The sequence below is a fragment of the Oncorhynchus clarkii genome, chromosome 25 (assembly GCF_045791955.1).
Source record: "Oncorhynchus clarkii lewisi isolate Uvic-CL-2024 chromosome 25, UVic_Ocla_1.0, whole genome shotgun sequence".
Lineage (NCBI taxonomy): Eukaryota > Metazoa > Chordata > Actinopteri > Salmoniformes > Salmonidae > Oncorhynchus > Oncorhynchus clarkii.
The window spans coordinates 21265868-21475810 of record NC_092171.1 but is presented as its reverse complement, the minus strand read 5'-3'; the positions used below and the strand labels follow the sequence as shown (position 1 = coordinate 21475810).

Genomic DNA, 209943 nt, shown 5'->3' with positions numbered 1-209943 from the left:
GGTGTGGGTGATCTTACAGGCTCTGATGTGTCTTTGGTTTCTGTAGCAACAGGCCCGATAGCTCTCATTCAGTATGCCATAATCTCGAGAGAGAGAGAGAGAGAGAGAGAGAGAGAGAGAGAGAGAGAGAGAGAGAGAGAGAGAGAGAGAGAGAGAGAGAGAGAGAGAGAGAGAGAGAGAGAGAGAGAGAGAGAGAGAGAGAGAGAGAGAGAGAGAGAAAATATGTCTTTGCAGGTCCAGGATTGGCCAAAAGGTGGCGTGATGGTGGTCACATAGAACAACCAAAATGAACATTAGACAGAGTACATTGGAATGGAGTGTGTGTAGAGGTTGTACAGAAGAGTCACACTGACAACTAGGAGAGCCAGTAGTGGCATCACGCTTGTGATGAATTCCGTTTGGTCACTTCAAAATGTGGATTATGGCTTCTAATTGTTAATTCCATTGAAAGAGCAAGGTGGTTTCAAGCATATTGGCCATACCATTCTATGGTCGGTCACTGGTTAATCATCTCAGAGCCTCATGTTGATATGTAAATACAGACCTGATTAAAGATGGATACTGAGTCTACAGTACTGATACTGTTTAAACAGTTGCCTGGGAGTACGAAACCACACACACGTTCTGCTGAATACAAACATCTCCTGACAAGCGCGTTCAATCACACACCACTGTACAACAGTTGCCATGGCACCCTTATCTTTCCCAGTGTACCTCAGTCATCAACCTATGCCCTCACCCTCCTGTCTCATTCTGAAAACCCTAGGCTCATGTTTTTGTGAGAATATAAAAGCCAGAGACTGTGCAGAAGCAGCACTGGTGAGTTCTGGACACAAACAATAACCCAGAAGACAACAGCGGTATCCAGAGAGAACAATGACAGCCTCCACAGACCTACTCCCCGTCTGATCCACTTCCTGCCTGATCCGAACCAGCCAGAGCCTAGTACTCATCACCAGGAAGGGGAAATCAAATGTAACTAATCAGGTGAGGTACGTACTGGAGGAATGCTACAGGAAGAGAGGAAATACAAATGAGAAGAGCAAGAAAATACAGACATGTTTTTACATAACTTTATCATGAAGATAACTCTGTTTGGAGCTACGTGCTGGTGTTCACTAGTTTATACTTTGATCCTATGTATATATCTCCCAGGTAAAGTATATGCTGATGACTACAGTCCTTATGTATATCACATGTCCTCAGCACATATTTCAGCTATATTACACAATTGTTATGATCATAACACATCGTTGTTATGATCGTAATGATATGATCTTTATTCCTGACTCCCACATCTAAGAGGTTACAACAAACCTCTGTGTGCAACAAGGCTCAAGGAAAATAGGCAAAACTCCTCCTAAAGAGTACTGCTGGAATGATATTGTAAAACTGCAGCACTGAGGTTGGCTTCGGCAAGCTTCAATTCAAAAGTCAGACTGAAACACTACAGTCACTGCTGTTTCTCTAACCTACAGACTAGATGCCGCTAGTCTGTAACAATCAGAGGAGACGTGAGGTGAAGACAGCACTATGTCATAACGGGAGGGCTGGAGGAGGTGGGATATTTACACACACAATCTATAAATAGAAATCATTAGCCAACCCTTCACACACTCATTAGTGCTCTGATGTCCATGACTGGAGGTCATTTTCCCCACCTTTCCCTTTAGACAACTCAACCCCCACTCCTCTCCAGGGGTTAAAGTGCTGACTTCTTGTAAGGGTAGTCAGGCTTGTTAGGCGACCTGCGGTCTCTGTTAGCCTCCTCGCTAACACTATTTCTATGAGGCTGCTGGGCCCCTGACCCTGTGGACTCGCCAGTAACCCCCATCTCCTCCTGGGGTTCACTGTGGGCCGACGGCCTCTCCTCATACCCTTCTAGGTTTCGACTAGCGGAGCCCCACAAGTGGCCAAGTCCGTGAGTGAGGTCAGTCTCATTGTTTGATTGTCCTCTGGGGACATGTCCTGCCTTGGCATGGGAACCAGAGGGATTAGCCAGAGCTCCATTCTGCCGTTGAGGGGGCAGGCCCAGCACGTCCAAGCGCAGGGGGTCAGAGCGTGTCTCAGCTGTCCATCCCTGGGTGTCAGACACGTAGGAGGGAGGGAGGCTGCTGGAGGGGCTGTGGCTGTAGAGGTCTGGCCCTGCGAAGGGAGGAGCCAGGGGGTGGCTGGAGGTCGGGGTGGCTGGTCGGCAGGAGAAGTCGTAGAGGTCAGGGAACTCTGCCTGGGCCTCCAGCTTTGGCTCTGGAGCGTGCCTCTTACAGGAGTGAGTGTGGCCATGGCTGAGGCGAGTTGAGGGACAGGGTCCGGGGGGGAGGTGTGGGGTCGGGGTGGGGCCATGAGGGGGAGGGTTGTGACCGTCCCTGTTCCCCATACGGTGCTCCCTCAGGGTCATGACAGAGACGCCCAGAGCGATGTCAGGCATGAACTCCCTCATCACAGGCTCCATGCTCAGCTGGAGAAACAAAAAGAAGCACACAAACACAGCTAGTTAGAGCTATACAAGACCACAGCACAATACACTTCTACAGCTACACTGACCAAATGCAATCCACACAGCATGACATGTGGACCTTCACCTGTGGTTCTGCGAGCAGGGCTCGACCCATGGCCTGGGGATTGGTGCAGTCTGGAGGTGGAGGCCTGGGGGCAGAGGGGTAGTCAGGGCTACCATGCTTGGCTGAGGCGTGGAGCTGGGTGCGGTTACAGGGGTAGGAGAAGGAGCGGGTGGGGGGTGGGATGGGCACACAGGGCCTCCATGCCCCCTTCAGCTGGGCATGGCTGGGGGTGGCAGGGGGGTGGTATGGGGGTGGAGGGGGAGGCAGCGGGGGGTGAAACCCAGCCAGGCCCTCCAGGTCTGAGAACATGCTGTCCATCGCTGGGCTGCTGTTGACTCGACAACGTCCTGCCTGGCGCAGGGCCAGAACCGGACTCTCGTCTCCAAAACGCTCCTCTGGGAAGAACTTGAAGGGGTTCTGAGAATAAACAAAAGATTTTGCATTGGTATCTAAATGGTCTACAACTACAATGCATACAAGTCATCAGCATAGTACACCAAGTCTATCAGTCTATAGCCTGGTTACTTTCTCAGACCTGGTCCTCCCTGTACCTTTCCCCTCACCTGCAGTAGCTCAGTAGCCCCGTCCGCCAGGCCAAACTCCCTCAGCACACGCAGCTGCAGCTCATAGCTGACAGTGGCCCCCTCGCCACAGTTGAGGGCGTAGGCCCTCTGGACCTGGTCTGTGTGCCTCAGCTCCTGTAGCCTCCGGATCATCTCCTTCACCACCGCCAGTCTGGGTACTGACAGGACACACACACACAGAGGATTAGTGGACCATGTCAATGTTACTAATATGTTATACAAAATGGCTTCCTTATTGGCACCAGTCTTCTCCTTTAACCTGGGATCTCATTGGCTACCACGGACGGGACGGTGGACTGGTTGTTGGCCATCTGCTGATGGTTGATCATGTGACAGCACTGTGGCACGGCGTTGTTGACCATGTAGAGGGTGTCAGGCACGTTGGACATGCGCACCAAACGCAGACGCACCAGATCTGTCTGTTCCACCATCATCTCATCCAGCACAGACTGAGGGGAGGAGGAGACGGGTTAGGAGTCTGTACGACCTTGGCCTGACCCAAACCCTCAGAGATGAGATCGAACAGAGAAAACCTGCACTGCTAATCGTCATTAACCCCTCGATGCTGAGTGTCTTACCTTGGCTTCCTCTACATAGGGAGAGAAGAGGCGGGGCCGCACGTAGATGCCAGCGTTCTTCTGTCGCAACCAAGAATTGGCCTTGCCCCCATCTGTCGTGGGCAGCATGTCCGAGGGAGGGGTGCTGATCAGACCCCTCTTCGTCTGTGGACGGGAAGAGGAGGGGGGTGATTTAAAGAGAACACAAAAGAACACACCTAGAGGGACAGGTCAGTCAACATGATAGATAGATTGATTGCACTTTATGTATTGACAGCAGAAACTGTATTGAAGCCAACATATGATGAATCATCCATGACTACTGACCGCGTCAGAGAGGATGTCGCTGTTGGCAGGGAGGATGTGCTCGGTGCGGATGAAGGGCAGCAGCGGGGACAGGATCTCCTTCAGTTCTTCCACATCCAGGTCCCTCCTCTTCACCCCCCGCTTGTTCACACTGTGGGCCGTCCCACTCAGCACGTTGGGCTCTGGGAAAAGAAACCAGACGCAAAAAACACACAGTTTGTAATTCATTCTATGGTTAGGACGGCCAACATACACACTACACTAATTATTGTTTTATGATACAGTATTTTCAGTCGGGTTCAGAGCTACACAAAAACAAAATACTGCAATCTACAACTGAGGTGCTTCAGAGTCTCCCATTTTAAGGATAAAACTTGGCTTCTTTTATAGCCTTTTAGAGTGTATTTTCCCAGAGCCATTAGGGGGCCTGCTCTGAGGGTAATTATGGAGTGTATTATCTTACCCCTGTCTGCCATCCTCTTAATAAGCTGCTGCTCGCCCCACTTAACAACGTACTTGAGAATGTCCTGCTCACTCGCCTGTGAAAGGGAGAGAGGAGGGCAGGGGTGCAAGAGAAGAAGATTGGGGGATGGTGATAGGTAAGGAAAAGAGTAAGAACAAGGTTAAACATTGTAGTGAGGATGCTTGCATATGTGGTTGATGGTGTAGTTGTGGCTGAGTGTTATATTTGTCTGGTTGGATTATAGCGTTTCACCTCAGCCGTCCTGTGTGATACCCAGGAAGTTTGGCACAGCAGAGCAGACCAGAGCTCAGCTTCATTTAGAGTCCATCCTTGAAGGCAATTGAAGGCTCCAGACTACACGTGTTTGGGTTTGTGTTTATGCATCTGCGTGCGTGTTACCACTTCACTAAATAATTATATCAAACCAATCATACCCTAGCTGCCTCGCAGATTTACGTGAAAATTGGATGGTTGAAAATACGTAAAAAAGTGTTCTTATTTTGTCAGCCATTATAATCAAAGCACTGACTACAAATGGGTAATTTAGACGGGATAACATAATTGGTAAATGCATTCAGTCCAATCACACAGACAGCGGTAGTCACCTGCAGGTAGTCTGACTGGATGGCAGTGAGCAGGTGCTCCTTGCTAAGCTCATAGAGAACGTCAGAGGTCACAACCTGGCTGAACTCCTCACACAAGAAGTGCAGGGCCTGGCGGTAGACCCACTTGGAGCCGTAAGGCTGAGAGCTCCACTTCAGGATGGGGACCAGAGAGTCCAGGGACAGGCTCTCCACCACAATGTCCTCACAGCCTGGGAGAGGAGACAGGAACACACACCACAGTGGTTAGATACCTCAGCCTCTTTAATAGCCTGGTTGTCCAGTCAGTTTGTGCTTCAACCAACTCCTCTGTGTGGCTACAGCACGTACAATATGGGCCCAGGCTACATTTTTTAAATCTATTGTATGGGAAGTCATACACTGTTAGAATGGTGGTAAGAGTTTTAATGGGTGATTTAATTGAACCATAAATATCCCGCAATACAGTCACACAGCGGTCACTTCTGGAGCCATTCAGATGGCTGCAGTAGTTCCCCTCCTATTTACCAACACAGGGAGCACTCCCCTTCCCCTAAGCCCCCTGCACCACAACCCCCTCCCTGCATTTTCTAAATCAGAGCACATACTAGAACAGCAGGCAGTGGTTTAACTCTGTTACACACAACCCCACAGAAATGCCTTTGATACCTTCATGTGCTTCAGTCACTCTACCTCCCATTCACCACACTAAGTAAACACAGCAGCCAGAGGGAAGTATGCTGCGCAGACACACACATCGTATAAGCACACATGCATGTGTGCACATCCGCACACACACAAAAAACATGGACAAACGCACACACACTCTCGTGCACATGCAAACACACACAAATGAATCAAAAACTAATTAAAAGTCGCAGAAGGTTTATGAATTAGGTACCTGATATACTGTAGCTATTTGAACAAATCTGGGGTGAAATAGAATTTAAGAAATGGCTATAGTGGTAGTCATAGTAGCAATTGTAATCGAGATACAAGCAGAATAAACATCAAACAATCAAATTATGTTAATGTAGATAGGAAACTAGTACATGTCCACAAGGGCACATCAATAATTTGGCTTTGTTTTTGACAGTCAACACAGTGGAAATGATACCAGGCAGTGTGATGTCAGTGATAGAGCCACACCGTGTGCCTCTGAGACAGACAAACAGAGATACTGGTCTGCTTTAATGTGGCCACTGCCCAGCCCTGACCCTGCTGCTGCTGGCTCTGTATGGGTCTAGTGGAGCCGAGCAGCCTGCCCTGCCCTGGGAATAGCTGGGTTATGAGCTCTAGTACCAGCGCTCCTATGGGACTCTTATCTGTGGGCTGTGTGAGATCTTGGTGTCCACATCACCAACAAACTATTATGGTCCAAACACACCAAGACAGTTGTGAAGAGGGAACAATGATGCCTTTTCACCCTCAGGAGACTGAAAATATTTGGCATGGGTCCTTAGATCCTCAAAAAGTTCTACAGCTGCACCATCGAGAGCATGGTTGCATCACTGCCTGGTATGGCAACTGCTCGACCGCAAGGCACTACAGAGGGTAGTGCGTACGGCCCAGTAAATCACTGGGGCCAAGCTTCCTGCCATCCAGGACCTCTAAACCAGGCGGCGTCAGAGGAAGGCCATAAAAATGGTCAAAGACTCCAGCCACCCTAGTCATAGACTGTTCTCTCCACTACCGCACAACCGCTTAACAGCTTCTACCTCTAAGCCATAAGACTCCTGAACAGCTAATCAAATGGCTACCTGGACTATTTGCATTGTCCCCACCCCACCCCCATTTTTACGCTGCTGCTACTCTGTTTATTATCCATGCAATCACATTACCTTTACGTACATGTACATATTACCTTAACTAACCGGTGCACCCACACATTGAGTCTGTACCGGTACCCCCTGTATATAGCCTCCATACTGTTATTTTGTTGTTGCGCCTGAATTATTTGTTATTTTTCTATTTTAGTTATTTTTTTACTATAGTTTATTTTAGTAAATACTTTAACACTTTTTTTTCAAAACGGCATTGTTGGTTAAGGGCTTGTATAAGTAAGCATTTCACTATAAGGTCTACTACACCTGTTGTATTTGGCGCATGTGACAAATACAATTTGATTTGATCTGCTGCACTACCATTCGCCTTTGAAACTGCTTTGAAAATGCACTCTGGGAAATTGACTCCTGCTCTCTTGCTTCGGCATTTAAAAGGCTTATTTCCCTCCAACTGTAACACTTAAACCTACATGTTCGGTCCCTTCCTTTACTTTTATTAGCTAGGCAGAGATTCTAGCAGACCCCCATAGAGTTTTAAATGCAGGATGGAAATCGTTAAGAGGACAGATTAAGTTGAAATGTGGACACGGGCATTTTTGCCTTTTTATCTCCCATAAACAGTCTAGAAGAGGGAATGGATTCCACACTTCTCCCTCCCTCCCACTCTGTATCCCTCAGTTGTCACTAGTTACCATTGCCACAAAGTAAAAATTGTCTATATTGTAAAAATGTATGATAACTAGAATTTGCTTTTGGTTTTAATTTAAGGTTAGAGTTAGGCATAAGGTTAGCAGTGCGGTTAAGGTCAAAATTAGGTTTAAAATCAGATTTTAAGAATAGAAATAGGTGGGGTTTAGACATAATTATGACTTTGTGGTTGTGGTAACTAGTAACGACGTATCCCTCTCATCTTGTCCTTATCTCTGCATATTTCTGCTCGCACTCTGAGCAGGGGTAGACACATAGACAGACACACACACGATCCCTTTGAAAGGTAAAGATTCCCAATTGGGGACCAGCAGCACATAAAAGCAGACGGCTCTGTTCTCTATTAGCCCATTAGAATTCACAGCACCATTCAGCCTTATAAAGAAAGCTTTGCACTGTTATTATGAGCCGGAGATTAGAATCAGCATTATATGTAATACTAAAGCCATTTCCCCCCCTTCTTCCTTCCCCTCCTCTCTCCCTCCACGGGTGGCACTATGCATTCACTGGAGCCTAGTAGACTGGCAAGAATATCAATACAATGAGTGTTATGGCAACCACATCTTTGACACTGCAATAAATGAGGCATTTTGTCTTGCTGTTTTTATTTGGAGCTCTGTGTTTATGGAACACAACATTTCCAGACCACTTAAACATCAGCTGCACTCAGGACCTGTAAACACCATGCTGGACTTGAATCATGTCTGATTACTCAAGGACCTAGTTCTTTGCTGTCTCAAACAAAACAAAAAGGAAGGAGGAGAGACTTAAACAGAATGATGGGCTCTGCTCTGACTACCTGAGGTTTAAGTCCAACTTCTAAGTTAACCGATAAGCTGAAGTTCTGCCCAGGAGCAACTGGAAATCCCTCTCTGCTTGGAACACAAGTAGGCCCAAGGCTAACAAAAACACTACTGGACTGATATCTGTGGAGATTCAGTCTCGCTTGGTCCAATTGCATTAGGGTTCACTCACGTCATAGGTCAAGCTCTGCCTGTTAACCAGAGAAATGACTTGATCAGACTGCAATATCACAGACCAAGACTTATCCTTAAAACATAACACAACAGCTGACTGATTCTCCTAATGGAAGGCTGTTAGTCACACACAGGGCCGAGCAACAGCCTCGTAGATGCAACGCCAAGTTTAGATTTAAATTCATATCCCATTCACTACCACTCTTAACACTTTCACATCGGCAAGCAGCTCTGAAGACTAACTGACTAACGTTATTTATTTCCTCCCAAGGTGTGCGGCAGTGTGGTCATTAATCGTATTAATCAATGACTAAAAAACTCACTGCACATGAATTATGATTGTAATGGGCCGTAGGTCTCCACAGATGAGTCATTACTCTTTCTCTCTCTCTCTCTCTCTCTCTCTCTCTCTCTCTCTCTCTCTCTCTCTCTCTCTCTCTCTCTCTCTCTCTCTCTCTCTCTCTCTCTCTCTCTCTCTCTCTCTCTGTGTTTGTGTGTGTGTGTGTGTAAAGAGAGAGAGGAAGTAGAGAGAAAATCTGCATTGTGTGCTGAGCCACTCATTATCATCACTCTCACTGTGCTTGAAAGGCTTTTAATGTCAGTTAAGTGAGAGTGAGTAAAAGAGTGAGTGATCTTCTCTGGCTAAGAGGCAGGTAGCCTAGTGGTTAGAGCATTGGGCCAGTAACTGAAAGGTTGATGGATCGAATCCCTGAGCTGACAAGGTAAAAATCTGCTGTTCTGCCCCTGAGCAAGGCAGTTAACCAACCCACTGTTCCCCGGGCGCCGACAATGTCGTTTAAGGCAGCCCCCCACACCTCTCTGATTCAGAGGGGTTGGGTTAAATGCAGAAGACACATTTCAGTTCAATGCATTCAGTTGTACAACTAACTAGGTATCCCCTTTTCCCTAATAAGGTTGATAATTGCTGATGGAGAAAGAGGCTGTCAGATTGACCCCTACCTCTAGTGAAAGTGTACCCTGGCCTCAACCAGACGGAGAGGAAGCAGTGAAGTCACATAGAAGAGGAGAAGGAAGAGACTGCCAGATGACAGAGCTCCACCACAGCCCTGGACATCAGCATACCAAGTGTCTCCTGAGATAGCTTGCAGCTACCCAGGTCTCTGACAGGCAGCTGAGGTCACTTAAGGTTGTCACATGGAAATGAAATCATGGGCCTTCCCAGCTCATTTGACACATGAGTGAGTGAGTGTGTGTGTGCAATCGTGTGTGTGTGTGTGTGTGTGTGTGTGTGTGTGTGTGTGTGTGTGTGTGTGTGTGTGTGTGTGTGTGTGTGTGTGTGCAATCATGTGTGTGTGCATGTTAAAAGGTTAGTGTGTCACTGAGAGGAGGATAACTAACACAGGAAAGAGAAAGAAAAAAAGGAATATGGAGAGATGAAAAGCAGGGAAGTAAATAGAGGGCTATAGCACAGACAAAATGAGAGGACCTTGATACTCAACATACACCACAGCCATTCCACACAACATGGGGTTTCATGGGAACTGATGTTGCTTCTCTGTGGGAGAGAGAGAGGCGATATAAATACCCTAGAGTAGGGGCTTGGAGTAGGGGGAGGGGAGGTTTGAAGGGATGACAGTTTGCCTGGTGCTAAAGCTGCTTTGGCGACCCTGAGAGTGACAACGCAGGGAGGGGGAAGGAGGATCTGGCCAGCTGTGTGTGTGATCCATCTCTTCCACTGTGCCTTCATAACCGGCAAACTGACTGCACTACTCCACTCCTCCAACCCCTTATCTATTCTCAAGTTTTCCACGTATTAGTGTTGTGTATTATGTGCAGTGACTTCATTTGTGTTCTTTGTGCTCTATGTTCTTTTAACAGTCACTTTGGGATTTACATGAAAAGCTTTATAAAAATGTTATTGTCATCAACATAATGTGTTTGTTGTCTGACAGATTGAGGTTTTAATCATCCCATTGTCTCTGCCTCTATGGCCCAGTAGTTTCCTGCGTGTGATGCTGCTGGTGACAGTAGCGTGACAGAGACCATTTCCACAATACACTAATCCCTAAATAAATGTAAGACAATCGTTATTGAAATAAAAAAACGACTCATATTACGGAGCGAGCGGTAAAGCGTCATATGACACCATTTTATGCTTTGTAGAACCTATAGATGAAACCTTATAGAGTCTTAAAGGAGATCTGGGTAAGGCCAAAATGTCACAAATGTTCCAACTTCAATTCATTATTTCTTAATTATGCTTTAAGATACAATGTTGTGAAAATCCCCAAAATCATGGTCTTTTTTTCTAGTTTCGTGAGGAAACCCTACACTTTGAGATTTACATGAAACGTTTTAGAAATAAACATGTTATTGTTATTAACATTTTGTGTTTGTTGTCTGACAGATTGAGGTTTTAATCCTCTCTACGGCCCAGTAGTACATTGTTTCCTGTCTGTGATGCTGCTAGTGACTGTAGTGTGACAGAGGCCACTTTCACAATACACTAATCCCTGTGCCTGTGTGATGGAGTGGATGGGCAATGGCCATAATCAGGGACTTTACTACTGAATCTGTAATACAGTCAAAACCACACCGATCTCCAAGAGAGATGGAATGTAGCTGTTGAAGACAGAAGGGCAAATGGAATCTTTTCACCCTCAGTTCTCTATATATCGATATTTCAAGGTGTATTTTGATGGAGGGGCAGGTTTTTCAAATAATTCAACCTGTCACTCAGCTGTCAGAGAAAGGTGTGAGGGGTCTCTCTTAGCAGCACACCACACATCATCATGACCGCTGCCTAGCGGAGGTGAGAAACAACATACCTCCCATGTGTGACTTAGTACATTTATATTCAACTGAACCTCACAGTCATGAAGAGAGCAACCCCCCCTCAGGTTTAAAACACCATCTCTCATTGCAATGGGAGGTGATGGTAATAAACTGACAACAGCTCCGCTTTCGTCTCCATCTGACATTCTAGGGAGCTCTGGGGGTCAACTCAGAGTGCTGAGAGTGACAGCAGCCAGAGAGAGGGAGAGCAAAGGAGAGAGGGCAGCTGTCTTGTGATAAATAAAGGAGTGATGGAGCCCTGACAGCAGCGCTGGCTGGCTCTCTGCTCAGCAGAGCTGTGTATCAATAAGACTGTCTGTCACTGGAGACCTCTACAACCCCCTGCCTGGAGCAATCTGTTACTGGGAGGGAGGGCAGAGAAACAGACCTGTTTTTTTCCATTTAAACTGGCCTAATGTCTGCAAATGACAAAAACTTTACCAAAACAAGCAGGGAATTTGAGATGAGGATATATGGAGAATACAGCCATAGGAATTATAGTAGGGGTGGGGAACATACGGCTCTGGATCTGGGCCACGAGCCCATTCAATCTGGCCCGGGGAGGTTTGAGTAAAAAAATAAGAACACTATATATACAAACGTATGTGGACTCCCCTTCAAACTAGTTGATTCGGCTATTTCAGCCACACCTGTACCTGACAGGTGTATAAAATTGAGCACACAGTCATGCAATCTCCATTGACAAACATTGGCAGTAGAATGGCCTTACTGAGGAGCTCAGTGACTTTCAACGTGGCACTGTCATAGGATGCCAACTTTCCAACAAGTCAGTTTGTCAAATATCTGACATGCTAGAGCTGCCCGGGTCAACTGTAAGGGCTGCTATTGTGAAGTAGAAACAACGGCTCAGCCAAAGTGGTAGGCCACACAAGCTCACAGAATGGGACTGCCATGTAAAACTTGTCTGTCCTCGATTGCAACACTCACTACCGAGTTCCAAACTGCCTCTGGAAGCAGCATCAGCACAATAACTGTTTGTCAGGAGCTTCATGAAATGGGTTTCCATGGCTGAGCAGCTGCACACAAGCCTAAGATTACCATGCGCAATGACAAGCGTCGGCTGGAGTGGTGTAAAGCTCGCTGCCATTGAACTCTGGAGCAGTAGGAACGCGTTCTCTGGAGTGATGAATCACACTTCAACATCTGGCAAAATCTGGGTTTGGCAGATGCCAGGAGAACGCTACCAGCCCAAATCCATAGTGGCAACTGTAAAGTTTGGTGGAGGAGAAATAATGGTCTGGGGCTGTTTTTCATGGTTTGGGCTAGGCCCCTCAGTTCCAGTGAAGGGAAATCTTAACGCTACAGCATACAATGACATTCTAGATGATTCTGTGTTTCCAACTTTGTGGCAACAGTTTGGGGAAGGCCCTTTTCTGTTTTAGCATAACAATGCCCCTGTGTACAAAGCAAGGTCCATATAGAAATAGTTTATCGAGATCGGTGGAAGAACTTGACTGGCCTGCACAGAGCGCTGACCACAACCCCATCGAACACCTTTGGTATGAATTGGAACGCTAACAGCGAGCCAGGTCTAATTGCCCAACCTCACTAATGCTCATGTGGCTGAACGGAAGCAAGTCCCCGCAGAAATGTTCCAACATCTAGTGGAAAGCCTTCCCAGAAGAGTGGAGGATGTTATCGCAGCAAAGGGGAACCAACTCCATATTTATGCCCTTGGTTTTGGAATGAGATGTTCGACGAGCAGGTGTCCACATGTAGTGTATATATATATATATATATATATATATATATATATATATATATATATACACAGCCCTGTACCGTAAAACTTAAATTAAACACTGAGTCTCAAATAGCTGCCTGTCCCTTTTAATAGCGGGTAATGGCACACATTTCATCAAATAAATGCCAGTTTCAAATAAACGGCATATCTAAATTAACTGTTTACGAGGCTACCATGAATTATCATTAATTATTTTATGAGGTTGAATGTTTTCGCCAGTAGGAAACTGTTATCCATTATCCACAGCTGAGAAAAACTAGCTAACTGGCAAGCATAAAAACAGTCAACATCTTCAGAGTACAGACCCTAGTTTGACTCGCAGTCCCCGTGGTTATATCCGCGGTGTGGATATTGTGTGGATGAAGGGCAGGTGGGTGGTGGGTGGGCGGGTTGAATAAAAGAAAACAATACCTTACAAAAATCCATAAATGTCTCATTCCTGTGCAATCTATAGGCTACATTCATGTTTTTATTTCATTATCTTTTATTAGTGCATAAGCCTAAGCTTTAAGACCTAGACCTAGCGTGCCAAATAGCCTACACGCCAATCGTCAAATGCTTTTGGGAACGGGCAGAAAAAGTCGATACACAGGGGCAATGTCGAAGTTCAATAAGAGAAAATATGCAAAATGGAGAGTTGAAAATAAAGAGAAGGGATGGCCAGGAAAGTAATGTTTGGGAAAGATTTGGTAAAAGAGGATGATAGTAGTGCCGGCTGTGTTATAAGTGATGATTATGAGGCGCTATGTTATGTGTGACGATTATGAGGCACTATACAAATTCCACAGTCACAAGACGAGACTTCAAATAAGCCTATGGCACGTCAAGGGAACTGTAGCCTACTGTTCAGATGGGTTAAATGGAAACTCTGGACACCGACTGTAGGTCTTTAACCTATCACATAGCAGTAATATTAACTCCTACACAATTAAGCATTTCTTGCAGTAAAATTAGAAACCAGATGTAGGTCAATTTTGACTTGGGAGCAGGAGTGGAGAAATATGATTTCTTTCTTTCAGCATCTTAAGAGAATGTGAATAGTGCAGTTAGATACCATCTGTGGGGGTGCTATCTTTATCAGAATCATACAAGCTGATTGTATTTCTACCACATAAAATAGGCATCCAAGCCAAACTGAAATCTGATCAGTTTTCACAGCTTTCTATTTCCTTACAATGGGTCAAACTGATGTCATTTGGACATTTTGCACAGAAAATCTTTCCAGTCTTTTTTTGTTATTGCATTTCTCCACGGTCCATAAACGTCTTTGCTCCGTGAAAGAAGCAGAGATGACAGAGACAACTTTACCGATGTCAACTGGATTAAAGCCTTCATTCTATCATTTATGGCATTATTCTGGTGAGTACGGGTTTATTTAGTCTTCTAGGGCAACAGATAAGGACAGGGGAGAAGCTGCATGTATCTAATTACAGACAATTACAGACTAACAAATAGCCTACCAAAATGTCAGGACTGATAGAACAGAAACCTATCTGAAGGACCGTCCACACCAAGGACCAGAACCATTTGTAATGCATCAGCGCAACAATGTTATGATCACTGGCCAAAGTGATCACACCAATGCACTCTCTCTCCATAACTTTCCCTGACAGTTCCTTTGGCCTAGGCCTATTTTACATTCAGCAATTAGCAAGAGCCTCTCCATGAAAAGGCTATTAAGCCTACTATATAAAAAAAAAGCTCAAAATAAATGTCCTATAGCTTTTCCTGAGATTTCACATGAGGAATAGCGGAGTGGCTTGCGTAGCCTATTATGCACAGGAACAGCTGGATATGTGTAGCTAAATGTTAGCTAGATAATTGTAATTATTTATTTTACTAGGCAAGTCAGTTAAGAACAAATTCAAATTTTCAATGACATTCGAGGAACAGGTTAACTGCCTTGTTCAGGGGCAGGACGACAGATGTTTACCTTGTCAGCTGGGGGATTCGATCTTGCAACCTTTTGGTCACCAGTCCGACGCTCTAATCACTAGGCTGCCTGCCGCCCCCCTATTATTAGGCTCCTCATTAGCTAAATAGTGTAGATATAAATAGTTGCCTGTCAAAGTGCAAGAAAAAAAGTTCAATTATGAAATGGTAGATGTGTACATTCTTCCAGGCAGCAGTCGGGCACGCAAAGCTCCACTATTGATTAGGCCTATGTTGAGACAATAACATTATTCTACCTAGGCTACAACAACACACTGCAATGAGGAAAGTATTATTGTTATCAAGGTAGTGCACAATTATTGTCTAGGGCTGTAAACTGCAATGATTTAGGCTAATTTGAATAACTGCTCAAACGTCCTGTTTTGAATGCTTCTTGACAAAAAAAAACTGCATACAGCCTAGGCCTGATTATGCAACCATATGGATCAGTTTAGTTCTATTCTCGACAGTTTACAAGTTCCAGAAAGGTACATTAGCAGGCCACTCATGTGGTGTACTTTGATCACACCATGGTGCGCTCTCTCTCCTTTAAAACTCTCCTATTTTACATTCAGCAAGCTGAAATCGCTCCTTGATAGGCTAGTAGTAAATAAACTGCTTGAATTAAATGTACAACAAGCTATTGTAGTCTAGCTTTTCCTGGGACTCCAAGTGTTAGGAGGAATAGCTGTAGCTGAGAAGCAGTGGAGAGGTCAGGTGCGTAATTGCGCAAAGAGAACTGTGAAGACAGACTACCCACTAGGCACAGACGTCAGTTCAACTAATGTGAATAAAAAAATGAAATAAAAAGTCACCATGTCATTGGATTTAGGTTAAAAGTTAGGTGTAAAAATGACAAAATGACCTTATGTTGTTAACTTTATGCAAATCCAAACAGTTTTCCACGTTGATTTAATGTTATCACACTGTTTTGGTTGAAATGACTTGGTAACGTCGATTCAACCAGTTTTGCCCAGTTTTTATTTTTTTCATTTGACCTTTATTTAACTAGGCAAGTCAGTTAAGAACAAATTCTTATTTACAATGACGGCCTTCCGGTTACTAGTCCAACGCTCTAACCACTAGGCTACCCTGCCGTTGGTAGAGATGTGCAGCATAAGTTAGAAGTGTATGCAACCCATCATTCATTAGCTAAATATTAGGCCTAATACTGCAGTGAATAGCCTATACCCAATGGATTTACACATTGAAATAGATATTTTTACATCAGATTATGAAATGACAAGTAGCCTAGGATAGTGTGCTCCCTAGACTGCACTTCCAGTCCCTGCAGGCACGCAGCTCGGAAGTCTCCCCAATTGATTCAACTTTTTAGGGACAAGAAAATGATCACACCTAGGCTATAACAACACAATGACAGGGGAGAAGCATTTTTATAAATAATTATATTCTAGGCTGTAAACTACAATGAATATGCAATTTCAATATCTGCTAAAAATCCCTGAGTTTTGAATGCATGTTTCATTCTGAATAATAATAATCTAGTTCTGGCCTGATTAGGCAACCACTTGGATCAGTAATGGGTATTTTCTCGACAGCTAAGGTACAGAAAGGCACATCTTTCACCCAAGTTGTACTATAATTAATGTGGCCCACCAATATGCTCACACATGCCCAGTTATTCAGGCAAGCTTAGCGTGCGCTCTGCCTTCTCTCCTCTCTGAGCAGCCTTACGCACCTAGACCGCTTCAATAGAACGCGTTTTTGATCAGTTGTCAATATTTTATAGTCAAAGGGACAGCGAAAAAATACAAATCACTTTGAAAGTGATCCAAACGATACTGTCGTTATCGTTTTCCACTCTTTTTGTAGTTATCGTTGTAGTCTGAACGCTCCTGTTCACTTGAATTTGAACACATATTATTTTCTTATTCGTTATAGTGACCGTTATAGTTATCGTCCTTGGTTTGGACGGTCCTTAAAATCAGGCATAAAAAAATTGCACCCCCGTCAAAAAATCTTTCACTTTCTATATTAGCGGGTTAGGGTCGGTTGCAGGCCTCAGATTTTCATTTTTTCACATATAGTGGGGCGGTTGCGGATTAGTTATTAGCAATTGCGGGCAGGTGTGGGTGAACAAACAGCTGTCTCAAGCACCACTAACAGACCCCCAGAAATCGTCTGATTACCCTCTAGTGGTGAAAATAAGAACTGCCAAACATGCACAGTCAAAGAGGAGAATAATCATTTTAATTTTTTTGTGACAGAATAATAATTATCTGGAAACAGAGGCATGCTGAGACAAAAATAAACAGGACAGTGTGTAAATGATAAATTAGTGCAGGAAATCAACACATTAATTAAAAGGCTGGAAGCAAATGCTGGAATTAAACAATTAACTATACAAATGAGCAAAAGCTGTGTGCATTAAGGAAGTAGGCACCTGGCTCAAATAGAAGCCTGCCTCTAATGTTGTGTTCAGTGTTTGAAGCAAATAAACACCTGGGCTATTGATTTAAGTTTTACGGTATATATTTTTGTAAATTATTATTTGGGGTTAAAAAACACTCCAGGCCACTCTTAAACATCTTAAACTAGATAGAAATACGTTGAAATTACAATGGCCTGCAAATTGTTTTTGATGAACAAATCAGTCCCGCAAAACAATCTGTGCAGCCCTCCACCAAAAGTATTTCCCAACCTTGGGGATGGAAGGGCATGGATGGATCAATTGAGATAGCTTTTTCAGTTGTGCCAATGCCCAGTCTACATTAAAGCCTTGATGTTGGCTCACACTCCTGTCCTGCTAACCTATGATAGATTTCAGCATTCAGAGATGCAGTTATATGAGGATATCCATCCCCAGTCAGACCCATACTGTCACAGAGCTACGGGCAATATCACATGGACACCCATGCCATTAAAATAACACTCCTAGCATGACAGATTGACATTCAAATTCATAACACAGCCCAGATTTAAAATGATATAAAGCATCAAAGTATATTCTCACTGGCTGTTACAGGCAGCCTCCCAGACTACCATTCATCATCATATACTGGACAGATTATAAGGGGATCTGGGATGACCTCAACATGTACCGCCAGGTTGAATGTAAACACCAGCACACTCTACTGAGAACCATTCATTCATGGTTGATACCGTAGCTTACCTTGTGCCAGCATGCTGAACTCAAGGAAGAGGGCGATGTGGTAGAGCTCCATGGCCTCCTCAGTGCAGGTGCTGGCTCCTCCCCTGCCCCCGGCAACTAGGACCTGCACCTCCCCCAGGCTCCCGGCCGAGGGGCTCCCCCTCATCACCAGCCCTAGCTCCACCAAGTCTGTATACATGCAGTGCAGGATTACCCGCACATACTTTCGCGGGATGATGGACTCATCCAGCACAATGCGCGTGGGTGTCTGGAGTGTGCGCTCAGTCATCTCCTCCCCCGTGCGGATGCGCCGCTGCAGAAGGTTCCGGAAAAAGGGCGAGCGGGCCGAGAGCACGGCCTTGTGGGCCCTCAGGTTCTCATCTGTGGAGCCCAGCCCCCCACCGCCCCCTGTGGCCACGCCCCCTCCAGCCCCCCCACTGCTGTAAGCCTCCACCAGCTCCGCGTCGGAGGAGAAGCTGAGCAGGGCGTCATAGTAACACATGTAGTCAAACAGACCTCTCATGTCTGCCTCCAAGGAGTTGGGCGTGCCAAACTCCTCGCTCAGCTGCACCAGCACGTCCACGTTCTGCAGCCTGGTGTCCTCCGCCCCGCCCACCCCAAACTCACCCGTGTACAGGTAGTGCAGCAGTGCAGAGAACATGGGCACGTCGATGCCTGCCGTCTCTATGTCCATGAGGACCTCGGCTCCGTACCCCGGGGAGGAGGACAGCAGGGTCTTGAAGAAGGGACAGCGGGCAGCCAGCACAGCGCGGTGGGCGGGGAAACAGGTGTCCTGGAAGATGAGGTCCAAGTCGGTGCAGTACTTGTGCTGGTAGAGGGCAGACAGGTCACGCTGCAGGCTGGGTGCCTCGGCCCGCGCCAGGCTGGCATGGAAGCTCAGCTCCTTGAGGGAGGATGTGCCCTCGTACTCCTCCACCAGGGCGTTGGCATCACGCACATCCCACCCCGACAGGAGCTCCCGCATCAAGCGGGCATGGTCGGCAGAGCGGCTGGACTTACGGCGCTTGATGAACCTCCTCTTGAGGGTGGCCAGGCCCAGGCTCTTCTTCTTCCTGTCATGGGGCTTGTCGTGACTCTGCTCCAGGCTGTACAGCTTGGACTCCCAGCCATAGCCCTGCTGGGAGTATGACGACGTCCCTGCAACACATAACATAACACAGAGGTCAGCTGGCTCAAATGTTGTGGTTGTTTTTTGAAATGGGAAAGAAGTCATGTCAGGATTTTATTAATATGATACACGTATCTTGTTTTCCCACAGCCGTTTTATAAATGCAGTCAATTCCTCGGGCTTGATATTATCCAGTTTGCCTGTTCAATTCTGAAATCATGACCATATGAAACCCAAGCGGTATTTCCTCCTAGGCTGGTCATTTGACCTGGCAGTCTAGACACTCTCCTCTAACTCCCCCATAGCGTGCTTGGCACTCCCTTGATCTAGTGCCCCAGTCTCATTTCACAGATAATTCAACTGTCTGTGTCAAGGAACAGGCCATCATTATCAAAATTCCATCAGATGTCATCACAAGCATCAATAAAGCTGACTTTGATTAAGGCATGGATGGAATTAGAGGACAACAGCAAGTAGAACATGGACTACAATGTTTTGGATTGTCAGTCTGGGGGTAGGAAAGTCCCCCCTCCTATGTAGTCTTATGCAATACACTTGTCCAGCCATACACAAATGAACTACCCCTAATAGCAGTGATGTTTGGCTGGAGACAGGGGACCCTTGCGTCAGAGGCAACACTGCCAAATAGAAAAGTCTCTCTATGGCCTTCCTTCCATGAACATCCATCACAGTGACCCACATAGTAGTCATTCTAATACTGTGAATCAACCTCCATCTACGCCTGCACAGCAGCGACTTCAGCTTACAACCAACAATCCTTAGAACTGGAAACAACATCAGTTTATTTCTGAAATCTACAGGGCTTTCAACTCAATCAAATCTCCATGAGCTTGGACCTACTGTATGTCTCTAGGACTACAGACAAGAAAGGCGCAACAGGAAAAGGAATATAAAAACCTGGGGTTTTCCTTACGCAGACATTGATTGAATCCAAAACTATCTCAAAAAGCCTATAAAATCTGAGTAAATTCATAAGCAGCCACTCATAAATGGCCATCAATAAGGCCTAGAAAATGAATGAGGGATTGATGCTTGGAGTCTGAAATGGAAATGAACATAGAGGCAGCGGTGGATGACTGAACAGTTCTCTGCGAGAGCCGCCAGAGAAAATAAAACTGATAGAATGCAGCGTGTACACTTCCAACAAACCAGACACAGATGACTTCAACTTCATAAGTCAAGAAAAAAAAGTTGACTGACAGAACTCAGTTTGTAAAAACTAGAGCCTAAATCAGTTGCTGGAACTGAAAAGATAAACTCCAACCAACCACCCTCCACAATGACTTGCTCATTCCTGTATCGCAGTGAAGGCTGCTGAGGGGAGAACAGCCCATAATAATGGCCGGAACGGCGCAAATGGAATGGCATCAAACACCTGGAAACCATGTGATTGATGTATCTGATACCATTCCACAGATTCCGATACAGTCATTGCCACGAGCCCGTTCTCCCCAATCAAGGTGACACCAACCTCGCTGTATCATGCATCATATTTGAAGCATATCATTTATCTATGTTCATATCCTTGCCATGAGGGTCTGTTGTGGACACTGATGATATGTCCCACTGAGGACTGAAGAAACAAAGTCGGGGCGGCAGGGTAGCCTAGTGGTTAAAGCGTTGGACTAGTAACTGAAAGGTTGCAAGTTCAAATCCTTGAACTAACAAGGTACAAATCTGTCGTTCTGCCCCTGAACAAGGCAGTTAACCTACTGTTCCTAGGCCATCATTGAAAATAAGAATTTGTTCTTAACTGACTTGCCTAGTTAAATAAAGGTAAATACATACACTATTACATTGAAACTTACCTATGAAGGTCTGTTGTGTCTGTGTGTTCCCCCCTGTACGAGGGGAGCATGAGTGCGGGTAGCTGGATGCATTAGCACCCATCGTCACTCTTCTTCACTTGTTGTTCGGGGATCTCGCCTCCTGCATCTTCATTCTGTCCAGGAGAAGTGCTTAGTTCCTCAGCCGTCGGCTCTCTCTCTCAGGTCCTGAGCCTCTTTAGACACCCAAGCCCAACCTGCCATGCCTGAGAGGGGGAAAGGAGAGGGAGCAGGGGAGCATTGTATTGTTTTGAGTAACTCTGTTACTGAGTAACGTGCCATGGGGATCAAGGCCTGATGAAATTGGTCTGTTTGAATTGTATTAGTCAATGCATAATCATACATCCTGTTACTTCGACTGATCTCAACCCCCCATTGTTAACTTCTTATGGCTTGGGGGCAGTATTGAGTAGCTTGGATGAATAAGGTACCCAGAGTAAACTGCCTGCTACTCAGGCCCAGAAGCTAAGATATGCATATTAGTAGTATATTTTGATAGAAAACATTCTGAAGTTTCTAAAACTGTTTGAATGATGTCTGTGAGTATAACATAACTCACATGGCAGGCAAAACCTGAGAAAAAAATCCAACCAGGAAGTGGGAAATCTGAGGTTTGTAGTTTTTCAACTCTTTGCCTACCCAAGATACAGTGTAAATTTGGTCCGATTGACCTTCCTAAGGCTTCCACTAGATGTCAACAGTCTTTAGAACTTTGTTTGAGGCTTCTACTGTGAAGGAGGAGAGAATGAGAGCTGATTGAGTAAGGTCTGCCAGAAGGCCATGAGCTCATTCAGGCGCGCTCCCGTGAGAGGTAGCTGCGTTCCATTGCATTTCTAAAGACAAAGGAATTTTCCGGTTTAAATATTATTGAAGATTTGTGTTAAAAACATCCTAAAGATTGATTCTATACATCGTTTGACATGTTTCTACGAACTGTAATGGATTTTTTAAACTTTTCGTCTGGCCTGCTCGTCGTGAATTTGGATTTGTGAACTACAGGCGCGAACAAAAAGGAGGTATTTGGACATAAATGATGGACTTTATCAAACAAAACAAACATTTATTGTGGAACTGGGATTCCTGGGAGTACATTCCTGATGAAGATCATTAAAGGTAAGTGAATATTTATAATGCTATTTCTGACTTCTGTTGACTCCACAACATGGCAGATATCTGTATGGCTTGTTTTTGTGTCTGAGTGCCGTACTCAGATTATTGCATGGTGTGCTTTTTCGGTAAAGCTTTTTTGAAATCTGACACAGCGTTTGCATTAAAGAGAAGTATATCTAAAGTTCCATGCATAACAATAGTTTTTTCATTAACATTTATGATGAGTATTTCTGTAAATTGCACAATTTTTGGAAGCAAAACATTACTGAACGTAACGTGCCAATGTGAACTGAGATTTTTGGATATAAATATGAACTTTATCGAACAAAACATACATGTATTGTGTAACATGAAGTCCTATGAGTGTCATCTGATGAAGATCATCAAAGGTTAGTGATTAATTTTATCTATATTTCTGCTTTTTGTGACTCCTCTCTTTGGCTGGAAAAATTGCTGTTTTTCTGTGACTAGGTACTGACCTAACATAATCAGATGGTGTGCTTTTGTCGTAAAGCCTTTTTGAAATCGGACACTGTGGTGGGATTAACAACAAGTTTATCTTTAAAATGGTGTAAAATACTTGTATGTTTGAGGAATTTTAATTATGAGATTTCTGTTGTTTGAATTTGGCGCCCTGCACTTTCACTGGCTGTTGTCATATCAATCCCGTTAACGGGATCTCAGCCGTAAGAAGTTAAAAAATAACAAATATATATTTTTCAGATAGAGGATGAAGATTCCTTTTGAAAATCAAATCATTAACTTCTTCTTGTATAACACTCCCTATATGTGCTATATATGTGCAAAGGCTAATATGAAGAATACAAATTATTATATGTTATATCTTCATCTCGGGCACTTTCTCTTCCTGCCCCTCACAAAATGTCAACTAGCGCAGGCAATAAATGCAATACAGATGTATGGCGATCTTTGTGGGGAACCAGCCCTGTCCAGCCCACCTCTTTTCAACCAAAAGCCCCATACAAACCCCAGCTCAACCCCTCTCTGCAGCCCCAGCCTCAGCATTAGCCCCAAGTTGTCCCTGCAACCAACCTCACTCGATCTGTTAGACATACAGTGCCCAATGAGTCTACAGACCCTTCGCACAGTTGTCACATTTCACTGCCTTAAAACAAAATCTAAAAAGGGATTCAATTAGATATTTTCCCTACAGAGCTATGATCTGCTCCACATTTTCAAAGTGAAAGAAAAAAATAGTTAAAAAAAAAAAAATGAATAAAAAACAAGGATTGCTTGATTGTGCATGTCTTCACACCCCCAAAGTTAATACTTTGTGGAAGCACATTTGTCAGCAATTAAAGCTGAAAATAAGCTTGAATAAGAGACTACCAACTCTGCACAACTCAAAATTGCTGAAGCTCAGTACATTTGGTTGGGAATCATTTATGGATAGCAATAGTTAAACCTTGTCATTGATTTTCAAGCAGCTGTAAGTCAGGACTGAGACTGGACCCCTCAGGAACGCTCAACAACTCTTGGCATTAAAATGTGTGTAATTGTCCCACTGAAAAATAAAAACTCTCATCCAGGGTTAGGTATTCAGAAGACTGAGGCAGGTTTTCAACTTTTTACCTGGGCTTTGCTCCTTTCATATTTATTTTAATAAATAAATAAATAACTGGCTAATGTGAGAGAACCGACATGTTAGCTAGCTAGGTAAACAATGAACCATGATCCCAACTCATGACGTTACTACCCTGCATGAATCTACAGGTAGCTAACCAACCAGGTTCAATGTTAGCTTGCTAACATTAGGCTATAACTAGCAAAGCAAATGGCTCTGAGATACGAATAATAAGACCATACACGTAACGTTAGCTAGTGAGCCAGCTAGCTAACGTTCGCAAGCTAGCTAACAGTACACTTTAACTTTAAATGACTTTGTCAAAATTAGAAATGTGTAATATCTGAAAATATAGCTAGCTAGACTATCTTACCCATATACATTATGAATGGACGCCTCTCCTGTCACGAATGCCATGGTTGCCCTTAGTTTGAAGATGTAATTTGGAGACCGGTGTTTTCTCCATGTCCTTAGCTATCATACTCTAATTCCGCTGATTTAAAAACTCGGTCTTCCAGAAAGTGGAGAGCAACACTAATGCAGTTCTACTACACAATACATTTTTTTTAAAGCCGCGTTAGACAGGATTACCTACACATACTGACCAGCTCAAATAGACAGAAGCGTGCTTCATGGCAGACCAATCCGAACTCATCTCTCGGCATGTCCAGCCCACTCATTATCTCAGCCAATCATGGCTAGCGGGAAGGTTGCTGTCGTTTTCTGTGGCTAAACCAACCAGTCTCGTAATTTAACAATTTGATTCGTATTTACAGATGGCATACAAGCCTGTTATTAAGGCACATGCAAGTAAATTCACATGTTCCAGAAGGCATTTCTGCCAAAAAACGCATTTTGATTTTAAAAGAAAGGTTACGTTCAAATGGCTCTCCTGTGAAGTAGTGACCTGCGACATATGCCTAGTTTCCGGAAACTAATCACACAATTCTAAAAAAATGTTTTTGCTTTCTCCTTATGGAGTATAATGTGTAGATTGATTAGGGAAAAAACAATTGAATCAATTTTTGAATAAGGCTGTAACGTAACAAAATATGGAAAAAGTTAAGGGGTCTGAATACTTTCTGACGACATTGTATATGTTGCTCTAAGAGTTGTGCAAAGTTGGTAGAATCTAATTCAAAATTATTTACAGCTGTAATTGCTGACAAAGGTGCTTCCACCAAGTATTAACTCTGGGGTGTGAAGACATTACTATTCATTTCAAGCATTTCTATACTTTTCTTTCACTTTGAACATGTGGAGCAGGTTGTGTAGATATGGAGGGAAAAAATCTCATTTAAACCCTTTTTAGATGTAATTTTAAGGCAGCAAAATGACAACTGTGCAAGAGGTGTGTAGACTTTCACTAGGCACTGTAGCTCCTCCATTGACCAAACCTGGACATAACACTACTTTGAACTGTGGTTGACAGCAGTTTGAGATCTGAAATATGAAGTAAACCATCTGCAAGTCTTTATGTCTGTTGGCAAGTACAAGTCACGGTGGTCTGCTACTGGTCTGCTGCTGTCAGTTTTCAAACGATAAATGGGAATTTCCATCGAAAAGGACCAATTAGCACCAATATGTGAAGCATGGCCGGTCCTTGCCGTTCTGCCACCCTAGGTGAGACCAAAAGATGCAGCCCCCTCACAAAACTACAATAGTCCCCCAGTAAGCAAAATGACATTGAAAAGATGTCTAAAATATGTATTTTCCAGACTTTGAGTTACGATTAAATTAAGGTTCTGAATGAAAGGTGAAAATATATTTTCCGTATGTTTAAAATACATATTTTCAAGGATGTTGAAGAGGCATCTTTTCCGGACATTGAAGAATACGTATTTTCCAGACGATGAAAATATGTATTTTCTGGATGTTGAAATCAAGCAAATTTTTGCTTCTGAATTAAAGTTCAAAAGTAATTTATGAATGTGTCAGGAGTTCACCTAGGGGTCATGATTGGGGATGTACCAAATCATGGATGCATTAGAATAATTGATTATGCTTATGTTGTATTAATAGAAGGGGAGGGGTTATAAGACCCCTCCTTCTTTACATTTATAGGGTCCTAGACTACAGGTTAACAATATATATATACACATTGAGGTTTTAATATTGTTCCACAGTTGTTTTCTATTTCTCTCTCTCTCTCTGCCTCTTATAAAAGAGACCCCTCTGAGAAATGTGTGACTGAGACAGAACTCTGCAGGGGAGTGTAGGAGATAAGACTTGTCAGACATTCCACTATAAATCAACTTGGACATTTACTGCTAAGCTTTTAGATAACACACTAAAAGCCTTGTTTATATAGCTGTGTAGGCATGGTTTTGGTCTCATGAATAAAATATAATGACGTAGGCAGTGACATCACTTCGGGGATGATAAAATAACATGGGACCTTAGCTTTGATTCAGAACTTACTCTGAAACATGCGTGCTATGTTCCTGATTGTCTGCAATTGCATTAATAAAGGTTTTGAATGATTTAAATAAAGATATTGTCATAATGCTAATTTCACCAATGAGCAAATTATTGACAAGGCACAAGGAGGAACGAACCCCAACAAATGCCCAACTATGTGGAAAGCCTGCTTTTTGTAAAACACCAAACAAAGATGTCAGATCCAGACAGGAACAAAAAAAAGACGTCAGCTCGTGCTTACTGGGGTATAGCCTACCATGTTGGCCCCAATGGAATTTCATGAATGCCCATCCATGTGGTAAGCCCACCGTTTGTAAAACAGGTCACTGCATTGGCTTTATCAACCCTGATTCCCATGACTAATCAATTTGGCCATTTAAGCTCTGAATATCAGCTATCCAACTTTATCAGGAGTTACCGTGAGCCTATTCACAATGTGTTTAAATATATATTTTTATTGAACCTTGATTTAACTATGCAGAAGTATTTTCTTTTTCGCTATGAACAGCTGATCATGACAATGGGGTGAAACTTCTGGACAAAAGTTGTGATTGTCCCTTCCATATTGTCCATTTTACTTGGACCTATCCTGTTTTTAGGATATACTGTTTGTTAACATGACAGCACATTTTTTATTTGATTAAGCACCATTTAGGTTAGGCTATTTGATCGGAGAAACATGCATGATGTAAAAAGCATCCATCTCACTACATTGTCAAACATTTTATCTACAGATTTTAGGCTACAGAAAAGGCCACATACTCTTTTTACCATATCCTATACCTGCTGCATGATTTATGTTAGATTCTTTTTTTGACGGATCGTTGGTGGAGCGCCACAGCGATGAATCTCTTCAACAACACCTGAAGAGGCGTGCTGGGAATGAACAAGCAAAATATTTTGCGCCCCTGCCTTCGATAAAGTGGGACTGATTATCACAGGGCGGCATCTGCGCTCACCTAAAAAACCATATGCCGCTGGTTGAGAGAAATTGTCATTGTTTTTGGGCAGAATTGTGAGGTTGTATGTGTTGTTGTTGGAGGTGTGTCTTGGACAGTTTAGCTCAGAAAATGTTGCCCTCGTCAAATGCATAGATACACTTTTCAACAATTTTCCATCTTAAAAATTAGACATAAATAAAAGCTTGGGTTTATATTGACGTGAACACCCCTGCCAACTAATATAAACACTTATATTTCATTTTGGGGAAGTTGTTAACCTTCTGCAAGAGAAGGGAGGATAATGAAAGTTTAACTTCTTATGGCTGGGGGCAGTATTGAGTAGCTTGGATGAATAAGGTGCCCAGAGTAAACTGCCTGCTCCTCAGTCCCAGAAGCTAAGAAAACACTCTGAAGTTTCTAAAACTGATTGAATGATGTCGTTGAGTATAACAGAAGTAATATGGCAGGCAAAAACCTGAGAAAAACCAGGAAGTGTGAAATCTGAGGTTTGTAGTTTTTCAACTCTTGGCCTATCGAATACACAGTGGGATATTGGTCATACTGCACTTCCTAAGGCTTCCACTAGATGTCAACAGTCTTTAGAACCTTGTTTGATGCTTATACTGTGAAGTGGGGGCGAATGAGAGGGGAATGAGTCAGGGCTCTGGCAGAGAGCCATGAGCTGACCACGCTCGTTCACGTGAGAGCGAGCTCTGTTCCATTGCATTTCTACAGACAGAGGAATTCTCCGGTTGGAACATTAATGAAGATTTATGTTAAAAACATCCTAAAGATTGATTCTATACTTCGTTTGACATGTTTCTACGGACTGTAACGGAACTTTTTGACTTTTCGTCTGCTCCTAGTGAGCGTGCGTCATGAATTTTGATTTGTGAACTGAACGCGCTAACAAAAGGAGGTATTTGGACATAAATTATGGACTTTATCGAACAAAACAAACATTTATTGTGGAACTGGGATTCCTGGGAGTGCATTCTGATGAAGATCATCAAAGGTAAGTGAATATTTATAATGCTATTTCTGACTTCTGTTGACTCCAACATGGCGGATATCTGTTTGGGTTGTTTTGGTCTCTGAGTGCTGTACTCAGATTATAGCATGGTGTGCTTTTTCCATAAAGTTTTTTTGAAATCTGACACAGCGGTTGCATTAAGGAGAAGTGGATCTAAAATTCCATGCATAACAATTGTATCTTTTAGCAATGTTTATTATGAGTATTTCTGTAAATTGATGTGGCTCTCTGCAAAATCACCGGATGTTTTGAAACTACTGAACATAATGTGCCAATGTAAACTGAGATTTTTGGATATAAATATGCACTTTATCCAACAAAACATACATGTATTGTGTAACATGATGTCCTATGAGTGTCATCTGATGAAGATGATCAAAGGTTAGTGATTCATTTTATCTATATTTCTGCTTTTTGTGACTCCTCTCTTTGGCTGGAAAAATGGCTGTGTTTTTCTGTGACATGGCTCTGACCTAATATAATCATTTGGTTTGCTTTTGCTGTAAAGCCTTTTTGAAATCAGACACTGTGGTGGGATTAACAAGAGGTGTATCTTTTTTAAATGGTATAAAATACTATGATCTATGTTTGAGGAATTTTAATTATGAGATTTCTGTTGTTTTGAATTTGGCGCCCTGCACTTTCACTGGCTGTTGTCATATCGATCCCGTTAGCGGGATCTCAGCCCAAAGAGGTTTTTAAGTAATGGTAAATGTACCAATTATTTATAGTGATTTTACTGATTTGAAATTCGTTTATCAAGTATTAGGTGGTTAAAACTCATGAACCAAAAAATCTGTAACAGAATTACTGCAACTGAAATAGCTACAATGGGAAATCATAATAGTGATAAACCACAGTTGGGTCACCTGCTACTGTCCTCCCTTCCACTTGCATACTGTTATTTTCAGCTCATAACGGTTTTATTTGTCTTTCTGTTGTCTGGTGGAAAAACCCTCCCTCTCCTTTTCCCCTTCTCTTCCCCCCTCCCTCTCTCTGCCTCTCGCTCTCACTCTTAAGTTAATGTCACCTCTCCCAGCTCTTACTGACACCTACCCAGGTGCCACCTTTCTTTCCATTTACTGTAACCAGCATCTACACTCACTGAGTACCGGCTGACACTGGGCGTCCATGGACATTGAAAAGTAGTTGAAATTTGGTCAGTCCACGTTGGCCATTATGTTAACGTCCACAAACGGACCGGGCCACATCCGAACCTAACATATATGTACATTATCGGTCAAAAGTTTTAGAACACCTACTCATTCAAGGGTTTTTCTTTATTTGTACTATTTTCTACAATGTAGAATAATAGTGAATACATCAAAACTATGAAATAACACATATGGAATCAGTAGTAACCAAAAACGTGTTAAACAAATTATTAAAAGTAGCCATCTGCTATTATTCTACAATGTAGAAAATAGTCAAAATAAAGAAAAACCCTTGAATGAGAACGGTGTTCTTAAACTTTTGACTGGTAGTGTATGATTCACAAGTTTGAATAGCACAGTACAGTACAGTACTGTACAGTGAGTAGAGCACAGTAGACTACAGTCCAATACAATACAGTGAAGAAAAGTAGAGTATAGTTCAGTAATCTATGCTGTACTGTACTCTACTGTACTGGGATGTCCAAACTTGTGAAACATCAGGGGAATAATTATGCAGCGAATGGGAGACCCATGAGGCAACGCACAATTGGCCCAGCGTTGTCCGGTTAGGGGAGGGTTTGGCCGGCCGGAATGTCCTTGTCCCATCGCGCTCTAGCGACTCCTGTGGCGGGCCGGGTCCATGCATGCTGACACAGTCGGCAGTTGTACGGTGTTTCCTCCGACACATTGGTGCATGCTGGCTTCCGGGTTAAGCAGGCACAAGGCTCTCGACCTTGGCCTCTACCGAGTCCGTACGGGAGTTGCAGCAATGGGACAAGACTGTAACTACCAATTGAATATCACGAAATTGGGGATAAAAAAGGGTAAAAAGCACAAAAAAATATATATAATAAGAAAAATAAGGTAAAAACACCCAGTTATTTCTGCAGACATCTTTGAATCTTAATTCGGAGCAGATATTTAACAGTTTTTGTAATTATGTTACCAAAGTTCCTTAATTACATTACCAAAGTTTGCATCTGCACAGTTCTTCTACTAAATTAGTTTTTGTACATGTTTCTGTGGAATTGGTTAATAGAGTTGTATGGTTTGTTAAACTTTGAAATCAAAATTTTTTTGGCATACATTTTAAAGTGAATAAACTGAGTCAAAGCGTAATTCCGTTACCATGAAATTGCCATAATACATCACGTAATTTACATTGCCTATAGCAAAACAATTTTTGATACAAAACTAAAGATTATGTAACCATCAACAACCCCATCTCCCCAAAACCAACAAAGACACACACACAGTCTAGCAGCTCCTGACCCTCTGGGAGGCTGGCGGGGAATTCCAATGTGATGGGAGATCTGCTTTATCTCAGAAGGCAGTTTTTCCTCCAGCACACTAATAAATCACTGTGTCTGCTCCCATTGAGCAGCTCTTTAACCAGCCTCCCAGGGGCTCCCAGGAAAACCACACACTCTTAATCAATACACACAATGGTAAACCAAATATCCACACTGCAATACACTAAAACCTAATAAAGCTGTGCCAGGCTTAAAGGGGATTTGTGTAGAGAATTTGAATATCCAGGATGAAGAGAGAACCCCTGAGATGTGCCGTCTTGTTTGCAGACAAGAGTCCTCTGAGGGGCAGGATAGATGTAGAGTAAACAATACATCCCTTAACGCCAGCTAAACAATACACCCCACCCCCCCCATACACAGCTAGAGCCCAAACAACAATCAACTGCAAGAACCATAATTACCACATATTCAACTAGGATCCTGGAAGCACATCCTAATGTTTGGAAAACAACTATTTTCTTGAGACCTGGACACTGTGTCTCCTCAGCTTCCTGAGTCTAACCCCACATGCTCTCTTTCTCGCTGATGTTGAACGGGAAGAGGAAGGATGTCTGGTGGTGTGGGGGAGGGAGACAGCTGGGCTGGAGCAGGGTGTTGGGACTGGGACTGGGATGGGCCTGTGGTGGGTTTGGGGAGGGGAGTGGCAAGGTTAGCTGGGCTATGTGTCGCTAATGAGAGGTGACAGGGGAAAGGCTAGCCTACACGCCACCGCACTCCCCATCCCCCATTTTTCATTCTGTAGCTCGCAAACACACACCACACACACACCTCACCAGAGTGGGTTGGGTCTCTGTATTTAAATCAGCCATTTACAGAGCAGACCGAGTACCTCAGCCTCCCACAGCACATTACCATACAAAACGCCAGGCAGAAATAGGATCAATGCATTATTCAAATTACAGTGAAGTCACTTTATCAATCATTTATATGGATTTCTTCCTCCGAAATTGCAGAAAGACAAAAGAGGAGACTCAAATCAAATATTTTTTTGGGGGTCACATACACATATTTAGCAGATGTTATTGCAGGTGTAGCGAAATGCTTGTGTTTCTAGCTCCAACAGTGCAGTAGTATCTAACAATTCACAACAATACACACAAATCTAAAAGTAAAAGAAGGGAATTAAGAAATATATAAATATTAGATTGAGCAATGTTGGAGAGGCATGGACTAAAATACAGTAGAATACAATACAGTATATACATTTGAGATGAGTAAAGTAGTATGTAAACATTATTTAAACATGATTAAAGTGACTAGTGTTCCATTATTAAAGTGGCCAGTGATTCCAAGTCTTTGTACATAGGGCAGCAGCCTCTAAGGTGCAGGGTTGCGTAACTGGGTGGAAGCCGGCTAATGATGGCTATTTAACAGTCTGATGGCCTTGAGATAAAAGCTGTGTTCCAGTCTCTTGTCCCATCGTTGATGCACCTGTTGATGCACCTGACCTAGCCTTCTGGATGATAGCGGGGTGAACAGGCTGTGGCTCGGGTGGTTGATGGCCTTCCTGTGGCATTGGGTGCTGTAGGTGTCCTGGAGGGCAGGTAGTTTGCCCCCAGTGATGCATTTGGCAGACCACACCACACTCTGGAGAGGCCTGCGGTTGCGGGCGGTGCAGTTGCCGTACCAGGTGGAGATACAGCCCGACAGGATGTTCTCAATTGTGCATCTGTAAAGGTTTGAGAGGGTTTTAGGGGCCAAGACAAATTTCTTCAGCCTCCTGAGGTTGAAGTGGTGCTATTGCACAGAGGTGCTTATTGCACCTTCTTCACCACACTGTCTGTGTGGGTGGACCATTTCAGACCGCCAGTTATGTGCAAACCGAGGAACTTTAAGGAACTGTGTTGAAAATCAGTGAAGTGGAGGTTTTGTTTCCTACCTTCACCACCTGGGGGCGGCCCGTCAGGAAGTCCAGGACCCAGTTGCACAGGGCGGTGTTCAGACCCAGGGCCTCAAGCTTAATGATGAGCTTGGAGGGTACGATGGTGTTGAATGCTGAGCTAAAGTCAATGAACAGCATTCTTACATAGGTATTCCTCTTGTCCAGATGGGATAGGTAGTTCAGTTACCTTTGCTTTCTTGGGTACAGGAACAATGGTGGACATATTGAAGCAAGTGGGGACAGCAGACTGGGATAGGGAGAGATTTAATATTTCCGTAAACACTCCAGCCAGCTGGTCTTTGCATGCTCTGAGGATGTGGCAAGGGATGCCGTCTGGGCCGGCAGCCTTGCGAGGGTTAACACGCTTTAATGTCTTACTCACATCGGCCACGGAGAAGAGCCCACAGTCCTTGGTAGCGGGCTGCGTCGGTGGCACTGTGTTATCCTCAAAACAGGCAAAGAAGGTGTTTAGCTTGTCAGGAAGCAAGATGTCGGTGTCCGAAGTGGCTGGTTTTCACTTTGTAGTCCCTGCCACATACATCTTGTGTCTGTGAGATCTCTGGGTCCAATTCATATCCTACTAAAATTTCAGCTCTCCCAAAACCCTCCTGTTCAACCTTTATCAGATCATTAACAGTGGCTGTCATCTCACGCCACAGTACAGCTCACACGTGTGCACAGCCATGAATTTGCATAAGGTAGACAGTAACAATTGGGATAACTTGATCTACTAAGTGTTCTATAGTTAAAGCAGAGGCCAAATGCCGATTTGACTACTGTTTATGCAATGCCCCAGATAGTCCAGAGTTGCAGATTGGTCTAGTTCTTCAATTGGTTACTGTGTCATTTAGTTCAACATTCCAAAAGGCACTGTGCATTGAGATTTTCTCATTGAATCAGTGTTCTTCACACACACATGCATAAACACTCCACACGCTTGGATGTGTCAAAGACATATGTGTGCTGGTGACCTCACCTGACCCATACCGAATTTGCACTGAATAAAATTTAGGATTAAATCACTTAAAATATTCCTCTTTTGAAAGAGCTTCAAAATCTCTTTAGGACCAATCAACATGTCATTGACACAAAGAAAGAAAGCAGATGACAAACACCAGCAGTAGAAAAATACATACATTCACTGCATTGTAAGGTAACAAGTAGCACATTTGATCCTCATTAAAAAGTGTCAAAGATAAGGTTCTCTTTCAGCACCTTATCAAATTTAAGCTATGTTATAATATTTTCCCTGTCATTAATACAACTATTTTAGAAGCCAGTCATCAGGCTGCTGATTATCCCGCACACCTTTCACCATCGTCTCGCACACCTTTCACCATCGTCTCACACACCTTTCACCATCGTCTCGCACACCTTTCACCATCGTCTCGCACACCTTTCACCATCGTCTCGCACACCTTTCACCATCGTCTCGCACACCTTTCACCATCGTCTCGCACACCTGTCACCATCGTCTCGCACACCTGTCCCCATCGTCTCACGCACCTGCGCCTCATAACACTCACCTGGACTCCATCTCCTCCTTGATCATCTTCCCTATACCTGTCACTCCCCTTGGTTCTTTCCTCAGGTGTTATTGACTCTGTTATCATGTCGGTGAGTTGTTTGTGTTTCGTGTTCATTGTTTATTGTTTATTTTATTTATTAAAACACTCACTCCTTGAACTTGTTTCCCGACTCTCAGCGCACTCGTTACAAAAACACCAAAGCCTTGAATTGATAGTACACTATAACAGTTCACTCATTCATATAGCCTTTAGCGCTCCATAACCCACAGGGATTTTCTCTTAATTTACTTACAATGAAGATCTAGAAGAAGGCTATTGATTTCTAAGGTCTTCTCTAATCATTTAAGGTGCCCTGACAGTTCATTGCTCGAACATCCAATTAGCATTGTCTTAGAGCAAAGCTGTCCCAAGTTATCGTCAAAAAAGTCTGGATGTGTGGCTCCCTGAGCTGGAAATTGAGGTTTGGGACACCAAACCTCAGAAGAGAAACTCTGTACTGGTCTTCTACCAACACATCTCAGCTGATTGTTGACTAGGAGAGTGCTGGGGGAATAACAAGTAGGCTCTCTCTGCGTCATTCTCGTTGAGAGCTTTGCTTTACTACTGTGCTAACTAATGAGCCGGACTCTAACTTCACAGCATCATCTCAGGCAGGATGGCAGACAGTCAAAATCCCCATTCCCCAGGCCAGCTGCTGAGCATGTACTAAAACAGCTGGTTCACAATCAGTAGATCAGCTGTCTGTTCCGGGAGAATGAGCAAGTGGTTTCACCATTGACACTTCTGTGAGTTCAGACTTGACACACACCTGTGGTGTGTTTACGGACATATTCAATCGCTCCCTATCCCAGTCTGTTGTCCTCACATGCTTCAAGACAGCTACCATTGTTCCTGTACCCAAGAAGGCAAAGATAACTGAACTAAATGACTACTGCCCCGTAGCACTCACTTCTGTCATCATGAAGTGCTTAGAGAGAATAGTCAAGGGTCATATCATCTCCACTTTACCGGCCACACTAGACTCACTTCAGTTTGCACACCGACCCAACAAGTCCACAGACAACGCAATCGCCATCACACTGCACTATCCCATCTGGACAAAAGGAATACCTATGTAAGAATGCTGTTCATTGACTATAGCTCAGCCTTTAACACCATAGTACCCTCCAATGTCATCATCAAGCTAGAGGCCCTGGATCTCAACCCCGCCCTGTGCAATTGGGTCCTGGACTTTCTGACGGTAGGAAACAGCATCACCACTTCGCTGACCTTTAACACTGGGGCCTCACAAGGGTGTGTGCTCAGCCCCTTCCTGTACTTGCTGTTCACCCACGACTGTGTGACCATGCACGCCTCCAACTCAATCATCAAGTTTGCAGACAACACAACAGTAGTGGGCTTGATTACCAACAACGACGAGGTGAGGGCCCTCGGAATGTGGTGTCAGGAAAACAACCTCTCACGCAACGTCAACAAAACAAAGATGATCGTGGACTTCAGGAAACAACGTCAACAAAACAAAGATGATCGTGGACTTCAGGAAACAGCAGAGGGAGCACCCCTCTATCCACATCGAAGGGACAGCAGTGGAGAGGGTGGAAAGTTTTAAGTTCCTCGGTGTACACATCACAGACAAACTGAAATGGTCCACCCACACAGACAGTGTGGTGAAGAAGGCGTAACAGCGCCACTTCAACCTCAGGAGGCTGAAGAAATTTGGCTTGTCACCCAAAACCCTGACAAACTTTTACAGATGCACAATAGAGAGCATCCTGTTGGGCTGCATCACAGCCTGGTATGGCAACTGCTCCGCACTCAACCGCAAGGCTCTCCAGAGGGTGGTGCGGTCTGCACAACGCATCACCAGTGACAAACTACCTGCCCTCCATGACACCTACAGCACCCGATGTCACAGGAAGGTCAAAAAGATCATCAAGGACTTCAACCACCCGAGCCACTGCCTGTTCACACTGCTACCATCCAGAAGGCGAGGTCAGTACAGGCGCATCAAAGCTGGGACCAAGAGACTGAAAAACAGCTTCTATCTCAAGGCCATCAGACTGCTAAACAGCAATCACAAACTCAGAGAGGCTGCTGCCTACATTGGGACCCAATCACTGGCCACTTTAATAAATGGATCACTAGTCACTTTATACAATTCACACTAAATAATGTCACTTAATAATGTTTACATATCTTGCATTACTCATATCACATATACTGTATACTGTATTTTATACCATCTATTGCACTTTGCCTATGCCGCTCGGCCATCGCTCATCCATATACTTACAATTGAAGTCAGAAGTTTACATACACCTTAGCCAAATACATTTCAACAGTTTTTCACAATTCCTGACATTTAATCTTAGTAAAAAGTCTATGGTCTTAGGTCAGTTAGGATCACACCTTTATATTAAGAATGTGAAATGTCAGTGGAGAGAATGATTTATTTCAGCTTTTATTTCTTTCATCACATTCCCAGTGGGTCAGAACTTTACATACACTCAATTAGTATTTGGAAACATTGCCTTTAAATTGTTTAACTCGGGTCAAATGTTTTGCGTAGCCTTCCACAAGCTTCCCACAATAAGTTGGGTGAATTTTGGCCCATTCCTCCTGACAGAGCTGGTGTAACTCAGTCAGGTTTGTAGGCCTCCTTGCTCGCACACGCTTTTCAGTTCTGCCCACAAATTTTCTATAGGATTGAGGTCAGGGCTTTGTGATGGACACTCCAATACCTTGACTTTGTTGTCCTTAAGCCATTTTGCCACAACTTTGGAAGTATGCTTGGGGTCATTGTCCATTTGGAAGACCCATTTGTTACCAAGCTTTAATGTCTTGAGATGATGCTTCAATATATCCACATAATTTCCATTCCTCATGAAGCCATCAATTTTGTGAAGTGCACCAGTCCCTCCTGCAGCAAATCACCCCAACAACATGATGCTGCCACCCCCGTGCTTCACGGTTGGGATGGTGTTCTTCGGCTTGCAAGCCTCCCCCTTTTTCCTTCAAACATAACCATGGTCATTAAGGCTAAACAGTTCTATTTTTGTTTCATCAGACCAGTGGACATTTCTCCAAAAGGTACTTTGTCCCCATGTGCAGTTAGTCTGGCTTTTTATGGAGGTTTTGGAGCAGTGGCTTCTTCCTTGCTGTGCGGCCTTTCAGGTTACGTCAATATAGGACTCGTTTTACTGTGGATATATATACTTTTGTACCTGTTTCCTCCAGCATTTTCACAACGACCTTCGCTGTTGTTCTGGGATTGATTTGCACTTTTTGCACCAAAGTACATTCAGCTCTAGGAGACCGAACGCGTCTTTTTCCTGAGCGGTATGACGGCTGCGTGGTCCCATGGTGTTTATACCTGTGTACTATTGATTGTACAGATGAACGTGGGACCTTCAGGCGTTTGGAAATTGCTCGTAAGGATGAGCCAGACTTGTGGAGGTCCACCATTTTTTTCTGAGGTCTTGGATGATTTCTTTTGATTTTCCCATGCTGTCAAGCAAAGAGGCACTGAGTTTGAAGGTAGGCCTTGAAATACATCCACAGGTACACCTCCAATTGACTCAAATTATGTAAATTAGCCTATCAGAAGCTTCTAAAGCCATGACATCATTTTAAACTTAGTGTATGTAAACTTCTGACCCACTGGAATTGTGATACAGTGAAATAATCTGTCTGTCAACAATAGTTGGAAAAATTACTTGTGTCATTCACAAAGTAGATGTCCTAACCGACTTGCCAAAACTATAGTTTGTTAACTTCTTACGGATCAGTGGGACGCTAGCATCTCACCTAGAAAACATCCGGTGAAATTGCAGAGCGCGAAATGCAAATTTCAGAAATCGTAATAAAAATTCATAAAAATACAAGTGTCATAATCATTTAAAAGCTCAACTTCTTGTTAATCGAGCCGCGTTGTCAGATTTCAAAAAGGCTTTACAGCGAAAGCACACCATGCAATTATCTGAGGACAGCGCCCCACACACAAAAGCATTACACACATTTTCCAACCAAGCAGAGATGTCACGAAAGTCAGAAATAGTGATAAAATAAATCACTTACCTTTGAAGATCTTCATCTGGTTGCAATCACAAGGGTCCCAGATACATAATAAATGGTCCTTTTGATTGATAAAGTCCTTCTTTATATCCCCAAAAAGTCTGTTTCATTGGCGCGTTAGACTCAGTAATCCACCTGTTTCCCTCGTTCAAAATGCATACAAATGAATCCCGTAAGTTACCAATAAACCTCTTCCAAACATATCAAACAACGTTCCTAATCAATCCTCAGGTACCCTAATATGTAAATAAATTATAAAATTTAAGACGGAGAATACAGAAGACCATTACCGGAGATAAATAACGAAGTACGCGACCTCACCGGAACGCAACAAACACTACAGCCAAAATGGGAACCACTTACTAAAACTACAAATTCTAGTTCAATTTTCCGAAAACAAGCCTGAAACTCTTTCTAAAGACTGTTGACATCTAGTGGAAGCCCTAGGAACTGCATTCTGGGAGGTCTTCCTTTTATATTCCAGTTGACAGCCATAGTAATCAAGGGTGCGCTGATTGTGTTTTTTTTCTGGATGGATTGTCCTCATGTTTTCACCTGCCATATCAGTTTTGTTATACTCACAGACATTATTGTAACAGCTTTGGAGTGTTTTCTATCCAATACTACCAACAGATGCATATCCTAGCTTCTGGGCCTAAGTAACAAGCTCTGGGCACCTCATTCATCCAAACTTTTGAATATTGCCCCCTAACCTGAAGAAGTTAACAAGAAATTTGTAGCACAAGCATATCGCTACACTCATGTAAACATCTGCTAACCATGTGTATGTGACAAATACAATTTGATTTGACCTAGCCACCTTTGCCCAAAATTACATAATGGATCAATCACCATTCAGTCAGAATCCACCCTACACATTTTACCCTAAAGGACAGAAGAAAAAAACATTGTGTCGTTGTGTCGTCTGTGAGTCACAGGGACAGACTCACGGAGGCATGCAACAAAGGGCTTAGCGCTGCAGTGCTCTGGTCCACCAGGCATATAAGTTGGGCAGTGAATCCACTCATTCTATTGATTACAGCCTTCGTTAGGACAGCTACCAGAAACAACTCGAACAGATGAAAAAAGAAAAGCACACTGACCAAACAAAACAACTGAGGACACAAAAGGTGGTCTGCATGTCAACACAACTCATGGAAGCTAGTGATCCTCTGTGTTATGCTGTGTGTGCAAATGAATGAGTGCATCATTCAACAGTCTGCCTTGACATTACAAACAATGAAGGAACTGGAAGTCTGTGGTAAACTGGCCTGAGCTTGAGAGTCTATAGCCAGTCTCTCATGGTGACATTCAACATCTTGGGAAACAAAGGCAGTGACCTGCTTTTTTAAAATTTGGGTCAGCAAGCATTCAACAGGAACTTTAAATGAGAAGCAGTGAGTGTATGCTTTTAATGATTATGTAAGCAAAGGCCTGAAGTGTCTGCCTCCAAAGAGGCATCTTAAGCAATAATTGATGTTCCCCGTAGCATTAGCATGAAAACAGTGGCTTCTTTGCCTCACAGATTGTTTAGTGAGCACTCACTTGTCCATTGTTAGTGAGTTCTATATTTTCCGGTCCCAGAGTCAACAGCATAGAAGGCCAAAGTCCAACTGATCATCCATGTGGTCATAGGCTCTCAAGTCACAACCTACACATGCCAACATAGGTATAAACTGTGTGCTGATGTTTGTGGAATTTGGAGGATGATGGAGGCAACAGGGGAAAGACTCTCAGAGCCACAAAGTCCCTTGCTCTTGTCAGCATACTTGGGGTCCAACATGTACACTGCGGCGTGTATGGGCTTCAGGCAGAAGTCTTCACGCTTTTTTATGTATTTCAGAACTGCAGTTTCCTCTGCTTGGAACAACAGTGAAGTGGGCAGGGGGGTACAGATTTCTTCTCTTACATCTGCAAGCAGAGTCTGAACATCAGACAGGATGGCATTGTCTCTCAATCCGTGCAATGGCTACTGCTATCGGTTTCAGGAGTTTCAGGCTGATGGGGCTGTCCATATCGGCAGATTGTGATATGGACATTTCTTGGAGACTCCTTCCCCTCCAGGAGACTGTCCAAAATGATGCCACCACCACCCCAAAGGGTGCTGCTGGGCAGCTTCATTGTAGTGATCTTATTATTCTCACTTTGCTTGGTTAGGTAGATGGCTGCTATAACTTGATGACCCTTCACATACCTAACCATTTCTTTGGCTCTCTTGTAGAATGTATCCATTGTTTTCAATGCCATGATGTCCTTGAGGAGCAGCACAGCCAATGGGTGTAATGTGAGGTAGAGCTCCTCCACTTTAGACCAAGCAGCCTTCATGTTCACAGCATTGTCTGTCACCAGTGCAAATGCCTTCTGTGGTCCAAGGTCATTGATTACTGCCTTCAGCTCACACAGAACCCATGGGCCATAGTGCATAAATGTATTTTGTCACCCCACACCAAACGCGATCATGACACGCAGGTTAAAATATCAAAACAATCTCTGAACCAATTACATTAATTTGGGGACAGGTCGAAAAGCATTAAACATTTATGGGAATTTAGCTAGCTAGCTTGCAAATGCTAGCTAATTTGTCATATTTAGCTAGTTTGCTGTTGCTAGCTAATTTGTCCTGAGTTATAAACATTTAGTTGTTATTTTACCTGAAATGCACAAGGTCCCCTACTCCGACAATTAATCCGCACATAAAACTATCAAGACCGAATCGTTTCTCGTCATCTCTCCTTCTTCTAGGCCTTTTCTTCTATTGACTTTATATTGCGATTTGGCAACTTTCATAAATTAGGTGCATTACCGCCACTGACCTTGTTTGTCTTTCAGTCACCCACGTGGGTATAACCAATGAGGAGATGGCACGTGGGTACCTGCTTTTATAAACCAATGAGGAGATGGGAGAGGCAGGACTTGCAGCGCGATCTGCGTCAGAAATAGAACTGACTTCTATTTTAGCCCTTGTCATCGCAGACGCTTGTTGGCGCGCGCGAGCAGTGTGGGTACAATAATTTAATAATATAGAGTTCTACATTTATTTTGCAACACTCGCGTACGCGTTTGCAAGTCTGTCATCTGCAATGTAGAGACCGGTGTGTCTGTTGTCCCTTGTGTCTGTGCTCTTGTAGAATACTGGTGCAGGGGTGGAGATGTAGTTAATTATTTCTTGCCCACGGACATTCGACCACCCATCAGAGATGATTGCAATACAGTCTGCTTTCTATGATTTGCTTGACCTTCATTTGAACTCTGTTGAACTCTGCATCCAGCAAATGAGTAGATAAAACATGTCTGGCTGGAGGGGTGCATGCTGGGCGAAGAACATTCAGAAATCTCTTCCAATACACATTGCCTGTGAGCATCAGAGGTGAACCAGTTGCATACACAGCTCGAGCAAGACATTCATCAGCATTTATCAGACTATGTTCCTCCATTGAGTCAAAAAATCTTCTGATTCCAGGAGGACCATGAGCTTTGGCTATCGATAAGGTGTCTGACTCATCATTTTCACCTCGAATAGAAGCAGAAGGACTTTTGTCAGAGGTTGCTTCTTGTGAGCGCTGAGGGAACTTCATGCACTTGGCCAGATGATTCTGCATCTTTGTTGCATTCTTCAAATATGGTTTGGCACAGTATTTTCAAATACACCCCGCTTTTTCCTTCTACATTAGCTGCAGTGAATTGTCTCCACACGTCAGATTGTGCCCGTGGCATTTTCCTGTAAAGATTAGAAAAAAATCTGTAAAAAAAGCCTAATACAATTCCATGTACAGATAAATAGTTTAGCAGTTAGGTTAAACAACTCCTTTGTTAGATAAATGTCTTATAATGAAACATGTATGGAAACATGTGAATTAACACTCCTCAGTTAGCAGGCTCAATCAAGCTAAAACCCACATGGTAGCAAAAACTAACTAGCAGAAATTGTTTAAAATGATTTAAACACACTTTGCTGATGGCTACTATTTACTAGGTAACAAAAAATAATGTATGTCATAAAATATATTCACCACCCAGTGTTGTAATCAAAACTTACCAGAAAGCATGTAGTCCTTGGGTCAGACAGTTTAGTAGGGTAGTCTCAATAGCATCTCATTAGTGTGCAAGATCTGGAGAATCAGCTGTACATGTGATGGAAGAGTGCACTGCACATGTGATGGATGAATGCACTGTGCATGCAGAGGGTTACAATTCCATTGAATTGGGGATACTTTAACCAAAACATGTCACAAGACCTAGAATTGCCTTATGTGTTTCCCACAAAAAAGGTTCAATGTTATAAGCTAACTTTTTTTGATGAATTTAAGCAAAATTCCCGGACTTAACTTCTCATGGAAAATATCAGGGAAAATTAGGGAAATTTACTGGAAAGTTTCCGACCTTTTGCAACCCTAGACCTGACATTCTACTAGCTTCTACTTTTAAAAATCCACCTTTCCAGAAATAAGTCTCTCACTGTTGCCGCTTGCTATAGACCACCCTCTGCCCCCAGCTGTGCCCTGGACACCATACACGGTATGTGAATTGATTGCCCCCCATCTATCTTCAGAGCTCGTGCTGCTAGGTGACCTAAACTGGGACAAGCTTAACACGCCGGCCATCCTACAATCTAAGCTTGATGCCCTCCATCTCATACAAATGATCAATGAACCCACCAGGTACAACCCCAAATCCGTATACACGGGCACCCTCATAGATATCATCCTAACCAACTTGCCCTACAAATACACCTCTGCTGTTTTCAACTAAGATCTCAGCAATCACTGCCTCATTGCCTGCGTCCGTAATGGGTCTGCGGTCAAACGACCACCCCTCATCACTGTCAAACGTTCCCTAAAACACTTCAGCGCTTCAACATTTTTCTAATCGACCTGGCCCGGTATCCTGGAAGGATATTGACCTCATCCCGTCAGTAGAGGATGCCTGGGTATTCTTTAAAAGTGCTTTCCTCACCATCTTAAATAAGCATGCCCTGTTCAAAAAATGTAGAACCAGGAACAGATATAGCCCTTGGTTCTCACCAGCCCTGACTGCCCTTGACCAGCACAATAACATCCTGTGGCGTTCTGCATTAGCATCGAATAGCCCCAGTCATATGCAACTTTTCAGGGAAGTTAGGAACCAATATACACAGGCAGTTAAGAAAGCTAAGGCAAGCTTTTTCAAGCAAAGGTTTGCATCCTGTAGCACGAACTAAACAAAGTTCTGAGACACTGCAAAGTCCATGGAGAATAAGAGCACCTCCTCCCAGCTGCCCACGGCACTGAGGCTAAGAAACAATGTCACCACCAATAAATCCACTATAATTGAGAATTTCAATAAGCATTTTTCTACGGCTGTCCATGCTTTCCACCTGGCTACCCCTATCCCGATCAACAGCCCTCCACTCCCCACAGCAACTTGCCCAAGCCTCCCCATGTCTCCTTCACCCAAATTCAGATAGTTGATGTTCTGAAAGAGCTGCAAAATCTGGACCCCTATAAATCAGCCGGGCTAGACAATCTGGACCCTCTCTTTCTAAAATGATCTGCCGAAATTGTTGCAACCCCTATCACTAGCCTGTTCAACCTCTCTTTCGTATCATCTGAGATTCCCAAAGATTGGAAAGCTGCCGCAGTCATTCCCCTCTTCAAAGGGGGAGACACTCTAAACCCAAACTGCTACAGACCTATATCTATCCTACCCTGCCTTTCTAAGGTCTTCGTAAGCCAAGTTAACAAACAGATTACAGACCATTTTGAATCCCACCGTACCTTCTACGCTTTGCAATCTGGTTTCAGAGCTGGTCATGGGTGCACCTCAGCCACGCTCAATGAACTAAACGATATCATAACCGCCATTGATAAGAAACATTACTGTGCAGCCGTATTCATTGACCTGGCCAAGGCTTTTGACTCTGTCAATCACCAAATTCTTATCGGCAGACTCAACAGCCTTGGTTTTTCAAATGATTGCCTCGCCTGGTTCACCAACTACTTCTCTGATAGAGTTCAGTGTGTCAAATTGGACGGTCTGTTGTCCGTACTAGAGGTTGACCGATTATGATTTTTCAACACCGATGCCGATTATTGGAGGACCAAAAAAATGCCGATACCGATTTTTTTACCTTTATTTTTTGTTTGTAATAATGACAATGACAATAATGAACACTTATTTTAACTTAATATAATACATCAATAAAAATCTATTTAGCCTCAAATAAATAATGAAACATGTTCAATTTGGTTTAAATAATGCAAAAACAAAGTGTTTGGAGAAGTAAAAGTGCAATATGTGCCATGTAAAAAAGTTAACGTTTGAGTTCCTTGCTCAGAACATGAGAACATATGAAAGTTGGTGGTTCCTTTTAACATGAGACTTCAATATTCCAAGGTAAGAGGTTTTAGGTTGTAGTTAATATTGTATTTATAGGACTATTTCTCTCTATACCATTTGTATTTCATATACCTTTGACTATTGGATGTTCTTATAGGCACTACAGTATTGCCAGTGTAACAGTATAGCTTCCGTCCCTCTCCTCGCCCCTACCTGGGCTCGAACCAGGAACACATCGACAACAGTCACACTCGAAGCAGCGTTACCCATCGCTCCACAAAAGCCGCGGCCCTTGCAGAGCAAGGGGAATAACTACTCCAAGTCTCAGAGCGAGCGACGTTTGAAACGCTATTAGCACACACCCAGCTAACTAGCTAGCCATTTCACATCGGTTACACCAGCCATTAGGCTGATAGGCTTGAAGTCATAAACAGCGCTGTGCTTGCGAAGAGCTGCTGGCAAAACGCACGAAAGTGCTGTTTGAATGAATGCTTACGAGCCTGCTGCTGCCTACCATCGCTCAATCTAATCATAGACTTAATTATAACATAATAACACGTTGGACTAGTTAACTGTAAGGTTGCAAGATTGGATCCCCCGAGCTAACAAGATGAAAATCTGTCATTCTGCCCCTGAACAAGACAGTTAACCCACCGTTCCTACGCCGTCATTGAAAATAAGAATGTGTACTTAACTGACTTGCCTAGTTAAATAAAGGTATAAAAAATATATATATATATATATATTTTTTATCGGGAAAATTGGCGCACAAAAAAAACGATTTCCGATTGTTATGAAAACTTGAAATCGGCCCTAATTAATCGGCCATTCCGATTAATTGGTCGACCTCCAGTCCGGAAGTCTGGCAGTCTCTATGGGGGTGCCACAGGGTTAAATTCTCGGGCTGACTCTCTTCTCTTCTCTTCTCTTCTTGCTGCTGGTGATTCTGATTCACCTCTACGCAGACGACACCATTCTGTATACCTCTGGCCCTTCTTTGGACACTGTGTTACTAACCTCCAGACGAGCTTCAATGCCATACAACTCTCCTTCCATGGTCTCCAACTGCTCTTAAATGCAAGTAAAACTAAATGCATGCTCTTCAACCGATCGCTGCCCGCACCTGCCCGCCCGTCCAGCATCACTACCCTGGACGGTTCTGACTCAAAATATGTGGACAACTACAAATACCTAGGTGTCTGGTTAGACTGTAAACTCTCCTTCCAGAATCACATTAAGCATCTCCAATCCAAAATTAAATCTAGAATTGGCTTCCTATATCGCAACAAAGTATCCTTCACTCATGCTGCAAAACATACCCTCGTAAAACTGACCATCCTACCAATCCTGGACTTCGGCGATGTCATTTACAAAATAGCCTCCCAACACTCTACTCAACAAATTGGATGCAGTCTATCACAGTGCCATCCGTTTTGTCATCAAGGCCCCATATACTACCCACCACTGCGACCTGTACACTCTCGTTGACTGGCCCTCACTTCATACTCGTCACCAAACCCACTGGTTCCAGGTCATCTACAAGTCTTTTCTTGGCAAAGCCCCGCCTTATCTCAGCTCACTGGTCACCATAGCAGCACCCACCCATAGCACGTGCTCCAGCAGGTATATCTCACTGGTCACCCCCAAAGCCAATTCTTCCTTTGGTTGCCTTTCCTTCTAGTTCTCTGCTGCCAATGACTGGAATGAACTGCAAAAATCACTGTAGCTGGAGACTCATATCTCCCTCACTAGCTTTAAGCACCAGCTGTCAGAGCAGCTCACAGATCACTGCACCTGTACATAGCCCATCTGTAAATAGCCCATCCAACTACCTCATCCCCATACTGTATTTATTTATCTTGCTCCTTTGCACCCCAGTATCTCTACTTGCACATTCACACACACACACATACATACACACACATATATATATATACACGTATATATACACGCACATCTATCATTCCAGTGTTTAATTGCTATATTGTAATTACTTTGCCACCATGGCCTATTTATTGCCTTACCTCCCTTATCCTACCTCATTTGCACATACTGTGTATAGAATGTTTTACTGTATTATTGACTGTATGTTTGTTTATTCCATGTGTAACTCTGTGTTGTTGTATGTGTCGAACTGCTTTGCTTAATCTTGGCAAGGTCGCAGTTGCAAATGAGAACTTGTTCTCAACTAGCCTACCTGATAAAATAAAGGCGTAATATATAAAAATATATATATATATTTTTAAATCTAATCAGATGACTGTGTGAGCCATTCTGACGCAACTCAATGACATACTGGTGGATTTCACACTCCATAGGGTCCACTAAACATACACTAAACATCCTAAAGCAGACAAGTAAACACACCTGAGATAAGCCCAAAAACTAAATTCAAGTTGCCATAAAAGGAAAGAGGTTATTCAAATGGCGTTACTGTTGGAGTCAAATGTAAGTTTAATACATTGATCTGCCAACGTGAAAAAAAAATACATTTGAATGTTTGACGTTGACAAAATTGGGACACTCATTGCAACGCCGCATCCGTCACTTCAACAGTAAAGAGGCGATGTATAGGCTAGCAATAAATAACAACAACGTTTCACTTTTTATTGAATAATAGTAGAGGCCTTTATTATTATTTTTTGTATGTACAATTTAACAAGAGGTGTTCTAGTTAGGGGAATAGCATACGGATCAGACCGTTCTGTGTCGCTGCAACTTTGCCTACAAAAAGGCTACATAACAAGCCAGAAGAATGCAGTGGAAAGGCTTTGTTAGTAAACTATCGTAATCCATTAGCCATACCACGGAGCTATTGTTGCCTTGCTGACAGCAGTTCGATTATTCCTGCTAAAACCTTCGCATGCCCATTCCTCGTGTGGAATAGGTTCGGCTGAATCGGAAATTAATCACAGTAAAAGTGGCCATTAAAGCAAAGAAGTCCAGTGCAAAAACGCAAAGAAACATTTCGGTAGCCTGTTAGCCACGTTCATAACCCTGTAATTACATGTCGGTTGCTACGTCCACTTTGACTAGTGCGCGGAGACTTGACAAGTTTTGTAAATGTTCATTAATAATATAGGTCGTTGACTGAATAGTTTGAGATGTCATACCTTGAGCCGACTTCAATATGCTCGAGCCTTCCTTTCCTTCTCTTCTTACAGAAATTATTCTTCCTTTCAAATTGATTCCCGACTCAAGTTATGATAATTCCTTTTAGATTTTTTTTTGTCAACGGCACAAATCCCCTTTGCAACACCGAGCATCACGCATAGATCGACGCCATATCCAACGAGAGAATGCCTTTAGATCCACTTTGCCTCGACTTTTCAACAAATTCCATGTTTTTTTAGCAAGAAAATAAACTCAAGACGTGACCCTTTGCTTGGATTTGTTTTCCTGAAAAAAAACATCCTTGCACGGTGCTTGGTTGGTTGGGTGGGTGGTGTGGCCTATCCGGAGGCTGTTTGCTGACTGGTTCAAATCTGTAATGAGTCGGGAATTGTCAGCTTGCGAGCGCCGTCTAGCTGTATGGGCGAGCAATATAGGTAGGTCATATAATAGGCCTCCTGTACTCATTAAATATTTAAAGTGTAGTTTATGAGTATTTAAAAGCCACAGTCTGGAAAATTGTAAACAATCAAAGAGTGGGTTACCAACATGTTAACAATGGAGCAAATGCATGCAATGACAGCTACACATGCACTTTCACTAGATGTCTCTGTTATACTTCTTATGGCTGGGGGCAGTATTGAGTAGCTTGGATGAATATGGTGCCCAGAGTAAACTACCTGCTACTCAGACCCAGTTGCTAATATATGCATATTATCAGTATATTTGGATAGACAACAATCCGAAGTTTCTAAAACTGTTTGAATTATGTATGTGAGTATAACAGCACTCATATGGCAGGCAAAAACCTGAGAAAAAAATCCAACCAGGAAGTGGGAAATCTGAGGTTTGTAGTTTTTCAAGTAATTCCCTATCGAATATACAGTGTCTATGGAGTCATATTGCACTTCCTAAGGCTTCCACTAGATGTCAACAGTCTTTAGAACCTTGTTTGAGGCTTCTACTGTGAAGGAGGGGGGAATGAGAGCTGATTGAGTCAGGGGTCTGGCAGAGTGCCATGAGCTGATCACGCTCGCTCAGGTGAGAGTTAGCTGCGTTCCATTGCATTTCTACAGACAAAGGAATTCTCCGGTTGAAACATTATTGAAGATTTATGATAAAAACATCCTAAAGATTGATTCTATACTTTGTTTGACATGTTTCTACGAACTGTAATATGACTTTTCGTCTGAACTTTCGCATGGACTTTCCCGCGCCTCGTGAGTTTGAAAGTGTGTACTAAACGCGCAAACAAAAAGGAGGTATTTGGACATAAATTATGGACTTTATCGAACAAATCAAAGATTTATTGTGGAACTGGGATTCCTGGGAGTGCATTCTGATGAAGATCATCAAAGGTAAGTGAATATTTATAATGCTATTTCTGACTTCTGTTGACTCCACAACATGGCGGATATCTGTATGGCTTGTTTTTGTCTCTGAGCGCTGTACTCAGATTATTGCATGGTGTGCTTTTTCGGTACGGCTTTTTTGAAATCTGACACAGCGGTTGCATTAAGGAGAAGTTTATCTAAAGTTCCATGCATAGCAATTGTATTTTCATAAACATTTATGAAAGAGTATTTCTGTAAATTACCGGATGTTTTGGAAGCAAAACATTACTGAACGTAACGCGCCAATGTAAACTGAGATTTTTGTATATAAATATAAACTTTATCGAACAAAACATACAGTATATCACAAAAGTGAGTACACCCCTCACATTTTTGTAAATATTAGAGTATATCTTTTCATGTGACAACACTGAAGAAATGACACTTTGCTACAATGTAAAGTAGTGAGTGTACAGCTTGTATAACAGTGTAAATTTCCCTTCGAAATTACTCAACACACAGCCATTAATGTCTAAACCGCTGGCAACAAAAGTGAGTACACCCCTAAGTGAAAATGTCCAAATTGGGCCCAAAGTGTCAATATTTTGTGTGGCCACCATAGTTTTCCAGCACTGCCTTGTAGGCCTATTTGTAGACAGGGAATTACATTCCATGAGAGCAACAATGAGCTACCATGAAGACCACACAGTGTGCATACATACACCTGCATCTTCTCTAGGGATTTCAGATTCTTTACCGACTGACACCTGTGCAGTTGCGGTGTGAAGATTGTAGATCCGAACCTTTTAAACAATCAAACAAGCCTAAATAATTCAATAATAAGCTATATACCTAATACATTATTTACTTGTGTGTTTTGTCTTATGTGTATTCTTACAAAATAAGTGGCTAGGCCACAATGATAGTTGATTGCACTTAATGGTCTTCCGTGTGGAATTTACAGTCATCACTGAAGTACCACTGTCCTCCAACTGAGGGCGACCGGTTACATAAAGTTGATCCTGACCATCGATTCTGACTTCTCCAGAGAAAGAGTATTCGGCTTCTGTAACTATTTTCAAAATTATACTTTTTTTATGAAAGAAAATGTGAATTCTTCCCGATTGCTTAAGTTAATTTCTTATCAAAAAAGCCAAGGTGATTATTCAAATATGACATTTTTACAATGATTATCTTGTGGTTGGCACAGGCCATCAGTTCCTAAATCCATTCTCTTCTGCACTCTTCTATTCAAGCTGACATCCTATAACATTTCCTGAATGACAATATGAATGTGCATTTACAGCAATACAATCTGGTCAAATGTGTTGTTATGGATGTCACATGTCTGAGTTTGTCTGCACAAACTGTATTGTAGCACATGCCCTGAGAATAGTGTTTTCTAACTTGAGTGCATCATATCTAGACCTTTAGATAAGTATGTTTACAGTAACCAGGCTGTATGTTTACTCTTTAAGAGTCTCATAATGACGAACATACGTTTCAGCAATACCCACAACCTCCTGGTTCCTAGCGACCTATGACACATGACACAGCTTGCTATTATTTTTGTTGTGTTGACCTTATGTCTTCCCATGTAATCTGATTATACATTACAAATGTGATATGGTCATTCTGCACTAGCTAAATATTCATGTAGAACTCATCAACTGTGAACCATTTCCATAGTGGGCTGCAGTCAGTGTTACTTTTCTCAAGGTGTCAAGCAAGCAGGCTTCATTTTAAGCTGAAACATTTCATCGGATTTTTTTCGATACCATTTGATTTCAATTAAACCAAATTATATAAAACCAGTCTTCAATATGATTGCATGTATAGTATGTTTTTTGGACTATGGTGTGTTTTTTAGTCTGGGCCCTGTTATAGTGACTCCTCACTTTGGATGATGATGATGGGAAGGCTTGATAAAGGCCCAGTGTCTATCTGATTCTATCATACAGGAAGTGCTGCTGGAAAGTGTTTGTGTTACTAAGAAAGGGTCTGTTGTCCAGAAGCTGAGAGAACCTGACGTTAAGTAGAGCAATGTTTGCTCTTTTTAGGGGACTCACTGGGTTCCTTGTTCGAACAAAGGCGGTTCTGCTGGACCACAGATCAAATATCTACAGCAAGCCACCAAAGGACAAGATTGGGCCTGGTGTAGGAACCAAAGCTTTCCATTTTTCTGTCTAACCTTTATATATATATATATATATATATAGATTAAGGCCTAATATAGAGTATATATATGTATATAAGGTAATCTTATTACCAAAAAAACTTTGTTTTGGAATTGTCTCTTTTGGCATTGATTTCATTATGTCAATGTTAAGAATTTATTTAGATCTTTTGCATTATTTTCTTGTTGTTGTCTGCAAATATTTTAAAGTGCATGGTACACTATATTATCATCCAATGTCAGAATTGTAGGGTCAGGCAGGTTTAGGCAAAGCTCATAGGAATTTAATTAAAAGAAAGCTAACTTTTACAAGTTGTTGCCCACTGAACTCCTAACATCACACAAGAAACTACAACATAACAACGAAGTTTCAGTATGAGGCAGCCATATCTGTAACATATCACTTTACATTCTCTAATGTGGTGAATTCAAGTGAGGTGGGTTTTCCAGCCGAGAGAGAAATATGTTTTATTTATTTGTTATTTATAAGTTAGTAGAGCCAAGCTTTCCCCTCGGAATGATGACTGAGATGTGAGACAGAGCCCAATGTTGGTCCAGCTGTCCGCTCTGCTCTCCTCAGGGACATCCACAGGGTTTTTAATGGAACATTTATGGGTGTTGCTATGAAGTCTACAGTGCCAGGGGAGGATGCTATGGAGGCAGGGGGATGGAGACTGTGCTAGGGAGACAACGATATATTATCATCAGAGCCAAGGTTCATGAATCTCTGGGGGGGAAGGTCAATTGGTCCGCCAAGCTGTAAACCTACAGCTTGAGGGGAAGTTGGTTTCTATGAGAGGAAGAGATAGAGAGTGAGAGAGAGGGAGCGAGGGAGAGAGGGAGAGAAAGAGAGCGAGAGATGGCTTTACACAAAGCATAAAAACCTGAACAAGGTTATTACAGTGTTATTACACTGTAACGTAGCCTAGCAGTTAGCGCATTGGGCCAGTAACCAAAAGGTTTCTAGTTCAAATCCCCAAGCTGACAAGGTGAAAAATCTGTAGATGTGCCCTTGAGGAAGGCACTTAACCCTAATTGCTTTAGGGCCACCAATGATAATGGCAGACCCTGGCCATGACCCCACTCGCAGAGGTGTCTCAGTGAGAATTGGGATATGCAAAAAACATATTTCCAATTTACACATATTATATTATTAATACACGCTTGTACATGTGTGAAATAGGACAAATATAAGCACCCATCAAATTACACTGAACAAAAATATAAACGCAACATGTAAAGTGTTGGTCCCATGTTTCATGAGCTGAAATAAAAGATCCCTGAAATGTTCCATATGCACAAAACATTTGTCTACATCCCTGTTCATGAGCATTTCTCCTTTGCCAAGATAATCCATCCACCTGACAGGTGTGGCATATCAAGAAGCTGATTAAACAGCATGATCATTACACAAATGTACCTTGTCCTGGGGACAATAAAAGGCCACTCTAAAATGTGCAGTTTTGTCTCACACCACAATGCCACAGATGTCTGAAGTTTTGAGGGAGCATGCAATTGGCATGATGACTGCAGGAATGTTCACCAGAGCTGTTGGAAGCGAATGTAATGTTAATTTCTCTAGCATAAGCTGCCTCCAACGTCGTTTTAGAGAATTTTGTAGTATGTCCAACCCGCCTCACAACCGCAGACCATGTGTATAGAGTCGTGTGGGCAAGCGGTTTGCTGATGTCAACATTGTGAGCAAAGTGCCCCATTGTGGCGGGAGGGGTTATGGTATGGGCAGGCATAAACTACGGACAATGAACACAATGACATTTTAACGATTGGCAATTTGAATACACAATAATACGCGACGAGATCATCATATTTCCGGTCATGTGAAATTCATAGATTAAGGCCTAATGAATTTATTTTAATTGACTAATTCACTCATATGAACTGTGAACTCATATGAACTCATATGAACTGTAAAGTCTTCGAAATTGTTACATGTTGCATTTATATTTTTGTTCAATATATTATTATTATTACAAGACTAAGGCGTTACATTCAGGTGGTGCCTGTTAACCGTTTGATTCAGTATTTGCACAGCAATGTTTTACATGCTAAATATGTATGTGGTCTCCTTGTTTCCCTCACAGCAATCTCTCTTCACAATGTCAGTGTTTGCGTTCACTCTCCTAGTCCCGGCTGGATGGATCATGCAGCGTATCCCAGTTTACCGCCAGAGACCCCTCCAGAACACTGACTCGGCTCCACCAAAATGTATAAAAGGACTTCACTGAAAAATCACTGAACCACCATCTTAATAATGTATAAGATGAATTAATGTATAAACACATAAACTAAACCGCAGTGGATGGTATAATGTTTAATATGTCATTTTGTAATTTATTTCGTTTCTAAAGAGATTGAATCATGAAATTTAGTATTTTTGTCTTGATGGCATTGCATTATTGCTTGTCTTTATTGCAGACACTTAACATTGTTTCAGCAGACTGACACCCGGCCCACTCCGTTTTCACCTCCAAAATTCCAATCTGCATGTGCCTTCAGTTGAATGAGTGATTTTTGAGATCTTCTAGTGGACATACAGAACCAGGAACCAGTGAGTCCACTCAGAACCAGGCTCCAGACACAGGATGTTGTTACTTTATCAGATGGAGATGGGAAGGGGAATAGTCTAGTCCTGGTTCTTGACAAACACTAAGATCTGTTGAGAAGTATAGTTAAGGTTGTAGTGTCTATTCTCTTGCCTCATAACTGAAGTTCTTGTTTATCTTTTAGCTGGGGTGAACTGGGAATAATTCTAATTGTTTCCTGTAAAGAAAAGAAAACCATTCCTGATATACTGTACCAGTCAAAAGTTTGGACACACATTCAAGGGTTTTTCTTTATTTTTACTATTTTCTACATCATAGAATAATACTGAAGACATCACATCTATGAAATTGTCACGTTCGTTATAAGGATCGGACCAAGGCGCAGCGTTGTATGTGTACATTATTTATTAAAAGAATGAAACACTTAACAAACTAACAAAACAAACCGCTATACAAACAAGTGCTGACAGGCAACTATACATAGACAAGATCCCACAAACACCAAAGGGAAATGGCTACCTAAATATGATCCCCAATCAGAGACAACGATAAACAGCTGTCTCTGATTGGGAACCATATCAGGCCAACATAGATATACAAAAACCCCTAGACCTACAAAACCCTAGACATACAAAAACCCTAGCCCTAGACAATACAAAAACCCTAGACAATACAAAAATGAACGTACCCACCTAGTCACACCCTGACCTAATCAAAATATAAATAAACAGATATCTCAGGTCAGGGCGTGACAGGAATAACACATATGGAATCATGTAGTAACCAAAAAATAAAGTGTTAATCAAATCAAAACACATGTTATATTTGAGATTCTTCAAAGTAGCCACCCTTTGCCTTGATGACAGCTTTGCACACTCTTGGTATTCTCTCAACTACCTTCATGAGGTGCTCACCTGGAATGCATTTAATTTGTGGAATTTCTTTCCTTCTTAATGAGTTTGAGCCAGTCAGTTGTGTTGTGACAAGGTAGGGGTGGTATACAGGAGCTAGCCCTATTTGGTAACATACCAAGTCCATGTTATGGCAAGAACAGCTCAAATAAGCAACGAGAAACAACAGTTCGTCATTACTTTAAGACATGAAGGTCAGTCAATGATTTCAGAACATTTCTAGAACTTTCAATGTATCTTCAAGTGCAGTTGCAAAAACCATCAAGCACTATGATGAAACTGGCTCTCATGAGGACCGCCACTGAAAGGAAGACCCAGAGTTACCTCTGCTGCAGAGGATAAGTTCATTACAGTTACCAGCGTCAGAAATTGCAGCCCGAATAAATGCTTCACAGAGTTCAAGTAAGACAACAACAGATCTCAACATCAACTGTTCAGAGGAGACTACGCGAATCAGGCCTTCATGGTCAAATTACTGCAAAGAAACCCCTACTAAAGGACAACAATAATAATAAGAGACTTGCTTGGACCAAGAAACACGAGCAATGGACATTAGACCGGTGGAAATCTGTCCTTTGGTCTGGAGTCCAAATTGGAGATTTTTGATTCCAACCGCAGTGTCTTTGTGAGACGCAGTGTGGGTGAATGGATGATCTCTCCATGTGTATTTGCCACTGTAAAGCATGGAGGAGGTGTTATGGTGTGGGGGTGTCAGTGTCAGTGATTTATTTAGAATTTAAGGTACTCTTGAACAGCATGTCTACCACAGCATTCTGCAGCGATACGCCATCCCATCTGGTTTGCACTTAGTGGGACTATCATTTGTTTTCAACAGGACAATGACCTCCAGGCTGTGTAAGGGCTATTTGACAAAGGAGAGTGCTGCATCAGATGACCTGGCCTCCACAATCACCTGACCTCAACCCAATTGAGGTGGTTTGGGATGAATTGGACCGCAGAGTGAAGGAAAAGCAGCCAACAAGTGCATTCCAGGTGACTACCTCATGAAGCTGGTTGAGAGAATGTCAAAGCTGTCATCAAGGCAAAGGGTGGCTACTTTGAAGAATATAAAATATATTTTGATTTGTTTAACACTTTTTTGGTTACTACATGATTCCATGTGTCATTTCATAGTTTGATCAAATCAAATAAAACTTGAATCTCTTCGCTATTATTCTACAATGTAGAAAATAGTAAAAATAAAGAAAACCCCTTGAATGAGTCAGTGTCCAAACGTTTGACTCATACTGTAAATAGTCAGTTGCCATAACTCCCCAGTGACAATGGAAAGACTGTTGGAAAAGCAAAAAACTACAGTGGGGCAAAAAAGTATTTAGTCAGCCACCAGTTGTGCAAGTTCTCCCTCTTAAAAAGATGAGAGAGGCCTGTAATTTTCATCATAGGTACACTTCAACTGACAGACAAAATGAAAAAAAAAATCCAGAAAATCACATTGTAGGATTATTAATAAATGTATTTGCAAATTATGGTGGAAAATAAGTATTTGGTCAATAACAAAAGTTTATCTCAATACTTTGTTATACACCCTTTGTTGGCAATGACAGAGGTCAAACGTTTTCTGTAAGTCTTCACAAGGTTTTCACACACTGTTGCTGGTATTTTGGCCCATTCCTCCATGCAGATCTCCTCTAGAGCAGTGATGTTTTGGGGCTGTTGCTGGGCAACACGGACTTTCAACTCCCTCCAAAGATTTTCTATGGGGTTGAGATCTGGAGACTGGCTAGGCAGCTCCAGGACCTGACCATATGACATTCTCCCAATCTTCTTCTGGATCATCCAAATGCTCTCTAGCGAACTTCAGACGGGCCTGGATATGTACTGGCTTAAAACCTGTTATGGCTGCGATCCCCGTACAGGGATCAACATCAGGGGAAATTTCAGAGTGACAACTAAAAATACAACTTCGTAACATTAAACATTCTTGAAAATGCAAGTGTCTTACACCCTTCAAAAGATTAGAATCTTGGTAATCAAACTACGTTTTCCAATTTAAAATAGCTATTACAGAGAACAAATCCCATGCTTTTGTTTGAGAAGAACAATCAACAACAGAAACATTTTCCGCCATGACAGTTTTTACACATTCACATCTGAAGGTAAAATTATGACTTACATTCTGATATCTTGCTCTTATTTCTCTTCCTGAGTGTCCCAGTGATCAAATGAAGTGCCGTTTTCTTTGATAAAATCAATTTTTATAGCCTAAATCTAAACATTTTGTAAACTGTTGGTGCCGTGAATTCCATCTCTATAATTTTTTTACGGAGCATTCGACGTGATTTCCCCCGTAAACAATCGTTTATCTAGTCATGGTTGGTTTCAGTGCATTCCTCTGGATGTTTACAACACAGCCAAACATCATTGTTTTTTTTGCGGGGAGTATTGACCGAAGTGAGCTGATTTGAAGACAAGGAGCAATGACAACCTTAAGCACCAATAATTTTATCGAAGCTTCATTGATTGACTATATTTCTGCCCAATGACCACTGATCTTCTTGAAATCTAGCTGGGTAGATAGCCAATGAGCTGAGGTAAACGCCAGTATGTAATGGTTTTGGGTTGGACCACAATTCCTTGTTTGTAATCGCACGCGCAGGGAACTCCATTCTCGCCTTGACGATCAGAGGAGTTGCTGTAAGGCTTTTTACTCGCAGCTGTATTTCGGAAAGTTGTAGTTTCAACGATTTCATTGAAGATATCATGGTGAATAAATCATGTAAAGCGAAGTCAAAGTCTAAAGTGAAAGTGAAAAAGTGAAAGTGAGTCAGATTTTTTGTTTGAGGATTCTTTGAGTGTTATGATTCAAACGAACTGAGGAGCTGTTTCTGCAAGGACAGGATGTACTTCTGGACGGGTAAGTGCTAATGCCATTTTATGAAATATAAAAATAAAAATATATATATAGATATATTTTGCAATGAAATGTGTGGTTTGTTTGTGTGTGTTGGTTTGTTTGGGTGTGTGTGTGTGTGTGTGTGTGTGTGTGTGTGTGTGTGTGTGTGTGTGTGTGTGTGTGTGTGTGTGTGTGTGTGTGTGTGTGTATATATATATATACAACAATGGCCGGAGTTGAATGGAACAGCACTTCACCTTAGTGACTGTCCCTCTGCTCTATACAATACATATCTGTTTATTTTATGTGATGATAAAAGGCTCATACAATACAAATATTTTTTTTATGTTTTCTTTCACAGTGATAGCGACTCCGACTGGGAGCCCCCGGTGCCAAGCTGCCCGCTCTACCTGTGCCCCCAGTGGTGTTCATATGCCACAGTTCATTACTGCAGGCATGGCTGCCTCAGGGCCAAAAGGGCACAGCATGGAGGCGTCGTTGTGTTCTGTGTCGCATGAAATGCACCACTTGTTCAGTTTGCCTCTGCTTTACATCAGAAAGAGACTGCTATGGGACATGGCGCAGGCAGCAAAATATTGTGACGAGGACGAGGACTGTTTTTTTTTTTTTTAAATTTAAACATTTTTTTGTGTGTGTGTGTGTTAGAATTGCTTTTTGATATGTTGTATATAGTTATTTGCACTGCTGTATATAGTTATAGGTCATTTCACCAATTCGGCCACTTGGGTACATTTGGGCAACTTGTGTGGGACACCTGGGTGACTTCATGCTAAATGTCATGTAGCTCACCCATTCCTGAAGTTATCAGTCTCTTTGCACACCTACAGCTGCCCTCTTGTGTTATCCATCAAAATGATCTCCAGCATCCTATCTGACTGTGTGGCTATTCTAGTACATGTGAAAGATGATACTACAACAATAAAAAACAGAAAACGAATGCTCTTTCTTTTTCTTTTCTTCCACCAGATCTACTGTGTTATATTCTCCTACATTCAATTAACATTTCCACAAACTTCAGAATGTTTCCATTCAAATGATACCAAGAATATGCATATCCTTGCCTCTGGGGCTGAGTTACAGGCAGTTAGATTTGGGTATGACTTCAGGTGGAAATTGAGAACAAAGGGATGCAGCCAGCAGGGGGACACTTCTGGAACTGCAGGATTTGAGTCCCTGGCGGTGTAGTGTGTTACTGATGGTAGGCTTTGTTACTTTGGTCCCAGCTCTCTGCAGGTCATTCACTAGTCCCCCCCCCCCCCCCCCCCCGTGTGTTTCTGGGATTTTTGCTCACCGTTCTTGTGATCATTTTGACCCCACGGGTGAGATCTTGCGTGGAGCCCCAGATCGAGGGAGATTATCAGTGGTCTTGTATGTCTTCCTTTTCCTAATAATTGCGCCCACTTTTGATTTCTTCAAACCAAGCTGCTTACCTGTTGCAGATTCAGTCTTCCCAGCCTGGTGCAGGTCTACAATTTTGTTTCTGGTGTCCTTTGACACTTCTTTGGTCTTGGCCATAGTGGAGTTTGGAGTGTGACTGTTTGAGGTTGTGGACAGGTGTCTTTTATACTGATAACAAGTTCAAACAGGTGCCATTAATACAGGTAACGAGTGGAGGACAGAGGAGCCTCTTAAAGAAGAAGTTACAAGTCTGTGAGATCCAGAAATCTTGCTTGTTTGGGGGTGACCAAATACTTATTTTCCACCATAATTTGCAAATAAATTCATTAAAAATCCTACAATGTGATTTTCTGGATTTTTTTTCTCATTTTGTCTCTCATAGTTGAAGTGTACCAATGATGAAAATTACAGGCCTCTCTCATCTTTTTAAGTGGGAGAACTTGCACAATTGGTGGCTGACTAAATACTTTTTTGCCCCACTGTATAGGAAGCAATTTCCCTTCACCACTACATACTGCGGTTCTCAAATTACCTATAGTAGTTTGATAGTATCCTCTCTAAACATGGTCTTTGTGCATACTGTCAAAATACATTGTTTAAAAATGCTACCCCTGATGCTCTTTATAAATTACAGTTACAAAATCTCTGAAAACCCTCTGGATTATAAATTATGTAAAATAGTGATATAGTTTAAGAGGAGCAAGTATACCACCACCTTTGAAACTCAATCTTTGAATCTCAGCTGATTCAAAAGAGCTTTGGCAGCTTCGTGTTGAGTCGGGTGTTAAATATCACTTTCTTGAATGACAATTTGTCAGAGTCGGACCAGTCCATTTTGAAAGGTATGTACTGATTTGGGTCTGGCTTTTCTATCAGCACAATGATATATATACATTCCCAAATTATAAAAATGTCCACCGCATGCATTTAAATGATTTACAAGGCCAATGCAATTGATTGCAATTTCTGTTAACATGCTTTTTATGGAAGCAGTGGTACAACCAGAGAGAGCCTGTGAGCGAGGGGGGATTATTCACTTTTCCAAGACTGAGGGGGAACAACACCGTAGGGGAAAACAAACATTTGACAGTGTTTGTTTTAGGATTCGTGAAGTGTTCCCACAATGTCTACGAAAGCAGAGCAATGTAAGTACCATTATTTAAAATCCACCCATTTTTAGGTGTCATTTTCTAGTAAGAAAGCGAAGGAGGGGAGCTGTCCTTGGTGATGAAACCGCGGTTGCTAAGGCAGGTTGCAACACGTACTCGCTCTGCAGATGATGGCTCTAGGTAGGGGCTAGTGTAGGGGATGCGCTATTTTCTGGCGGTGGTCAACACAACGATATGGGGAAAACATAATAATAGATATTAACCTTTCATTTTTGATTGACACGTTAAATGAAAGGTTGGTGCGGAGAAAGAGATGTAGGTTATTGGTTTCAAGGTCGATTTGACAAATGCTCCGCTAAACAATATGGTGGCATTGGCGATCAGTAATGTGGTTGCTTTGCTTGTTCTTTTACTTACTTGACATAATATGAGACGAGTTTTTTTTCTTCGTCATTTGCGTCTGAAACAGGTGGATAAGCATACTGCGGTTACACTGTATATGATCAACTGAATCAATGCACAGTGTAATAAACAATTGGTGGTTTGTTGTTGTTGTCAGTCAACACACCTTGGAGAACTCAACATTACTCAAGTAGGCATGTGTTACTTGGTTTCGAATAGGCCTATAGTAATAACTGGAAGAAACAAGTTCATATAGGCCCATCTACATTTATTTGGTATAAAGCCTGCTCAATATCGACTTGAAATGTACTTGGCCATGTTTGGGGCAAAATAGAATGTTCTATAGGCTAATATATGGTCCCATGTAGGCTATGTATTGTAAACATCGCAAGAAAGGGAAATAATCACCATTTGAACTCTAGTCTATAGACGATTTGTGTTGTTTCTCCTTTCTTCAGTACATAGACATTACTGAATTGGTCGGACATTAGTTTGCACAAGTCTCACAAATTTTAGCCCTTAAAACAACAGTTGAAATTTTTTTTTGTCAGGCAAAAACTAGAGACAGTAGATGTCCAGATTTTGCACCTTTGCTAATCTCGTCCACCCAGCAGGCTCTAGCAAGTGAGCCTGTGAATGAGGTTACACCTTTGCTCACATTTCTGGTTTTGCAAAGTGTGTCTGAAGGTAGCCTATTTTGGCAATGCAGTCATTCATTGCTATGAAATTTGCAAAAAATAACACACTCATACACCCACGTAGATAACCTAAACACACTAATTGACGTACACATCTACACACGCACGCGCACACACACACACACACACACACACACACACACACACACACACACACACACACACACACACACACACACACACACACACACACACACGCACACACACAAACAAAGCCTGTGGGTGTTGTTGTTATTTTTGGGACTTGTCATTTGCAGGTCAGCGAAAGCTAACCACTATTTCTCTGAGTCACAAAATGGCACCAAAACGACCCATTCCAGGGCTGGTTGTGACCTAACTGGCCAAACACAAATGCCACTTAAAGAGAGACAATGAAGGTTCACAGAGACCCTCGCCCTTTGCCATGCTTATGGGGCAGCATATCAATGACCAGGCTTATACTGTACCAACCATAACCCATTGCCCCCCCCCTGATGTGATAAGGCTTCATCAGATGTCATATGTTTGTCACTCTGCTCTTTATCTTGTTTAGTTGCCTCTAAGATAAGATACTTGCAAGAGTATCACAACCGCGTGCAACACAATATTTACCCCGTGCCCTCCGGAACAGACATTGCAAACACATTGAAATACTTTTCCCAAACCCTGCTCAGGTAAGTAGCCTGCGCTGGAACCACAGGTGAAGTAACGGACTGTAACAGTATTTGGTGTTTAGTTTCAGAGGAGAGGTGACTGGGGTTAAGCCTAATTCTAATACATGCACAGCAATAAGACAGGATTACTGCTGGTAGGAAGTCAGTTGGAATTAAAAGATAGAAGTGGAAATATGGGAAACGGTATTCTACAATGTAACTTTATAGTGTGCATCATCATTTAAGAATCCTAGTTGAAAACCCTCAGGTAATTTTCAGAGGGAATTGTCTTGCTCCATCCTCTGCCTTTGTGATACCATATGCTTCATGTTGCTGTATGCGGACCATGATCCTACAGTATCTCATCAGTGCACTGTAACATTCTGACCAAACTGGACGCCATCGCGCCATGTTGATTTTGTACCCCCACACCAGACATGATGATCAGGATCAGGACACGCAGGTTGAAATATCAAAACAAACTCTGAACCAATTATATTAATTTGGGGACAGGTCGAAAAGCATTAAACATTTATGGTAATTTCGCTAGCTAGCTTGCTGTTGCTAGCTAATATGTCCTGGGATGGAAACATTGGGTTGTTATTTTACCTGAAATACACAAAGTCCTCTACTCCGACAATTAATCCACAGATAAAACAGTATACACCAAATTCCTTTCACGTTATCTCTCCTCCTTCCTCAGGCTTCTTTTTGACTTCTTTGGACTTTATATAGCGGTTGGCAACCAACTTTATGGTGCATTACTACATCCGACTGGAGTGTGGACGTCAGTTCATCTTTCAATCACCCACGTGGATATATGCCCATAAACACCAATGAGGAGATGGGAGAGGCCGGACTTGCAGCGCATTTAGCATCACAAATAGAACCTATTTCTATTTTACCGCCTGGCCTGCCAGACACTTGCTGAGTGAGGCGCGCGAGCAGTGTGGGTGCAATGATTGAATAACATGTATGTGTACATTTATTTTTGCAAAGCTTGCGCACGAGATGCGAGTGGTGTGGTCAGCATGATAGAGTCAACAACATGTTCCCCCTCTTATCATGCCATGGCTGTTTGGAATAGTATGCTCAAATTGAGACAAGCCAATAATGGCAATTTTGGTAGATTTGAATTGTGTTGATGTTGTCTGCAAGTAGGAGGTTATAAATGTTAATAATGATGTTATCTTGCTGATTATACCGGGTATGGTTTGTTTTATATTTGAGAATAAAAAATATAAAAAATAGGCAATCTCAACCCCTCTGTAGGTTCAGTGTTAGCTTTCTAGATGTACATGTCCATGGGATGTCCTGGAGTCTCACTCCCAAAGGGGCTAGGGGAGGTCTGGTCCTCTGGCTCCTTGGGTCTGAGAAGTCCCCAATGTGCTGTGACAGAGGACGGGAAGGAACAACACGTCCCCTCAGAACAGGTCAAGAAGCCAGGGCAGCCATTATGGCCATAAGCAGTATGTGACATTTAAGGCTTTGAGTTTGAGCAGAGCTCTCTGTGAAAATGAGCTGTGCTTTGATCATTGGCTACAGAAATCATCATCATTAGGCACAGTAATCTAAAAGGATGTGCATGAGGGAGACAGAACTTTCATGTTCCACTTTCATGAAAATTATGGGATTATGACGATCCCTTTAATTCCATCACACAGTGGACATACAGTAATAGTGTACTGTGAAAACATTTTACTGTGGCCAAATTCGGATTATTTTCAAGTCAAACATTGGTAAAGTATCCTGGATCTTTCTGACTTTGCTGAGAGAGCTAGTAGCCCTTGTGAGTGTGTTGTTACAAGCCTGGCATCCTATTTGTCCTTGGCACAGATGGAGCGTGATGGGGGCTGTGATTGTACGAGCCTGTGTTGTGGCAGTTAACTCGAATGACAATTGTGTCTGTGAGGCGCGGTATCGTTGGGGTGTGAAGGGAATCCTGCTGGTATGATACTGTAACATTCGTCTCGTGTTTTCCTTGAGCTAAATCTCCTCCCTCCTAACTCACACATCAAGCCATGCCTCCCACATTGAAACCACTCTGCACTGCTCAGTAGACTCTCAGACATTCAGACAGACACCTGTGTTTCATTGGCCTGGGGTGCACTGAGGCTTGAAAACTGGAATGAGCATATGTCAGGTTCCTGAAAAGAAAGAACCCTGCACAGACAGAGGATGGAGCGGCCAAATTAATATTTCATGAATTCTGCAGCATAGAAAGAAATCAGTGTAAGACATTGACGGTATTGGTTTAAAGGGATGGGGCTACCCATGGGCTCAATTTAAGGAGGTTTACCCCAAGGGGGTGTTATGTAACATGTCATAAATTAGTCAAATATGATATAGTTGCCAGATTTTCCTCCCAGCCAGTCATCTAGAAAGTAACACATACCAGCCAAGCTCTCTAGCTCTCTGCATCAATGAGCCATGGATTCACAGTCGCCCTGAGCCCATGCCAAATTCCATCACTCATTAGAGTGACTGTGAGGAACCAACTGACACTGAAAACAGATAATGAATCTGGCATGAACAAGTCACACTCAAAGGAAATCAAAAATCTCACATCTAGCTATTTGAGACAAAAAACAGGGGCTATTACGGTATTGTATCCCCGAGCTAATGCTTCGTTACAGTAATGCTACTTATAATCAGTGGCTCACTCATGCTTGAGAGCAACTACACATTGCCACAGTTAGAGAAAACATTTGGAAAATAGCGTTGCTTTGATTGGAAGTGTAGGATGTTTTATCTGATCTGAGATGTGTCTAACTCTGTGCGCATAACCTGAGTCTGTGTACTGTATGTGGGTTTGTCTGTGTGCTTATCTGTCTGTGTGTTTGTGTGTGTGTGTGTGTGTGTGTGTGTGTGGGGGGGGGGGTTTGCTCAATTGAATTCTTCAGTTTGATATGTGCAAAGGGCTCAGTGATACAGTGCCTTGCGAAAGTATTCGGCCCCCTTGAACTTTGCAACCTTTTGCCACATTTCAGGCTTCAAACATAAAGATATAAAAATGTATTTTCTTGTGAAGAATCAACAACAAGTGGGACACAATCATGAAGTGGAACGACATTTATTGGATATTTCAAACTTTTTTAACAAATCAAAAACTGAAAAATTGGGCGTGCAAAATTATTCAGCCCCCTTAAGTTAATACTTTGTAGCGCCACCTAATGCTGCGATTACAGCTGTAAGTCGCTTGGGGTATGTCTCTATCAGTTTTGCACATCGAGAGACTGACATTTTTTCCCATTCCTCCTTGCAAAACAGCTCGAGCTCAGTGAGGTTGGATGGAGATCATTTGTGAACAGCAGTTTTCAGTTCTTTCCACAGATTCTCGATTGGATTCAGGTCTGGACTTTGACTTGGCCATTCTAACACCTGGATATGTTTATTTTTGAACCATTCCATTGTAGATTTTGCTTTATGTTTTGGATCATTGTCTTGTTGGAAGACAAATCTCCGTCCCAGTCTCAGGTCTTTTGCAGACTCCATCATGTTTTCTTCCAGAATGGTCCTGTATTTGGCTCCATCCATCTTCCCATCAATTTTAACCATCTTCCCTGTCCCTGCTGAAGAAAAGCAGGCCCAAACCATGATGCTGCCACCACCATGTTTGACAGTGGGGATGGTGTGTTCAGCTGTGTTGCTTTTACGCCAAACATAACGTTTTGCATTGTTGCCAAAAAGTTCAATTTTGGTTTCATCTGACCAGAGCACCTTCTTCCACATGTTTGGTGTGTCTCCCAGGTAGCTTGTGGCAAACTTTAAACAACACTTTTTATGGATATCTTTAAGAAATGGCTTTCTTCTTGCCATTCTTCCATAAAGGCCAGATTTGTGCAATATACGACTGATTGTTGTCCTATGGACAGAGTCTCCCACCTCAGCTGTAGATCTCTGCAGTTCATCCAGAGTGATCATGGGCCTCTTGGCTGCATCTCTGATCAGTCTTCTCCTTGTATGAGCTGAAAGTTTAGAGGGACGGCCAGGTCTTGGTAGATTTGCAGTGGTCTGATACTCCTTCCATTTCAATATTATCGCTTGCACAGTGCTCCTTGGGATGTTTAAAGCTTGGGAAATCTTTTTGTATCCAAATCCGGCTTTAAACTTCTTCACAACAGTATCTCGGACCTGCCTGGTGTGTTCCTTGTTCTTCATGATGCTCTCTGCGCTTTTGACGGACCTCTGAGACTATCACAGTGCAGGTGCATTTATACGGAGACTTGATTACACACAGGTGGATTGTATTTATCATCATTAGTCATTTAGGTCAACATTGGATCATTCAGAGATCCTCACTGAACTTCTGGAGAGAGTTTGCTGCACTGAAAGTAAAGGGGCTGAATAATTTTGCACGCCCAATTTTTCAGTTTTTGATTTGTTAAAAAAGTTTGAAATATCCAATAAATGTCGTTCCACTTCATGATTGTGTCCCACTTGTTGTTGATTCTTCACAAAAAAATACAGTTTTATATCTTTATGTTTGAAGCCTGAAATGTGGCAAAAGGTCGCAAAGTTCAAGGGGGCCGAATACTTTCGCAAGGCACTGTATTAAGTCATACTCCACAAGATGTAAAGCTGACCCCCCCCCCGATTGTTAAACTGACTATCCATTCCAACTCCCCGAGAAAAACGTCAACGTTTTTCACACTTTGGTTACTGGTATTTAAAACTGTCCAACATATCCAAATTCTTGCGGAGTGTAACTTTCAGGGGAATTGTCAGAGTAAAGAAAGTGCGTAATGATGTTGTTATTGTAAAATGTTATAATAGTAGGCTATTCTGTATTTCTGCACTATAATCTCCTTACTCACACCCCTCTAGAAATGCTATACCTCTATCTCTATAAAGGACCTTTCAAAAACACAATACATCAGCATTTGTAATCTGTGCTCTCATGCTAAGTACCTCCAAATCATTTTACTGATAGAAAAGCTTAGTTCCTTTACATAATGTTTAGTGAAAGAGAAGGGCTCTCCACCCCCCCTCCCCCCTCCCCAACGCTAGAATCCTCACACACTAACCAACCAACTCGTTCTCCGTCTCTGGTGAGATTTCCACCTTGCCAGGGGACAGAAAACACAAAAGTCCATTCCACATTAGCTCACAAACATAATGCTACCGGTCATCCCGTTTGAAACAACCTATTCCTTTGTCATTATAGTTTCTCCCCTACCGTAGATTAGTTCTTACAATTATTTAAGAGACTCGAATCCATATGCCTGTTGGATCTCATTATTAATCCTGATGATACTGATACAGTATCATAATGTATGCGTACAGACATTTCTCTGGTGCAATAAACATGTGTTGTGACCCAGGAATTCTTATCTAACCTCACACACATATTTATTACTAGCTGAAGCATGTTTCCAAAGTGCCACCTCTGTATTTTTCCTAAACGATGTGGTGTTGCTCCCATCCTTCACGACAGCCCCACAAAACAGGATATATTTCCCTGAGAAACATCATGGCCCATTGGCCTCACTGTATGGCTGTTGCTGAATCGATCTGATCGGAATATAGCAGCCATAGAGGGAAAACCATTTGCAGTTTCCCCTTTGGAGAAGTATGGGGTTGCCACTGAAAACATGCCATTTTTTACATTCTTGCTCCTTGTCACCAGATACGCATGAGATGCAGTGGTCATTGCAGTTTTTGCAAACATATTTTTTGTTTTTAGAAGACAAAGATGTACAAAAAGTGAAATAGAAAATGTAAGTAATTCTATATGACACTGAACAGATAAAGCAGGGAACAATTCCCCATGCCTTCAGTGAAATATTACAGACACTGCATCCTATGTGGAGTCTATCTGGGTTAGTTTTTTTCTATTTACCCTGTCTCTGTAGTGCCATTTCAATGTAATGTGCTGTTTCTTTGTTTCTTTGTTGTCTCTTTTTTCCCTTGTTCCCCCCTCCCCCCCTACCCCCTCACTCCCGGAGCAGCATTCTGTCCCGCACAGGCAGGAAGGAGAACCAGGAAGCATCCAATTTGGCCGTGCCCATGACCATGTGTCTTTTTCCTGTGCCATTCCCACTCACCCCATCTCTAAGACCACAAGTCAGTTCCATCAACCCTACAGTTACTCGCTCCCTCCTTTACAGCGTTCTGCGTGATGCCCCGTCAGACCGCGGGGGGCAGGGGCAGCAGAGTCGGGACGCTCAGCTCTCAGAGTACCCCTCTCTGGACTATCAGGGGCTCTATGCGACCCTCGTGACCCTGCTTGACCTGGTGCCCCTGCTGCAGCACGGTCAGCATGGTGAGTGAAGCCAGGGTGTCCTCTGTACATGTCCATCCCCCCCCCCCCGCCTCATTTCCACCAAGAGAGGAGTCCCACAAATGATCTGAAGGGATGCATGGGGTGATGGGGAACACGCTGGATCCTGACAGCTCACTTTGTTGATAACATAGAACATGGAATTTACAGACATACTGTAGTACTGTAAACATGTATTAACTGTTTGCTTTCTCTTTGTAAATGAGAATGTGAAATTGGAAAAATGCATTGAAAATGTATTTGCAGAAAAGCCATTTAAAGGTTAAATTGCTATGGCTAGCATATGTTGTGTATCTATTAACTGCACCAGGGAATAGTAATCTGTCAACAGCAAGTCTGTTAATACAGTTGAAGTCGGCAGTTTACATACACCTTAGCCAAGTACATTTCAACTCAGTTTTTCACAATTCCTGCCATTTAATCTTAGTAAAAATTCCCTGTCTTACGTCAGTTAGGATCACCACTTTATTTTAAGAATGTGAAATGTCAGAATAATTGTAGAGAGAATTATTTATTTCAGCTTTTATTGTTTCATCACATTCCCAGTGGGTCAGAAGTTTACATGCACTCAATATGTATTTGGTAGCATTGCCTTTAAATTGTTTAACTTAGGTCAAACGTTTCAGGTTGCCTTCCACAAGCTTCCCACAATAAGTTGGGTGAATTTTGGCCCATTCCTCCTGACAGAGCCGGTGTAGCTGAGTCAGGTTTGTAGGCTCGCACACGCTTTTTCAGTTCTGCCCACAAATTTTCTTTAGGTTTGAGGTCAGGGCTTTGTGATGGACACTCCAATACCTTGACTTTGTTGTCCTTAAGCCATTTTGCTACAACTTTGGAAGTATGTTTGGGGTCATTGTCCATTTGGAAGACACATTTGCGACCAAGCTTTATCTTCCTGACTGATGACTTGAGATGTTGCTTCAATATATCCACATAATTCTCCCCCCTCATGATGCCATCTATTTTGTGAAGTGCACCAGTCTCTCCTGCAGCAAAGCAGCCGCACAACATGATACTTTACGGTTGGGATGGTGTTCTTCGGCTTGCAAGCGTCCCCCTTTTTCCTCCAAACACAATGATGGTCATTATAGCCAAACAGTTCTATTTTTTTCATCAGACCAGAGGACATTTCTCCAAAAAGTACGATCTTTGTCCCCATGTGCAGTTGCAAACCGTAGTCTGGCTTTGTTATGGCGATTTTGGAGCAGTGGCTTCTTCCTTGCTGAGCGGCCTTTCAGGTTATGTCGATATAGGACTCGTTTTATTGTGCATATAGATACTTTTGTACCTGTTTCCTCCAGCATCTTCACAAGGTCCTTTGCTGTTGTTCTGGGATTTATTTGCACTTTTCGCACCAGAGTCAAATCAAATAAAAATGTTTTTGTCACATACACATGGTTAGCAGATGTTGATGCGAGTGTAGCGAAATGCTTGTGATTCCAGTTTCGACCATGCTGTAATATCTAACAAGTAATCTAACAATTTCACAACAAATACCTTATACACACAAGTGTAAAGGAATGAATAAGAATATGTATATAAAAATATATATGGATGAGCGATGGCCGAACGGTATAGGCAAGATGCAGTAGATGGTATAGAGTACAGTATATACATATAAGACGAGTAGTGTAGGGTATGTAAACATTATATAAAGTGGCATAGTTTAAAGTGACTAGTGATACATTTATAACATCCCATTTTCTATTATTAAAGTGGCTAGAGATTGAGTCAGTATGTTGACAGCAGCCACTCAATGTTAGTGATGGCTGTTTAACAGTCTGATGGCCTTGAGATAGAAGCTGTTTTTCAGTCTCTCGGTCCCAGCTTTGATGCACCTGTACTGACCTCGCCTTCTGGATGATAGCAGGGTGAACAGGCTGTGGCTCGGGTGGTTGTTGTCCTTGATGATCTTTTTTGGGATTCCTCTGACATCGGGTGGTGTAGGTGTCCTTGAGAGCAGGTAGTTTGCCCCCGGTGATGCGTTGTGCAGACCTCACTACCCTCTGGAGAGCCTTACGGTTGTGGGCGGAGCAATTGCCCTACCAGGCGGTGATACAGCCCGACAGGATGCTCTCGATTGTGCATCTGTAAAAGTTTGTTTTTTGAATGTTTTTGGTGACAAGCAGAATTTCTTCAGCATCCTGAGGTTGAAGAGGCACTGTTGCGCCTTCTTCACCACGCTGTCTGTGTGGGTGGACCAATTCAGTTTGTCCGTGATGTGTACGCCGAGGAACTTAACATTTTCCACCTTCTCCACTACTGTCCCGTCAATGTGGATAGGGGGTTGTTTCCTCTGCTGTTTCCTGAAGTCCACGATCATCTCCTTTGTTTTGTTGACATTGAGGGTGAGGTTATTTTCCTGACCCCACACTCCGAGGGCCCTTACCTCATCCCTGTAGGCCGTCTCGTCGTTGTTGGTAATCAAGCCTACCACTGTAGTGTCATCTGCAAACTTGATGATTGAGTTGGAGGCGTGCATGGCCACGCAGTCATGGGTGAACAGCGAGTACAGGAGAGGGCTGATAACGCATCCTTGTGGTGCCCCAGTGTTGAGGATCAGCAGGGTGGAGATGTTGTTTCCTACCCTCATCACCTGGGGGTGGCCCGTCAGGAAGTCCAGGACCCAGTTGCACAGGGCGGGGTCGAGACCCAGGGTCTCGAGCTTAATGACGAGTTTGGAGTGTACTATGGTGTTAAATGTTGAGCTGTAATCGATGAACAGCATTCTTACATCTTACACATTCCTCTTATCCAGATGGGTTAGGGCAGTGTGTAGTGTGATTGCGATTGTGTCGTCTGTGGACCTATTGGGGCGGTAAGCAAATTGGAATGGGTCTAGGGTGTCAGGTTGCGTGGAGGTGATATGATCCTTGACTAGTCTCTCAAAGCACTTCATGATGACGGAGGTGAGTCCTACGGGACGGTAGTCATTTAGCTCAGTTACCTTAGCTTTCTTGGGAACTGGAACAATGGTGGCCATCTTGAAGCATGTGGGAACAGCGAACTGGGATAAGGATTGATTGATATGTCCGTAAACACACCAGCCACCTGGTATGAGGACTCTGCCAGGGATGCTGTCTGGGCCAGCAGCCTTGCGAGGGTTAACACGTGTAAATGCTTTACTCACGTTGACTGCGGTGAAGGAGAGCTCGCAGATTTTGGTAGCAGACTGTGTCGTTGGCACTGTATTGTCCTCAAAGCAAGCGAAGAAGTTGTTTAGTTTGTCTGGGAGCAGGAGATCGTGGTCCGCGACGAGGCCGGTTTTCTTTTCATAGTCCATGACTGACTGTAGACCCTGCCACATACCTCTCGTGCCTGAGCCGTTGAATTACGACTCTACTTTGTCTCTATACTGACGCTTAGCTTGTTTGATTGCCTTGCGGAGGGAATAGCTACACTGTTTGTATTCGGTCATGTTTCCTGTCGCCTTGCCCTGATTGCCATGATATAATTTTCTGGAATTTTCCAAGCTGTTTAAAGGCACAGTTAACTTAGTGTATGTAAACTTCTGATCCACTGGAATTGTGATACAGTGAATTATAAGTGAAATCATCTGTCTGTCAACAATTGTTGGAAAACTTACTAGATGTAGATGTCCTAACCGACTTGCCAAAACTATAGTTTGTTAACAAGAAATTTGTGGAGTTGTTGAAAAACGAGTTTTAATGACTCCAACCTAAGTGTATGTAATCTTCAAAAGAAATCATCCAAGACCTCAGAAAAAAAATTGTAGACCTCCACAAGTCTAGTTCATCTTTGGGAGCAATTTCCAAATGCCTGAAGGTACCACGTTCATCTGTACAAACAATTGTACGCAAGTATAAACACCATGGGACCACGCAGCTGTCATACCGCTCAGGAAGGAGACGCGTTCTGTCTCCTAGAGATGAACCTACTTTGGTGCAAAAAGTGCAAATCAATCCCAGAACAACAGCAAAGGACCATGTGAAGATGCTGGAGGAAACCGGTACAAAAGTATCTATATCTACAGTAAAATGAGTCCTATATCGACATAACCTGAAATGCCGCTCAGCAAGGGAGATGCCACTGCTCCAAAACCGCCATAAAAAGGCTGGTTTGCAACTGCACATGGGGACAAAGATCGTACTTTTTGGAGAAATGTCCTCTGGTCTGATGAAACTGTTTGGCCATAATGACCATCGTTATGTTTGGGTGAAAAAGGGGGAGGCTTGCAAGCCGAAGATCCTCTTCCCAACCATGAAGCACGGGGGTGGCAGCATCATGTTGTGGGGGTGTTTGGCTGCAGGAGGGACTGGTGCACTTCACTAAATAGATGACATCATAAGGGAGGAAAACAATGTGGATATATTGAAGCAACATCTCAAGACATCAGCCAGGAAGTTAAAGCTTGGTCGCAAATGGGTCTTCCAAATGGACAATGACCCCAAGCATACTTCCAAATTTGTGGAAAAATGGCTTAAGGACAACAAAGTCAAGGTATTGGAGTGTCCATCACAAAGCCCCGACCTCAATACTATAGAAAATTTGTGGGCAGAACTGAAAAAGCGTGTGGGAGCAAGGAGGCCTACAATCCTGATTCAGTTACATCAGCTCTGTCAGGAGGAATGGGCCAAAATTCACCCAACTTATTGTGGGAAGCTTGTGGAAGGCAACCTGAAACGTTTGACCCAAGTTAAACAATTTAAAGGCAATGCTACCAAATACTAATTGAGTGTATGTAAACTTCTGACCCACTGGAAATGTGATGAAAGAAATTAAAGCTGAAATAAATCCTTCTCTCTACTATTATTCTGATATTTCACATTCTTAAAATAAAGTGGTGATCTTATCTGACCTAAGACAGGGAATTTTTTACGAGGATTAAATGTCAGGAATTGTGAAAAACTGAGTTGAAATGTAAACTTCCGACTTCAACTGTATATCTGAGTATATAGACTGTTAGCAACAGTAGTGTTTCATGACTAATTGATTAGTTTTAAAAAATGTAAAAGCATGAAAGCCTAACTTCTTGACTGGAAAGCCCTACCCTTTGCTGAGTGTAAGCATCAGTATCACAATGCTCTCTCAGGATGTTGTTGTTTTTATACCAAACCTGGGTTGAAATTCTTTTTCAGGTATTTTAATTACTTTTCAATATATTTCAAGACAAGTATTCAGATACCAATTTCTTTGAAGTATTTGAATATTGGAACATATTTGGAAAATACACTCAAATATACTCCCATGCATTTAACCCAGCAATTTGGAAAATAGTATTTGAAATAAAGTATAAAATACTTTCAAATACAAGTTTGTCGTCTATTTGATTTTTACAAATAACCATTCAAATACTCAAATAAAAGTACTTGTTCTGGGATGTGTATTTGAAAATACTCAAAAACACAGAATTAAAAAAAATAAGAAAATACTTGAATACACAAATATCTGAACAGATCTGATTTATACAAATTCTATATATTTATGCGTTTCCTTTAAGTTTTAATGCTATATTTTTAATTTACTTTGCAAAATATGTACATTTCATTGAATTTCTGTCTCTCTGTGTTTGTGCGTTTTGGCTCTCCCTTCTCCCATCAGATCTTGGACAGTCCATATTTTACACAACAACTTGCCTCCTGCCCTTTCTCAGTGACGATATTCTCAGCACTTTACCCTACACTATGATCTCCACTTTAGCTACATTCCCCCCATTCCTTCACAAAGACATCATTGAGTACCTGAGCACCTCTTTCCTCCCCATGGCTATATGTGAGTACAGCCACTCTGTATCAAACATCCATCTACATGCATGTGAAAAAAACCCACTGTTGAATTCAAGACAAGTCATTAAGTGGGATAAGTATAATTTAATATGAGTAGTCATATCTTTTTAGCAGAAATATCAATCGCATCACCATATCAAAGGAACTGTTTGGTTGGTGTCCTACTCCTACTGAGGCGTGGGTTGTTTCTTCTCTTTTCTGCCCTTTTTTAGTGGGTTCCACTAGAAGAGAAGGGGGCGTCCCAGCATATGTCAATCTCTCTGCCTCCTCCATGCTAATGATTGCTATGCAGTACACTTCCAACCCAGGTAAACGTGTAACTTAGGTTATTCCCAACCAGTACAGTACGTCACAGTTTTTCTGTCATGTTTTGATTTCATACTGTGTTGTACCTGACACCTATGTGACTTAAATCTTTGTCTATTTGTTTCCAGTATACCACTGTCAGTTGTTGGAGTGTCTTATGAAGCACAAGCAGGAAGTGTGGAAGGTATATGTTCACAAATGGAATGTGTCATAATTCACATAGATAAGATGCCCAAACAACTCTCTCATACAGATGTAGGATCTTCATTTGATCACCCTGTAGAAGGAGAACTGCAACAGGGTGATGTCCATGAATTATAATCCACACTATCATTTACATTTTCTGTTGCTGCAGGATTATTTACCTGCTGTAGCAAACTTGCTCAAATTAAGATCCTACATCTGTAGATATGGAAAGTGCTTTGTGACGGTCTTACACGTTAGCTCATCACTATGGCCTGTGTTGTGCTGTGGCAGGACCTGCTGTATGTCATTTCGTACGGACCATCCCAAGTCAAGCCTCCAGCCGTGCAGATGCTCTTTCATTACTGGCCAAACCTAAAGCCCCCAGGAGCCATCAGTGAATACAGTGGACTGCAATACACAGGTGAGGTTGCTTATGGTCTGCCTGTCAGGCTGTGCTTGTATGCAATACAGGTGTAGGATTTTTATTTGATCACCCTGTTGCAGGAGAACATTCCAGCAATACAGGACATACAGGACATTTAAAACGTATAGTGTATTTCAGGTTTGAAAATGCTTCTGAAGTTTGTAATTTCCACTTTGAAATTTCAGACTTGATTTTCCTTTTACGAAAAATGTACCAACCCCTACAAAAATGTCCATTAATTATAATCCACATAAATAATCCACATTTCCAGTTGCAGCAGAATTATTTTCCTGCTGTAGCAAACTGTCTCAAAATAAGATCCTACATCTGTAGATCTCAGGTTGCAGCAGTCTAACCTTCCTCCCACACTACCTTTTCCCCTTTCCTTCTCTCCCTCTATTCTATTTCCCCCTGCCACAGCCTGGAACCCCATCCATTGCCAACACATTGAGTGTCACAATGCCATCAATAAGCCTGCTGTCAAGGTAACGTCTGAGTAACTGCTGTGCACTGTAGCCAATATAAAACACATACGAGACCGATATATTCAATCCATTGTGTACACAAACATAAAGTGAATACACACAGTATGTGCCAGATTGCCATGGTATGTTAGCGTCTTGGTGTTTGCTGCTGTAAGTGCCACGTTAAATGAGCCAGGGATTGCTTGAGTCACTGTGGTAGTTCTGTGGGGTAATGATATCAGTGGCCACCCGACTCAAGGCCTGTTTGCTATGTGCTCAGCCTGTCTCTGCTCAACTGTGCTAAAAACAGACAAGTAGAGCAGAGACGGGAACAGGGGCAGGGACAGGGGCCGGATTTCAATTACCCAGGATTGCAGAGGGTGTGTTTGGGGGAGGGGGGGGGCTAATTGGAAGCGATGACCCCATGCCGCCCCTGAGGATAGGGTGCCTGTAAGCGAGAGCAGTAAATTACAGAACACCATCTGAGCATCTAGGCCATAAGCACTGTAGCTTAATACAGGGCCATGCACAGATCATAGAGAACTGAACAGAACCATATGCATGCAGCCAGCTGCAGAGACAGGTATAGAGGACATTACACACACACACACACACACACACACACACACACACACACACACACACACACACACACACACACACACACACACACACACACACACACACACACACACACACACGCACACACACACACACACACACACATACATTTATTTGAGTTTGAGGTGTTATCACGTGTCAGGGCAGAAGCAGTGGAGAAGTAAGGTGTGGTATACACTTCTTCTGACCCCTAAAGCTAGATATCACTGCTACTACTGTATATTCCATCTGGATTCAGTAACTGTCTGTTGTCGCCCTATAGATGTGCATCGACCCCACCCTCTCCGTTGCACTGGGAGACAAGCCCCCTCCTCTATACATCTGTGAGGAGTGCAGCCAAAGGATAGCAGGGTATGTGGTTGTAACCTCTTTCTCTCTCCATAGATGCCATTCCAAACATCACCTGCTGTCTGCTTCATTATTCTGGTCTTTATCCCAAGGGAGAAGCATCACCATGGTTGCATAATTCCTTTGCTGGAAGTGTATTTTCAACGGAGGTATTCTCATCTAACTATAATTTGATTTACATATTCCTGTGACCTTTACAGAGACCATTCAGAATGGCTTGTTGATGTGCTCTTGCCCCAAGGTGAGTGTTAGCAAACAAGTATTAGCGTTCAGGTTGCCATCTCTCTCTGTCTCCCTCTCTCACACACATATACAAGTACATACACGCACACATGTACGTACCTCAATACCCTCAAAATTGAGTCAATCAGAGGGGAGTTATTTAGGCTGAGTGAACCCATTGTCTGTGTGTATGTTATACTGAATACCTCTGTGGCCTCATTTTTACAGCTGAGATATCTGCTATTTGTCAAAAGAAGGTAAGACATGAACGTTGGTGCATTGATATGTGTTTGTGTTTGTGCTCTCATCAGCTCACGCAGTATTCATAGTGCTAAAACTCATGGCTAAACAAGAATACCCCGTTCTTCTTCATATTAGAGCAACAAGTGAAGTAGACTGGTGAATGGAATTGTTTGCTAGTATTTGTTACTTCTCTGTTGGATGGCTTTGCGTACATAATCATGGGCTGTGGCTGTGCCTCCCTTGCTATGTCATTGCTGGTTGTGTATAAATATCATGCCTTCATGCCAACATCCACCCAGTGTTCATTTAACCATGAGCAGTAAAACTGCTGTGTAATTGATTTGAGGACAGGAGAGAGATAACCACTTGTGTCATTTTAAGTGGTGGAAAAAGAAACACGATGCTAGCCTGCTACAGGCTAACGAGGCCCAAAGAAGCTACAACTTGCACTTCGACATTTCATATGGCAGACCATCACATTTATCTCTGAAGTGTTTAAGGATCGTGCACTTTCATTTGGAGAGTCCATTCACTCGAACACTCTGTTCATTACTTGTCTAATGGAAGGTCCAGTCTTAATGGAACTGGCAGGGCATGATGTTTGTTCCGGAACACAGTCCAAAGGCATAAAAGTTCCCCCTTGGTTCCCACGGAGACTGACACACAAATCTGTCAGGTAGTGTATCAAATCAAATCAAATGTTACGGGTGTAGACTTAACCGTGAAATGCTTGCTTATGAGCCCTTCACAACGATGCAGAGTTTAAAAAGTATAATCAAAAGAAGAGACTAAGCTGAGCAGCCCAGGGTTGTCATGGGAAACAGCTGTCCTATATCTAGTTCATCCAGCAGTAGTTTTAATCCTCACACAGCCTTTTCAATAGGCTTTGTCCCACTGCAGAAAGCTCTTACCTGGATCCACGCCAACTCTCTCATTATCAGAACACACATCATTGTTCTATCTGAGATGTGATTGCTTGTCAGAGTTACAGCTAGAATAGGGATTGCTTTCACAGTGCTCTGCAGTTACAGTATAAGATATACTGTAGTGCAGTGTCACCCAACCCGCAGGTGATTTTATTTGGCCCCCCAAGTTATCTGAGCAAAGTTGTTTTTTATTTGTTTTTGTTGGACATAGAAGACTGTAAAAACACCAGTAAATCAGCTCCAAGTGATTAGAATTTTCGAAATCTGTTCCAAAGGATTCCCATGCATAATAGCGAGATACAGTATATGTGATCGTGTACAAATGTAAGCTAGGTTTGAAATGATGATGTCTTAGTATCTGTTTGGGCTTCTTGCGGTCAATTTGCTGTACTGTATCCATTGACCAGGTTTTCACCATTGTCAGTTGTATGTTTTTGTAAAGATTACAGAGAGAGAGGGGAGAAGACAGGAAGAGAACAGAGAGAGAGGGAAGAAGACAGGAAGAGAACAGAGAGAGGGGAGAAGACAGGAAGAGAACAGAGAGAGAACGGGGAAGACAGGAAGATAACAGAGAGAGGGGATGGAAGACAGGAAGAGAACAGAGAGAGAGGGGAGAAGACAGGAAGAGAACAGAATGAGAGGATCTGTTCATTTGAAAGGCCAGTGGTTTCAGTGGCTGATCAGATGAAACCAATAAGACACCATATGTACAGTCTCTATCTAAGAATGATGCTATCTGTCCCATGGCAGCCTATTCATTAGCATACACACACAAAAAGAACACCACTCGTTCTTTTAATTTAGGACGTTTACACATCAATGAATTTATTGAGGCATAGGACCTTTTAAGGATAGCTTTTTTTCACAGTGAAAACAGTTTATTAGGATTCTTATATTTTCTCAGTTTATAAATTATACGAGGAGTTGTTATAACTCATTGTCCCCTCTGTCTTGTAGAACTGTAGCTCTCATGTCAGGAGGGCAGTTGTCACCTGCTTCTCAGCTGGTTGCTGCGGGCGCCATGGCAACCGACCCGTCCGCTACTGCAAGCGTTGCCATGTCAACCACCACAGCAGCGAGGTGGGGACTGCGGCGGAGACCCATCTGTACCAGACCTCCCCACCTCCCATCAACACCCGCGAGTGTGGGGCAGAGGAGCTGGTGTGTACTGTGGAGGCTGTTATCAGGTATTTTTATTTGTATTTGGTGCATTTAATTTTTTTATTTAACCTTTATTTAACTAGGCAAGTCAGTTAAGAACAAACTCTTATTTAAAATGACGGCCTACTCTAACCCAGACAACGCTGGGCCAGTTGTGCGCCGCCCTACGAGATTCCCAATCACGGCTGGTTGTGATACAGCCTGGAATCAAACCAGGGTCTGTAGTGACGCCTCTTGCACTGAGATGCAGTGCCTTAGACCGCTGCGTCACAGTATCACAGACAACACAGGCAACCAACCGCATGCTTCACAGTAGCACTGTATACAACCACAGTTATCTCTATCACTATATGTCTATCTCCCTCTGTCTTTCTGTCTGTCTCTCTCTTTATCCCCCCTCTCTCTCCATCCATCTATCAACATCAGTCTACTGAAGGAGGCAGAGATCCACGCGGAGCTGCGTGAGTTTGAGCTGAACAGGCGTCGTCAGATGGGCCTGTCTGCCTCCCACCACTCCCTGGACAACATCGACTTTGACAACAAGGAGGACGACCAGCACGACCAGAGGCTCCTCAGTCAGTTTGGCATCTGGTTCCTGGTGCGTGGCTCGCTGGTCTATTACTCACTATCACAGTTGAGAGATTAGGATGTTGACACACCTGTCTGGGCTCTTATTACCAGCCTGTGCTGTACTCTCTTCATAGTGCAACATTATAATGCTTTAACCGTATCGTCTCCGATCTTGGAGGCCCCTGCTGACCATGTTACACCCCATCCTTGCCCCCACCCCTGAAGGTGAGCCTGTGCACCCCCAGTGAGAACACGCCCATTGAGAGCCTGGCGCGGCTGGTGAGCATGGTGTTCCAGTGGTTCCACTCCACAGCCTACATGATGGACGACGAGGTGGGCTCCCTGGTGGAGAAGCTCAAGCCCCAGTTTGTCACCAAGTGGTTGAAGACCGTGTGTGACGTGCGCTTCGACGTCATGGTGATGTGCCTGCTGCCCAAGCCGGTGGAGTTTGCCAGGGTGAGGAGAAGCGGGGAAGGAAAGGGGTGTTGGAGGGTAAAGGCGGCTCAGTATGTGTTTGTGAGGGGTTGTAAGGTGTAATGTTGGGTGTAGGGTAGTATGAGGTTAGGAATGTTTCTCTGGGGACAATGCACACTGGAGGGACAGTGTGTGATGGTTGCGTTTCTTGGTGAATATCCCCCTTGGTTATACCTGACCTTGTGTTTGTGTCTATGTACCCATATCCCCAGGTGGGGGGTTACTGGGATAAGTCTTGCAGCACAGTGACCCAGCTGAAAGAGGGGCTGAACCGGATCCTGTGCCTGATCCCCTACAATGTGATCAGCCAGCCGCTATGGGAGTGCTTCATGCCAGAGTGGCTGGAGGCCATCCGCACTGAGGTGCCTGACCAGCAGCTCAAGGAGTTCAGAGAAGTGCTCAGGTACTGTATACTGGACCTCCTCCAAGTCACCCAGTTCACTGTACCACCTCCTCTAGTTCAATGGTGTCCTATGGTTACTGATCTTGCACAAATCATTTTCTGTCTTGTGCAAATAATATAATGTTATGTAAAATGACATGTGACTATGTGTAACACACAGTGAAAATGGTTTCCATAGTCTCACCTGCTAGTGATACACCTGAGAGGGGATATACCAAATGCTCAACTTTAAAAGCATGGCCCCTCACTCCTCACCCCTCTGCTCCCCCTGCAGCAAGATGTTTGACATTGAGCTGTGCCCTCTGCCCTTCTCCATGGAGGAGATGTTTGGGTTCATTAGCTGCAGGTTCTCAGGATACCCAGCCTCTGTGCAGGAGCAGGCTCTACTCTGGCTGCATGTGAGTATAAGGCCTGTGGCTTTTTATGAGGATCCATTTCATATTGTGTGGTTGAAATGAAATGAACAGGTTGTCATGATGTGTGAGTGCCTGGGCAGGGGCTGTACTGAATATGGAACTGGGTCACAAGGCTAGCATGAGACTGGAGTTCTGAGAGTGAGAGAGGAAGGATTTTGCTTTTGATTCCATATGCACTCTCAGCCTGCTGTCCTATATACATGGAAGGGTTTCTTTCACGACTGTGATAACAGACACCAAAGTAATTCAATCTGAATATATAGAGTTGAAGTCGGAAGTTTTCATACACTTAGGTTGGAGTCATTAAAACTTGTTTTTCAACCACTCCACAAATGTTTTGCTAAAACAAACTATAGTTTGGGCAAGTCGGTTAGGACATCTACTTTGTGCATGACACAAGACATTTTTTCAACAATTGTTTACAGGCGGATTGTTTCACAAATCCAGTGGGTCAGAAGTTTACATACACTAAATTGACTGTGCCTTTAAACAGCTTGGAAAATTCTAGAAAATGACGTCATGGCTTTAGAAGCTTCTGATAGGCAAATTGACATAATTTGAGTCAATTGGAGGTATACCTGTGGATGTATTTCAAGGCGTACCTTCAAACTCAGTGCCTCTTTGCTTGACATCCTTGGAAAATCAAAAGAAATCAGCCAAGACCTCAGAAATAAAATTGTAGACCTCCACAAGTCTGGTTCATCCTTGGGAGCAATTTCCAAACGCCTGAAGGTACCACGTTCATCTGTACAAACAATAGTACGCAAGTATAAACACCATGGAACCATGCAGCCATCATACCGCTCAGGAAGGAGACGCGTTCTGTCTCCTAGAGATGAACCTACTTTGGTGCGAAAAGTGCAAATCAATCGCAGAACAACAGCAAAGGACGTTGTGAAGATGCTGGAGGAAACAGGTACAAAAGTATCTATATCTACAGTAAAATGAGTCCGATATCGACATAACCTGAAAGGCCACTCAGCAGGGAAGAAGACACTGCTTCAAAACCGCCATAAAAAAGCCAGACTACATTTTGCAACTGTAGTCTGGCTTTTTTATGGCGGACTGCACATGGGAACAAAGATTGTACTTTTTGGAGAAATGTCCTCTGGTCTGATGAAACAAAAATAGAACTGTTTGGCCATAATGACCATCGTTATGTTTGGAGGACAACGAGGGAGGCCTGCAAGCCAAAGAACACCATCCCAACTGTGAAGCATTATGTTGTGGGGGTGCTTTGCTGCACGAGAGACTGGTGCACTTCACAAAATAGATTGCATCATGAGGGAGGAGAATTATGTGGATATATTGAGGCAACATCTCAACATTAGTCAGGAAGTTAAAGCTTGGTCGCAAATGGGTCTTCCAAATGGACAATGACCCTAAGCATACTTCCAAAGTTGTGGCAAAATGGCATAAGGACAACAAAGTCAAGGTATTGGAGTGTCCATCACAAAGCCCTGACCTCAATCCTATAGAACATTTGTGGGCAGAACTGAAAAAGCATGTGCGAGCAAGGAGGCCTACAAACCTGACTCAGTTACACCAGCTCTGTCAGGAGGAATGGGCCAAAATTCACCCAACTTATTGTGGGAAGCTTGTGGAAGGCTACCTGAAACGTTTGACCCAAGTTAAACAATTTAAAACAAATGCTAGCAAATACATATTGAGTGTATGTAAAGTTCTGACCCACTGGGAATGTGATGAAAGAAATAAAAGCAGAAATAAATAATTCTCTCTACTATTATTCTGACATTTCACATTCTCAAAATAAAGTGGTGATCCTAACTGACCTAAGACAGGGCATTTTTTTTACTAAGATTACATTTCAGGAATTGTGAAAAACTGAGTTTAAATGTATTTGGCTAAGGTGTATGTGAACTTCTGACTTCAACTGCATATAGGTCACACATACTACAGGAATATGTGTAGAGTACTACTTATACATTTCTATCTGCTTATTATACGTCTTCTCTTTTGCCTCTCTGAATGTCTCTGTTGTCTGTTTGTGTGTTTTATGTGTGTGTGTAAACCTGTTAACCTAAACCTGTTGTCATTAATGTGTCTTGTATGTGAGTTTGGTGTGCATCTTTGCATGATCTCTTGTGTGTTTGTGTACCTGTTGGTGTATGTGTGTGCGTGTCTGGTTGGACACAGGTGTTGTCAGAGCTGGACATTGTGGTGCCTCTGCAGCTGTTGATCGGGATGTTCTTTGACGGGGTGAACTCAGTGAAGGAACTGGCCAATCAGAGAAAGACTCGAGTCTCAGATCTAACTGGTGAAAATACTGAGGCTCGGAGGGTGAGATATCGTACTGGTCATCAACTCCCATGCAAAACTACCTAAATTACACAGAAATAAGCTATTATCACTCAAATGTCCTCTCTCTCTCACAATGAAACAGTAAGAGCAGAACAAATGAGCTGAGGAACTATACAGTTTACATCCACAATCTGAAAATGCTTGTTATCTATTTACCCAGCCAGCACATAATGTTCTGAGAACCATATGTTTCTTAGAGTTTGGTAAGAGTGTGGTTGGCCTATGGTTATTTTGCATACAACCTTCCCACAACTTTCTGGGAATGGTGCAGGATAGCTGCTTGGTTGCTTGGCAGCACATTTAAGGAACTTGACAAAAAAACATTATTTGCTTGATTTCATTACTTTAACAGAATGTTTCCTAAAAGTTCAAGCATATTTTGGTGATGTTCTAGGAACGTTCTCCAACTCGTTTGGCATTGGGAATGTTCTCAAATAGATCAGAGAACGTTAAGAAACAATGTTCTTTTGTGGGAATTTCAATACTTCAGCATAACATTTCCTACAGGTTTCCTCGTGGTTCTATTTAAAGTCATGTTCTCAGAACATCAACAAAAAAAAACACAAGAAAACCTTAGTCACGTTCAAAGAACATTTTAATAATGTTATTTAAAAACACACATTCCATTCTCAGCATCAACAAAACTCTATCTCTCTATCCTCTATCTTGTTAAGTGTGTTCAGGTGTGTAGGCCGCACCCAATAATTGGCCACACTTGATCTTAATGAGTGCTTGTTTCCTTTGACATGGGGTCTGTTTGAATAGACTGAAATGAACAGCTTTGTATGAGTAAAAAAAATAATGTCTACATTCCATGGATAGAGAACAGAAGATCATAGGTTTCAATCTCCCTGACGCCGTGCAACAATAAAAAATAAATGATTAATGATTAATGACTAAGCAAATCAATGTCCATGTGTCCTATTTGTGATTGGAGTTCAAAACAGTTAACCTAAGCAAGCAGTGTTATTAATAGTCATATTGAATTATGTTCTCAGAACGTTATTTAATTACCTTAAAATAACTTATCAAACCTCCCAGGAAAACTTTCAGGGAACCGCAGTTAAACATTCTCAGAACCTCTCTGCAATCTAAAAATGTACAGGGAACAGTCAGGGAACTTCCAGTCAGGGAACTTCCAGTCAGGGAACTTGCCTTCGTTCCCAGAACCATTGGGAAACCAAAAAAGTATGTTCCTACAACTTCCAAGGAACCAAATATGCTAGCTGGATACCCTCTACTGTCAACCATCCACAGGCATATGTGTTGCCCTGGTAACTGCTGAAGTCTAAATATAGTTCTATTTAAGGGGCTTAATTGAGCTCTGCCATCATTCAGATTTATTTGTGAAAGTTAAACCCTTTGGCTCATCTATCCACAGCATATTTCTACACCTGAATACACCTTGATAACTTGGAGGGTAGATCTCATGACAGTACAATTATGGAACACAATGATACCTGTGTGTGTGTGTGTGTGTGTGTGTGTGTGTGTGTGTGTGTGTGTGTGTGTGTGTGTGTGTGTGTGTGTGTGTGTGTGTGTGTGTGTGTGTGTGTGTGTGTGTGTGTGTGTGTGTGTTATGTCCCTAGGAAAGCGTGGTTTCAGATCCAGGCCATCTTGGGCCGCACAACACTGTGAGCCCGTTCCCCAGTCCGTTCCGGAGCCCATTCCGGAGCCCCCTGCACTGCAGTCCCTTTAAGAACCTGGGCCATGCTACGGGACACTGTGCCCTGGACCTGGACTGTGATGACGATGACATGAACCTGGGCTGTTTCATTCTCATGTTCGACCTCATCCTCAAACAGGTGGCAAGCCTATACACTGCAGACATGGGTTCAATTATAGAGTACTGTTACATTTTACAATACCTCATTGAATACCTCAGAGCCACCAAGCTGAGTTCTGTCCCACTTTCTATTTCTGTGGGTTCTCCTGTTCAACAATGTTGTAGTGGTTCCTTACTTCTAATAATAATTTAATCCATTTGTAAAGCGCTTTCCATTATACAGAATAATCTCAAAGTGCATAATCTAAAAAATAAAAAGCAAATAGAAGAAAAATGGACGCAACTAGACAGGGCAACTGACACAATAAACCCAGCTACAGTGTCCTTGTTCAGATGGAGCTCCAGGATGACGGCGTGATGCTCGGTCTGGAAAGCAGCCTGGGGAAGGACATTGTGGGCATCATCAACAACGTCTTCCAGGCCCCGTGGGGGGGCTCCCACACCTGTCAGAAGGATGAGAAGGCTCTGGAGTGCAGCCTGTGCCAGTCCAGCATTTTGTGCTACCAGCTAGGCTGTGAGCTCCTGGAGAGACTCACCCCCAGGGAGGAGATACGTCTAGTGGTAAGACACACAAGCAGACTACTGTAAAAACAGCATGTCCTGAATCGGTCCAATTGTTTTTCAATGGTTTGTAATTCTTACTGTATTTGGTTGTCAGTAGACATTATTGTGTCTTGACTATAGGAGTCAACAGACATCTTGGAGGACACATTGCTGTTGCCTCAAGTGTTTGGGCCTGAACAACGGACAAAGCAAGGGGCAGAGGAAGCGGACAACCCTGCCAGCACACACACTAACAACCCTACAATTCAAAGTTACTCTCCTGACAACCCACGTATGTATCCATGGCGAAATAAAGCTTGGGTTGGAAGGGTTTTGGATTGAGTACAGAATATCTCAGTGTACTGATACAGATCTGATGAAACACAAGCAGAACAATTCTCAGTTGTGTAGGTGTAAATACCTCAGCATTACCAAAATCGAATCCCAAATGTATTTTATGACATGAAGAAAAAAATATGAGATGAACACTTCTCTGTAACAGTTCAGAGGCTGCGTACAACATGAAAAGGAAACACTGCATAGTTTCTCCTCTGCTGGGGAATTCTCTCTTTTTACAGCAAAGATTTCTCTCTTACAGCAATGAAGAATAATGCTGATAAGAAGTTTTCCTACCAGCAGCTCCCTGTGTCTCTCAAGCTAATATACACTATTCTGCAGGTACCTGCCAGTCCACCCTTATCCAGTGTTAAGTCATCTTGTCAAGATATAACTTGTCTATAGAATATAATAGATGCCTAATCAAAGACAATAATCCTGTATCCTCATTAGAAAAGATTGAGTGAGCAAAGGAAATGTACCTTTTGTTCCCTTTGTAGGAAATGTCTAAGTTTGAGGAGCCTGATATCCTGTTCAACATGCTGAACTGTCTGAATATCCTGTGTCTCCACGGAGAGTGTCTGTACCTGGCCCGTAAGGACCACCCCCATTTCTTGGCCCACATCCAGGAGAAGATGCTCATTCCCAGGTCAGCAAAGTCACCATCACCGCATGGTGCCCCTCCTGCAATTTCACACGTAGCTTGTTTGTTTACAGAAATCTCTGCTAGTACTTTCTTTAAACATGCCTTGAGCCATGAGATGTAGCTACATGCAGAAACTGAAATCGTTGATCACGATCTTGATGTCAGTAGAACTTGATCATCAAATACGTGAAGAGCAGCCAGGTATGCGTGTGTGTGTAATGTGATAGTGTGTTCCAGCCTGTGGACCATGCTGAAGTCCGAGTTCTGCCAGCTGGCCTCCTTGGCCGTGCCCCAGCTCCTGCATGCCCTCTCCCTCTCCCACGGAGCAGACATCTTTTGGAACCTGGTGGACAGCAACTTTAACAGCAAGGACTGGAAGATACGCTTCGAAGCAGGTGAATTATATATGAGCCTTCACCTCACGTATATGTGTGTGTGTGTGTGGGTGGGGGGGGGGGGGGGGGGGTACTGTATGTGATGATATGAATAGATACAAATATCTATCTTTGATTTCATTTTTTGCTGTTTTATTGTTGACAATGTCACAGAGCACCAATCAAGGGAAAGGAAAGGGAAAGGGAAAGGGAAAGGGAAGGGAAAGGGAAAGGGAAAGGGAAAGGAAAGGGAAAGGGAAAGGGAAAGGAAAGGAAAGGGAAAGGGAAGGGAAAGGGAAAGTGAAAGGGAAAGGGAAAGGGAAAGGGAAAGGAAAGGGAAAGGGAAAGGAAAGGGAAAGGGAAAGGGAAAGGGAAAGGAAAGGAAAGGAAAGGGAAAGGGAAAGGGAAAGGAAAGGGAAAGGGAAAGGGAAAGGGAAAGGGAAAGGGAAAGGGAAAGGAAAGGGAAAGGAAAGGGAAAGGAAAGGGAAGGGAAAGGAAAGGGAAAGGAAGGGGAAAGGGAAAGGGAAAGGAAAGGAAAGGGAAAGGGAAAGGGAAAGGAAAGGGAAAGAAAAGGAAAGGGAAAGGAAAAGGAAAGGGAAAGGGAAAGGGGAAGGGAAAGGGAAGGGAAGGGAAAGGGAAGGGAAGGGAAAGGGAAGGGAAAGGGAAAGGGAAAGGGAAAGGGAAAGGAAAGGGAAAGGGAAAGGAAAGGGAAAGGGAAAGGGAAAGGGAAAGGAAAGGAAAGGAAAGGGAAAGGGAAAGGGAAAGGGAAAGGGAAAGGGAAAGGAAAGGAAAGGGAAAGGGAAAGGAAAGGGAAAGGGAAATGGAAAGGGAAAGGGAAAGGGAAAGGGAAAGGAAAGGGAAGGGAAAGGAAAGGGAAGGGAAAGGAAAGGAAAGGGAAAGGGAAAGGGAAAGGAAAGGGAAAGGAAAGGAAAGGGAAAGGAAAAGGAAAGGGAAAGGGAAAGGGAAAGGGAAAGGGAAAGGGAAAGGGAAGGGAAAGGGAAGGGAATGGAAGGGAAAGGAAAGGGAAAGGGAAGGGAAAGGGAAAGGGAAAGGGAAAGGGAAAGGGAAAGGAAAGGAAAGGAAAGGGAAAGGAAAGGAAAGGAAAGGAAAGGGAAAGGGAAAGGGAAAGGAAAGGGAAAGGGAAAGGAAAGGGAAAGGGAAAGGAAAGGGAAAGGGAAAGGAAAGGGAAAGGGAAAGGGAAGGGAAAGGGAAAGGGAAAGGGAAGGGAAAGGAAAGGGAAGGGAAAGGGAAAGGGAAAGGGAAAGGGAAAGGAAAGGAAAGGAAAGGGAAAGGAAAGGAAAGGAAAGGGAAAGGGGGATACCTAGTCAGTTGTACAACTGAATGCATTCAACTGAAATGTGTCTTCCGCATTTAACCAAACCCCACTAAATCAGATTAGAATATAATATAATAATATCAGTCTGTTCAATTCACATGAAGTCATTTAACAGACTCTGACTTCAAACAGCATAGAAAGCAGATGTTTATTGCATATTGCTTGCAAAGTAACATTGCAAAATAACATGAACAATTGCTAAGGGAAATGATGTGTCATGACTACAGGTTGTGTACACACGTGAACCGTAGGATGATGATCATGAATTTTAATGATCTAATTATGGCCTCATATTAGCTATTCTGAAACATGGTAATTTACCTGTTTGTGTGAATCAACCCAAAAAGATACCAGTTGGGTGCCAAAGCATCACTATGGCCCACAGGCAATCTGGCTACAATAATACTATATCCACTCCCTCTACTGCCACACTGCCATCTAGTGACACTGTACATTACCCATCAGTGTTAGAGTGATGCTGCTTTTAACATTATCCTTTGCAGTGTCCTATCAAACTAAATGTGACATGGCGCTGAGATGTTGTCTTGTGCCCTGTCTGTGTTGTCATGGGAACTCCCAGTGGAGAAGGTGGCGGTGCTCTGTCGGTTCCTAGACATTGGTTCTTTGACGAAGAACCACCTGCTGAAGTACTCCCTGGCCCACGCCTTCTGCAGCTTCCTGGCCTCTGTGGAGGATGTCAACCCGGCTGTGGCCACACGCGCCAGGCTGCTGCTGGACACCATCAAGAGCCCAGCACTACAGGTGATTAACAGATATCTATCTAGGCCAAGATAAATACTATTAAACTGCCATACAACCACTTTTCATGTGACAATTGATAACATGTATGGAGTCTTTCTTATCCTGGAGGACAAATTGCTTCGCAGCAAGTCAGCAAACAATTTTTTATTGATGAATAACACAAAAACATGTAAGTGCAGTGCTAACACTTGTGTATGTCTGTGTCTGTGTGTTTGTGTGTCTGTTTCTGTATATCTGTGTGTTTGTGTGTCTGTGTGTTTGTGTGTCTGTGTCTGTGTGTTTGTATGTCTGTGTCTGTGTGTTTGTGTGTCTGTGTCTGTGTGTTTGTATGTCTGTGTCTGTGTGTTTGTGTGTCTGTGTCTGTGTGTTTGTATGTCTGTGTCTGTGTGTTTGTGTGTCTGTGTCTGTGTGTTTGTATGTCTGTGTCTGTGTGTTTGTGTGTCTGCAGGGTTTGTGTCTGTGCCTGGACTTCCAGTTCGACACGGTGGTGAGGGACCGGCCCATCATCCTCAGCAAGCTGCTGATGCTGCACCACCTGAAGCAGGAAGTCCCTGCCCTCAGCTGGGAGTTCTTTGTCAACCGCTTCGAGACGCTCTCCCTGGAGGCCCAGCTCCACCTGGACTGCAACAAGGAGTTCCCTTTCCCCACTAGTATGCCCAGCTGGGGGATTTGATCAGTTACATAGTCTGCAGAATATAATTTTCACTATGACTTATGTTCAATACAACAAACCAAGCATGTAGGGAAACATAAACCTGTGAAATCAGAACATTACAGTTCATGTTCGTGTGGTGGAGGTGTGTTAAGTGTTATGAGACATCGGCACGTTGATGTATGTTATTTATCTTTCCTTCCTTGCCTCTCCTTGTCAGCCATCACAGCTGTGCGTACCAACGTGGCCAACCTTAGTGATGCAGCGATGTGGAAAATCAGACGGGCGCGCTTTGCCAGGAACCGCCAGAAGAGTGTGCGTTCCCTCCGTGACAGCATCAAGGGCCCGTCCACAACCAAGCGAGCCTTCTCCCTCCCAGAGACTCTGTGTAACCGACTACGTGAGTGTCCATCGGTTGGTTAGTCTACTAGTCCGTAGGTCTCAGCTTTTGTCTGTCCCATGCTTCTACTGTTCCTCTCGTCATCAATTCACCTCTCTGTTCTGTTAGTATACCTACAAAATCTTTATTCCTGTTTGTTTCACTCAATTGCATATTTTCTCAGTGATTTGTTATCTTGCTGGAGGTAAGAGGTTTGTCTTCTCTGTGATTTCCTCATTGACCCTGCACAGGATGCGGTCTGAGTTTCTGGGAGAGGGGGTTTACTGTTGGCTTTAGACTGTGTGGTTGTTGAGCTTGAGTAAGCAAGTGGAGGTGAAATTATTAATAGAATAACTCGGAAAAGTCTCAGCATCCAAATACATATTAGGATCACTTTATGTGAATGGTGTGAGACATTGGGATGTATAGGGTTATCTGGAAGCTCAGACTTGTGTCCTGTGCTACCTCCCAAGAACATTCTCCTAAATTGCATTCTTCATGTGTGGTTTTTAGCTTTAAGGCTTACGAGGCAAGAGCACTCTGCCCCGACTCTGGGAGATATGATAGAGAAAGTCCTGCCAGGTAAATAACAATCCAAATCTAAATATAGAAACAGATCAACATTCCCTTCAGCATAATCGCATCATATGACTAACTTATGGCTACTGATAAAGTTGATGGGCATCAGGAAACTTGATGAAAAAGCAATGTTTGCTCTTCACTGACATCCATTGCTTTTCATCCAAAATTCATAGATACCCACTGGGCATACACTGGTTGAATCAATGTTGTTCCCACGCCATTTCTATGAAATTAGGTTGAACCAATGTGGAGTAGACGTTGAACTGACATCTGTGCCCAGTGGGTTGTCCGTTACTCTTGCTATCTTGATAGCTTGTCACATTTTCTGTTTGCATTTGACATATTCCATGACAATGTTAAAGTGACGTCCATATAGGTAATCACCCGGCCAAATGTAGACCAAGTTAGATGACTGTCGTACCCTCCCCCGAGCTTTGTTCCCCTGCTTCACTGCCCCTCTCCTCTCCATCCGCTCCCATGTCGGCAGCACACTTCCTCCTGCCTTTTAACCCTGATGCTTTGGCCCCTCTCCAAGGCCACAGCCCCTCAATGGAGGATGACTCGGTCATCAGGGACCTGCTCCCAGAGGATGCTGGGATAGATCACCAGACGGTGCACCAGCTCATCATGGTACTCATGAAGTTCATGGCCAAAGACAAGAGCAGTGCTGAGGCAGACATCGGCAGTGCCAAGGCCTTCAACTCGGTGAAGCGCCATCTGTATCTACTGCTGGGCTATGACCAGCAGGAGAGTTGCTTCATGATCGCACCCCAGAAGATGAGGACCTCCACCTGCTTCAATGCTTTCATCGCTGGCATCGCACAGGTTAGAGGATATCATTAACCCTATAAATGACTCTGTGTTAATGCTGTACTAGTTCTAACATTTGTTTTAAAGACAATGCTTGAGTAAATCTAGAGTTTAATCCCGAGAGAAATCCTGCTTCAGTTGGGAGTACATGAAAGATGGGAGTTTTTCAGATTGTTTCCCATTGTAAAGTTTTAAGTATTGTGTTGCTGCCGCTGAATGATGTGAATTATGACAATCTGTCAAGCATCAAGAAGAACCTGGTGTGATGTGATATCTCCTCCAGGTGATGGACTACAACATTGGGCTGGGGAAGCAGCTGCTCCCCCTGGTGGTCCAGGTGTTGAAGTACTGCACCTGCCCCCAGCTCAGACACTACTTCCAGCAGCCGCCGCGTTGCTCTCTCTGGGCCCTGCAGCCACACATCAGACAGATGTGGCTCAAAGCCCTGCTGGTCATCCTCTACAAGGTACACACCACCCACAGTTGGAATATAATGAAATCTTATTCACTATGTGAATGTGTTTACATTGTAAACTTTATAGATGCAGTGTGTCTATAATTGATTACCTGTAATTGTGGAAATGTAATATTGAGGACAGCTAATCTATATCTATTAAGTTGCTTTGTACTCTCTTACCCTTCACTTCTATCAATCCTGTGTGTGGTCTCAGTACCCCTACAGGGATATGGATGTGAGTAAAGGGGTTCTGCACCTGATCCACATCACCATCAACACCCTGAATGCCCAGTACCACAGCTGTAGACCCCATGCCACTGCTGGACCCCTCTATAGTGACAACTCCAACATCAGCCGCTACAACGAGAAAGAGAAAGGTGGGGACAACAGTGATTATCACATGCCTGGATTGTAAATATAGGCTTTTATTTTAAATGATCAGGAATAAGAATGGAGAGTTTTGGACATACATTACATTTACATTACATTTGAGTAATTTAGCAGACGCTCTTATCCAGAGCTACTTGCAGTTACTGTATTTATCATAAGATAGCTCAGGGATACAACCACATATCACAGTCATAGTAAGTACATTTTCCTCAATAAAGTGAGGAGTGGATGCGAGGGTGGTGCTGTGGGATTATTTAAGATACTCTTTGAAGAGGTAGGGTTACAAATGTTTTCGGAAATATGGGCAAGGACTCTGCTATCCTAGCTTCAGGGGGAAAGCTGGTACCACCATTGGGGTGCCACGACAAAGAGCTTGGACTAGGCTGAGTGGAAGCTGCCCTCCTGTAGGGGTGGGAGGGCCAAGAGACCAGAGTTAGCAGAACGGAGTGCTCGGATTGGGGTGTAGGGTTTCAGCATTTAACCTTTATTTAACTAGGCAAGTCAGTTAAGAACAAATTCTTATTTACAATGACGGCCTACCCCAGCCAAACCCTAACCCGGACGATGCTGGGTCAATTGTGCGCTGCCCTATGGGACTCCCAATCATGGCCGGTTGTGATACAGCCTGGAATCAAACCAGGGTCTGTAGTGACACCTCTAACACTGAGATGCAGTGCCTGAGATGCAGTCCACTCGGGAGCTCTGAAGGTAGTGAGGGGCAGTTCCTCTTGTTGCATCGTAGGCAATACCAGGGTCTTGTAGTGGATGCGAGCTTTGACTGGAAGCCAGTGGAGTGTGCAGAGGAGCGGGGTGACATGGGAGAACTTGGGAAGGTTGAGAACCGCTGCTGCATTCTGCAAAAGTTGCAGGGGTTTGATGGCACAAACGGGGAGCCCAGCCAACAGCGAGTTGCAGTAGTCCAGACGGGAGATGACAAGTGCCTGGATTAGGACCTGCGCTTTTTCCTGTGTGAGGTAGGGTCGTATTCTTTGGACGTTGTAGAGCATGAAGGAGGACATGACAGCGCCGAGTAACTTGGTGTATAGAGAGTAGTGAGAGTATGTGGTGCATCAGTAGTGAGAATACATGGTGCAGACACAGATCCTCTCTATGTCACCTGGTAGGAGCGGCCTGCCAGGTAGGATGCAATCCAAGAGTGTGCAGCGCCTGAGACGCCCAGCCCTGAGAGGGTGGAGAGGAGGATCTAATGGTTCAGTGTCGAAGACAGCAGATAGATCTAGAAGGATGAGAACAGAGGAGAGAGAGTCAGATTTGGCAGTGTGGAGAAACTCCGTGACACAGAGAAAAGCAGTTTCGGTTGAGGGACCCGTCTTGAAACCTGACTAGTTAGGATCAAGAAGATCGCTCTGGGAGAGATAGCGAGAGAGATGGTCAGAGACGGAACGCTCAAGTGTTTTGGAAAGAAAAGAAAGAAGGGATACCGGTCTGTAGTTTTTGACGTCAGAGAAGTCGAGTGTAGGAGGAGGGGAGGGACTCGGGACGTTTTGAAGTCAGAGGGGATTCAGCCAGTGGTCAGGGATGAGTTGATGAGGGAAGTGAGGAATGGGAAAAGGTCTCCAGAGATGGTCTGGAGAAGGGAGGAGGGGAGGGAGTCGAGCGAGCAGGTTGTCGGAAGGCCGGACTTCATTAGTCGCAGGATTTCATCTGGAGAGAGATGGGAGAAAGAGATTAAGGCGTAGGGTACCTCACATGGGACATGGGACCAGAGGACTCAATAGGCTGAGTGTATGAGGAGTGGTTGACAAAGTGGTTGACAAAGTTGTCTGCAGAGAGGGAGGAGGAGGCGGTGGAGGATTAGGGAGGGAGGAGAAGGTGGAAAAGGGTTTCCAAGGTTAGAGGCAGAAGCTCAAAATTTAGAGTGATAGAAAGTGGCTTTAGCAGCGGATACAGAGGAAGAGAAGGTAGAGAGGAGGGAGTGAAAGGATGATAGATCCTCCGGAAGTTTAGTTTTCTAAAATTTTTGCTCAGCTGCACGCAGAGTAGGGTCCAAGAGGCAGAATCAGGAGACAGGAGTGAGAAGGAGCATATTGCCTGTCTTGTGAGTGGGAGGGCACTGGGAAAGATGAGGTCAAGCATATTGCCTGTCTTGTGAGTGGGAGGGGACTGGGAAAGATGAGGTCAAGCATATTGTCTGCTTTGTGAGTGGGAGGGCACTGGGAAAGATGAGGTCAAGCATATTGTCTGCCTTGTGAGTGGGAGGGCACTGGGAAAGATGAGGTCAAGCATATTGTCTGCCTTGTGAGTGGGAGGGCACTGGGAAAGACGAGGTCAAGCATATTGTCTGTCTTGTGAGTGGGAGGGCACTGGGAAAGATGAGGTCAAGCATATTGTCTGCCTTGTGAGTGGGAGGGGACTGGGAAAGATGAGGTCAAGCATATTGTTTGCCTTGTGAGTGGGAGGGGACTGGGAAAGATGAGGTCAAGCATATTGTCTGCCTTGTGAGTGGGAGGGGACTGGGAAAGATGAGGTCAAGCATATTGTTTGCCTTGTGAGTGGGAGGGCACTGGGAAAGGCTGAGGTCAAAAGAGGCAAGGAGGGGAAAGAGAGAGTTGGAAAGAAACGAATTGAAGGCAGATGTCAGGAGGTTGAAGTCGTCAAGTACGAAGAGCAGTGAGCCATCATCAGGAAATGAGCTTATCAAGGTTTCAAGCTCATTGAGGAACTCTCTAAGGACACCTGGTAGGCGGTAGATGACAACAATGTTAAGCTTGAGTGGACTTCAAATGAGGAGATGGACAGGTGAGGGAGGGAGAAAAAATCTAATCTCCACATAGGAGATTCCTACCACGATGACCAGATGCTCTTGGACTATGAGAGAAATTAAGAGAGAGCAGCTGGAGTAGCATTGTACTCTTGGGTGATCCAGGTCTCCGTCAAAGCCCAAAAATACAGGGATCTTAATTTGACTTATATTGTTGCAGCAAAATAATCCTTCAGCAACAGGATTTGAAAATTTAGTCCATAATGTTGCTTGATCGGTGGTTAGGTTATTAGCTGGCCAAAAAATAGTCTGCATGAAAAGGCAATACTGTTAATATAACTTGTGTGTTAATGTGGGTTTTCAGTGAATTTATGTAAATCACAAAGCTCATCCGCATTTCCTGCAGTGCAAGAAAATAGTTAGCAACAAAAGACTGATGAAATTAAGATCCTACATCTGTAATGTGTATGATGTTTTTTTCAGAGGAGGACAGTGTGTTTGATGAGTCTGACGTTCATGACACACCAACTGGAGCAGGCAACAAGGAGTCTCAGACCTTCTTTGCCCGTCTGAAAAGAATCGGTGGCAGCAAGTCTGTCAAGTACCAGCCGGTAGAGCTGAATGCCCAGAAAAGTATGAAAATCGTCTCAAAGGATGACCTATTTTATCCAGCAATTACATTAATTGAACTTAAATGCTTCGCTGACATGAATTGAGCATTCACAGATTTTCCCAATCAGATATGATCTATCTTTTGATCCTCTCTTTGTCTGCGTCAGGTGAAATTGAGCTGTCTGAGTACCGCGAGGCCAGTGCAGTGCAGGACAACATCTTGCACTGTGTGAGGGAGGAGAGCACCAGGAAGAAGCGTCTGCAGGCCATGCACAAGCAGAAGTCCCTGGACATTTCCAACACTGACTCCATCCTCTACAACCTGGACGAGCACCGACGCAAGTCCTGCATAGACCGCTGTGACCTGCAGCATGGTCTCCCCGGGCCCCCCTCCTCCACCACTTCCCACCCCAGGCGGACAGGGGGCCATGGGAAGGGCTCGTCAGACGGCTCCTCAGGCCGAGCAGAGGGCAGTGACCACCAGGACCGTTCAGGAACCCGGGGGGGCCACTCAGACTGCTCCAGGCCTGTCATCCCAGAGGTGCGCCTCAGCTGCATGGAGACGTTTGAGGACAAGGCCGACTTGGACTCCCCTCTTACAGGCGGCTCTTCTGCAGAGAAGGAGGACCAGGACCTCATTGACCTCTCCTCCGACTGCACTTCAATCCCAGAGAAGCACTCCATCCTCTCCATGTCCGACAGCGACTCCCTGGTGTTTGAGCCCCTACCACCACTGAGGATCGTGGAGAGTGACGAGGAGTTTGACCTGAACATGGTGATGGGCCCCAGGCTGAATGGGAGTGCCAGGCCCCCTGCTTCCCCTGCCAGGCCCCCTGCCTCCCCTGCCAGGTCTGCTGCCCCCCCCACCAAGCCCGTTGCCTCCCCTGCCAGGCCCCCTGCCTCCCCGGCCAGTTCTGCTGCCCCCCCTGCCAAGCCCGTTGCCTCCCCTGCCAGGCCCCCTGCCTCCCCGGCCAGGTCTGCTGCCCCCCCTGCCAAGCCCGTTGCCTCCCCTGCCAGGCCCACTGCCTCCCCTGCCAGCAGAAGCACCGTGTGCCTGTCCCCCATGGTGCAGGTGAGCGTGGAGGACTGTTCTAAGGAGAAGAGGACCACAGACTCCCCATCAAAAGAAAGCCCCCAACAGCCTCTACAGAGGAGGCCATGCTATGCAACCCCCACCACCTCCCTGGAGCTGCCTGACCGGTCAGAGCACCCTGGCCTGGAGAGCCCCATGACTCTCAGCTTACAACAGAAGAGGGACCTGCTGAGGAAGACCCCTGCTGTCCCTGACACCTCCCTGGATGACTTTGTGCATCCTGAGGACTTGAAGGCAGGGGTGGGTCTGGGGACCAGTCCCTCTGGCAGGATGATCTTCCTGGACATCCCTGAGGACACAGTTGAACCCCTCACCTCTCTGGAGGGGAACAACAATGACGAAGAGGAATATTATGAAGAAGATGATGAGGACCTTGATGACAGTGACTTTAAACCCGATGATGATGATGAGAACGGTGAGGCAGAGTTTAAGATCCAGATAGTTCCCCGGCAACGCAAGCAGAGGAAGATAGCTGTGAGCGCCATCCAGAGAGAGTACCTAGACATCTCCTTCAACACCCTGGACAAGCTGGGTGAGCAGCCCACTGACACAGGTAAGAGAGACCAGGGTCCGGGGAGACAGGAGCCTAAGTCCAGAGAGAGGGGTCCCTCTGCATGGACTTACAGCTGCTGTATCCTTTTTCTGTGCCCCTGAGATAAGTATGCTGACTTCATGCACAATGTGCCTTTGGATGTATGTGTGTTTCAGTGATGACATCTCTAAGGTTTGAGGGGGATTATGAGATATGATTGATAAAATAAGTGTTCTACTAAAGTGTCTGCTTAGAATTGCAGAACCACATGATCAAAATATAAATTGTCTAGTCGCATATCCATGCTACCTCAAATCTTTAGTCAACTGGTCACCATTGCTGTTTCCTGTCCTGTGGCTTTGTCTCTCCCTTTTCCCATTCCAACCCATGGTAAACTTCTGAAAAGCCTACTGTAAAAGAAAGTCTGAGAAACCGAGTAAATATCAGTACAGCCCCTTCAAATTACTGCAACACACTTTCCATAAATAGCTGTCCATATAAGAACTAGTAATAGCCTAAATGAGAAATATTTTTTTACTAAATAGTACATCAATAAACCACATCTTCATTTTCGATTGCTCTTTCACTAGGACTCAATGTATACTTGCAGTTAATTACTTGTAGCTCAACACTACATTTGTATTGGCGTTGGGTGTCTGCAGCATCCCATGCGCTAACCAGTTGTCTACATGTGAGGTAAGGAGGAGGCTGAGATGCTGAAGCAGCCACTATTCCGCACCATCACTCACCCACATTGCCTTGCAGATCACAAAGTTCTTTCTACCCTGGAAAAGCCACGGGAATCCGCCTCAGCCCCCACCCTTGAAGCTGCTATCCCAGAAACAAGCAACCGCTCTTCAGTATCAAGTAGGATCCAAATACTTCCACATTGTCATGTGTTTAAATCACCCCAAAAAACAGGTGTGGTCATTACACCAGGAACTTTACACTGTTCAGACATTTGGCCTTGACTTTTAAAGGTGTAAAATACTATTTTTTAGTAGTGTTTTTCTCTGCCTTTTGTTTATTAAGACACCAGTGCAGTTTTTTCATGGTTATTTTATTTTTCTGATCAATAGATCAGGATTCTACCAATCTGACTATATATAAATTAATGAATATACGCAACTAAGCCATTAAATCATTTCATTTTTATATTTACCTCTGTGAGTGTCTTCTACCCCCCCATTTTCCTGACAGTTGCTTTAAAGGGCAATTCCACCACTTTTCAACCGCATATTCATCATCTCCAGCACCAAACCAGTGTCTACATTATGTGACCGACCGGTTCGATTTGGTCTTATGTTGCAAAATTTGAAATTGTGTTTTTTTTTACATTAGATAAAATTAGAGACTCAGAGCTAGAAAATGGTATACCATCCACTGCAGTTGAGGAACAATGGGAAAGTAATTCTGCTTTGAAAGTTGATAAACTTGTTACCCCACTTTTGAGAAAATGTTCCTTGAATGTTTTGGTACCTTCTTTGTCTACACCCATTCAGCATCTCACAGCTTTAGCCCCACCCATCTCTTTAATGATTCACATGTGAGGCTATGTGTTAAACAGCCAAAGATTTCAAGACTAAAGGCTAGTTTATACTACGGGTGTGTTAAAAATTGGCAGTCCGTAAATTCAGAGTGTTCCGCTCTCGGAGCATTCAGATTGCAGACAGGACACTCTGGACAAAAAGTAGGGTTGATCCAAGCGTTCTGACCTAACAACAGCAGTCAAGCACCCAAGCTAACTGGCTGACTTTGACTAGCTACTTCCAGACACCAATGAGAGAACAGCTCACTCTGACCATTTTACTCGCCCTTGCAGAGCTAGTTAGGCTGTTTTTATGTTATCCAGAGCGTTGGTGACTGCAACTGTGCTGCTGGCTACAATTTAATTACATTTTTTGCCAACGTTTACTAACATCGGCCATATTCAATGGATGTTGAGCGTTCATAAATGTGTCAGTTATTCTGTGCTTTGGCACACTCAGACGAAAGTACTCTGAAATTGGAATAGGTTGCCAGAGCGAATTTATCAGCTGCCAGCGACAGATGTCGCAGTGACATCATAAACATTTTATTGAAATAGGTATTTGCATAGTGGAGTCTTTTGTTTAGACATGTAGCTAGCTAACTAAACAATGAACCATAATCCCAACTCATAACGTTACTACCCTACAGTACACTTTAACTTGAAATGAAAATGACTTTCTGACAAAATTAGAAACATGTAATATCTGAAACTGTAGCTAGCTGGACTCTCTTACCCGTATATATGGATGGAAGCTTCTCCCTCTCTGTCATGGATGCCATGGTTGCCCTTAGTTTGAAGATGTAATCTAGAGACAGGTGTTTTATACAACAGCCTGTGTGTTCTTTTTTCGACTCCTTCTGCATATTTACAATCAAACGCTCTAATTCCACTGATTTCAAAACTCGGTCCTCCAGAAATTGGAGAGCACTTATGCAGTTCTACTACGTGATATCTTTAAAAAAAAGCTGCGTTAGAAAGGATTACCTACACATACTGACCAGCTCATATTATAGACATGTAGTGTGCTACATGCAGACCAATCCAAACTCATCTCTCAGCATGTCCAGCCCTTCATTATCTCAGCCAATCAGTGTTGAGCTACAAAGTTGCTGACATGTTTTATTTACATTTTTTCACCCCAATTGGTAGTAGTTACAGTCTTGTCTCATCGCTGCAACTCCCGTACGGACTCAGGAGAGGCCAAGGTCGAGAGCCATGCATCCTCCGTAACACAAGTCAACCAAGCCACTCTGCCCATCCAACCCAGAAGCCAGCCGCACCAATGTGTCGGAGGAAACACCGTACACCTGGTGACCGTGTGAGCGCGCACTGCGCCCGGCCCGCGAGTCACTAGTGCGCGATGAGACAAGGATATCCCTGTCGGTCAAACCCTCCCCTAAACAATTGTGTGCCGCCCCATGGGACTCCCCGGTCGCGGCCGGCTGCGACAGAGCCTGGACTCGAACCCAGAATCTCTAGTGGCACAGCTTGCACTGCGATGCAATGCCTTAGACCACTGTGCCACTCGGGAGGCTGCTGACTTTTCCCATGGCTAAACCAACTAGGCTTGTAATTTAACAATTTTATTTGTATTTACAGATGGCATACACGTTTGTTATTAAGGCATATGACAGGTCACATGTTCCAGAAGGCATTTCTGTCCCAAAAAAGTTTATGTTCAAATGGTGCTCCAGTGATGTAGTAACATGCGACACACGCCTAGTTTCCTGAAAAGAGTCACATGTGAAACAGCATATTTCTATGATCAGTGGTTAAAAATATAAGAAGAAAGATCCTAAAAAAATGATTCTCTGTGACATCACAGGGTAGAATTAAAAGTAAAAAACAGGGACTTTCAAAACCTGCAATGAGTTTCTAGCACAAGGTAGAAATGCATCGTTGTCACATATGTTGGCACTGGCATTGTGCTGGAGATAATGAAAATGAGGTTGAAAAGTGATGGAGTTGCAATTTAAGTAAACCAGACATTGAAATTAAAATAGTGGCGATAGAGGGAAAGTACCAGGCAGCTCAGTCCTTTGGGTGTGTGTTTGTCGCACCCCCAGCTCAGTACCGTCAGGCAAAGCGAGGGTCGTTGGGAGCTCTAACCATGAGCCAGCTGATGAAGAGACAGCTGGAGCACCAGTCCAGTGCCCCTCACAACATCAGCACCTGGGAGACAGGTTAGTCACTGCTAACTATCTCTGGTCCACCTCTCCAGAGGGAAAAACATCTAAACCGATTTTCAATGATTGGGTTTGACTGTGCTGATTTTAGTGTTTCTCTCTACAGGCCCCACCAAGACCAGCCTCCTATCTGCCCCCAGTACAGTCAGCATGTTTGTGCCTGCCCCTGAGGAGTTCATTGATGACCAGCCCACCACCATGACTGACAGGTGAGAGAACCTACCGCCAACCACCAACACTGACTGGTGTGCCATTCAGGATCGCAGACACTGTGTACATGAATGGTTATTCAGTGTTATTAATGATAATACTGTGTGGTCACTCAGGTGTCGTGACTGTGGTGCGGTGCTAGAGGAGTATGATGAGGAGACCCTGGGCCTGGCAGTGGTGGTGCTCTCCATGTTCATCCACCTCAGCCCTGACCAGGCCGCTCCACTGCTGCTGGACATCATGCAGTCTGTGGGCAGGTCTGGCAACTACAGCAGCTCCTGTACCAACCCTATTATACTTCGACATACACAAACCTGATTGTTCAGTAACATTTTTGCACACTCTCTGTCATGTCTCCGATGTTAAATTCAGATTTGTGTCTTTCAGGCTGGCGTCTAGTGCTAATTTCTCTGGGCAAGCTGAGAGGTATGACACATCACAAATAGACATACCTAGTATATTATTATATTGTGTGTGCTAAACTCAGGTGTAATGTGGATGCTGATGATTTGTTGACGCTGGCTGTATTCTTGTACACAAATGAGAATATATGCCAACATGAGGTGCAGACGTTCTATGTGTGTTGATGTCTCTGTTGGTGTAGCATGCTGATCCCTGGCAATGCAGCAGGTGTGGCTAAGCAGTTCCTCCGCTGTGTGTTCCATCAGCTGGCCCCCAATGGCATCCTGCCCCAGCTCTTCCAGAGCAACATTAAAGGTCTACTCATACACACCACAACATGTCTGCTGTTAGGAGCAGCTCTCTGAGGGATATGGTTGGATCCTTACCATCATTCTTTTCTGTGCATTTTCAGATGGAGGTTTTCTGAGAACATTGGCCTTTTCCCTGATTGATTTTAATGAACTGAGTTCTGTGGCTGCACTGAACCAGCTACTGGAGGTGGGACGTTTTCCTGCTTAGTGTAATGCTTAAAGCTCAGCACTTGGCTGAAGGTTCTATGCGGTGTGTGTTTGTGTATGGGCTTTTTATTTTTTACTTTTATTTTATATAGTCAATATTTTCTTAACTCTATTTTCTTAAAACTGCATTGTTGGATACGGACTTGTAAGTAAGCATTTCAAGGTCTACACCTGTTGTTTTCGGCAAATGTGACAAATAAAATTTGATTTGATTCAATCGCTAACACAGAAGATCAGCGTTACAACGCGATTGACATTAAAATCATTTTTTTTCGCATTCATAGTAAATGCTGCATATGTCGGCTCTTTCGGAAATTACCTTTAAATTTCAATCGCGCAACAACGCACATCTTCCAGAGTTTGAATTGAATCGAGCCCTCTGTCTTGAGTCTCAAGAAAAATCTTCACTTTCATCATGTATCCAGCAGGAGGAGCTCTTGTATAAATTGACAAGACTAACACTGCTGTTTGGATAGCGTGATACTAAAGCAGATAATGAGTACTGCTGAAGAGCATGCTTCTGCATGGTTATTCCCAATATTTACTCTGCACTATTAACTTGGTTTGTTTTATTTAGCAATCTTACACTGTTAAAATGTTAAAGCAATAGCACTTATGATAGTCTATCTCAGTTCACTCCTTTGGCTCATAACAATCAATAGTCCAAACCACGTTTAGAATATATTTTTAAACAAAAGTGTTACAGCTGGTAAGGGCTCTATGGCAATAAATTGTAACCCTGTTATAATTTATGCCACTGTCCTCAGGGTCTGAACAACAAGAAGAGTCTACCAGCAGGGGGCACCATGCTGCACTGCCTGGAGAACATCGCCACCTTCATGGAGTCCCTGCCCATGGACTCCCCCAGCAATTTGTGGACCACCATCTGCAATCAGTTCCAGACCTTCCTCACTAAACTACCCTCTGTGCTGCCTCTGAAGGTACTGGACCTCGCTCTGCATATAGGCTGCATTGATTGTTTTTTTTAACTGTGATCAATATAGAGCTATAGCCTTATGAAGAATGTGATGACGTCTCTCTCAGTGTCCCCTGGACTCCAGTTTGAGGATCATCATTTGCCTGTTGAAGATCCCCACCACAAGTGCAACCCGGGTGAGTCTGTCTGTGTTTGCTTGATATACATTAGGACTACTAACCAAATGGTGAGGTCAGTCTTCATTTGAGTGTCATAAGTAACCCTATCCCAGGCCCTGAGCAGGTTATGATTGGTTACATTCTGACTCTTTAAATATAATGACTTAGACCTGATAACATTCAGTTATGTCAGATCAGAGGAAGGCACGGAAAATTGCCAAAAGACTCCAGGTGCTCAAGCCATAGACTGACTGTTCACTCTGCTACCGTCCGGCAAACGTTACCTGAGCATTAGCTCTCGGACCAACAGGCTCCGAAACACCTTCTACCACCAAACCATAAGAGTGCGAAATAGTTAACTAATGGCTACCCAGACTATCTTGAACTGACTCAATGAACACTCACAATACTATATATACACACCATACACACACACTAGACTGACACACTAAACCCACACACATTCACAACATTACGCACACACACACACACGCACACGCACACACACACTACCTCATATCCTTCCACATTGATCTGGTATTGGTACTGCCTGTATATACTGTAGCTCCATTCATGTACACATAGTATCTACCTCATATCCTTCCACATTGATCTGGTATTGGTACTGCCTGTATATACTGTAGCTCCATTCATGTACACATAGTATCTACCTCATATCCTTCCACATTGATCTGGTATTGGTACTGCCTGTATATACTGTAGCTCCATTCATGTACACATAGTATCTACCTCATATCCTTCCACATTGATCTGGTATTGGTACTGCCTGTATATACTGTAGCTCCATTCATGTACACATAGTATCTACCTCATATCCTTCCACATTGATCTGGTATTGGTACTGCCTGTATATACTGTAGCTCCATTCATGTACACATAGTATCTACCTCATATCCTTCCACATTGATCTGGTATTGGTACTGCCTGTATATACTGTAGCTCCATTCATGTACACATAGTATCTACCTCATATCCTTCCACATTGATCTGGTATTGGTACTGCCTGTATATACTGTAGCTCCATTCATGTACACATAGTATCTACCTCATATCCTTCCACATTGATCTGGTATTGGTACTGCCTGTATATACTGTAGCTCCATTCATGTACACATAGTATCTACCTCATATCCTTCCACATTGATCTGGTATTGGTACTGCCTGTATATACTGTAGCTCCATTCATGTACACATAGTATCTACCTCATATCCTTCCACATTGATCTGGTATTGGTACTGCCTGTATATACTGTAGCTCCATTCATGTACACATAGTATCTACCTCATATCCTTCCACATTGATCTGGTATTGGTACTGCCTGTATATACTGTAGCTCCATTCATGTACACATAGTATCTACCTCATATCCTTCCACATTGATCTGGTATTGGTACTGCCTGTATATACTGTAGCTCCATTCATGTACACATAGTATCTACCTCATATCCTTCCACATTGATCTGGTATTGGTACTGCCTGTATATACTGTAGCTCCATTCATGTACACATAGTATCTACCTCATATCCTTCCACATTGATCTGGTATTGGTACTGCCTGTATATACTGTAGCTCCATTCATGTACACATAGTATCTACCTCATATCCTTCCACATTGATCTGGTATTGGTACTGCCTGTATATACTGTAGCTCCATTCATGTACACATAGTATCTACCTCATATCCTTCCACATTGATCTGGTATTGGTACTGCCTGTATATACTGTAGCTCCATTCATGTACACATAGTATCTACCTCATATCCTTCCACATTGATCTGGTATTGGTACTGCCTGTATATACTGTAGCTCCATTCATGTACACATAGTATCTACCTCATATCCTTCCACATTGATCTGGTATTGGTACTGCCTGTATATACTGTAGCTCCATTCATGTACACATAGTATCTACCTCATATCCTTCCACATTGATCTGGTATTGGTACTGCCTGTATATACTGTAGCTCCATTCATGTACACATAGTATCTACCTCATATCCTTCCACATTGATCTGGTATTGGTACTGCCTGTATATACTGTAGCTCCATTCATGTACACATAGTATCTACCTCATATCCTTCCACATTGATCTGGTATTGGTACTGCCTGTATATACTGTAGCTCCATTCATGTACACATAGTATCTACCTCATATCCTTCCCCATTGATCTGGTATTGGTACTGCCTGTATATACTGTAGCTCCATTCATGTACACATAGTATCTACCTCATATCCTTCCACATTGATCTGGTATTGGTACTGCCTGTATATACTGTAGCTCCATTCATGTACACATAGTATCTACCTCATATCCTTCCACATTGATCTGGTATTGGTACTGCCTGTATATACTGTAGCTCCATTCATGTACACATAGTATCTACCTCATATCCTTCCACATTGATCTGGTATTGGTACTGCCTGTATATACTGTAGCTCCATTGAGCATTTTATTATTCGTGTTACTATTTTTCTTTTTATTATGATCATTTTTTAACTCTGTATCATTGGGAAGGGCTCGTCAGCAACAATCGCATGGTTAAGTCTACAACAAATAACCTTTTGATTTGATTTGAGGTCTTGTTCAGTGGTCAGTGAACAGCTCACTCACATTGACTGTCATTTGCATGACTGAACCCAGAAGTCTTAATCATTTAGAATAAGCAGAAAAAAGAACAAAACCACTGGTGTGGTAAGATCCCCTCACCCACCCACCAGGCATTGACCCTTAACTCCCTCTCTTCCTCTTCTTCCTCAGAGCTTACTGGAGCCCTTCTCTAAACTGCTGAGCTTTGTCATCCAGTATGGAGTGTTCAGCCTCTCTTACCTGGTGGAGCTGTGTGGCCTCTGCTACAAAGCCTTCAATAAGGTAAGATATGTACAGGTTGGCTTACATTTGATATTAGTATATTTGTTTATTATGTACAAATGTAGGATCTCAATTTGATCACATTTGTTGCTTTATTTTACCTTTTTCCATTTTAACTGAGAGCTGCACTATCTTCCTCTATGGGCCCCTCGACCTCTCCTTTGTCCTTGCTCTCTTACTTGGTCTATTTTTACAATAAGCAACTCAGAAGTGACCTCTTTTATGCATGAATAAGGACTGATTGCTGATTGAACAATTGTGTTTTGGACACGTGCAGAAGAGGTTCACATTCATGGGAGTAATTTGTATCAGCTCTGACCAAATGTTCAAATTTTGTCTGACATGATTTACTCAACTAACTTGCGCATTTTGTAGAAAGTTGTGTTTACTGTTTTGTAAAAATGTGCTTAGCATTTGCATTGTGTTTGAAAGCAATGAGAAATGACTGTTTTGCAAAAAATACAACTGTTGTGCTCATTAGGTTATTATGGAAAGCAAGTGGACCCCAGTTTCATTAAAAGTGTCTTAGCAATCCAGAAAAACTGTACAATTATTTGTCGCAGCGATTTTCCTTAATGAAAAATGTATAAATCCCTACAAAAAATGTACATTATAATCCACATAATAATTCACATTTCCTGTTGCTGCAGGATTATTTTCCTGCTGTAGCAAACTGGCTTAAATTAAGATCCTTCATCTGTAGCAATGCATTTATCTCACGTGAAAGGCCCAATTAGAAAAGCGATACAGAAATATAACTTTCCCACATTGTTAAATATAAAACCATGTCTGCAGACCTTTGTATACAGTAGTTCTTGGTTGTAATACTTATCCCCAGCCTCTCCCGCTAGACAGCAAGGTGGCTGTGTGTCACAGATGATTAAGTAGGCAATCAGCCAGTATTGATTTACATGATTAATTTGGGCTCTGGGCTGAGGATGTATGGTGTGTATCTGAGGGAAAGCCTCCCTCTGTTAGAGCTGGGGCATTGGCTGTCTCCTGCTGCAGGAATGATGGATCCTCCCCCTGCTACTGCTGTCACAGCGCCATGCTTTATGTCTCCAGCTCTATTGATTTCCTCTAGCCTTTTAAATCCCTGCTATATAACATCCGTTTCTCAATATGCAAGTCAACATGACTGATAATGTCTATTTAACTGTTTCCTGTGCAGTTAGTCTTATGAGGTGAGCTTTCTCAAATACAAGTTTAAGGAGGATTTTTCATTGGGTTATTGTAGACGTATGGGTGTTTGGGAAGTTATGTTTATCACTAACGCACTATACATTGAACATTTTAACAAATGTGACCCCAAATCAACTGCACTGTATGTATTGGGGGTTCATGCTAATGAGAAGGCAATAATTTATTTTGTAATATACAAAAGTATGTGGAAACCCCATGCAATCTCCATAGACAAACAATGGCAATAGAATGGCCTTACTGAAGAGCTCAGTGACTTTCAACATGGCACCATCACAGGATGCCACCTTTCCAGCAAGTCAGTTCATCAGTGCTGTTATTGTGAAGTGGAAACGTCTAGGTGCAAGCTCAAGCTCTCAGAACGGGACCGCCGAGTGCTGATGCGTATACCGTGTAAAGATCTTCTGTCCTAGGTTGCAACACTCACTACCGAGTTCCAAACTGTCTCTGGAAGCAACATCAACACAACAACTGTTCATCGGGAGCTTCATGAAATGGGTTTCTTGTTTCAGCATGACAATGTGCACAAAGCGAGGTCCATACAGAAATGGTTTGTCTAGATCAGTGTAGAATAACTTTACTGGCCTGTACAGAGCCCTGACCTTAACCCCATCTAACACCTTTGGGATTAATTGGAGAGCCAACTGCAAGCCAGATCTAATTGCCCAACATTTTTTTTTTTACCTTTATTTAACTAGGCAAGTCATTAAGAACAACTTCTTATTTTCAATGATGGTCTAGGAACAGTGGGTTTACTTTACTGCCTTGTTCAGGGGCAGAACAACAGATTTTTACCTTGTCAGCTCACGGATTCGATCTTGCAACCTTCCGGTTACTAGTCCATTGCTCTAACCACTAGGCTACCTGCCGTGCCTGACTTCCCTAATGCTCTTGTGGCTGAATGGAAGCAAGTCCCCGCAGCAATGTTCCAACATCTAGTGGAATGCCTTCCCAGAATGCCCATGATTTTGGAGTGAGATGTTCAACAAGCATTTGTCCACATACTTTTGTAGTGTAGTGTATGAACCAATATGTACCACTACCAACGTGTATAATAAGGTGATAATAAGGTAATTATTGTTTGCTATGCCATAAGTATACTAGAGAGAGAGAGAGAGGATGACAGTCTAGTTGGTAAACAGGCAGCAGGCAGAGCTTTGTATTGAGTGGATGATTTAACAGAGAGCAGTGGCTTATCAGGCTGACAGGCTCATCTGAACTGGATCTCTGGGAGAGAGGAGATCTAGACTGGGTGCCGTGCTAATCAGCTCCTCTGTCTCTCTGTCTTTATCCAGAACACATACAGCCTTTATACTCCAGTACACACAGGCAACACTGTATGAGCACTGGAGAGGCAGAGAGATATAGTGCACAACCCTGTAATATTAAATAAGACAACCACTCGGCAAACCTTCTTCCCCCAGTATGCCTAAGAGTTTATCTCACATGGTTCCCCTAAAATTAATTACAACATTTGTACACAGTGGTTTTCTATATTCTCTCTCCACTATCCTTATTTCCTCTATCCTGAGCTAGTTGGTGTGTTTTGTTTGCCCAGGAGAGAGATAAGTTCTATATGTCCCGTATTGTGGTGATGGAGCTTCTACAGGCTCTGAAGTTCAAGTCTCCTCTACCCGATACTAACCTGCTACTGCTGGTCCAGGTAAACAGTTGTACAATCAGAACTACTTGTGGAAAAGACTTTAACTCCAAAGTACCTAAGATGACTTTGCATATTTATTTATGTTAACTGCATCCGTGTATGTTGTCAGTTTGTTTGTTCAGATATTGGTACGAGGCTAGCAGAGTCTACTGTTCTCTCAAAGCACATGATCTCATCTCTTCCAGGGGTAAGACAGTACATTACATTGGTTCTATGGGTCCCTTTATGATGACCTAATGAAACCAAATGAGATACAGATATGGTCCTTTTGATTGTTGCGCTATTCTCTCTGTCTTTTTCAGTGCACGACAGCAGCAATGGAATGCATGAGGCAATACATCAGTGAACTTCTAGACTTCATAGCGGATATGCACACGCTGACCAAACTAAAAGTGAGTTTCCTCCTCATTCACCTGTCTTACATAAGTCTCACCTCTAGTCATCTCGTCATGTGGGTGGGTGCTTATATTTGTCCTATTTCATACATGTACAAGTGTGTATTATACGCAGGTGTGAATTGGAAAAATGTTTGCGTATCCCAACTCTCCCTGAGACACCACACCTTGAGAGTGGTGTCACTGCCAGGCCCTTGTCATGTGACCTATCCTGTGATCATGTGACACTCTCCAGAGCCATATGAAGGCGTGTTGTCAGCCACTGCACGAGGACACGTTCGGAGGGAACCTGAAAGTGGGCCTGGCACAGGTAGCTGCCATGGAGATCAGCAAAGGCAATCACCGTGACAACAAGGCAGTGATCCGTTATCTGCCCTGGCTCTACCATCCCCCGTCCGCCATGCAGCAGGGGTGAGAGGCACAGACAGTCACAGCACAGATGTCACTTTCAGTGATCTCACTATTAATAACCATGAAGATAGAACTATATGTCACAAATGGTATAGCAGACTTGACCAGTTAGATTTCTGTAGTTTTTAGTGGAATGCTGTCAGTAGAAGTGCTTCTATACGTCATTACAATACATTGGGAGACTAATAAGACTGTAATGTATACTCAAAAAGTGTTTAACCTCTGTCCTCTCCCTAGACCTAAGGAGTTCATTGAGTGTGTGTCCCACATCCGCCAGCTGTCCTGGCTGCTCCTGGGCTCCCTGACCCACTATGCCCTGCACCAGGGCTCCACCTCCTGTATGCCCATCCCCCTGGATGCCGGCTCACACATCGCTGACCACCTCATCGTCATCCTCATCGGCTTCCCTGAACAATCCAAGGTCTGGACAATGTCTAAATGTTCTATGCATAAATGTTGAAGTAAATGCTACGTAAACGTATGAAGATTTGTATTTGTCCTCCCTCAACTGAAGTCAACTGAAGTCTAGGTCTAGGAGACCAAAGTGTCACTGACCTCTCTCTTCTTTCCATCCTCTGTCTGCAGACGTCAGTGCTGCACATGTGCTCCCTGTTCCATGCCTTCATGTTTGCCCAGCTGTGGACCATTTACTGTGAGCAGTCGGCGGCCACTCCGGCCCTGCAGAACCAGAATCAGACAGAGTTCTCCTCCAACGCCATTCTGACCGGCCTGGAGTTCTGGAGCCGCGTCACACCCAGCATCTTGCAGCTCATGGCCCACAACAAAGTGGTGAGGAAGATCCACACGCTTATCTCTCTGTCAGCTGCAAGAGGGGGTGGGCTGGAAATAGGATGTGCATGGAGATATGTGCATTTGAATATGAAATGTAAAGCCAGGCTATTGTCACCTCGGCAAACTACTACCCAGATTTTGGTAGTTGTCAATGTGGCAGAGGAGTTGGCTAAAGCACAAACAGATCCTTGTTGTGTCTGACAGGACATTGCTGTTATGTAAGCCCAATCGGAAATAACCTTTAAAGCATTGTCCAAATACACAGTCAGATTGAATCCCGGCCTAAGAATCTGCTTTGCCATGATATATTTTGATTCATATTTGGAAGCGGGGTGATCATAAATCATGTTCTGATCCCTTGCAGTAAAACAAATGTGTTATTTCTAACTTTCCAAGATGGTGGAGATGGTGTGTCTACATGTCATTAGCCTGATGGAGGCTCTACAAGAATGCAACTCAACTATCTTTGTGAAGGTAAGAGGGGCATTTACCCATAATTTCCCCTAACATTTGATTTTACACTTTATTTTGCCTCTTCATGTTGCTTTCTATTTCAACTCAAAATTCCCCTCTTCTCTCCATCAGTTAATACCTATGTGGTTGCCCATGATTCAATCTAACCTAAAGGTAAGAGTTAAACTGCAATTCAAATAGGATTTGTATTGTGTTTATATATGGATATAGATGCTCACATTTTCTTCAGAACAAAAAACTCTCACCCTGTCCCATGCAGCACCTGTCTGCAGGTCTACAGCTGCGGCTGCAGGCCATCCAGAACAGAGTGAACCACCAGTGTGTGCAGGGCCAGGCGGCCGGGGCCCTGCCCTTCGCCCTGCGCAAGTGGCTGCAGTGCACACAGTTCAAGATGGCTCAGGTGGAAATCCAGTCATCCGAGGCTGCCTCACAGTTCTACCCCATGTGACCTGCCCACCTCTCACTATGGGAGATCCTCCAAGACCCAGTCCTCCTGAGGACCAGCATGCATCTGTCTGCTGCCTGCCTGACCATAAATATCAGGAAGTCGACTCCTGCATAAACTGACTCTCGCCGTCTTAAGACACTGCTTCTGATGTAATCATCTTCAGCACCTTCTAAACTTTGTATATCTATACTATTCTTTGGTGCAATGAAAGGATAGGTGAGTACAGGTTGGGCAGGTGTGCAGATGTAGGGGGATCACAGTTCTGTAGATAGGAGGTTAGATGTCCAACATGCTGTGTGCTGCATCAGAGGTCAGAACAGACGGAGAGAATATATAGCAGCAGATGATAGTCTGGATGAAGAATGCTGAAGCTCAGACTTGTTCACTTGGTGATGCTCATGGTCTATATCGATATGGTCAGTTGCTTGGTTGCAAGCCTGATAAAAATAATAAAATCAAGACACATTTTCTAAATACTGTTGTCACTGTCATTTCTACAGAGGACAGTTAAAGTGCACAAAGTGTGATATGATTGCACATCTGCACAGTAACTACTACAGTTTATCTTCCCTAAGGTTTATGGGAAAACTAAATGACTGCAAGAGGATCTGTTAAACCCAAAGACTGTATAGGAACCACCCATATCCTAGCTCAGAAGAAACCATTAGCAATCATACTATATATCTTATCAGTAAATCCAATTAGACTTTAGGGCTCCTGTCTCACCTCTTCCTCTGCTCAGTTCCAACAGGTTGCCTCTCGCCATCAGAGCCCAGATCGATCAGACACAATGTGGGTTGCAGTAGCAACAGAAGCAGCAGCGTTGTAACTCGATCAGGATGAAACCAAACAGGGGAGGTAAACAAGACAGGCTAGTCCATGTTGACCGCCCCCTGTAGAACCTAGCCATCATTTTCCACTGACATGGACCAAATACAGTTACCTCTGGTCTAATGTGGTTTGTCATGATAAAGCATTGTTGTGGAATCTAATGACATTATGGAAAGGGCACTTGTCAGGGAATGCCATGCCACCTGAGAGCTGGGCAATACCGTATGTTTAAATCAAAGCTTGATCTCACTCACTTTTTTTCTCTACATTGTTTCCCCTTTATTTTCAAGTTGAATTAAAAAGCTATTTAATGCCATGGTTGTCGGACACAAAATGAAAACAAGCAGGGCAGAATTAGATGAGTCCTGTAGAATGTATCATATTTCATAACTTCTCTACGCCTGCACTTTGTAAAGGGATCCTCTATGAGAGGCGTGTGTCAAATGAGTCACCAGCTTTGAGTGCTGTCTGATGATATCACACACACACACACACACACACACACACACACACACACACACACACACACACACACACACACACACACACACACACACACACACACACACACACACACACACACACACACACACACACACACAGGTGACTCCATCAATCTCTGTGCTTGGCTCATCAAATAGCCTCTCTGCAACAGTGTTCCTATGTGTGTGTGTGTGTGTGTGTGTGTGTGTGTGTGTGTGTGTGTGTGTGTGTTTAATCAAGTGAAATCACCTTGCACCGGGGCTGCATCTGCCAGCCGTTGCCACTGTCATGATCGTTTGAACTTGCAGCTCTTTTTTAAAGAATCTCTTATTAGCAGCTGCTTATCTAATCAATGTCCCAAAGGTACCCAGCACTCTCCCTGCCCCGGCCTGCCTGCTGGCCTCCCTCATCCTGGAGGACCATATGGGAGCACTGACCTGATGAGCAGGCAGTTGGAGATCTAGTGGGTAATTAATGCTGACCAAGGGCTCTCAGGCAGAGAGTGTCCCCAGAGCAAGCAGCCCTAGATTGCGAAGGTCAGCTTTGAGACACACACAGCAGCATGGACATGCATGGATTTTCTCTGATATAAAGGGTAGCCTGTACTGCTCAACAGCAAACAGTTCAGCCTTGAGCTAACAGCCACAAATAAGAGACACACAGAAACACTCATTGGATGTCTAATAACAATTAAAAATTGGGGGGTTTGAGTCCTGAATGCTGATTGGCTAACAGTCATATCAGACTGTATACCACTGGTATGACAAAACATTTATTTTTACTGCTCTAATTACGTTGGTAACCAGTTTATAATAGCAATAAGGCACCTTGGGGGTTTGTGGTATATGGCCAATAAACCACAGCTAAGGGCTGTATCCAGGTATCCAGGTGTTTCGTCGTACATAAGAACATCCCTTAGCCTTGGTATATTGGCCATATACAACACCCCCTCGTGCCTTATTGCTTAAGTATATACTCATATATAACCAATAGTGCAAGTGTCCTCTGATTGGTCATAATCAGTCAATAGCACATAAGAAGCCTAACTCATGTAATGATAGAAACGATCTAAGACCACAATCGCTATATTACTGTCAAGAATGGATCGAATTTGCTGCTAAACAAATAACAAGGTGATTATTTTCCCATTTACCCTGTTGGAATACATTGTCTTTTATCTAGGAAAGCCACACAGAGCTTGTTGAGATAGAGAGGATCCCTGGCCTTCCTCTTCAGGCCTGTCAGATCCTTTTTATTACAGAGCAACTCAGAGTGCCCTGGCTGGACAATGCATGAATGTTTAAATTGCCCAGAGTGTCCCATGGCATTATCATCAAGTGGCACATCTAAAGCAGGAGAAGGCAGACTAGTGTGTGGTCTCTCATTCCCATTCCTCTCTCCCTCTCTACATGGCTCAGCTTGGACCCTGCTGGATTTCTCCCCCTCTAAAGTGGCTGTGTTTCTAATGGTCTCCCCTTTTAAAGGAGGAACATTCTCAAGAATATGGACTTATTGATTCCTTGATGACCTACCAGAGCCCATAGCTTTTCCCAATTCTATTATCTATTGACAACATTCATGAGGAGAGTACATATTCCCAGATTGTATGATTTGGGTTTGTCAGTTGCTGTATTCACCCATGTGTCACAATGGCCAGAGTGGTAGCAGAGCAGAAGTGGCTGACCAGTCCTATGTACATAATGTGGTTTGTGTACAGGGATTGGGCCGTGCCAAGACCCTGACATCAAAAGAACCCCAGTGGCCCACAAGAAATCCTGTTTGCATGACCGAGCCCCAGGGAGATGGCCGTGTTTGATCGCTGTTCATTAAAAATGAACGGTGTGAGACAGACTGAGAACACGTCCTGCACCCAGGGGGAGCCCAGAAGAAGACCAGCACAGAGCTCTCTGAGACACGGAGAGGAGAGGCACCATGGGTACAGGCTAAAAAAAACCATTAACATACACTGGCTTTATCAATGTTGTACTGTACGCCATTCAATTAAACCATGTTCTAATTGTGTCTCTCCTTTTGATGCTTATGTGATAAGACTATAGGCCTGTCATTCTGTTCACCTTTATTTACAACTGAAAAAGTCAGCAATTAAATCAACTGAATGCACATTATCGATGTATACATAAGACTCTATGTATCCTTTTGGTATATAATGCATCAATTGTAAAATAACTTTCATTGCCAAATATACATGAATGGCTTGCTCCATAAACATGATAACATTGATTTAATTCTAATTGGTAGCACATTGTTTAATTTCTACTATGTATAAACATATTTTCTGTTACACTGTACATGTTATTAACAGTCCAGAAGGCAGATATTTTTAAATATCAATATTTACATTCATGCATCCAAGGTTATTTCCCTCAATGTACAGTATTAGTGACGTATCTTCAGTTTCTGGGTACATTACTGGTAAGATATGCTAATTCCTATGCATTTCACAATGCAAGGTCTGTGTTTACAAAATTCAACAGTAATGGAACATTTTCAGATACTGCCAGCCATACATGTATTGTGCTCTCTCTCACGCACACAACACGCACTAATATACAAATGAACTGCACCTATGCCAACACGCAGCGTAATAATTGAGTGATGCTTTAAATCAACTGTGGACTGTTTATTGCAGAAGGATGTTGGGGATGCCTGCGAGTGTGAGTGCACTGAGTCACATGTCCCTCTTTGAGGCCATCCTCTCTGCAACTTGATATCCAGATCAGCCTCTGTTTGGAATCCCGTCCTCCACCAATCAGCATGTCAGTCCTGGGATCATGTGCACTGTTTCTATAGTGATGGGTTCTCTCCTTGCTGGGAGGTGGAACAATTAAGACTGTAAAAATCACATCAGAACACGGCAAAGGGCTTCCCATTGTCCCCCACTACCTCCCCCTGACTGTCTAACCAGTGAGATGTGACAGCACAAAATGTAATACCATGTTAGTCTTGTGATAAAGAATTGAGGGGTAGAATAAGCTGCTAAAAGCACGGTCAGAAAACACACATTCACAAACTCGCATCACAGAAATCCCCATCATATTCGCTGAAGTCGCAGGGGAACACAGAAAGGCATATCAAACAGCAAGAGATGAACAATTGAGCGCCAAAACTCTTTGCAGATGTGTTTTCTGCATCAGTGTCTGTAGCAAATTAAAAGTGGGCTTGAAGCGTCAGACCATTAAAATGAATGATATGATTACTAAATAATTAATATAAAAAGAAAACATTTCAAATCATTAAACTGACTGAATTAAACAATAATAACATACATAAGCAGACAAATTAATGAATAAATACAGTAAATAAATAAATGAACAAATTAGATAAGTAGATAAAGTTTGTCCTCAGGCTGTTCTCAGTTGTGTTGTTGGTATGGAACATAGGAACTGACTTGATCTTGTTGTTTTACTTCCCACTTGGTATGACCTGTAAATGTATGTTTTAATTGCATAGTCAGATGAGCACTATACATCTCAAACCACAGCAAGAACCTGCAACTGTGCCAGTATAATACAAATTCTGCTTGAATAAGTGAAAAAGAAAAACGGTCAGATGAGAATAGATGAGACAGCCCGACCGTAGAAAAGAATGTTGCATTTCCCAATAAAAACTGCGTGCACATTTTGTTCTTGATCTGGTCCTCCGCAACCTCCTATCCCATCGCAGTGCTTCAGTGTCTGTTCCTACATCGAAGTTGTCTGTAAGAAGTGTGGAGCTGTGTAGATTGACAGATTAGCAGTCAACCATTCCCCTGTCAATGACACTTCTTGTCGACAATTTGGTGTAGAACTTCTCAATTCACTTTTTTTTGTCATTCTCTGAATCCACTTCCATGTTTAGTTTTTCTCTCTCTCTGGTTCTCGCTACTCTCCTTTATCTGGACGTTGTCTTTCATCCAGGCAACATGCTAGGAGAGAAGGAAAGTCGTTTATGCATTTTTAACAGGTCAACCCCCTGTTGCGTAATAGGAGTTTTGGGTAGGATAGGGTGGGTAGTGGGGATGATGGTGATGTGACTTCCTCTTTCTGTCAGTGGACAGTCTACACCACAGTGTTGTTGGGGCCCATGGCCTTCTTTTTGCGTACACTCATGGCATACTCCCCACGACTTGTCCCGTTCTCCTCTTTCCGTAGCGGTTTCCTGCAAACAGACACAATTTATGTCAGGACAGTGAAGGGGCTTTAGTCAATTTCAGGAAAAACATCAATCATTCTACTAAAGCCTGTGTCTGTTCACCTACGGAGAGATTGGATTCCATAAGCTAGTGTGTTTGGATGCACTGGTCAGCCATCTTCTCTAATAAGCTGAACATTAAAAGGCCACATTACTCTCAGAGCCATGAAAGGAAAGACAAGATACAAATCAAACAGAAGAGTTGGATGTGGCATTTAGACACACTCTCCATTGATGGTGGCGAGCCACATTCGGGATAAAAACAAGCCGAAGCACATGATCCTCCACTGTAATTGCTCTGTGAAAAGCAGTATCCTTCAATGCAAGACCTTCTCATGCATCCCTCAGTGCTTTTGTGGTTATTATATTTGTCCAGTGTACTGTGTCTTTTGTGCCGACCCCTTCAGCTGCTCTCCTCTGTCCAGGCTTATGTAACCCAGAGACAGATCTGAATACAGTCAGTATCCCACTCAATACTGTACATAGCCTTCAGTGGCACAGGGGACCCTTAAGCTACATCTCAGGTCAGTGTCTCCATCCCTCTCTTCTTAAAGCCACAGCTGGCTAGTCTTACCTGACAGACAGTCATTCTCAGTTTAATCCACAAATGTTATGTCCACAAAATGTGTATTTTATTTTTGCATTTATGCATTGTATATTGTTTTTTTGTGGTATGGTTTTTATATTTCAGCCCTTGGGCTTCCAACCGCACCTGCACACAGTATTAAATATATATATTTTTTAAATATGTATTGTTGTTTATCACTTGTTTCCATTGGTGCAAATAAACTAAACAAATCATCAACCACAAATGCTCTGTCTTCTTGTAAAAAGAGCATGTTTAATCTCCATGGTTAATGTCCTGTGTTAATGTCTCTGAACCCATTCCCTCTTTCCAGTCTTAACTTAGAAACACTTAACTTGGAGTCACTCATTAGTATAACTGAATAGTCACTAATGAGTACTCAGTAGCTTCCTTACTAGCTTCCTGTCTGGGGGTGACCGTTGGCTTCCTAAATTTCAGGCAAGGTTACCCATCACACGAGACAATGATAGTGACTCAGTGCACTTCCTGTGCTTTCTGTAAATGTGTCCTGTAGTGCCGGACGGTGGTGGTGATGGCTAGACAGACGCCAGCCCTGCTGATAAACAGATGCTGTGTTCTCCCTCTGGGACAACCTGCCTGGGAGAGGAAACTCCTGGGTCCAAGTGCATCCTGCTGGGACATGATGTGCTACTGCTGGGGTGTATGTGTGCGCGTGCATGTGTTCGTGATTGGAGGTAGCTAGGGGAGATGGGATACACCAGACTTCCCCACTGCAGTCTCCACAGACCACTAAAGAGGTGTTTTAACATTCTCAAAAGGCTCTGACCTAGTCTCTAGTTAATGATCAATGTTTTTCTAGGAAGGCCAGCATAGAGGGCAGGGTGTTTGGACCTCACAGCGACCTCTCCCCAGGCCTTCAATAATAGATGTCATGCTGTTGACACGTGGCAGGTGGCTACACAACACTTCACAGGTCAGATTCATATTTCATATCAAAGCTGTGCAATCGCAGCACACATCCGTTTGAAGTTTGGGGAAGGGATAATGTTGAGGTTGGGACATGTGTTGAGCTGTTTACAGTTATTCTCATCCCATCAGGATATTAGAGGAACATGCTACTGTTCATAGACCCCTCACATAGTGGTTTTCACTTTCACTGTTTTGAAAGTTGCTGTGGTAATTAAATATCAAAACACCATAATAGATAACCTACTATGTAATATATGTATTACCGATACAGTATATTTAGCTTCCTCATTAAATCTTTCCATAACTGAATGGTTATGATGGATTTACCCTGAAACACAAACTGTCCTAATTTGTCCTCCTTGTTGGACAGAAATCCCTGAGGAGCAAGTAGTTGAGAAAAACCGGAACAGATTCATTAGTATGTTATCTTGTTTTGTTGTGGTGCTTAGACTCCCTGCATTGCTGCCAGCATGGACTGCAGCATCATGTCTGCGGTTTGGATAGCACAGCACTGTCACACAGCATGGCTGAATCTTCCTCTCTATGCTCACTAACAGCAGCTCCCCTGACGCTACAAACCTAATTGAATTGAATGGAATGGGTTTCGTCCAACCTCATTCGCTCTGGCAGATGACTGGCGGAATAAGATTATGAGACAACAACAAAAAAGGCCAAATGTGTGCAGCCCGAGCTAAGGGACGGCCGGGGCTTCCAGAGATCGCTCCTCTAGTGTCTGTGCTGCTGGGGCCTTGGCCAAACTCCAGCTGATTTTCATTGGGAAAGCCCTGACCACTGAGGGGCCCGGAAGGGCTATATATAACAGGCTCTGCTTTTCTCACTGACAAACCCACTATCACATTGTTATTGACAAAGACATCCAATTACTGCGGTTTCCCAGCTTTGGTAGACAACATCCGTATCTGTTCCTGTATCTTTCATCTCTCTGGCTGTTTCTCTCTCACACTCAGTCAGAGAGGATGCATGATTATAGCGCCAATGACAATTTTCAATTTTCTAATTTCCTCAGTTTCCTCAGACTGATTTTTCATTGGCTCAGGACTAATGAGTGTTCAATGTGGGCAATCAGACTGGACCTTAGAGTGTTTCTCCCTCCTCACTCAGTCAGAGGGGATGGAGGCTTGGTGTTTCACAGATTCTGCAGTCACAGAGCCCACTTCCATCAGAGCTTCAGGACACGACCTGCTTGCATGTATAAAAGATGTGGCCTGCGACTGAATGACTGCGCAAATGAATTCATAAATAATGACTTGGGTTTGAGGCTACAGCGGCCCATATTGCAACAACACTTTCCTGCCATCGCTGCATTAAAAAAGGTGCCCCTTGGCGACAGAGGGGGCTGGAAAATTGCCATAATGAATTCCTGAGCCAACCGCCTATTAGTTCCACTGCCTGACCTTGCCTGTTTGTCGTTTGAGAAAAGTAGAAATATAATCCTGAGGAAAGACATATGTAGCATCCACTCTTTACAGCTTTATGATTAACAATTTGATGTATTCAAATAATGTGCAGAAACGTATCTACAGCTGTGTCTGTATGCATTTCTTCTCACACATTCATATTCTTTAGTAACACTGTGTCTGTTAGCATGTGTTTATGTGTGTTTATCATGTGTGACTGTGTCCAGAACCTTGCACAGTATATGTGTGTGTTTATGTGTCTGAACGAGTGTTTCTGGGTGCCTGTGTGACACACTGTGCTGCCTGAATATCAGACAGGGAATTGGGTCTTGGTTGTGCTGCAGGCTAAAACCCCACATGGCCTTTCCTTTGATGAACTAATCGAAACAGTGCATATCTTCTCTACGGCGAGAGGGACAGGGGTCATGGGCTTTCTCCGGTAAGCCATCTTGCCTTTACTTTCGCAAACATTCAGCTGGTAGTCTAAAAAGCTCTGTACAATTACACAATTGAGAAATCAGCCCACTCCGAGAAATAGAACCCGCCGGAACGGCTCATAGGCTCCTGCTCCTATCTCCTGTTTCTCTAGCGTGAGGCAACTTGATGTACAAGTACATCCCCTAGACAGGACGCTAGTCTATTGCAGGGCCTTACCCCCAATCTATCTCCTTAATGCTTAACTTCAAGTTAACAAACAGATCACTGACCATTTTGAATCCCACCGACCTTCTCCGCTATGCAATCTGGTTTCCGAGCTGGTCAAGGGTGCACCTCAGCCACAATCAAGGTCCTAAATGATATCATAACCGTCATCGATAAGAGACAATACTGTGCAGCTGTCTTCATCAACCTGGTCAAGGCTTTCGACTCTGTCAATCACCACATTCTTATCGGCAGACTCGACAGCCTTGGTTTCTCAAATGACTGCCTCGCCTGGTTCACCAACTACTTCTCAGTCAGAGTTCAGTGTGTCAAATCGGGGATTCTCTGATCCACCTCTACGCAGACGACACCATTCTGTATACTTCTGGCTCTTCTTTGGACACTGTGGTAACTAACCTCCAGAAGAGCTTCAATGCCATACAACTCTCCTTCCGTGGCCTCCAACTGCTCTTAAATGCAAGTAAAACTAAATGCATGCTCTTCAACCAATCACTGCCCACACCTGCCTGCCCGTCCAGCATCACTACTCTGGACGGTTCTGACTCAAAATATGTGGACAACTACAAATACCTTGTTGTCTGGTTAGATTGTAAACTCTCCTTCCAAACTCACATTAAGCATCTCCAATCCAAAATTAAATCTAGAATCGGCTTCCTATTTCGCATCAAAGCATCCTTCATTCATGCTGCCAAACATACCCTCGTAAAACTGACTATCCTACCGATCCTTGACTTCGGCGATGTCATTTACAAAATAGCCTCCAACACTCTACGCAGCAAATTGGATACAGTCTATCACAGTGCCATCCGTTTTGTCACCAAAGCCCCATATACTACCCACCACTGTGACCTGTATGCTCTCGTTGGCTGGCCCTCGCTTCATATTCGTTGCCAAACCCACTGGCTCCAGGTCATCGATAAGTCTTTGCTAGGTAAAGCCCCACCTTATCTCAGCTCACTGGTCACCATAGCATTACCCACCTGTAGCACGCGCTCCAGAAGGTATATTTCACTGGTCACCCCCAAAGCCAATTCCTTGGCCAATACTTTTTTGCGTATTCTGAATGGATGTAGGCTATAAGAATGTCACCACAGTCTCTTCCATGCCAATCACATTGCCAGCTAACCAACATACCTCTTTATGGCCTTGTAGCAGATGATCATGGCTGAAAGGAGGAAAACAGCTGAGGCACAGCCCCCTGTCCCAAGCACTAAGATCTCCATCCACCACGGTCTCAACAGGGGCAGAGGGGACTCAACCACTGGGAGGGAAGAGAAGTGGGGAGGACAGGGGGTAGAGAGAGAGGGGGATGGACAAAGGGAGAAAAAGACACAGTAGTTTCATTTTTCAAACATCATTAGCATTCTAACAGCATCAGCACTTGGCCACTTATCGAGATTAGGTTATCATGCAAACTGCTTTAGCCTAGATACTGTGTTTGTTCTATGTATTACATCATAACTGCTTCATAGACTGCCATTATAGCTGAAGATAGCATGATGAAAGCTCATCATTAATGCAGCCCAACCACTGTCCATGTTGTAAATCAACTTGCTGAATAAAAATGTATTGATTCTCAGAAACCTTGCATTACTATACCATTACGTGTGGAAGACACATTTCAGTTGAATGCATTCAGTTATTACACCATTATTACACCACACCATTACACCATAAAGCTCTGGATCTGATTTGCTTCCTAAATCTGGGTAGCAGGGTGGTGCTCACCTGTTCTAAGGTTCAATGCTCAGAGATATCTAACCCTGCTCCATGAATCATTTAAAATGCAGTCAGTCTTTATTACAAAAGCACTCCGTGTCCAAATGGATTTCACCTGCAGGAGCACCATGTTCTGGTCACATTATGTCTGACTGAGGGTAGAACCATGTACAAGAAGACATACCAGGGACATTGTATTACACTCAGTGCAGCTTAGCAACTTACAGTATCAAGAGTGTTCTCTCTCTCTCTCTCCATGGAGACCGATTTGAACTATGTGGCACTGACAATACTGCTCATTTTGACAGGAGGGAGGTTTCCAGCAATACGCATGTCTCATTCTGTCAGAGAGGGGATATATTTTATTATATCTAAGTATGAATGTGGCTGTATTCTGGATATAATAATCTAGATCAGGGATTGGCAACTTGATTTACATTTGTAGGAACTCAGTCAGTCTCAACTTACTGTTGAGAGTTAGAATACAAAAGGTGGAATTGTGATATTTGGTTGTGCATCAGCAGTTTCTCTCTTGTTATGTCAGTCACCGACAGTCACTCAATTAACCCATGTCAGCTAACATTTCTTATATTGGTAAGTTAGTTTAGCCAGCTATCTAAAATTGTAGTAATCATAGTCAAATTACTGACCGGGGGGCCCCCATTGATTTTCTTAGTCACTCTCACTCAGATATCATATTAAGAACTGCAAACATTTCTCCCCACTTTATGGCAAAATGTTTAGGATTGCAGGAAATTAACTCTAAAACATATATTTTCTCTCTCTGCTGTCAAGAGGGCGGCTACTAAAATGTTTTGTTCACACAATTTCACTTAGGGCCCCCAAAAGGTCAGGGCTGGCTTTGACTGCATGTGTGGGTATGGATGTGGGTACACAGACCCGCAAGACACTGTGGCCGCTCATGATGAGTTCAGATTTTTTGTGGCCCCCACCTCCATCAAAGTTGCCCATCCCTGATCTATGTTTACCATCCAGTAACAGAGAGAAATGCAATAATCACATACCCAGGTATTTGGAGTATAGTTATGTTGTGAACGAGAGGGAGGAATTGACTCCATGGTAACACATAACCCTTAGTAATGCTGTGGAATATTCCAACACTGCATATTTATCCAGAGCAAATGACAAGGCACGTTTCTCCCCAGTACACCACGTCATGAGTCACTATGAATGTAAAATCTCCTCTGAGCCCAACTTCGGTTTTAATCCTACATTTTGTCAACGGCTGTAAGATTTAATTCAGTCAAGGGTAAGGATCTACTTCCTTGTGATAAACCTCTCTCCTTTGAAAGGTCTTCTGATCCATTTTTAGAGCACAGACTCTTACTCAACACTGTCAATTTCCCTTATTTGAAACTTTTTGTAGATACAGTCTCTCTCATTGTCCCACTTTCATGCATACTTCATGCATATTCATGTATTATTTTGGAACCTCTGAAAACTCCAATCAGCTCCCTTATGCATCTGGCACATACCAAAACAAACAGATTTTATAGAAGCAATGATGACAGTTAAATCATTTACGCCTCTCATTTATTCAGAAAACTCTCACTAAGGCCAGATGATACATGTTTTGCCTCCCTCCCAATACATAAACAATATAAATAAGTGCCTCCCTCCCAATACATAAACAACATAAATAAGTGCCTCCCTCCCAATACATAAACAACATAAATAAGTGCCTCCCTCCCAATACATAAACAACATAAATAAGTGCCTCCCTCCCAATACATAAACAACATAAATAAGTGCCTCCTTCCTAACCACCATAGGCTATTATAAAAAGCTGATATTTTCAAAATGTACTCAAAAAATGAGTACTTCTTTTGCTGGGGCCAAGAGGTTTTTCTTCGCAGTTGTAATGGTTCTCTTCTTGTCAAACTGCATAACAAACACAGAACGACATGCTGCAATGTACAGTCAGAGAATCTCATAAAATGATTCTGAGAATCTTCCCATGCAGAGGCCTTGACAGCAGTCACACACAGAGGTCTATAACCAAAGAAATAGAACAACATACATACAAACCGTAGATAACTCTCTAGATTCAGAAAAAGGGAATTACAATATGGTGAGAAGATACACAACCAAAACTAGACTATAGACCAAGTTTGCAGAAAACACCCAGTGGAAGAGTCCTGCATTCATGGTGGACATTGTGGACTCATAAATCAACAGGTGGCAGATAGGTCAGGTAAGTTAGAGACACAGTGGTCAATGAAAGCCCTATGTATATATTCATAGATGCCTTACGTGGTGATGCAGGATGAAAAGAGGCTGAGTTGAGTTGACCAAATCTGAGTTGACCAAACAGAGGAAATAATTTAAGCTGATTGAACCCTTTCCACTGCTGTCTGTCGAGCATTTGTTGAAAGAGTGCTCCTCCTTACTCTCAGCATGAAGTCTTCTGGCTGACTGATTTTTAACAGTCTCAGTTTTGACCTGGGATGACTGCACCAGCAATGCCTGTCCCATATTTCATAGCTTCTCATTACAGTATTCATGACAACATACAAATCATATCAACTGTCATATTAACAAACTATGCTCCTTTCCACCATCGCAATGTCATACACTTATTCATATAGTTAATACAACTACTTTGTCAATGACAGGAATGTCACAGTTTCAGATTGGATACATATCTCATCATTAATTAAGCACTGAAGTATGTTGAAGGAGACATGGAGACTAGTAAGGAAAGAAAACTGCGTGACAACAGACACACACACACATGCAAGCACACCCAGTGCCCCCGGCTCGACGGGACTGCCGTGATAGTTCATTAGTCCCCTTCTCTGTATCAAACCCCTAATTGAATTTACTCATCTGCTTTTTAAATCAGGGGGTCCCTCCAAGGGAAAACCAACCACTGAGCCTTGCAGCCCAGCAGGCAGAGATTTCACATGAAACTAGGAACTCCCCAAGGTCAAGCTAAGCATAAATTAGCCCTTTGTTCAGCTGTCAACATTCTGCCGGCTCTATCACGCACTCGTAGTCTTCTCATAAAAGCCTTTCTACATCAACACACAACACACTCTTCCTCTACCTGGTTTTAAATTATTCTCCCCCTAAGCCCCTGGCTCTTTTCTGAGAGGAGATATACTTTATTCCACTATAGATGCTCTGGTATAAGGCCACTGTACTGCAAAGTGCTAGCAAGACATTTAAAGTGAAATGGTTTAGGTAGATACAGGCACTGGCAATGAGACAGTTGTGAGTGAAACAGGTGACAGTGAGACAGGAGAGTGAGACAGCAGAAGCTGGTTGATGTGGTGTGAGCAGGAGTGTTGAGCCTTACCTGTGGCCAACAGTAGCCGTGGGGGAGGTGGGGGAGGAGGCGGGGGAGGAAGGGGAGGGTAGCTTCTACACTGACATGCCAGCTGGCAGTGTTCGCTCACTTTCTCAGTTACAGTCTGCGAGCATGACCTCTGGAGTTCACCCTTATGGACAGAGACAGAGAGAGACAGACAGAGAGAGACAGACAGAGAGAGCGAGAGAGAGACAGAGAGAGCGAGACAGAAAAGAGAGAAATAGTTTGACTATTCATTATGCATTCAAAATTAACTTTCATTATCCACCCCCAAAAGGCATATTTCGGAATAAATCAGCTTTTTTATCAGTAAAAAAGGAGGGCAAGATGAGAGCTTAGAATGTTAATATACTGTAGCATAGCCTACCTGCTGCAATATTCCCTGAGTACTTGTATCAGTGTATATAATGACCTGGACCATTAGTGCTTGGGCATCAGCAAACTAGATCATCATGGTTTGTGGTTTGGAAACAATAGTGCCCAAGATCCTATCCCTCTACTATATTGCTTCCCCAGAAGCTGCATTCATAGACATAAAGGATGGTATCATGTCACGGCTGCAACCCTCTCCCTCAGAGAAACCACCCACCAACAGAGTGGGCAGCAGGCTGCCCCTGAGGAGTGTGTGTGGGTGGACTTGGAAACTCGAGCAAATCATATTACACATGAACCCTGGCAACATCCCGCGCCTGCATAGAGGCTCACTGCTCTCTGTAGGCAGTATCACGGGCCAGGGGTTAGAATACTCATCCTCAACATAATATTCCAGATGGGAATCTATAGCTCACTCTGTGCTACTTTCCAGGAGTCTGTCGTGTTCTGCCTGTGTGTGTGTGTGCGTTCCAATCACCAATAGCCTACTTCACATGAAAACATTGTAACAATTGACTGGGGATTACAGCTGCTTACCACTAAAAACGTATCATAGTGGATGCAATAGTGTGAGGGTGCAGAAATGAACCAGGCACCTCAATAAACATGGCATTGTGTGTTTAAAAATGTATATATTTGATATTACGTTAAAAAACTATTGTTTTAAAGGTGACAAGCAGTTCACTCAACCAGGATCAATAGCCAGTATTATCAAAAACACAGTACAGCTCCACTTAGTGTAATAACTCGCCATGTGTAAAATTACAAGAGCGTGTCGGCGCGCACGAACACCATACCTACCTGGCATGAGAGTAAAACCAACGAGAGAATGCAATGACCGAAGAGAAGAGGACAAAAACTTAAAGTAAATGGTATTAGATCTTGGACCAGCATTCCTCCTGCGCTCTTCTCGAAGACACTAGATAGTGTAGCGAGTAAACAAGCACGGTATGCATAGGATTTGACCGTTTGGGAAATTCTCATTCACCCTATCCAAGTCGGCGGCGATATCTGTGACTGGCGTCTCCAGAATTAGTTTATGCCATATTCATTTTGCTGTTGAATTTACGTTGTCGGTGGCATATGACTGACAAGGAACGCAGGTGACCAAGCAATCCCAATATATAAAGTTATTTCTCTGGGCACTCAAACGTACTCCGAATCACGGCGCTATAGTTCGATGTCCAGCGCTGCGAATCCAACCGATGCTCCCTTACTCCGTGTGATGTGAGAACGGTAGACCGGCCATAGGCTACCTTACATTCTTGCTTGTCAACATGCATGTGTGCAAATACTCAAGCCATCCGAAGTTGAAGCAAACGATGAAGAAATATCCTTACACTTATTGTCCAATACAACTCCCCAAAATAGCTGCAGCACCTTTACACATTTCCTCAACTTATTTACTAAATATTACTTAAAGGCTATTTACAAATATGTGCAACTCTGGAGAGCAGAGCAAAGGGTTAAAACGATGCATCCCTCTGCCTAAAGACTATAGATTAGGCGGGGAGCCTCACCGTACCATCGCGCATCCAGTGGAGTGCCCTTCCTTCCAGCGCAGTCATATTTGACTGCAAGTAGGCTGTTCTCGAATCGCACGAACGGTAGGAAAAGTTAAACAGACAAGAGACGTTTACCGAGACATGTAGGTCGAAATGTCCAGTATGCAAGACGAATTATATGTTACTAAAATCCGTGACACTCCATTTAGTATGTGACATTATGTTAGGTTACATTATTTGACCCGTTTAGTTACGTTCGATAAAAAGGTAGGTTATTTAAACTAATCTTTAGCCTAACTTTAAACCCTAACCCAGCTAGTGTTAGCGACCTAACTAATGTTAGCATTAGCAACCTAGCCACCTAGTGTTAGCCACAATTTTTTTAAATTCATAACACATCATATGTATTGCAAATTCGTAACATATTGTACGGATTCAATCAAAATCAAATTGTATTGGTAACATGCTTTGTAAAGAACAGGTGTAGACTAACAGTGAAATGCTTACGGTCATTCCTAATAATGCAGAGATAAAAAAATAGAAATAATAGATAAGTAATAACAGGAGGAATAAATACACATGGAGTAATGATATACACATGGAGTAATGATAACTAGGCTATATACGCAGGGTACCAGTACCAAGTCGATTTATAGGGATACGAGGTAATTGAGGTAGATATGTACATATGGTAGGGATAAAGTGATGAGGCAACAGGACAGATAATGTAATAACCAGTAGCAGCAGCATATGTGATGAGTCAAAAGAGTTAGTGCAAAAAGGGTCAATGTCTGGGCAGCTATTTGGGTGACTATTTAGCAGTCTTATGGCTTGGGGGTAGAAGCTGTTTGTTGTCCTGTAGGTGCACCGGTATCACTTTTTTTCACCTTTATTTAACCAGGTAGGCTAGTTGAGAACAAGTTCTCATTTACAACTGCGACCTGGCCAAGATAAAGCAAAGCAGTGCAACACAAACAATAACACAGACTTACACATGGAATAAACAAACATACAGTCAATGATACAATAGAATAAGTCTATATACAGTGTGTGCAAATTAGGTAGGATAAGAGAGGTAAGGCAATAAATAGGCCATAGTGGTGAAATAATTACAATTTAGCAATTAAACACTGGAGTGATACATGTGCAGAAGATGAGTGTGGAAGTAGAGATACTGGGGTGCAAAAGAGGAAAATAACAGTATGGGGATGAGGTAGTTGGATGGGCTATTTACAAATGGGCTATGTACAGGTGCAGTGATCTGTGAGCTGCTCTGACAGCTGGTGCTTAAAGTTAGTGAGGGAGACATGAGTCGCCAGCTTCAGTGATTTTTGCAGTTCGTTCCAGTCATTGGCAGCAGAGAACTGGAAGGAAAGGTGGCCAAAGTAGGAATTGGCTTTGGGGGAAATATACCTGCTGGAGCGCGTGCTATGGGTGGGTGCTGCTATGGTGACCAGTGAGCTGAGATTAGGCGGGGCTTTACCTAGCAAAGACTTATAGATGACCTGGAGCCAGTGGGTTTGGCGATGAATATGAAGCGAGGGCCAGCCAACGAGAGCATACAGGTCACAGTGGTGGGTAGTATATGGGGCTTTGGTGACAAAACGGATGGCACTGTGATAGACTGCATCCAATTTGCTGCGTAGAGTGTTGGAGGCTATTTTGTAAATGACATCGCCGAAGTCAAAGATCGGAAGGATAGTCAGTTTTACGAGGGTATGTTTGGCAGCATGAGTGAAGGGTGCTTTGTTGCGAAATAGGAAGCCAATTCTAGATTTAATTTTGGATTGGATATGCTTAAATGTGAGTTTGGAAGGAGAGTTTACAGTCTAACCAGACACCTAGGTATTTGTAGTTGTCCACATATTTTGAGTCAGAACCGTCCAGAGTAGTGATGCTGGACGGGCGGGCAGGTGCGGGCAGCGATCGGTTGAAGAACATGCATTTAGTTTTACTTGCATTTAAGAGCAGTTGGAGGCCACGGAAGGAGAGTTGTATGGCATTGAAGCTCATCTGGAGGTTAGTTAACACAGTGTCCAAAGAAGGACCAGAAGTATACAGAATGGTGTCGTCTGCGTAGAGGTGGATCAGAGAATCACCAGCAGCAAGAGAGACATCATTGATATATACAGAGAAAAGAGTCAGCCCGAGAATTGAACCCTGTGGCACCCCCATAGACACTGCCAGAGGTCCAGACAACAGGCCCTCCTATTTGACACACTGAACTCTATCTGGGAAGTAGTTGGTGAACCAGGCGAGGCAGTCATTTGAGAAACCAAGGCTGTTGAGTCTGCCGATAAGAATGTGGTGTTTGACAGAGTCAAAAGCCTTGACCAGGTCGATGAATACAGCTGCACAGTATCGTCTCTTATTGATGGTGGTTATTATATTGTTTATGACCTTGAGCGTGGCTGAGGTGCACCCAGGACCAGTTCGGAAATCAGGTTTGCGAAGCGGGGAAGGTCGATGGGATTCAAAATGGTCAGTGATCTGTTTGTTAACTTGGCTTTCGGAGACCTTAGAAAGGCAGGGTAGGATAGATATAGGTCTGTAGCAGTTTTAGTCTAGAGTGTCTCCCCCTTTGAAGAGGGGGATGACCGCAGCGGCTTTCCAATCTTTGGGGATCTCAGACGATACGAAAGAGAGGTTGAAAAGGCTAGTAATAGGGGTTGCAACAATATCGGCAGATAATTTTAGAAAGAAAGGGTCCAGATTGTCTAGCCCGGCTGATTTGTAGGGTCCAGATATTGCAGCTCTTTCAGAACATCAACTATCTGGATTTGGGTGAAGGAGAAATGGGGAGGCTTGGGCAAGTTGCTGTGGGGAGTGGAGTGCTGTTGATCGGGGTAGGGGTAGCAAGGTGGAAAGCATGGCCAGCCGTAGAAAAATGCTTATTGAAATTCTCAATTATCATGGATTTATCGTGGTGACAGTGTTTCCTAGCCTCAATGCAGTGGGCAGCTGGGAGGAGGTGCTCTTATTCTCCATGGACTTTACAGTGTCCCAGAACCTTTTGTAGTTTGTGTTACAGGATGTACATTTCTGTTTGAATAGCCTTTGCTTTCCTAACTGCCTGTGTATATTGGTTCCTAAATTCCCTGAAAAGTTGCATATCGCCGGGGCTATTTGATGCTAATGCTAATGCCACAAGATGTTGTTGTGCTGGTCAAGGGCAGTCAGGTCTGGAGTGAACCAAGGGCTATATTCATTCCTGGTTCTACATGTATTGAACGGGGCATGCTTATTTAAAATGGTGAGGAAAGCACATTTAAAGAATAACCAGGTACCCTCTACTGAAGGAATGAGGTCAATATCCTTCCAGGATACCCGGGCCAGGTCGATTAGAAAGGCCTGCTCGCTGAAGTGTTTTAGGGAGCGTTTGACAGTGATGAGGGGTGGTTGTTTTACCGCAGACCCATTACGAACGAAGAAAATGAGGCAGTGATCGCTGAGATCCTGGTTGAAGACAGCAGAGGTACATTTGGAGGGCATATTGGTTAGGATTATATCTATGAAGGTGGCCGTGTTTACGGATTTGGGGTTGTACCTGGTAGGTTCATTGATAATTTGTGTGAGATTGAGGGCATCAAGCTTAGATTGTAGGATGGCCGGGGTGTTAAGCATGTCCCAGTTTAGGTCACCTATCAGCACAAGCTCAGAAGATAGATGGGGGGCAATCAATTAATATATGGTGTCCAGGACACAGCTGGGGGCAGAAGGTGGTCTATAGCAAGCAGCAACGGTGAGAGACTTGTTTCTGGAAAGGTGGATTTTTAAAACTAGAAGCTCAAATTGTTTGGGCACAGACCTGGATAGTAAGACACAACTCTGCAGTCTATCTCTGCAGTAGATTGCAACTAGATTGTTATAGTTAGGGATGTAAATGTCAGGGTCTTCCTAAACCAGGATTCAGACATGGCTAGGACATCTGGGTTGGCAGAGTGCGCCAAAGCAGTGAATAAAACAAACTTAGGGAGGAGGCTTCTAATGTTAATTCAAAACAACAGAAATCTCATAATTAAAATTCCTCAAAGATACAAGTATTTTACAACATTTTAAAGATAAACTGGTTGTTAATCCCACCACAGTGTCTGACATCAAAAAGGCTTTACGATGAAAGCACACCAAACGATTATGTTAGGTCTGCACCTAGTCACAAAAAAACACAACTATTTTTCCAGCCAAAGAGAGGAGTCACAAAAAGCAGAAATATAAATAAAATTAATCACTAACTTTTGATGATCTTCATCAGATGACACTCATAGGACTTCATGTTACACAATACATGTATGTTTTGTTCGATAAAGTTCATATACAGAAATCTCTGTTTACATTGGCGCGTTGAGTAGTTACAAAACATCCGGTGATTTTGCAGAGAGCCACATCAATTTACAGAAATACTCATAATAAACATTGATAAAAGATATAACTATTATGCATGGAATTATAGAAGCTTTACCGAAAAAGCACACCATGCAATAATCTGAGTACAGCGCTCAGACAACAAATCAAGCCATACAGATATCCGTCACGTTGTGGAGTCAACAGAAGTCAGAAAAAACATTATAAATATTCACTTACCTTTCATGATCTTCATCAGAATGCACTCTCAGGAATCCCAGTTCCACAATAAATGTTTGATTTGTTTGATAAAGTCCATCATTTATGTCCAAATACCTCATTTATGTTCGCGCGTTTAGCCCAGTAATCCACATTTATGACGCGCAGGCCAGACAAAAAGTCAAAAAGTTCCGTTACAGTTCGTAGAAACATGTCAAACGAAGTATAGAATCAATCTTTAGGATGTTTTTAACATAAATCTTCAATAATTTTCCAACCGGAGAATTCCTTTGTCTTCAGAAATGCAATGGAACGCAAGCTAACTCTCACGTCAACGCGCGTGACCAGCTCATGCCACTCTGACAGACCACTGACTCATTCAGCTGCCATTCCCCCTTCCTTCACAGTAGAAGCATCAAACAAGGTTCTAAAGACTGTTGACATCTAGTGGAAGCCTTAGGAAGTGCAATTTGACCCCATAGACACTGTATATTCGATAGGCAAAGAGTTGAAAAACTACAAACCTCAGATTTCCCACTTCCTGGTTGGATTTTTTTCTCTGGTTTTTGCCTGCCATGAGTTATGTTATACTTGCAGACATCATTCAAACAGTTTTAGAAAGTTCAGAGTGTTTTCTATCCAAATCTACTAATAATATGCATATATTTGCAACTGTGCCTGAGTAGCAGGCAGTGCACTCTGGGGACCTTATTCATCCAAACTACTCAATACTACCACTAGCTTAACATGCATGAAACCAAGGCTTTTACGGTTACAGAAGTCAACAAATGAGAGTGCCTGGGGAATGGGAGTGGAGCTGGGCCCTGCAGGGTGCCTGAATGAACCTCTACATCACCAGAGAAACAGAGGAGGAGTAGGATAAGGGTACGGCTAAAGGCTATAAGAACTGGTCGTCTAGTACGTTCGGAACAGAGAGTAAAAGTATCAGGTTTTACCGTGCAGTAACAGAGAGAACAGTCTATAACTTTTCAGCTTCCTGAGGGGGAAGAGGTGTTGTCATGCCTTCTTCGTGACTGTGTTGGTGTGTGTGGACCATGATAATTCCTTAGTGATGTGGACACCGAGGAACTCGAAGCTCTCAACCCACTCCACTACAGCACCAATAAAATGTGGATATGGGTGTGCTCGGCCCTCCGTCTTCTGTAGTCCACGATCAGCTCCTTTGTCTTGCTGATGTTGAGGGATAGGTTGTTGTCACTGACCTCCTCCTTTATAAGTTGTCTCATCGTCGTCGATGATCAGGCCAACCACCGTCATGTCGTCATGCTTAGTCCCCTCACCATTGCTGCTTGCGGCAATGCAGTTGTGGTTGAACAGGGAGTACAGGAGGGGACTAAGCATGCATCCCTGAGGGGCCCCTGTGTTGAGGTTCAACATGGCAGATGTGTTATTGCCTGCCCTCACCACCTGGGGTAACCTGTACATGATATAAAGGAAACATAAACTAAAAAAACAAACGGTTTCAAGAATTTCTGGGTTTGCTCTTAAGTAATTATAACATGTTCAAAGTAACTCCAGTTGCAGAGGGAGGTGTTCAGTCCCAGGGTCCTGAGTTTAGTGATGAGCTTGGAGGGCACTATGGTGTTGAACGCTGAGCTATAGTCAATGAACAGCATTCTCACATAGGTATTCGTCTTGTCCAGGTGGGAGAGGACAGTGTGGATTACAAAAGAGATTGCATCATCTGTGGATCTGTTGGGGCAATATGCAAATTGGAGTGGGTCCAGGGTGTCTGGGATGATGGGTTTGATGTGAGCCTGAAGAAAGCACAGCGATGCCGAAACTTTGGTGATTTATCCAATAAATTACTGGGAGTTTATATATAGTACGTGACTCTATTTTTATAGTTGATGTGAGCCATGACCAACCTTTCAAAGCATTTCATGGCTACAGGTGCGAATGCTACAGGGCGAGTCATTAAGACAACATACAGTGCCTTGCGAAAGTATTCGGCCCCCTTGAACTTTGCGACCTTTTGCCACATTTCAGGCTTCAAACATAAAGATATAAAACTGTATTTTTTTGTGAAGAATCAACAACAAGTGGGACACAATCATGAAGTGGAACGACATTTATTGGATATTTCAAACTTTTTTAACAAATCAAAAACTGAAAAATTGGGCGTGCAAAATTATTCAGCCCCTTTACTTTCAGTGCAGCAAACTCTCTCCAGAAGTTCAGTGAGGATCTCTGAATGATCCAATGTTGACCTAAATGACTAATGATGATAAATACAATCCACCTGTGTGTAATCAAGTCTCCGTATAAATGCACCTGCACTGTGATAGTCTCAGAGGTCCGTCATCAAAAATAACTTGAATAATTGGATTTGGTGCTAACAGCGTTCTTAAATGCCAGGTCTTGTCCAACTTATCTCATGACAGAGGGGCTGCGAGCTCTGTAATTTATATTGCACTAGTCAGTAGAACCTTAAATGCCAACCCTCCCCTCTGGCCGCCACCTTATAATGAGCAGATTGCTTGTCATATAGGCATATAACAACGGTGCTTTGACTTGATTAAATGTGTATATATATATATATATATATATATATATATATACGAAGAAGGAAATATTGAGTCTGAAATTGGGTGTTAGAAATATTAATTAAATACCACATCAAAAATATATCCCCTTTGCCACTGCAATAGAAAAGTCAATAGAGTTCGATGTGCTGTGTAAATAGTCATACCTTCATTCATGGTCCATAAATTAAAGTCAACATTCATTTATTACCCTCCATACATAGTATTTTCCCCCATCATGTTTAGTTACCACAGGAATGGATAATGATGTGAGGAAAGTAGACTAGACATCACATTAAAGAGTTAATTGACATCAGGCTAGCCAGTGTTTTCCCCTCCAGAGTGTTTAGAGTAGATTTGTCTAATTAGAAGAAGTAATTGACCTTTAGTATGCATAAACCATTTCCACTCTGTGCTGATCATGGAGATATGCGAAGAGGAGGATAATTATATGGAGACAAGCAGGTAAGGAGAGTACAACATTGGCTTGTCCACTGAGGTCGTGAGAGAGACACTGTAAACATGGACTAGACTCAGTGGATAACGGTGTCCTGTTATTTACAGAAGACTGCATGCACATCCAAACTGTTACGCAACTTTCCTCTCTAAATGTTCCTTCAGAAGGGTCTGCAATTGGCCAACCTGGTCTCAGAACAAAACGTGTTATACAATGTATGTTACTAAAATCAGTGCAACTCCAGTTAATATATGTTACATTAGGTTACATTACATTGGTCTACCAATGCAATAGCAGTCGTACAATATGATAGGAATTGTAGGACGTATGGTATGTTACGAATTACAATTTGTATGATACAGTGCCTTGCGAAAGTATTCGGCCCCCTTGAACTTTGCGACCTTTTGCCACATTTCAGGCTTCAAACATAAAGATATAAAACTGTATTTTTTTGTGAAGAATCAACAACAAGTGGGACACAATCAATCATGAAGTGGAACTGCTGCTATCAAATGTGCACATCCAGAGAGGATTGCATTAAAGCTGATTACACATTGATGAGTACTGGCACGGCAGTAAAAATACCTTTTCAGATTCTGAAGTCTTAAGTGTTGGCATACATGTCTTCTCAAGATGGTTTGAGTTCTTCTGAGGGAGCTGTTTAGTGGTTTTGCTCCTCTATCCTCCACTCCAGTCTATCCCTGCATCGACATTGATTAACAGACAAGAAAGAAGCTCTACATCATCCACTTCCTGCCCTGCTTACTCAATTTGATTTCAGCAACCACAAAACACCTGCCAGTGCCACAACACCATCCTTCACATCCACACGCTCCATAGAGACAAACATCACACATAATTCAGGTTAAGACTCTCATGCTGTCTTTTGCTAATCAAGATAGATTGGTTGTTTACCTTATTACAGCATCATACAGTGTAGTCTATAGTGCAGACTATAGAATGAAGTACTCATACCCACTAAAGACCTGTCATCTTGTGACCAGTCCTTGTAAAATACATTTTTAATCCCAATGGGGTAACCTGTACATGATATAAAGGAAACAAACTAAAAAGACAAACGGTTTCAGGAGTTTCTGGGTTTGCTCTTAAGTAATTATAACAATTTCAAAGTAACTACTGATATTGTTCAATAACATCAAAAATATGGTCCCTCAGTGTTATTATTTTAAACAAAGCTTTATACAGCACTGACTTGCTTGTCCTCATTTACTGCATTCTAGACTGTAGAGGTGTATTGCCATCTAGTGGCAGAGTTGATAATGTAAGAATAATCTGATTTACCCAAATACTGTATATTTATTCTTGTGCATCATCACATGACAATTAGGGGGTAAGTGGTTAGAGAATAAAATACTAAAAACACTATAATATGATGCAATATGTGTCAGGATATGATATTAACATAAATAACAAATTAATATAATGTTGATACTAAAGTAATTACAGCATTACTACATGTACAAGTGTCATAATGTAAAGTGTTTATTAGTGATGCTGGAGTGTGGAAGTATGCAGGCTGGAGTGTGTTAAGTGGATGTGCCGTATGATAATGAGGGTGCTGGTGTAACACCCAGAGAGCAGGGCTGTCTGGGGGTCAGAGGGCAAGGGGGAGTCTTGTGCTGTCAACTCAGTGACCGATTGGCAACCAAGAACCAGGGAGGTTGTTGTGGTGTTTGTGTGATTACAATCTGATCTGTCTAATAACAGCAACACAAAGTTACAAGAGTACCGGAAATAAGTGTTATTACACAAGGATAAGAGCAACAGTGTTTTACAGTGATTGACTTTGAATTGATTAGTGCTTCCTTTCCGGTCATAATTCTGATGAGGTTCAGCACTTCATTATTCTATCATCTACCCTGGGTCCCATAACACATCACACCCAATCTGAAATGGCTTACAAACCTCTCTTCCATCCATCTTACTCAAACTGGCATGAGGACAGGGACACATAGTGGGATTTATTGTTTATTGGTGCCACTATACTTCCCCTTTCTCTCTCTCAGTCACTTCAAAAGCACAGGAGTAGGGCGACAGGGCAGGGGAGGGGTGCACAATTGTTAATTGGCCCTTTGAGAGGAACAGAGAGGTGAATGAAGAAGAGATGGGGACAGTAGGGTCCTGTTGCCTCTCCAAGGGCCAACAGCCTGAGCAGTAGATGAGAGATCACCCCATCATACCAGGCACTGGACTAGTCAAGATACATTATGGAGGTTATACATCCTGAGAGAAATAACAAGTTAGTATAGTTTTAGTTGTAACATATGATATGCCAATAGAGACATTGCAGGTGCAAACATTACAATATATTAACTTTTAATTTGACTCTGAGAAATCTGCAGTTCTGCAGTCAGGGCTGATGGCAGCAGAGCGGTATTGTGGTTATGGTCATGCTGAAACGGTTGCCTCAACGGTTGCCTCAACTCTCATGCCACACTGATGCAAGAGGTGGTTGTTCAATGGAACGATAGGTACTCTTTTTTTCTTCAATAAGGGGATGGACCTAAATTAGCATTTCACAGGTCCCCTTTTCCTCCTCTATTGCAACCTTCCCCGCAGAGCCCTTGCTTTCCCCGGGGATTGTCCTGTTTTTGGCACTTGTTGCCGTTGGCAGGGTGACAGTATTCGAGTGTGCAAACTTGTGCTATTGTCCACGGGCCAGAAGGAGCCATGGAGACCCACTAATATGACACAGGAAAATGTTTACTGATGGCAATTCTATGGGCTTTGTCTAACTCTTTCTCCTTCATGACGACTCGATTTAAGTCTCTAAATGTTTGACTACAAATGCAGGAGTGCTATCCAGCTCCTTTCCTTTTGTCCCGCGAGGTTTGAATGAGTAATTCAGCTTTTGTGTCGCTCGATTGAGGGGGCAAATAGAAAGACAAGATTCTTGAGCGATCAACCCCCCTTTCCATGGATATGTGCTCTTTAGATCCCCCTCCCCACTCCCACCAAATCCTACATCTGACAGCACTCTGGAGGGAGGGGGGGGGGGGGGGGGGGGGGGGGCTAGATCACAACAGTTGAAATTGTCTCGCAGGGATGAAGCATACCCATACCATTAACAGCCTATGTCAGACTAATCATGCACGGTAGTTCTTGGGGCATATTTAGAAGTTTGGATAAACTATTGTAAGGGTGTTCCATGAGCGCGCGGAAGACCGGGCAGAAATATTGCATCTATTAGCCGCTTTTCTTGGAGGATCTCCGTGACAACAATTTGCGATGGCAAAGAATTCAATACCGGGGGCTCGGAGGCTGATTGGGGTGCATTGTGAGGGGACTGAGGTCGCTGATTGGTTCAAGGAAAGCACCAACACTACACGCAGTTTATATTCATTCAACTTGTTGAAGCACTCAGACTACTTCTGGGAGAGAGACAGGAATGAGAATCCTCAACAGGGGACATGGTAAGTTTTATTTGTGGTTATGAATGGATAACTTGCAACCTACGTGTTGTTAGGCTATGCGTAATTCCTGTTTTATTAGGCCCTGTGCGTAATTGTGTGATTATTGTGGTATTCCTTATGAACTACAAATAATGTGAGTATAAAGTTCTAAATATTTTTCTTAAATATTTATATCTTATGATGCTATTCATTTTTTTTCAGATTTTAAAGATGAAGAAGAATATAATTTGCATGGACTTTTTTGGTGGTAGGCCTATGGATTAAAAATATTTACACTGTAAAATGGCAAGTGCAGACAGTGATGTGAAAACGTTACTGAACTTTGTAAACTTGGCATCCAGTGACATCAAGGCGGCTCTGGACAAATCAGCCCCTTGCAGGCGCTCTGTGGACCACAGGAAATACCTGCAGAAACAGCTCAAGCGTTTTTCTCAGAAATACGCTCGGATGCCCAGATGCCACACACACAGGTCCACGGAGTCTAGCATCGCCAAAGATGTGGTGAACAAGTCCAGCGAGTATTCATTGGAGACAATTCACCCGAGCACGACGCGCATCAATGAAAAAGGGGGTTCGGATGCGCGAGACGTAGAGAACGCAAGGATGGCTCAAACCCCAACTGTAGACAGTGATAACAGTAAGCAAGAACAGGTACCCATGAGGAAACGTCAACTCCCTGCATCGTTTTGGGAGGAACCCCGATTAGCCCAAACCAACACAGACTATTTGCAGTATGGATGGAAAAAGAGCCAATGTGTGATAGGAATCAACGATGTTGAAAAAATAAAAAAAGCTCACGAGGAACTAACACCGAGCTTGCTTCTCTCCAATAGACGTGGCTCTGTTGAGAAAGAACCGCTCAAACTGGACGTGGCCTCTCATAACGTCAATGTTTGCGGTTTCTGTCCGTTTCAGTACCACGGACACCACGTCTTTCAGAGTCACATAGTTGTTCCACAATCGGCTGTGGGACTCTGGGGGAAAGCCACAGTGGCTGAAACGGAAACACCCGACATAACACACCGACATAAGAACTACACGCATGTCGTGGTCAAACCCATACCGACTAAACCCACGGTCCCGCCATCCATTTTAAACGTGTTTGGGTTCATTTAAACACAATTACAGACGTATAATCATAGCTTAATAATTGCCTAAGCAATAATGAAGATGTAAATATTAATTTGTTTAGTTCGATATGCCATTTCTTTTTTATTTCAAACTTTGCATTTCTCTTTTTTTTAAAGAGTAGTCATAAGCACTTAAGTAGTCTTAAATTTCATACCAAACATTTCTGCTTGGAACACCTGCACCTTTACCACTTGGGTTCCATAACGTCTAAGGAATTTATTATAAAATCATAGCACCCTCTCAAACTGAAAAATGTAGACTACTTCATCTTTCTAATTTTTAAAATGGAAGGGAATTTATGTTGATATAGGAATGGAGTGACATTTGACGTTGTCCATTTTTTGATTCGTTGTGATAATCTATGCTAAAGGAGAGGTATACGGGTGTGTTGATTACCTCAGTGTATATATCTCTTAAATACACTGGTTTAAAAATGAATTGATCAAAATTACTTGTAGTTCACTTGTGTTTGTCAACAAAAAGTTAAACACAGACTGACAGATAGTTCCCCACATTATTTCTTGATATTTTTTGTTTGTAAATAATACTTGTGAAATGGAGAAATTACATTTATTTTTTAAATAAACAGTAGATCTTTAGATTTCTTTCTTTGGTTCGAACACCTTTTTCAATAGCCTTTTAGCACTGACATTTACAATATGTTACAACAACAACTCAACTATAATATACACTCATTACACTAGGTGTGTTGAAAACACACTTTCAAAACATATTACAAAATCAGTGCTGAATATCAACAAGTAAATTCCATCCAAGCAAGCACACTTCATAAAGCCTCATATTGATTGTCTCCCTTTGTTAAACTCGGCCTAAACATCTGAAAGACAGGTATTTTAAAAGCTTACCTTGAGTTAATTTTAGCTCAGTTATGCTGCACTTCTTCAGGAGACTATCAACTGCTGTGCCTTTATCTATCATCATTCGTCAGCCCATCCACACAGACCTGCAGCTCACATCCACTGTATGTGCACACGACACACACATTCCACGTGCACACGACACACATATTCTCCATTACACACATTTTGCACAATCACTACCCCGTAAATACAGTTTTAAAAATCCTGTAAACTGGTAACGTAATATACTATAAGGCACAACACACAGGAACATTGACAAGCCTTATTTGCCATCAGGGCAGAAGTCATCAAAGCTGTGTCTGGTCAGGCTGAGGTACTGCAGCAGTCTCTGGGAGGGGTAGGCTGTCCAGAGACCTGAGTCTGGACACAACCATCTGCTCATGGATCCTTAGCCTGCACAGGTGCATTAGTGGATGGGCTGACACTGAGGAAACACTGTATTAGATTGTCCCAGCTGTTTGAGTGTGTGTGTGTCTGTGTTCATTGATGTACTCACATGACTTGGTCTTGATGCTGGGCCATTCCTGCCATCCATCCAGGAGCTTGTTGAGTCTGGCACACAGTTGAACATCACCAACGTAGTCCAGCAGTAAGTCTACGATGGGCCCTGCCCAGTTACACACAGTTGATGAGATCAACTCACAAAACTAAGGGATATAAGAATGAACAGAAAAAAAAGATAATGAGCATCATGCCCCCCTCTCCCAAAAAGGCTATTTATCAAGTTCCCAGAATAATCATGATCACAATAGGAGCCTACTTTGCCTTACCTGTACTTTGCTGGCAACAAGTCATGTGCAGGTTAAAAGAGACATGTCATTGGTAGGCAGTACATTGTTGATGTCGATGACTATGCTGTCCTGGGCTGGGTGTGGGCTGCAACCATATGCACATCTTAAGTAGGCCCAGATACCACAGCCATTGACCAAAAGCCACTTGAGAAGAGGTAGGTTATTCATACAAAGTATGATAGCACTAGGGAAGGTGGTAGGACAGAATGGAATGCTGATGTTATCTCCAACTGGTGACTGGGACAAGCATGTACACAATACTGGAACAAGGGGACATTAGTACTGTACATAAGAGTAATACAAGAGACACGACAGGAGAAACACAGTGCACTCGTACATACTCATGGTGTCCATACGGAGCAGCAACATGTAGAGGTAGGATTCCTGTCTTGGTGGGTTTGTTGGCGTCTGTGATGGAAGAGAATTGCAGCTCCACTATCTCCCTGTGGCAATTTTTACTGGCCTCATACAGGGCTGTAGCACCGTCACGTCTGCATGTTGATGTCAGCACCTGAGGAAAAAGTGACTTTGGAGAAAACTGAATGAGTCTAATAAGAATGAATGTATCACCTGTCTGTGTGACTACAGTAAAAAGCCATATGTACTATAAGGCCAACCATGTCATCTGTTACAGCATTGCATACACTGTAACCTACCTTCCCTAATGAGGTATCGCATGGCCTCTACGCGTCCTTGCTGGGCTGCTACTATGAGTGCTGTAGGTATTGGGAGGATTAATGATGGCTCCTGCCCTAACCAGCTATTTTTTTGTGTGTCCATGTTTCAACCATATACAGTCCCTTGCAAAAGTATTCATCCCCTTTGGCGTTTTTCCTATTTTGTTGCATTACAACCTGTAATTTAAATTGATTTTTATTTGGATTTCATGTAAGGAACCTACTTAAAATAGTCAAGATTGGTGAACAAAAATTTCAAAAAATAAATGGAAGTGGTGCATGCATATGTATTCACCCCCTTTGCTATGAAGCCCCAAAATAAGATCTGGTGCAACCAATTACCTCCAGAAGTCACATAATTAGCTAAATAAAGTCCACCTGTGTGCAATCTAAGTGTCACATGATCTGTCACATGATCTGAGTATATATACACCTGTTCTGAAAGGCCTCAGAGTCTGTAACACCACCAAGCAAGCTGCACCATGAAGACCAATGAGCTCTCCAAACAGGTCAGGGACAAAGTTGTGGAGAAGTACAGATCAGGGTTGGGTTATAAATATTTTAAAAAACTTTGAACATACCATGGAGCACCATTAAACCCACCAAAACTCACGGACCAGGCAAGGAGGGCATTAATCAGAGAGGCAACAAAGAGACCAAAATAACCCTGAAGGAGCTGCAAAGCTCCACAGCAGAGATTGGAGTATCTGTCCATAGGACCACTTTAAGCCGTACACTCCACAGAGCTCGGCTTTACGGAAGAGTGGCCAGAAAAAGCCATTGCTTAATGAAAGAAAGAAGCAAACACGTTTGGTGTTCGCCAAACGGCGTGTGGGAAACTCCCCAAACATATGGAAGAGACTAAAATGGTCAGGTGAGACTAAAATTAATTTTTTGGGCCATCAAGGAAAATGCTATTCAAAATGCTGTTCACATTCCAGCAGGACAATGACCCTAAGCATACTGCTAAAGCAACACTCAAGTGGTTTAAGGGAAAACATTTAAATGTCTTGGAATGGCCTAGTCAAAGCCCAGACCTCAATCCAATTGAGGATCTGTGGTATGACTAAAAGATTGCTGTACACCAGCGGAACCCATCCGACTTGAAGGAGCTGGAGCAGTTTTGTCTTGATGAATGGGCAAAAATCTCAGTGTGTCACGTTCTGACCTTTATTTCCTTTGTTTTGTCGTTATTTAGTATGGTCAGGGCGTGAGTTGGGGTGGGCAGTCTGTTTGCTTTTCTATGATTTTGGGATTTCTATGTTTCGGCCTAGTATGGTTCTCAATCAGAGGCAGGTGTCATTAGTTGTCTCTGATTGAGAATCATACTTAGGTAGCCTGGGTTTCACTGTTTGTTTGTGGGTGATTGTCTATGTTAGTTGCTTGTGTCAGCACAGTTCTTATGATAGCTTCACGGTCGTTATTTGTTTATTGTTTTTGTACAGTTTACTTCGTGTTTTTCGTCATCTATTAAATGATGCATTCACACCACGCTGCGCTTTGGTCCGCTTCTTACGACGATCGTGACACAGTGGCTAGATGTGCCAAGCTTACAGAGACATACCCCAAGAGACTTGCAGCTGTAATTGCTGCAAAAGGTGGCTATACAAAGTATTGTCTTTGGGGAGGTGAACGCACGCTCAAGTTTTCCATTTCACAATAACAAATATTTTGCATCTTCAAAGTGGTAGGCATGTTGTGTAAATCAAATGATACAAACCCCTAAAAATATATTTAAATTCCAGGTTGTAAGAAAACAAAATAGGAAGGGGGTGAATACTTTCACAAGACACTGTACACATCAGCAACCACAGCTAATGAAGTAACTGAAACCCTTAAAGACTAGCAGTCTGTTTTGAAATGGGTTGACAGTAATATACTGATCCTGAACATCTCTAAAACTAAGAGCATTGTATTTGGTACAAATCATTCCTTAAGTTCTATGCCTCAGCTGAAACTGGTAATGAATGGTGTGGCTATTGAACAAGTTTAGAGATTCAATTACTTGGCATTATCTTAGATTGTAACCTGTCATGGTCAAAACATATAGATTAAATGGTTGTAAAGATGGGGAGATGTCTGTTCGTAATAAAGACTTGCTTTGCTTTTTTGACACCACACTCCAAACAGCAAGTTCTCCAGGCTCTAATCTTGATTATTGTCCAGTCATGGTCCAGTGCTGGCAAGGAAATACCTAGTTAGCTGCTGCTGGCCCAGAACAGAGCGTCACGTTTTGCTCTTCATTGTAATCAGAGGGCTGATATAAATACTATGCATGCCAGTCTCTCTTGGCTAAGAGTTGAGGAGAGAATGACTGCATCACTTCTTTTTATAAGAAACATTAATGTGTTGAAAATCCCAAATTGTTTGCAAAGTCAACTTACACACAGCTCTGACACACACACTTATCCCACCATACATGCCACCATGGGTATTTTCACAGTCCCCAAATCCAGAACAAATTCAAGAAAGCATACAGTATTATATAGAGCCCTTATTGCGTGGAACTTCCTTCCATCTCATATTGTTCAAATAAACAACAGACCTGGTTTAAAAAAAATAAGATAAAGCAACACCTCACGGCACAACGCCTCTCCCCTATCTGACCTAGATAGTTTGTGTGTATGCATTGATATGTAGGCCTCCATGTGCCTTTAAAAAAAATGTATGTAGTTCTGTCCTTGAGCTGTTCTTGTCTATTGATGTTCTGTATTATGTCATGTTTTCTGTGGACCCCAGGAAGAGTAGCTGCTGCTTTTGCAACAGCTAATGGGGATCCTAATAAAATACCTAAAATACCAAATCTCTATGTTGTCCCTGCACACTGCCTCGTGGAGCCCCGGTTACACCTCTGGTTCACTGTGGCACTGAATGACAGGATGAGGCTCACCATTTGGGGCTCCTGAGTGGCGCAGTGGTCTAAGGCACTACATCTCAGTGCAAGAGGCGACACTACAGTCCCTGGTTTGAATCCAGGCTGAATCACATCTGACCTACCCCGGGTTTTGCCGGGGTAGGCCCATGATTGTTAAGGTAAAATAAAAAATACATTAAAAAAATGTCCATGTTCTCCCACTCACACGCTAGAAGGCATCAGAGAACATTGGGTTAGACAGACTGGCAGAAGACACCATGCTTCAGTACTACATAATCCTCAAAGCCATTATCGTACCTGCTATAGCCACGTAGGGCGCTGTACCTTTGTATAGGGGAGTCTCTTTGTTCTTGCTGCTGATGTCAGGATCTGGCCCTGCCTGTAGGAGGCATTGCACACATGACAGTTGTTGCACGGAAAATGACAGGAGGAGAGCAGCCTGTTCTTAGAGGGTGTGCTTGTCAACTAATCCTGGTTGGGCTGGAGGGGAAATAATATACACATAAACAAAATGCTTTAACATGCTTTAACATCGAGTCTATAATTCAACCCAATTTAATTGAGCCCCATTAACAAAGGCAAGGATTTGCATTTAAAGACTATAAAAATTAAGCTTTCAATGTGTACCTTTCAGCAGTGCCTTTATATATTCAGCTTGGCCACAATATGCAGCCTCATGCAAAGGTATTCATCCTTCTTTGTTCTCTTTCCTCAGGCTGAGTGGTGCAGTCACTGACAGCTCTTTCACAGCTTGAGCATCTCCTCTCTGGATGGCAAACACTGTTGGATCTACATCTCTACAATGAAGAGGGAAGGCAAATGACTTGGAGACAATGCAGAATGTAATTGATGCAGGTTTGTGATACCGAGTTCTCTCATAAATCTAGTTGTTCATGTTTTTAAATAAAGAGTAAGCACGTCCGTGATTTTATTTTCTAGTGTTTAGATATAATGTAAATAATGTAGGGTCCTTGTAAATCAATAAATATTATAATTAATGACATAAAATATAAATGTTTAATAGACTGAAACAGACCCCACTAATTCAGTCCACGGGGATTGCCCTGGCTTCACAATTAACAAAATACTCACTCAGCTGACTCTGACATAAAGTATTTCTGCCGTTGCCGATCAACGCATTTCTATATTTATATTTAACCTTTATTTACCTAGGAAAGTCAGTTAACAACAAATTATTATTTACAATGACTGGCAACCGGCCAAACCCTAGCCCGGACGAAGTTGAGGCAATTGTGCGCAGCCCTTTGGGACTCCCAATTACGGCCGGTTGTGATAGAACCTGGAATCGAACCAGGGTCTAGTGACGAGATAGCACTGAGATGCATTGCCTTAAACCGCTGCGCCACTCGGGAACAACATTGTTGTATACTTTACCTAAAGACGGTTTGCTCTTGTTCCCATCATAAGAAATTGCGATAGATACTCAGAATAAAAAAATCTCATCATTATTTTAGCGCATCCACACGCGTTGTAGAGGACACGCGGCAGAGCAGCGGTCGAGCAATGACAGCAGCGGGGGGAGGATAGCCAGGGCTCAGCGGTGCATTCTGAGATTATTTTATGACCGTATTGACATGTGAAGGCACTCCAGCATCCTCCGCCCAAAGATAAAGGCAAATTGCATCAGGATACTTTGGGCATCTGTTCTCCATTACCCCGTTAGTTTTTATTATGACATTTGCAAACAAGCAGGTGTTTTTATATTTTGGTACATTAAAAATAGGTGTTATATTAATTTGACTGGAATTTTCTAATGTAAAAAATGGCCCTGGTTATTTGAACAAAATGATTAACCCAACTCCATTCGGAAAAAAAGTCAAATTATTGCTTCTTTACCATATAGCATCTGTGCAAAAATGCTGAACAGCATGGAAAGCATAACAATATGAGCATAAGTGCCTATTGCCTGTTACCACATGATGCTCTTCAGAGTTTGATGCCTATGGCTGCTGTATATCCCACCATATGAGTGATAGGGGTTCAGGTATTTATTTATATTATCTTGGCTGAAACTATATTAAATAAAATTAAGTTAAACTAACTTGATCCTGCAGAATGTTGGAGATAGTAGAATAGACTCAATTAGACAAGAGAGGGAATAAGAATACATACAGGACATACAGTGCCTTGCGAAAGTATTCGGCCCCCTTGAACTTTGCGACCTTTTGCCACATTTCAGGCTTCAAACATAAAGATATAAAACTGTATTTTTTTTGTGAAGAACCAACAACAAGTGGGACACAATCATGAAGTGGAATGACATTTATTGGATATTTCAAACTTTTTTAACAAATCAAAAACTGAAAAACTGGGCGTGCAAAATTATTATTATTATTAGGGAGCAAGTAGCCCCAGCAGTGGTGATGCATGTTTAGCTTTGTTTGGTTCCACTTGATTCCACTGCTCTTATTAAAGGCCTCTCTGGCTTGAGGGCTTACATGGCTATGGCAGAGGTTATGAAGGAGTATTACAATCACACACACAACAGCTTGAATTACAGTCCCTGGTGATATCTATACAACTTTATTGACACATACTCAGTGATAAGAAAATAAACAGTCAACATCCAGAAATAAGATTAGCTCTGCAAAAAGGCAATGTTAAAATGTATTGGGGAAGAAAAAAGCCTGCTCCAGTATATAAAACAATTTTTCAGACAAAGTCTAAAACATACTTATAGATAAACATACGTATTATGAAGTTAATGCTGCATTTCTCCATCTTTGAATTCCCAAAGCTCTCTCTGACAGTCTCAGAATAACATTCCTACTTCAGAGCACCCCAAAGCATATCTCCAATATCTGTTATTAGACAATAATACTGGTTAAGGCTGTAGGTAATTAGCAACTTTAACTACTTACTACTTTTTAGCTACTTTGCAACTACTTAGCATGTTAGCTAATCTAACCCTAACCCTTTTAGCTAACCCTTCCCCGAATCCTAACCTTAACCCCTAGCCTAGCTAACGTTAGCCAGCTAGCTAACATTAGCCACCTAGCTAGAACTCGTAACATATTATACTTTTATCAAATTCGTAACATATTGTACATAGAGTGTTGGACTAGAAACCAAAAGGTTGCTGTATCAAATCCCAGAGCTGACAAGGTAAAAATCTGTCATTCTGCCCCTGAACAAGGCAGTTAACCCACTATTCCTAGGCCATCATTGAAAATAAGAATTTGTTCTTAACTGATTTAAAGGTACACACACACATACATATATATACACTGCTCAAAAAAATAAAGGGAACACTTAAACAACACAATGTAACTCCAAGTCAATCACACTTCTGTGAAATCAAACTGTCCACTTAGGAAGCAACACTGATTGACAATAAATTTCACATGCTGTTGTGCAAATGGAATAGACAACAGGTGGAAATTATAGGCAATTAGCAAGACACCCCCAATAAAGGAGTGGCTCTGCAAGTGACCACAGACCACTTCTCAGTTCCTATGCTTCCTGGCTGATGTTTTGGTCACTTTTGAATGCTGGCGGTGCTTTTACTCTAGTGGTAGCATGAGACGGAGTCTACAACCCACACAAGTGGCTCAGGTAGTGCAGCTCATCCAGGATGGCACATCAATGCGAGATGTGGCAAGAAGGTTTGCTGTGTCTGTCAGCGTAGTGTCCAGAACATGGAGGCGCTACCAGGAGACAGGCCAGTACATCAGGAGACGTGGAGGAGGCCGTAGGAGGGCAACAACCCAGCAGCAGGACCACTACCTCCGCCTTTGTGCAAGGAGGAGCAGGAGGAGCACTGCCAGAGCCCTGCAAAATGACCTCCAGCAGGCCACAAATGTGCATGTGTCAGCTCAAACGGTCAGAAACAGACTCCATGAGGGTGGTATGAGGGCCCGACGTCCACAGGTGGGGGTTGTGCTTACAGCCCAACACCGTGCAGGACGTTTGGCATTTGCCAGAGAACATCAAGATTGGCAAATTCGCCACTGCTCTTCACAGATGAAAGCAGGTTCACACTGAGCACGTGACAGACGTGACAGTCTGGAGACGCCGTGGAGAACGTTCTGCTGCCTGCAACATCCTCCAGCATGACCGGTTTGGCGGTGGGTCAGTCATGGTGTGGTGTGGCATTTCTTTGGGGGGGTCGCACAGCCCTCCATGTGCTCGCCAGAGGTAGTCTGACTGCCATTAGGTACCGAGATGAGATCCTCAGACCCCTTGTGAGACCATATGCTGGTGCGGTTGGCCTTGGGTTCCTCCTAATGCAAGACAATGCTAGACCTCATGTGGCTGGAGTGTGTCAGCAGTTCCTGCAAGAGGAAGGCATTGATGCGCTGGACTGGCCCGCCCGTTCCCCAGACCTGAATCCAATTGAGCACATCTGGGACATCATGTCTCGCTCCATCCACCAACACCACGTTGCACCACAGACTGTCCAGGAGTTGGCGGATGCTTTAGTCCAGGTCTGGGAGGAGATCCCTCAGGAGACCATCCGCCACCTCATCAGGAGCATGCCCAGGCATTGTAGGGAGGTCATACAGGCACGTGGATGTCACACACACTACTGAGCCTCATTTTGACTTGTTTTAAGGACATTACATCAAAGTTGGATCAGCCTGTAGTGTGGTTTTCCACTTTAATTTTGAGTGTGACTCCAAATCCAGACCTCCATGGGTTGATAAATTTGATTTCCATTGATAATTTCTGTGTGATTTTGTTGTCAGCACATTCAACTATGTAAAGAAAAAAGTATTTAATAAGAATATTTTATTCATTCAGATCTATGATGTGTTATTTTAGTGTTCCCTTTATTTTTTTGAGCAGTGTATATATATATATATATATATATAGCCATCACTAGCACATTAGAGGCTGCTGCCCTATATACATGTACTTGAAATCACTGGCCACTTTAATAATGTTTACATATTTTGCATTACTCATCTCATATGTATATATGTATATACTATATTCTATACTATTCTACTGGATCTTAGTCTATGCCACTCTGACATTGCTCATCCAAAAATGTATATGTTCTTAATTCCATTCTTTTACCTTAGATTTCATTACACCCGCAATAACATCTGCTAAACATGTGTATGTGACAAATAACATTTGATTTGGCACATTTGTAACATATTGTACGTTTTGCAAATTCGTAACATATAATACAAAATGGGTAATGGACATCCACAAATTAATACATACCACACAAAATGTTACATATCATACTAAATGGAGTGTCTCGGATTTACATACAGAATAATATGAAATGCTCTGAGGCTAGGTTGATGAACTATATCCTGGTCTACTCATCTGGAAAACTATCTGAAGTCAATATAGAATCAAGAAAAATGCTGGCACCGATCAAGAGGCTGGGTACCTTACAGTTATTACCATGCATGCAGATATCTATATATAGTACCAGTCAAAAGTTTGGACACACCTACTAATTCCAGGGTTTTTCTTTATTTTTACTATTTTCTACACTGTAGAATAATAGTGAAGACATTAAAACGATGAAATAACACATATGGAATCATGTAGTAACCAGAAAGGTGTTACAAAAACCAAAATATATTTTATATTTGAGATTCTTTAAAGTAGCCATTTTATATTTGAGATTCTTTAAAGTAGCCACCTTGATGACAGCTAGCACACTCTTGGCATTATCTCAACCAGCTTCATGAGGTCACCTGGAATGCATTTCAATTAACAGGTGTGCCTTGTTAAAAGTTAATTTCTGGAATTTCTTTCCTTCTTAATGCATTTGAGCCAATCAGTTGTGTTGTGACAAGGTAGGGGTGGTATACGGAAGATAGCCCTATTTGGTAAAACACCAAGTTCATATTATGGCAAGAACAAGCAAAGAGAAAAGACAGCCCAAGACAGTTTAAGACATGAAGGTCAGTCAATGCGGAAATGTCAAGAACTTTGAACGTTTCTTCAAGTGCAGTGACAAAAACCATCAAGCCATATGATGAAATTGGATCTCATGAGGACCGCCACAGGAAAGGAAGACCCAGAATTACCTCTGCTGCAGAGGATAAGTTCATTAGAGTGAACTGCACCTCACAGCGTTCAAGTAACAGACACATCAACTGTTCAGAGGAGACTGTGTGAATCAGTCCTTCATGGTCAAATTGCTGCAAAGAAACCCCTTCTAAAGGCACCAATAAGAAGAAGAGACTTGCTTGGGCCATGAAACATGAGCAATGGACATTAGACCGTTGGAAATCTGTCCTTTGGTCTGATGAGTCCAACCGTCGTGTCTTTGTGAGACGCAGAGTAAGTAAACTAATTTCTGCATGTGTGGTTCCCACCATGAAGCATGGAGGAGATTTTCTGGTGACACTGTCTGTGATTTATTTAGAATTCAAGACACATTTAACCAGCATGGCTATCACAGCATACTGCAGTGATATGCCATCCCATCTGGTTTGCACTTTAGTGGGACTATAAATGTTTTTTCAACAGGACAATGACCCAAAACAAACCTCCAGGATGTGTAAGGGCTATTTGACCAAGAAGGAGAGTGATGGAGTGCTGCATCAGATGACCTGGCCTCCACAATCACCCGACCCCAACCCAATTGAGATGTTTTGGGATGAGTTGGACCGCAGAGTGAAGGAAAAGCAGCCAACAAGTGCTCAGCACATGTGGGAACTCCTTCAAGACCGCTTGAAAAGCATTCCAGGTGAAGCTGGTTGAGGGAATGCCAAGAGTGTGCAAAGCTGTCATCAAGGCAAAGGGTGGCTGCTTTGAAGAATCTAAAATATGTTTTGATTTGTTTAACACTTTGTGGGTTACTACATATGTGTTATTTCATAGTTTTGATGTCTTCACTATTATTCTACAATGTAGAAAATAGTAAGAATAAAGAAAAACCCTTTAATGAGAGTTAACTTTAATCACAGTTATTTAAAGCCCTTCTTACATCAGCTAATGTCACAAAGTGCTGTACAGAAACCCAGCCTAAAACCCCAAAACAGAAAGCAATGCAGGTGTAGAAACACGGTGGCTAGGAAAAACTCCATAGAAAGGCCTAGAGTAGGTGCATCCAAACTTTTGACAGGTACTGAATTTAAAATCTAATGTATACGAATTATTCTATTTAGATTGAGACAAAGTTTATGATGTGTTCGCAATGTCAGGCTTAACAATTTATAAAGGCGACTGTCTTTTGTGGAGTACCTTTCAGTTGCTTTCCATCCGTGAATTAGAACGCCTCCCGGGCAGTTGCTATGTCAACCGGGAAACGATCCTCTCGCATTCCCTCTCCCCTCCCCCTGGTTCCTCGGCAACATGTAACACAAATTCAGGAGGACACCCAATCCGGAAGACTTTTGTTGCTCTCTTGTTCGTGTGCACGGAACAATTCTTCCAGGAACACAACAAATGCTGCGTTTTATAATCTTATTGGAGTTCTGTTCACTCTCAAGGATCACTTATTTTCTAAAATAAAAGTTGCAACGCCTAAAAATATGGAGACTCTTCCTTGTATAAATAAAGGTGATCCTCGTCTAAAGCTGAAAGTGGAGAATAGAATGAAAAACATTTTTGTAACGCAATTTGAGGAAACTAGGTATGTTACAATCAACTTTTATAATCTTATGCATTATGCACGATAATTATAGCCCATCTGTTCACCTTCAGTTTTGCTAATCCTTCTGGCCACAATCATTATGTCTTGATAAACTTGAATTGAATAATCATATCTTAGGTCCATGACAATTGTATGCATCATGATTTGCATTTGAATTATATTGCACAATTATGCAGCTCAAGTTTAGTTGTAATGGACGACCAATTTCAGCACTACATTGCCATGAAACGTTTGGATTATATATTTCCCCTGACATAGACAAGAAGAGGAAAATGTCAATCACATACCTGTTATAACAGAGGTAAGTAGTCCTAATTGGATTTCATTTGAACACAAAACATTGGCCAGTGTCTTGGTGTAGATATATTTGATGTTAAGTATTCTTGTGACTAGTGATTTCCCATGTAGACCGCTAGCAGAGTCCTGGAGACAGGAGTGAATACATTACAGAGAACCCTCGTCCTGAAGAAGCAGGTGGAGGTGGATGAAGTGGATAGGCAGCTGGCACAGAAACGACAGGAATTCAAAGGCCGCATGCAGGCCCTTGCACAGAGGAAGGCAGAGCTAGAGCTGAAACAGCAGGCGGTGAGTTACATTTAAGCAATAAGGCCCAAGAGGGTGTGGTATATGGCCAATATACCACGGCTAAGGGCTGTTCTTCTGCACGACAACGCGGAGTGCTAGGACACAGCCCATAGCTGTGATATATTGGCCATATATTACACTTCCCAGACAAACCTTATTGCTATTATTAACTGGTTACCAATGTACCAACGTAAGAGCAGTAAAAATAAAATGTTGTCATACCTGTGGTATACCATGGCTTTCAGCCAATCAGCATTTAGGGCTCAAACCACCTAGTTTATAATACACAATTCACGATGAGCTAAGGCATTTCAAATCCATGGACAGGTGAAATTATACAGATACTGTATAGGCTTAACATAGAACCAAGATATACAGTATTGACCTGCTTATGTGTACGTCATCTCTTGACTCTTTCCTTTGGGTTTATGATCTCACCCAGACTAAAGACAGAGCTAAGAAATTTGAGAAGTTTGTTGAGGACAATGAGGTAAAGCGCCGTCGGGCCCTGAAGAAGTACCAGGCAGCAAGGAAGCAGAACGATCTGAAGCAGAACGAGAAAGAGGAGTTCACTGAACAGCTGGAAAAACTGCAGGCCAGGTGAATGGGAGCTGGTTTTTGGATTGGGAAATTTCTTGCACAAATACTTGTTGGACCCTCTTCATCTGATATATTTTTTCCCAATCCCTACAGGCAGCAGTATTTAAAGGACAGGGTGACCAATTATAAAATGTACGAAGACTACATGATGAAAATGTTAGATTTTCTCCCAGAGAGTAAGTTCATGTTTTTTGTAGTTGAATATACTGTATTTTCTTAGTTTATTATTTTAGTTGAATAAATACCTAGATCTAGAAAACTATTGGATTGGATTGTTGCCTCCAACAAATAAACATAAAATGACAGTGTTGGTTGTGAGGTACAATACAATAAGTATGTTTGTTTCTTAACCTGCCTGTGAATGCAGATTACCTGGAGTATGGGGCAGATTCCCTGGTGATGCCCATCATTCGGCGCCATGATACCCTGTCCCTCACTCATCAGGACCTGGTGGAGCGCCTGGGCCAGCTGGTGGAAGAGCTGGAGCAGGGCCAGCGCAGCCTGGACAGCCTGAAGCAGGAGCATAACACCAACAAGCTGGTCAGACATTCACGTACAGTACCAATCAAAAGTTTGGACACACCTTTTCATTCCAGGGTTTTTTTTGTGTTTTTTTTTTTAATATTTTATTTTTGCATTTTCCAATTAAGAACATTCAAAACAAAAGTGAAAAGATATTAGACAACGGTAGGACAAAGTGACAGTAACAGACGAGCATAACAAAAAAATAAAATATATATAATGATATATACAAACATACAATAAGAAAAAAATAATAACGAGACATTGGATCACCTGCCGTAGTCTACATATTATACATTACGTGTGAAACATTATGTGAGGATTATATATAGATTCAATCAATGAGATGTGGGGGGAGATTCTCCATATAGTCAATAAAAGGTTGCCAAATTCTGTAAAATGTCTTTAACTTATTCCTTAAGCAGTAAGTGACTTTCTCCAACGGGATACAACTATTAACTTCCGATAGCCACATTGCAACTGGCAGGGAGGAATCCAATTTCCATTTCAAGGCAATACATTTCTTGGCAATCGCTAGCAATATCTCTGTTAGCTTTATAGTATGGCTTAGCCTAAGATTGGTGTTAGTAAAGTTACCCAGTAGACAGACCTCCGGGTCTAAAGGAAATGCAACCCCGTGAATTGAGGATATGGTATCGCATACCCCCTGCCAGAAACCGTGTAGTTTTGAACACTACCAAGTGGAATGGAGGAATGTTCCTTCATCTGAGCCACATCTAAAACATAGGGAGGAGATATCTGGGTTGAACTTGTGCAGTCTAGATGGGGTGATATAGAGCTGATGGAGGAAATTAAACTGGATCAGTCTGTATCTGGAGTTCAATGTGGATGTAACACCATCCCTGCATAGGTCACTCCATAGATTCTCATCAAGATCAATACCCAGATCTTTTTCCCATCTAAGACGGGGTTTATCTAGCCCAGGCAGTGTTAGTCCTGACATAAGAGCATCGTATACACGGGAAATGGTCTTGAACAGTGGTTGGTCTGCGTGGCAGAGTTGTTCAATAGGTGACATCTTAGGTAGGTTCCATTGTCCCTTGAGAGTCACCCTAATAAAGTTTTGTAGTTGTAGGTAGCTAAAGAAGTCCCATGCCAAATCTTTTTAGTTTCCTGAGGGGGAATAGGCTTTGTCATGCCCTCTTCATGACTGTCTTGGTGTGTTTGGACCATTCTAGTTAGTTGTTGATGTGGACACCAAGGCACTTGAAGCTCTCAACCTGCTCCACTACAGCCCTGTCGGTGAGAATGGGGGCGTGCTCGGTCCTCCTTTTCCTGTACTGCACAATCATCTCCTTAGTGTTGGTTACTTTGAGGGATAGGTTGTTATTCTGGCACCACCCAGCCAGGTCTCTGATCTCCTCCCTATAGGCTGTCTCATCATTGTCGGTGATCAGGCCGGTTGTGTTGTATGCAAACTTAGTGATGGTGTTGGAGTCGTGCTCGGCCATGCAGTCGTGGGGGAACAGGGAGTACAGGAGGGGACTGAGCACGCACCCCAGTGTTGAGGATCAGTGTGGAAGATGTGTTGCTACCTACCCTCACCACCTGGGGGCGGCTCGTCAGGAAGTCCAGGATCCAGTTGCAGAGGGAGGTGTTTAGTCCCAGGATCCTTAGCTTAGTGATGAGCTTTGAGGGTACTATGGTGTTAAACACTGAGCTGTAGTCAATGAATAGAATTCTCACATAGGTGTTCCTTTTGTCCAGGTGGGAAAGGGCAGTTTGGAGTGCAATAGAGATTGCATCACCTGTGGATCTGTTTGGGCGGTATGCAAATTGGAGTGGGTCTAGGGTTTCTGGGATAATGGTGTTGATGTGAGCCATTACCATCCTTTCAAGCACTTCATAGCTATGGACATGAGTGGTATGGGTCTGTAGTCATTTTGGCAGGTTGCCTTTGTGTTCTTGGGCACAGGGACTATGGTGGTCTGCTTGAAACATGTTGGTATTACAGACTCAATCATGGACATGTTGAAAATGTCAGTGAAGACACCTGCCAGTTGGTCAGCACATGCCCGGAGCACACATCCTGGTAATCCGTCTGGCCCCGCTGCCTTGTGTATGTTGACCCGTTTAAAGGTTTTACTCACATCGGCTACAGAGAGTGTGATCACACAGTCACCGGAACAGCTGTTGCTCTCATGCATGCCTCAGTGTTGCATGCCTCGAAGCGAGCATAGAAGTGATTTAGCTTGTCTGGTAGGCTCTTGTCACTGGGCAGCTCGCAGCTGTGCTTCTCTTTGTAGTCTGTAATAGTTTGCAAGCCCTGCCACATAAGCCGAGCGTCGGAGCCGGTGTAGTATGATTCAATCTTAGCCCTGTATTGACGCTTTGCCTGTTTGATGGATCGTCACAGGGGATAGCAGGATTTATAGTAAGCTTCCGGGTTAGAGTCCCACACCTTGAAAGCGGCTGCTCTACCCTTTAGCTCACTGCGAATGTTGCCTGTAATCCATGGCTTCTGGTTGGGGTATGTACGTACAGTCAATGTGGGGACGACGTCCTCGATGCACTTATTGATAAAGCCAGTGACTAATGTGGTGTACTCCTCAATGCCATTGGAAGAATCTCGGAACATGTTCCAGTCTGTGATAGTAAAACAGTCCTGTAGTTTAGCATCTGCTTCATCTGACCACTTTTTTATAGACCGAGTCACTGGTGCTTCCTGCTTGAATTTTTGCTTGTAAGCAGGAATCAGGAGGATAGAGTTGTGGTCAGATTTACGAAATGGAGGGCGAGGGAGAGCTTTGTATGCGTCTCTGTGTGTGGAGTACAGTCGATCTAGAAGTTTTTTCACTCTGGTTGCACATTTAACATGTTGATAAAAATTTGTTAGAACAGATTTAAGTTTCCCTTCATTAAAGTATCCGGCCACTAGGAGCGCCACCTCTGGGTGAGTGGTTTCCTGTTTGCTTATTTCCTTATACAGCTGACTGAGTGCGGTCTTTGTGCCATCATCTGTCTGTGGTGGTAAATAAACAGCCACAAAAAGTATGGCTGAAAATTCTCTTGGCAAGTAGTGTGGCCTGCAATATATCACAATATACTCTACTTCAGGCGAGCAATATCTAGACTTCCTTAGATTTCGTGCACCAGCTGTTTACAAACATGCACAGACCACCCCCCTTCGTCTTACTGGTGTGTGCTGTTCTATCTTGCCGGTGCAGTGTATATCCCGATAGCTTGCGTGTGCCATTGCGCGCATGTTGATTCCCCCCCCCCCCCCCCCACACACCAGAAGTGATCGGGACATGCAGGTTGAAATATCAAAATGAACTATGAATCAACTATATTCATTTGATTACAGGTCGATAAGCAAACATTTATGGCAATTTAGTTAACTAGCTTGCTGTTGCTAGCTAATTTGTCCTGGGATATAAACATTGGGTTGTTATTTTACCTGAAATGCACAAGGTCCTCTACTCCAACAATTAATCCACAGATAAAAGGGTAAACAGAGTTTGTTTCTAGTAATCTCTCCTCCTTCAAGCTTCTTCTTCTTTGGACTTTATATGGCTATTGGCAACTAACTTTACGGTGCATTACTACAACCGACTGGAGTGTGGACCTCAGTTTATCTTTCAAATCACCCACGTGGGTATATGTTCCTAAAAACCAATGAGGAGATGGCACGTGGGTATATACTTATAAAAAAAACAATGAGGAGATGGGAGAGGTGGGACTTGCTGCGCATCAAGCGTCACAAATAGAACCAAGTTCTATTTTAGCGCCTGACTACACAGACGCTCTTTGACACACGCGAGCAGTGTGGGTGCAATGATTGAATAACATGTATGTGTACATTTATTTTGCAACTCTCGTGCACGCGATGCGAGTGGTGTGGTCAGCATGTTAGAAATACATGTACAGTGCCTTCAGAAAGTATTCATACCCCTTGACTATTTCCACATTTTGTTGTGCTACAAGCTCCCGAGTGGCGCAGCGGTCTAAGGCCCTGCATCTCAGTGCTAGAAGCGTCACTACAGACCCTGGTTCAATTTCATGCTGTATCACAACCGCCCGTGATTGGGAGTCTCATAGGGCAGCGCACAATTGGCCCAGCGTCATCTGGGTTAGGGTTTGGCCGGAGTAGGCCATCAATTTAAATAAGAGTTGGTTCTTAACTGACTTGCCTAGTAAATAAAGCTTAAATGAAATGGATTAAATTCAGATTGTGTCACACAATACCCCATAATGTCAAAGTTCAAATTAATTAGAAATGAAAAGCTGAAATGTCTTGAGTCAATAAGTACTCAACCTCTTTGTTATGGCAAGCGTAAATAAATTCAGGAGTAAAAATTTGCTTAACAAATCAAATATTAAGTTGCATGGACTATAATAGTGTTTTACTAGTTAAATAAAGGTTAAATACAGAATAAAAATATTCCTAAAAGTGTATCCTGTTTGCAATAAGGCACTAAGTAAAATTGCAAAAATAAATGCACTTTATGTCCTGCATACAAAGAGTTATGTTTGCATCAAATCACAGAGATTGAACAGTCGCTGAAATTATATACTGGAAATCAATGCAAAATAGGCTACTTTGATGAATAACCTACAGTGGGACAAAAAAGTATTTAGTCAGCCACCAATTGTGAAAGTTCTCCCACTTAAAAAGATGAGAGAGGCCTGTAATTTTCATCATAGGTACACTTCAACTATGACAGACAAAATGAGGAAAAAAATGATTTATGAATTTATTTCCAAATTATGGTGGAAAATAAATAAATTAAAAATCCTATAATGTGATTTTCTGGGTTTTTTTCCTCATTTTGTCTGTCATAGTTGAAGTGTACCTATGATGAAAATTACAGGCCTCTCTCATCTTTTTAAGTGGGAGAACTTGCACAATTGGTGGCTGACTAAATACTGTTTTGCCCCATTGTATATAGCCTATAGATCAGATCAAGGACCCAAGCGACCAAAAGTATGTGGACACTCGTTCGGCAAACATCTCATTACAAAATCATGGGAATTAATATGGAGTTGGTCCCCCCTTTGCTGCTATAACAGCCTCCACTCTTCTGGGAAGGCTTTCTAATAGATGTTGGAACATTGTTGCGGGGACGTGCTTCCATTCAGCCACAAGAGCTTTAGTGAAGTTGGGAACTGATGTTGGGCGATTAAGGCCTGGCTCGCAGGCAGTGTTCCAATTCATCCCAAAGGTGTTTGATGGGGTTGAGGTCATGGCTCTGTGCAGGCCTGTCAAGTTCTTCCACACCGATCTCGATAAACCGTGTCTGTATGGAACTCGCTTTGAGTGGGGCGTTGTCATGCTGAAACAGGAAAGGGCCTTCCCCAAACTGTTACCACAAAGTTGGAAGCACATAATCATCTGGAATGTCATTGTATGCTGTAGAATTAAGATTTCCCTTCACTGGAACTAAGGAGCCTAGCCCAAACCATGAAAAACAGCCCCAGACCATTATTCATCCCACACCAAACTTTACAGTTGTCAATATGCATTGGGGCAGGTAGCGATCTCCTGGCATCTGACAAACCCAGATTTGTCTGTTGGACTACCAGATGGTGATTCATCACTTCAGAGAAGGCATTTCCACTGCTCAAAAGTCCAATGGCGGCGAGCTTTACTCCAGTCCTGCCGATGCATGGTGATCTTAGGCTTGTGTGTGGCTGCTCGGCAATAGAAACACATTTCTTGAAGCTCCCGAGTAATTGTTTGTGCTGACGTTGCTTCGTGAGGAAGTTTGGAACTCGGTAGTGAGTGTTGCAAATGCGCTTCAGCACTTGGTGATTCCATTCTGTGAGCTTGTGTGGCCTACCACTTCGCGGCTGAGCCGTTGCTTCTCCTAGACGTTTCCACTTCACAATAACAGCACTTACTGGGGCAGCTCTAGCAGGGCATAAATTTGACGAACTGACTGGTGGCATCCTATGACAGTGCCACGTTGGAAGTCACTGAGCTCTTCAGTAAGGCCATTCTACTGCCAATGTTTGTCTATGGAGATTGCATGGCTGTGTGCTCGATTTTATACACCTGTCAGCAACGGGTGTGGCTGAAATAGCCGAATCCACTAATTTGAAGGGATGTCCTCAAACTTTTGTATATGTAGTGTATGTTGAAAACACAAATGCAGATTTTTGAAGACTACGCTCTTATTTATTTTTCAAAGAGAGCTTGCTTTTTTCTAAAATGAATAAATCACATTTTTTTCTCACCCATCGACACACAATACCCCATAATGACAAAGTAAAAACATGTTTTTTGAAATTTTAGCAAATTAATTGATGTCATTTATATAAGTATTCACACCCAAGTCAATACTTTTTAGAAGCACCTTTGGCAGCGATTACAGCGGTGCGACTTGTTACAGATTATGTGAGTAAAGCACATTTTTACTTCTGAATATATTTAGGCTTGCCATTACAAAGGGGTTGAATACTTGACTCAAGAAATTTCAGCTTTTCATTTTTTATTAATTTAAATTCAAAAGGCACTCGCACACCTGAGCAATCTAATTTGCAGGTGCATGGCAACAATTGAACAAGATGAAGGAAAAAAGGAAACCGCACACTGCTCTTGATAGTATCACTGATCTTTAATAAGCTTACGTATCGACCTCACGGCTCTGACGAAGCCCGTGAGGTCGATACATAAGCTTATTAAATATAATTAATTTAAATTCTAAAATGCGTCAAAAAAAAGTCTACATTGAATCCATTTTAAATTCAGCCTGTAACACACCAAAATGTAGAAAAAGTCAAGGGGTGTGAATACTTTTGGAAGGCACTAATTTACTATACACTGAGTATACCAGTGTATAGGAATGCCTTTCTAATTATGAGTTAGAACAGCCTCAATTCATCAGGGCATGGACTCTACAAGGTGTTGAAAGCGTTCTACAGGTATGCTGGCCCATGTTGACTCTAATGCTTCCCTACAGTTGTGTCAAGTTGACTGGATGTTCTTTGGGTGGTGGACCATTCTTGATACACATGGGAAACTGTTGAGCATGAAAAACCAAGCACTGTTGCAGTTCTTGACACAAACCGGTGCGCCTGGCGCCTACTACCATATCCGTTCAAAGGCACTTCAATCTTTTGTCTTGCTCATTCACCCTCTGAATGGCACACATACAGTACACAATCCATGTCTCAATTGTCTCAAGGCTTAAAATCCTTATTTAACCAGTCTCCTCTTCATATACACTGATTGAAGTGAATTTAACAAGTGGCATCAATAATGGATCATAGCTTTCACCTGGATTTACCTGGTCAGTCTGTCATGGAAAGAGCAGGTGTTCTGAATGTTTTGTATAAGGCCTCTGGCATTGTTTAATGTATGAATGTAATGTATAAAAAAACCTGTGTGCTTGGTTATTCACTTTTCTAAATACGCATTTCAAATGTATAATCCAACTTCCGTATATGTTTGTAAAATGTAAAAAATACAAAAAAATACAATAATATTGTGTCTGCGTAGAGCTTGTAGTAAGCTTTATACTGTGTGCTCTTCCCTCGTCGGAGGCAGATGATGAACAGGGAGCTGTCTGAACTGCAGACCCAATGGGACAGAGCCAAGGAGAATAACAACCAGACTGAGATAAAACTGATGATGCACCAAGGCCAGTCCAGAGACCAGGTCTGAGCACCACCACCATTTTACACTAATAACCAATAATAATATCATAATAAACTCCACTCCACCTCTCTTGTCAGGTTGAGGAAGTGGGTTGCCTGCTGATAGCTGTGAAGAACCTTGCAGAGCAGTGCTACTTACAGCACTATGGGCCTCTGGAAGAGATAGACATGCTGACGATGATGGATATGGTAAAGGTAATGTCTAATTGCATTGTTATTAGTATTTACCTTGAAATTAGTCCCCATTTGTTCTTACACTTAGTTTATATAGAATTTTTAATATTTTTTTTCTTCTGAATTCCAGATTTTGTATACTGTAATCATATCTTGTCTCCCCAATCAAGATTGCAACTACCAATTTATTATTTTACCTACCATATTTACAGGAATACATTCTGGAGAGGGCAGACATCGAGATGAGAGCAACACGACTGATAGACTCAGGCACCGTATTGACGAGTGCCACAGAGCACAGAAGATCACTGAAAAACATTAACAGTAAAACACAACTGAAGAGCACTAGCAAGACCAGTGGGAGGAGTGGACTGTCTAGTTGATCAATGCAGAATAGACCTTTTGCGAGTTTGTGGAGAAACACACAAATTCAATCATGTAAGTGCACGCACGCACATGCATACGGACACAGTAAAGGATGCGAGTGCAATAGAAGTTACTTTCAACTTGTTGTAGTAGTGTTATAATTGTATAGTTCTTTGTGGTGATATGTTAAAGTTGCTGATGAAGGAAATTGCTGTGGTTGTAGTTCCAAAGAAGTTGTACATGCATTTCTCATTTAGCCTAATATAAGATTGATGATTGAAATTTGTTAGGATGAATTCAAATATTAATTTGTTTGCTTGATTTATTTCAGAATATTACAAGTTCTCTTTGATATTATGAATATAAACAGTTGAAGATGGGTTGTGGCTGTTGTTTTTTTAAATAGGAAGATTGTGGAGTTAAATTGCAAAACATTTACCAAGTTGAGGGAAGTTCCTACGGTGGTTGTAATCCACCGAAGTTTGAAAATACTACAATAGTAGGCCTACACAGACAAATCTAGGCCCATTTATGGATATTTCGGGGAGGTTCCTCGAACAAAAAGAATCAATGTCCCAAAGATACTGGTAACTAAAGTTAGCCCTTTTGTCTGTCAATGTACTGTCCCTTTAAACACAAAGCACGTGGCAGTTCTAAATATCCGGTTGTTGTGGTTGGTACTGTTGCTCGAACATTTCATCTATTATGTCTTTCGATGTTACATTTCATTCCACTTATTATTGCGTACAACAGTTGTATTTTGCCACGCGCTTAGCCTTGTGAGACAGGATGGCAATTTGTGGAAATATGTGTTTCTACTTAGTTAGCCATGTTTATCTTAGTAGCATGCTAACCTAGTCTTTATGAAGGTGGACAGACAAAATTAAAAATCAAATCAAGTTTTATTGGTCACATACACATGGTTAGCAGATGTTAATGCGAGTGTAGCGAAATGCTTGTGCTTCTAGTTCCGACCATGCAGTAATAACTAACTAAGTAAATCTAACAATTACACAACAACTACCTTCTACACGCAAGTGTAAAGGAATGAATAAGAATATGTAGGTATGCAGCATACCACCCTGTATACCACTGCTGGCTTGCTTCTGAAGCTAAGCAGGGTTGGTCCTGGTCAGTCCCTGGATGGGAGACCAGATGCTGCTGGAAGTGGTGTTGGAAGGCCAGTAGGAAGCACTCTTTCCTCTGGTCAAAAAAAAATATCCCACTGCCCTGTGCAGGGTGCCGTCTTTCGGATGGGAAGTTAAAGGGTGTCCTGACTTTCTGCGGTCATTAAAGATCCCATGGCACTTATCGTAGGGGTGTTAACCCTGGTGTCCTGGCTAAATTACCAAGCTGGCCCTCAAACCATCACAGTCACCTAATAATCCCCAGTTTACAATTCATCCCCCCTCCTCTCCACTGTAACTATTCCCCAGGTCATTGCTGCAAATGAGAACGTGTTCTCAGTCAACTTACCTGGCAAAATAACAGATAAATTAACAAAAATATATACAGTGGGGAGAACAAGTATTTGATACACTGCCGATTTTGCAGGTTTTCCTACTTACAAAGCATGTAGAGGTCTGTAGTTGTTATCATAGGTACACTTCAAAAATCCAGAAAATCACATTGTATGATTTAAGTAATTAATTTGCATTTTATTGCATGACATAAGTATTTGATCACTGACCAACCAGTAAGAATTCCAGCTCTCACAGACCTGTTTGAACTTGTTACCTGTATAAAAGACACCTGCCCACACACTCAATCAAACAGACTCCAAACTCTCCACAATGGCCAAGACCAGAGAGCTGTGTAAGGACATCAGGGATAAAATTGTAGACCTGCACAAGGCTGGGATGGGCTACAGGACAATAGGCAAGCAGCTTGGTGAGAAGGCAACAACTGTTGGCGCAATTATTAGAAAATGGAAGAAGTTCAAGATGACGGTCAATCCATGCAATATCTCACCTCGTGGGGCATCAATGATCATGAGGAAGGTGAGGGAACAGCCCAGAACTACACGGCAGGACCAGGTCAATGACCTGAAGAGAGCTGGGACCACAGTCTCAAAGAAAACCATTAGTGACACACTACGCCGTCATGATTAAAATCCTGCAGCGCACGCAAGGGCCCGCTGCTCAAGCCAGCGCATGTCCAGGCCCGTCTGAAGTTTGCCAATGACAATCTGGATGATCCAGAGGAGGAAAAGGTCATGTGGTGTGATGAGACAAAAATAGAGCTTTTTGCTCTAAACTCCACTCGCCGTGTTTGGAGGAAGAAGAAGGATGAGTACAAACCCAAGAACACCATCCCAACCATGAAGCATGGAGGTGGAAACATCATTCTTTGGGGATGCTTTTCTGCAAAGGGGACAGGACGACTGCACCGTATTGAGGGGAGGATGGATGGGGCCATGTATCACGAGATCTTGGCCAACAACCTCCTTCCCTCAGTAAGAGCATTGAAGATGGGTCGTGGCTTGGTCTTCCAGCATGACAACGACCCAAAACACACAGCCAGGGCAACTAAGGAGTGGCTCCGTAAGAAGCATCTCAAGGTCCTGGAGTGGCCTAGCCAGTCTCCAGACCCGAACCCAATAGAACATCTTTGGCGGGAGCTGAAAGTCCGTATTGCCCAGCGACAGCCCCGAAAACCTCAAGGATCTGGAGAAGGTCTGTATGGAGGAGTGGGTCAAGAACTACAGGAAACGTATGATCTCTGTAATTGCAAACAAAGGTTTCTGTACCAAATATTAAGTTCTGCTTTTCTGATGTATCAAATACTTATGTCATGCAATAAAATGCAAATTAATTACTTAAAAATCATACAATGTGATTTTCTGGATTTTTGAAGTGTACCTATGATAACAATTACAGACCTCTACATGCTTTGTAAGTAGGAAAACGTGCAAAATCGGCAGTGTATCAAATACTTGTTCTCCCCACTGTATGTGGATGAGCGATGGCCGAATGGCAAGATGCAAGTAGATGGTATAGAGTACAGTATATACATAAGAGATGAGTAATACATAAGAGATGAGTAATGTAGGGTATGTAAACATCATACAAAGTGGCATTGTTTAAAGTGACTAGCGATACATTTTATAACATCCAATTTTTTATCATTAAAGTGGCTAGAGATTTGAGTCAGTAATGTTGGCAGCAGCCACTCACTGTTAGTGATGGCTGTTTAACAGTCTGATGGCCTTGAGATAGAAACTGTTTTTCAGTCTCTCGGTCCCAACTTTGATGCACCTGTACCGACCTCGCCTTCTGGATGATAGCGGTGTGAACAGGCAGTGGCTCAGGTGGTTGTTGTCATTCATCTTTTTGGCCTTCCTGTGACATCGGGTGGTGTAGGTGTCCTGGAGGGCAGGTAGTTTGCCTCCGGTGATGCGTTGTGCAGACCTCACTACCCTCTGGAGAGCCTTACGGTTGTGGGCTGAGCAGTTGCCGTACCAGGCGGTGATACAGCACGACAGGATGCTCTCAATTGTGCATCTGTAAAAGTTTGAGTGTTTTTGGTGACAAGCCAAATTTCTTCAGCCTCCTGAGGTTGAAGAGGCGCTTTTGCACCTTCTTTACCACGCTGTCTGTGTGGGTGGACCATTTCAGTTGGTCTGTGATGTGTACGCAGAGGAACCTAAAAATGTCCACCTTCTCCACTACTGTCCCGTCAATGTGGATAGAAGGGTGCTCCATCTGCTGTTTCCTGAAGTCCACGATCATCTCCTTTGTTTTGTTGACGTTGAGGGTGAGGTTATTTTCCTGACACTCCACTCCCAGGGCCCTCACCACCTCCCTGTAGGCCGTCTCGTGGTTGGTAATCAAGCCTACCACTGTAGTGTCATCTGCAAACTTGATGATTGAGTTGGAGGCGTGCATGGCCACGCAGTCATGGGTGAACAGGGAGTACAGGAGAGGGCTGAGAACGCTCCCTATGGGGCCCCAGTGTTGAGGTTCAGTGGGGTGGAGATGTTTCCTACCCTCACCACCTGGGGGGCGGCCTGTCAGAAAGTCCAGGAGCCAGTTGCACAGGGCGGGGTCAAGAACTTGGGTCTCAAGCTTAATGACGAGTTTGGAGGGTACTCTGGTGTTAAATGCTGAGCTGTAATCGATGAACAGCATTCTTACATGGGTATTCCTCTTGTCCAGATGGGTTAGGGCAGTGTGATTGCGTCATCTGTGGACCTATTGGGGCGGTAAGCAAATTGTAGTGGGTCTAGGGTGTCAGGTAGGATGGAGGTGATATGATCCTTGACTAGTCTCTCAAAGCTAGTCTGAGGACGCGGCTAGGGATGCCGTCTGGGCCAGCAGCCCTGCGAGGGTTAACACGTTTAAATGTTTTACTCACATTGTCTGCGGTGAAGGAGAGCCTGCAGGTTTTGGTAGTGGGCCGTGTCGGTGGCAATGTATTGTCTTCAAAGCGAGCAAAGAAGTTGTTTAGTTTGTCTTATGACTATTCTTTGAGACGCCTCAGGTATGGTAATGTTATCTTTTAGCAACAAAACATTTTGAACGTAGGAATTAACAAAGCATTACTTTTTACTATTGTCAGTACACCATTTACAGACTTCTATTAATTTGGCAAACGCCTGTTCTTCACAGATGGACGCACAACAGTTTGTTTCAAGTAGAGAAGAAATACCTACTGGAGGAGGAAGCTGCAAAGTATTGGGTAATGCCTATTCATATAGCTAGCTAGCCATTGCAAAAGGCTGACAAGAAAGATCATAACGTGAATGATGCTACCTACATACAAAGCTTTACTTGTCTGCTGTGAGATCCCCGACTTCATTGGATAGATATGCCTTGGCTATCTTGAAACAATTGTAATGAAATGACACTAATAAGGAAACTAAAAAAGTGTTACCAAAAATTATATGGACTAACTGTTAGTCAAATCAGGAGGTATTAAATAAAATATAAGACCGGCTAGTGAAATGAAATGACTTGTTTGAATTTGACGAATTCAAAAACAGTAACATCTCTTCTGTTTTGATGGACATTTTCAGCCAGTGTAAGTACATCCGGGAAATCAGGGGAGAAGGCAATTGCTTTTACAGAGTCCTATGCTTTGGACACCTGGAATCATTGTTGCAAAAGGACAGAGCTTTGCAAAGGTCAATTCCTTCCTACACATAGCCTTTGCCATGTGCATTTGTAGAATGTTTTGGATTCCAAGAATGTGCCTTTGCCTAAGTGTGGCTTTTCCACTTCAAAATAATGGAGGAATATGCATAATGTCTCTCAGATTCAAAGAAACAGTGATACAAAGAGGCAGAGTTATTGGCTGAAGGCATTGATGAGAACTCTTTCAAATACTTGCTTAACATGGTAAATGTATCTACCTTGGTACTATTTTCTAAAATCAAATATTGCATCTTCACAATAATAACCGCCAGACTCATGTAACTGAAGCCTGTTGATTAATGACAAGGGTTGATTATCGGACAGTTCAGCTTTTAGTTTGTAGGTGTTCTGGAACAATGTGAAGCTGATGAGCATGGTGACACATTGCTCCAGCTCTTTAATGAGCAAACTACCTTTGACAGTATGGTGCAATACCTAAGGCTGCTCACATTAGCCTATCTGCAAAACCATGCAGACTTCTTCAGCCACTTTGTGGAGGCACCCACTCTCAAGGTTTACTGCACTCAGGTAAGTATGAGTTGCGCTCAATACCATATTGCGATCGTCTCCTGTTTCGTTAATATGCTATGGAAGTGTGCCTGGTGCTGCTGATTTTCTCCGTAGACAACTCTACCTTGTCCCAAGGAGTTTCTCGCCACTCAAAACTAGTGTCTGAAAGTGTTTTGCTGCTCTCTAGTGTTGGTGCAATAAATTAAAGTAAATGGGGTATTTAAGTAGGCAAGTCAGTTAAGAACAAATGCTTATTTACAATGACGGCCTACCACAGCCAAACCCTAACGATGCTGGGCCAATTGTGCGCCGCCCTATGAGACTCCCAATCACGGTCGGTTGTGATACAGCCTGGAATCAAACCAGGGTCTGTAGTGACGCCTCTAGCACAGATGCAGTGCCTTAGACCGCTGTGCCACTCTGGAGCCAGGGACCACTCACTGACATTACTTTTTTGCTAACTGTAATTTGTGATCAAACCCATCAACATTTGTATTGACCACACATCATGATGTTTCTGCATGGGTAGATACTTACATAATGTCCATTCTTGACTTATCCAGGAAGTGGAAACCATGGTAATGGAGTGTGACCACATAGATATCCTGGCTCTGTCGGAGGCCTTAGGCGTTAGCATCCACATTTTTTCCATTGAGGTGGAGACGGACAGTGTCTGGCCCACCACACCATTCCAGAGGGAACCCAGCCCTCCCTACACCTCCTCTACAAAACAGCCCACTACGACATTCTCTACCCACATCATTGCCATTGAGGGGCCTGATAAAGGACTCCACATATCTTAGGTTTACAGGAAGTTTAGTGTTAATAATTTATTTTAAGAGTTAAAAAAAACATTTTTAAAAGTTTGTAGCATTGTTCTGTAATATCGTGCATTCGGAAAGTATTCAGACCCCTTGACATTTTCCACTTTGTTACATTGCTTATTCTAAAATTGATTCAATAATTTATCTACATACAATACCCCATAATGACACAGCGAAGAGGTTGACATTTTTGCAAATATATTACAAATCAATAAAAAAAAGTACCTTATGTAAATAAGTATTCAGACACTTTGCAATGAAACTGGAAATTAAACTCAGGTGCATCCTGTTTCAATTGATCATCCAAGAGATGTTTCTACAACTTGGAGTTCACCTGTCATAAATTCAATTGATTGGACATGATTTGGAAAGGCACACACCTGTCTATAGAAGGTCCCACATTTGACAGTGCATGGCAGAGAACAAAACCAAGCCACGAGGTCATAGAAATTGTCCGTAGAGCGTCGAAACAGGATTGTGTCGAGGCACAGATCTGGGGAAGGGTACCAAAAAAATGTCTGCAGCATTGAAGGTCCCCAAGAACACAGTGGGGACCTTTGGAACCACCAACACTTCCTAGAGCTGGCCGCCCGGCCAAACTGAGCAACTGGGGGAAAAGGGTCTTGGTCAGGGAGGTGACCAGGAACCCGATGGTCACTTTGACAGAGCTCCAGAGTTCCTCTGTGGATGGAGAGAATGGGAGAACCATCTCGGCAACCAAATCAAGCCTTTATGGTAGTGGCCAAACAGGTGCCACTGCTCAGTAAAAGGCACGACAGCCCGCTTGGAGTTTGCCGAAAGGCACCTAAAGGACTCTGACCATGAGAAACAAGATTCTCTGGTCTGATGAAACCAAGATTGAACTCTTTGGCCTGAAAGCCAAGCATCACGTCTGGAGGAAACCTGGCACCAACCGTTTTTCAGCGGCAGGGACTGGGAGACCAGCCAGGGTTGAGGGAAAGATTAACAGAGCAAAGTACAGAAATCTTTGATGAAAACCTGCTCCAGAGCACTCAGGACCTGACCTGGGAGAAGGACAACTACCCTCAGCACAAAGCCAAGACAATGCAGGAGTGGCTTCAGGACAAGTCTCTGAATGTACTTGAGTGGCCCAGCCAAAGACCAGACTTGAACACCATCAAATATCTCTGGAGATCTGAAAAAAGCTGTGCAGCAACGCTCCTTATCCAACCTGACAGAGCTTGAGGGGGATCTGCAGAGAAGAATGCAATAAACTCCTCAAATACAGGTGTGCCAAGCTTGTAGCATCATACCCCAAAAGACTAGATTCTGTAATCGGTGGCAAAGGTGCTTCAACAAAGTACTGGGTAAAGGGTCTGAATACTAATGTAAATGGTATACGTTTTTAATACATTTGCAAACATTTCTAAAAACCTGTTTCTGCTTTATCATTGAGGCATTGTCTATAGATTGACGGGAAGAAAACAATTAGATTCATTTTAGAATAAGGCTGTAATGTAACAAAATGTGGAGAAAGTCAGGGGGTCTGAATACTTTGAACGTACTGTACAGTAAACAAATGCTGATAACTCCTCTCCACTTTCTTGAATGTTGCAAAAAAATAAACACACGACTCTGATATCTCTTAAAATCATTTTATGTGAAAATGTTACAATAATTGCACTGCATTTCCATTTATGAAAATGAAATGACATTCTAATTGAGACTACACTCATCAACACTACTGCTGCTTTTTCTTTTGTTTCTGTCTTTTCTTCTGATTGGAGACACTGGTCAAGGCCGTTTCCAAACCATGTAGGGGCATGTTGGGCAGGGAGAGCTTACCCATCTGTGTGGGGTACTTGGTCTTCATCACATTCTTAAATACAGGCTGAGAAATCAGGTGTTTCAGGTGCTTCTTCATGCCCTTCACCATCTTCTGTTGCTGCCTGTCGTCCTCCTCGTCCTTCCTCCCCCCTGAAAAAATAAAATGTCACTTATCTATTGATGCAAGTCCCTTTAATGTCTGGATTTCTCATGAGCCAACCTCCCACTCCTAGATAACTCATTTAACTATGTAGTCTTACCAAGCAAAACATCATCATCAAGATCCACCTCCAGAGCTGCTGCTGCTTGCTTAAACCAAGAGTTGTGCTGCTTCTCTCTGCTGTTGTGGAACTCAATCTTCTCTATCTTCCTGGCCATGTTGACTCGCTCCTGTCAAGGCAGACAAAACATTGTACCATATGTCATATTATGAAAGAGAAGTAAATATGTGCAGCTCCTAGCTCAGATTGATCATGTGATATATAGGTGCCTGGTTAGGTGCCTACCTTGATGGCAGCCATGCACTTGCTCTGTATGGGAAACATGGGAACCTCCTCATCCTTTCCCAGAGCTCTGTAAATTTTCTTGAAGTTCATCATGTCATCTGGCCCAACCAGGAGCAAACTGAGCCCCTCTTTGGTGGCTCGTGCTGTCCTACCACTGCGGTGGACATAAGTCTCTGATGTCCTTGGAACCTGAGAGACACACAATAATGTTCTTAATTTAAGGAACAACTGTCAGAGACAAAGCATGACAGGAAGCCACCAAAGGTGTCAAAATGCATACCTGGTAATGAATGACATGTTGAACATTTGGAATGTCCAGCCCTCTTGCAGCCACATCAGTTGTCAGGAGCACACAGCTGTAAACATCAATGTGTACTATAGTCAAAATAGTTTTTGGTAGAGACAAATTTGCTGACCCACTCAAGGCTAATCCAACCCATAACTAAACCGATATGGATAATAACTAGCCTGCAGCATATACATGTCATTTTTCTATGCCTTACCTCTCCCTCTCAGCGAACCTCTCAAGGTTCTTTAGGCGCTGCTTCTGGTGCATGTTGGCATGCAGTGGCAGTGGAGTACGGTCCAGGATGACCAGCAGAGAGTTAAGCCGCTTGATGCAGTCAATACTGTTGGCAAACACCATAGTCCGGCCTGGATACTGGAGCAGGAAGTAGTACAGGAAGAAATCCTTCTCTTCCTTTTCACAGTGTATCCGTGTCTCAGTCAGGGTCTCGACTGTAGCCTCCTTCCGGGTCAGATCAATGACTTTAGGCTTGGACCTGATCCCAACTTTCTCCATAAGGACCTCCAGCTTGCTTCGCTGGTCCACCTTCTTGCCCTTCTTCTGCAGGACACGGGTGGGCAAGCTGTGGGCCATGGTCAGGGTGGCGGAGAACACAAATGTCTGCCTCTTTGGGTTGAACTGGACAGTGTTCAACATCTCCAGCAGACTTTCCAGCTCAGCAAAATGGCCTCTTTCCACCATGCGGTCTGCTTCGTCAATGACTAGACACCTATGAAAAAATAAATTAAAATCATGACTGGTATGAGGGAAAAAAATGTACTTTCCAGGCCAGATATGGACAAACATGTGCATTGAATATGCATTATACCAACTATTTAAACACACTAGTGATTACATTGACGCTACCAAAACAAACTGCTTCATCCTGACCTCTTACTGTTTACTTGTATGTGCTGTGTATGTAATTCACCTTTTAGTTGCCAAGTACGGACTACATGTAATGTCATAAAACTACACATTTTGTATTTTATATACCTTAGCTGCCTTAGGTTGACCAGATGTGGATGCCTCTCTTTGATCATCTCCCACAGGCGTCCTGGAGTAGCAATGATGATCTCAGGTCTCCGTTTCAGCATCCTGATCTGTTTCTGCTGAGCCATTCCACCGACCACAATCGCTGTTTTTATACCTGCACACAGGAACACATCAGTTGAATCTATTCATTTAAATAGCTTTGTGAAATCTCATTCAAATCAGATTCTTGAAAGCCCACACCTACTTCATGAATAGGGTTACCACATTTTTTATGAATCAGTGGTTTCTCACTGCCTTTCGCACTCACCAGTAAACTTGGCCACAGCATCAATGTGATGTTTCACCTGTACAGCCAGCTCCCTGGTAGGGCACAGAACCAACCCTAACAATGGCTGTTTCTCACTGACTTTCAGAGTATCATCTTCTTCTGCTGTGTTGTCAAAGTCAAACTCCATATTCTCAATGACTTTGACGCACCCCATCTTTTCAGAGTCACTCTCATCCTCGTCCTCCTGATATATTTCTTCATCATCCTCCTCAATTGTTTTTTCGTCACCCTCCTCAATGATTTCTTTGTCATCAGCAGCATCGTCTTCCTCTGCTACATCTTCACTCCCCTGCTCTTGTGGATCTTCCTGCTCTGTGGTTTCCTCAGTGCAGGCCTCTTTAGACTCAGCACTGGTCTTTGGAGCTGGCTCAGTGACCTCGTTGCTGGTGTCCATGGAAATACTTGTCTCTACAGATTCTTCCACAGTCGGCAGGTACAAGCTTTCCACCTGTGTTCCCGGCTCAGTCTGGCCATCCGTCACCCCCTCACTTTCATCTACTCCCTTCTTCCACTCCAGGATATGATGGATCATGGGGATGCCGAAAGACAGCGTCTTACCACTACCCGTCTCGGCGGCCCCAACAATGTCCATATGGTCTCTGATAGCAGGTGGCAATGCCAGAGCTTGAATGGCCGTGGGTGATCCGAACCCTAGACTGCTCAGTGCCTTCAACACTTGGTCAGGGACAAACAGATCCTTCCACGCTGTCACATCTGAGTTTTGGTCAGAACCAGAGCGCGCCGCATTGGTCCAATTCTTTGCTTTCTTTTTGGTGAGTTTAGACATTTTGCCTTGAGGGGGTAACTCTGTCTGTGACTCCTGCGCTAGCTGTGACTCTGGGACCATCTGCTTTTCTACCTTTCTTTTCTTTTTCCTCTTTTTCTTATTTTTGCCATCAGTCATTGTATTGTTTGATTGTGGCTGAGCATCCTCAGGACACGTAACAGCATCTTGTGAGACAGTTTCTTCAGGGGCATTTTCCATTTCCTCCTTGACCACAACGTTCTCTGAACCATTTTCAAGGTTTTGGACTTCGTCCCTCTCCTCCTCACTTTTCACTTTACTGTCCACAGAAACATCATTCTGTGTGGTTGGATCATTTTGTTGGGCTGTTTTCTTTTTATTCTTCTTCCTAGCTGGTTTTTCGGACGTTTCATTTTTGTCACTACCTCGCTCACATACCTCCTCCTGTTTCCCTCCATCCTTATCTCCCTCACTAGCCTTTCTTTTCTTAGCTTTTTTCTTTTCTTTTCTTTCTTCTCTCTTCTTTTTATATTTTTCTGCTTTCGCTTCTGCTTTAGCTTCTTCCTTGGCAGAGTCTATCAGGCGGTAGTCTGTCAGCTCCTCAAAACAGACCAGTCCCCCCATGCCCTCTTCTGAGAATAGACTGGGGTCCAGTTCTACTGCTTTCCAGCTGCCCTTCACATGGATCCCCCGTTTGGCTGACTTCGGCCGAGAGAAAGGGCGCACATTTTTCATCTGGCTCCTGTTGGGCTTCATTTTCTATGAATATATAAGTTAAACAGTTAATGATTAAGACTACATTCATGATCAACAGTAAAATGAACAATTCTGTGTATTCCAATTAGATATTTTGATCTTAGTACAGTACAAAGTGCCGGCTAGATTGTTACAAAAAGTGTCCTTATACCAAAGCGTGTAGCTGAAGCAGCTAGCCATTAGCAAACTAGCTAGCTATGATGACAACAAACGCATTAGTTGTAACTAGCAGCTACTGGTAGATAAAACCCCTTGAATTGCTGTATTCGAACTGGTACGTGCTATAGCTGGTGAAAACAAATATAATAAAAGGGAAGTATTCACTATCTAAGTAATTGAAAGGTGTAACCTAGCTAGCCAGTCTGACATATTAGATAGAACATCAGCATGGTAGCTAGCTATTTTATAGCTGTCCACATGAAACACTCTGCACCACAAATTAATTATATTCAATACAGTTTCACGAAATATCGCTACATAAACAGATTTAAAAAATAAATAAACAACCTTTGACTGTTCACAGGAATTTCCTCCGATAAGGATAAATCACACGACTTGATTGGACTCACATATGACACGAGGACGCAGCCATGGCATTTGTAATCACGTGGTTTGAAAAACTTTATTAGTAACCTTTCAGCTTGAGCAGAGAGCAGTGTTGCTCGAATGTGTGTCTGAAGTGATGGAGAAGACATCATTGACAACGCAGATCAGACATACTTCATATGAAAAGGTTTTCTATAATGTAACATTAATTGGACTCTAACATTGGTCATATTTGCTTAATTTTTTAGATAATATGTGATACATGCCTTTAATTTAAGGACTCAGGCAGGGTTGAAATGTTTAGGTTACAGTCTTTATATTAGCAAGATCACCAAACCAGTTGAATATCTGTTCACCTTTTAATACATACAAACTGAACATATTACATGTACAACACCTCTCCAGACACCAAATACATAGTACTCTTTACAATCAGTTTTTGGTGGGGTCAATCACTCGGCCCATGAACAACAAGCTGTTAGTGGCCTCATGGTAAATAAAAAAGAAGAATGGTCGGTTGACAATGAAGGAAGAGGGTAAGGCATATCCAGTGATGGTGCCTTCTGTGGCAGCGGCTGCAGTGGTGCCTTTCTCATCCACCTCAATCACTGCCTTGTGCAACACCTGCAACCAAATTATCATTGCAATAATATGTTATTTGTTATTTATCCACAGTGTGTAATTTAATTATAGATGGAAATTGGTTAAGGCCTGTTAATCCAACTGACCTCTGACACCTTCAGGCCTGGGTCTTTGCTCAACCTAGTGAGGTTAGCGGTGTCATGGAAGATACTGGATATGCCCAAATCTGGAAGGATGCTGTGCATAGCGTAAGATTGCTCCATCTTGAACTTGGGCAGTTGAACTTCCAGTTTCCTGTGAAATAACAGACAACTTTCATAAAGCACAAAACACCGCTTACAAAACCAATGGAATTTTGCAATGTTTCATCACAAAATACACTTGACTTTTCTATTTACATTTTTTTCAGGTTTTTGATCCAGCTGAGGAATCTCTTAGTTGTAATCTCGTCATCTATTGTGGTATAATCCAGGCCTTTGTTGGGTAGCAGAATAAGCATTGAAACGCCCTCCCGGTAAGGTAGCTTCAGCACCTTGGCTTTCAGGGGAATGTCATCCATTGTGTAGAACTTATCCTCCATTCTAAACATCATGGGCACCTGGACAATGTTGTAGTTGTCAATAAAGAAGCGTCCATTTTCTGTGTGATTGGGGTTGAAGGGCATTTGCCATTCACCTAAATTCCAAATATGACAAAGCATATTTATTGGGAAGAAAATGTGTTATTGTGGTATTTTAGGCAATGCAATTCAACTTTGAAAATTAAATGTATTAAAACATGGTTCTACCATAATTGTATCCCATCAGTATATCTTTAAATAAGATTTTATCAGTATATCTTTAAATAAGATATACTGATGGGATACAATTATGGTAGACCCAAGTCTAAACTAAACATACTAACCAGTAAAATGTTATGTTTTTTAAATGATATGGTGGAACTGCTTAAATCAGAGAATGCATGACATAGTTGCTCACCCTGAAAGAAAATGGTGTTGATGAGCATGAGTTGGGTGAGTGGATCCAAGTTAGAGACCACCTCCTTGACTTTGTTACCAGTCTTTCTCGTTATGTAGTCATTGATCAGGGCTACGCTAGCTTTTCTATCTGCAAAATCAACATTGTTGATGTCAGCGTTAAAGAATTTCTTGACCTGGTCACTGTAGTCTCTCTCTACCTCAAAAGTTAGGCGGACGAAGAGGGCGGTGCTCTGGTCAAATTTCAATGATCCATCTTGTGTGATGTTCCCTTGGAGGTGTTGGAAGAGTTCTGGAATTATGTCTGGCTGGTTCTCCCGATCTAGGTGGGCCAGGTTGAGCCCCTTCACTATCTGGTCTCGTGTGGGACCCTGCGCTGCCATGGAGAGGGTGGCAAAAGCTGTGGATATGCTCAGGGGTGAGAAAAATATATTTTTATCATGGTAACCTGCAATCTTTCTGTAGAGATTCATGGCAAAGTCCATGTTCTTGTAGGTCAGGTCTGTAATGTTGGGGCTCCGCTCTTGAGTTGGGTAGACAGGGGTGAAGGTGCAGACATAGGTCAGGAGGAAAAGGAGTCCCACCTTCATCATCATAGTTCTTTGGTGACTTATTTGATCCAACCTGCAATAGTACTATGGGCAAATTGCAAGAGATAGGTTTGGAATCAATAACTAATGCATTGTATCAGGACTCATACACAAAGAAAACTGAGGCAGAAAAAAGTTCAATGGAGTCATTTCAAAATAAATGTGTTTGCTAATTAGGGGTTTCAAAATCACAACTCCCAAATAAGTCACATTTCGACAATTAAAGCAACAATGTATATCTTATCTAATATACCTACATATACTATTACAAATAGTTATATACTGCTCAATAACAGACCTACCTTTCAGCTTGGGTATCAGCAAGATATGTCAAAACCCTCCATTTACTATTTGGGGAGACAAAGTGCAAGTGTGCCTTTAGGGTTATCTATTAACTATGGGCTAGGGCTACTCAAGTCTGTTATTTTGGTTTATTTAACAACTAAAGTATTCACTTTCAAAAGTGGAAATGATTAAACAATTCGCCATGGTTATAGATCAATGAAGCAAGATTCCATAGACTTCAGTAGGAGCAAATATAATTTTAGTTTTAGATAGAGCAAAGGAATGAGCATGATGTAATAACATGGTGTTGTGGAGTATAACAAACATTTGATTGTTTAGTGCCTATTGAAGAATGTCAAGAAGTGAAAATTATGCAATCATAAAAAACATCACAACTGTAGTAAAAATGTTGTTCTCTAATAAATACGAGAACAATTTCAAGAATAGATTGAAATCAAGGAATTAGCAGAGAAGTCTACTTTGAGCACATCTCAAACTTTACATGGGACATTACTGTACTGTAGTTCTATTTTAATGGGGGGGGGGGGGGTCATGTGTAATACATGCTTTGAACTGGCACATCCGAACTGGACAATTCCATGTAAACACCATAATTGTTAGCGACATTGATCATTTTACTAAACGTGTTTATCTACACTACTTCAAAAAAACAAATCAGTTTGTGAACCATGGTGGTGGCCTGGGTGCTTAATAAAATAGCTGTGGCAAATCAGGTCAGCCCTTTAAAATAACCCACACTACATAATGCTGTTTATATAACATGTTTCTTTTCATGATGCACTAATACAGCTAACAATGAATTCACCTCACTACTGGGTACCAATCATTTATTTGTTTTTTCTAGGGAAATGGTGACCTCTTACAAGACCCAAGTGAAAGAAGACAAGAGACTCTGATGGCCTTTATCAAACCAGTGGTCCCATGTTGCACTCCCATACTGAAGGCTAGAGGATTATCTTAGGTAATTCCTGGTTTCCTGTCTGTAACACACCTCACCATTGTGCCCATCTACCACACACACCTCGGCACAGTAGGCTCCATTAAGACCCCTCCCAGAGGAAGATAACATGTGTAGAAATAAACCCCCCTAACCTGCAATAGTTAGACAAAGAAGGCGCTGTGGTAGAAAGGCCATCACTGGTTTCAAATAACTGCATCGTCCCTCTTCCCGGCCTCAGCATCACTTGTGTTAGATGAGACTAGTGCTTTTTAAAATTGTTGTTATTTTCTTCTCTACAACCTGTCAGCAAACTAGCCAAGAGAGCCGTGTCAACCTTCTGGCCGGACATAATGTTCGCTCATGGGAAGAGTTCGAGGGGATGAGGTTTCCCCGTGATGAGGGTACCAGCCAAGGCAGGTAGTAGTCAACATAGGCTTCTGCTGGACCTCCCTCCACCTTACTGTCTGCGTTTGGCTTGTGCATCCTCCTCTGTGCCACTCTTCCCGGATTCTGGAAAAGATGAGGGAAGGTAGCATTTGTTCTTTGAGTCTCAACCTATTAGCGCAATTCATAAGGTAGTACTCCAAATATTACTGTATGTACTCATTTCCCCCTTACCTGTGCTTTCTGTAGATTGTTTCGGTGAAGTGGGCTGAGCCAGCTGTTGGGACTGTCTACATGGTAAACAGAGTGGATTTACAGGTTAGCGTTACCTAGTCTAGGTCTTTTTTATAACCACACACACACACACAGCCACAAACAGAATAATATTCCAAAGGTTACAGCACTCACCTGTCAAAGTAGGCTTGTCTCCTCCTTCACAGTTCCTCGGCTGAGAGTTTCTCACTCTGAGGTGCTCCCCCTGAAATACTCCCTGGTGCCTGGTCTGACGATGTTGTCTTGGCAACAAGCCCCCTTTTCGACATTGACTTATCGCTCATTACTGGCCCTAGACAGACAAAGACAAAATGACAGATATTAGTGTGGAGATATTTTTTTTAAATCACATTGTCATACATGATGCAAATTGGATAATGACTGTGTTAGCAGTCTGCTCATATATACAGGTCTAAATCAGGAAATGTATCATGAATCTATTTTGTGTGTGATATTCTGGGTGATTTTGTAACTGTTGCTTACCCAATATAGCCTTACCCTGCATGCTGAGCTGTATGGCCCTGCGAAGGTCAGCCTCTTCATCCTCCACCTCCATGTCCTGTGTACTCAGGGCCAGGGCCTTCCTCAGCTCCTCCTCATTCTCTTCCACCACCCCCTCTTCCACGCCAGGGCCTGTCTCCAGCACACTACCCTGCCCTGATGACCTGCTACTCAGAGTGAAAATAATTGTGGGGGTTAATTCTCTCCCCTTAGCAAATACAAATTACTTGAGATGTTTAAGTTTGAGATGTTACAAAATCTGACAGTATGGGGGAATGGTGGTCATTTTTGATCTGGAGCCTACTCTTTTTCTGTAGGCCTACTCTTTTTATCTTACCCCATGCCACTACTCGACTGAGCCTCATTCTCTCCAATCAGCTTTGGCCTCTCTTGCTGCTGCACCTTCATGATCCCCAGTATCTGCTCTGCGTCACACCCTGGGAGATTTCCACGGATCACAAATATGGAATACCCTACAAGAAGACAGGCTTTCTTTGACCAACTAGCAAATCTGAGAAATCAACAGCACAAGAATATAAACAAGGAAAATCACATGTCAGGTTGTTTTACCTTCTTGCTGTAACTGTGCAAGGAAGAGGGCTAGGTATGTGTCTGATATCAGCTCTGGTCCAGTCAATAACAAATTCAGATTAAACCACTGCAATGACAAATAGGGTTAAATCAGGAGGCTATATCATATGTCCCAGATGTCTGAAGTGAAATCAATTATAAATGATAAAAGTGTATTTATTTTCATTTTTATCACAACTTATACCTGTTGCCCAAGTTTTCGTATTGTAAACCAGTGCTGCTTGTAGTTGCATATAAATGCCTTTTCATTTCTGAAACATGAGGACATTAATTCAATTGATGTGCCAAGAGGATATAAACCAACCAATAAATTCATACAATTTCAAGGTAGGAATTTGAAGATTTGTATCACATCCAGTGTGTTTTTACATTGGGTTTATCATAAGCCTCTGGTACTCTCAACTGTTGAAGAGAGTCAGCTCCAAACCCCACACTGATAACGCATTGCTGATAACCTGATGGAGAAATCACAGAATAGTGTTATCATGAGATAATCTTGATATGCTGATTTTGAATAATTCCACTTTTTCATCCCTCAATCCCAAATATTATGATTATTATGTGTTCATTGGTTGCACTAATTCCACTGTTTGGGGTGCGTTTAGTTCGGCTCAGTGTTTTCTATGTTGAGTGACAGTTTCTACTGAACTACACGTTTCCCCAAAACGGTACACAGTTCTTCAAAATCCTTGTGGTACGTTTGCTCCCATTTGATGGGTGTGGCTTGATCAATATATAATATATATATATTTTTAAATTTGACCTTTATTTAACTAGGCAAGTCAGTTAAGAAACAAATTGTTATTTACAATGATGGCCAAACCCGAACGATTTTTGGGCCAATTGTGTGCTGCAATATGGGCCTCCCAATCACAGCCAGATCAGATGTAATTCAGACTGGATTTGAACCAGGGACTGTAGTGTCGCCTCTTGCACTGAGATGCAGTGCCTTAGACTGCTGCACCACTTGGGAGCCCAATATGGGTGTGAGATCATTTTAAATGACAAAACCTGTGCAGAACACCATGCACAATCTTTCTCTGAGCCACCATAATCACACCTTTCTTCAACTGGTCATTCAGTACAGTACCGTTTCCGTTGAATTAAACGTTGAACACCACACCCCTGGTTCAATCATTCATCATGTAACCCCGAAGGCACTGCATGCAGAATTTTAAAATTTAACTAGGCAAGTCAGTTAAGAACAAATTCTTATTTACAACGACGGCCTACCCCGGCCAAACCCGGACGACGCTGGGTCAATTGTGCGCTACCCTATGGGACTCCCAATCACGGCCGGATGTGATACAGCCTGGAAACGTTTGTGACTTTCTTTTTATATAATGTTACCATGAGGATCAGGATACATTCATTATCAGATAATTTGTTAATATATTTCAACTTATAATGCATGATAGTTGGCTTTGTTACTCACTTGTATAGAAAAGAAACCACTGTCATCCATGTTACCAGATGGTTGCTGCCAACACATACAAATAAAGAGCATTAGCTCACATTCTAAAAGCCACTAATAAACTGCTGTATGCATCATAAGTCCAAGAACCCTCCTTCACCTGTACTCCTCACTACCTATACCACCCTCGGCCATTCTCATCCTTTCCTCCTCATCCAGTTGATGGGCAATGGACGATAGGTCAACGGGGGTAAAATACTCGCCTTGCAGAAGGTTGTTAAGGCAATGCTGAGCACACAGGGAGCCCTCTTGCTGTAAATATGAATGAATGCATAAATCAAACCTGTACCAGGAACTGCAAGGAAATGAGTCAACAGCAGCTACTTAGCTGGCTAGTTAACGTACAAATAATTCGCACATTATTACCAGTTCAAAGTAGATAACGTTATATAGATATGTTACATGATCTTCACATTTGACGAAATATGTTAACTAGCTAGCCAGGTCTAGGAAAAGTTGAGACAAGTTGGAAACTGGGACAAAGATAACTTATCAGCTAGCTAGGTTAGCTATCAATAGCAAGCTGGGTAACGTTAGTAATATGGCAAATCCCTCCAGCTACTTCAGATGTACATTTGTGCAATTTAGCTAGCAAGCTACTTTAAAACGAGCGGAATGCACAGTGTGAACTTAATAATAGAAAGAAAACAAACAAGCTTACTTTTTCATGAAAGATGGACTCCATGTTTAAATTTACTTTTTTAAACATTTTTATTTTAAATTTACTGCGAAACACCATACCATCTGACCTTCGACCATGCTGGGTTCAGGACGGAACAGCCAATCAGCTCGCAGTATTCGTTTGTTATTGTTTACACACGCTAGATCGATTTTTGTGATAGACATAACACGAATATATAACTGGACACGTCTTAGTGTAAAATCAGATGAATTCATAACACCTGTGTATTATATATAGTTAGCATTTATTTTAATACAACAGTTTGAGGCGAGGTCAGAGATATTGGAGAAAGGCAATGACTGGTAAAACATAAGGCCCCATTCAGCAGACTGTCTTTCAATCGCGTTCACGTTGTCATGATGCGTCACGAAATCCCGTCTCAAAGTCAGGGTATTAGTCGATAAACCTGCCGATTTTCTTCGAATATTATGTAATGTCACGATTCTAAAGCTATACGATATTACAGCGAACACGTTAATTATCTCGGGAAATATTTGTAATGTTGTACTTCTTGTTCATGAAATGAATGTTAAGGTTCGGTTTTTGAGCTAGCACCCAATTGATTTCCATTTACTCCTTGAAGGAGAGCTCTCCTTGTCCCAGAATCGCCCAAAATGGACAACGCGACCCACTGACGGCGCATGGGCATTTCGTATCTCCTCAAAAGTATTTATGGCTAGGTCGAGAACCGTCGCAAAAAGAACGCCAGAACCAGGACGTCCCACTGGCAACAACAGTTTTACCAAATATGTCAGTAGGCGATAAAAATAAAAAAAACTCAGTAAGGTATGTGCTAAATGTAATTTGTATAGATTACACGCGTATTTAATTGACTCGTTCAATTTTATAATTTACGAAGATATGGTTTCACTTGATATTTGAAAGGTGTTTTACTTGGTGGACGCTACGCACCCCTCGCTAGCTAACTGCTGGCAACATTTGCTAGTTAATAACTAACGTAAACCCGTACATCGCCCTGGTCCGTACAATTGCCCTTATTTTAGTGCCCCAAAAACGTAATACTTCCAGATCAACTGTAATGTCAATACCATGGTAAAGCACAATTTCTCCCCTTTCCAACAGAATCAATTACATGACCTAAACGCTGCCCGTTTCTGCATAATTCATGCAGGCAATGAGCCCCTTTGGGCCTTTAAAAAAATGTCGGGTGGGGAAGCGAAACTAATGCGTGATAGTGAGAAGGAGAGATTTTGTTAGGGAAAATGTTTTTTTTCCACTCGATCTGTCCAACTTATCACCTTATCGCCTCTAAAATATAAATAAAACACTATAAATAGTTTACATAATGTGTCATTACATACCTATTTGAAGGTTTGTGTCGAATTTGAATCTGGTTTTTAGGGCGGTACTAAAGTGATCTTAGAAGTAAACGGCGGCTTTGAGAATGATGATCGCATGCAATGATGACAACAAAAAAAAAATGACTAGGCTTACCCCCGTCACTGTCCATTTCTTGTTAATAAAGGATGATAGAAGTGCTACACCTGGTGGAGAGAGATTGTAAGACAGAAATAGTTGCTTTATGTGTGCTGTATGTTACGACATTCAACTTTTCTCCAATACTATAGAGCCATTACCATGTGGATCAACTCTTGAATAGAAACCTAGTTCACACCCCTGATTTTGACGTCAACACAGTCGCTACAGTCCCATTAGTTTTCTTTGTAGCCTCGTTTGAATGTTGCGGTTGAGCACATTTGTAGGGAACGAGGTGAGTTTACGTTAACGTTAATTATTACAAGAAACCTATTTTGGTGGGCATCACATTAGCTAGGTAGTTAAGATACACTACATGACGAAAAGTATTTGGACACCGGCTTGTGGAACATCTCATTCCAAAATCATGGGCATTAATATGGATTTGGTCCCCCTTTTGCTGCTCTAACAGCCTCCACTCTTTTGGGAAGGCTTTTCACTAGATGTTGGAACATTGCTGCGGGGATGTGCTTCCATTCAGCCACAAGAGCTATAGTGAAGTTGGGCACTGCGTTCCAATTCATCCCAAAGGTGTTAGATTGAGGTCATGGTTCTGTGCATGACAGTCAAGTTCTTCCACACCAATCTCAACAAACCATTTCTGTATGGACCTTGCTTTGTGCATGGGGGCATTATCATGCTGAAACAGGAAAGACCTTTCCCAAACTGTTGTCAAAAAGTTGGAAGCACAGAATGATCTAGAATTTATTTGAATGCGGTAACATTAAGATTTCCCTTCACTGGAAGGGGCCTAACCCCAACCATGAAAAACAGCCCCAGACCATTATTCCTCCTCCATCAAACTTTACAGTTTACACTATGCATTCGAGCAGGTAGTGTTCTCCTGGCATCCTCCAAACCCAGATTCGTCCATCAGCCAGATGGTGAAGCGTGATTCGTCACTCCAGAGAATGCATTTCCACTGCTCCAGAGTCCAATGGCTGCGAGCTTTACACCAGTCCAGCCGACGCTTAGCATTGCTAATCTTAGGCTTGTGTGCGGTTGCTCGGCCATGGAAATCCATTTCAGGAAGCTCCTGACGAACAGTTCTTGTGCTGATATTGCTTCTAGAGAGGGTTTGGAACTCGGTAGTGAGTGTTGCAACCGAGGACAAATTATTTTTACATGCCTCAGCACTTGGCGGTCCCGTTCTGTGAGCTTGTGTGGCCTATCAGTTTGCGACTGAGCCGTTGTTGCTCCAAGATGTTCCCACTTCAAAAGAGCAGCACTTAGAGTTGACCAGGGCCACTCTAGCAAGGTCGAAACATGACGAACTGACTTGTTGGAAAGGTGGCTTCTTATGACGGTGCCATGTTGAAAGTAAGGCCATTCTACTGCCAATGTTTGTCTATGGAGATTGCATGGCCACGTGCTCGATTTTATACACCTGTCAGCAACTGGTTTGGCTGAAATAGCCGAATCCACAAATTTGAAGGGGTTTCCACATACTTTTGTATGTATAGTTGTATGTCTGGTAATTGAATTGTGTTCACACAGCTAGCTAGTGAAGATGTTCTTGTTGCTAGTTAGCTACGTTGTTACACAGCAATTGAGAATCTTGAGTGTTGTTTTGTGGGTGCATGTCGAGGTTTGCTTCTGCACCAATGTAACTTAGCTGGTGTGAGTCTCCCGGGGTGTGTTTGTGTGTGCCTGGTGAGCGTGAAATACACTGATCCCTTATTGATATGACTTGCTAAATCCACTTCAGTCAGTATAGATGAAGGGGAGGAGAGGGTTTAAATAAGGATTTTTAAGCCTTGAGACAATTGAGACACGGATTGTGTGTGTGTGTGCCATTCAGAGGGAGATTTTAAATACCTTTGAACAGGGTATGGAAATAGGTGCCAAGCGCACTGGTTTGTGTCAAGAACTGCAACGCTGCTGGGTTTTTCAAGATCAACAGTTTCCTGTGTGTATCAAGAATGGTCCACCACGCAAAGGACATCCAACCAACTTGACACGACTGTGGGAAGCATTTGGAGTCAACATGGGCCAGCGTCCCTTTGGAACGCTTTCGACACCTTGCCCCGATGAATTGAGGCACTTCAATATTAGGATGGTGTCCTTAATGTTTTGTACACTCACTGTGTAAAATATATATTTTATGCTGCCTTAGGTGAAAAGAGTTAGTATTGTGTGGTGTGTACCTACAGTTGAAGTCAGAAGTTTACATACACCTTAGCCAAATACATTTAAACTCAGTTTTTCACAATTCCTGACATTTAATCCTAGTAAAATTCCCTGTCTTAGGTCAGTTAGGATCACCACTTTATTTTAAGAATGTGAAATGTCAGAATAATAGGAGAGAATTATTTATTTCAGCTTATATTTATTTCATCACATTCCCAGTGGGTCAGAAGTTTACATACACTCAATAAGTATTTGGTAGCATTCCCTTTAAATTGTTTAACTTGGGTAAAATGTTTCGGGTAGCCTTCCACAAGATTCCCACAATAAGTTGGGTGAAGTTGGGTGAATTTTGGCCCATTCTTCCTGACAGAGCTGGTGTAACAGAGTCAGGTTTGTAGGCCTCCTTGCTCGCACATGCTATTTCAGTTCTGCCCACACATTTTCTATAGGGTTGTGGTCAGGGCTTTGTGATGGCCACAACAATAACTTGAATTTGTTGTCCTTAAGCCATTTTGCCACAACTTTGGAAGTATGCTTGGGGTCATTATCCATTTATGAAGAGCCATTTGCGACCAAGCTTTTAACTTCCTGACTGATGTCTTGAGATATTGCTGCAATATATTCACATAATTTCCCCTCATGATGCCATCTATTTTGTGAATTGCACCACCCCCACAACATAATGCTGCCACCCCTGTGCTTCACGGTTGGGATGTGGTTCTTCGGCTTGCAACCCTTTTTCCTCCAAACATAACGATGGTCATTATGGTCAAACAGTTCTATTTTTGTTTCATCAGACCAGAGGACATTTCTTTGTCCCCATGTGCAGTTGCAAACCGTAGCCTGTTTTTTTATGGCAGTTTTGGAGCAGTGGCTTCTTCCTTGCTGAGTGGCCTTTCAGGTTATGTCGATATAGGACTCGTTTTACTGTGGATATAGATACTTTTGTACCTGTTTCCTCCTGCATCTTCACAAGGTCCTTTTCTGTTCTGGGATTGATTTGCACTTTTTGCACCAAAGTAGGTTCATCTCTAGGAGACAGAACACGTCTCCTTCCTGAGCGGTATGACGGCTGCGTGGTCCCATGGTGTTTATACTGGCGTACTATTGTTTGTACTGATGAACGTGGTACCTTCAGGCGTTTGGAAATTGCTCCCAAGGATGAACCAGATTTGTGGAGGTCTACAATGGTTTTTTTTCTGAGGTCTTGGCTGATTTCTTTTGATTTTTCGCTGATGTCAAGCAAAGAGGCACTGAGTTTGAAGGTAGGCCTTGAAATACATCCACAGGTACACCCCCAATTGACTCAAATTATGTCAATTAGCCGTCAATCAGAAGCTTCTAAAGCCATGACATAATTTTCTGGAATTTTCCAAGCTGTTTGAAGGTAGTCAACTTAGTGTATGTAAACTTCTGACCCACTGGAATTGTGATACAGTGAATTATAAGTGAAATAATCTGTCTGTAAACAATTGTTGGAAAAATTACTTGTGTCATGCACAAAGTAGATGTCCTAACTGACTTGCCAAAACTATAGTTTGTTAACTAGAAAATTGTGGAGTGGTTGAAAAATGAGTTTTAATGACTCCAACCTAAGTGTATGTAAACTTCCAACTTCAACTGTATATGCTTAATTTAGAGGTATTAAGGTAACTTTAGTTCTACAAACGTTAGGCTATATGTTTAGATTTTAATGCATTGTAAGGCTGCATGATGAGACTCTAATGATTTGAAAAAGTTGCTTGAAAGGCATGAGCTCTGCTTTGTTTTTTCCACAGGGGTCAACCGATTAATCGGAATGGCCGATTAATTTGGGCCGATTTCAAGTTTTCATAAGAATCGGTAAGAATCGGTTACTAGTTTATCTAGCTTGTCCTGTGTTGCATATAATCAATGCGTGTCTGTTACCAAACGGGTGATGATTTAACAAGCGCATTTGCGAAAAAAGCACTGTCCTTGCACCAATGTGTACTTTAAACATCAATGCCTTTCTTAAAATCAATAATCAAGTATATATTTTTAAACCTGCATATTTAGTTAATATTGCCTGCTAACATGCATTTCTTTTAACTAGGGAAATTGACAACACCATTCTGTACACAGCTGGCCCTTCTTTGGACACTGTTAACAAACCACCAACACCAAACGAGCTTCAATGCCATACAACACTCCTTTCGTGGCCTCCAACTGATCTTAAACACTAGTAAAACTAAATGCATGATCTTCAACCGATCGCTGACCACACCCACCTGCCCGACAAGCATCACTACTCTGGACGGTTCTGACTTAGAATATGTGGACAACTAAAAATACCTCTGTGTCTGGCTAGACTGTAAACTCTCCTTCCAGACTCATATTATATTAAGCATCTCCAATCCAAAATTAAATCTAGAATCGCCTTCCTATTTCGCAACAAAGCCTCCTTCACTCACGCTGCCAAGTATACCCTCGTAAAACTGACCATCCTACTGATCCTCGACTTCGGCGGTGTCATTTACAAAATAGCCTTTTTGTTTGCTATCACAGTGCCATCCGCTTTGTCACCAAAACCCCATATATTACCCACCGCTGCGACCTGTATGCTCTTGTCGGTTAGCCCTCGCTACATATTCGTCGCCAGACCCACTGGCTCCAGGTCATCTATAAGTCTTTGCTAGGTAATGCTCCACCTTATCTCAGCTCACTGATCACTCTAAAACCCACCCGTAGCACGCGCTCCAGCAAATATATCTCACTGGTCATCCCCAAAGCGAACACCTTTTTTGGCCGCCTTTCCTTCCAGTTCTCTGCTGCCAATGACTGGAACAAATTGCAAAAATTGCTGAAGTTGGAGACCTATATCTCCCTCACTAACTTTAAGCATCAGCTGTCTGAGCAGCTCACTGATCGCTGCAGCTGTACACAGCCCATCTGTATATAGCCCTTCCAACTACCTGCCTCATCCCCATATTGTTTTTAATTACTTTTTTTGCTCTTTTGCACACCAGTATTTCTACTTGCACATCATCACCTTCATATCTATTACTCCAGTGTTAATTTGCTAAATTGTAATTGCTTCGCTATTATGGCCTATTTATTGCCTTACCTCCTTACTCCATTTGTACAAACTCTATGTAGATTTTTCTATTGTTATTGACTACTTTTGTTTATTCCATGTGTAACGCTGTTGTTTTTTTGTCGCACTGCTTTGCACTATCTTGGCCAGGTCGCAGTTGTAAATGAGAACTTGTTCTCAACTGGCCTACCTGATTAAATATAGGTGAAATTAAAAATAAATCATCGAACCCACAAATGCTGATGCTCCAGATACTAAACTAGTCTATAGAAGGCCAGTTTTATTGCTTCTTTAATCAGAAAAACAGTTTTCAGCTGTGCTAACATAATTGCAAAAGGGTTTTCTAATGATCAATTTGCCTTTTAAAATTATGAACTTGGATTAGCGAACACAACGTGCCATTGGAACACATGAGGGATGGTTGCTGATAATGGGCCTCTGTACACCTACGTAGATATTCCATTTAAAAAAATCTGCCGTTTCCAGCTACAATTGTTAATGTTGTAAATGACTATGTCTACACTGTATTTTTGATCAATTTGATGTTCTTTTAATGGACAAAAAATGTGCTTTCTTTCAAAAACAAGGACATTTCTAAGTGACCACAAACTTTTGAACAGAGTGTATGTATTAGCTGGTTGGTTTAAAGTGAATACGTTCTTCCCCCTGTCCTGTAGCTGTGCCATGGAGCTAGGAGAGTTGTGTGTGGTAGTGGGGCCTCCAACGGGGCTCCACCCCGGCTGAGAGGGAGGTGCTGTCCTCCATCCTATGTCAGGAGGAGCAGGAGGTCCAGACCTGCTCCCCAGCCATGGTGCAGACTGCCTGTGTTCAGAGGTCCACTGTGCTCACACATTCCCGGAGGAAGACTGGCCAACAAGGGTCAGTGTTCCTTTTCAGTCTCTATTTGAGTGACACACAGTACTCTCTGACAACACTACTATCATCTCTGTTTTCATTACTGTTGAACATAACACCCATAGTAACTTTGCAATATTATTTAAAGGCCCAGGGGCAGTCAAAAAATAGATTTTCCTTTGTTTATATGCATTTTCACTAAGGTTGGAATAATACTGTGAAGTTGTAATAATGCTAATGCCCTTTTAATATAAGAGTTGTTTGAAAATGCAGCAGTTTTGGTGGGATAGAGTTTTGGCCTGCCTGGTGACATCAACAGGTGGTATATTAGCTCATAGACCAATAAGAAAGAGAGTTCCAAAACACTGCCAATAACAGCTAGTTTTCAGTATTCCCCTCCCCACAGACTAATCCCAGACAGTCCTAATACAATTCTTGCTTGAGAAACTGCTCTTTGCAAAGAAGCTATTTTTGTTCCTTTTTGACCATTTCAATTGGAAACAATCACAGAAAGGTACTTCATTGTTACACAAAAATGATTCTATAATGAGAACGTCTGCATTGGACCTTGATAGGACCTGAGGTGTTAAAGGATGTCCAGTTCGTATTCTTGTGTGTGACAGAGGCCTCATACCCCCTCTTCATGTTAGTCGCCATCATCCTGGTTCAATTATATGAAAAGATAATGTATGTATATACAAGCAATGTCTATACTGGTCAAATGCAAAAGTATATCATGAGAAATGTCACTTTTTTACTGTGGTGCTTGTAATCTGAGTACTTTTGAACATTTGCCCTTGGTGTGTATAATACTTTTATTTTGGCTGTAATTCCCTATTTTGCCAACCTGATACAGTCATTAGATGCTTTCTGTACACAACTAATCTAACAAGTAAATAAGAGGACATCACTACTACTACATTAGTGTGTTTAAGACAAGGATGTACATTTTATGGGAGGGTACATGAAAAAGACTCATCGCTATAATAATTCAGTTGATATTTGTACATCAAACTTTTCAGGAAAATGACATTTTGTGCATATATTGTATGGTTTTATTTTTCCTAATTTGCGTTGCTTGACATTGTATGATAACAAGGCTGTCTGAATAAAGACGCTATTGTCTAGATGATGAGTTATTGTGCTCTCTGTGTCTGACTGGGAATATGACCAGAAATGCTGTGATTGTTCATCAGTTTCTGCTTACTCTTCAGTGTCTGAAAGGAGAGTCGATCACAAAAAATATATATGACTTGAAAGTACTTATCTCTTATCAACACCATCATGTCGTATGTCAGGTCATTGACTTGCACAATGACATCAACTCCCATTTTCCTATTATGCAGTGCCCTTAACTCATGTTTCCTGCAAGAATTACCTACATGTATAATACCCACTTTACTACTAAGCTCTAATAACTTCTCTTCCTGGCAGCACTTGACTGTTGTAAGTATTTATGCAGCAGCTATAATACTGTTGATTGTTGCTCAGCACCTGTGCTGTCTAATAAATCAGACTTGCTAATATTACTTTCCTCTCACTGTTTCATTCCACAGTGAGGGACCAGGCACAGAACTTATATAGTTTTGCTTAAAGACTGAAATAAGGTAGCCTCTTTCATATCTCCTCCAAGATCGCATATTGTGTTGATTGGTAGTGTCGTATCTGTCGTGCTCAGTAGTTGAAACTGAGCCTTAAGTAGTCTGGTGTGGCTCTGGCTCTGTGCCCGTAATAGACTGTGTGAGTCCGCTGATTGATTGGAGGTGAGAGGTAAATGTGAAATCCCATTCAGACACAGATTAGGGGAAATCAGAGGCAGTGGGGGTCCTTAGCTCAATTCTGCTATTGCTTAGAAATCTCAATCGTGGTTGTCACTACTATGCTTACAGACTTGCTGCACAGGAATACTTTATTGTACAAGTTCATCACATGTCATGGAAAGAAAATAAAGACATGGTGTTTTATTTTTTGAGTACAGTAGGAAAATGGCACCAGTGATATTTATTTTAAGTGCCAACACTTGTGTGCTTGGTCTTCACATTTCTCCTACAGAATGTGTCTTACCAGTCATTGTTTTTCTTGCACTGAACAAAACCAACTAGCAACTATCAGCAAAATCTTGATAACTGTATACGTTCCAAAATGATTTTGTATTTATAGGCTTATTTACTCTTTCCCTTTTAGGATTTCCATCTGTAGGCAATGTCTATCCCACAAACCCTTCTAGGAGCCAGCATCCTTCCCCTGTTGACATATTTGTAACATTTCTTGAAGGCTTGGTTATAATGAGTAAGACATGCTGAGTTGCATTGGTGTATAGCTGTAGAAAACTAGAGTGAATATTTGTAAAAGCCTAAATGGGTATTTTATCAAGACTCGGCACACATTTAATTGCCATGTTTTTCTACAAGCTTGTCCCAATACAGTGGGAAAAGGTCTGCATATTTTCATTTCGATCAATGTCCTTATCATTACATTCAGGCTGAGGCACATTTAAATGTAGGTAGGAACTTGAAGTGACTGACTGTTTGTTTTGTTTTATTTTATGTCTGTGCTATTTCAGTTAACAAGTCTCTGGCTCTCTGGAAATAATTAAATGTTTGACCTAAATGTATTTCTGTAGACGATTGTCAATGAAGGGTTCACAAGTTGAAGGCGGAATAACACAGTTTGGCTTTCACTCCTTTTTAAATGAATTTGATTATGGGTATATGAAAAGGTAACAAGGTGATGATGGCATAGAATCGAAGACGCATTGATTCTGTTTTATATGCTCTTGCTAAACAATCTCTGCTATCCATTTCCATGTTATCTATTATAATTGTGTTCTGTACCAATCTGCAATGGGTTGTCTCTTTTGCAAAAACATTTGCATACTGTCATATCACCTCACCCAATCCCCCTGTAATGGCAGTCCTCCCTTTTACGACCATTGCTCGGTTTGCCACATCGTCCTATTCTGCCTCAATTCCATGTTTCTTTCAGGCAAGCTTTTATTGCCCGAGGCAGTTCCTGTTCTTTAGACAAACTTTTGATGTGTATTGCCTGGTCCCTCACCTTTTGAGAGCTCTGTGGAGTGGGCTATATAAGGTGTCTGAGCAGGTGTCAACTGGCCACAGGAATCTGTTTTGGGGGCAGGTTGTCTGGTCCATAGTAGGCTGTGGAGGGGACATCGATGTTGGGGTCGCCGTTGTTGGCTGTGTCAATCTGGTTGCACTTCCCCAAGCTCTTTATGATATTAAAGTTGGATCTGGCTGTCTCCACAAAGCTGTTCTCCAGGAGCCAGCCGTCGGACTCTGAGTCTGGGTCCCCCTGTCTCAGCACGTTCTCCAGGGATGTCTGGAGGTAACGCACCCCCGTCAGCACCGACAGCTGCAACAACACACAAACATTACTGAGGAAATCCCTAGACCATGTAATATATCCTGATGACTGTAACTTTTGTTTATCATTTATAGTGGACCAGAGTAAAATATGTGGGTCCCAGAAGTAGCTGTAGGTTTGGGATGTGTATTTTGGGACAGCTCCATGTGACCCAGTAGAGGACAAAGGGTGAGTCCACACACAAAGCTGAGCATGGATAACCCAGAGCCAATGTCACAAAAGAGATTTGGTGTGGGATTAGGGAGCATGCAAAGTGAATGAACAATTTATCACTCTAAGGGAGGATAAAGTGCATGGGAGGTGGACCAGAAGCCCTGAACTGCAAGGACAAGGTGTCAGACAGAATACTGCAATATAGATTGAGTTCTTTCTAATTAGTGGTTTCCTGAGTCTAAATAATGGGTTTGGTGTATGTCAGGTAAGTCTCAGGCACCATGTTTTACTTCTATTCAAACCACATCAGTCTGTTTGTAAGAACACACCTATGCCTACCTCAAACAGCCAGATGATGAGGACGGTGAGGCCAATGGACTGCATGATGTGTGTGTAGTACTCCAGCAGGGCCTGGCGGCAGCCCTTCTTCCACAAGTTGAGCTCCTCTGTCTGGTATTCATAGTTGAAGTGGGCTGAGCTGTTGGTGATCTGGTGCTGGATGCAGGGCCGTGGTGAGTTAATGTTACAGCAGCTGAAGGGAACCCCGTCCATCAGGTATTTCCCTTCCACGTTACTCCTCAGCCGGCTAGAGATGGGGAGAGGGGAAAAGGGAGAGACCGAGACAGACGGCATCACTTGGGGCATCTAGAGCCTCAAATTCAAGAACCTTAAGGTCATAGTATACATGGGCACGGAGCTGAGCTCTGTGTCTGATCTGGCAGGTAGGATATCACTATTCTAGTCTGTACTTACGCCACAACCTCCCTGCAGGACATGTCCAGGTAGCGGTTGCTGATCCACTGGATCTGGAACCAGTCTCTGAAGCCGAAGTTGCCGCAGCACTGGAACTGAATCTGCAGCAGGTCCACAGTGCGCTTCAGGAAGCAGCGGCCTGGTGTGTCCGTGTCCTTATAATAGCGCATGGCGTCCCGCAGACCCAGGTCCAGAGCCTCCTCTAGCTCCCCGCGCATGCCGTAGCACATGAGTGCCCCCACCAGGATGCAGAAGGTGAAGAAGAAGGTGCAGATGACGTAGGGCAGCATCAGCAGCTTCCAGCGCAGGAACTTAGTGGTGTCCGCACAGTCGTAGCAGATCTTCCCGCCGAGGAAATTTATGCCACAAGCAATGAGGCCTGTGGCAATGAGCATGTTGGGGACGTAGTGGAGGTCCCTTTCTGCCATAAGCTCCCAGCGCTTGTTGATCTCCACCTTTAGGAAGAGCCCCAGGCTAAACAGAATCAACCCCGTCACCACGGAAACCCAGTTGAGGATCCACAGCACCTGGGCAAGCTTGTCCCTGTTGGTCTTGGTGAATTTCACTTTCAGCACGGCCATCTTAAATATGTTTGTTTAGTTTTATCCAATGTCCTGGTAGGATGCTGGATGGGGGAGAGGATAGGGGAAGGAGTAAGAGGCACAATGGGCTGTGGATGGATAAAGGGAGGGGCCAGGGTTGTAGATTGAAGGTTTCTGCACACCCTCACATAAGCAGCTTAGCTCAGTGATTTATATTACATTTCTTGACTAGGGGTCTCCTGTTTATAAGTGTTGGCAGCCCTGCACCACACGGTATGATCAAACATAGTCATGAATATCTGAATCACTGCAGGAACATTTTCTCATACAGTAGCTGTTACACAAATATTAAAAATGACCAAATTGGATAATGCACACCTCTGGACTGTCACCTCTGCTGAACCCACTATTAACACAATACTTTGCTAAGAAATGAATCTGAAGAAATAGAATAGAATAAATTAGAAATAGAATCAACTATAAAATTGAACAAAAAATCATTAAACAGCAGCATTCAGTGGGACCTACCTTATCTCAGCAGCATTCACAGTGTCCGTCTGATCTGGCTCCCATCTCTGTTTAAGGGTTTGTTTTGTTCTTCACTGACAGGCATCCTAAGACTTGGCCTGGAGAGAGGCGAGCCGTAGTGGCACAGAAGGAGTAGACAGACACCCGCCCGCAGCAGCATCAGAGTGAGTCCGCTGGCCAAGCCCCCTGACCCTCCTAATAATCCCCTCTAATCAGGCCTGTAGGATTTAGATGTACCTTCTGCCACCTGCACAAATCTGACTGCAGCACCACAAAGAGTTATTGGCCAAGGGTCGTGTGTATGTGTGTGTGTGTATGTGTGTGTGTGTGTATGTGTGTGTGTGTGTGTGTGTGTGTGTATGTGTGTATGTGTGCGTGCGTTTGACAGAGGGGCTGATATTGAATGAATGGACAAATACATTTCTTTTCTCAAAGACTAAATTACTAAAGTATGAATAGCCTATTCCATTTACACTAAACTGTGCTCTGCTATTCTTTCTTTTAAATGGAAGCTTCACTGAAGCAAAGGAAACAAGGTCACTTGTAAACTCATATAGTGACAGAGATGAAACAAAGGTAAGAAAAGTAGGGGTTTACAGGGGTGTGTATGTCTGTATGTATGTGTGTGCTTCTAGTATTGTGTCCAGTGAGCCCTCTTCTGGGTCTGTGAGTCTCCATCCCTGAAACAGGTTGAGGCCAAGTACGGCAACACATACGTTTGTGATGACAAGTGTTACTCCCACAATATCAAAGAGGACAATATTAAGCTCATAAGCAAACACTGAAAATGTGTCAGATTGTTTGATAATATGCTTAATGTGATCAGGTAACAACATTTCTGCTACCCACTAGTCAGTGCTTTGGTGACACTATGTATGCTTCAGAGGGGAAAGGAAATGGGCCAAGAATCGCTTAACACTGACAATCAAAAGCTCCAAATACCTTAATACAATCTCCTTTATCCTCATGGTGTAATTGCATTTGCAACAAAGCATTTTCACCTACTCCTCCCCTCACACACACGCTCTCCTATTCCTGTCACTCTCTCTGTCTCTCACGCACACGTCCATACACATCCACGCAGCCAATCAGCCAATGCGATCTCGAGTGAGATTGAGATTACTTGATTATCATGGCCCAAAGGAGCTTGTGTAAGAGGAGAGTTCTACTGTGGACACACATTAGTCAAGTCAGCACATCCACAGGGAGAGGGATGGTCTGATCCTTGAGTGGAAGGGGAGCATGGATACTGTGGCAGGTAAGTGCTAGAGACTACAGCTTCTGATCACATATTAGTTATGTGATAAAATGGGCTATTACTTCGCTGTGTCTGCTGTACTTAGATCTGATGGTGGATATCATAGGCATGAATAGTAGCCCTCTAGGCTTTACGGCACTGCAAGTTAACTACGTTCTTAAAGCCATATCCATAATGTTGGTCTTCCGTTCTGTAAAGTGATGTATAAATGTACAGTACCAGTCCAAAGTTTGGACACACCTACTCATTCAAGAGTTTTTCTTTATTTTGACTATGTTCTACATTGTAGAATAATAGTGAAGCCATCAAAACTATGAAATAACACACATGGAATCATGTAGTAACCAAAAAAGTGTGAAACAAATCAAAATATATTTTATATTGGAGATTCTTCAAAGTAGCTACCCTTTGCCTTGATGACAGCTTTGCAGACGGGTGTAACAATATGGGGACACTACAAAGAGAGCTGTTTTCTGATTAATTGGTGGCTGTCTCTCCTCCGTGTGTGTATAGGTTTGGTGATCCCATGTGTGGTCTGCAGGGTCGACTGTGGCTCCTCAGCAGTGAGGCAGGACTGCTGGAATCGGGAACGCAGAGCTCTGAAGCAACACATCTGGCTGGGTCGGCCGGTACAGTGGTGGGGCATCACCGGACTCCTGCCCAACTACCCTGGTAAGGATGCATACACTATTCTTACACACACAGTCAAACTTTACAAACCGGTCACACTTTACATCACAGAGTTGTTATTACAGTGTAACTATTCGTATAAGTACAGTGTAACATGAGTTGCATTGTTACGGTTAGGGTTATAGCTAGGGTTCGGATTATTGATACAGTTAGGGTTGGCATATCAGCTGTAAATACAATCAATGTATTCCCACTCAAGGGTTAGGGCTAGTCTATAGTATTTATACGTACACTGACTCTTCCTCTCAGATGCTCAAGAAATAATTCAGATCTCTCAGATATGGAGAGAGATGGATCAGAACCATCTGATGCAGGGCTTGTCTCCACACTCCCGGGTAATCCTTAAATCACTGATAGGCGGTCACTCTCACTCTCTTTCTGTCTTCCTCCTTTACGAGGAGGACTGCACCGACCAGGGGTACCCACCCCCTAACCTGCAGGCTTTGCTGAAGCTGGTGCTGGTGCCTCGCATTGACAACATATCTGTTCAGGCCATTGTATCCAACCATGGAGAATCCATAAAATGTCCTCAAAGGTATGACTGTGACTGTCATGTGAACTGAAGTGTATATACAGTATTCTTGATCATGTAAACTACACTTAAGACAGCCTGTGCACAGCTCATGTACTTTTTTCTACAGTGCGAAAATGACCTCCTGCAGTCCTTTTGCCATGCCTTCACCATCCCTCCCAGCTTTTCCCAGCAGATCTGGGCCTTCTGGCTGCTCGACCATGGACACTTACCAGTATGTTGACCTTTGACTGGTATCACAGCACCACTTAGTCCATTGGTGTACAGTGAGTGAACAAAACTAAAAGAACACGTTCCTAATATTGAGTTGAACCCCCCTTTTGCCCTCAGAACAGCCTCAATTTGTCGGGGCATGGAACATTGCAGTTCTTGACACAAACCAGTGCACCTCTGAATGGCACAATCCATGTCTCAGTTGTCTCAAAGTTTAAAAATCATTCTTTAATATGTCTTCTCCCCTTCATATACACTAATTGAAGTGGATTTAACAGATGACACAAATAAGGGATCATTGCTTTCACCTGGTCAGTCTGTCATGGAAAGAGCAGGTGTTCTTAATGCCTTCTAAGCGGGATGCAATAGAGCCAAATGGGGGTTAGAGTGCCCTATGGCTACACTCTTAGAAAAAAAGGGTTCCCAAAGGGTTCTTTGGCTTTCACCATTGAAGAAACCCATTTGGTTCCAGGTAGAACACTTGTTGTTGTTGTTACAGGTTCTATGTAGAAAGGGTTCTACCTGGAACCAAAAATGTTTCTTCAAAGGGTTCTTCTATGGGGACATAACCGAAGAACTCTTTAAGGTTCTAGATAGAAAAAAAGGTGCTAAGAGTGTATGTCATTACATCTGTATAGGACGCAATGGAGCTGCTGCTGAGCCCCAGGTCTGAACCACCCTGGTTCTCTTGGCAGCACCACTGCATCATCCACAGTCTGCTGAGGAGAAAGCAGTTCTGCTTGGCGCTGATGTATCTATACTGGATCAGACCAGCCACAGACAGCCCCTACAACCTCAAGCTCTCTGTCGATGTACTCCTACAGAACAGGTATGGATATACAAGGATATACTATACTGCATAGACTACTGTATGAAATACTGTCTCTCTGAATATGAAAACTGAAAGCCATACAATCTAGCCTTTTCTGCCCCTCAGCCATATCTCAGATGCCTGGTTCCTCCTAAAGAAAGGCCACACAGGAAGTGATGACATGTCAGGTACTTCCTCAATGGATGTGAGAGGCTTGGTCTATGTGTGGAGGCTTCAGACTGCATGGAAGCAGTATGGAAGGTGATCCCTTTTGTAACACATATCATAACAGATGTAAATACATATAGACATATACAGTACATGCAGTGTGTTTGTCAGTCATTTTCTATTGAAAAACTATCTTTATTAGGATGTAGGCCATTGTACTAATCAGTCGGAAAAGACTGAGAGTCAGTGTGGAATAGAGGGGCTTCCTCAGCGTTGGTGGACCACAGGGATCCCTATGGCAGTGAAAGAGCCAGGTACAGATCAGTGATTGTGACTGATACTGATTTCAGAAATATCATCATCACTATCAAGTATTCTGAAAGCCATTGAAAAGTTGGGAATTGCAGGGGTTCCTATTTGTCCGTTCTCTGCCCTGCAGTATCAGTCTCAGAACAGCAACACTCTCTCTCCAGAGGATTGGATCAGACTCCTCGGGGAATCTATGATTGAACTCAGACAACTCCAGCCAACAGTGAGGTACAGTCAATAACAGCGCCCTTAACCACTGCGCCACCCGGGAGGCAACTATACCATTTTCTGACAAGATAGAACTGCCAAAGGGGGCGGAGTGGCAATCTACTGCAGAGATGGTTTGCAGAGTTCTGTCATACTATCCAGGTCTGTGCCCAAACAATTCGAGCTTCTATTTCTAAAAATCCACCTTTCCAGAAACAAGTCTCTCACTGTTGCCGCTTGCTATAGACCACCCTCTGCCCCCAGCTGTGCCCTGGACACCATATGTGAATTGATTGCCCCCCATCTATCTAGCAGCTCATGCTGCTAGGTGACCTAACCTGGGACATGCTTAACACCCCGGCCATCCTACAATCTAAGCTTGATGCCCTCAATCTCACACAAATTATCAATGAATTTACCAGGTACAACCCCAAATCCGTAAACTTGGGCACCCTCATAGATATTATCCTAACCAACTTGCACTCTAAATACACCACTGGTGTCTTCAACCAGGATCTCAGCGATCACTGCCTCATTGCCTGCATCCGTAATGGGTCTGCGGTCAAACGACCACCCCTCAACACTGTCAAACGTTCCCTAAAACACTTCAGCGAGCAGGCCTTTCTAATTGACCTGGCCCGGTGTCCTGGAAGGATATTGACCTCATCCCGTCAGTAGAGGATGCCTGGGTATTCTTTAAAAGTGCTTTCCTCACCATCTTAAATAAGCATGCCCCGTTCAAAAAATGTAGAACCAGGAACAGATATTGCCCTTGGTTCAGTCCAGCACAAAAACAACTTGTGGTGTACTGTATTAGCATCAAATAGCCCCCGTGATATGCAACTTTTCAGGGAAGTTAGGAACCAATATACACAGGCAGTTAGGAAAGCAAATGCTAGCTTTTTCATATAAATTTGTATAAAAATATTTGTATCCTGTAGCACAAACTCAAAGAAGTCCTGGGACTCTGTAAAGTCCATGGAGAATAAGAGCACCTCCTCCCAGCTGTCCACTGCATTGAGGCTAGAAAACCCAGTCACCACCGATAAATCCACGTTAATTGAGAATTTCAATAAGCCTTTTTCTACGGCTGGCCATGCTTTCCACCTGGCTACTCCTACCCCGGTCACTGCCCTGCAACTCACCCAAGCTTCCCCCATTTCTCCTTCACCCAAATCCAGATAGCTGATGTTCTGAAAGAGCTGCAAAATCTGGACCCCTACAAATCAGCCGGGCTAGACAATCTGGACCGTCTCTTTCTAAAATGATCTGCCCAAATTGTTGCAACCCTTATTACTAGCCTGTTCAACCTCTCTTTCGTATTGTCTGAGATCCCCAAAGGATCAAAGGGGGAGACACTCTAGACCCAAACTGCTACAGACCTATATCTATCCTACCCTACCTTTCTAAGGTCTTCGAAAGCCAAGTTAACAAACAGATCACCGACCATATTTTATCCAACCGTACCTTCTCCGCTATGCAATCTGGCTTCCGAGCTGGTCATGCGTGCACCTCAGCCACGCTCAAGGTCCTAAACGATATCATAACTGCCATCGATAAGAGACGATACTGTGCAGCCATATTCATCGACCTGGCCAAGGCTTTTGACTCTGTCAATCACCACATTCTTGTCGGCAGACTCAATAGCCTTGGTTTCTCAAATGACGGCCTCGCCTGGTTCACCAACTACTTAGACAGAATTCAGCGTGTCAAATCGGAGGGCCTGTTGTCCTGGACCTCTGGCAGTCTCTATGGGGGTGCCACAGGGTTCAATTCTCGGGCCGACTCTCTTCTCTGTGTACATCAATGATGTCGCTCTTGCTGCTGGTGATTCTCTGATCCACCTCTACGCAGACGACACCCTTCTGTATACTTCTGGCCCTTCTTTGGAGCTGTGCTAACTAACCTACAGACGAGCTTCAATGCCATACAACTCTCCTTCTGTGGCCTTCAACTGCTCTTAAATGCAAGTAAAACTAAATGCATGCTCTTCAACCGATCGCTGCTCGGACCTGCCCGCCCGTCCAGCATCACTAACCTGAACGGTTCTGACTTAGAATATGTGGACAACTACAAAATACCTAGGTGTCTGGTTAGACTGTAAACTCTCCTTCCAGACTCACATCAAGCATCTCCAATCCAAAATTAAATCTAGAATCGGCTTCCTATTTCGCAACAAAGCATCCTTCACTCATGCTGCCAAACATACCCTCGTGAAACTGACCATCCTACCGATCCTCGACTTCGGCGATGTCATTTACAAAATAGCCTCCAACACTCTACTCAGCAAATTGGATGCAGTCTATCACAGTGCCTTCCATTTTGTCACCGAAGCCCCATATACTACCCACCACTGCGACCTGTACGCTCTCGTTGGCTGGCCCTCGCTTCATATTCGTTGCCAAACCCACTGGCTCCAGGTCATCTACAAGTTTTTGCTAGGTAAAGCCCCGCCTTATCTCAGTTCACTGGTCACCATAGCAGCACCCACTCGTAGCATGCGCTCCAGCAGGTATCACCCCCAAAGCCACTGGTCACCCCCAAAGCCAATTCCTCCTTTGGTCGTCTTTCCTTCCAGTTCTCTGCTGCCAATGACTGGAACGAACTGCAAAACTCTCTGAAGCTGGAGACTCATATCTCCCTCACTAGATTTAAGCACCAGCTGTCAGAGCAGCTCACAGATCACTGTACCTGTATATAGCCCATCTGTAAACAGCCCATCTATCTACCTACCTCTCCTTTGCAACTCAGTATCTCTACTTGCTCATTCATCTTCTGCACATCTACCATTCCAGTGTTTAATTTCTATATTGTAATTACTTCGCCACCATGGCCAATTTATTGCCTTAACTCCCTTATCTTACCTCATTTGCACTCACTGTACATAGACTTTTTGTTTTCTTTTGTTCTGCTGTATTATTGACTCTGTTTTGTTTATTCCATGTGTAACTCTGTGATGTTGTATGTGTTGAATTGCTATGCTTTATCTTGGCCAGGTCGCAGTTGCAAACGAGACCTTGTTCTCAACTAGCCTACCTGGTTAAATGCAGGTGAAAAAAATAAACATTCCTGGTGTCTTTACTCAGGCTGTTGAAGGAGACAGAGTCTGTGGAGCCCTCTGGTGTCAGAGGCAGGTCAGGGCAGCCTGGGTGGAGTATGTCTGCTGGGAGGGATGGGCTGTCATCCTGCCTGCTGTGACACCATCCTCCAGGGAGGAGATCTGCTGCAGCATCACTGTGCTTCCATACACATAAGGGATGCCCCATCTCAGCGGGAGCAGAGAGGAGGCAGCGCTGAAAGAGAACATAGATTCAGAGCTCTCCTTCGATGGGGATTGTGCCGGAGTCCAGTGTTTCTCCTGCATTGAGACAAAGAAATTCATTATTTTAATAACCATCATTGCCCAAGTATTATACCGCAGCACGCTCACTCTCAGACAGAGCCACAGTAGTAAAGTACCTCAGCTATAAGAGGCGGATCATCATTAGGTGGCTGTGTCTCCCTGCTCTCCCAGCCTGTCAGTCATCATATCCACTGGGGAGGGGCTAGGGAGGAGGTTCCGACAGCTCATTTTCCTCTCTTGTTGGTAGGCCATGCCGCCTCCTCACTGGGTCAGCGGATATACCAACCACACAGTGATATTGGGTATTGCTTTATTACATTTGCGGGGTCATGTTTTATTTTTATTAATTTTTTTAAATTCACCTTGATTTAACCAAGTAGGCTAGTTGAGAAAAACCACTATTTTATCTTACGTTTATCTTATGATTATATTATATTAAAATAGACAAGCTTGTTATTTATATCCATCTTACATGTAGAAAACCTATTTAGTGTCACAGTTACCAAAGGTCTAATAATTAATCGTTTGTAATTTTGCACAGATTTGCTGATTTTATACATTTTTTTATTATTTATTGATATACATGCAGGTGGTGTGTTTTTGTGTATGAGTTTGTATTGAAGAATAAATGCCTCTAGTAACATCTTCCTTTGTCATTGTGATGGGGAACATTAAGAGAGTTGCCCTTTGGAACATTAGATTGATGGAGCATTAGAAACAGGAGCAGCCCTGGAAGGAAACTAGTGTTGTTTCTCACGTCTGGCTGGAGACTGTACAGTGAATGCCTCTCTTCAGAGTAAATGTGTGTACATGCATGTGTGTGTGTGCACGTGAGTGCATGTATGCATGCTTGTTTGTGTGTGTGTGTGTGTAAGTGTGTGTGTGGCCATTGCTGGCCTGTTGCTGTCACTCAGTGGGGAGTCTGTGCCCGGAGTGGGACTCAAGTGCATGTACTGGTGGGCAGGGGGTCTCCACTGCTGGGAGAGGGGTGATGAAGGATGAAGTGCAGAGAAGAGGTGGTGTACTGTAATGTCAGACCAGGACTCTCTCAACCTTGTCATAGTTACTCATCCGTGACCCCCACCCCTTGCTCTCCCTGGTAGGGGCCACTGGTGTTACCCAGAGCAGATGGAGCTCTGCTGGGCCTTGCTGATCACCGCTGGGCCTGGGGCAGTGAAGGCTGCTGAGGGGAGGACAGCTCATAATAATGGCCGGAACAGAGCGAAGGGAATGGCATAAATGCATGGAAAACATGTGTTTGATGTATTTGATACCATTCCATTCCAGCCATTACCCATTAGGGCGGCAGGTAGCTTAGTGGTTAGCACGTTGGCCCAGTAATCGAAAGGTTGCTAGCTGACAAGATAAAAATCTGTCGTTCTGCCCCTGAACAAGGCAGCTAACCCACTGTTCCTAGGCCGTCATTGTAAATAAGAATTTGTTCTTAACTGACTTGCCTAGTTAAATAAAGGTTAAATAAAAAATAAATACAAATGAATGTGCCACCAACCTCCTGTGGTCTGGGGGAACCATGGCCCCACTCACCACACTGATATCCTGCCACATCCCTGGGGCCTGGGCTTAAGAGACCAACACACAGCAGGGGCCAAATGTGGCATTTAATCAAAGGTCAGTTTGTAAAAAACACTAAAAACTGATTGTTTCAGAGGTCCATTATTTACCCCTTGTGTCTCATGGAATGACTTTTATTCATCCACAGAAAAGAGGGTCTCCCTCTTCCCTGGGCGACCCTACTCCAACAGTCTGGTCAGCATCCAGGAGTCTCCATTCAAGCAGAGAGGAGACAAGCAGGTCAAATATGTAGAGGTCATCTCTATGTGGTCACTGGGTTTACATGGAGGGTGTCAGTATGGAGGGAAATATGCTCCTGTTGGCCAATGGAGGGCGTTGTTGTCCAAGCTTGGAGGTTTTTATTTTGTCTCTGATTTGAATAATCTCATACCTACCCCCCACGAGCCCATCCCAGCATGTAACCGTTCCCCGTTCTCCTCCCTTGCCCCTGTCACAACCAACTCATATTTCCTCATACAGAATCAGTAGTGTCATCTAAAGATGGTGAAATTATATTTTGGCTTACATTTTTTTAAGATGTTATATTTAATTGGTAATGAATAGAGCTAATGAACTTATCTTATGTGATTTAAATACTGAAGTCAACCTCACCACTTTGATGGTGCAGGTACTACATTTACTTTGTGTTACTCTGACAAAAGTTGCAGACTGCTTTCTTGGCTCTGTCTAATATCTTTGTCTAATGCATTGATGGAGCTCACAGTTGATGCGTTTGACCCCATGATGTCAGCAGTGGATGTACAGCATGTGTACTGTAATGTTGCTACACTGATAAAATGAGACAGTTGTTCAACTGAGATTGAATTAGGTAAATGTTTAATTGGGATGTAATGATCTTACTGTTTGGTGGGAGTCATGTGAACCATATGGAGCCTGGCAGGATAAATGTTATTACATAAATGTAATTCATGATGACATAGACAATGATTATACATTTGGAATATTGACTGGTGAATGGACTATCTGTGTGAATGGTTGATTGCTGATATTGTACAATTCTAAATTAGTACCCATCATAAAAGGGCAGGTAACCTAGTGGTTAGAGCTTTGGGCCAGTAACCGAAAGGTTGCTGGATCGAATCCCGAGCTGACAATCTGTCGTTTTGTCCCTGAAGAAGGCAATTAACCTGCTGTTCCCCGGGAGACCGTCTTTGTAAATAAGAATTTGTTCTTAACTGACTTGCCTAGTTAAATAAAGGTACAAAAAATATAATTCTGACTTCTAATACGTTACCAAAAAAACTGCTTAGATTGATATTATAAAGATATTATCACCTGGATGTTTTATTCCATGTTGTATTCAATGTTCCCTCTTTGTATGGCCACAAATCTGTATTCCAGTCTGGTGTGGTGAGTTGATCATCTATCTAGGCCCTGGCTCCACCTGTGGTAGACAGAGAGAACAAAAGTGTTTGAGGTTTGACAAATTGGCAGATTGGGAGATATTGATGACTAATGTGAAAATATAAACGTGTCTACACCAGTAGTAGCATATTATCGAACCATCTTCCGGTAAAACAGCAGCAGCTATGGATAATCAGAGTGCACGATGACCATAAACATGTGGTCGTTAATGTAAAACATACATTCGGAATATTAATGCCCTTTACAACGTCATGATCAGATTGGTTATGCTGAAACGAGGTTGGGATGTTCATGAATGGGATGCTCATCAACAAATGAGTAATCTAAAAGTACGTTTGTCATTTATTGTACAGATCCAAAGACATCACTGTAAGATTTTAGCTTGTTGATCAACTTGTGTGCATCATTATGAAAACCTTGATGTCTCTATGGAGAGAGGCAGGCTGAACAAAGATAGTTATCTGTGTGGTGGTGACACATGGAGGAGTTTTACAGGGAGATGAATGGCCTCTATTAGGAACATTTAATCAGTGCCTGTCCTTGTGGTTTCAGTCACCCTCAACGCCCGAGGAAAGATTCATGGCCACAGGATATTTCATCACCCCTCCATTCCCCAACCCAATTCCCCAACTAAATGAGAACAAGTTCTCATTTACAACTGCGACCTGGCCAAGATAAAGCAAAGCCGTGCGACAAAAATAACGACAGAGTTACACATAAACAAATGTACAGTCAATAACACAATAGAAAAATCTATGTACAGTGTGTGCAAATGTAGAAGAGTAGGGAGGTAAGGCAATAAATAGGCCATAGAGGCGAAATAATTACAATTCAGCATTAACACCGGAGTGATAGATGTGCAGATGATGATGTGCAAGTAGAGATACTGGGGTGCAAAAGAGCAAGAAGATAAAAAAAACAAAAACAATATGGGGATAAGGTGTGCTATTTACAGTAGATATTGGCTGTGTGCAGGTAAGCTGCTCTGACAATCTGAGCACGGTGATGATCGTCACCATGTCTGTCATGGATGGCCTCTGGTCCAGTGACCCTGCTATACCACATAACCTCTACTGTCACCTCTCATCATCACCTCTCCATCTGACTTGTCAGATTTGTTGTGACAGGTCCTGATTCCTTTGGAGACCTCTTCCCTCCTATAGGCTGCTGGTCGAATCTCTTGACCCCCTCCTCTTTATACAGTTATACGACACACACCAGAAACAGCTCATCAATAGTCAATCTCTCAGTAATTATTTATAAGGGTTCAATGATTGAAAAGCCTACTTCTTGAACCCAGTGGATTCTGTGTCATGCACTGTATGTATTGTCTCAATGATCTGACTAGATGCAAGGTCGTTTGGACTGACTAAGAATAAAGATGAACGCTGTTATAACCATTTCTAAAAGCACCAAATGGTGTCCTTGGTTATCAGTTAACTGTTGACAGTTTTCTCCCTTTTTTAAAAAGGATGTTTGCCTTGCTGCAATTCCAACTCATGAAAAATGGATGACCTCCCAATGCTAGCTGCTGCTGCCTTCTCTCCTCACATTTGCACAGTACCCTGGGATTGCATTTAGGTTAGCATCCCTCCCCCATCTCTCGATTTGGGAGGTGGAGGGCGTTGAATAACTTAACACACATTTCAACTTGACACACTTCTGCTTGGGGTCTCCCTTGGGTCTCCCGTCCACAAGCAGGGCCCACACACACACTGCATTATTCAGAGAGGTGTGAGTGTGTGTGTGTGTGTGTGTTACCTTCTGGAGTTGTTGGGCCTCCCAGCATGACCTCACCAGGTGTGACAACTCTGATACCCAGTTGGTGGATGGGCCGGAGGGACAGGACCAGCTGGTGTTTTGGATGCTTTAGTTTACACCTCAGCAATCATGACTAGGCTTGTCTGCTCTGTTGAATGTTTTTGAAAATAACAAAAACCTTTCATATATTAAAATATCTTAATCCATTTTACAGTGCAAATAAAAAAAGCATTGTGTAGAAATTCATGATATGAGCACAAATAAAGTGGAAATATTCAAGGAACAAAAACCTGTCTGGAAATAATGATGCTCAAAAAGATATCAGGACACGCAGTCTGGGAATGAAATCCATTTTCTGACCACACACATCCAATAACTCACACTAATCTGAAAACTGATAACAATCGTGGAAACCTGGGCTCTGCAAAGCAACAAAATGACACATAAATCATGTGCATCGCAGACGAGACTAAAAAGCCCAACCAAACGGGATGGATACAAATGTCTGCCTGATGTTTGTAAACCGTTCTTATAAAGACTTGTTTGTGTGCGACTGGAGGCATGCTCTGGAAAATACAGGACGATTAATACTTACTAAGGGAACATTTCTCCATGTGAGTCCTCTTTCGGACCAGTATTATGTACTTTTCATTGCTAATTCATCTCTGTCCTCATCATCTTCAAAACGAGCGTCCTTAACCTTCTTCCAGTTTAGATTAATATACACTGCTCAAAAAAATAAAGGGAACACTAAAATAACACATCCTAGATCTGAATGAATGAAATATTCTTATTAAATACTTTTTTCTTTACATAGTTGAATGTGCTGACAACAAAATCACACAGAAATTATCACTGGAAATCAAATGTATCAAACCATGGAGGTCTGGATTTGGAGTCACACTCAAAATTAAAGTGGAAAACCACCCTACAGGCTGATCCAACTTTGATGTCCCAGATGTGCTCAATTGGATTCAGGTCTGGGGAACGGGCGGGCCAGTCCATAGCATCAATGCCTTCCTCTTGCAAGAACTGCTGACACACTCCAGCCACATGAAGTCTAGCATTGTCTTGCATTAGGAGGAACCCAGGGCCAACCGCACCAGCATATGGTCTCACAAGGGGTCTGAGGATCTCATCTCGGTACCTAATGGCAGTCAGGCTACCTCTGGCGAGCACATGGAGGGCTGTGCGGCCCCCCAAAGAAATGCCACCCCACACCATGACTGACCCACTGCCAAACTGGTCATGCTGGAGGATGTTGTAGGCAGCAGAACGTTCTCCACGGCGTCTCCAGACTCTGTCACGTCTGTCACATGTGCTCAGTGTGAACCTGCTTTCATCTGTGAAGAGCACAGGGCGCCAGTGGCAAATTTGCCAATCTTGGTGTTCTCTGGCAAATGCCAAACGTCCTGCACGGTGTTGGGCTGTAAGCACAACCCCCACCTGTGGACGTCGGGCCCTCATACCACCCTCATGGAGTCTGTTTCTGACCGTTTGAGCAGACACATGCACATTTGTGGCTGCTGGATGTCATTTTGCAGGGCTCTGGCAGTGCTCCTCCTGCTCCTCCTTGCACAAAGGCGGAGGTAGTGGTCCTGCTGCTGGGTTGTTGCCCTCCTATGGCCTCCTCCACGTCTCCTGATGTACTGGCCTGTCTCCTGGTAGCGCATCCATGCTCTGGACACTACGCTACATAGCAAACCTTCTTGCCACAGCTCGCATTGATGTGCCATCCTGGATGAGCCACCTGAGCCACTTGTGTGGGTTGTAGACTCCGTCTCATGCTACCACTAGAGTGAATGCACCGCCAGCATTCAAAAGTGATGTGCATTCAAAAGTGACCAAAACATCAGCCAGGAAGCATAGGAACTGAGAAGTGGTCTGTGGTCACCACCTGCAGAACCACTCCTTTATTGGGGGTGTCTTGATAATTGCCTATAATTTCCACCTGTTGTCTATTCCATTTGCACAACAGCATGTGAAATTTATTGTCAATCAGTGTTGCTTCCTAAGTGGACAGTTTGATTTCACAGAAGTGTGATTGACTTGGAGTTACATTGTGTTGTTTAAGTGTTCCCTTTATTTTTTTGAGCAGTGTACATTAGGTGGCTGCTAAAGAATATTCCACTGATTTAGCACAATAATGTAAAATGACCTCATATACAGATAACGGCTGCTACTTTCCATAATATGGAAATATACACTGTTGCACCCCCTAATATTGTCATCTGTAATTAAGGGCTTGAAATCATCCTCAACAGTAGCCTAGCTCGAGGGGAGACTGAACAATGTCATTTCATGGGCATCCTACCTGATGTTGAATGGAGTGGGGGGAAAGGCAAGACGGTGGTTAAGACCAGAGAGCAGGCAGATCATCAGATACCATGCCCACTGGAGGGCAGTGTCCCGGGCAGGGACATGGAGCTGGGTGGCTGAGAAGGAGGGATGGAGTGAATGGAAGGGAGAAGTACCTGGGTTTACTGTACACCAGATGGCTTCACTGTAGCATGGCCAATGAGTCTGACAGTTACCTACGTCTCCTTGAAGGCTGTCACCACGTATCAGGAAACCATCACTCGTGTGTGTGTGTGTCCATGCATGCATGTGTGGGTACACATGAGTGTGAATGTACATGTGCAGCGTGCACTGTTCCCTTGACTGCAAAGCTACTTTGACCAAACCAAACCACATGACAAATGGCACTTTCTTAGGTTGAATATGTTATTAGAGGTCCAGTCATCTAGGAAACCATGCATACCAAATGAATGCAAATTGACTTGTACAGGGCCTTATATGGCATTTTTGTAGGCGAGGCCTACTTTCAATGGTAAACAGTATTATTATTATTAAAGCGATAATTATCAAGTGATTCATTCATTTTGTATGCACTTGTCTCTCTATGCGTATTCTGACCTTTAATTTAAGCATGCGAATAACATGCTATTCACCCGCTATTTGTTTGGGGTGGAGATCTATTAAATGAAGGTGTTTCTACAGACACTCCGTATTCTGACCTTGACTTATTTCCCTCATAATTCCACCACCTTTACACAAGGTTATTTACAAATTGATAAGAGCTATTGATTTGGATAAGGGGATTGTAAATATAAATTACAATTGTTTTAGATCAATTTTACCTTATGATCGCTGGAGACAAACATGAAACCACTCATATAGCAGCAAACTGAAGCATATCACCATGTCACTTTT

The 209943-nt window shown here is 42.9% G+C and overlaps 8 protein-coding genes, 1 long non-coding RNA gene and 2 pseudogenes across 11 annotated transcripts; 5 read left to right on the top strand and 6 right to left on the bottom strand.

Moving 5' to 3' along the window:
• Positions 1-232: 232 nt before the first annotated feature.
• Positions 233-47900, bottom strand: LOC139383899 (BTB/POZ domain-containing protein 7-like). The gene is made up of 11 exons (XM_071128503.1): positions 47573-47900; positions 21085-21308; positions 18148-19284; positions 5077-5285; positions 4472-4547; positions 4030-4190; positions 3724-3867; positions 3405-3594; positions 3125-3303; positions 2583-2978; positions 233-2458 (listed from the first exon to the last, which is right to left on the bottom strand). Exons 2-11 carry the CDS (start codon positions 21164-21166, stop codon positions 1703-1705), a joined length of 3330 nt encoding a protein of 1109 aa, XP_070984604.1. The 5' UTR covers positions 21167-21308; positions 47573-47900; the 3' UTR covers positions 233-1702.
• On the top strand, positions 35191-111466 carry LOC139383589 (protein unc-79 homolog). Its single transcript, XM_071128159.1, has 50 exons — positions 35191-35407; positions 67803-67934; positions 73515-73685; positions 73912-74007; positions 74134-74189; positions 74483-74612; positions 75036-75100; positions 75963-76051; positions 76249-76289; positions 76499-76527; positions 78397-78626; positions 79027-79198; positions 79396-79626; positions 79857-80047; positions 80322-80445; positions 82621-82764; positions 84375-84590; positions 84905-85132; positions 85256-85406; positions 85713-85792; positions 85951-86099; positions 86334-86491; positions 88387-88568; positions 89017-89218; positions 89441-89620; positions 90113-90181; positions 90717-91006; positions 91275-91457; positions 91663-91825; positions 95044-95193; positions 95340-96818; positions 97563-97664; positions 100395-100511; positions 100621-100723; positions 100841-100981; positions 101112-101150; positions 101329-101441; positions 101539-101624; positions 102412-102585; positions 102689-102757; positions 105523-105633; positions 108392-108496; positions 108606-108683; positions 108799-108888; positions 109127-109302; positions 109540-109723; positions 109888-110091; positions 110491-110568; positions 110680-110721; positions 110828-111466. The coding sequence occupies exons 1-50, from the start codon at positions 35191-35193 to the stop codon at positions 111014-111016; spliced, it is 8199 nt and encodes a 2732-aa protein (XP_070984260.1). The 3' UTR covers positions 111017-111466.
• A 2926-nt stretch (positions 111467-114392) lies between these two features.
• Positions 114393-126741, bottom strand: LOC139383771 (proline-rich membrane anchor 1-like). The gene is made up of 4 exons (XM_071128337.1): positions 126345-126741; positions 125160-125301; positions 121253-121379; positions 114393-116488 (listed from the first exon to the last, which is right to left on the bottom strand). Exons 1-4 carry the CDS (start codon positions 126525-126527, stop codon positions 116389-116391), a joined length of 552 nt encoding a protein of 183 aa, XP_070984438.1. The 5' UTR covers positions 126528-126741; the 3' UTR covers positions 114393-116388.
• An 11276-nt stretch (positions 126742-138017) lies between these two features.
• On the top strand, positions 138018-139161 carry LOC139384158 (protein FAM181A-like). Its single transcript, XM_071128855.1, has 2 exons — positions 138018-138045; positions 138247-139161. The coding sequence occupies exon 2, from the start codon at positions 138328-138330 to the stop codon at positions 139159-139161; it is 834 nt and encodes a 277-aa protein (XP_070984956.1). The 5' UTR covers positions 138018-138045; positions 138247-138327.
• Positions 139162-151771: 12610 nt separating this feature from the next.
• Positions 151772-161903, top strand: LOC139384174 (coiled-coil domain containing 197). The gene is made up of 9 exons (XM_071128880.1): positions 151772-151973; positions 152253-152295; positions 152403-152579; positions 153022-153179; positions 153273-153355; positions 153547-153719; positions 161215-161325; positions 161403-161519; positions 161711-161903. The coding sequence occupies exons 1-9, from the start codon at positions 151873-151875 to the stop codon at positions 161879-161881; spliced, it is 1134 nt and encodes a 377-aa protein (XP_070984981.1). The 5' UTR covers positions 151772-151872; the 3' UTR covers positions 161882-161903.
• Positions 161904-163807: 1904 nt separating this feature from the next.
• Positions 163808-168281, top strand: LOC139383588 (ubiquitin thioesterase OTUB2-like; annotated as a pseudogene).
• Positions 168282-169935: 1654 nt separating this feature from the next.
• Positions 169936-174352, bottom strand: LOC139383858 (DEAD (Asp-Glu-Ala-Asp) box helicase 24). Its single transcript, XM_071128438.1, has 8 exons — positions 174246-174352; positions 172217-173741; positions 171910-172063; positions 171131-171643; positions 170908-170983; positions 170628-170816; positions 170382-170511; positions 169936-170271 (listed from the first exon to the last, which is right to left on the bottom strand). Exons 2-8 carry the CDS (start codon positions 173736-173738, stop codon positions 170036-170038), a joined length of 2820 nt encoding a protein of 939 aa, XP_070984539.1. The 5' UTR covers positions 173739-173741; positions 174246-174352; the 3' UTR covers positions 169936-170035.
• On the bottom strand, positions 174330-176848 carry LOC139383859 (protein Z-dependent protease inhibitor-like). Its single transcript, XM_071128439.1, has 5 exons — positions 176735-176848; positions 175844-176477; positions 175265-175541; positions 175013-175160; positions 174330-174908 (listed from the first exon to the last, which is right to left on the bottom strand). The coding sequence occupies exons 2-5, from the start codon at positions 176436-176438 to the stop codon at positions 174717-174719; spliced, it is 1212 nt and encodes a 403-aa protein (XP_070984540.1). The 5' UTR covers positions 176439-176477; positions 176735-176848; the 3' UTR covers positions 174330-174716.
• A 734-nt stretch (positions 176849-177582) lies between these two features.
• On the top strand, positions 177583-178440 carry LOC139383856 (uncharacterized). The gene is made up of 3 exons (XR_011628799.1): positions 177583-177699; positions 177986-178207; positions 178312-178440. It is a non-coding gene; the product is annotated as an uncharacterized lncRNA (long non-coding RNA).
• Positions 177905-181000, bottom strand: LOC139383855 (ataxin-3-like; annotated as a pseudogene).
• A 10066-nt stretch (positions 181001-191066) lies between these two features.
• On the bottom strand, positions 191067-194604 carry LOC139383854 (photoreceptor outer segment membrane glycoprotein 2-like). Of its 3 annotated transcripts, none has more exons than XM_071128435.1 (4): positions 194481-194604; positions 193411-194080; positions 192997-193243; positions 191067-192492 (listed from the first exon to the last, which is right to left on the bottom strand). In XM_071128435.1, exons 2-4 carry the CDS (start codon positions 193989-193991, stop codon positions 192226-192228), a joined length of 1095 nt encoding a protein of 364 aa, XP_070984536.1. In that variant the 5' UTR covers positions 193992-194080; positions 194481-194604; the 3' UTR covers positions 191067-192225. The 3 variants fall into 3 exon arrangements, with proteins under 3 accessions (XP_070984536.1, XP_070984537.1, XP_070984538.1); XM_071128436.1 differs by having other exon boundaries at positions 193411-194035; XM_071128437.1 differs by having other exon boundaries at positions 192271-192492; positions 192987-193243.
• Between the last annotated feature and the right edge of the window lie 15339 nt (positions 194605-209943).

Excerpts from the sequence above, each read along its gene's own strand:
- LOC139383899 (XM_071128503.1), bottom strand. The coding sequence starts at position 21,166 with ATGGGTGCTAATGCATCCAGCTACCCGCACTCATGCTCCCCTCGTACA. Across the intron at positions 4,191-4,471 it reads TAAGAGGATGGCAGACAGGG|AGCCCAACGTGCTGAGTGGG; the intron begins GTAAGATAATAC and ends TTCTTTTCCCAG. Across the intron at positions 3,868-4,029 it reads GCGACATCCTCTCTGACGCG|ACGAAGAGGGGTCTGATCAG; the intron begins GTCAGTAGTCAT and ends TCCCGTCCACAG.
- LOC139383589 (XM_071128159.1), top strand. The coding sequence starts at position 35,191 with ATGCTGTTCATTGACTATAGCTCAGCCTTTAACACCATAGTACCCTCC. Across the intron at positions 85,133-85,255 it reads GGGAGGAGATACGTCTAGTG|GAGTCAACAGACATCTTGGA; the intron begins GTAAGACACACA and ends TCTTGACTATAG. Across the intron at positions 100,982-101,111 it reads ATCATGCAGTCTGTGGGCAG|GCTGGCGTCTAGTGCTAATT; the intron begins GTCTGGCAACTA and ends TGTGTCTTTCAG.
- LOC139383771 (XM_071128337.1), bottom strand. The coding sequence starts at position 126,527 with ATGAGAATTTCCCAAACGGTCAAATCCTATGCATACCGTGCTTGTTTA. Across the intron at positions 121,380-125,159 it reads ACGGCTACTGTTGGCCACAG|TGGTTGAGTCCCCTCTGCCC; the intron begins GTAAGGCTCAAC and ends CTTCCCTCCCAG. Across the intron at positions 116,489-121,252 it reads TGCTACAAGGCCATAAAGAG|GAAACCGCTACGGAAAGAGG; the intron begins GTATGTTGGTTA and ends GTCTGTTTGCAG.
- LOC139384158 (XM_071128855.1), top strand. The coding sequence starts at position 138,328 with ATGGCAAGTGCAGACAGTGATGTGAAAACGTTACTGAACTTTGTAAAC.
- LOC139384174 (XM_071128880.1), top strand. The coding sequence starts at position 151,873 with ATGGAGACTCTTCCTTGTATAAATAAAGGTGATCCTCGTCTAAAGCTG. Across the intron at positions 151,974-152,252 it reads ACGCAATTTGAGGAAACTAG|ACAAGAAGAGGAAAATGTCA; the intron begins GTATGTTACAAT and ends CCCCTGACATAG. Across the intron at positions 161,520-161,710 it reads CGATGATGGATATGGTAAAG|GAATACATTCTGGAGAGGGC; the intron begins GTAATGTCTAAT and ends CCATATTTACAG.
- LOC139383858 (XM_071128438.1), bottom strand. The coding sequence starts at position 173,738 with ATGAAGCCCAACAGGAGCCAGATGAAAAATGTGCGCCCTTTCTCTCGG. Across the intron at positions 170,984-171,130 it reads AGGTTCGCTGAGAGGGAGAG|CTGTGTGCTCCTGACAACTG; the intron begins GTAAGGCATAGA and ends TGATGTTTACAG. Across the intron at positions 170,817-170,907 it reads AACATGTCATTCATTACCAG|GTTCCAAGGACATCAGAGAC; the intron begins GTATGCATTTTG and ends TGTGTCTCTCAG.
- LOC139383859 (XM_071128439.1), bottom strand. The coding sequence starts at position 176,438 with ATGATGATGAAGGTGGGACTCCTTTTCCTCCTGACCTATGTCTGCACC. Across the intron at positions 175,542-175,843 it reads CAACACCATTTTCTTTCAGG|GTGAATGGCAAATGCCCTTC; the intron begins GTGAGCAACTAT and ends TTTGGAATTTAG. Across the intron at positions 174,909-175,012 it reads CAGGCCTGAAGGTGTCAGAG|GTGTTGCACAAGGCAGTGAT; the intron begins GTCAGTTGGATT and ends ATTTGGTTGCAG.
- LOC139383854 (XM_071128435.1), bottom strand. The coding sequence starts at position 193,991 with ATGGCCGTGCTGAAAGTGAAATTCACCAAGACCAACAGGGACAAGCTT. Across the intron at positions 193,244-193,410 it reads TCCTGCAGGGAGGTTGTGGC|CCGGCTGAGGAGTAACGTGG; the intron begins GTAAGTACAGAC and ends CCCCATCTCTAG. Across the intron at positions 192,493-192,996 it reads TCATCATCTGGCTGTTTGAG|CTGTCGGTGCTGACGGGGGT; the intron begins GTAGGCATAGGT and ends GTGTTGTTGCAG.